This window comes from Mesoplodon bidens, assembly GCF_964165515.1.
Source record: "Mesoplodon bidens genome assembly, chromosome: 5".
NCBI lineage: Eukaryota > Metazoa > Chordata > Mammalia > Artiodactyla > Ziphiidae > Mesoplodon > Mesoplodon bidens.
In genome coordinates this window covers 53,310,537-53,598,894 of record NC_138161.1, presented here as the reverse complement: position 1 = coordinate 53,598,894, position 288,358 = coordinate 53,310,537, and the positions used below count along the sequence as shown (strand labels likewise).

The following is a 288,358-nucleotide window of genomic DNA, read 5'->3' as shown; positions in this document are numbered from 1 at the left end:
TTAGACTTGATGGTTAGAAGAACCATCAAGGGAGGGACATTGGAAATCAAATTGCAAAGATGAATGAAGTGGGCTTCCCTGGTGGCGCAGTGGTTGAGAGTCCGCCTGCTGATGCAGGGGACACGGGTTCGTGCCCCGGTCTGGGAGGATCCCACATGCCGCGGAGCGGCTGGGCCCGTGAGCCATGGCCGCTGAGCCTGTGCGTCCGGAGCCTGTACTCCGCAACGGGAGAGGCCACAACAGTGAGAGGCCCGCATACCGCAAAAAAAAAAAAAAAAAAAAAAAAAAAAGATGAATGAAGTTAGTCAGATGGAGGGTGGTGGGCGTGGGAGTGGGAAATCCTGGCAAAGGGACCAGCACAAGCAGAAGCCTTGGCCTCTGTGTTTGAGGCACTAAAGGGAGGTGAATGCACATGGAGAATGGAGAGTCAGGGGTGAGTGACTGAGAGTGAAATTGGGGAAGTAGTCAGGGACCAGATCACATAAGGCCTAATAGGTGATGCTAAGGAGGATGAATTTTATTCCAGGTGCAATGGGAAGCTTTTAAAGCATTTTTCAGCTGGGATGTTAATATGATTCAATTTACATTGTTAAAATGACCAACATTTCTGATCAGCATTTAGTAATTACTAAGGTTAACATACAAAGTAGATACGTGACAGCTAGAATCACAGAAACTTTCACTTAAACTGTCTTGGTGCAGGATATTGTACAACTTCCACAAGTATGGAAGCCCAGCAACTACAGTAGGCAAGACATCAAAAGTGCAAACAGACAGATGATGATTTTTTATGGAGGAAGGTCCAGTACCCACCATTCCACCTGTTTGTTCTTTGGGTTTCAACCTTATACCCCTGACACTCAGTTTCTTCCCTTCTCTTTATTTACTTACTTATTTATGGCTGCGTTGGGTCTTTGTTGCTGCGTGCAGGCCTTCTGTAGTTGCAGCAAGCGGTGGCTACTGTTCGTAGTGGTGCAGGGGCTTCTCATTGCGGTGGCTTCTCTTTGTTACGGAGCGCGGGCTCTAGGCACTCGGGCTTCAGTAGTTGTGGTGCACGGGCTTAGTTGCTCTGCGGCATGTGGGATCTTCCCAGACCAGGGCTCAAACCCGTGTCCCCTGCATTGACAGGCGTCTTCCCTTCTCTTGACCTACACATTGCCTCCTTCTCCAGGTACTAAACTTTCCAATTCTTTTCTGGCTTTCCATCTCATCTCTCCTATCTTCTGGTATTTTTTTTATTTTAATATTTATTTATTTATTTGGCTGCGTCAGGTCTTACTTGTGGCGTGCAGCATCTTTTAGTTGCAGCACGTGGGCCCTGACCAGGAATTGAACCCAGGCCCCCTGTATTGGGAGCACAGAGTCTTAGCCACTGAACCACCAGGGAAGTTCCTCTTCTGGTATTTTTTAACCCTAATGATTTTGACAGTCCTTAGCATATAGTAGAGCTAAGTTTTTTATGCTCGTTGAAGGAATAAGTGGATGAATGAATTATAAATAGGAACTCGGATTTTTCAGTCACCAGAGAAAACCAATGACTATATTGCTAGTGGTAAGAAAATAAAAATAAAACCATAATTTAATTATTCTTTGTTTTGCTGCTCCCAATTAACTAATTGCTTGGAGCAATCTTTCTAGTTGTTTTTTTTTTTTTTTTTTTTTTTTTTTTTTTCTTTTTGCGGTATGTGGGCCTCTCACTGTTGTGGCCTCTCCCGTTGCGGAGCACAGGCTCCGGATGCGCAGGCCCAGCGGCCATGGCTCACGGGCCCAGCCGCTCCGCGGCATATGGGATCCTCCCAGACCGGGGCACGAACCCGTATCCCCTGCATCAGCAGGCGGACTCTCAACCACTGCGCCACCAGGGAGGCCCTCTTTCTAGTTTTGTCTTTGTTTTTGAAAAATCTTCATTGTCCTCACTGAATTGAAATTATTGATGCTTAGTAGCTGATTGTATAATATTTTAAAATCAAATATGAGTCATTGTAACATGTCTACACATTGGATACACTGTCCATCTTTTTAAAGAGTACTTCTGGGGTTTGATTTCTCCTTTGAGGTTTTGATTTGGCTTATGACCTCTTTGACTCTTGTTCAACTTTTTTTTTCCCCCAGAATGAAAGAGCTGTCAAGTAGTCATGCCATTAGAAGAAGTGTCATGCAACCTAGCCAAAAGAGTCTCCTGCTGTCTTGGAGTGCTTACAATTGATTAATATTCACTCTTCTCTTCTCCAGAGGTCATTTATAATGCTGTGTATTTGTGGTCTCCCTGCTGGGATTTGTTTGACCTTGAGATAACACACCTTACCAGAAGAGAACACATCTGACACATCTGAAGCAGGTACGCTTTATTTGAAAAAAAAAAAAGCAAATTAAGACATCGTAGGGTACTATGTTTACTTTCTTAAATGATTTTTATACCAAATTGACAATATCATATCAAAACCTAATATTTTTCTAAAGGTCAGAATTGATGCCTTTCCATGTACTGAGCAGAGAAAACTGTAAATAAGTGCAGCTTATTATTTGCTGCCTCATGTCTGTTCTATGGCCTTCTCAGTATTACCTGTTGCTTCCCTTCCCAGGGAAAACCTATACGTCGTCCTTTGTCTTAATTCTTGGGGACCGTGTTCTCTGTTATCTGTCACCACTGGAAATGGTTTGGATCAACAAATTCCCTGAAGTTTTATTGATATTGACTCTTAAATTGAAGCCTTTCAGATGGGGATTTGTATAGAGATAGTCTGGGTCTGAGTAAGCCTTCCTTCCCAGAACCCCTCAAATCACACTGGCTAAGCCTACCTAGCCATGCCAGCCCTGGGGAAGAGAATCAAGGCAGGTTGTCTCTTTCTTATAACACTATCATTATTAAAATGGGGTAAGTATGAGATCTGGAATCAGATACGTTCATTTCCAAGTTCTGAACAGTTGGCTTAGTCTTCAAAGTGTGTGTGTGTGTGTGTGTGTGTGTGTGTGTGTAGGCTTTATTTAATATCATTATTTAATTATAATTCTTCCACATACTATCTGTGTAATCTCCACCAGGTTACTTACTTCTGTGATATTAATTATCCTCAGATCTAAAATAGAAATACCCCATCCTTAATTTAACTTGAATTAATTTCAATAGAATATGTACAGCAACATGTACAGTGCCTGACATGTAGTAGGTAGTCAATAAACATTAGATCCTGTCACAGAATAGAAAGCAACTTCGCTAATATATCCTGTCTCTCTGAAACTAGCATGAAAAAATTTTTATTTTTATAAATAAAATGCATGAATATGATTCAGTTACCAACTGAGAACAAATACATTTGATAGGTTTGGATGATATTGTTAAATTGAGTTATTGACTTTCTTACTTTAAACAATGCTCACCAAAAAAAGAAAGACATTAACTTCAAAATATCAGAAATATCTTGTATATATTAACAAAAAAAATGTCAATTCAAGCTGTAGTAGTAACAAAAATCATTGAAATCCAACTTAAAATTAGTATATGAAAATCTCCAGGGTTTCCCTGGTGGCGCAGTGGTTGGGAGTCCGCCTGCCGATGCAGGGGACACGGGTTCGTGCCCCGGTCCGGGAGGATCCCACATGCCATGGAGCGGCCGGCCCCGTGAGCCATGGCCGCTGGGCCTGTGCGTCCGGAGCCTTGCTCCACAACGGGAGAGGCCACAACAGTGAGAGGCCCGTGTACTGCAAAAAAAAAAAAAAAAAAAAAATCTCCATAGGTATATACAATTTTCCTATAGGTATATACAATTTTTTGTCTTGAGCTTGTCTTGCCTTGGACTTTCACAAACCAGATCTGAACCAGATTAAGAAAAGACAAAGCGCTTTCAATGGATAACACCCTGTTTCTGGTCATTCAGGACTGAGGCCAGGGAATACATCGCCAGATGCACAAAGTAAATTGTCAGAGAACTCTCTCAAGTGTGTTCTTTCTACCCCTTTTAGGGAAGAGAGCTACCATTTAATGCAGGTTCTACAACCTCCTTATCAGTGAGCTTCTCACCTCAAACACTTACAAGCCAGATTTCCTCTCATCTAGAAATAGTGAGAGGCTCTGATAATAAGAAATTTCTTGCTTACTGTGGTCAACATGGCCTGGCCTCCTGTGGGTCTAGTATCACATTGGAAATAGAACAGAAAGGTAGGTGATTGGGGCACAGTGAGGAACCACCTGTCCCCCACCCCCACCCCACCCCCGCCCAAGCCTGATGGTTCAAAGTATGGCCTGGATCCTCTGACCTGGTGTATTCCTCATTCTATATTGTCTGTAGTGACCACCAAACTTAGGATTTGGCTCCACAAAGAAATAGGGAGATATTAGGGAGAAGTTCCCACACTTCTCCTTAGTCTGAGTATGTTATTTCCACTGCTTTTTGCTGATTTTGCAGGAAACTTAGTAAAATCAACCTGGAACTAAATCTAAACCTACCATTCTCCAAATTGATTAAGGAATCTAATAGATGGTAAGACTTAAGTGTATTTTCGACCTATTTTTAAGCAACAGGTGAAAATTATAAAAGTCAATAAGAGCAGTCATACATTTTTTCGAACCAGTTACAAAAACTACTTAATGGTGCGGGAGAGTGATGGTGTTTGGCCACTGCATATCCCCCACTATTGATATCCTCTATAAGTCATGAGGATGGAAATAGGAAGATAATTTTATTCCTTTTGTTTGTTTTTTGTTTATGTCTGTATTCCGAGAAACTAGAACAGTGTTCCTAGCACCTAGTAGTAGCTCAATAAATATTTGTTGACTGGCTGAATGGCTGAAGGAATGAATGAATGGTAAAAGCAGAACGTATATACTACTTCAAAAGAAGAGATATGTGTGAGGGTGTAGGGGATTCTGGTTTTAGAAGCAGTGATAGAACAGGGAGTACTATGAGAGAGTATAGAAGAAAAACAACAGGGCTCTAATGGAAATATGGGAATGATATTTACTGATGGAGATGGCATCTCATAAACGAGGACAAAGTGCATAATTTGAGTAAAAGTAAAAGAACGGATATTCACATAGAAAATAGTAGAAGGGCCTAATGGAGAAAAAGGGCTGAATTATATAGAAATGTGGAAATGGAAAGGAATCCTAGAGTCACTTTTTGTCCTTCAAGAAAAAGTTGCTAATAACCAAGAAAAAGATACTGGTAGTTAGAAGTTAAACTGGAGACTTAGTGATGGGAACAAGGGAGGGGAGAAGGGAAGGAAAATATAAGAGTTTAACAGGCCACAGTGTCCCATGTTCATGTTTCTTAGCTTCTAGAGGCTGCAAATTGAAATGCTTACAGGGAACAGGTAATGAGTGACTAGTGTCTAACAGAAAAATAGAAAGCATATGCTCCTTCTTAAGGCAGCAGTCAATACAGCTCCTGTGATTGTTTGCCATGCAGAAATAGACTCAAAGAGAAACCAATAATCTGCATTTGTGTGTAAAAATCTTCTAATTTGTAAATGTTGGGAACTGATTCAACTTTTTTTTTTTTTTTTTTGCGGTGTGCGGGCCTCTCACTGTTGTGGCCTCTCCCGTTGCGGAGCACAGGCTCCAGACGTGCAGGCTCAGCGGCCATGGCTCATGGGCCCAGCCGCTCCGCGGCATGTGGGATCTTCCCGGACCGGGTCACGAACCCGTGTCCCTTGCATCAGCAGACGGACTCTCAACCACTGCGCCACCAGGGAAGCCCCTGATTCAACTTTTATAAAAATGGTTTATGGCACATAGCACATGAATTTATAAAACACAGCACTGAGAAAAAAAGAAATTGAATGAGATTTCCAGCATAATATTTATATAAATTTAAAATGTTTACATAAAAAACAACCCAAAATAGTTTATAAGATTTCATGTACATTGAATGATATAAATCAAACACATTAGAATCCTGCCTTGGTTATGGGAGACAAGACTGATATGAGAAATGAGAGAGGAATACCAAATTAAAAAAAAAAAAACAGGGCTTCCCTGGTGGCGCAGTGGTTGAGAGTCCGCCTGCCAATGCAGGGGCCACGGGTTCGTGCCCCGGGCCGGGAAGATCCCACATGCCGCCGAGCGGCTGGGCCCGTCAGCCATGGCCGCTGAGCCTGCGCGTCCCGAGCCTGTGCTCCGCAACGGGAGAGGCCACAATAGTGAGAGGCCTGCGTACCGAAAAAAAACAAAACAAAACAAAACCAAAAGTATTACATGGACATATGATAATAACATGCTATGGACTAAGGAGTGCAATTATCCAGCTTTCTATACCTAAGATCCAAAAGTAAATGAATAAATATAATTAAAATAAAACACACAGTAAAGATCCAAACAAACATACCACAAAAAACATGCTACTAGTTGGTCTGTGAGCCACTGGTTTGAAAATCCTTATTTACATCTTGTCCTCCAAAAGCTTCCATGAATATGGTCAGAAAATTCGAGAATTTTGAAGAAAATTGGCTGGAGAAGAGTCAGAGGCCATGGCGTTTGAGCATAACGTTGCTTTTGCTGCTGCCAGTGTGTCATCCGCTAATGCTCCTTCTGAGGGTTTTGTGCAAGGGGTAACCAAGAAAACGAGGAGCAAAAGGCAAGGAAGTGTATCAGAATAGATGAAATCTGCCTCTAATGACTGTCATCCAGTCATAAATACCCTGGTTTCATGCAAAGAATTTTTTTTTCTTTCTTTCTTTTTTTTTTTTTTTTTTTTGCAGTACGTGGGCCTCTCACTGTTGTGGCCTCTCCGATTGCGGAGCACAGGCTCTGGACGCGCAGGCTCAGCGGCCATGGCTCATGGGCCCAGCCTCTCCACGGCATGTGGGATCTTCCCAGACTGGGGCACGAACCCGCATCCCCTGCATCGGCAGGTGGAATCTCAACCACTGCGCCACCAGGGAAGCCCCCATGCAAAGTATTTTTATGAGTTCTCTGATTTATCTCTTTAGACAGTTATTGTAAACTCTTCCTCAAGCACATACCTGGAGGTTATGGGTGATAGTATTTGGGCCAACACTTATTTCCCACTACTGATACCTTCTTCCATGCGAAGGTATATCAGTTAACATGACACTCTTGGCTTCTCTCCACCCTCTCATTCACTCCTCCCCAGGGGATAAGAAGTGCTATATCTTTGGGAAGAGAAATAGGCTGACCCTTCCTTCCTCCATTCTCTTTAAAGGGAAACCCTGCAGATTCCCAGTACTTTCTATAACTTGTTTGATTAATTCTGAAGAGCTGCACAAAATCTACTTACCTAACAGTAACAGACCTAAAAACTACATTATCTGAAAGTTATTAGTGGTATTATTATTAGTTATTATTCATCTGCTTTACTCTGTAACTCAATTAGTTCAGAACACAAGCACAGAAGAGATGTCCTATATTTAAGGGAAACTGTCAAAAGCAACAATAAATGTAAGTATTTATAAAAGTGCTTTGGGGCTTCCCTGGTGGCGCAGTGGTTGAGAGTCCGCCTGCCGATGCAGGGGACACCGGTTCGTGCCCCGGTCTGGGAAGATCCTACATGCCGTGGAGCATCTGGGCCCGTGAGCCATGGCCTCTGAGGCTGCGCGTCTGGAGCCTGTGCTCTGCAACGGGAGAGGCCACAACAGTGAGAGGTCCACGTGCCGCAAAAAAAAAAAAAAAAAAAGTACTTTGTTTCAGGGAGATCAGCTCCATGCTTTGTAACAACCTAGAGGGGTGAGATGGGGAGGGTGGGAGGGAGGCTCAAGAGGGAGGGGATAGGTATACATATAGCTGATTCACTTTGTTGTACAGTAGAAACTAACGCAACATTGTAAAGCAATTATAATCCATTAAAGATGTAAGAAAAAAGGACAACTGTGACCAAAAAACCCCCAAAAGTGCTTTGTTTGAGATCAAGTGTCTTAACATTTAATATTATGCCTTATCAACTCATATCAATCAAAATTTACATAAGAATGAGATTAATAAAACAGAATTTATCTTATTTCATGACATGACTTTAAAGAGAATATACAAACTCAGTAAATTTTCAAGAAATTTCATGTAGAATCATTATGCTAAATATTTAAAGCTTTGTATTTATTTTTTTAAAGTTTTAAAATTCTGAAACTGTGTAAATCCTTATTATATGCTTTTTAAGGTTTCATTCACAAATAATTCTTCCAGGAAACTCCTTGGTCATTATTGAAATAATTAATTTCTGTATTTATTTTGTTGTTCATTGGGTCCAAAAATCATCTACATTTAAAGAAGCAACTGAGCCCTTATTTTGTAGATGATTTAGTTATTGTTCAGGAACATTTCATGTCTATAGAAAGGGGTTTTATATATATATATAAGTTTTAAAAAACTTGCACGTACGGTTTTATTCTATTATGTATTAAATAGACCAATATATTTCTATAAATCAGTTTGTTCCCTGGCTCATGATGAAACCAATTTCTCAAAACTTTTAACCAAATTAATAATCATGAACAATGGTCATTTTAATTTTCCCTTAAAGCCTAATTTAACCTTTTAAGTTAAGAGTGTGTTGTGATTGTGTTCAAGGCTAGTACTGTTTGAAACAGTAAATTCCTGTTTTTATATAACCATAAATTATATTTTACTTTTTTCAAAGTTAGGTGTTTAAGTGGCAAATTTTCTCTAAGAGTGCTTCTGAAAATTAACTTCTATTGAATGGTAAATGCAAATGATAAAATCCTGGATTGCAAATATAATTACATTAAGTACACAGAAACACCAACTATGAATTTAAAAAATTTTGTTTGAGTTAAATTATTAAAAGTTTATTCTAGTCCTTGGTAAAGTAAGATTTAATTCATGTGTTATTTAAAAAATCTAGATAATGGACTATGTTTAGTATTTTGGGGAGGTAATATAGAGTTGGTTGGGTTTCAGTACACTATTTACTGTATATATGATTTTACTCAGCCCTCCATCAATTTCTTTATCCATAAAGTGATAAAAATAGAGCCCACCTCTCTGGTTGTTGTGAGTAAGAAGTTAATTACTACATGAAAAGATCTTAGAATATTTCCATAAAATAAATGTCAGCTACTATTTTTAGTCACATCTAAAAATCAACTTATCATTTGAAAGGGTGCAGTACACTTGTTACAAGTATTCTAAAGATATTACATATATTTGCACTTATGTTCATAATCATCTGCTAACAAGTCTTAATCACTCATATCATTTAAGTTTATAACTAGCAACTTTACAGTGTAAAAGTATTATCTTCACAATTATCATTAATCCTTCTATATTATGAACCCTATAGTCTACTATGTCATCAAATAAAATGGAAGTTCTCTCTGATAACCGATGCCCCTTCCTGGAGAAATATGCACATATTTCATGTATGCTTTTTAAAAATTTTTTATTTTATATTGGACTATCGTTTATTTACAATGTTGTGTTAGTTTCAGGTGTACAACAAAGTGATTCACTTATGCATATATCTATTCTTTTTCAAATTCTTTTCCCATTTAGATTATTACAGAATATTAAGCAGAGTTCCCTGTGCTATACAGTAGGCCCTTGTTGTTTAACTATATTATATATATATAGTAGTGTGTATATGTTAATTCCAAACTCCTAATTTATCTCTCCCCCCGACCTTTCCCCTTTGGTAACCATAAGTTTGTTTTCTATGTCTGTGAGTCTGTTTCTGTTTTGTAAATAAGTTCATTTGTATCAATAGTTTTTTAGATTCTGCATATGAGCAATATCATATGATATTTGTCTTTCTAATTCACTTCACTTGGAATTCAACTGTGTAATTAAATCTTACTTGGGACCACTAAACAGCCGTCTTATATCCAAAGAACCTATGTCAAAAACACTTGAAGGTTTGCTGGTCTCCTAGCTTTGAGCACTTCAGTGTAAAGAAAAATTCTAATAACTTTCTATTTCACAGACTATTTCTAGAGTAAACTGACACATTTAGGTTCTCTTCTCTCTGACCTCCTTTTTCTTCTTTTCTCTGTATTAGCAGTCAAAGTAATAATGATTAACATTTATTGAGGACTTACTGTATATTACCAACATTATCTCCTTTAATCCTCATAATAACTCGGTGAGTTCAGTGCTATTATCATCACCCTTGTGTTATAGATGAGGAAATGCAGGTGTATTTAATTTCCCTAAATAACTTGCCTAGAGGCACAGAGCTCATAAGTGGAAGAGCCAGGATTTAAACCCAAGCAGCCCAACTCCAGAGCCCAAGCTTCACTATCATAGGATACCACAGACATGAAAGACAATGACAGACAGAGAAACTTTCTTTTAAAAAGACTCTAACAGCATTTCTCTTCATCTACTTCTTTATTCCCTACATGAATATGCAAACATAGAATAACAACATGTGGATATCTTAGCCTTGTTCCTGGTAATAATTTAGCAACAGTTTAGCAAACAGAAAAATACATATCATCATATTATTAGATTTTCAGCTCCCTTATTTTCCCCTTCACTTCTCTGCAATCCAGTAAGATGAATTTTAGTGAAGGGGAAGGCTGAGATTTTCCTGTAGAGAAGAGCATGGAAGATGAGTGGGGAAGGAAGAGAAAGGTATTAGCCATGGTAGTCTGAGTTTCAGGGAAAGTTGGGGGGGTTTTTGTTTGTTTGTTTAGGTAGAGAAGAGAGACAGAAGAGGATTTGTACAATATTAAGATACAGAGGCCGAGATTTCTAGGATGTTTTGGTGTGTGATATAAAAGAAATCCTGCAGCATAACTCAACTTTCTATTTTGTTATATTTTGATAGACTTCATTAGACATGTAAATTGCCTTTCTTTCTTATTCCTCTTTCTTGCGCTCTCTCTCTAATTCTTTCTTCCTAACATTGGGCAAGTGCTGGTAATTCTTCTGAATGCCTCAACAAACAGAATGTGGGCATCTTTGTGCTATTCTTTCCAACATCCTTAGTTAAGTATAGAGTTCTACAGCTATGTTCTGTGATAAAACGTATATCTCTCTCTTTTTTAAAAATAGTTATTTATTTACTTATTTATATTCGGCTGCACCAGGTCTTAGTTGTGGTATGTGGGATCTTTAGTTGCAGCATGCGGGATTCAGTTCCCTGACCAGGGAACAAACCCGGGCCCCCCTCCCTGGGAGCACAGAGTCCCAACAACCGGACAACCAGGGAAGTCCCCCTATATCTCTCAAAGAAGAAAAAATTATAAGACTTTATTCAAGTGTTTCAGTGACACTTCTAACCTAATTTCCCAACAAACACCCTGACTTATATTTTTGCCTCTTCACTAACTCCCTATTATCTTTGGTAAGCCTCTTCACAGCACACACTACCTTGTCTCCATATTTGTGAAGTAATACTTTAAAAAAATTTTTTTAGTAGGACAGAAATTAAGTGAGAAGTAACTGATGAGAACACCCTAGAGCCATAGAGATTAAGATCGATGCTAGACAGTACTGTGGTCTTGGCCAAATCACATCTGAGTCCCAGTCTGTTCAATCATTTCCCTTTAGTTCTAATCCCTGGCCACAATGTCCTGTCTTTTTAGGCTCTTCTCTTCTGTCCTTAACAATTTAGATTCCCATAGTTCTTTATTTCCCTCTATTTTCTCTCTACACTTAGACCTCTCTACAGTCTCTGACTTTTTTTTTTTTTTTTGCGGTATGTGGGCCTCGCGCTGTCGTGGCCTCTCCCGTTGCAGAGCACAGGCTCAGGACGCGCAGGCTCAACGGCCATGGCTCACGGGCCCAGCCGCTCCGTGGCATGTGGGATCTTCCCGGACCGGGGCACGAACCCGTGTCCCCTGCATCGGCAGGCGGGCTCTCAACGACTGAGCCACCAGGGAAGCCCAGTCTCTGGCTTCTTTACTCTCCATCTCTCTATCTGATTACCTGGATGACTCTTAGATCACGCTCAATTTCCTTACATTCTTCTTCTTCTGCTTTCTTCACTCAAAAAACCCAAACTTACATTAATGCTAAAATATGCCTTCTGTGCTCCTATCCCCTAGGCACTGAGCCCCTGTGCAGAAAACTAGCAAACCAAGCCGACTGTGATCATATCTGATACACAGTTTTAAATCTCAAATGGCTCCTCTGCATCAATAGTTTATGTGTTTATCGTCTTTGGTCAACTCCTCCTTCCATTTCTGTCAATGAGTCTTCCAGATTCCAATCTCTCTTCTTAAGTGCCTTGATCAATTCCCACCACCCTCTTTCTGGGCTGAAGACCTTATCTCCAATTGCACTGATACCATTGAAGCCTTCAGATATAATCTAGCTCTATGTCCAGGCTCCAAATCTACAAATCTGTCTATAGACAAACCCAAGCTCACTTTTTTTATCCTCTCATATCTAAGAATTCATTGACTTCCCACCTACTACGTATTGTCATCCAATAAGCCTGTGCCATCCTGATTCCTCTGGAGTCTTGCACTGTTAGTTAAGGACCATGTTACCTCTTACCTCTGTATTTTCAACCTCTCCCTCTCAACTGGCTCTTATCTCTGAGCATTTAAATATGCTCAGGTCTTCCCCATTATAAAGAGACAAACTTCCCTTTAATGGCAATATTTCCTTCTAAGAACGATCTAATCTTTCTCAGTACTTCCTCATCCAAACTTCTCCAAGATTGGTTCATATTTCTGTCACGGCTTTGTCATTCATGTGGTCATCCTTAATGCATAGTAATAAAGATTCTTTCCTATCACAGCCCTGGACAGTCTCTCACTAAGATACTAATGACTTCCTCATCACAGTGCCTATAGGTAAATATTATTCCTTATTGTCCTGGACTTTCTGTAGCAAGCAAAATTGATAATTGTTCCGTCCATCTTTCTAGAAACATATAGGAACACATAAAACTTTCTACCTACCAGACTTTGTTGGCACTTATCCTCTAGCGTGAATTTCCTAATACCTTGTAGCCGATTCTATTGTCCCCTTATTGGACTTTTTCTTCTCTGATCACATAAAACTTTCTAAATACTGTGTTGATCCACTAGTCTTATTCCATACTCTTTCACTAGGAGATCTCAGCCCACACTTATCATTTTAACTACCAGCTATATAAAAATGATGTCTGAATTGATATTCCCAGTTAAAAATATCTATTGAGCTTTGACCTTATACATTTCAATGTCTGCCAGATACTGCCATTTGAATGGCCAAAAGCCCTCTTTAAAATTAAAATATCATTAGCCCCTCCTCTTTCTCTCTAAACCTACTTTTCTAGGATCTTTTATACAAGTTAGGGGCTTCACTGTCCACCTAGTCACCCACACTATAAATATGTATTCTTAATTATTTCTTCACCCTCCATTTTTACCATTCAATAAATATACTCTGATTTTACCCCCAAATATTTCTCAAATGTATCTATAGTACTCTTCTTTCCACTATTACTTTATTATCTTTAAAGTGGATTATTTTAGCAGCATCTCAATTAGCTCCAGGCTAAGCATTTCAAATTCATTCTCCATATGTCTACACCTGCTTATAATCCTTCTGCATCTCTCCATTGCTCATAAGAAAAAGGAGCAAGATACCAAACATGACATAGAAGGTCCTCCACAATCTGTCTTCCAGCCCTCCCTCTACCCATCCATTGCCATTTTTTATCTTTCACTTTGTGCTTTAGCAGCATTAGTGGAGTTCCCTAGAAAACCATCTGTTTTAAGCCTCTCTGTATTTGTTGTTGACTCTATTCCTGGTCTCACATGCCTACCCATTTTTATCCTACCAATTCCTCCTCATCAACTAATAATCCCCCTCTAGGAAGTTTGCCCTCCTCTATTCTTTATCATCCTGAATCCAAGTTAGAGTCTCCTCACAAGTACTCAATCACTGCATTTATTTTGCTGTGTTTACCTCCTCAGTGGATCATGCCCTCTTTGAGAGCAAGAGCCATAGCTTTCCATTACCTACCATGATGCATAATAAACCCTTAATAAATAATTCTTAAAATAAATGAATGAGTAAATATATTCTGCCAAGAATAATGTTGATGTATAAATCTAACCTAAAAACTCCTCTACATTCATACTCTAAACACAGCTACCACTATGTTTTTTTGAGAGAGCTATTATTATTTGACTTTTTCCTACTAGTGATCCTAAAGGTTAATTTTAATAAATTAATATTGAGCCTTTATGCTTTTCTTCCAGAAAAGCTCCTTGTCTTAATGTCTGGAAATATAAAATGATGCTATGAAATTGTAAAAAATTATAAAATTTTTATGATAATGAACAAAATTTTTATTGATAAAATCGTTTCAAGTGAAAGAGTACATGAAAAAATAGATAATCTAAAATTTTATTATTAGCCTATTGTAGAGTCTGTACCTAGCTTCTTATCCAAGATAAAATTTCTGATTTTTATTTTTAATTTAACTTCCTTACATTTTCCTGCCTTAAAGCCTTGATGGCATACATAGGCATACCTCATGTTATTGCACTTTGATTTATTGTACTTTGCAGATGATGTGTTTTTTACAAATTGAAGATTTGTGGCAACCCTGCATTGAGTAAGTCTATTGGCACTATTTTTCCAAGAGCATTTGCTCACTTCATCTCTCTGTGTCACATTTTGGTAATTCTCACAGTATCTCAAACTTTTTCATCATTGTATTTTGTATGGTGATTTGTGATCAGTGATCTTTGAAGTTACTATTGTAATTGTTTCAGGAGGCCACAAACTGTGCCCATATAAGGTGGGCGAATTTAATCGATAAATACTGTATGTGTTCTGACTACTCCAGTGACCAGCTGTTCCCCCATCTCTCACCTTCTCCTCAGTCTTCCTATTCCCTGAGACACAACACTGACATTAGGCCAATTAATAACCCTTCACTGGCTTCTAAGTGTTCAAGTGAAAGGAAGAGTTACACATCGCTCACTTTCAATCAAAAGCTAGAAATGATAAGGTTAGTGAGGAAGGCATGTTTAAAGCTGAGATAGGCCCAAAGCTAAGCTTCTTGCACCAAACAGTCAGCCAAGCTGTGAATGCACAAGAAAATTAAAGTGAAGGAAATTAAAAGTGTTATTCCAGTGAACACATGAATGATAAGAAAGTGAAACAGCCTTACTGCTGATACGGAGAAAGTTGTAGTGGTCTGGACAGAAGATCAAACCAGCCATAACATTCCCTTAAGCCAAAGCCTAATCCCGAGCAAGGCCTCAGCTCTCTTCGATTCTATAAAGGCCGAGAGAGGTGAGGAAGCTGCAGAAGAGAAGAATGAAGCCAACAGAAATTGGTTCATGAAGTTTAAGGAAAGAAGCCGTCTCCATAACATCAAAGTGCAAGATGAAGCAGCAAGTGCTGATGTAGAAGCTGCAGCAAGTTATCAGAAGATTTAGCTAAGATAATTCATGAAGGTAACTGCACTAAACAGGCTTTCAATATTAGATGAAACAGCCTTATTGGAAGAAGATGCCATCTAGGACTTTCATACCTAGAGAGGAGAAGTCAAAGCCTGGCTTCAAAACTTCAAAGGACAGGGCTTCCCTGGTGGTGCAGTGGTTGGGGGTCCACCTGCCAATGCAGGGGACATGGGTTTGTGCCCTGGTCCGGGAGGATCCCATGTGCCACGGAGCGGCTGGGCCCGTGACCCATGGACGCTGAGCCTGCGCGTCTGGAGCCTGTGCTCTGCAGCGGGAGGGGCCACAGCAGTGAGAGGCCAGCTACCATAAAAAAAAACAAAAACAAACAAAAAAAAACTTCAAAGGACAGGCTGACTCTCCTGTTAGGGACTAGTGCAGCCAATGCTCATTTACCATTCTGAAAATCCTAGGGCCATTAAGAGGCAGAACACTCTGCCTGTGCTCTATAAATGGAACAACAAAGCCTGGATGACAGCACATCTGTTTACAACATGGTTTACTGAATATTTTAAGCCCACTATTGCATCCTACTGATCAGAAAAAAAGATTTCTTTCAAAATATGCTCATTGACACCACATCTGGTCATGCAAGAGCTCTGATGGAGGTGTACAATGAGATTAATGTTTTCTTGCCTGCTAATACAACATCCATTCTGCACCCCATGGATCAAGGAGTCATTTTGACTTTAAAGTTTTATTATTTAAGACACTAATTTCATAGGGCTATAGCTTCCATAGATAGTGATTCCTCTGATGGATCTGGGCAAAGTAAATTGAAAACCTTTTTGGAAGGATTCACCGTTCTAAATGTCATTAAGAACATTTGTGATTCATGGGAAGAGGTTAAAATATCAATATTATCAGGAGTTTGAAAGAAGTTGATTCCAATCCTCATGAATGTTTTTGAAGGGATTAAGACTTCAGTAGAAGTGGTGACTACGGATGTGGCAAAAATAGCAAAAGAACTAGAATTAGAAGCGGAGCCTGAAAATGTGACTGAATTGCTGAAATCTCATGATAAAACTTGAATCGATAAGTTGCTTCTTCTGGATGGCAAAGAAAATGGTTTCTTGACATGGAATTGACTCTTGGTGAAGAAACTGTGAAGAGTGTTGAAATGACAACAAAGGGTTTAGAATATTACATAAACTTAGTTGATAAAGCAGCTGCAGGGTTTGAGAGGATTGACTCCAATTCTGAAAGAAGATCTGCTGTGGGTAAAATGCTATGAAACAACATTGCATGCTGTAGAGCAATCATCTGTGAAAGGAAGAGTCAACTGATGAAGCAGACTTCATTATCTTCTTTTAAGAAATGGCCACAGCCACCCTAAACTTCAGCAACCATCACCCTGATTAGTCGGCAGCCATCAACATCGAGGCAAGACCCTCCACCAGCAAAGGGCCTCAGATGATAATTAGCATTTTTTAGCAATAAAGTATTTTTTAACTAAGATAGGTACCTTGTTTTTTTAAGCATAATTCTGTTGCACACTTGACAGACTACAGAATAGTATAAATGTAACTTTTATATGCACTGGGAAAGCAAAAATTTTGTGACTCACTTTATTGTGATATTCGTTTTATTGCTGCAAACCCTCAACGTCTTCGAGGTATGCCTGTAGACTGTTACAGAAAGAATAAGGAGCAGCACAGAATCAAAAACATTGAGAACAATTTATGAAATTTGCACCAAGATTATATATATACAATATATATTAGATGTACAGTAAGGGAATATCCTGCTACTGACATAATGTGGGTAAAAACTGAGCAGTTCATTTCAATGACAAAATATTGGGTATCTCTTATCCCATGGAACAAAAGCCTTATTAGCCAAGAAAGGACTTTTATGAAGCAAATAATGATTGGTAGGAGCAGGACCTGAATTTAAAGATGAATTATATATTTTGAGTGCTGTCAAGAGATGCCAAATCAACAGAATTCTACTACTTGAACTTAGCAGCTGAAATGAGGTCACCCAGACTTTCAGTTCCAGCTCCACACATCATAAGACTGTCTCTAGCAGCACCAGCAATATAACGCCATTCAACAACCACAGATTCATATTATTTTAAACTATTAAGATATTGTGTTATCTAAAGAAATAGAAATTACCTTTTGCATTAACATATCTCCAAAAAAGACCTCTGAGATTCCTTTTTAGTTTTTTGCTTTAAAGTGGAAAATCACTCATAAATTCATTAATATATGCCAAATATAATACAATAACAAAAAAAGAAGGGTGAATTAAATTTTTCAAAGCTTCAGTCATTAAGCTTAACTGTCCTTATTTGTCAGAATGCAATCAGTTTCTATGCTGTTTTATAATAACACTTTCTGTAACTTGACAGAGTGTGAGAAATAAGTTTAAGATCAAGAGCGTTCTGAGACTTAAGGATTATTTTTGTCAATCTAACCAGGTAACATTTAAAACATCCTGGATCCTTATTTCAGGAGTGGAGCTCTTTAAGAGATCAGGGCATTTGAGTACCTTGAACTTTCAGTGGCATTTAGAATCTTTCTCAGAAGGAAGTGGGGTGGTGACTTTTTTTTTTTTTTTAGGACAGACAAGTTTATTGTTAGTTTCCTTGGGCTGCCATAACAAAGTACCACAAACTGGGATCACTTAAAACAACAGAAATGTATTGTCCCACAGTCCTGGAGGCTAGATATCCGAAGGGTGGAGACTTTTATGTTTTAATGTTTCCAAAGTCTTTCATAATGTCACAGGGTAAGAGCTCAACAAATCCTTCTAGTGACTGGCCTTCAGGCAGCTCGCCTCTGCTTTGTAACATTTAAATACATGAGACTTTAATTATTAAAGACCTCTCAATATTTATCCCACTAATTTGCTTTCTGTATTTGTCTTTCCAAGTAAATTCCATGCCTTTGGGATGCATATTTTCCTTTTCTGCCCAAAGTGACTTTCTTCTGCTACCAACAGTTATTAGTGAGGATTTGGCTTTTGTTATGAAAGAACTAGGCAGGCAGAGTTACTAGGAAGGATCCTAAAGGTACAATCAACTCATATTAATGGACAGGGTTTCCTGGTCTATTTCTTAAAGAATGTAAGCAAATAGTTTACCGATAAGATGAATTTGACATTTTATTCTAAAAGTTTACTCTCAGTATTGACTATGTCTTAAAATTTGGCAATTTTCTTCTCCATTTTTGCCAGTTAAGCTAAAAAACAACCATGCCTTTGATTAACTTTAACATATTTAGGATGAAACAATATAAAAAGGATTTAAAAGATGATTTTTTAAAAACACACAAATATAAGAACCAATTCTCATGATAATTATTTTAAATTGGAGCAAATTACAATAAACTGATTTTAGTAAACACACACACACAAATAGCCATACTCTCATGATAATATTTTAAGTTGAAGCAAATTACAGTGAACTGATTTTAGTAGTTTTTAATGTGATAAATTTTAGATCCAAAGTCTCTTTACTAGAATTACTTTGTAGAATCAAAACCTCTCTGAAAAAAAATTGTGATGGCTTTAAATTGAGAAGAGGAAAATAAATGTTTCTCAGCAAACACTCCTGACCTTATAAGGCTTTAGTAAGTGTGTGGAGGTAAGCTCTTTCCTGAAGTGTCATCGTCTCTGAGGATAGAAAAGGGATCTGGTTGCCAAGTGACGTTCTAATTCTCATGGTTGGGCCTGCTGTCTGGAAAAAATGTCATGCTCCATTTAGTAATTCCAATGTTTCTTCCTCTTCCTGTAAATGAAGGGTGCAGGAGTGGGGAACACATTCATTCACAAAAAAGGAATAGAAATATGTATCGCGGGGGAAGGAGCCATTTTTAGAACTGTCTAAGAATATGTATTTGGGCAGGTCAGACGGTATTTTGCAATGTTATTGCAGTGACCACTAGGTTTGTATACTGGCTTTGGACATGTGTTCATTTCTGAAGCAGGAGTCATTTTGAAGAACTAAGAAAATGGCTTTGCCAAAGAGATAAATCATTATATGGCTAATTTCTTTGTATCTAGTTCAAACCAGCTCCCCCAAGCAGAACTTATAGATATCTATGAAATTTAAAAAGTAATAGTCTACATAGGATTCCTTACCAATGACATTATTCTCATAATATAGTCTTACAAGTTATTGTCTTTTTAATTTAGAACATAATTTTATAATTTATTAAATAGGTCATAAAAATAACTGGGCAAGGGGAAATTGAGACATTGCAGGAGAAATCCAGGTCATAGAGCTCATCAGGTACAGTCAGCTAGAGAACTGATCGTTCTTGGACTCTGCTGATTTGAGGCATGGATTGGTTTTCATCACAGCTAATAGGGGCCATTTGGGAATAGGCATGGGGTTGTATATAAGGGACACAGATTATAGACAGGAGTCATGGTTTCTAGGCTACACCACACCCCTACTCCCCATCACACACTATGTGATCTTAGGACAAGATTTTAACATCTTTAAACCTTAGATTCAAGACCAGAAGTGAAGAGTAAATAATTTCTAAAGCTTTCTCTGTCTCTAAGTTCTGTGATTCCATGTTGTATTATATTTAGCTCTTTCTCAACTGTGTTTTCATGTTCATTCAAGTCAGTATTTCACCTGAAAATTAACCATAGTTTTGTTCTCTAAAATTCATCATTAGATTTTCTGACTCGCATATCTTTTTATCCATGAGACAAACAGGATGCATCATGCCCTGTCCTTCAGAGAAAAGCTGCATCCTAGTTTAAGGATTACAACGGAAAGGAGTGAGGTCACACTCTTCCTGAGATGATGGCCACTGTCTGCATGGAAGGTTGCTTTCTCTCAAGAGAGTAAAACAGGTTATCCTACCTCTTTACCACCTCATGCCTTTAGCATCTCCAAGACCATCAGGCTATATATGTATCTGTATATGATTTTCTTTACTGAAGTGTTAGTGCAATTTAAGATGATAACCAAAAAAAGAGAAAAACTAAAGCTTTATGGTAAATAGTATATTTTCAGTTTCTAATGTAAAGATACAAGAGTTGAGTTCTTCACAAGGGAGTCCACTCATAGGAACCTCCCAATACATCCTAACTTACCTCCTACCAACCCCCATATTAAAATGAGCAGCAATCTAAGTGCTTCCTTTTCCAAAACTTCTCTTGGCTAATTTTCACCCATTTTTTTTTTCAGAAAACTTTAGCAAAACCTATTCCTGGATATGTTCTTCTGCAGTGCATTTTCCCATATTTATGCTATACAATTTGAATTCTTCTAGGGAAAGGATTTTTACCATAAAATAAAGAGACAGGGACCAACTAACTGCCCAAATCCTTCCTTAGGATGGGGGAGAAAAACAAATGACCCCAACTCTAAGTCCTTATCTTAGTCCTAAATCAGAAAAGTGAAGGAGGGCTTCCCTGATGGCGCAGTGGTTGAGAGTCCACCTGCCGATGCAGGGGACACGGGTTTGTGCCCCGGTCCGGGAAGATCCCACATGCCGCGGAGCGGCTGGGCCCGTGAGCCATGGTCGCTGAGCCTGCACGTCCGGAGCCTGTGCTCCGCAACGGGAGAGGCCAAAACAGTGAGAGGCCCGTGTACCGCAAAAAAAAAAAAAAAAAAAAAAAGTGAAGGAAAGACCATGTTCAGATAAAGAGATATTATCCTGCCTTTTTCCACTATCTTTGTCATTTGGAGGTGTCTGGCCTGTGTGAAGGAAGAAGATGCTACATGAGAGTAGATCAGAGCTTAGTAAAATCCAGCTTTAGCAGTAAAATGCAGGGGCCAAGTGAACCATCATAAGAGCAAAGGCCAAGTCTTTTTTTTTTTTTTTTTTTTTTTTTTGTGGTACGCGGGCCTCTCACTGTTGTAGCCTCTCCCGTTGCGGAGAACAGGCTCCGGACGTGCAGGCTCAGCGGCCATGGCTCACGGCCCAGCCTCTCCGCGGCATGTGGGATCTTCCTGGACCGGGGCACAAACCCGTGTCCCCTGCATTGGCAGGCGGACTCTCAACCACTGCGCCACCAGGGAAGCCAGAGGCCAAGTCTTGATTGCAATATGAACCACAGAGAGTAACTTTGCTGGAATGTCTAAGGGATTTCCAAGGGTCTGGTGGTGAGGGAGAAGAGTTGAGCTCTAATTTCTGTTTTATGAATAGGTTTCTTGGGAATAGAATCTAATTATCATGTTTTCATGGAATAACTCCCACCGTTTCATTAAAGTAACCCCTAGTTACACTCTGATTCCAATACTGGTGGAACCACCAACATGGTAACTCTGACATCTGGAAAGCCAAAAGATTGCTTTACTGCATGTAGATATGTGCATTTATGAGGTCTAATAAGTGTTGTCTGGTTTTGAGAGTGCTATTCTCACCCCACACAGATAGATTCTATAGTAATTGAGAAATAAACAGAAGGTTCAGATATAGATGAAAATATCTTCTGAATTATATCTGATAGAGGTAGACTAGAAAACCTCTCTTGCCTCTGAAACCACAATGGGTGGCTTCACATGTCTAGGCATTGGGACTTACATTTGGAGAGAGGTGGGTCTGCAAAGCAGCACATGCTCTTTTAGCTGCCTCACACTGAGCTGCACACAGAAAGCTCCAGAGGAAGGGTCACACATGCTTAGCAAACTTAAGCATATTGACATTGAACATTAGAAAAAAGAGATGTAGATCACTGTAAGTCAGACTCCCACCGTCATGCCCATCACATAAATTACTCCTTCTTCCAAGGAAAGGAACAAGTGAGAGGTCAGAGAAAAGTAGATGGTCTCACTGTAATATTTTTGAGAGAGTGGAAGTTCCTTATTTGTGAACAAAGTAGAACATGGGAAGAAGGACTGGATGATTTGCCTCATGATGGTAATAAGGCTGGTAACTTTTAGTGGATTAACTTGAACTTATACTGTGGACTGAATGTTAATTTTTTCAAGTTAATGATTATAAACCTGGACCCTATCTAATAATTTTAATGGTGCTGCTATTTGTTTCTTTCTTCAGAACTTGTAGTAGATACCTTCCTTTATTTACTCAGCAAATGTAGAGTTCTTACTTCACGACAGATACTAGGAATACAGTAGTGCCCTTGAAGAAAGCATGAAATATTTGAGGAAATAAACAAGTGGGTAAACATCTTCAATATACATTGGAGAGTGTTACAGCAGAGGAGAGTAATGGGGAAAGAGTCACAGAGGTGTTGACACTGATATAGAAACTTCAAAGATGAATAAGAGTTAAACTGTCAGGCAAAGAGAGGGGAAGGCATTCTAGGCAGAAAGAGAGCAGCATGCCTAAAGGTGTGGGAAAGCTGCACTAGTTCAGGGATATCAGGTAATGAGTGCGGTTTGCCTGGAATTTAAGGGACCCGGGAAAGGTGGATTTCTTCATCTGCCTGAATTAACCATATTGTCACTTCCTTCCTAGGACATCATTTCATACTTTCATGTAAATGACTTATTATACCCTCTTATAGGTCAAGACAATAACAAAAATAAAGCAATATTATTCTTCACTGCCTTTTCCCACTTTCACAAAAAGAAAAGTACAAACTATCATGGTCATGCTTCATTTCTTTCTTTTCTTTTTTTTTTAGATGTTGGGGGTAGGGGTTTATTAATTAATTTATTTATTTTGCTGTGTTGGGTCTTAGTTTCTGTGCGAGGGCTTTCTCTAGTTGTGGCAAGCAGGGGCCACTCTTTATCGCGGCGCGCAGGCCTCTCACTATCGCGGTCTCTCTTGTTGCGGAGCACAGGCTCCAGACGCGCAGGCTCAGTAGTTGTGGCTCACGGGCCTAGTTGCACCACGGCATGTGGGATCTTCCCAGACCAGGGCTCGAACCCGTGTCCCCTGCATTAGCAGGCAGATTCTCAACAACTGCGCCACCAGGGAAGCCCCAATGCCTTATTTCTTGTCAGTCTTTTCCTTCATATCTGTCTTTGGGGAAAATGTATGACTGATTGACTTTGTTATAAAGCAGAAACTAATAAAAAATAAATAAATAAATAAATAAATAAAAAGTATACTTAATTTCAAAAAAAAAAGTTTTCTTATATCTATACCTTGTTTTGTTTAGAGAGTAAGCCCAACTTTTCCCATATTTTTTTTTTTTTTAATTATTCACTGCTGAGTCTGTTCCTGGGGATATATGCAAAAGTTCTTTCTTAGGACTCTTCTTTGCCCAACTACACTTTAAACTCCACAAATTCATAAGAAAAATTGTCTTGTTAAGAAAAGCAGAGGCCATGAGTGTACTATGCCTGAGAATTCAGATTACATAGAGAAAACAGGACAAAATTTGATCATGGAAAATTAGACAAGTGTCAGCTGATTAAGAGCCTTGACCTTTTCATAAAGAAGTCATTTGAAGGAAGCAACATGATCGTATCTATGTCTTCAAAAAAGTTTGTGGAGAATGGACTTTAAGTGGAAAGACTGAAGAGGTGAAGGGAGACTAATTATTAAACTGCTGCAAAATTCTTGGGACTCGGCTATTATTAAACTATAACTAGGATGAGGTTAATAGGAGAGAAGAAAGCAGTGGCTCTAAGAGATATTTAGGAGGTCAGTTTGACAGGATGAGGCGGAGGAGATGGAATAATTAAGGGTAGAGCCCTTTGCTTAGATTAGAAACACAACAGGAAAGGGAGCTGATGGGACAGTGAGTGGAGAAAAATACCGAATTTAATTCTGGACCTTTTTAGCTTGAGGCCCTTATGAGACAATCAGATCACAATTCTTTTGGAATATTTCAGAGCTAGTTAAAAGTTGCTATAGGAACAGATTGGATTTTTCAAAAACTGAAAAAGTAACTTTCAAAGTGGAACTGTTATGTAAAGTATATTTGGTGTGAAATGCTCTTTGCTTTTATTTTCAAGGAGTACGATTATAAAAATCAGTTACGTATGTGGTTTTTATAACCTTACTATAATGTAACTTACTTTTTAGCCCAAGTTGAGGCAGCTAGGCATAGACTAAAGACCCATGAAAGATGGGTATGCTTAGGTGATCAAAAATGAGATTAAAAAGTCGAGGGGGCTTCCCTGGTGGCGCAGTGGTTGGGGGTCTGCCTGCCGATGCAGGGGACACGGGTTCGTGCCCCGGTCCGGGAGGATCCCACGTGCCATGGAGCAGCTGGGCCCATGAGCCATGGCCACTGGGGCTGTGCGTCCGGAGCCTGTGCTCCTCAACGGGAGAGGCCACAGCAGTGAGAGGACCGCGTACCGCAAAAAAAAAAAAAAAGTCGAGTCAGAAAATAAAGGAAAAAATTCTTAGCAGAATACAGATTATTTCAGTCAAATCTCCACTTCCCTTTCATCTGCTTACTCACTGCCAGGATGTATTTTTATGTGTCAAGTCTCAGATAATATTTCCAATGAAACATTGTTTCTTGACACTTCAGCATATCTTCTACAATGAGATAAAATTTCCTTCATTAAGATCCATCCCCTTTTTGCAGACTCTAAAATAAGAAGACTTTAAATAATGGAAGAGAAATGTATTCTTAAATATATAAATTCAGAAAATGGTCAATCTCTTAGGATGTTATGAATAGCCTACTTTCGTGGACTATCATCAAGAATTATCGGAGAATTACTCAGAACATTAAATTACAATTATCTATATGAATAATGATGATGTCTTAAAATGCTATATTTTTCTTCAGGGGATTAAAAATAAGCAAATGAATGTGCTCTACATCTCTCTTGATTCACATAGTCAAGGTCATCAACTGCTGTAGAGAAGCTATTCACACCCAATAAATATTGCATTTCCAAAAGGAATAAAATTGTGTCTTACAGCTTTTTCAGATTGGGCAATGGATGATATTCCCAGGAGGCCTCTCTTTGGCAGAACAAGTGAGGGATGACTTGAAGTTTATCTAAATGCCCAGTAGTCTAAAAAATGGAAAATAAACAGAGGATGGCTTTACAGTATAGAATTATAGGAAGGTTTTAAATTCCTAAATAATGATTTTTAAAACAATAGAAACCTTTACCTTGAAAAAACAGATAAATTTACTATGTTATTCCCTAAGTCTGCATTACAGTCTTCTACAGATCCAATTTCTATAAATATGTAGTATATTGGAAATGGGCAAATAACACAGCCTTAATTTATAGGTTCAATGTTAAATAATTATTTGGATATGATATAACAATCATATGCTAAAGAGTAAGTTTTAGATTAAAATCTATACCATTCGCTAAGGCATATGGAGTGATATGTTTATTTAACTAGTTTTTAATAAAAATAGCAATATATTTATATAGTAAAAATATCCAACAGAAGAAAGGCAGTGAAATAAGAATTAAGTCTTCCTCCCTCCCCAGCCGCCAGTACCCATGTTCTGCAACCTCTTCAGCCTTCCTCTCTCCCAACCCACCCTTAAGGAACTACTGTCATCAGCTATTAGTTTTTTTGTATATTCTACTGGAAAAAAAGACCTACCTTTCTAACACAAATATAAACACATCGTAACCTATTATGAAGTTTAATTCTGTTTTTAATTAATACATCTTTAATATTGTTTCATATTAGTGAATAAAGAACTACTTTATTTTTATCATAATGCAAGCATGATGATCCGTTGTGTGAATGAGCCATAATATTAGAAATAGCCTTTTCCTAATCATTATATAGGTTTGATGAGAAACTATACTGGCCCTTGGACGCTCAGGAGTAGAAAATCCACTTGCTGTTCAGGTCAGTAGCAATTCTATTTCACTTCTCTGAATAATTTTACAGGTAAAAGAAGAGCCCCCACCCCCCGCCCCTTCCCCCCAAAATATAGGAGTCTCAGATACTCTGCTCTGCCTTGGGCAGTTTTAATTTTACAAATACTGACTCTCAAAAAACTTAGGTCCCTGACATGTTAAATTGAAAAAGTCAATGTAGTTACGGTTAGATATTTCCTCCCTCTTTGCGTTTAATCTGAACCTTCAAAATGTTTTATATTGAACATATATTAATTAGGCAACTCATTTTTATAAACAATAATAAAATAAAGAACTTTAAGAGGATTTCAAGGTCAGGGGAAATTCTTGATCAGAGGAAGTTCGTGCATGTGACTGCTCACAAGAGTCATAGATACCGTTCGTCAGCTTCTGCCTATTGCTTAATAGACTGGGATTCTTGAGTCAGGAAGTGAATTCCTGAGATAAATAATCTGTGGGAATTTCTCATGTCCTTCTCAGATTCTTTTTTGAAGACCATCAGCAAAAATGATTTACCATAATGGAACTTAGGGAGAGAATTGTTCTCAAAAGTTTACTCGGTTCCTAAGCTTGTATGTCATGAATCCACAAAATCAACACCTACTATCAGAGCTTACAGACCAGTGTAAATAGCAGTATAGAGACCTACTCTTCCCCAGACACTTCTCAGAAGCCCCACAACCTGCCTTCCAAAGATTCCGGCTCCTCTAATTTAATAAAACTGGGAATCTTGTGGGATAGTCTGTCTCTCTGACAATACTTTTTTAACTTAAGTTTTCCTCTTTACTGTCAGAGAATTAATATTTAACAGCATTTTACTGAAAATAATATTGATACTAAAACTTGATAGTGTGGGACTCTATTTTGAAGGATTATAGATGGAGAAAAAGAACTTAGTGTGTCTGCAAGCATACTTTATTTGGGAAGGAAAGAATATTCCTAACCACATCACCAATTCAGTATAGCTCATGCTTGAAATGTGTCCCATTCTGGATAATATAGCCTTCCATATGCTTCATGTTGAGCCAGGCTATTAGAATTCAGCCTGGGTTTCCTCCCCTAAGATTCAGTTATATATTAATTCTTCTAGACACCAATGTTTTTCTATCTGGCAGTGAAGCCTACTGAATTCAAAGCTGAGGGATGTGGACCTTTCCCAGGTCTATGTCCCGTCTCCATACTTCTGTCTGCTGTTCTCCTATGTATAGAAAGTTCTCCTAATGTCCAGCATTTATCCAGAATTCTGCTGCCTTACTGTAGCCACTAGGCTAAACCACCTGATATCAATGAACACATATGTTCGTGGGAGCTTGCTATGTCCATCAGGCACTACACATTGGGCAGCCTATGCCTGGGGCAGTTTTCTGAGGCAGTATCTGTGGCTAAATGAATTTGCCCAGCTCCTTCCCTGCCTTAATCTTTGACTGAATATTGGTTACCCTTTTCTTAACACCATGCATTATCCCAGGTGTAGAATGTAAATTCCTGAATTTACCTGAGTTACCAAATTTATACTTGAGGAAGTTCTTTATAATAACTAGATCTTCCTTTTCTGGCCATCAGTCATATCCTAAGCTGGCAGTATTCCATTTGATAAAGCCATGTTCTCAAGAAAGCTATTCTTGATCCTCTAAGACAGACCTTTACTACTTCTGCCAAAATACCTTCTATTTCTGCCAGTCAGCACTTATCACATTGTATAGTAATTGATTGTCAAAACTGTGCCTTACTCACCATTATAGCCCAGTGTCTAGCACAACGCCTGGCTTGTTAAATGCTCCATAAATAAATTCACCAAATGAGTAAGTGAATGAAAGTTGGAGCCAAAGGAGAAAGAACGATCATAGAGAGGGATATATGAACAGAGAGGAATAGAGCTGTGGCATAATCACCACAGATAATTTCTCCAAAAGTACGTTTGTGTTAGAAGTTAGTCTGACACATAACCATGAGTAAACCTTGTAAAAAGCCTGCCCATATACGGCAATATGGTAAGTGATGATGAAGTAAAATGGATTCTGAACTACAGAATGGGCTAATTTTTGAGAGCAAATGTGTTATAAAGAACAGTTGTAGAAGGAATATAAATGCACTTTATCACAGATTGTTTTAAAGGCATTAACATGCAAGACGGCAAAATGATATTTAAAGAACATATAATCTTATGTGATTTGTGTGTGTGTCTCTTTTTGAAATATAACTTTAGTGAAAAAAGTATGCTATAATGTTAACTGGAAAACAGTGATGCAAAAATGTACAAATGATTCAAATACCACTACCACAACAAAAAATGTGTGCAGTGAAATAAAAGAGAAGCATCTCAAAATAGTAACAGAGTATGTTTGGTGAAATAATTATGGGTGGCATTTTTAAAATACTATTTAGTATTTTCCAAATTTTATTTAATAAATATATATTGCCTTAACCATTTACAAAGTTTCTTTTCTTGCGTAGGTTAATTTAGTGAACGAAAGAATGCAGTTCCCATAGCAACTAGACAAGTAGCAAGTCTTTTTTTTCTTCTTCTTCTTTTTTTCTGGTACACGGGCCTCTCACTGTTGTGGCCTCTCCCGTTGCAGAGCACAGGCTCCGGACGCGCAGGCTCAGCCGCTATGGCTCACAAGCCCAGCCGCTCCGCGGCATGTGGGATCTTCCCGGACCGGGGTACGAACCCGTGTTCCCTGCATCGGCAGGTGGACTCTCAACCACTGCGCCACCAGGGAAGCCCACCAATAACTTTTGTTGTAGACCTTACCCTGGGGAAACATTTAATTTTGTAGATGTTTGGATTCTTTTCTCATGTTACTGAAAGAGTGGAAAACGGGAAGCTTCATTCCTTGGGTTGTTTGCCCAGACTAGGAGCCAGGACATTAAATTCAGTCCCCTTTTGACTGAAATGCCTTATCTCTGACTTCTGTTCTTCTAAATTGGGATTTTCTGATCTGTGAATGTCACAGCATGAAATATGAAACAGATTTACTACAGAAAGATTGGAGACTGATTTCACATTTTCTAGGTGTTGAAAAATAAAGGGGGAGACTAGCAAGGATGCATAGTAAAAAAATATTTTTCAACGTGATTTAAAGTTTGCATATATATAATTTTTTTACTTTTAAGTAATTTGAAAGGAAGTTAAAGTAAATAGAACTTGAAGTAAAGGAAGTTAAAGTAAAGCAACTAGGGGAAAAAAGGCACCTTAGAGCAAGAACTGAGAAGAAAAAATTTTTGAGTTCTACATTGGCTATGGCTGGGTTACTTTACTTGGAAATACCAGTTTATGTTGAGTTAAAGAATTAACTAGTGAGAAATAACTGAATTTATTTAAATTTGAGTTTATTTAAAAATTAAGCTCATTTAACTTTTTTCTATAAGTGTCTATATATTGCTTAGGAGGTGAGTGTAATTGAGTGTAGTCATGATTGTGCTGTGCAATAAAGTAGCCATTAGCCACATAGGGCATTTGTTTGAATTTTAATGTAATTAATTTGAAAATGTAATGAAAATATGCTCAACATCCTTAATCATCAGGGGAAATGCAAATCAGTACCACAATGAGCTATCACCTCACACCTGTCGGAATAGATATCATTAAAAAGACAAGAAATGGGCTTCCCTGGTGGTGCAGTGGTTGGGAGTCTGCCTGCCAATGCAGGGGACACGGGTTCAAGCCCTGGTCCGGGAAGATCCCACATGCCGCAGAGCAACTAATCCCGTGCGCCACAACCACTGAGCCTGCACTCTAGAGTCCATGTGCCACAACTACTGAAGCCCGCGTGCCTACAGCCTGTGCTCCATAACAAGAGAAGCCACCGCAATGAGAAGCCTGCTTACCACAATGAAAGAGTAGCCCCCACTCGCCGCAACTAGAGAAAGCCCGCGCCCAGCAACAAAGACCCAAAGCAGCCAAAAATAAATAAATAAACAAATAAATAAATAAATTTATTTAAAAAAAAAAAAAAAGACAAGAAATAACAGGTGTTGGTAAGGATGTGGAGAAAATGGAACCCTTGTGCACTGTTGGTGGGAATGTAAATTGGTGCAGATAGAAATATCATATGATCCAGAAATTCCACTTTTGAGTATTTATCCAAACTAAATAAAAACACTAACTTGAAAAGATATCTGCACTCCCATGTTCACTGCAGCATTGTTTACAGCAGCCAAGACATGGAAGCAGTCTAAGTGTCCACTGATGGGTGAATGAATAAAAAAGATGTGATATATATATATATATATATATACAACGGACTATTATACAGCCTATAAAGAATGGCACCTTGCCATTTGTGACAACATGAATGGACCCTGGGAGCATTATGCTAAATGAAATAAGTCATGGGAGTTCCCTGGTGGCCTAGTGGTTAGGAGTCTGGGCTTTCACTGCCGTGGCCCCAGGTTCAATCCCTGGTCAGGGAACTGAGATCCTGCAAGCTGCTCGTTGTGGCCAAATAAATAAATAAATAAATCTTGGCATGCCCAACCTTTAAAAAAAAGTAAGTCAGACAAGGACAGGCAAATACTGTATGATCCCTTTTTCTGTTGTTGTTTTTTGATTGAGGTATAGTTGATTTACAACGTTGTGTTAGTTTTAGGTGTACAGGAAAGTGATTCAGTTTTATATTCTTTTTCAGCTTCTTTTCCATTATAGATTCTTACAAGATACTGAATATAGTTCCCTGTGCTATATTGTTATCCTTATTGTTATCTATTTTATATATAAAGTAATCTCTTTTATATGTGGAATCTTAAAAAACAAAAACAAGCTCAAATCAAAGATACAGAACAGATTGTTGGTTGCCAGAGGCAAGGGGTTGGGGAGTGGGAGAAATGGGCAATGGGAGTCAAAAAAATAAATAAAATAAAGTAAAATTTTAAGTGTAGTTTTTCACTAGCATTAGCCAACTTTTAAGTGTTCACCAGCCACATGTGCTTGTGACTACTTTATTGGACAACCAAAGGAGACCATTTCCATGCTAAATGAAAGTCCAGTTGGACTAGTATAGTGAAAACAGTATGGTTCTAAATTTAGACAAAACTTGATTTGTATCTTCAACACTTAGTTGGAAGCTGATTTATTTGAGGCACAATTTCAATTTTTAATATAGAAATAATATTTTCTGCTTTTTGTCATTGTTGTTAGGATTAAATGTTGTGTCTTAGGTCAGGAAAGCCTAGTTTAGGGAGGCAATATTGTAAGAGAGTTTGAAGCATGGGCTCTGGACTCCAAAGAGCCTGAGTTTGAATCCAAGTTTTGCTACTTTCTAGCTGTGTGATTTGGGCAAACTACTTAATTTCTAAACATCAGTTTCTTTAAAGTGGGTTCATAGCACCTACTTCACAGGGGTGTTGTAAGAATTAGGGGATTATCTGAGAAAATACAAGCACAATACTTTGCATAGTACATGGTAAATATTCAAGAATGCAAGCTAATAAGTGTCAAGATGTTAGTTACTTATACCCAAGGCAAATCTGTATGCTACAAAAAACTTCCATAAATTCCATAAACTAAAATATAAAAACTATAAAATGCTGCCAAGTGCATAAGTAATAATAATAGTTGTCACTGCTGTTATTGAGTGAGATATTCTATTAATTCAATTCAGCTGTTACAAAAATAAGGTCTTTTCCTCAACATTTTCATGATCATCAATGTTTTAAATAATGTTTTTTATTTCATAAATTACCTTTACTTAAGTGAGAAGAAATTAATAAATAACCATTAAATTGATGTTAAAATAAACTCAATAATGTAGGATTTCTTTGCCGTAGTTTAAGTAAATAAACTTTCCTCTTGCCATATACTAAGGCCTCTTAACAGATAATGGGCAGTTTCCATACCACATCTCAATTTTGCACTGTAGGTTTCGTGACCACAAGAGTTAAATTTGAAATGGTGCAAAAATGGGATTATTTTATTTTTAGATACTTCCACACATGCACATTAAGTTTACTCCACAGAAAGGTCTTCAGTGGCTTTAAATTCTGTTTGGAAAAGGCTTGAAACTTAAAAAGAAAGATTTCCATGCATTGGTTAGCTTGTGGTTTTACCACCATGATTTTTATATGTGACGGTGCTTTAAAAATGGTATTTAAACTTCATACTATGTACGTTTATATTCTTCTTTTAATCTATAAATCTTTTATACTATACATACTGTGCGGGTGTGCCTATGGCTTGGAGCAATAAACTATATAAGAAATTTAAGATAAAGAAGTGAATATCTGCTTAGTAAAAATTGTAATATATACTTATATGGTTTATTTAGAAAGAATATTTAAATGGAAGACAAAAGCTGCTTTAAAATGTAAAACGGTCTTACTAGAAAATATGGGCAAAACATTTGGTAGAGTATAATTATTAAAAACACTATTTTGAAAACTTCAGTTGTTTTCCAGAAAAGAAAAAAAATCTATGGTGTTAACAATTCAGAATCATAGTTTCTAGGCTGACTACCACAGAAATAAATACAGTCAATACTGTGGTAAGCTGTCTTAGCTTAAAGTGTCTAGAACACTCGTGTTTAACGTCCTCAAAAACAGTTAAGGTATTTCCTGAAATGAAAGATTAATATTGCAGTAAAAGCCAATGTAAAGTTTTCTAGGGCTACTATTTTACTACTGACAGTATATATTGTTAAGTTAGATAAACTTCATCCCTATTCAGTCTTTGACCAGTTTATGAATTGCATGTCATCTTTGAGTAGAGAAAAGCACAAATCTTTAGCAAGTGTTTGTGCTCATTGTTCCTAGATCATAATTTTAAAATCCTGCTCTTATTACTTTCTCAGTTTTTTTTTTAATGAAGCATTCTTAAAAGGCAAGGGAGAAAGACTTCATAAAATCTTATTTTGGGGCTGCCTTTTCAAAAAAAAAAAGGCATGGAAAAATCTCTGAAAGAACAATATAAAATACATAAGAAAATATTTCCCCTTTATAGACTAAAGCTACATAGAAAAAAGAGAAAGGAATGAAATAATTCATTAAATATATCTATTGAACATTATTTGTCCAAAGCCCTGATGTTAATCACTGTAGTCTATGCAATGATAAATAAGAAAGAGTCCCTGGGTGTAAAAAGGTAGTCTAGAAAAGGAAAGTAGAATTTGTACTTGAAGGACAAGAAGTAATACGAAAGTGTAAGAAATAAAGTCCCTGAAGTGGTAAACGTGAGGGATGTGCTGGGTACACAAAATATTTCAGTCTGATTGGAATATAAGATGTTAGAAAGAGAATGTTTCAAGTTAATGTTTCAAGTTCATTGAGTCAAGATCATAGAGAACCTGCATGCTGGTTGCTATATTGAACAGAAAGTTAAGAATCCTAAAGTCATTTTGATCACAGGAGCAGCATGAACAGTGTTTTTGGAAGGCTGGAAGAAAAATTGAGGTAAGAAGAGATTAGATCTGAAACCCAATAGGGTGATTTTGCAATAGCCCAGAGATAGGATGGGGTGGACCTACACCAGGAAGTAGTGGTAATGGCATTGAGAAGCTTTGTGGGAAATGTGCTCTGGAGGTAGAATCAATGATACCTGGCAAACAATTAGATGTGGGTAGCAAGAGAGAAAGAGAGAAGCCAAAGAAGTCTGAAAATTTGGGCCTTGGGTTTAGGAGATGATGGGAACACCAACAGAAGGAGAGAATTTAGAAATGTTAAGTGTTTTGGGGTGAACTGATGTGTTGAAAAGATGAGCTTAATTTTTATTCATACTTTTAACAAATATTTGATATCCTATTTTGTGCCAGAAACCAAGCTAAGTGCTGGGGATAAAATACTGAACTGGAACAGATAGATTATACTCTACTGAGGAAGGCTGCTGGGCTATTTGATAATACAAACAAATATAAATTTAAAAGTGTAACAAATGTGACAAGCGCTGTGAAGGGGAGATACCTAGTTATGTTTGAGGCTACAGTAAAGGGAGTGATTTCAGTGTTTCTAGGGGAGTGCTTCTCCCACTAGAATGACCCTCAGTCTGAAATCTGAAGACTAGGTGATAGGAGCCAAATAGAAAAAGAGGGCAGCAAAGGGCCTTCTAAAGCTGTGTGTGTGTGTGTGTGTGTGGTAAAAACAACTACCATCACTGCTACAGCACCTTGTGGAGAGCAGGAGGATGGCATGTGTGAGAAATAGGAAGATGGCCATGTCGCTGAAGTGGAGACAGTGAGACAAGGGGGGCATGATCTTGGACAAGAGGGGCAAGAAACAGCTTATCCATGCGGATCCTTGTGGTTTGTGTTAAAGGGTCTCTGACCCTAAAAGCAATAGGTTGACATTGAAAATGTTTAAGCATGAAAGTATCATAATCAGAGGATGAGGTGGTAACACAGACTACAGCTGGGGTAGGTGACAGGGGAGAAGTGAGCACGTTTAAGAAATATTTCAGAGGTAAAAAGTAGAATTTTATGGTGGTTTGCAAATTGAGCATTAGGAAGAAGGCAGGGTCGGGGCGAGTTCTATATTTTTGTATCACCCAACAGGATGGATGAGATGGGGATCAGTGGAAAAGACCACATAAGAGGAAGAAACTATGAGCTGCATTTTGTAAATATGCAGTTTAAGGCACCAAGAGGATTTCCAAATAGGTGTATTTGTAGCTATTAAAATGAAAAAATAGGGCTTCCCTGGTGGCGCAGTGGTTGGGAGTCCGCCTGCCGATGCAGGGGACGCGGGTTCGTGCCCCAGTCCGGGAAGATCCCACATGCCGTGGAGCGGCTGGGCCTGTGAGCCATGGCCACTGAGCCTGCGCGTCCAGAGCCTGTGCTCCGCAATGGGAGAGGTCACAACAGTGAGAGGCCCGCGTACCGCAAAACAAAACAAAAAAAAAATTAAAGAATAGATGTTCCTGAAGTAGGTGAAAAATTCAGGTAAAGACTGGAAAGTCACTGACAGTGAAGTGATAGTGGAAACCACTAGAATAAATAAAATCCTAAAATAGATTACAGAATGAGGTTGGGGAGACCAAAGACAGAACTTTAGGAAATATCTACATGAGGAAACAGAAGGAAGACATCCCCGAGAAGGTGGCAGGGGAGGAAAAATCACAGAGGTAGGAATAGTCTGAATAATGAAAAACCATCTAGTTTCATGAAGACATAATTTCCCACAGTGTTCGTGTGTAATCCCTGTTATTTATTTAATGATATGAACAGCATCAAAATGTACAAACATTGCCTTGGCTTGTCTTCTAGCCACCCTTTCCCCACCACACACACACACACACACACACACACACACACACTCACACACACACACACACACACACACACACACTCTCTCTCCCCTGCTGTTAGGTAACTGTGAGTCAATGGTTATGAAATAGGGTTATATTCCTCAATAACAGGTCTGTATTCAGACCAACAGATTCTTACTATGTTCTATTGAGATCTAAAAAAATTAGAAGATAGTTAAAAATTACCTCTAGCATTAAGTATCCAGAGACTATAGCTATTGTTTGCCTGAGCTTAACTTGAGATATTGTGGCGTAGGGCCAGCTTAACTCAACAATGGACGGTATCAGCGCATAACAACAAAGTCACCAGCTCACATGGAAACTATAAAAGGATACTTGCTGTATTGTTCGTGCCCTTGGAATGCTCCTTCCTTCCTTTCCTGTTTTGTTGCTGCCATAGGATGTCAGCTCAAATTTACTGTTATTGTTGTCATTTGGTCAATGAATATCATGAAATGTAGTAGGCACTTAACTTTGTGTGAGTCCATGAGCAGGCAGTGTGAAGTCTGAACCCTCTAAGGAGGTTATCAGGTTGGCTGAATGTTCTTGGAATACAGATGTGACAGTGAGGTTTGTCTTTTTTTTTTTCCCCAAGTGAAATGTACCCTTCAGAACTGCTTTCCATCTCATACAAAAGTTATGGCTTTAAAGAAATACAACCTGCCTTCTCACAAATTTTCAAAACTCATCTACAGATTTAGGTGGCATTCTTAAATTCCATAAAAATTTCCCTAAAAACAAAGACCTATTTCCATGGGAAATAAACCTAAGGCAAGGTTTCTTAATCTCAGCACTGTTGCATTTTGGACCATATCATTCTTTGCTGTGGGTGTTTCTCCTGTGCATTGTAGCATAATTAGCAACATCCCTGGTTACTGTCATCTAGATGTTAGTGGTACCCCCAAGTTGTGATAACCAAAAACATCTCCAGACATTGTCATAGGTCCCTGGAGGGGGGTGGGGAGGTACAGAATCATCTTAGGTTGAGAACCATTGGCCTAAGAGAAGTGCCTTAATGTAAAGTAAAAAAAAAAAAAAAAAAAATAGAATCTGTAAGATACGTATTGTGGAAACATAATTTAAACTTCCCTTTGTTTTTTCTGTCATTACGAGGTATAATAGTACCTAAAGGATAAATAGAAACTTTTAAATAGTAAAATCATCTATTGATAGTAATAATTTCCTAATCTTTCCTGTCCTAACGAACAATTAGGTAAACACTCTGAGGTGGTATTTGGTTTTTCTGTAGTGTTTTAAATTTAACATACCAGTTTCATCCATTCATTCGGTAAGTATTTTCAAGCTCCCTCTCTGCTCCAGTTGTTAGGTGTTAGTAAAGTACCAAGGAGTGAGATAAATGATGGTGCTGCTGTTCTCAGAGTTTAAATCTGAATGAGGGAAAGCACAGTGCACAGATAAAAAGCAGAGAATCAAAACAGTTTGATGTAATTGAGCAGGCATTGGTAAACTATGTTGACCTCTTTTTGCAGATAAAGTTTTATGGGAACAGAGCCACACGCATTTATTTACATATTATCTATGGCTGCTTTCCTGCTGCAACACCAGTCAATTAGTTGTAACTGAGAACATATGGCCAGCAAAGCCTAAAATATTTGCTATCTGGTCCTTTACAGAAAAAAAAAAAATTGCAGACTCCTGTAGTAGTGAGAGATTGGGTGGCCATTTTTGATTAAATAATTGGAGAACAGCTGTGATATTGAGATTTATAATAAATACATATTTGGTCTTTGCCCTGTCTTGGCAAACAGCTCCCCAAAGTCTTGGAATTTCTTAAGTGATTAGAGCTCTAAAGGTGTCTTTTGTTATTCAGAACAAGCCCCTTTCAACCACACCGAATTTATGCTACTGAGGAGAGTTTTGGAAAGTGCGGAAGGATGGGGGCTGATTGCCAGGGGAACAAACCAAGTGATTGGAGGTGATTAGAAGTGATTAGATCAGCTTCACCCCACACCCCTTCTTACCTCCAAGATGGGGGAGAGGGGATAGAGAGTAACTTAATCACCAGTGGCCAATGATTTAATCAACCATGCCTACTTAATGAAGCCTCCATTAAAAACACAAAAGGGATGAAGTTTCAAAGGGCTCTGGGTTGGTGGACAAGTTTGGTGCACCTAAAACTCCACAGGGACAGAAGCTCCTGTGCTCTGGACCCTTCTGGATCTCACCCTGTGTATTTCTTCATCTGAACGTTCATTCCTATCCTTTACTATCCTTTGTAATAATAAATGGGAAATCTAATCAGTAAACAGTTTTCTTGAGTTTTGTGAGCTGCTCAAGCAAATTAATCAAACCTGAGGAGGGGAGGTCATGAGAACATCTGATACCTAGCCAGTCAGGAGTACAGGTATCAACCTAGATTTATGATCAGCATCTGAGGTGGGGGAGAGGTGGGGCAGTCTCACAGGACTGAGCCTCTAACCTGTGGGATCTGATGCTATCTCCAGGTATATGGTGTCAGAACTGAATTGTAGGACAGCCAATTGGTGTCCATCACAGTTGGAGAATTGCCTGATGTGGAAAAACTCCCACACACTTAGAGTACAGAAGTATTGAGTGAATAGTAGAGAAATAACAGATAAGTTTTTCCTAGACAACAACATTTTGCACAGATGACATTTAAACTGATAGCCGACTAGAAGGGATCAGTTCTGAGAAGATGAAGGGAAAGAAGAGGCAAAAGGAGAAACTGGAATGAAACCCCTAAGGCAAGAATGAGCTAGTGTGGGTGAGGGATAGGAATGGTCTAAGATGAAATCTGAAATAATGGGAGCCCAATTAAGTAGGCCTCGTAGGTAATACTAGAGGTGAGGGCTTTTACTCCAAGTGAGAAGGGAAGTTGAATGAGATATGAGAGTTTTGTGTGATGTAAACTAAGTTACATTTTTACAAGATACTCTGGCTGTTCTCCTGAGAACAAGATATAGGAAAGCAAAGAAGATCAATTAGGATGCTCATAGTGGAGTGAAAAGACAATAGTTTCTTGGGCTGAGCTATTAATAGCAGAGATGGAAAGAGAGGATGAATTTGGAATAAGTTTTGAAAGATTTTACATGACTTACCAATAATGTGAATTTGAAGGATGAAGAAAGAAACAGTGTTAAGAATAATTTCTAGATTTTTGTCTTAAGTATTTGCATGAGTTGCAGTGCTGTTGATTAATGACGGGGATGGGGGACTCAAGGGAGGAAATGTAACCAAGCAGGACCCTATGGGGCCTTCCGGGGACAGACCCCTCCCCCATATCCTCTGCTTTAGCTCCTCTCTGAAGTACCTAGATAATAGCATCTGACGCATATTTCCTGAGTTTTTCAGATGCTAAAACCACCACCAAATGACAGAAATTAACTACTTGATGATCATGAGCACATAGCCTCCAGAGCTTCTGGCACCTAAGGATTGATCACCACCAACCAATCAGAGAATTGTGCAGGAGCTGATCACACACTCTGGGACACCCCTCCCTCACGTTGCCTTTAAAAATGCTTTACTGAAACCCTTGGGGAGTTCAGGGTTTTTTGAGCACCAGCCACTGGTTCTCCTTGCTTGACCCTGCAGTAAACCTTTCTCTGCTTCAAACTCCGACATTTCAGTTTGTTTGGCCTCACTGTGTATCGGGCACACGAACTTGCGTTTGTTAACAGAAGTGGGTTTGAGAGTCAGTGATTATCAAAAGTTCTGTTTCAGGTTTATTAAACATTCATGTGGAAATATTAAACACATATTTGGATATATGAGTCTGATGTTGCAGGGAGAGGTCAGAGTTGGAGATAGGTATTTAGAAAGGATATATGGATGGTATTTAAGTCCATGAGAATAGGTGAGGTCATTTAAAGAGATGTTGTGGGTGGGAAAGGGCAGGAGGTGAATAAAGGGTAGAACACTAGTTAGTTCCACATTAGAAATCACCTCAAGAGGAGGAGGCAGCAGAAGACAAGGAGTAGCTGGGCAAGTAGAAGAAAGCAGTGGTCAGTAGAATGAGGGCTAAAATGAGATCTTATTCATCTTACGTATAGACTTCTTGGAACCACGAGATATCTGAGGGAACACTTAGTTTTTGTCTAGTTAGCATCTAGACCTCCCCACTGCATTCCCACTCCATGCTGCTGGAGTGAGGCCCCCCATTTAGCCCTTCTACCTCCTGGTTGCAGGAACTGTTTCGGAGATGGATTATTGATAAAAGCCAACCTAATCAGAGCCTTCTCTGGGAGCTTCCTCAAACTAACTGGGCAAAGGAGACTCTTTTCACAGGGATAATAAGCTGTGAGAATGAGGAAAGGTTAGAACTGCCAGTGGCTAACTTGCTACCACCTGGGGAAAGCTTGCTTACAAACAGGACCAACACAATGGATGTTTGAGCTCCTGGAAACCAGTTAGGCCTGAGTCAAAAGCACCATTCCCTGTACCCACTTCCCTCCTAATTTTACTTAAACTGATTTGAATTGGATTTTTACTACTTGACACCAAAAAATTTTGAATACAATACTTTTTCTTGTTTCCTTTGTATACCAGCATACCTCCATTTGTACATAAAAGATGTTCAATAAATATTCATCAAATAAAATTGAAATGTCAATGTTTAATGATAACATTTTGATTTAAAATTAAGCAATCACTTGATAGTAGAATGGACTTGGAATCTTTGATCACCTAAGACAGTTCCTTGAACTTTGTAGGTATCTAAAATAATATTCAATAATTCTTTGCCAACTGTTGATCTTAATAAACTAAATAAGGCTTTTGTCTTAGTTTTCTTAATAACTTATAACACAGAGAAAAGTGCATAAGTCATTAAGTTTAATTATAAACTTAATGACTCCTGTGAGTTATCTGAACTCCCACTAGTATAACCAGTACTCAGATCAAGAAACAGAACTTTCCCAGCACCTCGGAAGCCTTCCTTATACCATTTCCTGGTCATGACCCCTGCTTTCTGCCCCCAAAGTAACCATTATCTTCACCATAATTTTTTTTTGCCCGGTTTTGAATTTCTTAAAAAGAAACCATACAATGTATATCATTTCATGTCTGCCATTTCTGTTGTTGCTTGTAGCAATGCTCACTTATTTTTATTGTCTTCTATATTTTATTATATAAATGCAAAGTGTATTCTAGGGGCTTCCCTGGTGGTGCAGTGGTTGAGAGTCCGCCTGCCGATGCAGGGGACACGGGTTCGTGCCCCGGTCCGGGAAGATCCCACATGCCGCGGAGCGGCTGGGCCCGCGAGCCATGGCCGCTGAGCCTGCGCATCCGGAGCCTGCTCATCTGGAGCCTGTGCTCCGCAACGGGAGAGGCCACAGCAGTGAGAGGCCCGCGTAACGCAACAACAACAACAAAAAAAGTATTCTAATGTTAAAATAAGTAAATAAAATTAAGCAATCAATTCAGCTATTTAACATAGACAAATTAAAGAATTTAAAAAACTCTTTTTCCCATTACTACTCAAAGACATTCTGTTATGGGAGAAAAATAGCTTCAACCAAAATTGTTGGTCTATTAAAAATATCAACACTTTGAGAAAGGAATACTTTAGTTTTTTTTTTTTTTTTTTTAACTTAAGACCACACTCTTTTTTTCTCCTCCACTTTGATTTTATAGTTTGATGGATAGACAAATATTTTGGGGCAACGTTCTTCCTGATGGTTTCATTTGCCTTTCTATCTAGTCTTTAACAGTTTACTGTCAAGTTAACCCTCTTTCTTACCCTTGCTGCCCCTTGAGGTCCAACTTGATAAATTGGTCCTCACCATAAGTGTTAGGTATAATGCTTTTTGTCTCCCTAAATTGCAAATAAACTTCAAAACATATAAAAAATAAGTTAATGTTATTATGACTGTTGACATAGTCAGCACTTGCATTATTATTATACCCAGTTGTCACCTGAAAATTCTGCTTCTGTAAGCCTGTAACGATATATTTCGTGAGTGAAGATACTTAGAGGTACAGGTCCTCAACTGTTTGGGGAATGGAACAGGATTTTTAATTATTCATCATTTCATTGGGATCAGAAAGAAAAATCTGACTTCTGTATCCTAGGGTAAATATGGTGGCCATTGTTTTGATGCCATTGTTTTTTTCCCTTCTGAAATTATAGACACTTTCTTTTTTACTAACAGGGGGAAAGTAATCCACTATCTTCTGGGACTACTTTTAGGACAAAGGTAATGAAATTTTAGCACCCTATGGAATCTTTACTTGTAAGTGCCCATCTCCAGGGCCTGTTATCAATATTCTTATTCTGCCCACCACAGCATCTATACTTCTAATGTCTTTACATCAGAAACTATAAATGAATCTGGTTTCTGCCTATGAACAGGGTGGATTACATTGAAGTCCAAGAACCACCAACCTCTACAATTAACTTTATTTTTATTTATTTATTTATTTATTTTTGGCTGCACTGGGTCTTTGTTGCTGCACATGGGCTTTCTCTAGTTGCAGCAAGTAGGGGCTACTCTTTGTTGCAGTGCACTGGCTTCTCATTGCAGTGGCTTCTTTTGTGGCGGAGCACAGGCTCTAGGTGCGTAGGCTTCAGTAGTTGTGGCATACGGGCTCAGTAGTTGTGGCTCACGGGCTCTAGAGTGCAGGCTCAGTAGTTGTGGCACACTGGCTTAGTTGCTCCGTGGTATGTGGGATCTTCCCGGACCAGGGCTCGAACCTGTGTCCCCTGCATTGGCAGCCAGATTCTTAACCACTGTGCCACCAGGGAAGTCCCTACAATTAACTTTAGTCACTACATAGCTCAATCCTCCACAGCTTTGTCTTTTTTTGGTTCCATCAAAAGTGATTAATCCAAGCTCATTCACACTTTTTCTGGCCTAAACTGATTCAGTTTTGTCTTTTAACATGTTAGGTTATTAATTAAAATTACACTGGTATAAAGAAGTTTCCTTCAATCTCAACACCCCTCCCCAATTTTTTCACTATTTGGAAAAGCTAGCATGTATTAAATACTTATTTTCACACATTGTGCTTTAATAGCTATGCTTAACTCCTTTTCTATTTTTAACATGGATTTTATGATACGAACATCATTAAGGCCTCTTTGGAATGAATCCATCCATTCCATTTCAGATTTCAAGTAAACGTTTTTGTTTCCACAGTGATAGGCTTCCCTAACTAGTTAAGTATTACATATTAGAAGTCGTTATGTACGAAAAAACAGAAACCTAAAAAACACATACAGAATAAGAATATTCTTCTCAAATCCTGATTCAGCACACCTCTTTATGTGTTATATATGAAGTTATATATGACAGACCACAGTAATGGCATAGAGGCTGCCTTAATAAGCTCATAGTCTGTAAAATGGCTAAGTCCAGCTATCCTTTGTAATGGGACCGTAGTTGCAACAGTATTCATGTCTGAACATCATTTTTTCAGATTTTATTTCCTTAGAGCAGCTTTAAGTTCATAACAAGATTGAGAAGAAGGTACAGATATTTTCCATATGGCCACCTTGCACCACACATGGATAGCTTCCCCCATTATCAACATGCCCTACCAGAGTGGTAAATTTTTTGCAATTGATGAACCTACATTGACACACCATAATCACCCAAAGTCCATAGTTTACCATGATATTTTACCAATTTACATATATTTATTATTTTAAGAGATAAAAAATAAAGTGGAGGATGGCCTGAGAAGAAACACCAAAAGGTGAAAGGATAAAAATCAGATAACTTGAGGACCAGTTTAAGGTCATTTATCCTAAAGAATAGAAAGTTCAGGGGACTCTATGTTGTCAAATTAATATACTGTGATGAGCTTTCAACCAAAAGGAAACTTGCGTTTTTCTCTATGGTCCCAAATTGCAGGACTGAGGTCACTGAGGTATCTCAGGGTACACAGATTTTGGCCCTGTGTAAGGAAAAGCTTTCTTCTTCACATTCATAAGTGTCTGCATGGGAATGGAATTCTGCCTTAGTATGTTTAACTAAAGGCTATTTATTATGTCACTAAGTGGGGTTGTGTATATGGAGTTGAAGTATTGTATCTTCTTTTTTTATTATTACAACTTTATTGGAGTATAATTGCTTCACAATGGTGTATTAGTTTCTGCTTTATAACAAAGTGCATTGTATCTTCTTAATCCAGAGATTTCTTCTGTCATAAGATGTTTCCCCATCTATCAAACTGGTGACTATTTAGGCAGATATTGGTAGCTATTATGATTTATCAATAGAAGAAGACAGTGAACCTCTATGAAAAAGACTCTTCTTAAAATTAAAAAATTTTTTTTTAAATTTTTAAATTTTTAAATTGAAATATAGTTGATTTACAATGTTGTGCCAATCTCTGTTGTACAGCAAAGTGACTCAGCTATACACATATAGACATTCTTTTTTTTAATATTCTTATCCATTATGGTTTATCACAGGATATTGAATATAGTTTCCTGTGCTATAGAGTAGGACCTTATTGTTTATTCATCCTATATATAATAGTTTATATCTGCTAGTTCCACATTCCCAGTCCTTCCCTCCCCTACCCCCCTCCCCCTTGGAAACCACAAATCTGTTCTCTATGTCTGTGAGTCTGTTTATGTTTTGTGGATAGGTTCATTTGTGCCATATTTTAGATTCCACATATAAGTGATATCATATTGTATTTGTCTTCCTCTTTCTGACTTATTTTACTTAGTATGATAATCTCTAGTTGCATCCATGTTGCTGCAAATGGCATTATTTCATTCTTCTTTATGGCTGAGTAGTATTCCATTGTATATATGTACCACATCTTCTTTATTCATTCATCTGTCGATGGACATTTAGGTTGTTACCATGACTTGGCTATTGTGAATAGTGATGCTATGAACATAGGGGTGCATGTATGAAAAAGACCTCTTTTATCACCTAACATAGCCTCAAGCCTAGATGTATAAAAATGGCCTCATTCTAATCCCAAGTCTGTTCCCTTTCCTGACTTCTCTATTTTTATCAAATACATGTATGTGCAGATATGTTATTTTAACTTCCCTTTAAAATCATATTCAATTAGAGTCAAAGGTCATGATCCTTCTTCTTTAAATTATGTCTAACCTTCTTCCTCCTAATTTCTTCCTTTTGCTAGAGCTACCACACCATACCAGATTCTAAACTGGACACATCCAGACCAGGTCAACAGCCTCCTAACAAGAGCCTTGTTACTAGTCTCCTCATTTCACAATAATGTCAGATACTGATTTTATTTTCTCTTTACCCCCTTCAGTAACCTTTCAAATTACCTTCAACTACAGAATTAGTACAATCTCCCAATTGTATCATTTAAACTTCCATAATTTAGTTTTTGATATCTGTTGAATTTTGTCATTTTTGATGTGAACTTTCTGGCATAGGGGCTGATACTTTTCTTTCCCTTGGACACAGAAATCTGATTATTGTTATGCTTCCTGTGTATGCTCCATTTCCCAACCTTTAATCTTTACCTCCCAACTTGTATGTTCTTCCTTCAATAACATGACCTTCAAAGGAAGATCTAGCTTACTTTCTCCACAAGGCATTCCCTTCCCTTTCTTACCCAAGTTAAACACCCATTTTTTCTTACTTTTGTAGTAGGCACTGTAGTCATATATTTATATAAAGCACTTGTTGATCACACTAGTAGCAGCCAATTTATAGTGTGTATGAGGGAAACTCCAGATACATAATACAGTCCTGTTCATTTTCTACCAATAAAATGGCTTAATTGTGCATACTGTAATCTGAATTCCACAATAACATTTATTTCCTATAACATTAGACCAAAGATATATGTGATAATTCTCTGTTAATATCCATAGGTAGGAGAAAATGTTTCCATCAGATGCATTATGGCTAAGAAGCACAGGATAAGCTATCTACATCAGAATTTAGATAAGAAGCTTGCTTGAAAGCTGAATGAGCCATCTCAATTTGTTATTTTTAAATCTGCCAAGGAACAGCTCATTTCATGCAAGAATTACCTTGCACCTGACCCAGAGCAAAGACTCTCTAGCTATTTTTTACATACACTGATGCAACAGTAGAATTGTTTAATGCTTTAAAAACCAAGTAAGGAAGGACATGAGAAAAAGAAAAAAGACTTACAGCTTTGCTTTTCTTCATTCCTCTCTCTCTCTTTTTGTAACTGCAAAAAAGACAGTCAATATTTAGCCACTGAGAAGAAATGAAGTGGTTATTTTCCCTAAGAATTTTTATAAACATTTTTTTTATGCTCCTTTAGGAAATAGACTAACTTTGGCAGGTGGTAGTTACGTCTTCTCTCTCCCTCTCTCTCTCTCTCTCTCTCTCTCTCTCTCTCTCTCTCTCTGCTGTTGACATTCAATTCAAACAATCCTATCATTTATCCTTTTATGTACATTTAAAAAAATCAATGTTCACAATTTTGATTGCCCTCTTAGCAATCTTCTGGTGACCTGTGAGAGTGAGAGTAAGATGGAAAATTGGAAAGAGGTCGTTGGGAGAGCAGGCACAGGGGGAAGAAAAGTAGGAAATCAATTGTATTCATTGCCTTAGTCCCTTCCCAGAGGATGCCTTCCAAAATTCTGCCTTTTATTTTTGAATTCATTTTTCCTCATTATTTAGATGCAACTGCAACTGGTAAGAGAGCTTTTGATCTATATGTCATAGGTAAGTATTATTCATGTAACTATTCCTTTTCATTAGTATAGAAAATATAAGTTGCACATATCTCCTGGCTGAAGTCTCTGCCTCTCGTCCTTGCTTGCCGGTCATGAAACCATATTTTAAAAATATGTCTGGTTTTTCATTAACAACAAAGATTAAATAGCAATGTGAAGCCTTCATGATCTTCCCTTTTAATATCAGAAATAGACGCTTTCTTCTAGTCACAGGCAAAACCAAAACAAGATGTGACAGGGAAAAAAAAGGGTGTGTGTAAGTGGTCTAAGTGACTCTCTGCTAGGGAGGTGTCTGATGTGGTGGTGGTGAGACACATATAACCAAAATCATCAACCCTACCCAATCCTGACACTTAATAAAGCACTACCCAATGAAGACATCCTATTATCCTGAAATAAATGTAATTATTTGGAAAAAGATAACACATTGCGCTACTATGTGAGAAAATTTCTCATAGCTTTTCACCAGGCAATTAGGGCATAGAAGGGGGAAGAGAGAGAGAAGGAAAAAGAGAGAGAGAGAGAGAAATGGAGCTTCCCTGCAAAAAAAACTGAACACAATCTGAATACAATGTGTACAATGGAGGTAAACTGACGTTAAAGGGCACAGATAGCTGAGTCATAGAAACTTGAGATTGGTTAAGTAAAGCAGGCTCGTTCAGCTGGGCCACCTAAAGATATGTTCCCGTGTGTGTGTGTGTGTGTGTGTGTGTATGTGTGTGTATTTATGTGTGATGCAGGCAAATGTGAAGGGGGTAACACTATGAAGTTAGGATGACGTGCTCAGTGGGAAACCATTGAAAAGGATCAGATGATTTCCGTCATACCGAGTTCCAGTTCTGATTGAAAACACTGGAAATCTAGTTCATAAGTGGGGTAGTCTGATATAGTCTGATAACATGCCTGCTGAGAAATGCAGACAGCTGATGGAAAAAAGAGTTTTGATGATGGCCTTAATACTGTTGATGTTTTTGGATAATGGTTTGAGAAAGCTGGGGCTTGATTAGTACCCCTTCTGATTCTTCAACACGCAGCACCCAGTTAATGGAAATGGATCCTGCTAATGAATATAAGCCCTTTACTCACTGGTCAAGAAATTAAAATGTCATGTTGTAGGGCATGCAGTAGTCGAGAAAGTTGTCCTTGGTGTGTCCTCTGCTTCTGTATGTCATCTTCTGAAGCCACTTTCTTTTTTAGATGACTACTGTTTCACATAGCGTGAAAGGGCACATACAAATTTAGGTAACAGTTAGAATATACAAATGGCTAAAAAGTGAATAACCCTCCTGGGTTTTTAAAATTTCTTTTGTAATCTGGGGCAACCCATACATTTACAAATAGTAAAATGAATTTAATAGTTTTGTTTTTTAATGTTTCATTATTTTGTGAAAAATATATTACTTCAGACATTTAAAATCAATATTTTATTAATGTGAGAAAGTATCTTATTTCCTGTTTCACTTTGATTACTGGAAAATAAAATTTTCTATAAAAGAAATGTAGTATTAGATACATCTAACTATACATAAAAGTATATCAAATAATATAAAATGCCATACATAGCTATGTAAAAATTTTACACAAGCACATGCACACATGCATGACAAGTGGAATAATTTCTTTTGGGATTGGATTATTATGACATGGCTTTCCTGGTAGGCTGAGGCATGTTAATGCACCATATTAAAAAGATAACTTTCTTTTCTTTTCTTTTCTACGTGCTGTTGCTTCCTTCCTGACCCATCTTGAGTCCCAGAGTTGATCATCTGAACTATTCTTTCACCAAAAGCCTTGACTGCTTTCATTGTATTTCTGCAGCACCTGCTCAATCAAAACACAAACGTGTTTTGAAGTGACAACCTTACTACCCCAGTGCCCTGCTAGAGAAACTTACAGATCCTGCCAGGTTGGCACCACTACCCAGTGCATCGTCTCCAAACTCCACTATGTATTCAGAACAGATTCTCAGTCTTTCTTTTTCTTGTCCATTTCCTTTTCTTCAACTCAAAATCATTCTCCTCAAGTTCCCTTCAATTTGAGATGACAATTTTGTCTACTATTTCATCCAGAAGAGTTGGAAGCCATCAAGCATGATCGACCTCAACCTCTAATCATCTCTAGAAATGTATTCATAATAAAACTATGTGTATATAGTTTTATAGATACTATTATTTATATATTTCCCTATCTCCACCTTTTTTGTTCTCAGAGGTCTTTTTTTTTGTTCATTCTCATAGGATAAGGTGTCCTTTAATGTCTTTCTTGCTAATTTATCTCTCAGCATATTCACTCATGCTGAAATTTCTCTCATTTCTCTTCTCCATCCTTGTACAGATTTCTTAATAGACTAATCTCTACTTTTCAGTTCCTCATCTCCCATTCCTGTCCGTCCATTCTTTAATTGATGTCATTCTCACCAAGGTCCCAAATGATCTCTCAACTGCTAACTCCAATGGATGTTTTGTAATCTTTTTTTTTTTTTAATTGGACCTCTCTCCTGCATTGTTGTTTGCTCCAGGGAAATACTGTACTCCCCTGGGTTCCAGCATACCACACTCAACTAGTTTCCTTTGTGATCCTCTGTTTTTTGTAATTTTTTTTTTCTCTGCTTTTCTCTGAATGTTGATCCTCAGGGTTCAACTCTCAACTCTTCTTATTCCATATAATGTCTCTTTATGACTTCGTAACTCTCAGGTATTTCTCACTTGTCAGTGTTGCCAAACCTATGATCACATATGTCCCATTATCTAATGAAAATATCCTTCTGCTTACTCTGTGGATGCCTTACATTTTCGAATTTTAAAAAGCAAATTAATTCTCCCTTTTCCCTAAATAGACTGTCCCTTGATATTATTTATGCTAGTCATTGAGTCTATCTTTTACCAAGTCATTAAAGCTAGAATTTTGACGATCATTCCTGACTCCTCCATTTTCTGCACTTTTCATATTTCTGTAATTATCAGTTACTACAAAGATAACCTATCTGGTTAATTAACTAATCTGCCTCAGTGGCTAATTAGGATCACCTGGGAAGTTTCAATGCTATACTAGCTCAATCAGAGCAGAATCTCTGATAGTGGGGCCCGGAAATTTGGGCAGATGGGAACTACTTTTCTCAATATTTCTCAAATATATCACTTGTTTTTTATCTCCAGTACCACTGCCTCATTTTAGGTCCTCATCATTACTTATTGCATATGTCCTAACTGGCCACCCTGCCTCAGTCTCATCCCTCTGCAATCTATTATCAATCTGACCATCAGGGTGATCATTTGGAAATATAAATGTTACAGTGTCAGCTCCCTTACTTTTCTAATCCAGAACACTCTCCCCTGGTTTCAAACACTTTAATGGCTTCTCATCAAAAAAAGGATCACATCCAAGTTCTTCATTTGGGCACCTGAGGCCTTATTTTAATTTACTCATCACTTGCCACTTTTTGCCTTTTATTTACCTTTCTCTGCTTCCCGCAAAATGGACCCACTTATTCCCTGTACATACATATTTGTTTTCTTTCTTTTGTGCCCCTGCTCATGAGGTCACCTCTGACTAGAATGACCCTTTCTTTTTTAACTGTTAATCCTATTCATTTCATAAGTCTCGGCTTTGTAATCACTTTTTCCAAGCTGGGTTAAGTGCCTTTCCTCAGTTTCTCATAATGATTTCTGCCTAAAGAAATTACTGTTTTTACCACTTAAGTTTATAATGATCTTTTATATGCCTGCTCTCTCTTTGGAAACAATGACTGGTGCTTGGTCATCTTTGTACTCTCTGGTGTCTAGCATAATGCTTGGGATATATTAGATGCTCAGAAAAGTTTTGTTGAATAAATGAGTGAATGAGCAGTTAGAAGTCATGGCTGATAAAATAAAAATGGATACTAATAAATGTTGTGTCCTGAAACAATCAAGAGATTTAAAATAGAAAAGGGTAATTACTGTACCTTGAGAATGGAAAACTGTGAAACCAGTAGAGAAGACCTTCTGTAGGCCTAGAATATATTAGACCTTTATTGACATTATTAGACTTACTCCTGCAGGTAATTTGCTTCTGATTTATACATTCATTTTGGAACTTTCTGGTCTTAATTTGGCTTCTTGAGAAGAAAAATGAACATATAACCGGTCTATATTAATGCTGGTCTGATTAGCAGTTATATTTCTCACATAATTACATGGTTTTTATACTACACATTAATCTCCTGTGAATTTGAGTTTATTGTCTGTATTTTTTTAGGGTCCAGTCACCTTGAAAAATTTGTCCGTTTCCAGATCTGCCAAACTGAGTGATGTGATCAGTAATGAGATGCCTTTCAGCCTTGAAATTCTGAATTTACATTTTGTTTAATTGAAAAATAAAAATTCAATGTTGTATTAATATGGCATAAATCAAAATGTGTAGGGACTATAGATAAATTATTGTGACAAATTCTACCACATTTTACATTCTTCACACAATTCTTGAGGGAAAAGAAAATTATCAATGTATTTCTGAATCAAGGCATGTTAGGGAACATGGAAAATGTACTGTGAAATAAAAAGAATGCAACGGGGGTACAAAAGAATACAGAACTGAGACAAAGTAGTAGGTTTATTCCAAGTTTTAAAGTAGCTATATTTAACACTTTGGTATAAACCCATTTTATTACAAAGAATAACTGCCAAATAAATCATAGTCTGGAAAATAATTATTCTGAGAATCAATAGCCTGGGAAAGAAAATCACAAGGAAGTGATTTTGCAGATGTTATTTTTTCCAAATATGCAACTATTTAATCTGATATAAACTTTAGGATACAAATGTATTGAGGAAGCTGCTTACTTAATTTTGCTCATTCTGCACCCTGTGATATTGAAATTGTTCAGGATTACTGGACTCACATGTTGTAATGAGAATTTACTATGTTTATTTACATATAGTAAACTTTAATGATATTTGTGTCCAGTAATAGCAAATAGCAGATGCTGGTTTCTTCTAAGGAATATATATATATATAGGTGTGTGTGTGTGTATATATATATATATATATACACACACACACATACATATGTGTAACTCATATATAAATATCTCATACATAAATAAATAAATTAAAACATATATATGTTATCTGGTATCTGGTATTTCAAATTTTTGTTATCTCATACCACCTGCAATCTCTAGTTTTTGTTTCAAGGACTGATTTATATCATAAGTTTAATTCTTGAACAAGACCTTTGTGATAGTATTGGCTGGTTTCTTGCCAAACATCTATTCACCTCTTTCTCTTTAGAAACAAAACTCAAATTTTTAGCTGGTTATATTGCTTCCTATAATAAAAAGCACATTGCTTTCCAGATATTTTAGCAGCTAAGTTTGACCAGGGGACTGAGTCCTGGCCTTGAGCTATTAAAGAGGAATATTTGTGGGAGTTCTCTGAAAATTACTTAAAGGAAATTGATTCAGGGAGAATTTGTAATACCCTTCTACCTTTCCTCTTAGCTTTTAACCTGAAAATAAGGGATGATAGCTGCAGCACCAATAGCTATCTTGGAACATAAGGTGATCTGAGGGTGAGAAAAAAGGTGCTGGGATGATGCAGAGGAAAGGTAGGAACCCTTTGAAAAAAGTCCTTGAAAAAGGAGTTGAAAAAATTGTGGAGCCACCATTCTTACCTGTAATTTCTACTTTCAGATTTTTTCTACTTGTGAGAGAAATAAGATTCTATCTTGTTTAAGGCATTGTTATTTATTGTTGCTTTTGTTGTTAAGCAAGAATTCCAGTTGATCCCAAACTAGTACTTAGATTCTGGTTCTATCTGGTGAATCCGTAGATCAGCATACCTCACTGCTAGCTATTGGTATGTGTTGTTAAGGAAAGATGGAAATCTATTACCCTTAATAAGGGATGACTTGTTATACCCCAATATGACTAGGTAATAATCCACTTATTTATCTCTAACCTGTGAATTTGTGTCCACAATCTCCCTGGGAGATTAGTGTTTTGTGTTATGTCATTCTGATTTTGAGTTGGAGGGGCATTGTAAATCTACCTGGTAGGAAGAGTAACATCTTGCTTGAAATTGTGAATAAAGTGGACACTCCATTGCACAGAAACAGGGACAACCTTATACTTCCTATAAAATATCCTCAAACGGTCAATTCATTCATTCAACAAATATTTTTTGAGTGGCTATTTATAGATCAAATAAGTTACAGGAAGGCTTTGTTATTTAGTCAACTAGTCTAATATCACATGGGTCACCTGTGAATTTGGAGAAAGTAGAAAAAAGAAAAGAAGAAAAATTGAACCGAATGAAAAAAGTATAAATATTTGCCCCAATAGGTATCTTCTTTTTAAAAAACTTTTCCTTTGTTTAAAGACAGGACTCTAATCTGCATTTTCTCAAATGGTACCAGCCTGCGACTACATATATTAATGTCTAATATTAATGCTCAGATGACAAGTGTTCATCTCTGCCATTACAGAATTTCTCAGTACCCCTGCCACAATGTCTCCCAGTTTTTTCTGGGAGTCCTAAGGGAAGGGTCTCACATAAACTTATAATCAGTTTGTTTATATTATTCACTTACTGGCTGTTACAGTGCTAGGAAAGCGCTTTGTTAGGGGTCTCACCATTCTCCCTCATGCCAGGATCTTCCAGGAGAACACTCCTCTCCTATAAAAGTGTTGTACCCAAGTTCCCTCTAGGTTACAAATCACCATGCTGCTGAAGGATACTGCATTCACCTTAAACTGCACCATGTTGGAGATTGACTTGTTCTATGCAGAAATGAGGAGAGTATTTCTCTAGCCAACTCTATCACCTTGAAGTACTACTACTTATGCTCTGAGTATCACAAAGTCTACTATGAAAACACTTCTTTGTGCTTTTATCTATAGCCCTCAGCATGCAGTCCTTTATTATGTTTTATCTCTTGTGTCTTCATTGGAAGCATCTGGGGTATGAAGGTCCCTCCCAACAGGTATTTATCCTCCCACACACATCAACTCATGCTAATAGTTTGCAGGGAAGGCTACTACTACCTCAGTTCATCAGACATAAGCAAATCCTGAATCCTAGTAGGGTTCAAATGGGAACTCTACTACACCAGAACTTGACTTGGATTCAAGATGGCTTTGATAAAATAGCTAGTGGAGAATGAAGCTGTAAATTCTTGGTATTATATATATACGTATGTGTGTTGTGTGTGTATGTGTTTAATATATATATGTATGTATATATACACACATATATATAAAACTATATCCCACAAAACTTGTAATTTGTTTCAATATGATATGCTTGATACCATAGGCAGTGCTATTTTCTCATTGTCATCTCTTTCGGTTGCAAAACTAACATCAAAGGAATGCCACATGCTATAACTTGTATTTTACTTATTCTGCATTTATCTAGATATGAATATGAGTAATGTACTTAGTTGTAAAGTTTCCTTAAGCTACTCTTTTCCTACATGCTGAAAAACCTTCTATACATGTATTCTTTTTGGATTTATTTAAAAGGTGACCCAATAAGTTTTTTCTTTTTGCAGTCTCCGTTTAGTAAATTTAGCTACTGTTACTATGAGTAAAAGAGATAGGCATGGGTGGAGGAGATATGGAGAGGCCAGTACTTATGTAGATAAACGCAGTGTGAAAACAAGGAACTAGTCTTTAATTATTGGCATAGAAAAAATGGTAAAGAAACAAAATTACTTCCTGAACTACATTTTATCACCTGACTGGTTGCAAAGAGCACGTTTTGCCTGTTTTAATCAAATGAAAATCTTAACCACCTGAAATTAGGGCTGTAAAGAATGTTTATAACAACTCATGATCCTTGACAGTAATTACCATAGTACTAAAATGGTTATTTAGGTAGAAAGTGGTTAGAACCATTAAGAAACATTTTATCGGGTTAACTGGTTAGAGAAAGAATTAAAAAATATATTTTTTGAATACAAAAGATTACAACACCTGAGAAGCCCAAGGTGTAAAGTGTATTCAACTCTACCAACTGAGGTGGAAAGAAAATTCCAAAGCATGACAGTCTAGAGCAATTGTTAGTAGCACCTGTGGTGGGGCTGAAGTTAAATAGAAAGAAATAGAAGGCATTTGTTTAATATATGATCTTGCTGAAAGAAGGATCCCAGCACAGTAGCTTTTTCCTTTTAAGATTAGCCAGATGTGGACGTTTCTAAAGACATAAGGATGGAGCCACAGAGAGATTACAAATGCTGGGAGAGAATGGCAGACACAGAGTAAAGGTGACTGACAAAATACAAAAGCTGTTTCCTCTTCAGTCATTTATACACAACTTGCACTAAATAAAAAGGTACATTGTATACATTAGCAACCCACATAGTCTGGTTTTTTCACTGCCCTGGCACAATCAGTAGAGACAATTTGGCCAGCGGTGTCAACTATTTACTTTTTCATCAACCTGATGTTTGATCAGCAATTCTTTAAAAACTAACAGTAAAAGGGAAACACACTCAGAAATTTAGGAAGTTTTGATTGGCAATCAGGTGTCAACCCTAGTCTAGTCTATTCTATGAAAGGCTTATACTTCATCTTAGAAGCTGAGTGACTGTTTGATCTTTTTTTGACAGTCAACAAGAAGCCAGCCATGCCTTAGACCTGTTTGGCCACTGTCCTGGGTAGAAGAGTTTGGCAGCCCTAGGGAGATGAATTCTTCAGCCTCGGATCCGCCCAGAGTAAAGAAGCAACACCCTCTCAACCACTACTCTGTTGCTATGAAACAAAAGACTAGGAAAGTGAGCGAAGCAGGAAGTCCCGCCTTTTAGCCGGAGTCCGCTTTGGCTCCGGTTCCCAACGCTCACGCCCACCCGCCCACTCCTTATTGGTCAATTCCCTAGTGCCTTGCATCCTTTCTTCCATTTCCTTTCCCTTTTCCACTTTCATTCTCGGGTGAGTCCAGTCCCGCCATTTCCCTCCGAATCCCTTTCCATTTGGGACGTGCGGCGAGCCGGCCTTCCTCTGGGGCCATTGTGTACTGTGGGAGACGTGGACCGGGTGGTAGTGCGAGGAGGACGGGCGCCTCTCGCCCATTGGCACCGCCCGCTGTCGGGCAGGTCACGGGTGCTCGGGATTGGCCCCGTCGCGCGCGGCCCCGCCCCCGGCCCCGCCCCGCGCCTGGCTCCCTGTGTGTGTATCCTACAGGGGTGGGGTGGCCAGCGAGTGGTCTCTTCCTCCGGCTGCAGCGTCCCGCGGCCTCCCCGAGAGTCGGGCGGGAGGGGAAAGCGGGCGTGGACTGGTCTTGACGGTAATTGTTGCGTTTCCCTGTCTCGATGGCCGGTGCTCTGGGTCACTCCTTCCTCTGGAGCGGGGTTTTCACGGCAATTACACACTCCCTGCCCGGGCTGCCCACGCACCCTGGGCTCCTGCGCGTAGAGTCAGACCCACGCACACGCGTGTCTCTGGGCAGCTACTGCGCCGAGAGGCCGGGAGGGAAGGGGGTGCGGGGGAGGCTCGACGCTGCTTTCCGCCCTGGGGGCCCTGGGGCAGCCAGGCGCGGGCCACAGAGGAAGAGGGGAGAGCCCCGGCTTCCAGCTGCTGTCGCCGCCGCCGTCACAGTTTGAAGAGGGGTATTTAAAGCCCGGACCTGGGCAGGGCCAGGGAGGGAGGAAGAGGGAGTAAAGGGAGACGGGCGGCTGGGATTGCAGGCAACCCGGGGAGCCGAGCGCAGAGCGCCCGAGACGGACCGGGCTGCAGGCGCTGGAGGCGCGAGGCGATACTTTGTCCTTTCTCTGTCCACCTTCCTCCCCCAGCTGTGATCCGAGAGTGGCAGGGGAGGGGCCTGAGCCGGGAGGAGGCACAGATGTCCCGAAACAAAGCTTTGGACCCCTTACCCCCACCCCACTTGGATGAGACAAGAGGCGAGGAGCGAAAGAAGTGAACTCTCTCCTGCTTTCTGTGCCCGCTCTTGTCAGTTTCTCACTCTCTTTTAAAATGGGTTATTTGTGTGTTGGTTTATTTGGCTCTTAACTTGGGCGCAACTCCTCAACCGCGTTGTTTGAAGAACTGTGTGTTCGTGTGTCCATGTTCATGAGTCCGTAGTTGGTGGTTTTAGCGGGTAAAATCCAAGTCCTAAGCCTTTGTTGACAGCGGACGTGCCCCTTACGCTGCTGTAGAATTATCTTTACGTTTATATAACTTGACGAAATCTAACAGAGTAAAGTGCGGTTTTTGAGGAAGGCTCCCAAAATATTTTCTGGGGGCTTCAGTTCTAGTCTTTTGAATTGGGATTAAGGCAGGGAGGGGAAAAACAGAATAGTGTGTTCTTATCTAGTTGGAGGAAATCTATATAAGTTTTTATTGTTATGAGTTTGGTATTAAGCCTTCATTACTTGCATCTTTAACTCTTAATGTTCCAAAAACAAATCTAAGGTTATTGCTACTAAACCTGTTTGTTGTGTGTAAAGATTGAGAGTGTAAATTCACACGCTATTGAAAAGTTGAATCTGGGGCCCTGGATTTTGTTCTCACTGATGGAGGAGGGTGTAGTGGGTACAAGTTAACCTGTTTTCTGTTGGGTAAATATTTTCATGACCAACTAACTTCTTTTTTTTTTTTTTTAATTTCCCTTTCAGAGAACTAAGATTCCAGATGGCAAATTCTATGAATGGCAGAAACCCTGGTGGTCGAGGAGGAAACCCCCGAAAAGGGCGAATTTTGGGTATTATTGATGCTATTCAAGATGCAGTTGGACCCCCTAAGCAAGCAGCAGCAGATCGCAGGACTGTGGAGAAAACTTGGAAACTCATGGACAAAGTGGTAAGTTCTGTCTGACCGTGTCTGTACACAGCAGGGTTGACCCTGGATGTGGCTGGTTTCTCCAGTTTTATTTGTACTGTTACTTAATAATAATAATTGTTGTAGCAACAGTCTTTTGCTTTGGATTGACCATCTTTCTTATATCTGCTCTGGGTGTTTAGAAAAGTTGGGTTCAGAGCTGAGACTTGTTTTTTTTTATCTTCTGTCCTACTCTTCAAGCTTCAAAGTTCCTCTACATGACTCAGATATGCAAAGTTTTTACTGTTGGCTGCTCTTTGTTGGTGCATGGCATAGAATAGTTTGGATGTGTTTGTTACATCTTATGTAAGGTTGTCTTGCTGTTAGATAACAAAAGAGTGTATACAAGTAATTTAAGAAAAGTCTCTGACGGACCACTCATGACAACCACAATGTATGATGCTGAGAATGATAACTGGGGAAAGAACCAGATTAGTCCTTAAGTGAGGAAGCAGTGTTTGAGAGTTTCCATTTTCGTCTTTGAGAATTCATCGTCATTAAGGAACTTTTTTGCTGTTGTTAATGATAGAGTTACAGTTTCTTTCATCTATTCCATTTTGAAACAGGAAACCTTTTTGATTACACATTGTTTATTGTGAAAGGAAAATTTCTGATGGAGGTGGTGGGACTGAGAGTATCAGAAACTTCTGTGGTTTCTGCATGTTGCTTTCAGATGAACTACAATGTTACAAGAAGAAATAATGCTGGCTGTCAGTGCCCAGAGAAGTCCAGGCAACCTGAATACTTCACAGGGGTCTATGGAGAAAACTGTAACTGTGTCCTATTTTACTAAGTAGGATTATGAAATAAATATAATTAAGATGTAGCTTGCTGCTGTGCAAAATTAATAGTTTTGCTCTTGAAGCAGTAGTACTGAACCCTATATATTGGTAAATGTAGCGCCTTATGGTTTTATTTCATAGAGATTTGGGGCTAATTATAAAGTTAGTTGATGCAGGGCTCTTGATGTCTTTATAACTGCAGAAATGGAGGTTTAAAAAATATTTCTTTGTAGGTGTGTGCTAAAGCCTTCACAAAGTCATATGGTAGCAGTCAACTTTACTTTGGTTTGTAACAGTGTTCAAATATTTGCTGCAAAAAGCCACTGTCAGTGGTATTAGCAATATAGGAAGGGGATAAGATTTACTCTATTTTCATTTCTCCTTATGAGAAGCACAGATGGGTAGATGAACAATAGACCTGGCATTATATGGCTGGTGATACTAAAGGCAGAGCCAGAATATTTTTGTTGGATAAATATCCTTAGTTTTAGGATTCAGTGTGACCTATTTAAGCCTCTGCCAGTTTATTCAAATTGTGATATTAAAGTGCTCCAGACAGAATGATGTCATAGTGTCAGAACATTGCAACTTGCTGCTTGAGGTCAGGTTTTGATTTTAACATTGGATACTTAAGAAAGAGGAGCATGCAGTTGGAAAAATTGTATATATTTGACAGGCACAATACTAGCTGTCTTTGCTTTTCTAAGGAGTAAGCAATTTAAGGTCACTCTCATGCCTGAACCATTAGTTGGGCATAAGAGAAGGAGATTCAAGGTTTTTCTTTCTTTTTTTTTTTTTTTTTAATTTTATTTATTTATTTATTTTTGGCTGTGTTGGGTCTCCGTTTCTGTGCAAGGGCTTTCTCTAGCTGCGGCAAGCAGGGTCCACTCTTCATCGCGGTGCGCGGGCCTCTCACTATCGCGGCCTTTCTTCTTGGGACCACAGGCTCCAGACGCACAGGCTCAGCAGTTGTGGCTCATGGGCCCAGCTGCTCCACGGCATGTGGGATCCTCCCAGACCAGGGCTCGAACCCGTGTCCCCTGCACTGGCAGGCAGGTTCTCAACCACTGCACCACCAGGGAAGCCCCTCAAGGTTTTTCTTTAACTTATCTGTTATATGAGTGGGCAGAAATGGGTCAGATTCTACCAGGGAGCTGCTTCTCTCTCCCCACCCCTTCTTTGAGTGGTCAGAATTTGTACAGTTGTGAGTAAATGTTAGAACATCAAATGAAAAAGATTTATATAAGAAGTGGTAAACTGTAGGTAATATAGAGTCATTATTTTTGACACATTAAAAAATGTGTGTGTAATTTTGGTCTGTAACCAATTGTTAACTTAAGTTTTATTCTCTTTTAATTATTTCACCATGGGTTATGGTAAAATAGATGGTTATTTGATAGTTAAGTTTCTGCCATTGTTTGTTTTGTTAACCCTTTTGTGGGTTTGTGTTTAGCCTCTCCAATTGAGAAACTTGACTCAAGGAAATCTACTACCTAAAGTCTCTACTTAGTGGAATGTGGGTATGGGTGTTAGCCAGAGGTGCATTGTGTGGCTTTCCCTATTTGTCTTCATTATTTGTCAAGGCTGAAAATTGTTGTGTTCATTTATGAATGCATTCGTGGGCTTTGTGGAGGGAAACCATATACATCATTTTAAAAGAGTCCAGTATGTTTATTGCTACTCTATCTCACAGTAACAAAAAAGCATTGATAATTACTATTTGGAAAGTCTATTTTATTTAATTGTGTAATGCAGAAGAATCACCCACATGTGTTTGTCTTTCCTTCCTTGTCAGTGGTGAAGGAAGTGGTTCATAATATCAACACTGTCCTGGTGATTACATCAGGAACTTTATTATTAGTCCAAAAGTTAATCCCTTGACACATTACCTGTTTTGTAAAATAACTGCAATAGTAGGAGTTTAGCTTCTGAATAACGGAAAATAGTAATGTTCAAATCTAACTGGTAGTTATGTAAAAGGCAAGGTTAAGCATTTGGCATTTTTCCTTCATGAAGCCTCTGCAACAAGGTCACATCTTAGAAGTGTAAAATTGTAAACAAACTCCAAGTACAGTATGTCGTCTCAACCACTTATTAAGTAAAATAACATCTCACAAGGCAGTGAAACAGTCTTAGACTGTAGGGGAAATATCTAGTAAATGTGTAGTTACACCATTCCCTGGCCTCTAGAATTTAAAACAGTCAACTGAAATTCCAGTTCCAACTAATTGTTATGTTTTCAGAGGGCAGGCTTTCTATACAAGGTCACTGAGAGTGGGAGGGAGTGCTCAGCTGTGTTCCTTGTTAAGATGTAAAGTGTTTTGTAAGAAAACATCAGTGGCACAGACTTAGCAGAGTACATTTACTGAGAAAAAGAATAGTAGCATATCCCAAAGCATCTCATTTAGACATATTTTCTGGTTTTAGTTCTACGTGTCAGTGTAAGTCAATAGCTGACCCCACACTCTTCAGGTCAGTAGATGCCTGTTTGATATAGTGACAGAACTATTACTCATGAATACACAGCAAGGTTCAAATACACCTGAAATGTGGAGTCTGTTCCAAAGGTCTTACAGAGATGGAGGTTCTTAAACACGAAAACATTTCTTGAGGACCTACTGTGTTTCTATGAAGTGCTGATTACCTGGGGATGCAAAGCTATACAAGATATAACTCTGCCCTTGACCTGTCATGGAACTCAGAGACCAGCATCAGAGCCAGGCATGTAAGTGGATAATTGCCATGTAGTATGGAAGGGGCTGTAATACAGACCTATACAACCTACAGTGGGAGCAGTCGAGAATATCTGTCTTGTTTTTCTGGCCACTGCTCAGACTGTTGTCTGTCTGGATTCTGCTGGCCACTGCCTTTAGGAATAGCGTTATTGTACTCTTGTTGGAAATGCTGTGGTGAGGGTAAGGAAATGATTGCTAATCAGTATGGTAGGAATGATGATTTATTAATGTGAGGTTCCTGAGCATGGTTTTCACAAGCATCTTATTAGCCAGGTGATGGAAAGTGGAGGAAACAATTTTCCATCTAATAGATACTAAATGTACTGAGCGTACATGGATGTTCAGGAAATTAAAGAGTAATTAATTGATGCCAAAGAGCAAAGCAAGTTGAGTACCTGCCGACGTTTTTGTCTTGCTGTCCTTGTCATTCATTTGAAATTACATTACTGAAAGAGTTTTAAAAACATTTAAAAAGTGATGATACCAAACAGCCTTTTCCTGCTTTTTACCCTCAGTACATTTAGTACATTTAGTACATTTGCCAAGCTTGGAATATAATTTATTCTCTACCTTTATAATTTCGCTTCAACCATAATATATTTTAAAGTTTGTCAATCAAAAATGGTTACATTATATGCAGCTATTAAAAAATAAGAGTAAGTATTCTCTTCTAAGTTGAATTACTCATACCTCTGAAAAATATTACATGTGGAATAAAATTTAGGTTTTGGATGCCTATTGTTTATGTTTGTTCGGTTTGAGAATATCACTGTCCTTGGGCCCTTGGAACAGGGAATATCATTTATTTGAATTATTCTTCACATATTTCTTTTTCCTTAGTGAGGTTGTTCTATATTAGCAGAATCATGGGCCCTAGTAGACTTTGATATGGTAACACATTACGTGTCTGGGTTATTTTGTTTACTACTGAGTTAGATTCTGATTTGTGCTTAGATAAATGAAGTGATCCCAAAGTTTGCCTCTTGTCACTTCTAGGTAAAGCTTTTGGATAAAGTAAAGGATTTAAAGGAATCCTCCCAAGAGTTCCCTGGGTTTTTATCCGTGTGATATGGAGCATACATTTACCAGAAGCCTTAATCAGTTATTATCTTTTAACTCCTGTAGAATTTTAACCATTCAGATTTTGAATCAACTTCTTACTCTCTTTCAGAGTTGCTTTCTGTGCTGTCTATTTATTTCATCATTCATTTATCATATCCTAAGTATGGAAAGATAGAGAATCATAGATAACCATGTTATCCTGTAGGGTGTAGTTAAGTGCTGTAATACAGTGTAAATAAAGTGCTGTAACACAGCATCTGGTAGATGTGAGTGTTGCTTGCTGGGGTGAAAAGTTGGTGTAGAATGCAGCATAGTGGAGGTATTATCCAGCTATTTTTTAGAGGATGCTTTGGATTCCAGTGAAGTGAGGGCACATCAGGCAGAAGGAATGATGAGTAAAGGGAGATTGCTGAGTGAAAGAAGGTTAGTTAGAGAAAGATGAAGAGGCTTTGACTGTTTTGTCAAGGAATTTGGACTTTATTTGGTAGGCAGAGAAGCACTGAGATGTTTGAGCAGAGTGAGAGAAAGTCAAGGCTATGCTGTGATAAATTACTGTCTTGACTCTAGAAAGTAGAATTAAGAGAAAAAAAGAAACCCTTAGAAGTAGAAATAATGATCGAGAGGAATTAAAACAGACTGGGCAAGAAATAATGAAGGGCTGAGCTAGAGAATTGACAGTAGATAGATAGCAAGTGTTGGTTCAAACGTGGGAGGCATTTTGGAGTAAAATCTAAGGTCCTGGTGACCCTTCAGAGGTAGAGGATGAACAAGAAGTTGAAGTGAAAGTGACTCTTGAGGTTTTCAGCTTAGTTGACTCTAAAGGCAGTGATGCCTTTAATGAGATAAAGAACATAGGAAGAAAAAGAAGAAGCTTGGGGGCTGGTGCATGGTAAGTTTGTTTTTGGCCATGTCGAGTTTGACTTGCCAGAGTGAAATCCATTTTGAAGTCAGAAAATTGAATATGCAGTTAAAGAGAGAAGTTGAAACTAGAGACATATGTTTGGTAGATATGCCCATAGAGGCAGCATTTCAAGCTATAGAACAACAAGAGAGTTGGAGGGCAGAATAGAAGGTGAGAGGTGGAGAAAAAGTTAGATTGGAATTCTTGGCTGTATCGGGCACGTATCTATAATTAGATGGCAGTGAAGGAAAGGGAATCCTGCAAAGAACAGTGATGAGACAGATAGGAAAAGAATGAGAGCATACTGATTTCCTGAGTAGAGATAGCTTTAATGAGGATGTAGTTTCAAAGTCTGAGAAACCAAGTTCAAATGGAGAAAACCAAGCCGAATGAAAGTTCAAGAAGTCATTGAATTTCTTGAGTCGAGTCCATTGTTGATCTTTCAGTGTACTTTTGCTTATGTGACAGCTAGATGAAAACGAGTATGTGGATTATTTAAAAATTGTTCTACAACTGGGACAACTAGTGTAAAGAAAGAAAGTTCTGATAGATGGCTTGAGGGTTTGAGCAGAGCATAACTTTGTGTGTAGGTGCTATTGGAGAAGTTCATGGATTTAGGGGAAGGAATGTAGGTAGGAAGTGTTTTAAGATGTAAGGGAAGAAGAAATAATTGATGAAGTGGCATCCTGGATTACAATGTGAGAAGGAGAGGCTAAGAACAAGTAGAAAGGTAATCCTTGGTAGGTAGCTGTAACTTCCGCTTAGATAAGAGGGAAGTAAGGAAATACACAGAGAAGTTTTGGAGAATTTTTAAATTTTATGTTGGGTTGTCAAGAAGTGATTTAACTTGTAACATTTGTAATGTCTAAATCGTGTTTTAAAATTGCATATTATAGAATAAACTATATATTTAAACTAGTTTTATAGCAATTAAGTGCATAAATAAGTAAAAAATTGAAATGGAAATCAGTCCTGAGCCTTTATATTAAGATCACCTTAAAAACATGCTGTGGGGCTTCCCTGGTGGCGCAGTGGTTGAGAGTCCGCCTGCCAATGCAGGGGACACGGGTTCGTGCCCCGGTCCGGGAGGATCCCACATGCCACGAAGCGGCTGGGCCCGTGAGCCATGGCAGCTGGGCCTGCGCGTACAGGGCCTGTGCTCCGCAGCCAGAGGGGCCGCGGCAGTGAGAAGCCCGCGTACAGCCAAAAAAACCCAAAAAAACATGCTGTGACTTAAATGATGCCACAATGCTGTTTTTATCTACTCTGATTGGGCATATATTTAAGATATTTTAAAATGTATTTGTAAGTGCTGATTTTCTCCTAGTAATTAAAGAAGCATTTTGAAAATATCCGACTAAATTTTTAGCTTTTTAACGTATTAACATTTAAATAACTGTTAAGCTCACACTGTTTTCTAATAGGAATTACAAAAAATAGTTCTTAAGTATTCTACCTTTCAAATGATTCCAGATCAGCTGAATACCTATGTACTGATTCCGAATCAGGAGAAGTGACCTGGGCTTATTAGCCTTATTTGCTCCTATTCTGTACAGAACGGGAGACTTTTTAAGGATTTCAGGTAGTATAACAAACTTTAGGAACTAAATAAAAGAACTCTTAATGATCCCCAACAAGGTGGCCAGTGCCCTTGGTCTAATTCTTACATCTTTGCAAAACCTGCAGGGATTTTGCCATGTTGTGGTATAATATGGAAGGTGAAGAAATCCTAAAAAGTTGCCAGTGCCCAGTATGTGTCAGGTATTGTGAGAGCACTTTACATTTCCTCTTCTGAGAATTTGTAACATCTTTAGAAGTTTTCATGGTTTCCAGAAGAAGAAACTGGCCCAAGGTTGTAAAGCTAGTAACTGGCAGGGCTAGATCCCAGGTTTGATTGATTCTGATGCCTATGTTTATAGTATGAAGATTCAAACACGCTGTTTTTTTTTTTTTTTTTTTTTTTTTTGCGGTATGCGGGCCTCTCACTGTTGTGGCCTCTCCCGTTGTGGAGCACAGGCTCCGGACGCCCAGGCTCAGTGGCCATGGCTCATGGGCCCAGCTGCTCCGCGGCATGTGGGATCTTCCCTGACTGGGGCACGAACCCCGCGTCCCCTGCATCGGCAGGCAGACTCTCAACCACTGCACCACCAGGGAAGCCCCAAGCATGCTGCTTGAATCTTCCTCTTTCCAAGAGAAGTAAATCAGAAGGATCTTTACCCCCTATATTTGAAATGATCAAGTTCTTTTCCAAGCTTTGTATTCATTTGTCGACAGGTTTATTCAATATAGGTATGGCTATCCTGTTTGTAATATTACTTTACTTCTGAGAGGTTCCTCCTTAACTTGTTCCTTTCCTCCTTTCCTCCATCAAATATTTATTGCGCATCTACTGTATGCAAGATCCTACATTAGGTGATGGAGATAGACCAGTAAGACAGATATGTGAACAAATGAATACACAATTGACATCTTAATTACAACTAGTCAGTTATTTAATGGTGCTTCTTATAACAATAAAAAAGGTTATAAAGAGGTTATAAAGGTTATAAAAGGTTTTAAAGGTTAAAGGTGTCTTTCTAAAGAAACCTTCTTTGAAAAACATAAAAGAATTGGTAGTTTCCCCCAAATCCTACTATGATTAATTTCTAGACTCATAACCAGTTATATGCTAACCTTCTTGTTTTGCCCAATTAATATTCTATGTAGAAAGAGTTCTGTTTTATTTTTATATTTTTAAAATTTTATGCTGTATAAGTTTTTATGCTTTTATATACTTAGTGGTGTGGTTTGCTGAACTAAACTGTAAAGAACCCAAAGAACTCACAGATACACTTTTTTTGTCATAGTGACATACTTTTAAGTAACTGCAGTAAGGAATCTCTTACAGCAGTTACCTGAGGAGCACAAACAAGGGATTCTTTCAGGCTTCCCATACTGTCTTTAAAAAATGGGATATTTCATTTCACAGATACAATACATGATTTAATATAACTGAATGCTCCATGAGGTGAGGTGTGTTTTATAATGAAAGTCTTTTATGGTATGCGCACAATTCCTTACTGTTGAAGTTTCCACTTGCTTCAGTAGAATTTCTTTCATAGGTTTCAGGGGCTGGTTTGAACCTTGTTTGCAGGAAATATGTTAGCTGACCTAATACTTCTTTGTTACCTTTTGGCTGGAAATTTTAATTAAAGCACAGTCAGGAAACTGTTTAAATGCAAGAGTGTTCCAGAATAATCAATGGCTTTGAAGATTCTTGTAGCCCTAGTAAATCCTGTGTTTATATTTGTGCCTTTGCTTTGATATGGTTGAATATATATTTTATGTATGTGAATACATATTCATGTATTTACTGAAATACACGTGTAGTGCCATATTAAATATAAAATATATATTTTTATGTATGTGAGACGATGCATATATAGACATATACAGAGAGGTCTACTTAAAAATCTTTAAATACCTTTTCAAGAAATACATCAGGCAGTTGTCTACTGTTATGGAGAGAGTGCCTGACTTGTAAGTCCAGACAGCAGGGTTCTGAGCAGCAAACTTAACTAGGTTCCATTTCCGTGTTTAAGTATTGTTATGTAACAAGGAAGGAGTTGGTCTTGGTGACCTCCAAGGTCCTCGTTAACTCTAAAATCCTTTGAGCCAATGACTATAATGGAATTTTTAGCCCAATTCCAATTAGTTCAACCCAATTAGTTCAAAAGCAAAGATTAATGAACCAATCCTTTAATGTACCAGTTGGTGCCCTAAAAAGTCCATCAGTGTATAATGTGACTGTAGATGTGTTCTTTGTGAAAGCTCTCCTGTGTTGGGACCCGCTTTCATTCTAGGGAGTGACTTCGATATTTCTAGAAGTCTGAGTCATTCGAATCTGAACTTGAACCTTAAATGGTGAGCTTGATTTTTCTCCTTAAAATACTGGTTTTAGAAAAGCAATTTTTCTCGCCCTGGCTTTCGCAGTTCCTTGCACATAGCAGGCACTCAATAAATATTTATTGAATTGAATTGAATTTGACCTGCTAGGAAGTCATAGTCCTGGCATAGGGTTATTCATTTTCGGCAAAAGTTGTCATAAATCACAGTTTAACACTAATCCAACTGATGAACTGCACAGTCAGCGGCATGCAGTAGTAAGTAGTTCGGCATTTTATGTTGCACTTGCCCGAGTGCAGATTTAGAAAACTGTGTGGCCTACAAAGGCCTTGATGAACTGGCTCTAGCCTATTGAAGATCTCCTCATCCCACTCACCCAGGGGCTCCTATGCCCCCACCTTTTAGAATGACTGCACTGACTGCTCTTCACACACCCTACTCTCTGGGGCCTCTCAAGCCTCTGCACATCCCTTTGCCTGGAATATTCCTTTTGCAAATTTAGGTATGCCTTTCATGGCCCTGCCATGTAGATGTGTCTGCTTCATTCCTCCTCCAGCACTTTGTAGTCTCCTCCATTATAGCACTCTGATTCTCCTGTCATTCTTTTCTAAGCCACGAGTCTTTTTCACTAGAACACTCCTTGAGGACAGGTGTGTGATATATTCATTGCTGTACTCCATAGGGCCCGAAACAATGCCTGACATATAAACGTTTGTAGAATTAACAAATGGGTCCTCAAGTTCCTGTAAATTTGCAAATGGAGTAAAATAAAAATGTAAATGAGTTTAGCCAGGGATCATTAGTTATATGCCTAATTCTAATTAAATTGTGATATAGTTAGAAAGACGATCAGCCTGAGATTCATAAAATGCAGACTCTTGTGTTGGATTAATGATTTTTCAATAGTCGCCTAATCTTTGTAGTTCTTAGTTTCTTTTTCTGAAAAATGAATGGATTGGACAGGATCTTCACTAAGATCCCTTAGAGCAAGAATTACATTGCTCCTAAGTTAATTATAGGGAACTAGGTCTCTTCTGCCAGAGTCCTTGAGGCATGAAGTATGCTCTAGTCATCTATAATTTCCTGGCACTGAGCTCAGTACCTGGTATATAGTAGTTATTCAAACAATTTTACTGAATAAATCAATACTCAGATAGAATTATAATTTAAATAAAACAAATGAGAAAAAGACCAGGTAGTATATAGTAAATTAAAAATCTGTAACATTTAAAAGAATCTATTAAAGAACAGTGATTTGGAATGTCTGAAAAATTTTTTATTTATCAGTTAAAAAATTCACCAGTTGGAGGAAATGAATTTAAAACTGCCTAGCCCCCTAACTACAAGTTAATAATTTATCAGTCTGCGACATGTTGTACCCAGTTTTATGTTGCTGAAATTAAACTGCCTGCTGTAAGATGTTGGTGGTGATATTTTTGAAATTTGTGTGTACTCGTGATATTATCTTTTAGTTTTAAGAACTGAAAAACCATCTTGTTTCAAGCAAGATTTGTTAAATCATTGATATATTTGGGACTTCATCTGTCTTTAGGGGAGAAAATACTATTATATAGTTCAATCATGAAAATAAGGAAGTAATATAATAACATCTGTGTGTAAAAATACATATAAAGAATTTCAGAATCAATCAACCAACCATCTATACATCCATTTATTAGTTCTGTACTGTATGCTAGACAGTTCTGCTTTAGGCACTGTGTACAAAGAGGAGGGAGATAGAACGCCCTTAGTTAATGTGAGAAATGGTTGTCTTAAATTAGGGGCTGATGCTTGATAGTTTGAGCCAGACTTTTTTCCCCTACAAAAGATATGGTCATTTCTCAAAGGAAACAAGTGAGAAAGTAAGTTTAAGAGTACTTTTTCATTTGTCATTTCCTTGATTTATTGTGTTTGTGGTTCTTGAAATTATTAATGTTCAACTCTTTTTCATTTGGATCTGTGTTTTGTGGAACCAGAAATTTAGAGTGATCCTTTTAAAGAAAAAAGTACAAATACAAGATTGGGTATGAAAAGAAAGACCATTAAAAGAAATGGTTAAGTCCACAGACATCAGAGAAATAATCTAGACTCTGTATACTTTACTTATTTTTAAAAAAATTTATTTATTTAATTTATTTATTTTTGGCTTCACTGGGTCTTCGTTGCTGCCCGTGGGCTTTCTCTAGTTGCCGTGAGTGGGGGCTACTCTTTGTTGTGGAGCACAGGCTCTAGGCGCGCGGGCTTCAGTAGTTGTGGTTCTCGGGCTCTAGAGCGCAGGCTCAGTAGTTGTGACGCACGGGCTTAGTTGCTCCGCGGCATGTGGGATCTTCCTGCACCAGGGCTCGAAACTGTGTCCCCTTCATTGGCAGGCAGATTCTTAACCACTGGAAGCCCTCTGTACACTTTAGGCTTTGATTCTCTTCCATTGCCCACGTATGCCTCCAATTCTGGGTACCATTTGACACATTCAAATTACGAAATTTAAACATGACCTTCCTGCTCCTGTGCTGGGCTGGTCAGCACCATGAACACTTGAAATATTCCCGAAGCCATTCTTGTATCACAACTGCTGACAGTGATTTAACTAGTTCCAGAAGTGACTGCGTTCCTTACATGTACCTTCCACTAAAGCCAAACTAAGTGTATTTCAACTCAAATTCCCATTAGCCAGACTCCAAAAATGCCCCCAGCTCCTTCAGTGCCACCCAGCAGAAGGTTAAGTTTGACAGAAGGGATGTTGCACTGGGAAAAAGACAGAAATCTAAACTAATTGTGTGTAAAATATCTTGTTCTTGAAAACTTTACAAAAAAATGTATGACGAGACCTTTAGAAGAGGGCCAAGTATCTGAGGGACCCTCAAGCTTATGCTTCATGAGCTTCTCAGTAACTCTGCTTTGATGTGTACATTTTGCCTTTTGTAAGAGTGTGCGCCTTTACACTATGTACGCACTTGTGCAATTCCCAATGAGTTTATTTAAACAGTCATTTAATTGGATGGTTCTTTATGCTGTGATTGGAGGGATAAGAATGAGAGATGGGTAAAATTACTTATGACTAAATCACATGAACATGTAGAAAGAAGTGAATGTAGTAGTGGAGTTACTACATTTTTGTGCTAGCAGAAGGTATGGTTCTGCAGGCAGCCCTGAATGCCCCAGTCGTTGGGTGGCATCTGATGGAAGACTGAACCGTTATGTAACATGTGTTTCTAGGCCTGGGATGTAATGTGAAGAGGTGGAAAAGACTTGTTCTGACCTGACACCCATTTACTACTTAATAATTCAGTTATTAAAAGGGCATCTGTTTTTAGTCTTCTCAGGGTTTGGAAACAATACACCAAAACATAAATTAAAATCTATCAAAGAGGGCTTCCCTGGTGGCTCAGTGGTTGAGAGTCTGCCTGCCGATGCAGGGGACACGGATTCGTGCCCCGGTCTAGGAGGATCCCACATGCCGCGGAGCGGCTGGGCCCGTGAGCCATGGCCGCTGAGCCTGGGTGTCCGGAGCCTGTGCTCCACAACGGGAGAGGCCACAGCAGTGAGAGGCCCGTGTACCGCAAAAAAAAAAAAAAAAAAAAAAAAAATCTATCAAAGAGCTTTAGCTGGGAGAATAATCTCTGAATGTGAGATGTTAAAATGGGCCAGCAGATGAGGCCCATTCCCTCATTTTTGTTTAAAAAAGAGACTGTTAGTGGTATATAATAATTAGCACATAGGTGTTCTGTTAAGCCGTGAACAATGGGATGTTGAAGAGAGAATGAAAACTTTCGGGGTTGAAAGTTAAGGTCTGACATAGAAAAACTGAATGAGAAGAGAAGAAAATAGTATTTAATTGTATGAAAACAGATGGGAATGTAGGTTCTTTGTAGATTGCTGATGATAATTTTAAAATCAAAATGTATATTATGGAAGGCAAAGAAATAGTACATAGTTTGATAATTTTCTCAGCTCTTCTGTGAAAGAAAGTGTTACAGTTCATATGAAAATATTTTATTTCTGTCTTTGTTTCTTTTAGGTCAGACTGTGCCAAAATCCCAAACTTCAGTTGAAGAATAGCCCACCATATATACTTGATATTTTACCTGATACATATCAGCATTTGAGACTTATATTGAGTAAATATGATGACAACCAGAAACTTGCCCAACTCAGTGAGAATGAATATTTTAAAATCTACATTGATAGTCTAATGAAAAAGTCAAAAAGAGCAATAAGACTCTTTAAAGAAGGCAAGGAGAGGATGTACGAAGAGCAGTCGCAGGACAGGTAAGAATATTTCAGATTTTATTTTTCTCAGGGTTAAGGTCATTTATGTTGCTTTTTGTTTCACAGTTAGGATGAATGTTACCATGTGTTTGTTTTGGGGGAAATATCATTGCATTTGTGTATTCGCTTTTCATATTATTTAAACTTTGTAGTTTTACACAAGGTTTACACAAATTTCTCTGTGTCAATAGCTAGTTCCTGAGACAGTGTTCTTATTTTGTTTTAATAGCTTTATTTTTTAGAGCAGTTTTAGGGTTGCACAAAAATGACTCAGAAAGTAGAGCTCCTGTATACTCCCTCCCGCCATTTGCCCTTTCGTCGATTATTAAAAGCTTGCAAAAGGTGGTACTTTTGTTACAGTGATGAACCAGTATTGATACAGTTTTATTAACTAAAGTTCATAGTCTGTAGTAGGGTTCACTCTTTGTATTGCACGGTTCTCAGAGTTTCCACAAATGTATAATAATATCATATATCTACCATTATGGTATCATGTAGAATAGTTTCACTGTACTAAAAATGCCCTGTGTCCCACCTATTCATTGCTTCCCTCCCCCACTGCCTCCACCATACACCTCTTGAAGCCCTGGCAACCACTCATCTTTTTAATGTCTCTATAGTTTTTGCTTTCTTCAGAATGTCTTATAGTTGAAATCATATAATATGTAACATTTTCAGACTGGCTTCTTTTACTTAACAATATGCCTTTAAGGTTATCCCATGTCTTTTCATAGCTTGATAGTTGATTTTTTTTTTTTATTACCGAATGATACTCCATTACATGGATGTAGCACAGTTTGTTTATCCACTCACCTATTGAAGGACATCTTGGTTGCTTCCAATTTTTGGCAGTTATGTATAACACTGCTATAAATATTGGTGTGTAGGATTTTGTGTGGACATAAGATTTCAGCTCATTTGAGCAAATATTTAGGAGCATGATTTCTTGATATTATGATAAGCCTATGTTTGGTTTTATAAGAAACTCCCAAACTGTTTTCCAAAGTGGCTGTACTGTTTGCATTCCCACCAGCAGTAAGAGTTCCTGTTGCTCCATTCCACCAGCATTTGGTGTTGGACAGTGTCTTCAGGATGTAGTCTTGATTGGAGGTATAGGTGTGCAAGATGTGGGTGGAAGATGTAACTTCAGTTCCTATACTTTGACTAGTAAGTGAGAAGCAGGGGCAGTGATGACTGAAGTGACATCAACTGAATCCTCATCTTATAGCCAGGATTTTTGACTTAGAGACTCTTCATTGAAGTTTGTTGTTTGGCTATTTCAACGTTAAATTTCATGATCCGTCTTAAACTAAATAGAGTAAATAATAGAGTTTTCCACTTCTGGGACATTTAAGTTCTATCTAGAATATTCACTGATAGTGATAGTCTATTTAGATTTCCAGACTGGAAAATAAATATTAATTAAAATATATAATGTCTTAACGTAGTTGAGGTGAATTTTAGTTTAAGACTCTTAACGTCTCTGGGTTTTAGTTTTCTTAGATACGGGAAAAACCTCTAAGAAATCTCTAATGTTTCAGGTCAGAAACAGTAGTCTCATATAGTCTAATGAAACATAGGATTGTGTAACAGAAAATTCAGTTATCTAGGTATATAGACTCTGAAGTTGTCTGTAAATAGCAGCCAAACAAATACCCAGAGTGAGTAAAACCGTCAAATTCAAGCATAGTAAAACCCTCTGCCAAAGGTAAAATGGCATAAATGTTTACTTATTTATAATTTGCTCTCTAAATTAGTGATGAATCCTAACATAATCATAGGAGTCTAACCAATTATGTAACTATGGGCTCATCACTTAATATTCTTGGACCACAGTTTATACATCTTGAGGGTGGTGATCCTTCCAGTTAGCTGCCTTTTAGCTTCAAGCTCTAAGACTCTCTCCAGGACTGTTAATGGGCATTTTGAATTGCCACAAGGTTCCAGAAGTAAGGAGTAGAAATGTCATAGTGATTGCTTCTTCTTATAGACTTCCCAAGAATGGCCAAGGTTATGGGAAGCCAGATGTATGTTTAAAACTGTATTTTCGCCTTGTAGTTTTAACGTAGATCTAATAAAACTAACTTGTTTTAGTAACATCTTTATACTTCTTTCTCACATTTGGTAGCCCTGAGATTCTTCTTGATCTAGCAATGTAATCCATGAAATTTTACTTTTTAGGTTATTAGATCAGTGAGAAGGTGTGTAACTTCTAGGACTAGGAATTTGAGTGGTGTAAGTGTTTTCATTGGATGTAGTAATATATGATGGGGTAAACTTGTATCTCACTTTTACATCTTTTTTAGAAACTTGAAACATTTCTAACTCAGGAAGTGTCTTATAACTACCATTGCATAAATAAATTTAGATTTTTTTGGCTTTTTATGTGGGAGCATATCATTGTGGAATCTTTATAAATTTTGGTTGATTGTGTGTAGATTTCCATAGATGATGACAGATTACATAATGTTAACTGATCACAATGAGGCAACTGTGTAAATTCTGTGTTTTAAGTGTCCAAGTAAATTTTGTCACTATCTTAAATTCAATTCTAAAATAAAGTTTATTAGCTTCTGTGCTGGTATAGCATATTTCTAATTGGATTTTTCTTTCATCCATGTTCAATTTTCTGATAATGTTCAGTGGCCACTGTGTTTATGCAAAACTTACATTTGATAAATGATCATAATTCATAATAATGTACTATTCTTGGTACACTGTAGCAAGACATAAATTTTTGATTTATGTTTCTGCTTTATGTTTCTTTTAGTAGGAATATATTTTTAAACATTCACTTCTGTGTTCCCTTAGATTTCCAAATGTAACTGAGGCTAAAACGTGCCACTGTACATGGAACTCTGGATGTTTTGCTCTATAGAATATAAAATAAACTTCTTAGAATGTTCTCAGGGTTGGAAGGCAATTGAATATTCTTTTTAGTAGTATGACTCTTATCTAACATGTATTACACACTGCTAATTGGGAATATTATAAATTCTCTGAACAATCTTTTTTTTTGTTGTTCTGTAAATAATGTCACTAGGGACATTAGTATTTTTAAGCTAAAAATGAAGGACAGTAATACTAGAAATAGTAATTTGGAGTTCATTGACTAAACCAGCATTTCCCTGAGAGATTCTGTACTTTATGAGTACATGAATCAAAATGTTTATTTTAATGTTCCTGTTGTATCAAAAATAAACTTCTTTGTGGATTTGTTTTAAACGTACGGGCAAGTGGGGAAAAAAATCAGGCATCAGTTTTGAACTAGCTGTGCTTTGATTGATTGCTAAAATATGAGTAGCTCGAATTTTTAAGGCAATTTCACACAAATGTGATAAATATAATAAATAGAAAAATAAATAGATATAGCAAATGGCATGCAGTGTATTCCCTGTGTAGCGGGTGAAAGGTAGAAATTATAGTTAGGTAAGTTTATTTGCTGTGGAAATAGATATTAAGAGTGCGTAATGCAAGCCTCTTGCTTTGAGAATGGGTGGAATAATGATTTCTGGTAGAGGCAGCCTGCATGCCTCGCTTGATGTTTATAGTAAACCTCTTCCTTCTCCAGTATCACTTTTTCCCCAGTTCCCCCTCCCCGCCAAACAGCTGAACCTCACACTGAGTTGGTGCTTCTCCAGCTGTGTCTAAACCATTCTGAGCTGGTATTTCTGGGAAGAGTAATTCAGTGATTTCTGGCACACATAACGTTTTCAAGTGTATGTGTGGAGTGGGCTTCAGGAATCATGTAGAGAAGGGACAATTTATAGTTTCAAGCACAGGGAAGAGGAGAAACTTTGTAACATATTGCTTAAAGTTTTAGTGGCAAAAGTCAAAGTGGGTGTGAAGGTAGTTGCAGGTGACAAATATGAAATTGACAGGAGATGCCTTTCTTCAGTGATGTGGCTGGCAGTTTTGTCAGTTGACCATTTTAATAGAAAAATATTTACTCTTTCATATAAAAAGTTATGTATTAATCTCCTGTTCTTCAAGCCCTGGTGTTGGACACTGTGTTTTTTTAGAACACCCAGAGGTGATGGCATAACGATAATCAGATTTTCCGTATTTTAGAACTGCTTCAGTGAACCAGAGTGCTACAACCCATTTTCCCCTCCCACACTCCGGTTTGCAACCACTGGAACAAAACCAGAAGTCAACTGAGGTGGAAAAATAGCTCTGAGTTTGATAACCTATCTGTGAAAAAAATAAAGGCTTTTAAACAATTCATGCCAAAGAGTAATACACAGATGCTGTCTTATTATTAATATCATTTGAAAGCCCCTGGACCATTCTTTATGCACGTGTGTTTTAGAAAACAAATCATAGTGTGCATAGCTTGTATAATAATACTCATTCTAAATGATATATTTTTTAAAAAAGGATTTTGACATTAAAAAATTAGTTCTAGAAGATGCTAGCCTTTATTTAAAATCCTTCAGGAGCATCAGGCAAAATCTTTTTCTCTATTGACCATTTGGCTGAACAAAGAAAAATGTATAGCCTGCTACATTAATAAAGTGCCTTTCCCTCTAAAGAACTACAAATCACTCTACTTGCTGTTTATTACAATTCATGAGATAGTGTACCAAGAACATTTTGAAACTGATATACTAAAGAGAAATGGTTAAGTTAAAAGTTGAAACAAAACAACATCAGCTACAACAATAATAACAGTAAGGGCAACAACAAAACACAAAGCTGCAAACCAACCTGCTTGCATTCCTCATACCTCTGTATGACAACATTGCTTTGGCCAAAGAATGATGCATTAACTGAAATGTTTAAATTGGTATAAACATGAGTACTTGTTGATTACATGGTCATGGAAGCAGTTTTGAAATTCCTTGTGGGTTTTCAGTTTAACCATAGGAAGAGATTGACCTGTGTACACAGTTTGGGTTCTGTGGAATAGTTTTAATTATTATGGGGTCTCACAGGTTAATGGCCTTGTTTATAATCCCACATCAAGTTCCACATTTTCTCCTGGGCAGCCCTGTACATTGTGAGAAGGACATGAGGAAAGAGTGCAGGAATCTGGTGGTGTGATGCCATTTCTCCTCCAAGGGTTCTTTGTAACCTTGGTTGGTTTCCTGACTCCAGTAGTGTTTTTTCAGTCTTTAAATTATTTTCTGGATATTCACAATATTTGTTGGCTAAGACATTTCAGCATCAACAAATGAAGATGTCGTTTGTTTCAGACTAAATGTTACTGTTGCTCCATCAGTCTGTTAAATAGTTTTGCAAATCCAATAGTAGTTTCTAGTAAAAATACTGTTTTTTTTTTTTTATTACAGTAACCATTTACAGGAGAATTAATCTTAGGGAAGTTATGTTATCTATAAATAATTTGTACAGTACTGAATGCATTCCATTTATTCTATGAAGTATCTATTGTTTAATGATGCAAGAGAGGGAATGGTTTATACCCCTTTAAAAGACAATTTTATATTTTAAATATTAACCTAATCTTTCTATTTCTCTTTTTATTTACTAATGGTGAAAATTGCAGTGCTTTTGCATTTCATGAGGACAAGGGACAAGTTGCAAGTAGAAAAATATGATTTCTAAGTAAGTCAAAACAGGTTACTGATAGGTTTGAACATAAGTATTTTAATATAAACATACTCAGTTGCTATTTAATTTTTTCTACATGTATCTGCATTCTAGGCATTGTTTTTCTTTTCAGTGGAAGAACAGAGGAAGTAGAAGATTAATTTGTGACATTTTAAAATGATAATATATAATTTGGATTCAGAGGAAAATAGTAATCAATCCTTTTAAGTAGAAATATTTCTGCCAAGTAGGAAATGGAATTTTCTCTAGAAAAAGTGAATATCTTCCTGAGATTAATTTATCACGAATGAATAGAAAGTTTATTTAGTCTTGATAAGAATGCTTTCATTCATATTTAAAGCATCTGAGAGATGTGAATATACTTTTCTAAAGTTTGGAAATGAAGGGGCTTATTTCTTTAACACACTATGAGAGTAGAGGCCACAAGAAAGTTTTCTAGACAAATGTTTTCAAAGTTAAACAAAGGGAGTCTGTCAGAGTGGGCAGGTGAGAGCTTGCAGAATCTTTGACTCTTAAGGACTTTATGGCCAACTACACCCATGCTGCTTTGCTAACTGGATACAAAGTAATTTATGTGTTGATTTTCATGTAAGTCAAACGTGAAGGGTTTCTCTAGCAGTTTCCTCTTTGGCATATATTTTCAAAATATGAAAGAACACAAATTATTCTGCTATTCAGATATTCAAATTTAAGACTAAATCCACTGTCCACTGTTTTAAAGTTTTAAATAAAGTGTTTACAATTAATCCATTTATTTGCTGTTTATTTACTTTTTTCCCCCAGTCCTGTGTTAATACCATTCAGTCTCTAACACCTGGTTTATTAAGTATTAAAATTTTTATTGCAATTCATTTAAATTGCTTCCAGGTCAAAATATATATTATATACACCTGATATTTTGATTTTAAAATTGGAGAATTTTTTTCCTTGCAGTTTAGAGTTGATTAAAGGTTCATAAATTGCTGAGTGATAACCATTGTATCGTAAGACAGTAAGCCAACTCACAAGACTCAAGTGCACTTTATGGTTGAATACCTTTTATGTTTTTCAGTCTTAAGGCAGTTTATTAAAATTGATGTTTTCCTTTCAGTAAATATCTGGTGACATTCAAATTTGATAATTAAAATCCTGAAGCACTCAAGAAAGAATGCCTGTTTTCAGTTTCATAATAACAATACTCCCACAAAGAAGGTTGATGAATGATGTCTTTCAAGTGGCAGATTTGTTATTTAGTTAAAGAGAGCTCCTTTGGCAGATTTTTACGAATCTAAATTGAAGTTTGTTTATAAAACAGACAAGCTGCAGTGATAATTCTATAGCCTGAGGAATGCTTGGAAATCTAGTCCAAGAAGCATCTTTTTTTCCCGGTGATTTAACATAGAAGTGGAGTTTCCGGGAATCCAAACAGATTAGCATCCAGCACTAATTGGGTAGGTCATAAAATAGTACTCATATCTCACAGTTTTGAAATAAAGTGCTTCAGGAATATTCAGTTTTCTAAACCCATTTTAATATTAATCTTTGTCTCTTTAAGCTCATTATTGTCAGAGCATGAGTTCTTGTTGGAGTTTGCATTTATACATGAGTTGTTTCTAGATGTGTTAATTATAGCAGGATACACATAGGTCATTACAGAAAGTACCCATTTATAGATTTAAGTCATAAAGAGAGATCGAGGCTGCCTGTCTTATTTGGTAGAATCACTGAGGAACAGATTAAACTCAGAGACAACTTAGATTTATTTTTGAAATGTGTTACTTTGAACATCTGATCATGTGATGTAATCACATGTAATCATAGATGTGTGACTATGAGTTTCCTAGGGCTGCTGAAACAAATTACCGCAAACCTGAAGTTTATGTTGTCTTAAGTTGATTCTCTCACACTTCTGGAGCCTAGAAGTCTGAAATCAAGATGTCAGCAGGGCCATGCTCCCTCCAGCTCTCTAGGGCAGGATGCTTTCAGGACTCTTTGTAGCTTCTGATAGATAGCTCCAGGCACTCCTTGGCTTGTGGCAGCATAACTTCAATCTCTGCCTCTGTCATCACCTGGTGTTCTCCTCTGTGTGTGTGTCCAAATTTACCTCTTAGGAGAGCACCAGTCATAATGACTCAGGGCCTAGCCTAATGACCCTATCTTACCTTTATGACATCTACAGAGACCCTATTTCTAAATAAGGTTACATTCCTAGGTAGGGTTGAGGTAAGGATTTCAACATATCTTTTTAGGGGGCACAGTTCACCCGTAACAGTGACCGAATACAGCACAATTTATACTATGGAAGGGAAAGAAAATTGAAACTCAATAGAGTATATGTCATGAAAGTGTGAAAAACTTTGCTCGGTAGAAGATAATGCTAAACAAATTACTTAAAATTATTTTTTGAAGGGTCTGTAGCTCAAATAATTTTGTAGGTTTTTTTTTCAGGTTTATAATAAAAAGCTCGGTGAATTAATTTATTGATTAATTTTTATGCATATATTGAAAAGCATGGTGAAATTGACTTTCATCAATAATAAAATTTTTATATAAACTGAAATAAGTGAACTTATAAGTATCTTGTTATAACATTCTTACTGATTTCAATGTATAAAATGCCATCTCTTTAGAAATTATTAGTACTATGAATATGTATATTTAATTAATTTACAATATTAATAGTAGCCCTGATTACCCCTTGCTTAAGAATCCCTGTTTTATTCTTTTATTTTTGTGATAAGCTCTGGATGATTAATTAAAATAGTTAATTACAACTTACATCATCATCATTAAATCTGCGTTTACAAAGTTTTCTGTATTGCAAATTAAAAAAAAAAATGTGGGAGGTATTTTCCACGTTGGTGGCATAGAGGAGACTACACTTCACACTCACTTTGTGTCTTTACTATTAAGATATAAAGTATTGTAAGTATGATTTCAAATTAAGATTTTAGAGAATCAACTCAAGGATTTTAGGAAACAAGAGTAAATTATTCCTGAACATGGCATGTTGAGTGGCTTAAACCAGGGGTCAGCAGACTGTACAGAGCTAGACAGTAAATATTTTAGACTTTGCGAGGTCCCTGGTCACTAGTCAGCTCTGCCTTTATAGTAGGAAAGCAGACATAGACAGTATTTAAATAAATTGGAATGGCTGTGTTCTAATAAAACTTTATTTAGAAAAACATTGTGGTAGACTAAATTTGGCCTGGGGGCTGTGGTTTGCCAGCTGTTGCCTTAAAGAATCTAAATTTTGGACAGTACAATTTTAAAAGTGTTTTATCAACATGGGCTGAGTATATAAATTGCATAAACTAGGAATGTGTTTGGATAAAAGTAATAGTACCTGAGCAACAGTAGTTTACATATATAGGGATATGTAATTCTCAGCAGTGCTGTCAGAGACTAAGCTCTTTCTGACTTTGTAATGTCCTTCCTTAGTGTGTTGGGTTTGTCCTCATTCTAGTCACCTAATGTCTGTAGAATTCCTGCTGCAGCTCTATATTTTTTTAAGACTACAAGACTGAGGAGAGAAGGGCAATGGTATGTATGCCTGTTCTCTTTATATTATTGATCAAAAAGCTGTCCGGGAACCTTTCTACCAACTTGTTCCCTCCAGCAGATTCTCTTAGGTCTTTTTAGGCCTGAAAAATGTGATATCCAGAACAATAGTGAAAACATTTAGATAAAAATTTTTTCTATTCTTGTTGGCTTTCTAGGGAAAAATATTTAAAATTAAAAGAAGGAACAAATTTACTAAGACAGTTTCATCTTGAACTCATTATCTTTTAAAAGAGAAAACAATTCTGTTTCCTTTTTTCATTGAATAATACCTCATTCTCTTTTAAACCTTGATGACTGGAAACTTATGTTCAGACCCAAGTAATTGAAAGCAAATAATTAGTTTCAATAGGTAAGAAAGATTGAAATTATGTTTTATAAGCCTTGTATTATTATCTTTGTAATCAAACATACCTCAGAAATGTGTGGTAGGTATTCCAGTTCCATTTTCTGTCTGGAGAAGCTAAATTGGAGGTTACATGACTTGACAGGAATTTTATATATTCACGTGTGATGTATTTCTAAATGATGTCTTATTACCAGTCGGCATGTGTGAGCCTGCGGCTGTTGGCAGCTGAAGGGTATTGTCTTAGGAAGACTCATTTGAGCAATTAGCATATTTTATACTTGTGAAAATGAGGTGTTTTCTCATCTTCATTAAACCACTATTGATATCGTATGTCAGATGGTCAGTAAAAGGAACGTTTGTTTTTTTTGCAAGACAGCTTATAGTAGTTAAGTTCAGGACTGTTTATCTGAAACATGTTTTTTTGTTGTATTTACATGTGTGTTTGAGAGAGAGAGAGAAATGTTGCCTGTGACTTTTAAAACTTTAGTTTCTCCAGATGAGCGAAGTCTTTTCCTTTGAGGAAATGGGAAAGGTTACCTAAGTATTTCCTTGCTGAGATATATTAATGAAAATAAAATTTAAATCATCTTGCAGGTACTGCAAACATTTCAGTTTTTGTTCTAAAGGTTTTTTATGGGGTATATTGATTTTCTATGGTTGTAACAGCATGTGGAGCTGTCAAGTTTATTCTTTTCGAGAAAAATTTAATTTGACTAAAGATCTCTATTCTTGTCAAACAGGTCTCATTTATCCGATTAAAGTAGGTTTGTACAGATTCAAGTCCTAAGAAACAGAGAATTCTCCTTACCAAATTTTTTGTGATATTTTTTTTCCCCGTATAATTCTAATTTTAGTTTATTCTCCACAGAGTTGGATATGTAAAAATTTTGTTTTTATAAAGCAACTGAAGTCGTAAAGTTGGTAATTTATCACAATCTTTCACCCACTTTACCAGTATTTGGTAAACTATAGCCTGTAAGCCAGATCCAGCCTGTGCTTCTTTCTGTAAATAAAATTTCAGTGGTACTTGGACATGTCTTTCTGTGGCTACAGTGACAGACGTCAGTAGTCGCCACAGAGACTATATGGCCCACAAAGCTGAAAATATTTACTATGTGAACCTTTATTGAAAAAGTTTACTGACCCCTGCATTATTGATATAATCTTCTATGGCAGTCTTAGAAACTTGGCATTTTTAACATAAACATTTTCTTCCTCTTGATTTTCTATTCTGTTCTGCTAGTGATGCTTTATGAATTACTGATCATTGTGACCTTCTGAGGACAATAAAATGTTAATGGCAGGGAGTCAATGATTGAGAGCTAAATCTTTATTAGACCCCTATTTTCTATCTTGTGGCAGTATGATGTGTTTAATTTGTATATAATTTTAAAGTGTGATAAATTTAAACTTTTTTTGTAGGGTTTTTTTTGTTTGTTTGTTTTAAACACAAGGTACACAAAATATGTCATTAATGTCTTTGACAATCATCTAATCTAAGGGCTTCTGTACATAGCCCATGGACCAAATGATGCATTCTAACCCTCTAGAATGGTTAAGTATAGGTCCCTGACTTCCTACAATACCTCTGCCTTTACCAGTTGGGATGTGAGTTTCCATGTTTTTAAAAGTACCCTAGCTATTTCTGCTATCCTGCCTGCTCTTAAAATCCCCAAGTCAAATCATCTCATTTTATGTATACAGTCACCTCAGATCATTGAAATGGCACAGGTGAGGCTAGAAGCCCAGATCTGTTCAGAACTCTTTTCACTTTTCTAAGCTTCCTTTATCACCACTGTAGGTAGGTGACCACTCCCAGTGGTAAGTCATTTTAAAGGATCCCAAGACAGATAAGTTTATGAAAGGCTTTTGGAAGAGTTTTGTTGGAAAAAAAGGATTGAAATTCTTTTTAATACTTTTTAGATTGGCCTAATCACTATCCTTGGAATTTACCTTTGCATGCCAGCCTTTTAGCCTGCCATTTTCCCTTCATCTTCCTATGTCCCCCCCACCCCCCATTTAGCAGACCCTCTTTCTTATTATTGGTATAGCTGAAGCTCCCACTCTGCCCTATTCATATGTTATTTCAGCATTTTCTGATCACTCCAGCCAAAATATCTCTTTTCCCTCTGACATTTATCAAGACCTTTCTTGTGACCCTTAACCAACCGTATATTGTCAGATATTGCCATCTTAAAATGCTGATAAGACAGGTCATTTTAAATGTCTCATTATACGTTGTTTAAAGGCAAAAATCACTTCTCCTTTGTATCTCCCACAGTATCAAGAACAGTGCTTCAGAGGTGGCCAACACTCACGAAAACATAGGATTGTTTCTCTAGAATTACTGTAGGATTATTTGAAAATTCTGATTTATTCCTTGTTTATGAGCTACTAGGGCCTAGAAACACGAGAAAATGAAAGTGTTACATGGGAAAGTGTCTGGTGAAGTGTCCAAAGGCTTATTAGCTTTTAGAATTTGTAGATAAACTCTGAATATCAACTTTTTCAGATTTGGCAATAAGTGCCATTGATTTTAGAAGGAAAAAAATGTCCATAAGCACAGTAATACCATTGTTATTTATCATAGAATGGTTATATTTTACAGGAATTCTTAATTTTTTTTTTTTTTTTTGGCTGGCCTGTGGGATCTTAGTTCCCCGACCAGGGATTGAATGCATGCACCTTGCAGTGGAAGCGTGGAGTCCTAACCACTGGACCACCAGGGAATTCCCAATTTTTAATTCTTTGTGTATGCAAAATATCCTTAATGTAGTGACATTTTTGGATAAAGTTGATGAAATTACTACGATTTGGAATCACTTTAATGGAGTGTCCTTATGGCTACCCTTAGTACCTATGAAATAAACCCCTGAAAAACTCATAGTGCCACCATGCTGCCTGTTCCTACAAACTACACATGGCAGTGAACATATTTTACAGCTTTCCTATTGACATACTAGCTTTCCATCTGAGCTCTTACGAATGTTTTCACTTCCTCTTATTTTAACATTTCTTCAAAGACTGCTTTTGTTTTTATACTGTGTTGTATTTGTGACCCTGAATGCACAGAACTTTTCAGCAACTGGGGAATCCTCCCAAACTCTATGCTTTCGACATGAATAGTCCAGTTTCGTTTGGTGTATATTATTGACAGAAGTGCTTCATCCTTTTCATTACTTGCTGTGCAGCAGATCGTCATTATATCATTTCACGACTCTTCAGGGAGTGTATAAATACATGTGCACAAATGAAAAAAAGTCTTATTATGGTGATCATCTTGTGTTGTTACTGATGGAGTTCCCTGTTACAGATAAGGATTTTGAAACTTGAAAATTCGTTTTCAATTTTTAGCTAAGATTTTTTTTTTTTTGGTATTTATGTATTTCCTTAACCGCCATCTTTTTTTCTTCCCTTTTAAAAGACAGGGTTGGACAGTTAGATCTGGTATTCTTGCTGTAAAGCTGAAAGCTTTTTAAACTGTTTTTGGGGGGGTGGGTCACGAGCATACCAGCTCTGAGGGACATCTGAGACATTTTGAATATGTAGACAGAGCTTTTAAAGAAAGGAATTGCTGTTCTCTTACATCAACCATGCAGACTTAGAAACAGACCTTAAAGGAAAACAGAGACATGTGTGTTCTCACTGTGTATCATTGTTACGCCCCCTCACATAGCTGTGAGGATTTGTCAGCAGTTTGTTTTGACTCACTATACCAAGGTGGGGGTGGTTTTGTGTGTTTTTGTAAGTTAACTAGTGTGGGATGTCAGTAATCTCAACTTTACCATTTTGATTGGCCATGATCCATCCATTTCTCAGGCCATATTTTAATGCTGAAACCTGCCCGGAAATCTTTGCCAAATAATTTCCTCTTCCTATAACTCTGGAGGTCAAAACCCGGTCCTTAAGATTATATCCTCTGTTTTGTTTCGTGTTGCCTCTGTGATGTCTTCACGGTATCTCCCCAAACTAATTTGGGAACCTCCCTCCTTGAGTTGTTCTTTTCCATTTATCTTAATAGTTCTTCTTACATAATACAATTTAATGTTATTTATTTTGGCAAGATTGGGGACACTCCCAAATCCACATTTCATTTCCAGGGTGGTGGTTTTAGACACAGATAACCACAGTAGATCTTTTTGATCGGGGATGAGGAAGTCTTTGGTAGCATCTGAATGGGTCTTCTGATTTCAGAAACCATTGACAGAGGGAAGGTGGCCTAGGCAGATCTGTCTTGACCCTTTTACTGTTTCCTTAGAGAAATGGCACTCCAGGAAGTTGTGCAACATGGTGGTCCTAGTACATCTTTGGCAGGACTTTATGGTTGGAAGGAAAAGTTTTGTAGATGAGACACAAAAGGCAAACAATATTTTCCTCTAGTCACCCAAAGTACCCATTTCATTTAAAGATCAGTGTGGATGTCTTTTGTCCCTGACAACTTTCCATTATGTAACTGCTCTTTATTTACTTCCTCTGCTATACGTGTGGCATCGTTCCCACAGCAAGTTAATGTCTTCTTAGTATGCATTTATTGTAAATTGTCATTTATGTGGGAGTAAAATAACTAGAATTCTTTCGCATTTTCAGTACTTGACATTTAAGAAAGAGACAGATGGCAAGTAAACAAGGTGAGAACGGGACTTTATTTGCTGTATTACAATCTCAGACTACTGTAAAGAATTTTAATTATATGTTATTTTAGGAAGTTTCCAATTCACTACAGGTCATTGAAGCTTTGACAGAAGCAGAATCTACTGCATGTAGTTGAGACTTCATGGGGAACTAGTAGGTTATATTTTTAAGAGTGTGAAAAGTTTTCTGGGTCCCAGTGTGCCTTAGAATAAAACTATTTTTCTATGTAATTTTAAATAATATTATTTTAAATTCCTAGTTGGAGTTCAGAATTAAGTTGGTTTAAACATTTTAAAATTCCTACTGATACCTTATCTCTCCTTTTTTAGTAAGCTCATGTTCATTTTTCTTCATGATGATGATTATTATTTTTTAAAACAAGGTTGTTTTATTTATTTATTTATGTGGACCATTTTTAAAGTCTTTATTGAATTTGTTACAATATTGCTTCTGTTTTAAGTTTTGGTGTTTTGGCCCTGAGGCATGTGGGATCTTAGCTCCCTGACCAGGGATCAAACCCACACCGCCTGCATTGGAAGGCGAAGTCTTAACCACTGGACCACCAGGGAGGTCCCCATGGTGATTATTTTTAATTTCCCATAGCTCTACTGGAGATTTTCTTCACTGTGAGATAGTAGTTGTTACAGATAATTCAAAATTCAGTTCTTCAGTTTTCACAAAGAATTTCTGTGAAATATGACTTGAGGTTTTTTTTTTTTTTTTTTTTTTTTTAGATTGAAGCTAGTTTTTAGAGCTATTCATGGTATAGGAAAATAAATTCATATATGATGCCTTTTTAGGTTATTCTTTGTAGAATTACCTATTTCTTTTCATCTGTACAAATAATATGAAGATCTTGGATAAACATTTGCTTCTCACCATTAAAATAAAAATAAAGAGCTGGTGCTGATAGTTCATAGAGGTTAACAAGTGATATGCAGAAGGCAGACTGTCCTTCAGTTGCAAAATGTTACACAGTGTACAACTCACTAGCTCTGGGGATAGCATGTATTCACAGTTTGGTGAGTAAGAAAAGCTTCCAATGAAAGGTCCAGTAGTTGACTTCCCCTCAAGAGGACAGCATTTCTGAAGAATGTAGAGCCTCTCTTGATATGGTAGTAGTAGTAAAGTTAAAATTGAAAATTGACTTTCTTTAATTGGTATACACTTAGAGAAAACATAAGAATTTTGAAAAAGACTGCATACATTATATGTTTCGTTTTGTTTTTTAACATGATTGAGTCCTTTTTGTTTCCTTCTCGTTTTGGGTTTGTAATTAATTTATATAGAGAATTTTGTGCTAAAGTTTGTTGTAGATACAGCATGATATCAATATTATGTAGCACCCCCCTCCCATTTAGTTATATTAACCTCCTGGTTTCTCTTCAATTGCTAGGAATATATTTATGCTTCCTTCAGCTCTTTTGTCGATTTAAGTAGCACTTAACATTGCTTATCTGAATAGTACCACCTACTGTGTACGACTATGTAAGAAATAGTGTCTTGGATTCTGAGTGAAAGCCTTGGAAAATTACCATCAGAAGGTCTGCTGTACCATTGCATATTAAGGAGTTTTAAGAACTATTTCTCCAGATGAAGTCAATACAGTAAAAGAAGTGCGGAGTCCTGACATTCTAGGCTTGATATTCCCTATGTAGTCTGTTCTTTTATTATTAGAGGTTAACCCAGTCCTTAACGTTTTGTTTTCAAATTTTTGAGCTCATTTTAATGTACAGTGAGGGTGTTTTGGTTGATATAGTTTATGATGAAGTAGAGTTAAAGATCTCTTTTGTGGTAAAAAAGAGAAAAAATCAGTAGTAAACCAGAAAGACTATTTTAATGGATAATTTGAGGAAGCCAGTTTATTCTGGACCTGGTAATCTTAAGATCTAGAAAAATAATAACTTTTCAGTTTTTTTTTTTAATTAAAGGTTTCACTTAATTATCAAGTTCTGATTCTTTTGGAATACTGGTCTTTAGTGATTGTTTAACTATTTCAGAGGAAACTTATATAAAGCATAGAATTTTCATTTTAAAATTTATGTTGCTCCAAGATTTAAAGAGAAAACTTATCTCTGAGTTGTTCATTACTGATGTCAGTAGATTTAAAAGAGAAGCATATCAGATTTTTGAAATTTTGCTGAGTAATAAAAATTATTTGAATTGTAAGGAAAATGCTTAAGAATGTGTCTTACTTTTTTTAAAAATCAGAATTAAACTCAAACATATATACTTACAATACCGAAAACAGATCTTAACAGCATTTCTTATTTAGAAAACGATATTGGTTAAAAGCAGAAAGAAAATATCCTACTAAGTGTTTGAAAGCCAAATGAGTTGTAAAAGGAGTAAAAATCACTAATTTTTATCTTGCATTAAAGTTTCCAATTTTGTCTTTAGTTTTAACTGGTCATGGAAGTTATAAGCCTATTTGTCCCAGAGAAAGGTGTTTGGTCTTTCACTATTCTTCTTGAAGCAAGAGTCTGGAACATTCTCCAGAACCATCATGCTGAATGAGTTGTCATTTTTATTAGCTGGCCTCAAAATCTATTCTCATTATACAAGAGTATCTGGTGGAAATGAATGGAAATTGATGGCTATAACCTTGAGTAATAACACTATGCAAAGCACTGTTTACTCATACGATTGGTTTATCTTTTATATTTCTTCATCCTTTGCTTTTCTAGCCCCATCTCAAATCAGTCTCCCTCAGGTCTTTTTGCTTTAGCCATTTACCATTTTTCAGTGTTTCAGGCCTGTAGAAGCTCCACATCCACAGCTTCATCTGCCTGAAATGTTTTCCACTATCTGTCTAACTCTTGCTCATCCTTTAGATTGTAACTTAAATGTCAGTTCCTCAGAGAGGCCTTCCTTGACCGATCACTCTAAATTATTTTGTACATTATTTTCTGTCGTGGTCCTCTATTCTCTTCTTTCCAGATCCTATCATAAACCATGTATAATGTTCTTTCTTTTCTTCACTGCTCTCTCCCCGGTGCCTACTCCAGTTCCTACACATAGTAGGTACTCAATACCTGTGTATTAAAGGAATGAGGGGTGAATATACACTAATCTCAACCTATATGCTATTTAAGCAGCATCATGAAATTGTAGGCATCGTTAAACCTATACCCAGACAGGAGCTGTCACTGATTTTTTTTTTTTTAATACATTTATTTATTTATTTATTTATTTATGGCTGTGTTGGGTCTTCGTTGCTGCGTGTGGGCTTTCTCTAGTTGCGGTGAGCTTGGGCTACTCTTTGTTGCTGTGCGCGGGCTTCTCATTGTCATGGCTTCTCTTGTTGTAGAGCATGGGCTCTAGGCATGCAGGCTTCAGTAGCTGTGGCACGTGGGCTCAGTATTTGTGGCTTGCAGGCTCTAGAGCGCAGGCTCAGTAGTTGTGGCGCACGGGTTTAGTTGCTCCGTGGCATGTGACATCTTCCCAGGCCAGGGCTCGAACCCATATCCCTTGCATTGGCAGGCAGATTCTTGGCCACTGTGCCACCAGGGAAGCTCCTGACATTGGTTTTTATTGTTGTTATTCTATCTAGTTTTATTTTCTTTCTGGTAATGGAAGGAGAAATTTAATAGTTATTAAGCTGGAGAAATTGAATTAAATTGGGCTTGTTAATCTTGTTATGGTCCAGAGATACTTCTTTTAATCAGTTGAGGATTATATTTTCATGTGACATTCTAGAAATGATGAAAAGGGCCTTGGAGCCACATGCATCACTCTTTTTGCCTGTTGATCCATAATTAGAACCAGGGTCCAGAATCTGTTTTAGCATAGAACCAAATAGCACAAAAACCTCAGATTTACAAGTGAAACCACTTTCCACATATTTAATTATTTATTGTACTTTACTGCTTAAAATTAGCATATTTAAAAGTTTTACTGAGAAGCATGAAACTGGAACCTGATGCATCCATGTTATGTTTCTTCTTAATGCAAATTAAATAAAATTTCAAAATCTCTGTGACAAAAGCACTATGGGGTAATTTCTTGGTTATAACTCTGAAGTTAATGAACATAATATTATGAATATATACAGGGGTCTTTGGCACACACCTCTCTTCATGAAACAGGTGGATAGTATTCAAGTGTTACTTTATACCTTTTTGAAAGAATTGCCATCTTTTAAGAAAATAATTATATCATGCCAGATTATTTTTTTAATAATTTTTTATTTTACTGGTTCCTTGTTTCCAGGTATATCAACCTGAAACACTTTGACTAGCTTTTTGGTTTCCTCCTACTTTTCTGAACCATATTCTGTACCTCCAACCATTACTCAATATCTCATACAGTATTCCCTCTTTATAGCTTTGTTTATTTGGTACTCTTAATTTGAAACAGTTTAAAAAGAAAATCATGTTACTCTCTTGCTTACTTTTTTTTTTTTTTTTTTTTGCTGTACGCGGGCCTCTCACTGTTATGGTCTCTCCCGTTGAGGAGCACAGGCTCCGGACACGCAGGCTCAGTGGCCATGGCTCACGGGCCCAGCCGCTCCGCAGCATGTGGGATTTTCCCGGACTGGGGCACGAACCCGTGTCCCCTGCATCAGCAGGCGGACTCTCAACCACTGCGCCACCAGGGAAGCCCTCTCTTGCTTACTCTTGAATAACATTTAAACTTAAGGCTTACTGTCTGATTTCAATTCCTGGATTGTGCCAAGATCTTCCTACCTTGTTGCCTCTTCAGGTTGCTTCCACTTCCTGAAGAGCTCTTCCCCTGAGTCTTCACATTTTTAGAGGAGGGGCAAAGATCCAAGTGTAAGTATCACCTCCTTAGATGGGTCTTATTTGCCCACCCAATCTAAAATAGGTTTTCCCACCCAATTAGTATTTTGAATGTTTGCTGATGGTTTCTTTCTTTTCCCAAGTGTGTTACCTATCTTTCAAGGTATAATTGAAGTTCTTAATCCTGAAGCATTTTCTGAATAATTGAGTGCTAGAATTTGAGTTTTTTGAAAAAGCTTTTACTATTTGTCAGAACATGGTAGTTGGTAATGTAGAAGCAGAGTTCTATCTTGGTTCTTCAATGTACTGTATCTAGTTGAGGGACATTTAGGGTCCTCCAGACTCACAGGAGGGCACCTGAGCTGACTTGGGGGTCAGGGAAGACTTGGGTGGAGAGTTATGTAGGAGTAGCAGTTAGATACAGGCAGGGCGAGAGTGTCATGGAAGACATTTTAAAGGAGTGGGAGGTCACACCTAGCTGAGAGTGTGAGAAAGCATATTGTGTTGGGGTTCCCAGGTATTATGTATCTCAGCAGGGTGGGAATCTGGTGATTTTGGTTACCTTTTTATACTTTTCTTTTTCTCTTCTGATTTTTCAACCACGCGCATGGTTATGTTTCTGATGAGGGGTAGAGGGGAGAGTATACATCAATAAGAAAAGAAAGAATGGAAATTAATAGTGTACCATACAATTTCATATTTAAATGACTAAGTTTTGCATTTTGGGTATTCACTGTTATTTGTTCATTTTGAAGTTTGGTGTTACTGATTAGTACGTTTGGTGCTTCACTTGTTTCAGCTTTGTACTAGATCACATGCCATATGCACACTGGGCACTCAGTGAACACCTAAAAGAATCGACCCAGATTTTGAGAACAGAGTTTGACTTTTAAGTTTGGTGAGTTTTCTTCATTGTGCCCTAATTGAATGTCCAGTAGACGTTGCACTTCCCATTAGGCTCCTCCTGAGATAAGTGTTTGATTATATGCAGGTGTGTGTCTTACTTTGCTACCCTAAAATGGTTTTGTCTCTGAAATGATATAATCAGATATTTTACTGTCTTATAACTTCAACTTTAAAATTTAATCTTAGACTGCAGGGTTGTTTGCTTGTTTGTTCTGAAACAAACTTTGAGAGACAGAGATGGTTCCTTAAAAGAAAAAAAATGTAGTTCTTATCTGTGTCCTCTCTCTCTCATCAAGATCTGATTGATCTTTCTTGTTATTATGTGATGCTTCATATGATTGACCCTGTATCAAGGTTACCATCACATTCCCTCTCAGAAGAAAAACATTCAGATCCTTGTATTGCTGATTCAGGGGAGGTATTATATACAGAGGAAAAGCCTTTGATAGGAAATGTTGCTTCCTCTAGGAAATGAAGTACAAGGATCTAAACGTCTGTCGTATAGACAAGGGCCAACCTTATTAGGCAATTTTGGACACGTATTCAATGGCTTTATTTATTTATTTTAAATTTATTTATTTATTTATTTATTTATTTTTGGCTGTGGTGGGTGTTTTTGCTGCGCATGGGCTTTTTCTAGTTGTGGCGAGTGGGGGCTACTCTTCGTTGCGCTGCACGGGCTTCTCACTGTGGTGGCTTCTCTTGTTGCGGAGCACGGGCTCTAGGTGCGTGGGCTTCAGTAGCTGTGGCACGCGGGCTCAGTAGTTGTGGCTCATGGGCTCTAGAGCGCAGGCTCAGTAGCTGTGGCGCACGGGCTTAGTTGCTCTGCAGCATGTGGGATCTTCCTGGACCAGGGCTCGAACCCATGTCCCCTGCATTGGCAGGTGGATTCTTAACCACTGCACCACCAGGGAAGCCCTCAATGGCTTTATTAGAAGGCTCTTCCCATCATGATTTTTGACGAATTATACAGTGATCATACCACAGACAGTCTTAAAAGTTGTTTTGATGTTGACAACAATGCATTATGGTGGAGGCGTAGAAAGTACAGATTATAACCGTAAATTGTTGCTCTCTTACTTGTTTCTTAACATCTAAAGCAGTAGAATTCCTGAGTAAGTGTTCCAGTGAAAATGGCGGCAAGTCAACTACATTTGATTGTTAGGGTTCTTGGGTTTACAGGTGTGCTAACTACATAATTACATATGAAACGAGATATCCCTTTAAGTCAAAACTGTCAGTATTTGAAGATAGCATTTCAAGTACTGTTATTAGGGCTGCATTGATTTAAATTTTCAGCAGTAATAAATAATTTGCCCTTCTTGTAATGGCTTTCAACAGCAGGAATTTCTCCTACAGGGGGATGATCAATAAATGTGAAGAAATATTTCCAAAATCATAATAATGTATCTTAAAAATTTTTATGTACTATGCTAGACTAAGTGACAGGAAATTTTAAACGAAAGTAAATGCTAACTAACTTTGAAAGAATTTTCTTTTTAGAATTTAGTTTCACCCTAAAGATAGTTTGGGAGAATTGTGAAGTGACACAGGGTTAGGAATTACTACTGATATTGAGTCTTATTCCCATAGAAATGGAGAAGAAAGAGATAGAGAATTTTGATTTTAGAAGGAGATCTTCCATATCATGCAGACAGCTGCAGTTTTGTGTGTAGGAGTTGATCTTCTGCCTTCACTATGAGAAAACAACCGTATAGACAAACAGTATTCATTATATCTGTTTCACCTGAGTATTTGATGCTAAAGTTTGTCATAAGCTCCAAAACCAGATTGAAAAAGTTACCTCTATTTCCTGAAGTAGGCATATTTCATGAGCTTTATAAAAATGGTATTTTAAAACATTATTTTATCATTACATTAGGGGATATTACAGTGTCTCTTTAGCAGTTACTACAGAGGGGGATAGGAGAAAAAAATTGATTGTTACTTAAATTGTTCTGTGTTTGCAGGAAGACTATAACTTAAAAAGAATTGCAGCACGTTGTTCATGTTAAATTTTCTGGTCTAGAAATTTGGCATAGAAGTTCCCTAGAAGCTTCTGTTCCATTGTGGTTGAAATGTTTTCTCACCTTTTTGAACTACCTCATTACTGCTGATGTAGGTGAGATCTTGAAATGTGCCTGGAGAAAGTGGTGTAAAACTTCCTTTGACCTTTTCTGGACTCAGGGCTAAGATACCTTAGACCTGCTGCTTATTTTTAAAAATCCACGTAGGTTGTGTTCAGATGAGAAAGTTTATTTAAGAAACTTCAGGGCTTCCCTGGTGGCGCAGTGGTTGAGAGTCCGCCTGCTGATGCAGGGGACACGGGTTCGTGCCCCGGTCTGGGAAGATCCCACATGCCGCAGAGCGGCTAGGCCCGTGAGCCATGGCCGCTGAGCCTGTGCGTCCGGAGCCTGTGCTCCGCAAGGGGAGAGGCCACAACAGTGAGAGGCCCGCCTACCGCAAAAAAAAAAAAAAAAAAAAAAGAAACTTCAATTTATGTTTTATGTATAATCATCTTTTGCTTCTAAATTTATCACGGAAAGAAAGGTAGAGGGTATTTCGCCCTGGGGTCAAGAGTAATGTTATTTAAGCTTATTGATGCATATTTGTGTGTTTTCTATTCTATGCTAAAAAGAGCTTGAAACTAAAGTGGGAAAATATCCATTTTGGTGGTAGTTTTAAAAGATGTTTAGTATTGGGCTTCCCTGGTGGCGCAGTGGTTGAGAGTCCGCCTGCCGATGCAGGGGACACGGGTTCGTGCCCCTATCCCGGAAGATCCCACATGCCGCGCAGCGGCTGGGCCCGCGAGCCATGGCCGCGGAGCCTGTGTGTCCGGAGCCTGTGCTCCGCAACGGGAGAGGCCACAGCAGTGAGAGGCCCGCGTACAGCAAAAAAAAAAAAAAAAAAAAAAAAGATGTTTAGTATTTCATACAATCCTACCTTTAATGTAGTTTGGCTTCTCTCTTAATATGTTTTTTCCTTTAAGGAAAAGTGTTCTAATTTGGCTTAATTCACTCAGTGAAACTTCAATTAATATCTAGTGAAAATTATTTTGTAGTTTCCATTGTCATCTCTATTTAAGACTGTTAAGTGTTCCGAAAATTCATTTTGCTCCTTTCTTTCATTGTATGTTCCCCCATTTTTATCCACCCATAGTAAAGAGTATTTCCTGGGCTCGCGTGGACCTGATGCGGCCTTGTGAGTAAGTTCTGACTTATTGGATGTGAATAGAAGTGAGGCTTCTAGATCATGTCCTTAAAGGGAGGCCACATGCCCTCCTCTCCCCGCTTTTCCTGCTCCCTGCTGACTACAGTGGTTTTGAGTCATCTTGGGCCACGGGGAGGAGAGCTATGGCATAGGAATGGCCAAACCCCAAGAAAAAAGGAGCCTCAGTCATTCACCACCTCGTAGACTAGAGCTGCTATACTTTTAGGTGAGAGGGAGAGGAACATCAGTGGAAGCTGCTACTATTCTGTATCTCTTTCACACCCAGCCAAAACTGTATGCTAAAAGTCACCTCCGTGCTGAAAGTGTTCACTGCTTCTGCCGCATTACTTTGAGATTTAAGTTCCACATTTGTTTAATAGTAATAAGTGAAGTCATGGCCATTTGAAATAAAGCTTTATTAACTGTGCTTTGCTTCGTTAAAAGCAAGCGCTGGATTCATGCTAATAAGACTCTTTAATGTTATATTGTTGTGATTTATATTATACACTTACTCTATTGTATGTTAAACGAATTTATGACCATCCCTGTGTTGGGTTTTATGACGCATGGAGGGTTAAACAGGATAGTGTCTATCGATGGTCCAGATTTCCTGTGTTTCTGTCTTTGTGTCTGCTTTACTATACCTTCCTTCCTTTATCTGTGTCCCCAAGTCTTTCTCTTCCCCTTCTCCATTTGGCCGGTGTCCGGGGAGGCTCTGGTGCGGCTCTGCCTGGCCAAGTTCACTAGGGCTCTAGGATCTTAATAGAGACCAGGTGCCTGGCCCTATTTCTGAACACACACACACTGGTGAAATTCAGTTACTTGCTTGGGGGGTTTGCAGGCTTATACTATAATGGATGGAAAAGTGCCCCGTGCTTTACAACCTTTTAGATTAAATAATACCACTTACAGGAAATTGTGAATGTTATAGGAACCACCTTCTGTGTGGGAGATGAGTAGTAGGAAAAAAAAGTTTCAAAATGATGAGTGAGAAATTTTCAGAAAGCATTGTTTGGTTTGTCATGTTCAGTCCAAAAGGCAACTTACATCCTCTTACTGGGGACGTGATACAGCTTCACTGAATGATCTGGTTCAGTCTCAAGCAATTTAGTTATGTTTCATTACGTTAAAATACTCTGTCCTTGCAGAATCATCGAAAATTACGTGTGAAGCTCTAGGTGGGGAAAGCTGAAAGGAGGGCAGTGTTATATGACAAGAACGACCCACGTGCTTCTGCCAATGTTCTTTCCAGTCTCTATATTTATGGCCGTGCCAGATTCCATCGCATTCTGTATGCGTATCTATAACTGCACGCAAATACCAGGCATCTTGCATTTTAAAGAAAACCAGGGAATGGCCACGTGTAATCTTACCTGCCTATGATTCATTCACATTTTGGAATTCATTTTATATATGAATGGAAAAGAAGGAACATTTCCTTCCATATCAGTCTGTAAAAACCTTCACGCACTATAGTCTATATCCTGATCCTTGGAGCAATATTGAAAACCTCTTGTTTCTCTGGAGCCACTTACGGACCATTGCTCTTTTTACTTGCAAACAGTTTTCCTGTCAAGGCTTCCACAGTCTTCCAACTCCCATTGAAGGCACAGCCTTGGAGATGTCAATATCCGTCTTCATAGCGTGCTCCACACTGTTTAAACGGAACTTCGCCCCACAATCTTGTTTGCACTTCAGATGTTACCTTCATTCTAGGCAGCTGTAATTCTCACCTGGTTGACTTCATTCTCAGGAGCTCTTATCATTATTCCACTCAGCCATGTGTACCCCTGGCCAAGTCATGCTACCCTCAGGAATCCTTAATCCCAAAATCTCATTCTGCAAGCACACCCCGAGTCCTTCTACCTTTCTTATTTCCTTGTACCCATGAAATCTGCTCTTAAATTTCATTGGTGTTCTCCGTTATTCCTATGGCTTTCTCTGGTCTCTCGATTGTCTTCAGGCTTCATTCATTTCCGTACCCATTTTGGATTCCACTAATCATTAGCCACACAGATATGAGTTCAAACTCTAGCTCTCCAAGTGACTAACTGTGTAACTTACATAATTTACCTAACTTATCTGTGTCTCAATATTCTTGCTTGTAAGAAGGATATTATAATATCCATCTTGTGGAGTGGTTGAAAGTATAGTGTATAGAAAAATGTTGGTTAATTGCCTAATATAGTTCAAGGCCATTAGTTGTTATTAATGTGGGCTGCTTTTATCTTTAATATTATTTGAGGGAATGATAAAAGCTGATGAAAAGGTGAATGAAGTTGGGGACAAAATAATGGAGAGTTAAGGAATATAGATTTGATTTTACAAAATAATGGAGAGTTAAGGAATATAGATTCGATTTTACAAACGCTGTGGAGAACTATTGTAGGTTCTTCAGCAGTGAAGTGGCACCATTTAAAATTCATGTGAAAGGTTACTCCAGAACAGTTTGTGTGATTGTGATAAAGACTAGAGAACAGAGTAGGAAATTTGTTGGATTGTGTACTGGAGCTGTGATGTTTCCAGGTTAGTGTATCTTGTTTCATACTTTACCTTTTTAAAATTTAGATCATGTTTTATACTGTATTGTTACATTTTGTACCACATGGCTTTATTACTTCTTTATGAATGACTTAGTAGAGAACATTTTACATATGTAGTAAATGTGAGTTTATTTCTGTAGTCAAGGAGATAATGGATTTCTTTTGAAGTATGTACTATCTTGTTGCCCTAATTGAGTTGTACAATGAACTTGAGTCTCCATAAATAAAACTGGGGACAGGTCATGCTGGAGCCATTTAAAAGCCCAAAGTGCTTGGCTTTAAATTTCCAAAGCATTTAGATTTGTTGTTTAGGTGCTAAGTCAAAGCAGTCTCCTCAGGAATTTCAGTCTTATTAAATTGATATTGTCTAATTTCTATGAATTTATATGTTACCAAAATACTCTCAATGGTGCCATTCAGATTTGAAATGAAATATGAGTGGAAAGATTGGGGTTCACTTGATGATGTGGTACATTGTTTATTATACTGGAGAGTGAATGCTTATCATCAGCCTAGGATTAGTGACATCATACCTTCTTATACTGTTGTCTTCACACATTTTCATCAGGAACAGTCAGTGAGAAACAGATAAGAATTTTAACTAATGGCAAGTACTTTGTACCTTTAAAACACTTTACTAAGGAGTTGTTTTTAATTTGAAAACTGAGTTGATACATGGCAGTAAACTCTGCTGTTGTTAATTTACCTTACTCGCAAACTTTTATGAATTCATGTATTTACTCATTGGTTCCTTCAATGTCATTTGTTGAGCACCTTCTCTGTCCTGGCCCTGTTTTAGTTACACAGGATAATTATGAATTGTTGAGCCTGATTCCTCTTCCATATGATTTAGACAGTAGACAGAAAATACCTGGAAAACTAAACAGTATGTGCATTTTGCTTTGAATGTTTTTTTCTTCTCCTCTTCCTTCTTCCCTTTGCCCTCTTCCTCTCCTTCTCCTTTCCATCTCAGTTCCTCCCTTCTTCCCCATCTCAGGGTTCAAGGAGATGAGGACATGGGAACTTGGAGTGGAAGATTGATTTAAGTAAACTATTTTCCCGCCATGAGTTTGAATCTCGGCATAGTGTCTGATAAGCCATTATCTGCAAAACTGAAAGGAAGAGATGACCATGACTAGACTGGTCCCTTCATCCAGCTCTTGTCTGGTGAGGGCTCTCAGGGCACCAGTTATTCCAGGCACGAGGATTCACTGGTGAACAAACCGACTGTGGCTCCCATCCTCGTGGAGTAGACATTCTAGTGGGGGAGGCAGACCACGAAATCAACACACAGAACATGCTAGAATCTCAGTTAGGGGTACGTTCTGTGAAGAAGAGTAATCTCTAGGATAAGGGGCTAGATGGTTATACTCTAGGATTGTGGGCATGGCTCTGTCATTTCCTAACATTTTCCCAAGTGTGGGGATAGGTCCTCTTCTTGTGAGTCTGAGAGGGAGAAGGTAGAAGAGTGAAGTCTCCCTCTCAGGGGTGGTGTGTAGTGCAAGGACGTTGGAGGCTGCCCCTGCTTTCAGTGCCCTTGCTATGCCATCAGGGTCACTGTATCAGGCTGAGCTGTCGGCTTCTCCATTTCCACCACCTGGACGTCCACAGTTGGTATAAAAATCCTCTTTTAAGTTGTTATTACCTTAAGCCAGTTGTGAGTAAGAATGGGCTAGGTGATGGGCACCAGGGAAGGGTACAAAGAAGAAAGGGGCCCAGAGAGTGGAGGGTGGAATTCACTAAAGACAGCCTGAGTCTACTTCATGGTTGCCCTGAACCAAGGCTGTGTTTGTGCTATTAAACCCTCTTAAGCTGACAGAAATATGTGGCAGTTGGTTTAGTTTCTATTTATTTATTTATTTATTGAAGAATAGTTGATTTACAATATTGTACCAGTCCCAGCTGTACCGCATGGTTCAGGTTCTAGATACATGTTTGTTAACTACAGTAGCTTGGACAGCAGAACACCAGCCTGTTGTCCATTGTACATGCATAAGCAGGGAGGTGTTTTGACATTTGAATTCAAGGCTGTGGTTACAGCCTCCACAAATTGTACCCTTTGCAAGGCCCCTTACACATAAACTTGCCTTTTAAAGAGAGAAGATTGGAGCTACTTCACATTCATCCCTGGAGAGTGAGCAGGACTGTAGAGGGAGTTCCAGTGGATTTGACAACCCGCAAATCTGGAGTTTGGGGAACACAGGAAGAAAACACCTGTAGGCTTAAGTTTTCAGATTCCCAATTAATTGCATACTCCTCTGAAGACTGGTGATGGGGAGGAGAGTTATGAAAGAGGGGGAGTTTCAGGGAACCTCTGAGTTCAAAAGGTAAAGTAGGAACAGAGACCATACGGGGAGAAGGGGGGAGAAAGAAGCTTACTTGGTTCTTTTTAAAGAAGAAAGTGAAGCCTGGTGGGAAGATGGAGAGCCAGCTATTTAGAATTAGTAGTAGGGCCAGAGTTGGGGTGGGGGAGGCACTGAAGAAGGTGAATAATGGAGAAATGATGAGCGTGGAAGTTCAAGGGCACCCTGCAGGGTGCTTTTTACCCTGAGCTGGGGAGAAGTTCTGGACTCAGAGTTCAGGAGACCTTGGGAAGTTATGGAGCTCAGCACAGGAGGAGATTAGTTGCAACTTGAAACAAAGAGGGTAATTGTGACCAAGACAGAAAAGCATCCTCCTTTCAAAGGTCAAGATCACTGAGGTTCATGGCTCACTCCATGTTGGGCAGTGAAAGAGTAACCCAGTAGGAAAGGCAGTAATAACCTGTTTATCAAAGTGTGCAGGCAGCTGAATGGGGGGGGAGGGATTTGGAACAGACTGATTGATTTGGAAGTAGGATACAAGCTAATCACGTAACATGAAACCTTCCATGTGTTTCTTACTCTGATTACTTTGAACTCAAGGTTTTCTTGGAAGGTAAAAGTAGTTTGTGGATCTGAAAATGTCTGTATTGAACTCCTGTGGCCCGGAAGGGGGCCTGGGGTAGCAAGAGAGATGCAAATCCTAGTGGTTCTGTCGGGAGGGGAAACCGTGCTTCTCGCCCTTTCCCTTTGTGGTGTGAATGGAAGGGCTCCAAGAGAAGCAGAGATGCGATCAGGCCAGGGAGCCTTCTGTTCTGTGTGGTTTTATTTGTCAGAGACACTGATCATAGCCAGAAACAGCTGTTTCAGTGAAGTTCAAACTTGCCATCTATTTTTGGTAGGAGCAGGAAGAATGTCAGAGGCGATGTTTGAATTTTAGGGCCTTTTATAAGGGCCTAAGATAAAGCTATTTAGACCTTCCATCCTCTATCATTTCACTTATCAAATTCAAGCACAGCCTTTTAATTTCAACACACTTAGCTTCTGGAGATGAATAGGGCATTGAACGGGTTCTATAAACAAGTACATTTCTGAGCCATAAACAGAAACACAAGCAGCACAAATAGAGCATGTCAGCAAGACAGGGGATGTGATGAGAGGGACAAGGCAGGAGAGCTTTCCTTGCTCCAATCTGGGGAAGCAGCTCTGTTGTCTTTGATTTAAGGAGCAGTGAAGTTATAAATCAGAAAATGCTGATGTACCTAACCACCATTAGTCAGGCCTCCAGACAGTGCTACGGGGGTGATGATATATGAATAATATTATAGGTTGATTAAACACATGTTGCTTTTTAAAGAAACCACAAGATGGAGAGGCAAAACAAAATGGATAGAATTGTTTGGGTACTAAGAATAGCAGAGGAGACTGAAGAAAATTTTAAATCCTATCACATGGGAGGTTTATTTTTCCATCCTTCTCTGAAAGGGTCCTACTCTTATCCTCTCACTCTATTTTAGATTTAATTTGTTTGTTTACTTTGGCTCTGAGTGTGCCTTGAAGAGATACCACCCCCCAGCAAATGTAACTGAGTGAGAACATTATTTTAGTTCACTCTCAAGGGGAGGAGATATTCAGGGTACCCAAAATTGAGAGTCCCAGTTCATTCCAAAATTAACCATGGAAAGACTTAGCGTCTTTGCCTGGTCACATGCTCATCCTGAGCATCAGACCTGAGCTACTGGAGTTGTTAAAGAATTAGTCGGCCTGAGAACTCTTAAGGCATTTTGTTTCTTTCGTATTTACCAGCTTTTCTTGAGCAGTTTTCCCGTGCCTCTTGCGTTTAGAAATATTTTACGTTATCCCATTCAAAAGTGTAATTTGTTGTTAAACAGGTCAAACACCTGTGACCTACGTGCGCGTGCACACACACTATTCATATGTAAATGCACGTGAATAAAAATAATTATAAATAAAAGTTGTAATTGTAACTTATAGCAAATGACAAAGAATCAGTTAAAGAAATTATCCGTCAATACGATGGAAATTTATGTTTGTAAAAATAGAGTTGTATCTATATTTGCTGGTATAGAACAATTTTTAAAGGTTTTACAAAAATAAAAAGGAAATGAAACAAGATGCAGACAAATGTGTTTCGTATGGTGACATGATGTGAACAGGAATATGTATACAGACAGACAGGTTCACATCTATGCTTCTTTATATTTGGACCGTGAAAAGAGGTGAGAAGGGATGGAGTCATGACCTTGGAAATGAGAAGCTCTGTTTCTTCCTCTGAGTTAGGAGGGAAGAAGAAGTCGAGTAAAGATACAGAGAAATACTGAAATACTGAAAAATTAGTTGAGGAATAAAAGAAGGGAAGTTAGTACAAATCCTGTGTGTGTGTGTGTGTGTGTGTGTGTGTGTGTATATATTTAATGCACATTTTAATTCCTGGGAATCTAGAGAAAGCAGTGTCATCGGTGAGATGATTGCAGCACCTTCTCATATGTTCACGGAGGAGAGTACAAACACATACTAGCGTGCTGAAGTGCTACTGACCTTTGCAAATCAGTTTCTTTTTTTACCTGCCTTGCAGAAAGTTTCTTTTCTTTCTTTGCAGTAACATTTATATGAATCTGTACTCTGTGAAATTGCATCATCCTGTCTATAGATTGTTCTTTGGGATAGGATACTGCCTATTGGTAGAACTAGAAAGGGCTTATTGGTTAGTCATTTTCTCTGGCATTTGGCTTTTAGGAAGGTGAATGTGTAAACCTTTGAACTGTTTGGCTCTGAAATATTGATGGATCTCTTAGGCAGATATCTAGTATTTGAATAGTAGGTTATGTGTCACTGATCTTTAGGGGACTAGGATTCTGAATAATGTTAACGAGGCACCTAAATTATTTTGTGTTTGTATGTAAGGGACAGAATGACTACCCAGATCAATTTTCTGAATCCCATAAAATTAAGAAAATAGAAACAATGGAATATTTAGTTCTTACTTGACATTTGTATAAAAATTTAAATGCTGGTGATCACTTCATGTCCTACCTTTAAGGGATAGGTAAACTTTAACCTGGATCTTATGAACCTCTATTAAAATAGTTGGATTATTGGTTTTCTGAAGTTAAAATTTCTCTTCCCCTATTAAAGAACAAAATAGAATGGGGAGTAGCAGGGATGGAAAACAAACTTTCTGGGACTTTTTAAGCCATGTGAATATTCATCTTATTAGTTCTGTTGAGTTTCTTAGTGGGGCAAAGTCTGGTTTTTCTGTATGTATTTTCTTGATTTTTATGGTACAAAATTCTTTAAAATTATCCTAAAGAATTTCTTTCTGTACTTGTTGAGGTTTCACATTTTTAAATTTTGTGTATGTGTGAGAGTCAAATAGCTTAGTTATGATGATGGGTTTAGAACAAATGTGTTGATGTTTTCTCTATAAGCTGGAGCAGGTTGTTTTCCTGCATTACTGCAAGACCAAAGAAGGGGGTGAGTCGGGGCAGCGGGGAGAGAGCTAACTGCTGATTGATGAGGATGAACTTTGATATCTTAAGCATGCATTTATATATGACAGTTTTTTTTCTTAGAGTCAAATTATATGTCACTTCTCCCACCCCCCCTCACCAATCTTGCTTCTACTACTTTAAACTTTTTCTGCTGCCTGCTTCTTTCTGAACCCTAATATAGTTTTAGCATCAGTGGATTTCATGTATAAAGATAACATTTTCATTTTAGGAATATTTTTTCTATGTAATAATAGGAAAATAGTGTATCAACAGAATTTTGGAATTGTTTGCTATTCTATAGGTAGGGTGAGTAAAACTGAAAGGTAACGTGGTATCCATTTAAAGAATTTTGCAGTATAGCCATTTAGTGAAAATGACCTTGTATTTCTAGAAATGAAAGTTGAAACTTTTCAGGAGCAAGGAAACAAAGACACAAGAAACACAACAACAAAAAACTATACTGTTGATTAGTTCTGAAGTTGAGTTGTAAAACCCTTCAGGAGTGTAGAAACCAAGCAGTATTACCTACTTTCACCCCATTATGTATTTTTGAGTTTATTAATTTGACTTTCTGAGAAACTTCATGCCTCGACTTTAAATATTTAAATGTATACTTTTCAAGTGGTTTTCATAATGGTTGACTGTACTTAGCTGATATATGAGTCTAGACTTAGTCAAGTTATATCTAACATCTTGCCCAGTATGTTGAAAGCATAATGGAGTTACTGGTTACATGTAAGTAGAAGGATTCCTGTTTTGCAGATTGACAGGTGCAGTTATGAGGTTAAGTCAGAGCTAAGTTGAAACAAACTTTTTCATTTTCCTTTTGCTCACGAACATAACAGGTTTCTCTGAGAATTTTTTTTTACAAGTCAGTAGCACAGGGCTTATCCTCACTTTTCTAAATCTAAATCTCTAGTCTTTAATTTTTCTGTACCTTACCCTATACTTCATGAACTACTAAAGCTCTTAAAGTGATAGAGGAGCTTAAAATAGCTGTATACTTTATTGTTTATAATTGTTTAAATAAAACTAACCTTCACAATTATCCATTTTTCTAAACTTCTATAGGCTTTTCATATTTTAATTTATTAGTTAAAGAATTCTTAGTTTCTGTTGTGTTTAGAATTATTTAAACAGTATTTGCATTAAATTCAGTGGTAATGCACAGTTGAATTTATGGTATATTTATGATCAACAGTAATCAAAATCATACATAATTTTTTTTGCTTTTAATTTAAATCTGACTTTTAATTTATTGCCTTAATTTCAAAAATGTCAGTGCTGTTTCTCAGCATTTTTATGATGTACAAAAACTGTGTAATCATTGTGCTTTATTTTTAAATTGCTTTCTTTCAATAAGGAATACTATTATCATGAACACATTCCATTACCTTTTTAATGTTTTTCCAATTTCCCTAACTACATTGTAAATACCTGGAGATTTTATGTCTCAGCCATACTTTTGTCAGTATGGGAATATAATCTTAATAAATGTTGATTGTTGATGATGGTGAACTGTTAAAATTAATGGCTTATTTTCTATATTGAATTATTATGGAATTAAGTGTTTGTTTAAGTCTAGGGTCTGATTTTACAAGATTATACCTGTAAATACATTTTTATTATTACCAATTTATTAGTTTCCATTCTTTGGAATAATTATTGTCTGAAGTTTTTTCAGAACAAGCTTTCACTAATTCTGACGAAGTTTGTGGTATTTTTTAAAAAGCCACTTTAGTAGTATTGTGACATATTTAAATGAAAGCACATGGATTTCTGGAAACCAGAATATTTAAACAAGAGATAATTTAATTAAACCTTTTGAAATAATAATTGTTTATTTTCACAAGTGTATTTTTATTCCTGGAAACAAGTTGCAGCATAATAACTTAAAATGATAAACTGATAGACATAAAACTTTAAGAAGGCAAATTAGATTTTTATTGGCTGTGACTGTGTTCCTTGCTTTATGTATATTTATATAGTACCTCAGACATCCACAATGCTTATTAAATACCAGTTTCTTCCTCACATCAACCTGAAAACTTACATTAGTCACTTTTCTGCCTGCCTTTATTGCCAAACCAGTGGTGCACACAACTCTTTAATTTTTCCTAAACAATGCCTTCTGTTATTTCTTGAATTTGGGCTTTGGTATATTCCCATTTTCAGAACTTGTTCTAAGATTTCCTTTGACCTTATGGTTCAACTCAGTGGCTTGGCCTCTGCAGCACCTCCTACTGCTTTTTGAAATATTCACATCTCTGGTTTTCAGTAATGTTTATCTGTCTCAATTCCTTTCTTAACTCTAAACTATTCCATCTGCATTCCTTTTGTTGGGTTCCTAAATGCTGGTACTCCCCAAGGCTCAGTCTTTGACTCGAATCTACCCTTTTCTTGGTGATTTCATTTAACTCTCAACCACCTTTGTCATGCTTATGGTTCTTTTGTCTCTCACTCTTTCCGTTCAACTTAGCTCTAGTTCCATATTGCCTATGAACATGTATGCTTGGAAATCATAACATTATCTCAAATTAATGGGCCTGAACTCCTCCTCTTACACCCTGACATCCTTGCTTCTGTTAGTGTCATCAAGCTTCACGTCATCTATGACTACTAATCCTTTTCATCTATTTCCCCTCTTCATGTAGTCCCGAGTTCTATTGAATCCTCTCTTTTAAAAATACTCTTTGCTGCTGCTTCTTGTTCCCTATTCTTGCAGTTATTTCAGCCTTCCTTCACTCATGGCTAGATCACTGTTGATGGCTGGCCTTCCAATATCTTGTTCCTCCATTGTGCTAAAGCTAGAGAAGTCTTTTTTAACACCTCATTCCCCATTGGAGTCATTTGCCTTTGTTGCAGAAGATTAAACATCTTCTTTGTAAGCTGGTTTACTTTACATATCCTATCTCATCTCTCACTACTTCAGACTTGTCTCCATCTCTTTTTCATTTGCTCATGATCCTAGAAACATGTCATGCTAATTTTTGCCTCCATCCCTTTGGTCATGATTTCCCTTCCCACCCATCTGGAATCTCTTCATCATACCCACCCAGTTCCTGTTCCACCTCTTCCTTGAGTCTTTAGACCTTTCTGATTTCTCCTTTTTCTGAAACAGTTTTAGCTCTTAAAAGCTGGATACTGATGTTTGCCAAAGTATACCTTGTTTTACATTGCTTGCAGTTGTGGTAGACTTGTCACTTCAGCTGAAATTTGGACCCCTTTGGAGAAGATCATTTATTTTTGGTATCCCCTTCAGTAGTACTGGGTCCATATTTTGGTACTCAGTAAACTTGATGGTTGATTGAATTGATTACGGAAGTGATTATTCAACATTCAAATACAGACTTTCCTTCTCAAAAGCACTTAGCTTGACATTGGGTAACAGCCCATGTGCACAAACACATAAAGTAGAATTCAATTTATGCACAATTTACTTCTGTACTTCTAAAAGATACTTTCTTCTTCTCCTTCTTTTTTTGAAGACCACTTTCTGGAGTGCTTTTATATTTTTTAATGTATTTTTTAGCATAGGGAATAATGAATAGTATTTGTAAGAGTTCCATTAATGTACTTGGAACCTTAGGTGTACTAAGGAGCTTAACATAGCAAAATTAAATTTTGAAGGAAGAAAAGCTTAAGTGCTAAATATGAAGATCTGGCAAACCTACTTAGTAGTTGTCTAAACGGTTTAGATGAAATTAATTGACAGGTTTGCTTCAAGTAGCTTTGAGACAGTCAGCTTGCTCTTTTTAATTTTATAGTTTAGCAAAGTGGAAACCAAGACTAAGTCAGATGACACCATGCAACCTTTGTATGTTTCAGTGGAACTGATAAAAGTTATCATTGATATTCCATTTTAATATAAATCCATTAATAGCCTTTCTTCCTGTGGTATTTCTTGTCATCCTTTGAATGAGATGGATGCTTTTATTTATCTCTCTTTTCACTACTACACTCAAAGGGGAAAAAAGATATTTTTATCAATCATTCAATAAAGACATAGGGGCCCATGGGTGTGTGAGGCATTCTCCCTAAATTTAAAGCTCAGACTGCCCTGAAGGAGTTATCAAATCATGTAGGTATACAAGAGTTATTATGATTTTATTATGATTTTGTGGAGAAGGGTGCTGGAGATTGATTTGAAAGAAATATAAATAAAGAACTCCTGAAGAAGGATGGATTTCTTGTGCTAGGCTGGCCTGATGGTGGAGAATTTTGTGGAGAGCATTTGATTTCGTCTTCAGAAACAGATGGGATATTAGTGGGTAGAGAATGGGAGATGGAGGGACTGAAGTGTGCAAGGCACAAGTGCAGCAGAAACAAGGTTTGTGGTGGTACTGTGGGGAGGGGTAGGAAATTTGGCTCTGCAGGTGGCTGATACCAAATCTTGGAGGTACCTGAATCTTAGACTAAGAAATATGTCTCATATTCACTAGGACGTGAGGAATAATTGAAGAGCAGTGACATTACCAGAGGTGTGTTTATGAAGATTTGACACCATTGTGCAGAATACATTGAGTTGATGAAATTGGTAATCGGCACATTTATAGACAGTGTTGGTGGTAGTACAAATAAGACATAATTGAAGCCTAAATTTACGACAGTGGCAATGAGAATATTTGGTAAAGAAGGAATGGGCACAAGAGTGAATTCAGACAAATCAGTGAAATTTGGTGCCACATCCCTTTACGCTTCCATGAAAGTATTTAGGCTTTCAGCACATATTATACATTTATACTCTTCTCCTCAAATGCGGTCAGTGGTGGAAGATAATTCATTGATTAAAAGATTATACTAATAGCATCAAAGTCTGATTAGTCTCATGAAAAGTAACTTAGATCAGATTTGTTAAAAAATTTAAATCAAGTTAAATATGCTACTTTGCATAAAACGAAACTAAATGAAACCAACAGTTTACTTAACCTCCATGATGCTTGTTAATTAATTTAGATATATTGACAAGTCCTCATATCTGTGTTCTATCTAATGTTTTGTTTTTTATCAAATTATATTTTTCTTATTACCTTTTATGAACATATAAACATAAAGCACATAAAAGCTTTGGTTGAGAGAATTTAATCCTGTCCAAAATCCTATTCTGATTTTGAGTCTCACTCCTTTATTTTTCAAATTCTGGGGCATGACTATTTGAGTTTAAATCCAGATGATCTTTCTTTTCATTTTCATTAGAGAGAATTAAAAAAAAAAATCAAAAGTGCTTCTTTGAACTGCATTTAAGTTTCAGTATGCCATCAATCAGCCTTTTCTATTCTAGGATCTTTCTTCATGGGAGAGTCTAATAGGCTTTGCAGGCAGCATATAAGGCAGATTTTCTTTACTGAAATGCTGCCATTGATGAGAAGGAGGAAAAAAGCATATTTCCCAGGAGTGGGGAAGACAAGCAAACAGTTACAGTTTTCTAAAAGTAGTTTGAGTAATACCCAACTTGGAGTCCTCGTTATTGAATTTTTTTGATATAGGCTTACTAATTATCCTCCAGTAATTGGTTCTGTATGTATAGCTGCTTACTTGTGCCTCAGATGTGAGTCTTTCTTCACAAAGTTATGTATTCTCTAATATTTCTATGATAAACTATAAATGCAATATTGTTTTTGGCCCTTGGGGACATAAGCTTACAGACCTTGAAAGACAAGTTTGTAATTGTTTTTTGGACTAATATTTTCATAGTCAAAATGCTAATGTTTGGGAGGAGGAGAAATGATGGCTTTTTATAATTTTACTCAGAAAATCTCTGCATCAAAATTATGTTGTAAATGTAATAAAGCAGTTAAGGAGAACTTGCCTTGTATTTAGTAAAAACTCAGAAAAATCAATAGGTATCGTCTGCAAGTTTTCCTTTGTTCCCATAACTGTCATTACCAATATTTTAAAGTATTTTCCCCCATGAAACAAGCCAACAGAGATAAGCCCCAAGATATCCATGTTGGGGATTTTGTTTGATCTAATTAATTTGACTTTTTCCTGTTTTATGTTTATATCTGTTACTCAGAAAGAATGTTATTATATAGTGAAATATTCTCTAGATTTTTTTCTTAACATTTTATCATCCTTCTTCCTTCCATAGAAAATGACCTACCATTGTTTCCTTCTTGAATTTGCTGAGTTAGCTGAGTTTTACCCATTTAAAAATATTGTTTTGGTGGGTTAGTTTTTTGTTTTTTTGTTTTTTTTGCGGTACGCAGGCCTCTCACTGTTGTGGCTTCTCCCATTGCGGAGCACAGCTTCCAGACGCACAGCCTCAGTGGCCGTGTCTCACGGGCCCAGCCGTTCTGCGGCATGTGGGATCTTCCCGTACCAGGGCACGAACCCATGTCCCCTGCATCGGCAGGCGGACTCTCAACCAGTGCGTCACCAGGGAAGCCTGGTAGGTTAGTTTTAATGGTATTTGAAATATTTTTGAATTCATACACTACTTTATTCTTTGCTTCATCCTTTAAAGTGCAATTTTCCATTTAATTCTCTCAATATCTCTGAGACATAAATGGGCTTGGTGACTTTATTTACATTTTATAGTTAGGAAAATTGATAGACTGTTTAAGTGACCTGCGTAAGATGACTAAGTTGAGATTAGGACTCTGAAATTAAGATATAGATTTTATTTAAACCAGTTGTCAAGGGGAAGCTTAGCAGTCTCCTACATAAAATTTTTATAGGAATAGGAAGAACAAAGAGGAAGGATCTCAAGGGCTTTGATAGGCCTCAAATCTTAAACATAACCTGTAAGGGCCTCCCAAGTCTATCCCTTGTTACCCCTCTAGCTTCATCTCGCACCAGCTTTTCCCTTGTTTCTTTGCTGCATCCACACCGACCCTTTTGTCTAGTCCCTTGGAATTGCTCTGTTCCCTTTTACCACAGAGCTTTCACGTCTCCCTGGAGCAGTCATTTTTTCCTTTCAGTATCAGTAGCTCCAATTTTTTCCTCAGATCTGATCTTTCTCAGGAAAGATGTTTCAGACTTCACTAGGTCGAATTCCTTTGAATAGTCCTTGGTATGGTTGCAGTGTTAGTTTCATTTGCCTGATAGTTTGACTCCTGCCTTTCTTATACTGATCTGTTAGTTCTTTGAAGACTGTGATATGTCTAGGTCTGTTTTTATTCACTCTTGTACACTGCATTGACTAGCACAGACATTGAGACATAAAGGGTGCTCAGTAAGTATTTGTTGGATGAGTGAATGGGTTTATGAAATTACATCCACCACAGTCTTTTAACATTTATCATCAACCAGTCATCTTTGTCGGTTTCTGCTTTTACCTACTGTCCTGTTTTACTCTGGGTGCCACTAGCAGCAAAGTAGTAGTATAGATATTACTGGTAGGCTTAAGTTAAAACAGCAAACAAACAAACAAACAAGTGTAAGAAAGGAGAATGGAAGAAAGGGAGGGAAACCAAGTAGAAAAAAAAGGAAGTAATTTTTGCAAGGTTACAGAATTTCAGAGCTAAATAGAATATTGGAATTTATCTAGGCAAATTTTTTTTTCCAAATTTTTATTTTGAATCTTCATCCAGTGTTAATATTTTGCATAACTGCAGCACAAAATCAATAGCAGGAAATTGGCATCATCCATGGAGCTCATTCAAATTTCTTCACTTATGCACACACTCATTTGAGTGTGTGTGTGCGTGTCTGTGCATGTGTATGCATGCACATGCATAGGCATGTCATTTTTAACATGAGAAAATAGGAGTTTATAGACTTGTTTCAGTGACTTGCTCAAGGTCACCAAGCCAGGAGAGAAAATAATTCTTAAACTCCATGTTGCTATCCTTCCACCAGGCTATGAGTTCTGTCATAGAATTCTGCAAGTATCAGGATTGTTCATTAGCATTAGTGCCAGAATTGGACTAATCTTCCTATATTGAAAGATATTAACTATGCCTCTTAGTCAACTATATTCACACAGACTCAGAACATTTCGTTTTATCAACTTGGGTCTATGTCAAAAATTGGAATTAAAGTCCTACTCTTATTTTTGCCCAGCAGGAATCCTCTAATATTCAGGGAAAGGCCTAATGAAGGTTTCCTCAAACTACTTTTTAATCATTTGGATTAGAATAAAAAAGAAATGTTTTAAATCACATACGTATCTGCTAAAGCTTTTCTTCTGGTAACTAATTGCTTTGATAATATAAAGTAGTAGTCAAAGTGGAGGCTTAATGGATTTTAAACATGTGGTTTCTGAACTATGTATTTTATAGAAAATACATATTTAATGCATTAAGCAGTGTTTTAAACTTACACCTGTGAAGTGCTTAATGTTTAAAATTGATGAGTGGGCAACCTCAGCATTTCCTGGAAGTAGCAGGCCTTTAATCCTAACAGGAAGTATAAAGAAATGAATATAAGTTTGATTTGGTGTTGGAATATGATATAAAATCAAATTTCTTCCTGTGTTGCAAGCAATTCTATTTAATCCTTTCTACATTTTATGATTATAGAAAAAAAAACAACTTATAACTATGAATTATTTTGTCAAACTGGAATATCTTTGATTAGGGTAGTTAAGTTTTCAACCATTTAGTATGATAGACACAATGTTTAAGCTTCCCCTGATTTTCAATTTTGAGGTTTAGAAATAAAGTTTTACCAGGTTTGGTTATTTCTCCCCTAAGTTCAAGTTACACCTGTACAATAGCTTCTAATTTGTTTTTGTAATTTCACTAGGATAGGTTTCTTCGTGGACTATAGAATACAGCTTGTCTTTTTAAATGTGTGATTCTTATGAATTTAAAATAAAAATATTAAACTGCTTTAAATTGATTCACAAAAAAATAATTCTGGGTGTTTTAGCTGAATGTTCTACTTTTTTATAAGAAAAACATTTTAAAGATTTGGGGCTAAGAAACTTTTATTTTAGTAATAAAATAGAGAATACTATAATGAATATAATTAGAAATATATACTATATCATTAATTTCATTGAATAAAAATGAGGGAACATTTCCCAAAAGAAAATGTCTTTGGATTGACACCATTTCCAGGCAATCATTGATTTTAAATGGGTGTAAATCTATAGCAAAACCAGTGTCACTTAATTTGTAGAGCTCCCAGCAAGACTTAACGTATGTTTCTGGGTGTATGCTTTCTGTACTTGGTGTAGCATTAGCTCATATGTCTTCTTCTTTAAGCTAGTGCGAGTTTTAAAAGTTTCTTTTTTCTTCAAATATCTACAAACATGTTTCTTTAGGAATTTTAGACTTGCTATTTTTGATAAGCTAGCTTATGCTTTGTTATTAGGGACTGTTGGTTCCGTCTCTAAATGTCCCGTCTTCATTTTTTACTGAATCTCTTCATTTCAGGTGCATAACAATGAGGCATTAAAATCACATGTGTAGTTTACCATTGCTTTATTGTTTTGCTACAGACCGTTAAACAGTGTATGTGGCCTTTGCCCCACCTGACCCCTCATCTGTTTGAGAAAGCAGTTAACCAACCAGGATTTGCAAAGAAAACAATAAGAACAGTGTTTGGCAGTTTGCTGGGTCTGCCTGGGATTTGTACACATTCCTATCTCCCAGTCCTTGATTTTATGACTCTAATAACTGTAAACAACAGTGAGCATAAAACAGACCTTTTAATTAGATGTGTCGGAATTAAAAAATATACAAGACAGTGGTGAGGTTATTATTATTTTTTTGATTGACTGTACTTTTGTAGGTTCACAGCAAAAATGAGGGGAAGTTACAGAGATTTCCCCTGTATCCCCTGCCTATCAGATGCACAGCCTCCCCCATTATCAACATCTCCCACCAGAGTGGCACAATTTTTATAACTGATGAACCTACACTGACATGTCATAATCAGCCAAAGTTCATAGTTTATATTCTATAGTTCACTCTTGGTGTGTACCTTCTCTGGGTTTGGACAAATGTATAATGACATGTATCCATTTTGATGATACCATACAGGGTATTTTCACTGCCCTAAAAATCTGTGCTCTGCCTACTCATCCCCTCTTCCACCGTCACTCCTGGGCCGCCAACCCCTAGATCCCTAGCAACCACTGATCTTTTTACTGTTTCCATAGTTTTGCCATAAGTGATTTTTTGGCTTGTTATTCTCGACAGACTACGTGTATGCTTAAAAATAAGAAAAAGTCAGAAGGCGCTGTACATAGGCTTACAAATGGCTATGCAACAGAAACATGGTACTGAGCTGGTTGTATGGTCTCCTGCTAACGCTGTCAGCCTTTACGCTTTCACAGAGAAGTCAAATGACTATTGACACAAGTAATAGTTTTCAAGTAACAGTACTCTGTTCATGTCATCCAGATGGGCTATATTAATAATCTCCTATAAGTGAATTCATGTTTTGTATATATTTGTGTCCTGAGCTCTTTGTAGATGGATATGTGTTGCTTATATATTTCTTTTTTTTAACCTCTGATTTTGTTGTAGCAGTATAATAAAACCAAAGTTATTTTTTATTTGTCTGTTTTCATCTGACTCTCCATTCATTCATTTATCCAATTATCTTATGTACTTTCACTGCTATATCACTATTGCCCAGAAGTGTGCTTGGCAGATAGCCAAACTCAGTAAATATTTGATGAGTGAATGAGTCAAAGAATCTACTTAAATGGTGGGTTATTTTATGTTTTCATTTATCTGCTGGCAGATAGGATTGATTCTGATCTTATAATCTAAAAGCTACAGTTACATTACCTAATACGTTACTTAGTTTTAAGAATTTTTCTTAGTCTATTTTCAGTGAGCCTAGTATTGGAGTATAGTTTAGTCTTGGATTTGTCCTAAAATGATTTTTTAAATTGTTACATGAAAGCATTTGCATCAATAGTTACTAACTTCTTTGAAGAAAATAAAACCAACGAAATAAATAACAACCACAAATAATAATAATTTAATATTTGGAAATATTGGCAATGAATAATGTCTACTAATGCTGTTCTTACCTTTAAAGTACTTTAAACTAATGGGTTATTGTTGGTGGCCCAAAGAGTACAATCTAAGTCATAGACTGTTACTTTTAACTAAGAACAGTTAGTGCACATTTGTCCTGTACAAAGCATGTGGGGCAAAACAAAAGAAATGGAGATTATGACTCCTTCATGAAACTTCAGAGTATAGTTGGATAGGGTACAACGTGAAACTGATGTAAAGTTTATATTATGAAAACACAAAGTTTCCCTAATGGGATCTCTGGTGAATGAATGATTACTTGAACAATTTACCACCAAAATAAACTGCAAGACAAATGCACATACTCATCCTTAGAGAAACAAGTGTTTCTAAGGCATATGAGACAGAGATTGGGCAAGACATAAAGCTGAGGTGGGGAGAATAAAATTAGTAATTTAGCTTAGTCTTTTATAGTTTTCATGTTAAGGTAAGGTAGTTAAAAATAAATTTTCTTTTTTAGGGTTATTAAGAATTTAACAAAAACACCATTTTAGATGAAAATTTTATTAATTTTTGTAGAAGGGATGGAAAATTAAATTTTTTCTTTTTAAATTTGTATGAAAAATCCTTTTCCTATTGGTTTTATAAGACTCAGTAGAAGAAAGATGTTAGTACAGAAACCTAAATAGCCAAACTGGTCAAACAGACCAAAGGATCAATAATCTCTTTTGGGAAAAGTTTTATAAACAGAGGTTCCTTCCTGGGGACTTGTTTTCTGATTTTACCACATAAAGCAGTGACATATTTATTATATCCACAGTGATAGTATAATGAACAAGTACTGATTGAGATGTTTTGAGATTTGCATTCCAGTTCAACTAGTTGTGTGATGTCAGGCAAGTGTCCTGGGCCCTTTTACTTACCTGTAAATTCATGGAGTTGTACCACATGATCTCCAAAATTCTTTCCAGCTCGATATTGATTTATTAGAGTCTACCTCAGAAGCAGTTATTCTGAATAATCTTTGAATTAACAGCATAATCCTGAGAAAAAAAATCCTGCGAATTTATTTTAAACAAATAAGAGTTTTTGTCTTTGTTGTAAATTTTATTATGCTTTGTGCAATCTATTTATCTATCTTTACTCTGTTTTCCCTTAATTTTATGTGTTTCTCTGAACATTGTTATTTCTTAAATAAAACTATATATTGAACTATTAAAAATGCTTACTGAACATACGCCAAATCCTCAGGATTCTTTATAAGATTATGTTGCAAGTTAGCACAATAATTGAATTACTGATAATGGAAAATATTTTACCCTTCATAATTTTTTAATGAAAAGTAGACTCTTTAGGACAAAAAGTGACTAATCTTTCTGTAAAATTTAATCTGGTGAAATTTATTTCAGTGAAATTTAGATGTATCAATAGAAATTTACTTAGAAAAGGTAAAGCTTCTCTTTGTATAATGGTATTCTATTAGATACATGTATGATGGACTGTTCTAAGTATTGATTGACTTAAATGTTTAGTTCGGTATTTGTTTTAACCAAAGTAATTTGTCGTTGTAGTTAGTGAGTAAGCTTAAAAGAATATAGATTTGTGTCTCTGAGTCGCTCAAAAAGTAGCTTAGTAATTCATATGGTTCCACTTGTAGGTTTGTAATGAACATGAGTTGCTTCAAAATAGGGTTTTAAAAATTTTTTTGGGAAGATGACTGAATGTTTTACACAAATCCATATTTAGTTTCTTTACTTCTGGTAAATTAAGATGTACTTTCTAAATAATTCTGTATTATTGATTTATATTTTAACAGTTTTGAGAGTTTTTTTTGCTGCATCTCTTTTTTGGACATTTCTACCCATTAATTTTGAAAACACCCTGGTATAACGTGTGCTATTTCCTGTGGCATATCTTTTTTTTTTTTTTTTTTTGAGTTGCTTTTTAGCCAGCTATTTGGCAAAACTTAGGGAGGGGTTTAAGGCTCATCATATCTTTATGACCTTTAACAAGAATATCCGCTTGCTGATAACAGATAGGGATCTCAGACTTTCTATCTCTGCCTTCTGTGAGATGTTTTAATGAGTCAGTTCATTAGACCATATGAATAAAGTATCAAGTTCTACTTTTGCTTTGAAGTGGAGTTGGTGGATGTTTGAGAATATAGGTAGCTTCCCTTGGAGGACTGTGTTCATTGTCCTAAGATTTCATTTGTCAGTAAACATGGTTATGTTTGTTGAAACCTTTCCAGGTACAAGGTGTCTGTCTACCTGAGCGTATAGAGAAGCTAATTTATTTATTCATTGACTCAACACATGCTATAGAGAATGCCACGTTAAAATTTAAAATCTCTTTGAATTTCTAAGTTTTTAAAACCAGAAATTTCATTCATATTGTTCTTTATTTAGCAAACATTTATCCTATTGAGTCCCTGCTATGTGCAGATCATGGCAATAGGTACTATAGGAACATAGTGGTTGACATGACCTGCTTCCTATCCTTCATAATCTTTTTTTTCTGTTTCTTTTTTTCCCCTCTCCCTCCCTCCTTCCCTCCCTCTGTTTTATTCTTTTCTTCTTCTTTATTTTTAAAGACTCACAGCAGAGGAGACAGATATGTGAATATAATTCAAGGGAATAAAAATTATAAATGCTGTACTGTTTATACTAGCAAAGGGGTATGGGGCTTTAGAGTGTAGAGTGCTTAAGTGCAGCTTTGGGCACTGGATATAGCTTCACTAAGGGATGAGTGGGATTTTTCAGCACCCATGTGAGGGAAGGGTCTTTCAGACTGAAGTGTATGTAAAGATAAGGGGTTCTGAATGTACCTGGTACTCCAGGGAATTCTAAGTAATAATATTAAAAGTTCAATCAAATATTTTAAGAAGAGATATAATGAAAAGTGTGGCTAGGATTGTCCATTCAGGCTAGAGAGAATGAATGCCATGCTCAGAAATGTGGACTTTATAAAAATCATAAGGTTGGGGCTTCCCTGGTGGCGCAGCGGTTGAGAGTCCGCCTGCCGATGCAGGGGACATGGGTTCGTGCCCCGGTCTGGGAAGATCCCACATGCCGCGGAGCAGCTGGGTCCGTGAGCCATGGCCGCTGAGCCTGTGCGTCTGGAGCCTGTGTTCTGCAACGGGAGAGGCCACAACAGTGAGAGGCCCACGTACCGCAAAAAAAAAACAGAAAACATAAGGTTGACATTTATTCCAGGAGGTGAATGAATTGATCTGACCTGTGCTTTAGAAAGATAATCATGGGGAAAGTATGCAAATGTACCAGGGGAAAGTATGCAAATGTACCAGAGGGGATAGATTGGAGGCAGGGGAACCAGTGGGTACATGGCTGTCATTTGGATGAGAGATGATGAGATGTCTGACCTCTGAAGAACCATTGTGGTGGTGGATATGGAAGTTACTGTGTGGTGAGGACGACCAGCTGACGAGTATAGTGGTGGTGATGTTTTTAGGTATTGGAAGTGAAAGGGTATTCGAGATGAAATGCTCTCTCACTATGGAGTGAGGATAGAGGAACAGCTGTTCTATAGTAGAGGAATATCTAAGTGGATTCAAAGACTCTTAGATGAAAACTAAAGAAAAATGGAAACAAAGCAATAGATATAACAAAAGGTGGGAACAGATGAGTTCAAAGGACAGCACTGTCCAATAGAAATATAATGCAAGGCATGTGTAATTTTAAGTTATCTAGTAGCTATATTTAAAAAAGTAAAAGGAAGATAAAGTTAATTTAAAAAATACAGTTGGCTTAACCTAAACTATTATCATTTCAACATGTAATCGATATAACAGATTCTTAATATTTTACATTCTTTTTTTCATACTAATTCTTGGAAATCCAGTGTGTACATATTTGCACTTACAGCAGATCCCAATTTAGACTAACCACACCTGAAGTGCTGAATAGCGCGTGTGCCTAGTTGACTGTCCTCATAGGATAGAGAAAGTTTAGGAAGCCCTTTTTTTTTTTTAAAGTCATCTGCAATTTATACATATTAACAGTATTGGAGGCAGGGACTTAAAGTGTGCGACCAGAGTGCTATGTGAGAACTGCTCGTTTCTAATTAATGATTAATATAATGGAGTAAAGTTTAACTTAAGAGAAAAAACAGAGGTTCTTGGATGAAGGGAAGAAACTTCCAGCATTAACCTAAAAAAGTACGCCTGTAATTGAATATCTTGCTAGTTCCAGTAACTATTCAAATATTTTAAAGCCAGCAATGCATTTTTTTGGGGGGGGTTGTTTCCAGTTTTTGCTTTTTTTTTCCCTAACATCTTTATTGGAGTATAATTGCTTTACAATGGTGTGTTAGTTTCTGCTGTATAACAAAGTGAATCAGCTATACATATACATATGTCACCATATCTCCTCCCTCTTGCGTCTCCCTCCCACCCTCCCTATCCCACCCGTCTAGGTGGTCACAGAGCACCGAGCTGATCTCCCTGTGCTATGTGGCTGCTTCCCACTAGCTATTTATTTTACGTTTGGTAGTGTATATATGTCCATGCCACTCTCTCACTTCATCCCAGCTTACCCTTCCCCCTCCCCGTGCCCTCAAGTCTGTTCTCTAGTAGGTCTGCGTCTTTATTCCTCTCCGGCCCCTAGGTTCTTCAGAACCTTTTTTTTCTTTTTTTAGATTCCATATATATGTGTTAGCATACGGTATTTGTTTTTCTCTTTCTGACTTACTTCACTCTGTATGACAGACTCTAGGTCCATCCACCTCACGACAAATAACTCAATTTCATTTCTTTTTATGGCTGAGTAATATTCCATTGTATATATGTGCCACATCTTCTTTATCCATTCATCTGTCGATGGACACTTAGGTTGCTTCCATGTCCTGGCTATTGTAAATAGAGCTGCAGTGAACATTGTGGTACATGACTCTTTTTGAATTATGGTTTTCTCAGGGTATATGCCCAGTAGTAGGATCAGCAATATGTTTTTGAGGGGAAAATGTAACTTTAATAAAAAGTGTAATGGGAAAATAAGTGGCCACTTCGAGGGGTATAACATCATATATTTAAGTTTATTCCATTATCTTTAAGAATATATACCCAACTTAATATTAACTTTGTCATATAAATCAACTTCCGGATTATTTTAATTTTATTTTCCACCGAGAATCCACTGCTCCCCACCCCCAACCCATTGGAATAAGAGAACAAATAATAAAAAGTAGCACTTGAAAGAATTCTAGGACTCAGCTGAGGAGGGCAGAGCTGAGCCACAAGTCCACTGTGGGCCACTTGACCTTCCACTTCAGAAAGATAGAAGGTGTGAACAGAGTGCTTTGAGGTGGGCTCCTTTATTCCGAGCTTTGAGAAGCTTGAGGAGGTGGTTCGCTGCATGAAAATAAACTCTGAATGTCTTTATGGTACCTTGGAACTTTGAAAGTAGCTGTATTTAACAACAAATAGCAGTTGGCGGGGGGTGGAATCAGAGACATACATACTGCCATACAAAGGTATCTCAGTGGGGGCTTGAAAAATAAATCTCAAGCCTCAAATTTTCTCTCCTCAAATGCTGAGCCTAAAGGAATAAATAGAGGTTCCATAATTATTCTACAAATTGTGTATTCTAAATCTTTTGGGTAATTATCACAAATAAAAATTACACATTACAGTAATCACAACTAGCAAATTACCTGGAATTGCTTGCTCAGTGAATATCTTCAGTAACCAAAATTTGTACATCAAATGACTATGCATGAGTGCTATTTATAATGGAGGACTTGCTAACATTGGCTGATGTGAAGACTGCTGATTTCTCTAATTTAATTTTCATCAACACTACAGGTTTAAATGTAACCTGCCTGAGTATCTAAGCAAATGAATTGTCCTGTTTTTAGAATAAAGCAGTTAAATTGGTGACATCAAATACTATATTAAAATATATGCATACACATTTATAAATTCCAAGAAACTATTAACTTCTTCATTCATCTGTTAATACTTGCTACCTTCATTAATTTTTTTCCATTATTAAATGCAAATTTTAGTGTCTTCTAAATGTTTTAAGAAGCAAGTAATTTAATAGTAAAATCCACTGATACTATAAAATGTCTGAGCTACTTCAGCTGGGCCAGCTGCATCCTGGAGTGTGATTGAAGGTATGTCTAGATGGAGACAGCTAACCATCTCCCTCTTATCCCTTTCTGACCTTCCCTCCCAAAACAGGAGGACAGGGGAATGATTTCTATTGGTAGACTGTTGGGATTTGAACACTTTTTTCATCTTTTAGTCCTGGCTGTGAGCCTCTTGGAAACTCTGCGGGACCTACACTGGTGACAGATATTAAAATCTGGGACTTTAATTTGGTATTTTGGCACCTGAACATAATAAAACTTTCAGTTAACTTTTTAGTTGACAGCTCTGAAGAGCACTGGTTCCTAACCTCCTTTGGCTCACAGACACCTTTAAAACTCTAGTAGAGACCTGTGGATTCTTTTTTTTTTTTTTTCCCCAAAAAGCTGGATATAAGCTCATGAACAATTGTGCATAAGGCCAAGGAGGAATTAGTGAGACTAAGAAGCAAACTGGGAACTGTTTCAGCTGGAGAGGACTGGATGTGAGAAGGAAACAGAACCATTTAGGTGACTGCAAATCGTGTGTGTGTGTGTGGGGGGGGGGGTTGTGGTGAAGAATGAGGCTAGAGTCAGGGGCCAAACAATGACAAGCAGGAATCTGACATCCAGTCTGATGTGGGCGTCTGTGGGTGTGGGAGTTTCTCCTTGAGGTGTTGTATCACATTAGTAGCTTGCTTACAGGATTATCTTGAAAATTCTTAATATGATTCAGCTAGTTATTTTTGGCAAATTGCTTTTTTTATCATCTCTGATTCAGATATGTATGCTTCCCTTTATATATTTGAAGAAAACTGTTTCTATTCCCTCTTCCAACCCAGGCAACCTCCACATCTTATTCCAAACATCCCTGGCATCTTTCAGGATTCTGTTTTCGGTTACAGCTTTAAGGTGTCTTGCTGACAGAGGTGGAGTCCTGAGCTTGTCGTCATTCTGAAACATAGTTTTGAGTAAATGCTATTTTTAATTCTTACCTTTAGGAGTTTTAACAAGTTGTTGTTGTCGTTAGCACTACGTTAGCTTAGAGCTGTGTCTGACTATTCCCAAACAACAACACACTGCAAAGGCACCTTCAAGACGAGCAGTGGGCCAAGCCCAGCCTGTTTTAGGAAGTCCCCTGGCTGTTCACCGTACTACATGGGGCAGAGGAAGAAGACCATTTCATGTAAATGAATTAAGTGATGTGGTTAAGCACAACAAAGTTCTTTATGAGATGAAAATTAGAGTTCTTCAGACCTGTCTTAATGTTTAATAAGTACTTAAAAGGCTAAATGACTAATTTGACTAGCCATTTGTTAAAGGATTACTCATTTTTTACCTTTGAGTTCATTATCCTTTAAGTAGCTAAACATATTTTAAATAGTCTGTAATACACTGAAGTATTAAAAATATGATATGCTTTCTCATTAAAAATAACTTTTTCCCCTTTTATAAGTATGGTATCTAATACAGTGATTAAGTATCATTTAGTCTCCTATACCTGGGCTTTGCAAGCTATTAAAGTTACAGACTTTATGCGTTAATACTGGCTGCTGCTTCTTCTTATGTTATTTTCCTGGGTGTTTTAAAGATTACTTTTATTAATAACCCAATATTTCAGTGCCAAAGAGAGGGTAATCCTCTCTAAAATTTAGCTTTTAACCTGCTCAAGTCATGAGTGATTAAAAAAAATTTTTTTTTCATGAAAACTCATTAGTCACACATTCAGGAAGTCTAAATGTTTTAAATCTCTTCCCAGGATTTTTTTTAACATGTTGAGGTAGCATTCTCTCTCTCTCTCTCTAGGTACTTGAATAAGCCAAATGGGTCAACGTTATTTTCTCATAAAGTATGCATTTGACTGTCTTTCACAAGTTGTTTTTGTATATATTTACTAAATTTGACTTGTGCAGTAGTTTTCTAAAGCCCAAATTATGTCTTTACACTTGCTCTTTTTGTTTCTAGGCCAATATGCTATAATTGTAATTTCCCAGTAAGTCAGATCATATCAGGGATTTCTTTCTGCCCAAAGGATATTACTTGGCTCATAGTTTTGGATTGGGGTTAGTGGTTTTATGTATATTTTCTTTGCCTAGAAGTTTTATGTAATTGGAGGTTTTTATCAACCTACATGTTATCATCAGATAAGAGCTTGCCATTTAAAGAATTCTAGCATTAATTTTTCTGTAAATTAAAAGTGTGAGTCTTGACAGTGAATCCCAACCACTGTGATCCATCAGAATCATCTGCAGAGCCTTAAAAGGGCACCAGTGCCTGATATGCTCTGAGGCTCTGATTGGCTTGGCCTGGCGTGGGCCCTGGCAGAGGCAGGCTTTACGAGCTTCTCAGGTGATTCTGATGTGCAACTCACCTTGGGAACCACTGAGTGTTAGAAGGCACCTCTAGAGCCTCCTACTCAGTGGTTTTCAACCTTGGCTGCACACCGATGTCACTTGGGGAGCCCTAAGCAACTCTGATATACAGGTCCCACCCCCTGAAGTTTTGATTTAATTGTCCTAGGATATTGCCTGGGGCATGGGCTTTTATAAAACAGCCAGGTGATCGTAACACAAAGGCACATTGAGAACCGCTGGTCACCAACTCCTTTTTTTTGTTTTTTTCAAATGAGGAATCTGAGGCTCATACCAAAGCGATTAAGTAACTTGTCCAAGATCCACAGGACAGAACCAGAATTCTGATCTTTGGACTTGGAGTCAAATGTTTTTACCAGGACATCCCATATTTTTTTTTTTTTTTTTTTTTTTTTTTTTTTTTTTGCGGTATGTGGGCCTCTCACTGTTGTGGTCCCTCCCGTTGCGGAGCACAGGCTCCGGACGCGCAGGCTCAGCGGCCATGGCTCACGGGCCCAGCAGCTCCGCGGCATGTGGGATCTTCCCAGACCAGGGCCCGAACCCGTGTCCCCTGCACCGGCAGGCGGACTCCCAACCACTGCGCCACCAGGGAAGCCCCCATATTTTTATGGAAGTGTAGTTTTTGATATGTCAGAAGTACCCACAAAATTATGTTCCTTGGCTACTTAGTCCAGAAAATGACAAATATTTTCTCTCTTTTAACACTGGAAATGTGGAAGTTCATAGCCAAGATTCAGTCATTACCTCAATTATGCCATAAGAGAAATTAAGAGCTAAGAATTAGACACATTCATGTATTCTAGAACTTGTGCACATTATCTGGAAGGAAATTAGGCAAAGAGATAATCCAACTGAAAATGCTTTAGGCCAGGTTAACCCCATGTCATTATTGCTGTAGCAGGAGGTATAGATAATTGTGTTTATAACATGAGTCATTCTTTAAGAGAAGGTTCTGCAGGCCTATATGGTTGGAGTTACAACTACAATATACATTACAAAGTGTACTTTATTAGTAATGTTAATAGCAAAGGTAAAGATTAGAGCAGTGGTTTAGAAATACAATTTTCAGAGCGTCACAGAAGGGAAAAAGAAATATTGACAAAATATAGGCTAACTATATAGTCTCATATATTTGAGAAACAAATGTGTATTTGGTACTCTTAGGGCAGAGGGAGGGTGTTAAGGTGGCTGTTACTCTTTGGCCCACATCTAGTTACCTGCCAAACACACGAACAAGCCTTTCACTGGGTGCACCTGTAGTCCCCATAACACCTGCACCTTCCTTTACTTATTACACTTGTCTTTCTGTAGTCTGTAGCCTAGCACCTCCATGATTATACGGTGTGTTTAAGAAGTGTTTGTTGAATGAATGTTGGAGACTGTAAATTCTTAGGGTGGCGTTTTGCAAAATGTGACCTGCAGACATGCAGAATTAACAGCAGCTCTTGGGAAACCTGCTGGAAAGTCAGATTTTCAGTCTCTACCACAGAGTTACTAAATCAGAGACTCTGGAAGTGGAGTTCAGTCATCAGTGATTTAAGAAGCCTCCAGATTTTCTGAAGTTCCCTGTTATGTGGTGAGGATTACCAAACCTTTTTGTATTCTTTGAAGTACCTAGAATAAAGAATAAGATGGTAGCATTTATAAAGCAATCATAGATGCTAGGTACTATGTTAGATGCTTTATAGATATTATTAGGGTGTTCAGTACTTAGTATCTCTATCAGTTTGCTTTTTGCTGCGTAGATAACCTAGTGGCTTAAGAGAATGATTATTATTTCTCATGACTCTTAGGCTTGGCTGGATGATTCCTGTGGTCTGGGCCACTCGGCTGAGGCTAGATGGCCTAGGATGGCCTCCCTTTGTGTGTCTGGGGCCTCAGCTGGATGGCTGGAGCTTCTTTTCATGTGTCTTTCATCCTCAGGGAGGCTAGCCTGGGCATGATCACATGATTGCATAATGGTTCCCAGCATCAACAGAAGGGACCCACCAATTCACAGGAGCTTACAGCCCTGTTGCATTTACTAATTAATGGCTCATTGGCCTAAGCAAGTCACATGACCAAGCCTTGATTAAAAGGGTGGAGGGGGCTTCCCTGGTAGCGCAGTGGTTGAGAGTCCGCCTGACAATGCAGGGGACGCGGGTTTGTGCCCCGGTCCGGGAAGATCCCACGTGCCGCGGAGCAGCTGGGCCCGTGAGCCATGGCCGCTGAGCCTGCGCGTCCGGAGCCTGTGCTCTGCAACGGGAGAGGCCACAACAGTGAGAGGCCCGCGTACCGCAAAAAAGAAAAAAAAAAAAAAAGGGTGGAGGAAAAGATTTCCCCTCTTGTGGAAGGAGTGGTCACATCACAAAGGTACATGCATATAGGAATGAGGAATTTGTAGCTGCTTTGTAATTCAATAAATGTTGATTTTTATTATTAATATTAATGGTCTTATTAATCTTAATGGATTATTAATGGTCTAAAGGTACAAGTTAGATATACTTTGAAAACAAAAAGGACGTTTTAAAAGAATTACCTTTGTGATTATTTGTTAGCATCTTGCTCTTTTTATAATGGAGAACTGTTATATTCCTGCCTTCCACAGAATTAAGGTCTTTGTGGACATTATTTTAAAAAACTGTGGATCTATAAGAACAATGGGTACAATAAATGACAGGTTCAAATTTGAAATATTTCAATATAGCATACTTCTTTTCTTTTAAAAATATGATTATATGGATGTGCATTTTGGAGTCTTGGTGAGGATCTTCCTTGGAGTAGGTTTATCAGTTAGAACAATAGCCTTAAGACTAGATGCACCTGATTCCAAGTTGGTTGAGGGGAGGGGTGATTGGTGTAGACACCAATTTAAGGTATGTAGTAAAATCTCAGTTGCTAGGAGAACGTTTTTTCATGTGGTGCCACCTCAGACCTCAAAACTGAACGTTTGAAAGTACATTTGATTCTTGTTTGGATTATAGGGTGAATACATACTCATTATAGAAAATTTGGTAATGTGAGTATAAACAAAACAACAAAATCACATGTATGTAATCTTAACACCCAGAGATAACAGAATGCAAGTATTATTTGTGATCAAACGCTGAAATGCCTTTTATTTTTTTGATTATTCAAGTGTTTTAATTGTGGATGGGACTAGTCTGTATAAGATACTAAAGCTTCATGATGCAACTATTGCCTCATCTATTTAACAAATGTGTACCAATATGCCAATTTTACATAGCTAATAAAAATGGAAAGATGGTCAAGAGTTAGCTTTTTCATGCTTAAATGTTCTCTTTTATAACTTCTACATTAAATCCTTGTTTGTTTTTCCCTACCCTTTATTGTGTTTAAAATGTTTATTTTGTCAATTACTTTTAGGTGTTTTTCCTTTTTTTTCAATGTCTCAGTTGCAGGGACTGTTTTCTTTCTTTGTTCTTGCTCATTGTCATGTGTTCTGTCTCCCACTGCTATTCTTCTTTCCTGCTTTTCCATCTTTATTACTCTGGTCATTTTTATACACTTCATTTTTCCATCTAGTCATGTTGTTTATTAGACCTTGACAAATTAGCAACAAATAATCACCCTGGAGTTCTCATTTTATCTTTTACTATATATATATATATATATGTATATATATATATATATAAATCTTTCATCTATCTATCTATCTATATTTTTTTTTAAAGGAAGTGGGTGCTTCCTTGCTGCTTAGCCCTACCACTATGTGGTACTCTTCGAGGAGTCCAACTTAATCAATTTTTGGCTTTCTTGTGATGCCCTACCATCCCCCAAACAAAACGAAACCGAACCATAAATGCCTCCTTAAATTCCTGACCTCCCTACATACACACATTCACTAACAGTTAGGAGGTTTTGACATCTAGGCTGCAAGGTTTCCATTTGAAACCTTGTATGTTTGCATAAACTCATGTCACTCGAAATAAGCAGTACAGGGTCGGGGGGGATGGGGGGAAGGGTAGTTCTTGGGTTAAAAGGGGAAGTTTCCTTCCTTACCCCTAATCTCAATCTCTAACATTTGGTTCTGACTACAGATGGGGGAAAAAAAAGAGACTTAAATCCCCATTCAGCCTGCTCTTAACCCCCAAGCAGTTTGATTTGTGATAACATTTCTATTTTTATTGTGATCTGTAGGGTCAGATGTTTTGGTTAATGACTTGTAACGGGAGATCTGAAGGTTTTGCCTAACACCTTATTTCTCTGAGTGTTTATAATATAACATGCCAACATTTCAGATCTCTGGATAGGGTTAAATTTAATCATCCTTTAGTGAAACTTTGAAGGAAAGAAATTATTGTTGAATTCCATGTGTTTCTGTCTTGTTTTAGAGACAACAAAAACCAGACATGTTTAATTCATCTGAAGGCATTTTATTTTTATTTTTTAATGTATTTTAACTTTTGAATAGGTAATACATTCACACGAATAGATTTCAAACAGTGCTATGGAATATCTGTATTTTTAAAACTCCACTTTAAAAAAAATTTTAGCTAGCACTTTACATCTCTTTGTTTAATATAACTAGTTTAAATTCGCATTTTTGAAAAGGAAATGTTTTATAATTTCCTGAGATTACTCTGGAGGTTAGCTTGTATCTTACAAAAACTAAATGTGTGCCTGCTTCTGATAATGGTGTCACCTTAAAATTTGGAATGACCAAAATGAGGTGGTCTGGATCTGCTTTTCAGCCGGCACCTGAGCACAGCTTCACAATTAGCCCTTGCTGCACCTTTCCCATTGCAGTGGGTACAACCGGGGAACTGTCTTGCTCGAGCTTCAATAACTTGACTAAAAGGAAAAGGCTTCCACTTTGCATTATTTTTTTCGGCTTCGATGTGCAGCGTTAGGGGATACCTGAGGAAGGATTCATACCAAGAAAATCCAGTTGTCCTGATATCTGAATTTATAAATTAGAAACTTAAATTAGGCCTAAGTTTACCTATAGTGTTTTGCCTATTTATATTAGAAATTCAAAACCATTTTATGGGGGCTTCCCTGGTGGCGCAGTGGTTGAGAGTCCGCCTGCCGATGCGGGGGACACGGGTTCGTGCCCCGTCCGGGAAGATCCCACATGCCGCGGAGCGGCTGGGCCCGTGAGCCATGGCCGCTGAGCCTGCGCGTCGGGAGCCTGTGCTCCGCAACGTGAGAGGCCACAACAGTGAGAGGCCCGCATACAGCAAAAAAAAAAAAGCATTTTATGGGAAAACTGAACTTTTATTGAAATCTTGAGTTTATTATGTGAAGCTGGTGGTTGGGTTTTCCAATGGAAGGAAGATTTGTGATAAACAAATAGACAAAAGTATTATGATACCCACAATGGCAGGTTGAAAAAATGGTGAGACAGCTTTCTTTCTGATATTAGCCTCAATTTATGGACTCTGGCAGTTTCACATTTAGCTTTAGGGGTGTTGAAAGATAACCTGAGGCATACTAAAATTTTTGAGAGTTGATTTGAGCAAAATCAATCTGAATCTGGCAGCATCCAATCTAGCAGAAAGAAAGGAGCTCCAAGGAGCTGTTCAGAAGGAAGGACTTCTACAGGCAGATGGGAGCAGGAACAAGGAAGTTATACTAGGCAAAAAAGTGGGTGGGTTATTGCAAGGTTACTTTCCTTTAAGGGATGGCAGGGGTCTACCAGGCAGATGACCTAACTAATGCTGATCAGGTGATTCCTGATTGACTGGTTTAAGATTCCATTCCTGGGAGAGCCAAAAACTGTAATTGTCTCAGTTTGATGACCTGGAATTTAGCATAAGTGACTCCACTTTGGGTCTGTTGTCTTGTTTTTAACTGGGGGTAAGCTTGGACTGGAAAATAGCCAGTGGGGAGGTTATAAACTTATATTTCAGGGAGTGAATGTAAAGAAAAGAGCAAAAGTCTCTTTCTCCTTTACCCAGAGAATGAGGGGAAATATATAGATATATATTTTTTACATACACAACACATATCTATTCACATATTTATGGATAGCTATATCCCTTAGTTGGTAATATATCCCTATATAATCTAAATAAGTAAATATTAAGAAGTGAAACCTTATGGTAGATACTTTTGAGTCTGGTTGCTTTGGCTCAACATTATGAGTGAGAGTCATCCTTATTACTACACGTCGCTGCAGTTTGTTCATTTTCGTTACTGTTTCGTGTTCCAATTTACGACTGTTTCACCCTTTATCCATTCTGCTATTAATGGTCATTTGAGTAGTTTTGGCTTTAGTGTAGTGCTGTGAAGGTTCTAGAACATGTCTTTTGGTGTACCATATGCATGTATTTCTGATGGGTACACATACCAAAGAGTGAAATTGCAGAGTCATAGGGTATGCATGGATTCTGTCTTAGTAGGATATATGTGTATATTTTTAACATTTTAATATATTTATGTGGTATCTGTTATTAACTTTTTTGGTCATTTAAAAATGAGTTATGGCTGATTAATTGGTTAGTTCACAAGAAAGTATTGCCTATTTATATTGGGGGAAAATGTATGTGTGTTTTCATTTAGCTAGGAGTTTGAAGATTCAGTTCTAGCCCCTAATTGGCCTGTGACGTTGGGCCTGTCACAGACTTTTCAAGTTGCAATTCCATTTCTATAAATGAGAAGGTAGAAATAATTATATGTTTTCTAAGTTACCTTAATCTACATATCTGTGATTATTTTGAAATGTCCTAAAAGACTGTTCTATAGGTATGCTTTTGTGATAGCTGCTAACTCAGGCAGAAGAAAACAAACCACCCAGCAAGGTTAATGTCTAATTATATCATTTTCACAACAATTAAGTCGTATTGGGATATGCAGAAATCTATTTGGGTTTTTTAGTAAGCAGGGATGACTTTTACTAATAGTCTAATTCAGCAGTCCCCAGCCTTTTTGGATCAGGGACCGGGTTTGTGGAAGACAGTTTCTCCATGGACCAGGGTCGGGGAGATGGCTTCGGGATGATTCAGGTGCATTACATTTATTGTGCACTTTATTTCTATTATCATTACATTGTAATATATAATAAAATAATTATACAGCTCACCATAATGCTGACAGGAGGCGGAGCTCAGGTGGTAATGCGAATGACGGGGAGCGGCTGTAAATACAGATGCAGCTTTGCTCGCTTGCCCACCACTCACCACTTGCTGTGCGGCCTGGCTCCTAAGAGGCCACAGACTGGTACCAGTCCATGGCCCGGGGGTTGGGGACGCCTGTCTGATTCACATAAGACCCATGTAAAGGAAGAAAAATCATTAGTTTAACATGGTAACAGTTATCACGAAGCTTAACAGAATACTTGAAATTAACTTACAGCACTAAATTTTACTCCAAATAATTTGATAACCTGGAATTTCATGTCCATAGAATCTTTGTATTTTATGTTAAACTTTCATTCAGATCAAATGAATTAAATGAGAATGGTTGTCTTCAGTCTTACTTTTAGGGTTGGCTTTGTATATTTTAATAGTCCATTCATTGTCCTCATGGCCTTTTCCCATGTGTAATCTGTATTTCCAAGTCATTTCCAGAGTTGGAAAAAAAATCAGCTAATGTTTCATAGGTGAATAATAACTACTTACTAGCAGTCCATATTCATTTTTATGAGAAGCTTCTTTTTCACTTTTTGTGTCATTTTTTTTTCAAAGCTTGTAGTGTGTCCCCAGCTCAGTTCTTCAGCTGTGACTAGAGGCGTGTGGAGGTACAATGGGGTGCAACCTTTACACTCTTCATGATTGGACCGCTCCTGACAGGGTTCCTCAGACTTACCTGTGGAACTGGAAGGTATAGCAGGCAATTTAGTGAGTCTTTCAGGAAGTTACATTTATCCAGTTTAAAGGAATACCCTTTTTGTTCTGAAATTATGCCCCTCTTGTTCTTGTGGTTCCAAGAACCACAAGAAATATTTTTATTAAAATATTAATTTATTAAAATATTTTTATTAAAATATTTATTAAAATATTTTTTAATGTCAAAAAGGTGATAGGTTTGGTGTTAATGCCCTTTTGGTGAAAGAAATAGGAGTCTGAGGTTAGTTTCGCCTATTTTTGGTTGTTGAGCGTTGTTCAACATTTCAGTTTAAACATTTCAAGAAAATGTATTCTTTTAAATAAAAGCATCTAGGAACCAGCCATTTATAGAACACCTTCCTCCATCAACCCTTTTATATTGAGAAGGCCAGCTTCTCCGTATCAGTTTTTCAGAGCCCCTTCGTTAACTTTATCCTTGATTTATTACTCCTCTGGAGAGTGCTGGGCACGCTAACGTGCTCTACGGAGAGTCTCTCTCTGCCTTTCACTTTCCTTTTCTCAGGTGCCAGAATGGAGCAGCATCACCCTTAGGCTTCCGCAGCTGCTCCTTTCAAATTCTGACACTCCTGGCCTTGTTCCAGCCTCTGGTGCTGCGTTCATCACTCCACCATAGGCTGTGCCAAGATATTTCTCTCCCTGATTAGAGGTTCTCATGATAAAATTAGTTAGCCAGGCTTGATTGACGTTTTCCAGGGATATTTATGCTGGTGGGTAGGCAGGCAGGCCCTGATTGCTCTTTAATTATTAAGTTACAAGGAGATATATAGCAGTGGGAAAACTCAGTTCTAGGAGGAAATAGCACCTTAATGGCATTTGGAGAAAATATTTTTTTATTTCTCAGCTGGTGGGTCTTACTTTTTTATCCCCCCCCTTGCTGTTCTTAAGGAGGTGGAACCAAGCATAGCAGATGAATTCCTTGCATTTAGGGATCTCAAAGGTTAATGGTGTTAGAGGGAGATTATCGAAGGGAGAACTGCTTTTTCTCAGAGTAGGCATAGGTGAGCCACACTTAGGCTGAACCAGTGATGTGTGTGGTCGTCTTCTATTTCCTGTAGTAGGAGGAAGCAAGCCCGCTCCCTGACCTCTGACGATGTGTTAACCAATCAGAAGAATTGAGTTCTTCTCCCAGGGTAGAGATGAGGGAGGTGAGCTGGGGTGTGGTGATGAGGTTATTGTCAGTCTGATATTGATATTTACAAATGTGAAAAGGACAGGCTGTCCCAGGTTGGGGCCATCAAGGACTGAGGGGTGAGTTCTTTAGGGTTATTGAGCAAGAGGGATGAGAAATGAAAGTCCCATCAGCAATTAACCTTGACATCTGTCCTGGAAGAGAAGCTAAATCACTCTAAAACAATGATGTTCCAGCCCAGTAATGACTGTGACTCCTAGCGTGTTGGCAGTATCAGGAGAGGGACTGATGGATAGTATGTGGTGTGGGACAACAGCGTGGAATCTCTGTTGCAGATTCCACTTTCAAAACGTTATTTAGATCTTAAGGCTGCCTTAGATGCAGTTTTACCTGGAGGCAGAACAATGAAAAATAAAGTACCTCTTGAGTTTCCTGCTAACCCTGTGCTTTTCAGATATTAAACATGCACATGAATCACCTGGGGAGCTTATCAAAGTGCAGATTCTGAATCGGCAGTTCTGGGGTGGGGCCTGAGGGTCCGCATTTTTGACAAGCTGTAGGGTGACGTTTAAGCTGCTGGTCCAAGGACTGGATTTTGAGTATAATTGTTAGATAGCAATATTTATTTTTGTTCTTGCCCTGGGTCTTGACTGCGGAACTGAAATCTAAGGCTCACTATTATCATTCATTCTTCTTCAAGTTTAGTCTTCCTTTACACTTGACTATGAAAATGCTGTTCACAGTGAAGAAGATAATACTTTATTATTCCCAGTGGTATGTATAGTATGTGTATTATGGGAAGAACAGTGATTAATAATAGATATTAATAGGATCCAAATTAAATCCACCAACCAACCTACTGGAAATTCTTTCTGATCAGAAACCAAATGCTAGGCTATGCATTGCTATTTGCAGACATCTCCATGCAGTACCATATTCACATGTGTGTTGTACCAAACAGATGTCTGAGAAACAGATTTTTGTGACAGATTTTGACACAGGAAACGCGTCAGGCTCCATAAAACTTAATGGAAAAATGTATTGCTTAACTGCAGTCCTTTTTTTTTTTTACAGTCCATTTTTAAAGAACGGATTGCAGTGCTTTCAGTGGAATCAAATGGGTCTTATACTTGAGAGCCTTGGCAGTCTCCCTACCCAGAGAATTCACTCTGAGAATGTCACCCGGTGATGGTACTTGATGGGTTATTGATAATGTTGTGTTTGGGGTTGGAGTTGGTCAGCTCAGTGTCCTACTTTAGATCATGGAAAAAGGATATATTTCTTTACTACACTAAATACTTATCTGCTGAATCATTTCTGGAAGTGAGGGAATTACCGTGGTACTTTGAAATGGAAGCACATCTTTTCAGATGTGCATTCGCAATGTGATCTCTGAATCGGTTTCAAATGGTAATACACCAGGGGCAGAGAGCTTGCCAAAGCAGAACATCTGCTTCTAAGACATAGGCTTCTAGAGCATTCCTCTCTGAGAGCTCTTCTTTTGCTTGTTTTCTCAATTTGTTAAATCTAGATTATATTCTATTAAGGACACAGGGAAGAAACCCTCAAAATTCAATTACTGTCTTACAACAGAGAAGTCTTCAATGAAAGCTTTTAGGGCTTCCCTGGTGGCGCAGTGGTTGAGAGTCCACCTGCCGATGCAGCGGACACAGGTTCGTGCCCCGGTCCGGGAGGATCCCACATGCCGCGGAGCGGCTGGGCCCGTGAGCCATGGCCGCTGAGCCTGCGCGTCTGGAGCCTGTGCTCCGCAACGGGGAGGCCACAACAGTGAGAGGCCTGCGTACCACAAAAAAAAAAAAAAAGCTTTTAAATTTGGATGAAGATCTAAGAACTCCTAGTTATTCAGCTATAGCTTGTGATGCATTTTATTGAAAGTGGTTTTCTTTTTCAATCTCCCCCTGGAGATAGTGCTCCCTTGTGGAGTCATGGTTGGGTATGTAAGCTTCTGCATCCTTGAGCAGCCTGAGTAGGTGGTGGGACTGTGCTGGTATAATGGGCAGGCCTGCAGAGCGAGGTGATTTAGTGTCTGCAGTGTGGTCTTGCTGCCCTTTCAGTCTCTTCCGTGAATACAGATCACTTCTGACCCTGCAGTCTGTCATATGGCCAGGCTGATCTACACCCACATACCTTTGTCTACCAGCCTTGTTGCTTTTATCTGGCATGCTCTTTTCCCTTTACCCTGCTTCTCTGAACCCCTTTTAAGAGGCCCAGAGTTGAATACACTCTCCCCTGGGCTCCTGTGTTGCTGAAGCACCTTGAATGTACTTCATTTGTACAGTTACACTGCATTGTAGCTGTGTGTTTTTATATCTGATTACCCACTTAGATTATAAACGCCTAGAGGGCAGGGACGTAGCTGGTTTTCATCTCATTATCCCCATTGCCTAGTGTAGTGGCAGATCATAACAGAACCTCAAAAAATATTTACTGAGTGAATAAACTTTATTTTAAAGTCACTGGAACTTCATATATGCAGATCACAATTTCTATGCATATAAAATTATTCCGAAGAACAGGGAGAGCTGACTTTTGTGCAAGTAAGCTAGACTTATAGAAAAGCAGTGAGCTCCATCATAAGTAAGATATGCCAGAAAATGAAAAGATTAATTGATGCTGCTTTTAAAGTCTGATTTTTGTGGATTATTTGTAGCTTTTCTTTCTCTTAGTATTTGATTCCTTAAGAAATACTTCATTAGCAGGAGATAATTAAGCAGGAAATAAAATTTTCATAAGTTAATACAGGATCCTTTGTTCATCATTCTAAAATTTAACTGAAATATTAAAAATGGTTTCTTTTTAAATATTTGGGTTTTCTTATTTCTATTAAGCTTTAAATGATAAGTATTACCAGGAGAGGAATAATGATTGATTCTCATGCTAAGTGTATAAATTGAATCTTACAAGTCTTGGGTATAGCAATATATCTGTTGAATAACCATTTCAAAAATTTTATTTACATGGATAGACAGGTACAATAATCTGTTCAACAGTACCTTTAAATGTCTTCTCAAGATTATTATAGTGATGGTATAGGTACAGCTGGAAGCCAAAAGAATTATGCTTAAAAAAAATCAGTGTGTACAGTTCAGTGTTGATAAGTAAGGGATTATTAATAGTGCTTGACTTTTTTTTCTTTTAATAGTTCTTTAATGGAGTAAATTGCTTCACAATACTGTGTTAGTTTCTGTTGTACACCAAGGTGAATCAGCCATATGCATACATATGTCCCCATATCCCCTCCCTCCCATCCTCCCTATCCCACCCCTCTAGGTCATCACAAAGCACTGAGTTGATCTCCCTGTGCAATGCTGATGCTTCCCACTAGCTATCTGTTTTACATTCGGTGTGTATATATGTCGATGCCACTCTCACTTCTCCCCAGCTTCCCCCTCCCACCCTGTGTCCTCAAGTCTATTCTCTATGTCTACATCTTTATTCCTGCCCTGCAACTAGGTTCATCAGTACCTTTTTTTTTTTTTTAAGATTCCATATATATGCATTAGCATATGGTATTTGTTTTTCTCTTTCTGACTTAGTTCACTCTGTATGACAGACTCTAGGTCCATCTTCTCTGTGGCTAAGACTTCCGAAACTATGCAGAATAAGAAGGGCGAGAGTGGACATCCTTGTCTTGTTCCTGATCTTAGTGGAAATGCTTTCAGTTTTTCACCACTGAGTATGATGCTTGCTGTGGGTTTGTCATGTAAGGCCTTTATTATGTTGAGGTAGGTTCCCTCTATGCCCATTTTCTGGAGAGGTTTTATCATAAATGGGTGTTGAATTTTGTCAAAGGCTTTTTCTGCATCTATTGAGATGATCATTTGGTTTTTATTCCTTCAATTTGTTAATGTGGCAGAGAAGAAAAAGAAATAAAAGGAATACAAATTGGAAAAGAAGTAAAACTGTCACTGTTTGCAGATGACATGATACTATATATAGAAAATCCTAAAGATGCAACCAGAAAACTATTAGAACTAATCAGCGAATTTGGTAAGGTTGCAGGATACAAAATTAATGCATCTAAATCTGGCATCCTAGACACCAACAATGAAAAATCAGAAAAAAAAAATTAAGGAAACACTCCCATTTACCATTACAACAAAAAGCATAAAATGCCTAGGAATAAACCTGCCTAAGGAGGCAAAAGACTTGTACTTAGAAAACCATAAAACACTGATGAAAGAAATCAAAGATGACATAAACACGTGGAGAAATAAATATACCATGTTCTTGGATCGAAAGAATTAATATTTTGAAAATGACTATACTACCCAAAGCAATTGACTTTTAAACAGAGTCCTCAGTGAATAGAACTAGACAAGCCAAAATCCAGGATGATTTCTTATCTAGACATATTTCAAATCTAGTTATGTTAAGTCGTATTTAGAAAATGTGATATAAATGGCAGCTCAATTAAAAGACTGCTATACAGTCTATAAACATTTCAGGTCTTTGCTTACATTTTATGTACATATAATATTAAGGGTATTCTCTACCTTTGAGCATTTAAGACTTGTAGAAATTAAGTCTGTTGTCAGTATAAATCAGTGGATTTTTTTTAATATCTTTTTTAAACATCTTTATTTGCTTTACAATGGTGTGTTAGTTTCTGCTGTATAACAAAGTGAATCAGCTATACATATACATATATCCCCAAGTCCCCTCCCTCTTGTGTGTCCCTCCCACCCTTCCTATCCCACCCCTCTAGGGGGACACAAAACACCAAGCTGATCTCCCTGTGGTATGCAGCTGCTTCGCACTAGCTATTTTACATTTGGTAGTGTATATATGTCAATGCTACTCTCTCACTTCGTCCCAGCTTACACTTCCCTGTCCCCGTGTCCTCAAGTCCATTCTCTACATCTGCATCTTTATTCCTGTCCTGCCCCTAGGTTCTTCAGAGCCTTTTTTTTTTTTTTTTTTTAGGTTCCATATAAATGTGTTAGCATACGGTATTTTTCTCTTTCTGACTTACTTCACTCTGTATGACAGTCTCTAGGTCCATCCACCTCACTGCAAATAATCAACTTCATTTCTTTTTATGGCTGAGTAATATTCCATTGTAATATGTGCCACATCTTCTTTATCCAGTCATCTGTTGATGGACACTTAGGTTGCTTCCATGTCTTGGTTATTGTAAATAGTGCTGCGATGAACATTGTGGTATATGACTTTTTTTGAATTATGGTTTTCTCAGGGTATATGCTCAGTAGTGGGATTGCTGGGTCATATGGTAGTTCTATTTTTAGTTTTTTAAGGAACCTCCATACTCTTCTCCATAGTGGCTGTATCAATTTACATTCCCACCAACAGTGCAAGAGGGTTCCCTTTTCTCCACACCCTCTCCAGCATTTATTGTTTGTAGATATTTTGATGATGGCCATTCTGACTGGTGTGTGGTGATATCTCATTGTAGTTTTGATTTGCATTTCTCAGTGGATTAACCTAATGGTATTTTCACAGTTCAGTTCATTGTATGCTTATCTAAATAAGTATGTTTTGGAAATTAAATTCCTTCTGATGCAAATCTGAGTTAGACTACTTTCCAGTTAGTATAGTCCACATTTCTTCTAAAAACCTCTTTTGGTTAGTTTGTTTTAGTATCAGAGAAAATACAGAAGATGTAAATTTTATAATTTCCAGTGTAAAAATGCCTTAAGTAGGAAGACTAGTTTTAAATACTGTTTGATCCTTTATCCATAAGTTATTTACTTATTCATATTGACAGAGAGAAGAGGGCCCTAGCCTTTCAACTGCTACTATTGGTGACAATAATGATAATAATAGTAAGCTAGTAGCACTAATAATACTAGTAATAATGATAAAAATTTATCAAATGCTTGCTGTGTGTCAATTTCCTAAGCCAGTTATTTACTGCTGTGTATCAAACCACATAAAACTTAGAGGCTTAATTTACCGACAACTATTATTTATTATGATTTTGTGGGTTGGCTTCTATTTTATGTTGTGTTGGCTGGGGTGTTGGGCCTCCCTCGCATGCCTAGCGCTTGTTGCTTCCTTGCAGCTGGGGACTCACTAGGGCCTTTCTGCTTGACTGCTTGGGCTTCCTCACAGCATGACCACTAAATTCCAAGATCATTTTCCAAGATGCAAAGGCAGAAAGCACAGATCTCTTAGGGCTTAGCCTCAGAATTTACAGGGTATAATTTCTACCACATTCTACTGGTCAAAGCAACGCACAGCCTAGCCCAGGTACAAGGGGAGGGGGAATAGACTCCACTGCATGATGGGAAGAGTGGCAAAGAATTTTTGGCCATCTGTAATCCTCCACGAATTCTTTAAGTACTGTAGTAATTCATGTTTTGGTGATGAGGGAACTACGGCTTAGAGGGTAACTTAGTACCCAAAGTCATTCAGTTACTAAGTGGTTTAAGCTCAAGTTTAGATTAATTTGACTCTAGAGCTGGAGTTTTAACTTGAAATATTTGGCCTTCAGGGTGTGGGCAGATTAGATATGTTTGTCTTTCTACTCCAAAGCCAGTGTCTAAGGGTGGTATTATTGATGTGCGGCTTATTTCATTTGCAATCAGACTAAAATAGTAAAGGGATTTGATTCATGTTATTGATCAGCCATCATGTGGTAAACATTACAGTCTCCCTAAATTAAGATATTTCTAAACTCTCAGTTGAGATGAGAGTTAAAATTCTTAGACGTGATAATGTCCTATGCTTACTGTTAGCACATTTCCTTACCAAGGACAAATGAATAAAATCAACTTTTTAAACCATAAATTTCCCACTGAGCATACTTTGCTTCAGTAGTCTGTTTTTCATATGTTCTGGTGTTTACTTTTCATTAACATGAAAAACAGAGTTTTTAAGTTGCCTTTTATTATTGTTTTGTTATTTCTGCTGCTTTGTGGTTTTGATTTGAAAGACAGTGTTATTCAGGGATTTTCCTTTGTTGAAAAGGAAAGAAAAAGTCAGAGATGCCTATATGGTAATAAACAAAATAAAAATTAAGGCTTCCAAATATACTAATGAATGTTTATACTTACTATAATTTCAATTTTCAGTGTTAGATTTTTCTGTCCTGACTTTAGGATTTCTGCAGTCTCAGATTGAGGTATATTGAGGAAAGTCTGTACACTGAAATTATTTTATAGCACCTTGTACTTCGTATTGATTTTTAGGTTGTGAAATGGATTCATAATTTTTCCCTAAAGCATATGGGCTTTTTAGTGCCTGAGCTGTCTAGTCACCTCCTACCAGCCAGAAATAAAAGTGATGACAGCCTCATGGAATGTTATGGGACCTCAAATTATGTACCCACAGTCTCCTCATTTTATAGAGGACAAGACTTTGGATAAGAGAAGCTTTTGGCTCTTTTCTTATCATGGAGTAATGAGACAGGCAGAACTGTGTCTAGACCCCTGTGCTCCCAGTGCCATGCTTTCCTCCACCATATCCCAGTACTTCCTTCATGAGGCTTGATTTGGGAAATGTAGAAACCAATTGTCTACAAGGTCCTGCCGCCACCACTCGGCTACAGAATAAGCTACATCCAGTTTAACTTTAGCCAGTTTAAGAAAATCTTAGACCTTGTTTCAAATTTAAAAAATATACCTGTTGTTGCTACATTCAGAAAGTTTAAGAAGTTTCTAGTGGTCCAGGGAAACTGTGCTGCTAACAACTATTACAGCCATGTTTTCTTATGATTATTTCACCTTTTTTTCATTTTGAAAGAAAAAAAATCCCAATTTTGAAAGAAAAGTAAGTCAGTCTTTACTGCTTAAAAAAACTTAACATTTCTTTCTGAGGCTGCAGACATCTAAATTAGCCCACTTATCTTGAACCATTATCATATGTCATATCTGTATCTGGTATGCTGAAGGGAAAATGTGGGTTACTCTGGTCATGTGTCACTATACATTTCTTTTATGCTGTTGTATGACAAAGAATATATGTGATGTGCTAATTTATCCATAATAACGATCAGGGACTCTCTTGTTCCTAAAAATAATTCAATTGAGTTGTGTGTTTTTTTTTTTTTTTTAAGGAGATTATTGTAATGGTAGGAGATAATGTCACCAACTAGCTTTAAGGATAATGAGGTGTGCACAGAATGAGATGATTCCTCATTCAGTTTATCAGTTACTGGACTCTTTGACCTTTGTATTCCCTGCTTTATATCCTAAAAAAGTGAAATTATACTATGTGCCATCGGTGAATGTTCTATGGTGGAAGGGCTAATACTTTGTAGAAAATTGGGACTCAGTGGTCAAGTAAAAGGTTTGGGGTGACTGCACCAGAAATGCCTTCTGGACTTGAAAGCCAAGCTTGGGAACCTGGGTGCCACTGGGGCCTGTCAGAGGATGGGCTGTTGCAGTGGGTGTGGAAATATAGTCACTTTCTCTCCTTCAGGCACATTGCAGGTTTGCCTGAGAAGGTCAGTTTGATGGCTTGTCAATAATATTTTTGAAAATAGGAATATTTAAAGAAAACAATAGAAAAACCATTTATAAACTATCCAGAGATTACTACTGCTTATGTCTTTTTGTGTATATCCTATATTTGTTTTCTATTTGTCTGTAGTGTGATATTTAGCTTTTTAATAGAACTAAGACAGTCCTGGGCATACTATTTATTGTCTTGCCTTGTTCACTTCACACTTTTATTGAGCACGTTTGTGTGTGTGCATGCATACACACACACACACACACTATGTTATAATGTGGTACCTATGTCAATTATACCAAAAATAAATGAGAATTGCTTGGCCAAATTATGTTTATTTTTATATTTGCTTCAACCGTTTGAATAAAGTAATTTTAACCCCAGGGAAGAGGTGGAATAAATGTCATGATTTTAGTTTTCTTGTCAGTAATGCAGAACATGAGCACCAGAGAGATGAGCTATCTCTTTGCTCTGTGGTTCATTTGTTTTTCACTTGTTCCATTCCTGGGGAGCAGGGTTGAAGTGGGACAAAGGTATCAATGAGGAAAATTTCTAGAGTCAAAAGGAGGAAGTAACTGTCAGGGAACAGGTAATGTGATGGAAACTATGTTTATGCTTCCTCAGAAAGTATGACAAATGTGTTCAGTTTACTGAGATTCTGGAAATTTCACATGGGGCATACAGCATTAATTTCCTTTCATTGCTGTTGTTATATTTTGCAGTTAACAAAGAAAAAAAAGATAGGGAGAGAAAAGATACTACAACTCACAGAGCAAAGATTTTTGGTTTTTCTTAGAGTCAAACACTAGATTTTTACTTCTCTCTTAAAGCAGCTTTTGGTAAAATTCTTTTTCATCAAAGTTTGGAAAGTTGATGCCTCACTATGTAGTGTTTCTGTAAACTGTTTTTATGTACTGCTCCTATCGATCTGTTCATTAGCACTGTTCGGGTCAGGAAATTCTTATGTGTTTATTCTTTAAATATTTTCATGGTCATTGACATTAACATTTATTGGGTATCTATTATGTGTAAGAAGCTGTTACAGGTATAATAAGACTTTTTCTTCCCCAACAAAGACTTTTGCTCTGATTGAGGTGAAGTGCAATATGTTTATACAATAACTGTGGTACTCTTCAGAGAGAACTTCCTGCCGCGGCAGGTAATGTGAAGTGGTGGCATTTAGTAGCCTGATAGATGACATCCGGGAAGGGGGATGGAAAAGATACCGTGGCTGTACTTTGACATAAAACTGGTGCAGGTGAAAGTTCAACAGGCTGAGACATTGGAACTTTGAACCAGTAAGGAGGAAGATATGGCTTAACCCGAGGTTAAGAGCAGGAGAGGTCAGGAAGAGGCCATTCAAATGCTCGAGGAGAGAACAGAGAATTTGTGTGAGAAATGGTGCAAGGTAGCTTGGTCCCATGGACAGGAGAAATCCTCGAAGGAAATATTGTAGGAAAAATTTGAACTACATTCTAACGAGTAGAAGTAGAAGCTATCTCTGAAGTGTAAATGTGACAAAAAATAAAAATAGTGGACTAGGGAATGTAGCAAGTAAAAATAATTAAGAATTTTCATTAGAAGCAATAAGTACTGACTTAATTGACATAATTCAGATTGCTACTTCACTGTAATTTTTCTTAGGGCGATCTACTGGGAATTGCAAAGAACAAAAATGAATCTAGGTCAAGTTTGTCTATTTGATGATGAGACTCTTCTTTTATCAAAGTACCCCAAGGTCATAAAAGTATAGTTTAAACTTCCAGTGTTTCTTTTTCTTTTGAAAAAGAACCTATCAAAGAAATTCAAAGAAAATAAAGTTCTACTATGATTACTTCTGACTGCTTCTATTTGAATCATTGCAATGGCAACTTTCCACATGGTTCACAAAATTTTTATTGTATTGATAATTTATCATAAATAGGAATGCAGGAATCGTTTTTTCTTTTCTCTCTCAAGTAATAGACTGGTCTACATTTTTAAGGTTTATTTTATAAAAGGATACTTGTTACAGATTAGGTTTAAAAATCAAAAGAAGTCCAACACTAAAGACAAAAGTGTTTTCTTTATTGAAGTAGATATTGTTAAACTTTTAAACCAGATGAAAGTACGAGTGATCATATCATACTGTTGTAGTTTCTCATAATAAATTTTTCATATAAAATTATTTGTTGAAATCATCAAAGGGATAATCCTACTCTGCATTGCTGCAAAGTTTAAATAGCTAACATTTAAAAAGATTATTTGGGAAGTTTTATTGAATGTACTGAGATAAGGCTTATTGTAGTCCTTTTCTTCATCCAAACTGCTGTCGTAATCATAGGAACTTTCAAAATCCACATGAAGGACCCCATTCACCCTTGGAGTTTTCTAATTCCTCGCCTAATTCATCTTCACTGTACTGTTCCTACCCATTGCAGGGCCATATTCTGGTCAGAACTGCATCCATCACCCCCCAAATTGTAGACTCCTCTGTCTCTCTCACTGATTACCACCTTTGTTCTGCTTCTATCTCAGTTTTATTCCCACTATGTTGTTCTATACCTTTGGCAATCCCTAAGCCCCTTAAATTCATCAAGAGTAGGATTGTGTCATCTTCACCTTTGTATCATCAGTACCTACCTAGACATAGTCTAGTAGACATTCAGTCAAGATATGCAGAATAAATGAATGGATTAATCAAATATTCGCCCATTGTTTGCTGTGGAATTATAAGAGGCCACCATGACAGTTGATGATAATAAGGTGAGAATGATGGCCTTAAGATGGCCATCCGTTTAAGTAACAATAGTATTATATGGGGAAACGAAGAAAGACTACTAGGATATTTATACTTTTAAACAGAGGTGGCAGGTACAGTTAATAATAACTCATATTTATTGAGAGTTTTCAAAATTAGTTGTGTTAGGCTCTTACCTTCATATCTTATTTACTCCTCACAACAACTTAGTGAGACAGGCATTTCTATTTAAAACTTTTAGAGATGAGAAAACTGATTCAGAGAGAGAGGTTTAGTAACTTGTTCAAGACTACCAGCAGAGTAAGGATATGAACCCAATATGTACTATCAAATTTCAGGGCCAATCTCTTTAATACACAACAGTTGAAGAATTAGGCAGAGTATCTTTTGAATATCTTCTGGGAACCTGTCAAAGGATATTACATTTGAATGTGATAGGAATATTTCATGTTTTAGTTGTGTTTAGGTAAGGCATTTGTAAATTGTCCATTCAAAACTGTTTATTTTAGAAAGCAAATTTATCTACCCTGAGTGCATCATTCTTATTTTGTAAGATGGCCTGTTGCTCTTAATAGACCGTTGTGGGCAACACGTTTGAGAGTATACTGCAGAAATCAAAGGATGCCCAGGGTTCATCTTTCCCAGCCACAATTTTGCACTTGGTCTCCCTAGCCTTGTTAGTGGTGGATGATTTGTCCTTTAAGAAAGGAAAAAGAGCTTCCTCGGTTACCTATTTCAGTGCAGCTTTTGGACTGACATAGTTTGCTAAATTCTTTTAAAGTGAGCAGTTCAATGGAGTAACATGGAGCAGCTTAAAAAATTGTCCTGCTGCCTGTGTCTCAGGTTAGAACGTTTCTGTTCACACTTTACTTCTCTTATGACTTGGGGTAGACTCTGAGTCTTCACTGGGATTTGGACTTTTAAGATCTGCTTCGTATTCCTTGTAAATTGGTGCAGTCACTATGGAAAATAGTATGGAGGTTCCTTATAAAACTAAAAATAGAGTTGCCATATGACCCAGCAATCCCACTCCTGGGCATATATCCCGAGAAAACCATAATTCGAAAAGATACATGCACCCCAGTGTTCATTGCAACACTATTTACAATAGCCAAGACATGGAAGCAACCTGAATGTCCATCAACAGATGAAGGGATAAAGAAGATCTGGTATACATACACCATGGAATACTACTCAGCCATAAAAAAGAATGAAACAGTGCTATTTGCAGCAGCATGGATGGACCTACAAATTATCATACTAAGTGAAGTAAGTCAGAGAAAGACAAATGCCGTGCGATATCACTTATATGTGGAATCTAAAATATGGCACAAATGAACTTATTTACAAAACAGAAACAGACTCACAGACATAGAAAACAAACTTACGGTTACCAAAAGGGAAAGGGGGTTGGGGAGGGATAAACTAGAGTTTGGGATTAGCATATACAAGCTACTATATATAAAATAGATGAACAACAAGGTCCTACTGTATATATAGCACAGGGAACTAGATTCAATATCCTGTCATAAACCATAATGGAAAAGAGTATGAAAAAGAATGTGTATATATATATGTATAACTGAATCACTTTGCTGTACACCAGAAACTAACAGAATATTGTAAATCAACTATACTTCAGTTGAAAAAAATATCTGCCTCGTATTCCCCTTAGATGTATGGGAAACTTTAAAGCACGTAGGCAAGAGAATGGATAAGATCAGTTTTATTTGAGACTCCCAGGAGTCATCTTAATAATAGTCTCAATTCCCAAGAGGGGGAAATGAAAGGCAAGGCTTGCATCAGCCTAGTATCCTCACTTTCTTAGGAATCAAAATGTTCCCAAGGTCAAAAACAGTGTGAAGTAACACCCTAAACCCATCTTGGAAGGCACTACATCAGAAATAGAGTGAACGGTAATTGCTCTTTAACTGGACGTGAGTCTCATTTTCAGTGCCACTGTTTATATTCTTTGTGTCCTGCCTTTCTCTTTATGTTGAATTTGTTCCACCTTGTAAAGATTAAGAAGCACATGTTCTAGCTTTTAAATGTAAAAATTGAATTATTAATAGTTTTTGGATAAAAAATGGGCTCCCATTTCTTCTACCAGAAGAAGTACATTCGCAGAAACTTTGGAACTCACTGATATGAAGTGTCATTTAAAGTTTTTCACTAATTCAGCACTTAAAGCTTTTTATTTCCTCCTTGATTTATGACACAGCTATTTCTTGAATTGAGAAAAGTCAAGGACTCCATACGATCTAATTAGATTATTCTCTTTGTGTCTCCTACATTTAGTGAAGGCTACTAATCAAGTCTTGATGTATTTTTTATTCATTTTTCAAATTCCTCATCTTAAGATGGCTATCGTTGGTGCATCGCCCCCACTATATTGTATGATAATAATGTAGTCATGTCTTTTTCTCCCCTACTATGTGATAAATGTATTGAGGGTAGGATTGTGTCATCCTACATCAAATCTTGTGTACCTTCAGCCTCCTAATGATGTTGGCTATAGCCACTTAAGCTACTAAGACTTACTCGTAAAGAGTGATGCTCCATCATTCCAACCTCACATTCTGTGCAGTAATGTAACTTGAATTTTGGAGAAATTGATTCATACTGTTTTAAAGAAGGACAGTTTTAGGTGATCAAATTCAGGATAAAAGAGGCACCTTGCTTCTTAGGTGATATTCTTGACATTGCTGATGCATTCATTACACTTTTTTTTTTTAAATGCAGATAGTTTTCCTTCTCATCTTCTCCCTCTCCTTTTTCTTTGCTCCTCTCTGCCTCCCCCTTCTCAAGGCTCCTTTATATATTAACATCTTTACTGGTTTACCTAGTATTGACATCTAGAAGCTACTTTTCGCTTACCTGGTGTATCAGAATGCTTTTACTCCAAAATTATTTCTTATAAACAAAATCTCACACAAAACAAAATTTTAAAATGGCTTAGCTTTTGATGGTTAATGGGAGATAATGTGGTAGTAATTAGTCAAAATAAAGTATCCCTTTATTGAAAGTGAAAGTATTGCAAAATTTCTTGTAAATTAAAGTTATGTTTAAGGTTATTGAGTCTTTGTAGATAAATTTTATTTCCTTAGTTCTGGGATAGGGGCACTTAGTAATAGATACATATCTTAATTAGGATGCTTCAAATCCTTTATTAAGCAGTCATCATTTTTCGTCTTATGATGAGTGGCAATCAGGTGGGCTTAGGGAAAATTGGCAAAGTATGGAAAAATATCATGCTAGGAAAAAAATTCATCTACAAAGAAGATGTGGAGTTGTTGCCTTTCTTCCCTCTGTGTCTAGAGGATTAGAGATGACTGTATCCTTGGATTTTATTTTCACAATTGGAGGTTATTTATTTTTAAAATGGGTATCTAAGAGTGCAGAGTGGGGTGCGGAACTAAAGCTTAATGTAAAGCAAAATATAGTAAACAAAAAACTCCCACACAGTCATATAAAAAACAAACCTATTTGCTATGACAGTAAATTTAAATGACATCAGATAATAGAATTATAGCTATAAGTTCTTTTCATTTCTTGGTGTGGATGGCAACCTCTGTAAATCGATATTTCAGGTAAAGGGTTTCCAAAATAATCATTTACATATGTATGGTGTGTGTTTTTAAAAATTAGATATAAAATAAATATAAATATGCGTTCTGGTATGTGTGAAAAATAAAGTAACACAAAACTGTTGCATTCACATGTTTTTAACAACTTGAATTTGTGTTTCTTTAAAGACTAAAGGCAAAATAGATCTTTTCATTGCCTTACTTTATGCAAAAAGGCGAATAAAAATGTGGTGATCTGTTTGTAGGAACAAGAAAATTGGACTATACACACAGTTTATAATTTAACAGTGATTCGTTATATAGTGATTATTAGAGCTTCTAGACTGTAAATTATAAAGATAAAATGTTACTATTTCTGTTTTAAAGTTTAGTGCCTACGTAGCCAGTGGATCAAAAATCCAAGATGGGTAATCACTGGTATTGTGCTTCAGGCTTTAGATCTAACAAATAAAAATGAAAAACATTTGGATATGATTAAAGAACAGAGAAACAAGGGGATGGAGAGCAACCAATTCAGAAAATAAGGAACAGTTGGTTTTCCCTAATTACAGCCATCTTGTTTTCTTTTTTCTTCTGTATGTATCAATTGGAAGTTTGGTAGAAAATTAACTCATTTGCCTAATTATAGAGATAAATTCATTGCAGATTTTCAAAAGTGACTTTATGTTTTTCCTTAAACTCAAATTTCAAATGTCAGTTGCAGTTTGTATTGGCCGCAATTCTTTCCTTGGATATAGTTCATCAGTTTACTTTTCATTTCCTAAGACTGGATTTCTTAAATCTACCATCACCTAAATGAGGATGTGTTGACATAAATGAGAAGATCAAAGATTCAACTAATTAAAGAAGTTTTACCTTGGAAGTAGGCTGAGTTGTGCAGAAGTGTGGCTGAATCTAAGAAGATGATGAAACATTTTGCATAACCTAACCATAATGATTTTGCAGATTGTTTGTTGTTGCCAATCAAGCACTAAAATAAGGCCTAAGTTCTGACCCTTCTTTCCCATAAATCTTCTCATGGATAATAAAGGTTATGGAAATTGGGACTTTTTGGTTTTCCAGTAGAGAGAAATTTTTTGAGATGTCAATTACTTTATGCTTTATTGCTTTCTGTTCATTCCTATTTTTCCCACTTTTTATCACAAGTTCCTTATTTATTACGTATTCATATAATATAGGAAGTTACATGTTTCCTTTCAGTGACTTTACGGAGAGGTGCATGTTTTGTGATCTTTTTGGTACCTAATATGTTTTTTTGCTTGTTATTTGAGAGTCATTAAACACAGATACATGAGTAAAAAAAAAAAGGCAAATAAACACAACTTTCAGTGTCAAAGTCCTGCTGAAACATTGTATGGTGTTATATGCATTGCAGATTTGATGGCTTTGTTTAGTTTTCCTCTGTATTTACTTTGAGTGCTAATGCAAGTGCCTCCTCCCCAGCCCCAGCCCTAGCCCTGACCCCTCAACACACACACAAAGAAGTTAAAGCTTCAAAATGGAACGATAGTAGATTGTGCCTGCTGTGTTCTGGTGATTCTGAGTAAGCAGGAGTATAAAGAGGCAAGGTCAGCTCAAAACTGAAAAGTTCTGTAGTATTTTATCTTTCAATTGCTTCCTTACTATCTAGCACTAACAGTTTTGGGCTGATTAACATAATTAATGTTGTAAACTTATGAAAAGCTAAGAAGGAATGTAGATGATACTGTTAAAGTATTAGTCACGGTTTGAAGCCTGTTCTAAATCATGTCAGAATTCCCAGAAGTTAACATGGAAATTAGAATAGAGACAACACTTACGTTTCCCTCCCTTCCAAACCATTGTTTTCATACTGCCATAACTTTCTTTCTAAAACAGAGATTTGATCATTTCCTTAATCTTTTTAGTCCATTTTGGCTTCCCATTTCTTATCGCAGTAGCTTTTTATGGACTACATTAGAATTACCCAGGGAGCTTCTAAAATATGCACATATGTGAGACTTATCAGAAACTCTGATTTTTAGATAGAAGTGGCAAGTGTATTTGACAAAAACTTTGTTCATTGGTTCAGATGCCTCTTTTTGTCATGTCCCAACCAAACTTTCTCTTGTCTCAAGCCGTTTCCTCCACTCTCTTTCTGCTCTTCTCTAGCCATGCTAAATCTAGATATTATCCAAATAGTTCTATTCCTAACCTCTCCTTCTTCTCCTCCTCTCCACTCCAAGTCTTTCATCTGTTGAACAACTGCTTATCTTTCTAGATTCACCTTAAATGACCCATCTTTCCTTATTCCCCGTGTAGAAATAATCACTCTGTCTTTTTTGTTTAACACATATTTGATTATGAGTTTTTTAGGTGTCCATCTCTCCCATTAAACCTCATGTAATTCATCTTGTTCATGTTTATATTAAATGAATACATGGATGACTGATAGAATCCCTGTTAGGAATTTAAATGTACAGTTTTTATGAACATTGTTTTTAAGGGCTTTATTGAGTTGACCTAGGTTGATAATTTCATTTTTCATATTATATAACCATTAAATCTTACATGCCTATATATTTACTTTTTCCTTCATTTTTCCCTGTTTGTATCTACAGACGAAATCTTACAAAACTATCCCTTATCTTCAGTCACATGTTGGCAGAAATCAAAGCAATCTTTCCCAATGGGCAATTCCAGGGAGATAACTTTCGTATCACGAAAGCAGATGCTGCTGAATTCTGGAGAAAGTTTTTTGGAGACAAGTAAGTACAAATTTGCATCCATGTTTGAAGAATGACTTAGACCTGCCTCCAGTTCCATAGGGTGTAGATTTTACCTGAGTATTTTGAGAATATACTGCAGTGTTTTTGATAAGTGTTTTGATTGCTATTTTTTCTGTTTAGCCACCAAAAGTATACCTCAGTAACGGAATAATTTTGTTGTTACCAAGTAAATATTATATGACATTTATTTATTTGGTGAGCATTCATTGAGTTAAATAGTTAGCTCTAAGAAGCAGATGTATGTAAGACAGTATACATGAGAAGCTCATAACTTTTTATAACTTAGTGTACACATAAAACACATATAGAAAATAAAAGGCAGAAAGGGAAAGACACTTTAAAAATTGGCCTAAATAAATTGTTCTGACAATCCAGAGGGGGAACACTTACTTCAGGACTGCAGGTATTGGAGACTGCTTTCTATACTAGGAGGTAGAGTATAAGCTTGACAAAGATCTGAAATTGAAGTGGGAAAAGGCCTCAGCACTGGCATTCCGGTTTTCTCTGTGTCATTGCACAGGAAGTATGCACGTGTAAACAAGATACAGAAATGAGGATAATGTTATCACAAAGTTGCATCATCTCACAAAAATAGCTAAAGATGTTTTCCTTAGGTATTTCCTATCCAGACACAAACCCAGGTGAGCTTGGTAAATAATAGGAATTAAATATCTGAAGTCTGCATAACTTAAATAAAATGTGCAAAACTTTTATCAGGAATCTCTTAGTAAGATGCTTAAGAACTGAGCATCAGGCGGCAGATGGTTTCTTCAGTTTCTTTTAAGGGTCCCCTTTGATGAGAGAACACCCTCAGAATGTCCTTGAATGTAGGCAAAACTGTAGCTAAGAATTAAGGAGGAGTGATTGCTTACACACAGATTATTGTTTTCATCCTGTAGTTAAATTCTATATTTATACATTAGCTGATGAAATACGATGTAAAATGTTGGCATACACTTTCAGTGATCTGAGTCCTGTGACACTGGTGAATTAACTGTAACGCTGGGTTTCCCTTTTTTTTTTTTCTGTATGATGTGCTGTGTTTATCTGTAGCTACCACATGATTAGGACATACACAGAGCAATGCACATTTGATTAGATGCATAATTTTTTTACTTCAAAAATGTTAAAGTTTTTTTCCCACTTCTTAAATAAAATGTATTCTTAATTATTTTTAGGCACTACAGGAAGAAATACTATTATTGCCTTTAACTCAAGATATTCTGTGTTCCAGAAATCTAGCTCTTTGTAATGCTCCTATATCCATTCACAAATGAGGACTTAAAAAAAGAAAAGGTTCATCCTTATCTGAATTAGACTAACAGCCAGGAGTGTACGGATTAAATATTTGTGAATAGTAGAAAGCAGAAAGGGACCTCAGCATCCCGGGAGTAACAGCTGAGGATGTCTTGAAGCTACAGCTCATATATTAACACTCTGAGCCTAATGCAAAGAGTTGGTAACCTTCAAAATAAACTATCTTAAAATTTTAAGAAAATCTATCAGACAAGTTGCTTGCGGTATTTCTTTTTGAAAACTGAAAATTCTGGTGAGTTAAAAATTGCCTGCTTGTCAAAAGGTCAGTAAAAAATGGACCTTTTGACAAAAGATTGCTCACATGTTTTTCAAGAGAGGAGTTTGTTTTGCCGGCACCTCAAACCACAAAGAATTATGCATTTGAGACATCATTACTTCCCTTTATTTATAACCATAGACATTAAGGGGCTGAAATTTCTGTCCAACTGCTATGTGCATGAAATCACTACTGAATCAAATGGGGGATTCCTGAAATGCTGATTAAATGCTCTCCCTACCTCCTAAACCCTTGTACCTTTGTCTTCTCTCTTTGCTTACTTGAGAAGGCTTCTTAATTTGTGTTTAAGATTTTTATTTTGGGGATGAGAGCCAAAGGTAAAGCTCCTTCTGGAACTCAGACATATTTCTGTAATCATCAAAATGAATGCTTCTTTTATTAGATCATTGGAGAAACCATCTTTATATTCTCTGTGGGTTTTCACCTTATAGTTCCACAGTATTTTATTGAATGAATGGACGAATGAATGATGTAGCCTTTTAAAGGGTTGAATTCTTTTCTCTTCCTTATACTCTAATACTAGTTTGCATTTTTGCATAACTGAGTTCTCATACAGAAGTATTCCTGTTATTTATCTACATATTGAGGGCATACGAGAATGCTTTCATCTGACCGAACCGGTGCCTTTAAACTTGAATGCATTATTGTTTCCGAAAACAGAACCATTGAGCTGTTAGTTCTAAAAACAGCCAAACAGATTATGATTTTTATAAAGCAGGTTTTAACATAAGGAGTATTATTGTGATATTTTTCCCCAAAAGAACTGTCAGTAAGAAAAAAATATTAGTATTGAGTTAAAATTGGGAAATAGTTATCGTTCAAAGGACTTTATAAAACTCCTAAAGGCAATTTTAGGATTCAGACCTAAAGAACAGGCAGCAGACAAAAAAAAAAAAAAATCTTTAGGTGTCATGTGACTAATGCTTCCTTTCTGTGCTTCTCAACCTTTTTGAAGTCATGGCAGGGCCAGCCTCTGCTCAAGATCCAAGCCCATCTGCCAAGAGGCTCTGCCTCTCTGGAGCCTTAGGGGATCAATAACACATCATGTGCCAGGGTAAACTGGTTGGGAAGTTCTGTAGTTGTTAGATTTGAGGAAGTCCTGTAGTTGGTACATTTTTATGAGAAGTTATTGAAATGTTTTAATAGTTGGGTTCTGCTTTTGCTTTCTTAGTCTGTTGACCAGGAGATAGTAGAAATATATGAAAAAGAGGAGTGGCATTTTTGAGTGAATGTGTCTAAGTAAATTCTGCCAGATGAGACCCAAACCAAACTCTGGGTTAGAGGGTGAAGTTTATAATCCAGAAACTTTAAGCATGAGGTTCAAAAAATGTATTACTAACTGTTAAAAAAAGACCCATTAATGTGATGAGACTCTGGGTGACAGTCATTTTTCTAATAAGCAAGTCAGGTAGCAGTTTCTAGGCTCCTTGTACTAAGCATTTCTTGATGTTGAGGAGATTTAGACGTGTTTCCAACCAAATGATAATTCAGCAAGAACAATTCTAACTCCTGAATCTTCATATGCACCTTCTCCCCATCCTTACTTTACTTCAAGTTCTGTTCTTCAGTTTCATGTTCAAGTTCAAATTCTTCCCTGGACTACTGCAACAGCTTTCTGTCTGGTCTCCCTACCTTTTTTTTTTTTTTTTTTTTTGCGGTTCGCGGGCCTCTCTCTGTTGTGGCCTCTCCCGTTGCGGAGCACAGGCTCCGGACGCGCAGGCTCAGCGACCATGGCTCACGGGCCCAGCCGCTCCGCGGCATGTGGGATCTTCCTGGACCGGGGCACGAACCCACGTCCCCTGCATCGGTAGGCGGTCTCTCAATCACTGCGCCACCAGCGAAGTCCCACATTGATTTTCTTGATGAGGCCAGTGAGCTCTAAAAAGCAGAACTCTTCATTCTAATTTTTTTTTTTTTTTTTGCCTGAAACGCTAGGCATTCTATGCATCATTACTGAATCTGGGTTAAAGTCTATAACCCATTAATATGACAAACTTTAGGAACTTTTTTTTTCTAGCTTCATCTCTCTATTCAATTCATCCTCAAAGAAACAACCTCCTCATACTCTGTACTTATTTCCTAGTATGCTTTTTATTTCCACACCTCATTGTCTTTGTTTCCCTAAACTGCACCCTCCTCTTGGGAAACCAGTTACCCACACCCTACCCAGTATCACACCCTACCCAGTGTCGCCACTTTGGAGGAGCTCCTCAGTAACCCTAACCTAAGGTGGGCATGCCTGCTCTATTCTTCCAAGTACCTGAGCTCACATCTCGCACACTAGACTGCAGTGAACTGCTGACATGCTTGCATTTCCCAGTAGACTAGAAAGCTTCCTTGATTTTTATTTCTCAGAGCCTGGCGTGTTTCTTGGAATATGTGAGCTCTAATAAGTGTTAACAGACTGGATGAATAATTGGATGGATGGGTGAGTGGATGGATGATGTCTATTGTCTGCTCAAAATTTTCAATAACTTATTATCTACAAATTGATTTTTCTTTTATCATCAGTTCCTACAGTTCTCCCTGGCATGCCCCTCTTCCCTCCTCTTTCTTTTCTACAGTCCCAGAATCTTGGCACCCTTCCTTTAAGTCTAGTTCAGAAGTCTTCTTTTCTAGGTTCTAATACATACCCTCCCACATGTTCAACTTTACCCCATGTTTTGTGTTTATGTTGTATTTTAAATATATTTATATTATCAAATGTATTTATTACATGGGTCTTTCCTGCTCAAAAATAAAGCTCCTGTTGACTTTTTATCCAAGAATTAGTAAAAACAGGTACATTTATTAGAGTTATTATATGTCAAACTCTGTCAAATGCTTTCACGTAGATTAGCTCCATTTTCAGTACAAAGTTTAAACATTATTCTTTAAATGGCTATCAGATGAGTCCTTTGGCTACTGTATACATAACAGACACTCAGTAATTATTGGTTGAGTTCATGATGTATTTTTCTACCATTTTAGTCCTCTTTTCTTTTACTTATGTCCTGTTCTTCCGGCAAGTGGCATTATTTGGCTCTTTCCTGACACCTTAACAGCTACAGGTTTCTATGTCTTTGCCCACATTGTTCCTTCCACTTGAAGATTTTTATCTCTGGTATAAAAGTTCTCACTAATCCCTCAAAGTTCATCTTGCTCTTGATTCTGGCCCTTATTATTATACTGGATCTTTTAGTTCTTAAACTCCTATAAGCTCTTACTCGTCCTCCATATTTATTAGTTTTCATTGATTTTTAAAGTTATTTGTCTAGTTATCTTTCCATTAGACTATAAGCCCCATGAAATCAGGCTGATTTAATCAATCTTTGTGTTTCCCAAGGTGGATCAGCACAGTGTCTCATTTGGAGACTTTCAGGAACTGTTGCTCATTTAATTCAAATGAGTTGAGCAGCAGAGGCATGTGTATGAGTGTGCGCACGTGGGACATGTACAGCGTTTGCTTGCTTGCTTGTTCTGGGGGCAGCATGCTTAGTGCAGGCTCGCAGGCGGGTCATCTGTGTTCAGGTTCTGACTGCAACATTTACTAGCTTTGTGACATTGGGCAAGCTCCATGCTTTCTTCATGCATCAGTTTCTTCATCTGTAAAATGTGGATGGTAATAAGAATCCCTACTGTGTAGGGTTGTTGCAAAGGTTAAAAGAGCTAAAATCTACATTTCAGGCAGGTAAGACAGTGTCTGGCACTTTGTATGCACTCTGTGTTGTGGAATAATTAACCAGTTTAAACCTTTAATCTTGCTCAAAGCCCCATGAATATATTTATTATTAATTCTACAAATAATATCATTAATATTCAACTTTGCATGATAGAGGTTCCATGGTCCCTAGAAATCTAAAAGCAAAATCCAGAAAAAGTTAATAAAAGTTTTCTAAAATTGTGTATATCCCTATGTAAAAGTGAGGTAGAATATAAGAAACTGTCCTGCTGACCATGGGGGAAAAAAAATGATCTGTTTAAAATTCAGTTCATTACATCTACCTTTGATTTCCTGGGGAAGTGGTAGGGACCTTTTTTGGTTTCCTGTGTTTTCTTTTCACTTTTTTTTTTTTTTTTTTTTTTTTTTGCTGTACGCGGGCCTCTCACTGCTGTGGCCCTTCCCGTCGCGGAGCACAGGCTCCGGACGCGCAGGCCCAGCGGCCACGGCTCACGGGTCCAGCCGCTCCGCGGCATGTGGGATCCTCCCGGACCGGGGCACGAACCCGCGTCCCCCGCATCGGCAGGCGGACTCCCAACCACTGCACCACCAAGGAAGCCCTCTTTTCACTTTTAATAAGAAACAAAGGACAATGCTTTCTTTACCTTTGCAGTGAGTAAGATAGGTTTTTTTTTTTTAGCATATTAGCTAGATCAGTTTTCCCTCTAATCAAAGAAAAGGCAACTTAGTCATATTGAATTAAAGGATGCACAATAGAAATGAAGAACTTTTATAAGAAAAATGTGCAGCAGGAGATCTAGAGAGAAAGAAAAAAAAGAACTGAAATAGAACTAAAAAAATTGCCATTTAATATTTCTGTTATTTAGTCAACTCTTACTACTGCCTGTTTCGAAAAAGCAAAGTATCTTTATTTCATAAGGAAAATAAAATGACAGGGCTATTTTGTTCAACTCCCTGCAACAAGATCCAAGACAGAAAAAGCAAATAAGATGTGAAATTATAATTTTCTACCTCTAAGCAGTATGTATTCAATTTGGGGAGGGCAGTATATACCAAGATGATAAATATTTAAAATCAGTTCTGTCTCATTACAGAAGTGCTTAAGGAATGTCACAAACAGTAAGTGAATTATTTACTAGAGCCATCAGAGGAACACTCAGGCTGCATGGAGGAATTGGTATTTTGTATGGGTTGCACATGTGTTAATAAGTACACAGGGGAGAATACTGTGACAGGGATGGAATTCTCATGGTGTCTGCTGTCTTTCCAAAGAAAGATGCAGAGTAACTTCAAGGTTCCATAAATGGCATTTTTTTTTTTGTTGTTCTTGTTCTCTTTTTCCTTCTTTTCTTCACGTTAAACTCCTCAGTAAGTGACATTTACTTCAGTGAAATCACCGTGAATTAGGCCCTGGTTCTCAGCCTTGAAACCTGATTTCATTAGATCCATATGTTTAGAGACTGAGCATACTTTACTGAGCTCACAAACTGATCTATAATCCAGAATAGTGGTTTTATTAATTTACAATGATTAACGCTACTGTCAAGCAGATGGGAATGCTCTCATCACTGTTAGGTAAATTATATGTGGAGCTATATCGTATCCAGAACATTCCTTAGTGAACATGGAATCTATGGGGTGGTGGTTTATGACCCACTATAGGAATTCCCCTGCCTCAAGGACCAAAGTACTTAAAATCGTTATTCTCTCTCTTGGACTATGCTTTGAAAGCTCTGTCCATTTTTGGCCATTTGGACTTGCTTTTTCCATATGCAAAGTTGTACTTTTAAAACTCTGTTCTTTGGAGCCCTGAGAACAATGGGAGCCCATGATGGGTTTTAAGTAGGGAAGTGGTCACACTTGGATTATAGGTGGGCTACTCTTGCTGAAGTATGGATAATGAACTTGAGCAGTGGTTTCTAAACCCGTTCAATCATATTCCTTATTACTACCTTATTACTAACTACTTTTTGAGCATACATCATCTATGTATATCATCTACATACCCACATATGTATAAAATACATATTACTATACAAAAATGTATATTCTCATATATAATATAAAGGACACATTATAATATAAATTTTAAAAATGAATTAAAAATGCAAGTAGAATTTCAGTCCTTTCTTCTCATCCTAAATAGGGTCATCTTGTATACCCCTGGGGTCTATGACTGCCCTGCCCCCCCCACCATTCCACTTCCCACTTTAGAAACTGATAAATTAGGAGAGAAATAGAGAGATAGGAGGCTGTTGTAGAAAACTAGGTGAAGATAATAGTAAATTAAATAAACAAATAAATAAATAGAAGTGCATGAATTTGAGAATTATATGAAGATAAAATTAACTGTACTTGATTATTAAGGTATATGAGGTACAAAAAATGAGCCAAATGTGATGCCTCAATCTGCGATTTGAAAAACTGGGTACCATTTACTGAGACAGAAAAAGTAGGAAGAAGAGATTTGGCAGTCAGATGAATTCAGTTTGGCATATGTTCAGTTTTGTGAGTCTAGACAAATCCATGTGGTGATATTTATTAGAAGATTAGATATACAACCTTGAGGAAAAGAATATAGAATTTAAAGACAGAGATTTTAGGATTGACAGTACATCTATGAGTTTGCAGATTGACAGCCCGTAGAATGTTTTCCTTGGCCTCAGACAGTATCTACATTAAAAAATTAGTTGGTAACTTTTAAAATTATTGATTTTTACACAAAAATATTGTATTGAATTTCACTGAGAAATTGGAAGTGATGGCAGCACTGGATATGAACTCTGACGTGGCGACAGTTGGCTAGACCTGGGTGCCAGCTGCCCAGTTTAGATGTGTCCCCTCCAATTGATTGCAGCCCTTACCTGGGCCTCTTTACTCATGGTCTCCAGATATCTGAGTTCGTAATCTCTAAAAGCTGTGTGAAGCCATTGGACTGATTGATGTAGACCATGGAGAATGTGCAGGGAGAACAAAGAGGACAGATCCTTAAAGAATTCTGATGAATGATGTATGCACAGAGGAAGTTTAAGGAATGGAGGCATCACCAGGGAAGTAGGCATAAAACCTGGGGATTGTGGTATTATAGTTGCTAAAGGAAGATAGATTTAAAGAAAGAGGGAGATGAATCAGAATATAGTATTGACAGATCAATTAGATAAAGACTTAAAAGATTTCATCAGATGTGGTACAACAGGCTTTCATAACTTAGTGTATTTTCTCTTTAACATTCTGAAAGTCTCCTTTATAACCAGTCTTAATAGGCTCCACATGTTGCACTGAATAGATGTGTTGAGTTTTTGGTGTACCCTGAATAGGTGCATTGGATTTTTGCTGTACACTGAGTAGGTAGATTAAGGTGTCTGGCCTTCCACCAAGACTTGTGGTGCATTATAACCAGCCATCTAGGTGGTAGTCTGAGAATATCTTTTCTTATTTTGAAGTTTCTAAGCTCCCTAATGATAAGATAAAATTCTAACCTTGTCCTCTAAAGTTTAACCTGTTTGTATCCAGATTTTGGCTACTTATTTTACTTCCCCATCTTGAGAAGTAATTGGTTTTTGTTTTGTTTTGTTTTGTTTTGTTTTAACTGCTCTGCCAAATGAGGAAAATACTTTCATGCCACTTCCTGAGACCATTAATGTTTTTTAAATAATTTGGAATATTAAGCCAATCACTAAAACTTCCAGAAATTGCATTTCTAAAATATCATTTACAAAGTTCTCCTGTGCAGAGCCTTGTTTTTTTTAAAAAGCAGACTTCACATTTCTCCCATCTCTTAGTTCTAGTCAGCTCATCAGTTTGATTTAATTAATTAAAACAGTTTTTAAGCCACTTATGTTCCCATTCTCAGAAGTTCTTATATTGTATTCAGAGAAATAATTATTTTCTTATTACGTATTTAATAATGTGCTCCTGAAATAAAAAATGTCCTGGTTCTTAGTCCCTTAGCATGTTTGTTCCTTTCTCTGTGGGATGTTTCTACCTTGGTAGGTGAAGAGAGTCTTTGCCTCCTTCTGAAGCAAAGACTATGCTTGTTTACAACCCTGTAATGTAAAGATATTATTTCTCTGCATATCCAGGAACAAGCATACTTACTAACCATTATAAAATATTTGGGTTCCCTAAGCCCTGCGTTCCTCTCCAGTTACAAAAGTCACTGTGTGTGTAGGTGTCACCTGACTCTCTTTGAATCACCCTGTGGGAATTAGAGCTCAGGGAACAAGTTCAAGAAAATGGTGATACTCTGACCACTGCTTCCTGTGAGTAACGAAGTCCTTTGGCTTTGATGCCCTGACCCACAAAGACTCTGTCTTCTGCCAGCATCCACGCAACTGTGATAGGCTAACTTGTTAGCTTGCAAATAGGGTAGAATCTCAGATTTTCACAGTTCTTTAGAAACACGTTCTGCTGGCGGAGAACTTGTTTGTGACTTAAAAGCAAAGTAAATAAAACTTCATACAATTAATATTTAGGATTTATTTTTCATTAATAGACTGCTAATGCTTCATCTTCCTGTTTTCCTTATTCTGAATGTTGATTATCAGTAGGAAATGAAATTGTTTTTCTTTGTAGCTTTGTTTTTGCCTTGTTTATCTGCAGTCATCAGTAGTTTCTCTTAATAAAAAGGAATTTTGGGGGATCTACTTATGCACAATAGTATGTATATAGTTTCTCCTGTGAGGCTTTAGTTATTGGAAATCGTATATTTTTTTGCCTTAATTTAACTTACATATCTAGCAGACTTCACCCATTGCTTGTTAATGTAATTGACCTATGTAGAGAGATTTCTGGGGAATTTTCTTTTATTACAGACTTTAAATTGTTTGTAGGACAGGCTGGGCTCTTAATGCTAAAAGGGGGATGTGTGGCAGAACCTTCTAATTTTAGGGTATATAATTTACTAATTTTGTTTAATCTGACCTCAGCAGATCAGAGGCATCTTGCTATGGTATCTTGTGTGTATTATGAACCTACCAAGCATCACTGAACCTGCAGAGCAAATCTCCTGAAGAACAGTTGTCATTAGAAAGGAAAGAGCAAATATCCATTAATTTCTAAAGTAATTACAAAGTATAAAGTAATTTCCTGGTTAGAGTAAGTTTGCTCTTTATTATGTTCAAAAGTTAGGTTGTGAGACCAGAAGTTAGAAAGCATCAAATCTATCATGAGTGAGTTTACTGAAAAAAATCAGGGATGATACTAAAGAATCTATTTCCTTGTTTCTGAATCTTGTAAAAAATGTTTGATTCTAAATTTAAGTTTCAGAATGTGAAAATGAGAATACTTGTCGCTTATACAGGGAAGTAATGCTTGTCTACTCTATAGACAAAATGTTATAAACTTTTTTGACAAAGAAAAAAAAATCTATCACAAATATCCAGCGTCTTGCTGTATGAGAGTAAGGAATTTTCACTTATGAGAAAGAATGGTTAGATCTAATCATGAATATCCTTGGTAACTGTGGTTACCATCCTATCTATGATGAGTTGTAAGGCAGCTATTTGACCAGAGTGGTTTTGATATGTTCTTTCTGTGGGTTGCTGGAAAACAATTATTTTTCTCTTATGGAAGAGCAACAGCTGTAATAGCTTGTTAAGAATCTATTTTCATATCCATTAACAAATAGTCATTACCAAAAAAAGATTGGATTTAAGGAATAACTATATACAAACTGTATACAGACTTAGGAATCACAGTACTAATATTTGCATCCGTAATAAAAATCAAAACATATCAAATAGCTTATGAACGTTTTATTATCTTATGAACAAAAGCAACTTAAAGGTACTGCCACTGAACATATCTTTGTTGATCAAGGTGAATTTTCTGAACAAAATTCAGATGAAATTGAAAATAGGAATGAGTTAATATAGATAGAACAGGTTTTCATTTTGTTTAAAGTCAAGATGACATTTTATATCCCTAAATTAGAATAGATTTTAAACAACCACCATCACAACCACCACCAGTACTACAGCAACAGTACCGAAAACCAATCAACAAACATATTAATTTCCTTGTTTATACGATGGCAGATGCTTTGTCCGTTCCCACATTTCTTACTCTCTTTTAATCTTAGAATTGTAACATACAAATTTTTTAAGTTTAGTATATAATTAAAGCTTAATATGCATACAGAAAAGTGCACAAATCATAAATGTAAGACGAGGAATTTTCATAAAATGAACACATCAGTGTAAATGCCACCCAAATAAGGTAATAGTATATTATGTATGGTTCAGAATCTCCCTTCCTCCCAACCCCTCAGCAAGTCCCATGCAATCACTGCCTGCCCACAGTATCCTAACTTCTAGTATCATGAAATCATACATAATTGAAATCATTCAATTATACTCTGAAAAAAATCTGGCTTTTGTCACTATTATGTTTATGAAATCCATCCATGTTCTTGCATATAACAATAGTTTGTTCATTCTCCTTGCCCCATTGTATGGCTATACCACAATTTACGTATTCATTCCATTGGTGATGGACATTGGATTCTTCCTCCTTTGGATTTTATCAGTGGTGCTGCTATGAACACTTTGTACATTTTAAAAAACATGTATACATTTATGTTGTTTGTATATCTAGGAGTGGTATTGCTGGCTCCTAGTTTATGCATGGTTTTAGCTTTAGTAGCTTTTAGTAAACCACCAAAGAGTTTCCCAAAGTGGTTTGCCAATTTAATCACCTATGAGGAGTGCCTGAAGGTTCCTGTTTTCCGTATCCTTCCCAACATTTTATGTATCATTTGTCATTTTAAAACTTTTTATTAAGCCACTCTGGTGGGGATGAGTGGAATCTCAATTTGTTCTTAAGTTACATTTCCATGATGACAATGAAGTTGAGTGTATATTTGTGTGTTTATTGAATATTTTGATTTTTTGTGTGAGTGTGAAAATTATTTGCCCAATTTTTGAGTAGTAATTATATTTAGAAGTTTTTATATATTATAGATGTGAATTTTTTGTTGATTACATTTATGTGAATGGTTTCTCCCAGTATGTGGCTTTCTTTTTTACTTTGTTAATAACATTGTTTCATGAACACAGGTTTTAAATTTATTTTTTCCTTTATCCTTTGATAAAGGATATTTGGGGTCCTGTTTTAATTATTTGCCTGTAATGCAGGTATTCTCTTCTGTTTCTTCCAAAAAACTTCATTGCTTTATCTTTCATATTTAGGTCTAAGGTTCATCTAAAATTGATTTTCATATGGTATTAGTTCAGGGTCAAGATTCATTTTCTTCCATATGTATATTCATTTGACCCAGCAGCATTTATTGAAAACATCATCCATTCCCTACTGCTGTTTATATATAGTTGTTACATAATCAGTGTCCAGATATGATTGCATTTGTTTCCAAAATTTGTTCTATTGTCTGTTTGTCTATCCTTGTGCCAATACCACGCTGTCTTAACTGATGTGAAGAGTATAACTTTGTCAGTGTTTTTCTTATTGAAGTTCAGCTTGATTATTCTTGGCTCTTGGCATTTCCCTATGAAGTTTAGAATCAGCCTATCAATTCCTACTATGAAAATGTCTCCTGGAATATTTGATTGGGGTTGTAAGAAATCTAAGAATCAATTTGGAGAGAATTGACATCTTTACCATATTGAGTCTGCCAGTCCATTAAAGCGTTATATCCCTTTATGTCTTCTACATCTCTGATCAAGTATGTCTGTGTGTTTATGTTGTGTTTTTGCTTGTGTTTTGTTAGCTTTATTCCCATTTATTTGATATTTTCAGATGCTATTGTAAATTTTTTAAGTTTTATTTTCTAATTATGTATTGCTTATATATAGAAATACAACTGATTTTTGCATATTTTATATTTAGCAGCCATGTTGAATTCCCTTTTCTTCTCATAGTTTAATCTGTAAATCTTTTTGTATTTCCTAGATAGAAAACCATTTCATAGGCAAATACTATTCTAATTTTTGTTTTTAATTGGTTATTTCTGTGATTGCAAAATATACTTTAAACAGTTTTAGTATGTCTTTTACTCCTTTAAGCCACTAGAGCATATTAGAAATATTCTGAAAGAAATTGCTTGTAATCCTACCATGATCTAGATATCATCAATTAAAATTTGTGTTGATCTCTCCAGACGTTCCAGATAGTTTTCAGCATTGGATCATAAAGGACATACAATTTTTTTTTTTTTTTTTTTAGCCACACTACGCGGCTTGTGAGATATAGTTCCCCAACCAGGGATTGAACCAGGGTCCCCGGGGCCCTTGGCAGTGAAAGCATGGAGTCCTAACCACTGGACAGCCAGGGAGTTCCCAAGGACATACAATTTTAAAAATGCTGTTTCCATTTAATGCCATGGACACTTTCCATGACAATAAATATTTTTTCCGTATACAATTGTTAATTGCTGTAAAATATTCTAACCTATAGATATGTCTTATTATTACTATCGAACATATTTGTTTTAACTTTTTGCTGTTATGAACAACACTGTTGACGAGACATGGATGAGTCTTTGCATTGCTGTGTATTTTTTTTTTTTTTGACATAATTTCCTTGTTGAAATCCCTAGAAGTAGACTCTTTCTGGGTTAAAATGTATAGGTTTTTGAAACTTGCTGCCAAATTGCCTTCTAGAAATGTTGTGTAAATTTTCATTCACACCAGAAGTACACAAAGGCTCCTGTTTCCAAACATCCTAGCCTTTGTTGAGATTCACACCTTTATTATATGGATTTTTTTTGCATATGAGTTAAAAATAAAACCTATATAGTCTTTTATGAGAACTTGTGGTTTCATGGAAATGTTTTGCCCTTTTTTTGAGTATCAATTGCCTTACATTTTTGTCTTCAATTCCTTATTCTTTTGTGTTAAAACTGCAGGGTTTTAAAATTTAGCAAGTTGTTATCTCTCCTGACATTGTGTGAATACACTATCACTTTTTTTTTTAAGTCATCAAACCATTTCTGTTTAGTAGGAGAGTGGTAGTACACTCAAATTTCTAGGTTCCTCCTCTGTGAAACACTCCCTTGCCTTCCCTAGACACAGTTTAATTACACAAATTTTAGTTGCATACTCGTCTTAGGCAAAGATGAGTAAGATACTGTCCCTGTTTGCAAGGATCTCCATCCCCTTGGGTTCCCATAGCACATGAATCTTTTTCTGTGATAACCTGAGCACATGACACAACATAAGTTATTTACAAATCTTTCCACTTATTAGACTGTGGCTTTATTTAGATTTTTGTTCTGAAACTAGTACAATGCCTGACACATATACGGTCTTTCTTGGGTGAATCACTTAACCTCATTAAGCCTCAGTTTCCCCATCTCTATCTTGAGGATAAATATATTATCTACCTCACACTGTTATGACAAACTCAGTACTTAATTTGGTGATTGGCAGATAGTAAGTCATCAATAAATGGCAGCTCTCATTTTTTTTTCCTATTGGAAGTCTAAAGATCCTGAACTCACATTATTATTATAGGTGCCAGGCTACCCATTGGTCTTTTATTCAATTCTTTGTGGATTGATGGCTACTTGAGCTTTTCATTGGATTTTAAAGTTAATTCAACGTGTAATTAAAGTGATTTATAATTGTAAGTGGCAAAAGGACAAATTAAAATACTTCTGGATTGGTGGGAGCTTGAAGCTTAGTTGGACCTTTTATGTTCTATTCTTTTTCTTTCTCTGCCTCTTTCCTTTTCCTAGATCTCTGCCAGCACACTGAAGTTCCTACATATTTGTAAAACAATTTTCCATTAACGTTTTCTCTCACTAGGTTCATATCTAGGGGAAGAGGTTATAGAAACCACCACTCTGTGGTATTGCTACAGTTAGTTAAAGGTGTGAACAGTCATCCTTTTCCTTTCCTCCTCCACCCACAAACCTCAGGAAAGTATGTGGTAGCAACTTGAAATCCTCTTTAAAAAGTTAGATCCTTAGTGCAACAGTTTTAGAACTTCTTTTTTTTTTTTTTTTCCAGAAATCATTGTACTCTATTTCTCTTCTTCACTCATGAGCCTGCCCGCCCCACCATTGCTCCCACCTTCTTCCCATGGTGGGTATTTGGCTCAGCTGATCAAGGGAAGGGTATCTGTTGTACAAAGTTTTATATATAGTAAGTTAACCAAATAATTCCCTTTCTTTTTAATCCCTGTTACTACCCTTAATTAAGGTTCTGGTGAATGCCTGTTTGGACGTTAGGTTTATCACAAGGGAACTGGGGGAAAGTCTCATTTGCACAAGGACCATGCAAATGTAGCTTGCCCCTTTGTAAACTGTCGTTCCAAAGTGGTAAATTAGACTACAACTTTAGAAGTTTGTTCATTTTTTAATGTTTTGCTCAGGGAAATCACTGGTTATTCAGAAGACTTATGATCTGCATGCACCTTAACTATTAGGATGAGGATAATTTTTATGGTAATGGATATCGAAAGGTGTCTGTTCGGCCAGTCTGTTTACTTTTTATAATTTATACACAAGACAAAATTCTCTAAACATTTCTATACAAAAGAGAAAACACATACCCTTCTTAAATCAGTAGTTCTTTGTTTACTGGGTTTTTTTTTTTTTTTTTTTTTACTTTGAGTATTATGGTTCATGTCTCTTTTGTTTATTGAATATTTGAAATTTTAATTTGGAAAAGAAAACTGCTTCTTAGGCACTAGTTCCAAGGTAACTATAATGAAGCTGGACATAATTGCATATCTACACTTTGCCATAAATCAATAGCCTTCTACTGTTATCAAAAGTTTTCATTGTTATTTTAAAACAGCAGCATCTTGTTAACCTTAATCAGAGCCTGATGCGTGTTTCTTCTAAATGGCTTCTGATGTGGTGTCTCTCTTCGGTTCTCTGTGGTTTCCTGTTTTTTTCATACATAGAGAAAAGCCTTTTGATGTATTCAGCCTCATAACCTTTTTCTTTTAATAGCATATCAAACACAAACTTTCATATATATACAGCATAGCATTGTAAGCCTGTTTCACCATTCATTTATTCATCTTGCCACAGACCACTCTTTCTCTGGAATTCCTCCAGCACTTCCTTAGATACCCTTTCTGTATTCTTTAACATTACAGATCTCATTTCTACCCTGAAAGAGTGTTTTCTTCAAGGGCAGAGATAGTATCTCGTATTTCCATAATTGTATTTCTCCACAGTGTCCTGCCTTAGCAATTAATAGAGCACATAGACTGGTGATGCTCAATGAGTTGCCCCCAGCCCAGCAACATCAGCATCACCTGGGAACTTGTTAGGACTGTAAGTTCCACGGCCCCACCCCAGTTATACTGAATCAGGATATCTTGGGTTGAGGATCAGAAATTTCTGTGCTAACAAGCCCTTCAGTGATTCTGATGCATGCTCAAGTTTGACAGCCACTGCAGCAGATAATTATTGAATGAATATGAAAGTTTTACATTTATAGTGATGCTTCACTGGGAGGATTAGTATCAGATGGAGCCAATTTTGTCCATTCAGCCTGAGTTTTATTTCTCAAAGAGATACAAGTAAAGGAAAACCTAAGATTTATATATTTGGAATCTTAGAAGAGAGTGTATATAACTTTTATGCTGTCTTATTATGAAAACTGCAGCTTAAAAATTTTTAAATATGAATGATTGCTTTCTTGCACTTGTTCAGGAATAGGCATTTAACATTCCAAAAGGAGGAAAAGTAAGGAACGAATAATGGATGTTACTCATTTTCATGGTGGGGAAGAGGTGGGTGAATGTTGAAAACTGGTCAGGTAGAGGATGGGTTGGAACACTTTCCCCTGGGTACCATTCTATGCTCTTCTAAATTTTTGAACCATGTAAGTGCACTATATAGTAAAATGCTGATATGGGGTATTTAATAAGATTAAATTAATGAATAAGTTGAATAAATAAGTTTCCATATGATAGCCAGTGGGGTTGGTTAAAACTTATTAAAATTTCCCTTTGCATTAATATGAAAGGTTAGATAAAGTGGCTTTCCATCTCTGTAGAACATTATTGGGGTGGTGTCAGAAATGTCTCAATGACTTTCCACCTGAACTTCCTTATGCACTGAACAAAGAATTCTTACTGTTATATGAATCCATCATCTTGTTATTATTTTAAGAAAATAAATGGAGGGGAAGAATTTAACTTGATTCAAAGTTACATAACCTTGCATACACAAATGAAGAGGTCAGACCTACAGGACATTGATCTAATACCTTCTTCTGAAGTACTTTTAGAAGTATCTTGATAGGCAAGGAGAGAAAAATTGATTTACATTTTTGTCACATTCTTAGCAAATGGAAAATAATCCGGTTAGCAAAACCCATTACATATGTTGTGAATTATGAACAGTATTCTCAACTGTTTGTCTTTTAGTACAAATGCAGTTATATTAAATGGTATGATTGAATTGTGCTGTTTCAATGGAAGGTATGTCTTAAATGACAGTTGATTCTTCTTTTTTTTTTTCCTTGCACAGAACTATTGTACCATGGAAAGTATTCAGACAGTGCCTTCATGAGGTCCATCAAATTAGCTCTGGCCTGGAAGCAATGGCTCTAAAATCAACAATTGATTTAACTTGTAATGATTACATTTCAGTTTTTGAATTTGATATTTTTACCAGGCTATTTCAGGTAAGCTTTGTATTTGCTTAATCCTGCCCTCTCTTCCACTTACCTCCCTTCTGTGTGTGTGTATGTGTCTCTTTTTCACACACACACGCATACATACAAATATATGGGAAATGGTCTCATTTTTGGTAGTCTACAATTTTAAAGCAAGTTTTTTTGGTCATTGTTGTAAGTTTAGAGTTTGAGTTTGGAGGATCTGGTGTTCCGAGCCTGGAGGTTGCTTATTAGCTTTGAGAAGAATGATGTAAAGGAGCTTTACTTTAAAGTCCCTATGTGGTTTCTCACTTTACTTTGTTGCCCATTTTAGCCCAGTAACTGATAGATTCCAGGTTTTGTAGGTGGGCATTTGCTGAGGTTGTATCCCAACTTCTTCTCCCCTTTGCCTCCCACATTCATTAGGTGAGAAGGGAAAATAGTGAACCTGGAAATAAATAGCAAACTCATCCTTTTCTGTATAGGAGATTACTGTGATGTGTATGGGTTTTTTTTTTTTTTTTTTGCGGTACATGGGCCTCTCACTGCTGTGGCCTCTCCTGCTGCTGAGCACAGGCTCTAGACGTGCAGGCTCAGCGGCCATGGCTCACGGGCCCAGCCGCTCCATGGCATGCGGGATCCTCCCGGACCGGGGCACGAACACGTGTCCCCCACATCGGCAGGCAGATTCTCACCCACTGCGCCACCAGGGAAGCCCATGTGTACTGTTTTTACAGCTTGCTTTGCTCTTTCATCTGTATATCACAAACATTTTTCCATGTCAGTAAGTATTTTCATCAATATAATTTTCAATTTTCAGTTGCCACAGAATATTCCATCGAAATAGTCTGTCATTAATTTAGAAAGTCTCTTATTTGGGAAATTTAGATTTGTTTTCCTGTTTTTTTTTTCCCCTAATATAAATGACTTCGAGATTAACCTTCTTGTCCTGTTTATTGTTTTCTTTGTTGTTTTTTTTTTTTTTTGTGGTACGCGGGCGTCTCACTGTTGTGGCCTCTCCCATTGCGGAGCACAGCCTCTGGACGCACAGGCTCAGCGGCCATGGCTTACGGGCCCAGCCGCTCCGCGGCATGTGGGATCTTCCCGGACCGGGGCATGAACCCATGTCCCCTGCATCGGCAGGTGGACTCTCGACCACTGCGCCACCAGGGAAGCCCTGTTTTTGGTTTTTAATCATTCTTTTATAATTGTCTTCACATAGCTATTCAGAAGCAGGTGTCACATAATAAAAGCTGAGTGCCATCATTTTGTACTTTTGTATGTGTTGATAGAATTACCCTAAACATGGAGACTTGAAATATGCTTTGAATTTGCCTCTGCCACTAAATTGCATATCATCTATGAGATTCATTTCAAGTAGTCACAAAGTGAGAACCCCACCTAAAATCTTTATGATCCTAATAATATAAATTATATAGCAAGTGATGTTAATTGATCAAAAACCAGGCTTGCTTACATTCTGACACAATTTTTTTTATTATTTTAGTCTGCAGTAAAACTTATTCTATTTGAAACGTGCTTTCAACAAATGTTAGAGTATAATATTGGTTTTCATGTTTCTCATGTTGTAAGAATTTTGCTTCTCTGATTTATGACCCTGCTTGGTACTCACCTGCAAGGATCGGGTAACTGAATTATGTAAGAAAACAAGATTGCATGGGATTAACTTTTAATTTATGAAAGAATTCATTAACAGGGCAAATTAACTCTGTCAGCAATACTTATAGAATACATTTTACTTTATTATAACTTTATAACCATAATTCTACCTAGACATATAGAATAGGAAATTAGATAAATGACTGCAGGAAGTATGCTTTTGGATATTTTCAGTTTACAGTAGTTTCATTATTATTCCCTTGGTATATGTACATTGTCAGTTAATAGTTTTCCAATGACTTTAAGATACATTTTAGGAAAAGGTTGTGTTATCTGATACTGATTATTTTATAATGGAACCTCTCCTTTCTTTAAAAGTTTCTGATAATTTTACAAATACTTCATTTATTTAACATGATACCAAGACATTCTAATAGTAGATGCTTTGCTTCTTCCCCTTGAGAAGCAAGAGAACAAAAGTTATTTTCATACATTAAGCCTAGCTGTTTATTCTAGGAAGAGTGTATTTTCTGTGGGGAGCCTAGATGACTTTTTAGTGAGGATGTTAAATACTAGAACGCCTCAGAGTTATATATCAAAGGTATGAGGGCAGCTTAATGTTGGTTAAGCACTTACCCAAACAGCTACTTAATATGTGTACATATTTTCTTATAAGCTGTTTCACTTTACAGCCCAAGTAATCTCAGCACTCTAAGGCACATATATCTTATTTATGCTCATGGGGATGGGAGAGGAAAAGAATCTTTTAAGTAGAGCTACTATGAAAAGTATTAGATAACAAAACCAAAACCTTACTAGCGAACCAAAGAATGCCTAGTGTCTTTTAAAACTCATAATTACAGCAGTAGCTAAAGAACTTTTGTTAGCCCCTGTGTGTTTCTCAGATTCTTCACCTCTCCTGATTTCATTATGCTTAGACTATAATCATATATGTGCTTTAAAATACAATAAAATTGGTTGTGTGCACAGAAAGTACATGTATTAACTTTTACTGATCTTTTATTTTTACATAACTTTAACAATTGAATAATATTTTCTTGTTATAGTTGTGTATTCTATATGAAAGATTTAAGTTTTGTGGCTACTGTAACTGCACGAACATATATTCTGCTGCAGCTGTGATATTGGTGGTTAATTGGTAGTGACTCCTAGCTTTAAATTGTTGGGAATAGGGTATTTAACAGAGCAGCATCTGAAAGAGGGCAAGGTACACCATCAGGCTTGAGGTTTGACATAGAAAACTAGCCTAAGGGTTTGCAGAAGGTGTTGGTGGAGGTGAGGAGATGAAGTTGAGACTTGCCTAGGAAATGAAAGAAGCAAGAAGCTGGTGGATTCTGGTTTCCCCTTTTTCCTGTCTTCCCTCATCCTCATATTTTGCCAGAACTTGAACAAGTGCTGGGAGTCATTGGAAAGATCTTGCAATGGCCACCTTCCTCTGTCTGCCTTTAACCTTATCTTTCTCCCCTCCATGTAGTTCAGAGATGCTGGGATTGGCAAGTGCTCAAGTCCTGGAATGGAAAGACAGGGCTTTTGCTTTCCTCTTCCCTCTCCCTGGGGCTGCTGCTCCTTTCTCCTTCCATTTACCCACTGTAAGAGAAGACTGGGTTGTTGAGAAATGGGGCAGTAAGTGGGATGAGTAGGTGCAGGTTAAAGAATGAGTGGTTTGGGGCAGAGTACTATTGACTGTCGAATATATAGCATTGTGGAACAGGGAGAAAAAGAAGAATAAGAAACTCATCTATTGTAGTGAGGATTAAGAGAGCATCTGGGGGGCTTCCCTGGTGGCACAGTGGTTGAGAGTCCGCCTGCTGATGCAGGGGACACGGGTTCGTGCCCCGGTCCGGGAAGATCCCACATGCCGCGGAGTGGCTGGGCCCGTGAGCCATGGCCGCTGAGCCTGCGTGTCGGGAGCCTGTGCTCCGCAACGGGAGAGGCCACGACAGCAAGAGGCCCGCGTACCGCAAAAAAAAAAAAAAAAAGAGTATCTGGGCAGACCAGCTGAGACCCTACTTCCAGTGTAGGTTGTAAGTCGGTAAATGGTGAACACAGTGGCCTTTGGGAGAATGGAGGGACTAGTCTTCTTAATTCACTTTATTAATTTCTGTAGTCATTTAAGAATCTCCAAATAACTTGGTGTTGGTGTGTGAGAAAAGATTTCCTATAACCTAAAAACAAATTGTGAAAATAACCATTCTCCCATCACTTTGTTTTGCCTCCTTTAAGCCATTAGTTGGCAAAATACTTTAAACACACACACACACACACACACACACACACAAAATACAAAACTACCACGTGTTTCTGACTGTGGGTTGCATTCTCAAGAAAAATAGTACACAGACTCTTTCTATTACATAAATATTGTTGCAGTTAGAATCTGGCCCTCTGGATTATTACTAAGAAATGGTTGCTAAATACTGCAGCATTTGGCTCAAAACTCTAGTTTCTTTTTTTTTCGCTTGTATTTGATCTGTGCATTGGCTCTCTATAAAGTTCAGCATTTTGTAAAACAACTCTTTCATTAATTTGTGTGGATTTTAATGGAAGTGACCCAAATATTTTGTATTTTTTTCATCCTTGTCCTTTGTAGATGAGGAAGTAGAACAGAACAAAACAAAACAAAACTCAGTGACTATAATAGTAATTTTTCAGTTTTTCTAAACATATGCTAATATTCTTCCAAGTATTGTTTATGTAATTTTTAGTCATCCCTTAAGAAGAAAATTAAAAACATGTTTGTTTGTTTGTTTGTTTTTCAAGTACATAGACAGAACTTCTCATAATAAGTGTCTCCAGAGCTCATTTTTCCCCGATTAGGTATTTTAGTGTGATGGGGAAATACCCTAAAGATTTTTCTTGTTATTTTGGAAAAGGTTAAACTCTTCATTACTAAATCATTCTTTCCCTTGTTATCCTCATCTTAAGGGATACAATCCTTAAAGAATTGCGCCTTGCAAGTTTGAAACTTGCCTAACAATCACAAGGAAGAAGTCTCAAAACAAACAAAAGCAGGAGCCCTCCACCAATAATCATGTCTAGGATGACTATTTCAACAATTATCACTTGGCAACACAAAATACCTTGTTTTTTTTCTTTTATGTAGAAGATTTGAGTTAATAATCTGGCACATCAGGTAGAGTATGCTGCCAATTCCTTTGGATAAATGTAGCTTCAGCCTTAAAGGTATGGCAGAGATGATTCATTCACACCCTCAAGCAAAGTTGTCTATTACTGGCTGCCTTTTTTCTCTTGCCATGGTAACTGGAGGGACAACTAATCCTATTAAAGAGAGAATGATACAAACCCTGTATGTGTGCGTGCGTGTGTGTTTGTGTTTATTTCTGCGAAAGATTTTTACAGAGCTCACCTCTAAACCATAAACGTTTCTGAGTTTATGATTGTACACGGATAAACCACATGTGAGTACAGTAGTCTGTTACCATGGGAGGCGAGGCCTTGCAGACAGGTCACTCAGTAGAGGACCTCTTCAGCTATTCCCCCAGCCTGATCACTATGCTCTGACACTGTGCATTAGTGCTTGGTCTCCCTTTGGGAAGCAAGACAGATGTGTTCCCTGTTCTAATGTAGCTTATGGCCAATGTGTAGATTTTGCCAAATCACTTACATTCCATGATAGAGTTTTTTGTTCTACAAAGTGAGATGTCTAAATGCAGAGTAGTGAACAAAACAGATGCACAGGGAGATGAGGCATGAGATGAGAGTGGTTTTAAATAGGGTGGTCTGAGAAAGCCACATTGAGGAAATGACGTTTGGAGAGGAAGCAGTCCCATGGATATTTGGAGAAAGAATTCAGGTATAGGGATCAGCAAGTTCGAAGGCTCTGAGGTGAGAGAATATAATTATGTTCAGGCCAGCAGCAACAAGGCCCGCGTGTCTAGAGGAAAGGCAGAAAGTGGGGGAGTCACAGCAGATGGGGACAGAAAGGGAACTGGGGCTCAACCCTGAAAACGTCTTTCTAGGCCATTTATAAGGACTTTGGCTTTTACTCAAAGTTAGAGAGTTTTGCACAGAAGAGTGATGTGGTTTACGTTTCAAACTGATCACAACTGCTGTAGTGGGAATAGAATTTGTAGAGAAGAGATTATGTGGTTTTCCTTTTTGCTTTCTGTATTTTATTCCTAAGAAATCTGTTTTCTGCATAATCATATTTCTCCAAAAAGAAAATACATAATTGCATGTTTGCTGTTAGGTAATAGAAGTTGGCCTAAACCCCGTAAAGCTCATATTCACTTTAAAAATATCCAGGAAAATTTTAGTATGTGTATTAAATGATGGGTTGTTGTGTAATTGATAGTTGATATTCTCTAGGTAATTTTTAAATTTATTTATATTTTTAGCCTTGGGGCTCTATTTTACGGAATTGGAATTTCTTAGCTGTAACACATCCGGGTTACATGGCATTTCTCACGTATGATGAAGTAAAAGCACGGCTACAGAAATACAGCACTAAACCCGGAAGGTAAGACTTTTCGCAGTAATACTATGTGATGTATGTAAAGATGAAAAGTCCTCTGTGGTTCATTCCTAAGTAAATCAGTAACACCCATGGGGATGAGGGGAGGGAAATGCTAATAGACCAAAACAGTGCTTCTTAATTCAGTTCTTCAAATTGGGACATTATGCTTGTTCTGAAATTTAGTGTTCATAAAGTGAAAGAGGATATGGTAGTATGTAATTTGATGAATTTAGAGAGTAAGTCTCAGAGTTTCAAACTGGAGTAGGATATTAGCATATTAACTGTCTTCATGACACATGTTTATGTATAAAATTAGATGTGTATATTTAAATACTTGAATATTGTGCTAATGACAAAATAAATCAGTTGCATGTTCATTATTTTAGGGTATTTTTTTCAAGACATTCAATTTGGTTCTATGATAATCAGATAATTACATTTAAATACATATTAATGCATGTAAGTACATATAAGTATACATATACATGCATGATAAACACATGTAAGTACATAGACATATAAGCCCATTGTTAACAATCCAAACCAGTTTCATGTCCTTGAGAACGTCTTCCATAAGACCTCATGCTTGATGTTGAAATTGAGTGAAACTCAGAGCTTGGCTGTGTGATCAGCCCCTCTGGCTTTGACCGAGAGAGCACACCTTATTAATGGCAAATCTGGGCAGGAGAAAGTCTGTCTGTCTCCTGGTGCAGGCATTTTCCCCACATGCGGTCTAGAAATGCATCAGGCACATAGTAGACATTCGTGCTGTGGCAGGCAGTGTGCTGGGTGCAATGGTAATGACAGTGGAGATCTGCCCTCCTTCACTCTCAAGTTTTAGTAGGAGACACCATCCCAGTGTTTGTGAGTGCACCGACTTTCATATAGGGGTCATTTCATTTTAGGAATGAATTTGGTGGTTTTTTAAATCTACCTTTTTCTTCTAATATTGTTTTATTTGACTTGTAGTGCAAATGTCATTTGTCCTTTAGCAAAGTCTTTTCGAGTACAGTCCATTATTGATGATTCCTTTCTTCTCTGCCATAATGAAAAATTTCCACCTTTTTTATTTTTAAGAATGTATATGGTATATTAGAAGGAGGTAATGGGTACAGAAAACAGTGTGGCTCCTGTGGAGTCGTTGGTTTAGACTGAGATCTGGTTCTCATTGTGACCACATGAGCAGGCCAGATATTGTGCACATTGACAGTGGCTTAGGTGAGTCATTTGTTTCATTCAGGGATCTCTCATAACCATATTTTTCCATAACTTTTACACCCTTGACTGGCATCAGAGTATCTTCTTGCTTCTGGAGTATGATTTGAAAGGTGTAATATGGTTGGAATCACAGAATCGTGCAAATTTAACACAGAAGTCATTTGGGAAATTATCTTGTCCAATTCTAAATTAATAAAGTAACTGAGTCCTTTTTGTGTTCTCTTGTTCAAGATCATGGAGATAATTAATGACAGTGTTGGAAGCAAAAGCCAGGTCTCATTGCTATTGGAATAGTTCTCTTGATAGTACCCTCTGAAAGGATTATTCCTTTCCTTCCCTTGCCCTGTAACAATGATTTCTTCTAAGTTTTAGGTAGTTAAAGATGAAATGATTAGACTGTGGTAAACTGTTACAGGTAAGGTGTGATGAGGTGTTTAGGAAAACTCAGTGAACAAATCAAATGATTTTGACAAATATTTGCTAGATATGTGTTTAAGTGGTCCTTTTTCTTGGAAAGTGGTTCATCTCTTTGGCTTCATGGTAAAGAAAATAGTTGGGTCTATTACAAGGACATTTGAGTTCTTCAGGATGTACTTTATTTGGGATCCAGCTGACAGTCATAATAAGTCTGTGTGGAATTACTTTGTGTGATTACGATTAAGGATCCTAATAAGGGACAGGTTGATATTTATTTTCTGGCTTTCTAGGAGAATATGTTTTTAGAGTTTCTTGAAAAGTCCTTTCCAAAATTTCCAAAACCAATATGAAGTTCTTAATATTTAAAAATCATAACTTCTGGGTCTTCCCTGGTGGCACAGTGGTTAAGAATCCTCCCACCAATGCAGGGGACACGGGTTCGATCCCTGGTCTGGGAAGATCCCACATGCCGCGGAGCAACTAAGCCCGTGCGCCACAACTACTGAGCCCGCGTGCCACAACTACTGAAGCCCGTGTGCCTAGAACCCGTGCTCTGCAACAAGAGAAGCCACTGCAATGAGAAGCCTGTGCACCACAACAAAGAGTAGCCCCCGCTCGCCTCAACTAGAGAAATCCCACACGCAGCAACAAAGACCCAAAGCAGCCAAAAATAAATAAAATAACTAAATTTATTTTTAAAAAATCACAACTTCTTCCTTTCTTTAAAAACCCAGTTTTCTTCAAAGATGAAACCACTTAAATGGAATTATTATCATTGCTTCTTTTACAGATCAATAAATGGAGAAGGAAAATGGTATAAAAATAAGTTTGAAGATAGGAATTCTAAATGATTCTGTTTATTCTTTCACTTAAGAAAAATCTAACAGATTGTTTAGTAGTAGTTAGCTTACATTTTGAATGTGATTAAACGTAATTTTCTTATGTTTCACAGCTACATTTTCCGGTTAAGCTGCACTAGGTTGGGACAGTGGGCCATCGGCTATGTGACAGGGGATGGAAATATCTTACAGACCATACCACACAACAAGCCCTTATTTCAAGCCCTGATTGACGGCAGCAGGGAAGGATTGTAAGTTTGAGACTTGGGAGTTGAGGGTGCTTATTATTCACAGATGTGGAAGACAGAGACAGCTTTGCGATGGAGGGAATGGATAGTGAGCCTGATGTTCAGGCTGGTTTTTATTTCAAGACTAAGAAATGGATGTTCCTTAGTTTTTATTGTTCATCTCTTAAAATAGTCATTTTAAGGTAACCTAATTATTTGATATATTTTTTTCTAGCATGGTCTAAACAATCTTCGGGTCTCAATATTGTCTTACAAATATTAGAAGTATACAGTTGTATATGTACAGTTGGAGAACGGACTCAGTGGAATGATTATTTGATTGTTCCCTACCTAGCTCTGCTCCTGTGCTCCCAAATTGCACTCCCAGTCAGTGTAGGGCCTCTGAATCCTGTTGGGATCATGAGCAGATTCTGACAGGCTCTGTTTTGGGGCCATTGGTGAAGTTGCAAAGGGTTCCCCTGCTTATGGGGTTGCTGCAGACAGCTCACAAAAGCAACCCCCCAAAGAGCCATCCATCAGCTCTTCTCTCTCAGAAGAATACAACTGGTTATTAAATGGGCCTGGGACTTCATTTCCATGGGGAGCACCATGCTGATATGTCTCTGAAACGTGTCTTCCTTCTGTCCGCCTTCCTCCCTCTGTTGCTCCCTCTCTTTCGTCCTTTTTGTTCTTTGTTTTTTTGTGTGTTATTGTTGTCTTTTTAAAGTGAAGTATAGTTGATGTACAATATTATATAAGTTACAGGTGTACAGTATGGTGATTCACAATTTTTAAAGGTTATACTCCATTTATAGTTCCTATAAAATATTGGCTATATTACCTGTGCTGTACAATGTATCCTTGTAGCTTATTTTATACCTCTCACTCCCCTCCCCCTGTATTGCACCTCCCCCCTTCCCTCTCCCCATTGGTAACCACTAGATTGCTCTCTGTATTGGGAGTCTGTTTCTTTTTTGTTACATTCACTAGTTTGTTGTATTTTTTAGATTCCACCTATAGTTGCTATCATTGAATTTAAGTGTATAACATAGCAAATAAATTCCAACATCAAATTACAATGAGTTAAAAAAAAATTACAATGAGTTTTTGTATCTTTCACAGGAAAAGAACTTATTAACTAAATGTAGTTTAAAATTAGATGTAAAACGGTATATATTGGGATAATTCTTTAAAATAATTGACTCCTACTCCCTCATGTAACCCTTAAATTGCTAGTTCTACTTTTTATTTTCATTGGTAATGCCACATTTTCTTTTTCTTCTTCTCATCCTTTTCTCATCCCTTCCCTTCCCTTCTCTTCATGTCTCCCTTCTTTTACTCACATCAATAATAAATCCATATTCCAGAATTGTATGTTAATAGCTAAGTTCAGTTGATCTTAAGCTGTTTTTTTTTTAAATTTAGAAATAGATAAATGCTCCTTTGTTTTTTAGGTTAAGATTGCCTTTCTTCTCCGTACATAAAATTTAGACAATCTGATAGGTCCCTTCATAGTAAATATGTCTTTCATTCATTTTAGTCATATGCAATTCTCTTCACCCTTTTGTGGTATTTTCAGTGTCACCTCCATCTCACTGACTTTTCTTGTCCTTTGCCTTGCTGAGTAACCCAGAGACATATGTGCTCCTACTTGCTGCGGCATGGACTGTGATAGAAGCCTAGCAAGAGAAAGTCCACCAGAAAGAGCAAATAGTTTAAGTTTTCCAATAGCAAAAAGTTTTACTTTTCCAAAGTAATTGCAAAAACAGAAAGAAGAAAATGTGATGAGATCTATGTGAAGAGATAAAAGTTGTGAATTTTCAAGAAATAATTACATAAGAATTGTATGGCAAACTGGTACCAAATGTCTATTTCTCTCTTTTTAAATTATCATACATTTGCTATTCTGTCATTTATACCTTACCTCTGGTGCATCAAAGATTCATATGTGTAGCTTTCTATTCACTATGATAAGAGGATTTTTGTTTTGAAGAAAATGTGCTTCAGAGTTTTAATTTATAAAAAAGAGGTTATGAGTGGGTACATCTGTAAATGGAGTAATTTTGATATAGCTTTTTTTTTAAACATCTTTATTGGAGTATAATTGCTTTACAATGTTGTGTTAGTTTCTTCTGTATAACAAAGTGAATCAGCTGTACGTATACATGTATCCCCATATCTCCTCCCTCTTGTGTCTCCCTCCCACCCTCCCTATCCCACCCGTCTAAGTGGTCACCAAGCACCCACCGAGGTGATCTCTCTGTGTGCTATGTGGCTGCTTCCCACTAGCTATCTGTTTTACATTTGGTAGTGTGTATATGTCAGTGCCACTCTCTTACGTCGTCCCAGCTTACCCTTCCCCCTCCCCATGTCCTCAAGTCCATCTCTACATCTGCGTCTTTATTCCTGTCCTGCCCCTAGGTTCTTTAGAACCATTTTTTTTCTTTAGATTCCACATATATATATGTTAGCATATGGTGTTTGTTTTTCTCTTTATGACTTACTTCACTCTGTATGACAGACTCTAGGTCCATCCACCTCACTACAAATAACTGAATTTCATTTCTTTTTATGGCTGAGTAATAATATTCCATTGTATATATGTGTCACATCTTCTTTATCCATTCATCTGTCGATGGACACCTAGGTTGCTTCCATGTCCTGGCTATTGTAAATAGTGCTGCAATGGACATTGTGGTACATGACTCTTTTTGAATTACAGTTTTCTCAGGGTATATGCCCAGTAGTGGGATTGCTGGGTAATATGGTAGTTCTACTTCTGGTTTTTTAAGCAACCTCCATACTGTTCTCCATAGTGGCCGTATCAATTTACGTTCCCACCAACAGTGCAAGAGGGTTCCCTTTTCTCCACCCCCTCTCCAGCATTTATTGTTTGTAGATTTTTTGATGATGGCCATTCTGACTGGTGTGAGGTGATACCTCATTGTAGTTTTGATTTGCATTTCTCTAACGATTAGTGATATAGCTTATTTATATTGTTATAATGCTTTACATCTATTTTTCAAAAGTCAATAAAAATTAGCAGATTATAATATCATAATCAGTAGTCTAGCCTCCAAACTCCTGTGCAAATTAGCTGTTAATATTTACACACACACACACACACACAACACACACATCTTCAGAGGGGTTTAGCTGGTTGAATTTGAAATTTAATGATAGATTACGTTAAAATCTGATCAGATTAGGTTTTAGATTAGATTAAAATGTTAGCATTTTAATTAGATAGGTTTTTTGTTTGTTTGCTTTTTTTCCTTAAGATCAGTAAAAACACAGGATATCATCTGGTCCAACTATCAGGGTCAGCTCTCTTTTCCGTATAGTTAATCTGATATTGTAGGACATAGGTGATAAAGAAGTTTACTTTGATAACTAGCCAAGATTCCTTATTCCTTCACTGCCATTGGAAAGGGCTCATCAGTAGCACCCCAGTGTACTGGGGACAGTAATCACTGAAATGCTCCTTATACATTAAATAGAATCATTTAACCTTTCCTCTAGCAACCTTATTGTCATTTTGTAATCTTTCATTTCTGAATTGTTCCTAGAATTCTACGTTTTTGAAGTGCGATGAGCAAAATATATAATAATATTTAAAACTGGCCATTTTAGGGTATAAAAAAAGAGAGTTACCAACTTTTGCTTATCACTCATTTAATATTTGTAGAATTGTATCCCAACCCTATGACATTCTAAATTTGTATCATAGTCAGATGTAGTCAACTCCTTTTCCTAAATCTTTTTTTTTAAATTAATTTATTTATTTTTGCTGTGTTTGGTCTTCGTTTCTGTGCCGAGGGCTTTCTCTAGTTGCGGCAAGCGGGGGCCACTCTTCATCGCGGTGCGCGGGTCTCTCACTGTCCTGGCCTCTCTTGTTGTGGAGCACAGGCTCCGGACGCGCAGGCTCAGTAGTTGTGGCTCATGGGCCCAGTCGCTCCGCGGCATGTGGGATCGTCCCGGACCGGGGCATGAACCCGTGTCCCCTGCATTGGCAGGCAGACTCTCAACCACTGCGCCACCAGGGAAGCCCCCCTTTTCCTAAATCTTAAAAACAAAACAAAAACAAAAACCAACACTCACTGATATGCTCCTTACCATGTGAGAATGATCTATCCTCTCGGTTCATTTTTTCCTGGTTTACTTGGGTAATTTAAAATACTTACTAACATTCTTATAGACTCTTTATTTAAGGATAAATAGTTTTTGTTACTTCACAGAATAGTTTTAGTATAGTTTTGCCCTTGAAAATATTCACCACTGTAGTATTGTGTTCTTAATTTTTCATTCAAAAATCTAGAACAGAAAGGTAGTAAACAAATCAACTGTAACTTAATGAATTGATGAAATCCAGCAGTAATATTACTGCTTTCTTAATCTAAAATACGTGTCTACCAACACAATAAACTTCATTTTTTAATGAATTTCTGAATGAGTAAAAGCTGGTTTAGTACAGCAAGACAGCACTATAACTTTTAGTTCTTATTTTAATTCTCTCTAATAATGGAACCTTATGTTTATAAACCGTTCTGTTTGTAGCTTGATTTGAAGTAAATGAAACATGGAATTGTAACATTTTAAAATTTCTCCAGTAAATTTGTATGTGTGTGTGCACGTGTGTATATGTGTCAGGATAAGTGGAAGGTGAAACAGAAAGAAAGAGGATGGTAAACTGGAGAAAGAAAACACCACAGAAGTGTTTGAATAACTTTTGTGGGAAAATTGTGGGCTTTAATTCTATTTTTCTTTCCTTGTGGTACTAAGCATTGTGTAAAATGATACAGTTAATGTTAACTGTGCTTCAGATGAAAGACGTAATAATTGCAAATAGGTGTATATTCAAAGAATTTTGGAATAGAATATGAGTAACCAGGAAAATAAGTTTTTAACTTACCTATACATATAGTAAAGGTATTTAATTGAAAATGATTGCTTAATGGCTGAGTCCATATTCATTGTATATTTCCTTTATTAAAAAGATTCCTAGATTTTAAATGTCCTAAAAATAACTTGTAGTATTATGGAAACAGTGATAGAATAAGTTCTTGATGTAAGTTACATAAAAAGGAAACATCCAAATGTCTGTTTGAATATAGAAGAATCTGATTAAATAACTTTAAATGCAATTAAGACTTGTATGTTTATGTTAATAAAATTTCTGTTTATAACCCAGCTATCTTTATCCTGATGGGAGGAGTTATAATCCTGATTTAACTGGATTATGTGAACCTACACCCCATGATCATATAAAAGTTACACAGGTAAGGACAATTTCTGGAGACATATTTATAATTAATAAGTATCTCCAAAAAAAAAAAGTACCTATGATGCCTTTGACATAAATAAGATTCTTATACTATAGGTAAAATCATGTGCAGGTATTTAATGCAAAAGATATTTAAGGAATTTTAAGAGTGTTTGAAAAGAAATTACACTACTTTCTGCATTTTTTGGATAAAAGTTTCTGCTTTTAATATTCTTGCTTCCAATATAATATTGGCATTTATATGGGGAGATAGATAAATAAATCCATAGGTAGGTAGATGGATATGAAGGGAGAGCTATAATTTTAGAAAACTCCAAGGAAGATTAGGTTAATTATATGCATTAGTTTTTAGAGTCAAATGAGTAATTGAAGCCTGTTGTAGACAATAATTATATTCTTATAAATCCATTGTTGGCAGCCTCATAGATTATGAGTGGGAGTCTAACTTGGTAAAGCCTTTCTTGAGGGTGATATTCAGTAATTATCAAAATCTAAAGATCTTTGACTCTAGATTCCATATACATATCTCTTGCATATACACATGAAGATCTATACACCAGGACGTTTACTTTAGCATTTTTCATAAAAATGAAATATTAAAAAATACCAAAATATTCAATCATAGGTTAAATACCATTGTATACTCATACTGCATATACCATAAAGTCTTTAACAGGAGGAAGGTAGCTCTGCGTACTCACATGGGAACTTCTGCATCTTATGTGAAAAAGTTATGTAAAGCTTAATTATGTAACATTTTATTTTGTAAAATTATATTACTTAAGTTCAATTTTGTAAATAATAAAAAATTACCATATATGAACATATGAATGTGCTTTTAAAGAATAAAAATAGAAAAACACCAATCTGGCAACAGTCTTTAACTGAGAGAGAACTTGAATATTTTATTTTACATGTAGTTAAGTTTAAAAATTTTTATAATTTAGATATTTTGTGCTTTGTATAATAATAAGACTGTAATAAAAAGAAATTATACATTTTGGGGAAGACAACATAAGTTTTCATTTTATTTCTGATTCTCCAGATTTCAGTCTCAGTGGTCTTGATATTATTATGTGAAACACACTTCCTGACATGGGTACTGTGTGTGGGCAGTTTTTAAAATTTAATATATGAAAGCTATTTTAAAAATTATTTAGTGATTCCCTGTTTTCTAATATATGTAAAAAGACACGAGACAATTTCTCATTATAAATCCATTGTTTAAAGATTGTTTTTTTTTAATTGTTTAAAAATTCATATTCAGGAGTAGCATCATTCTCTTAAATTACTCATAAATATTTGATTAGCTTACATCTTAGGTTGTGCTGAATTCTGCAGCTGTGATTTTAGCCTATTTTAATTTTTTTATAATTATAAATTGGCCCTTTGGATTTCATAACCAATATAGATACTTGTCTATTATTTTAGGGATTTCAGTGATATATGATTTATTTTGGATTACTTTAGACTTCTTTTCCATCTTGATCCATTCTCTTGTCTTTTTCCTTAATTTATTTTAAGATTATTTATATAGTCACACATACATATATCATGGTAGACACAATTTATATGTGAATGTGTGGGTATATGTGTGTATGTGTATCTTTGTATGTGTTTATATTTTTTTTTCTCGAGATTGTAAGATCTTTCATTAGGTTAGGGATTAAATACTGTCATTTATTCACCCTATCCAGGGCCGTGTATGTAGTAGGTACTTACTAGACTAAAACATTGCCTATTTAAACAAATTTTTATTTCTATATTTCCTTTTCTTTGTATCCCTGTTAAATAACATTATTTTTTCATACTTTTTAAATTCTTACCAATATGTTTGTATCTTCTTTGTGACATAGATCTTTTCATTATTTGAACACTGAGAGTTTTACTGTGCGAAAAGCTTCTAAACTAGTAAATCAAGAGAATAGATGTTGAATAAAACAATTTTTGTTGCCGAAATGATGAGATTTCTTGATGGTGTTAGACTGGGAAAAGAGTATGCGAATTAGAGATTTATTATAGAATTTGAAGAAAATAATTTAAACTTACTGACCCTCAGTTTTATTTGTTTTTTTAAAATTCAGTGTATCTTTATTATACTTTGGAGATTATATGACATAATAAATGTGGACGACAGTACCTAGCATGCAGAAAGGCCTTGGCAAATGCTGCTTAACTTCCATTCTGGAATTTCTGCAGACAGCTATCTAAGAAATAAAATTAATGGTCAGCCATATTGCAATTTGACATTAAAATTAGATGAGTATGTGGCATTTACAAAGAAAATAAAGTTATTTATTATTGCCTTTTAAAACCATAAGTTGTGTCTCTTAAATCACTCTATTGATGCAGGTACCTTCCTAAAGGACAGTACAAAATGTTAAATAATCCAAAGTATTCAAAAAGCTTATGCAATTGCTGATAAAATCTGTTTAATTTTGTAGACCAAATTGTGATGACCAATTTAAAACATGTCTTAAATGGCAACATGATCTGACAGGATCAAGTGTGAGGAATTTACTGTAAGTCATTGTATTGAAGAAAATTCAGTATTATCACTTCATACTAAAAATACATTAACATTGCCTTTTTTCTCCCCCAAATTCCAGGAACAATATGAATTATATTGTGAAATGGGTTCCACTTTTCAGCTCTGTAAAATTTGTGCTGAGAACGACAAAGATGTCAAGATTGAGCCTTGTGGGCATTTGATGTGTACCTCTTGCCTTACAGCCTGGCAGGTATAATCAAGATTTAATTAGCAACGTTGATGTCTTCCTTATATTCCCTGTGAATATTTCTCTTTTCCGTTTTCTTCACCTTACCGATTCAGGAAGTAATACTGATAAGTGCTTTGTTTGAATGGTTGTTAGAAAAAAATCTCATGTTTGAATCTTTCATTTATATGATTTGATTTCTTTTTGTTTTTATGTTTCCTTTGCATGTATAACTTAATTTTATTATATTAATCGTAAGGAGTTCTACTTCTGTAACACTGTTGATTTCAGAATGTAACTTATCAGTGTTACCAACTAACCATATTTATATTATTTATCATAGGTCAGATTCTATTTACAGTAGGTCAGATTCTCAAGCAATAAACCCTAGTAGATAAATCTTACGTTGTTGTTTCAACACCTCTCTTCTCCTGAGAAGGTGTGGCTCCTGTCTCACATATGTCTACAGTTGCTCTGTAAGGCTAAAATAGAATCAGACAGAAAAAGTTTCCCAAATACCTTTAGTTCCCACAGAAACAGGCACTAAATTTTCCAATTTACAGAAGCAGAATTTAAGGTGAGCTGCCTTCCACTCAGTAGGCATTCGATAAATATAAATTGATTTGAGGTTTTAAATTAAGACCTAGGGAATAATTTGGTTTCCCCAAGGGCTTATTTTTTAAAAAATATTTCTTTATCTGTAATAAAGTTTGGAGATTTAAAAATAGATCTTTGGACAGATTTCTAGTTTTGAGTATTTAGAGGATTCACAGAATATTTTGCTCAAGTCTTTTTTAAATTGCTCTGTTTAACACAGTCAGTATTGAAGTCAGTATTGCTGATTGGGTTTAGAAAACAAATAATTAAAATTTCAAGCCTTTTAAAAAATGTTCAGTTGAGTGTATCATCGGTATCCCTACCATATTCCTGAACCTTCCCTCCAACCCAGAACCTGTGCATTGCCTGAGGAAGGATGGCTTCAGAGGATCACAAAGGGGCAGTGCAGACTCATAGGAGCGTTGATGTTTGTTGAGCTCATTACTTGATATTAAAATAGTAATGATTTTCACATTTTCACAGTCTTATAAAGAGGGCCTCTTTTTTCCTTTGGGGACATTTTAAAAATGGATGAAAAAAAGGGGAAGAACTAGGAAATGAATTACAATTGATTTACATTTTCAAAGCCATTTCTGGACTCCCAGACATCTCTGCTACCTCGGTAAAAATTGCTCAACATCCCTACACTTCTCTCTTTCAATATGCATTTGGTTTATATTTTACCTGAGGTTTTCCTTGTTACCGTTGCCCTAATTTCCCTTTATCCCTTCTTGATGCTTGTGAATTTTGTGTAGTACGGGGAGTTGTACTACACAAGTTGGAGGAAAAGGGATGCTAAATGTGGCATCAGCAAACTCTAAACATAATCACATGATTGCTATTTAAGTTACGTTAGCAGTAATAGTACTACATACATAGCAGTGTCTTTTTATAAATGAGTTTCAATAAATTTAGTTACACCAATAGAAGACAAAACTGTCGGTTTGCAAGTGGGTTTCAAATGTATCAGTAGAAAGTATTATAGAGATGTTATTGACTCAGTGCCTGGCTGACTGGGAGGGGACTACTTTAGGATGATTTGTTGTACCTGAAACCCATTAACTATTTCAGGGTTAAGTATTAAACTGATAGGGACCAAATGTGTATGTCACCCCTTTAGATTGACTTATGTCCTCAGTGTGGTAGTATGGTTCTCACAGGTATGAAGAAACTAAAAGTTTGCTTTTCTCCCTAAAGAAAACCAGAATTTTAGGCTGGTACAAACTCCCAGCACTCTACCTCCATACATGGCCTGTGTATTTCAGCCGCTTCTCTGGGGGCCCCCAGCTTGGAGCATACAAATACATACATATTGCAGAACTTAGCATCTTCAACTTGAAACTTACCTAGCATTTGGAAGTTAAGAGGGTTAAAAGTCGGTAGCTCCCATTTGGTTGGCAGAGCTGTTTACTGTTTATAGTGTCATACAAAGTAGTTGTTTACCTTGTGGCTCAGGGTGAGTAAAAGAGTAGGGCTGAATGTAGAGCAAGGAGGTTTTACTTATTTTACTTTCTGTATACTTCTTAAAAGAAATTTATCTTTTAAAACTTTAGGGCCAGTGCTATATATTTAATTTAGTAATAAGTCTGTGAACTATTTGCAATAGGTATGTTATGTGCAAAACACACTGGAGTATTTCCCAGTTGTCATGGCTATGTTACTAACCCTTTGCCCTTTACATCACCACAGGTTTTCTATACATTACTCTGTAGTCTCCAAATGGTGCAGTTCTCTTGCCTGTAGCTAGACAATTCCTTGATTCTCTTCATGGTTTTTCATGTTGATCTAATGGCCTTCTATTAAGATATGTCCAGTCATATTTGTAAATTAACATTTACAATTTCTTTCTTTCTCTTTTTTAGTCTGAAGTACAGTACTTCTTAGTTTTACTTTTAGAGATTGAGGAAGTGCATAAATTGCCAAGTGCTAAAAACTGTCTCTGAGTAAAATTTTAGGAGGAGCTGTCTGAAAAAGTAGTACTAAAGTAGTAGTTGACTAAGTTAAGTAGTAAAAAACTGACAAATTCAAAAGTGCTTAGAAGGTTGAAATAATCAAAATAAATCACACTCATGTCACTAGTGAATAATGTTATTATCCTAATGTAATCATAGAATTTTGCATATAAGTTAATGAAAAATATGCAAAGGCACTATTTCAGCATCTTTAAAATTCTTCTCACACAAGACAGTTCATGACCAGTAAATATTTTTCTGATACATCTTATATATGTCCCTGTAAGCTCTTACCTCCTTGTATTTGTATTATAAGCATTTACAATACATATTTACCTGTTTTTCCTCTAGGATGTGGATTGCTTTACCTGTTTTAGAATTCCTCTCCCCTAGCATGCTACCTCCACGTTGGTAGTTACTCCGTAAATATCTATAGACCCGTGTGCTAGATAATGTAAAGGAAAGAGAAGAATAGGGCTAAGAGTACAACAAATAAAAAGACACTGATATTATAGATCAATTGTGAAAAGCCCTTGTAATGTCTCAGTTCTGTCCATTTCTCCTCTGCAAAGTATCAGTGGACTTTTCAAAGACCTTTTATCATGTTTAAGATCTGACAATGATTCCCAAGAATTTTAAACCTCAGATCCATTTGTTCCATTTAGTAGCTGCTGGGTGATTCCCTTCAACTTTTCACATTTTGGGTTTTTTGCACTTTTTTAATTCCTTGCAATATTACTGGCACTAACCTACAGGCAGGAAGACCAAGTTTCTATGTATTGCTTTTTTACACCGAGAAACATGCACAGTGATCCCTGATTCAAGTTTTCTCTACCCTGAAAAAAATTGTTGGGTCAGTGTTTGAGAATTTCTAAGTGATGTTCCATAGTCTCTACATCTCAATGGGATTTTAGTGGTTAAAGAAGCTTCAACTTTTGAACATTTCTACTTTTGGATAAACTGAATATGTCTACATTTTCATATAGATTTCACACTGTGCTGCCTCCTGTCAACCAACAGATCTGTTTTGGCAGTTTTCATATTTTTGTATGAACAGCAGTATTTGACAGTCATTTAAATACGTTATTGCAAAATGCCCCTGTTATTTAATAAAAATAAGTCTTATGAAGTTATTAATCCTTTTAAAATACAGTTAACAAACACTAGCTATACTAAAAACCTCACATCGTAGCCCCAATGAGCTGCTCACTGGACTTAACCTAATTGATGGTCAGTATGAGGACAAAAAGAAACAAAATTATGGAACATTTCCATAGTTCTGCACTGTATTGTCAAACATTGTATCTAAGCTTGTAGATGTAATTGGAAATGTTATATGAGTAGTAAGTCTCTGGATATGAGTATGTGTAGTAATATGTGTCTTTTTTTTTTCCAACTTTTTCCTTATTCAAAATGGTAAAAAGCTAGAGTCTGTTTTCTAACTTTAAAGCCAGTGTTTTTGTTTTTATATGCTTGCTTGTTTTTTCTATCAGAGAAAAAATTAAGTTTTCAAACGTAATTGTGCACAAGGATAATTTGGTTTCCCTTAACTGGCTTGGTAGAAGCTGACATAGAATATTTCATCCATCAGGCTCCAAGATCTCAAATCCATTCTTTTTCATTTATTTAGCAAACATTCTTTAAGCAGCTTCTGTTTCCCAGGTTCTGTACTAAAGACACAGTCCCTACCCTCAAGAAGTTAAAATTAAATCTAAAAATTTTATCGAGGGGCATGGTACTAATAATCACTTGAAATGAATATCCTGTTATCTTTCAAATTTAATTATGGATGTGAGACATTTTTGTTACTTTCTACTACTTCGGTTGGGCATGCTGATATGAAAAGGATTTTAAAGGCTGCATGTCTGCCAAGAAGCTCTGATAAATCAGGTCCAATAGGAAATATTAAACCCTGACCATAAAATATTATGTGTTCAACCACTGTGCATTTTTAGCAAGTAATTCTTCACCAACTTTTCCTTCCATTTGATGCCCTACTTTGGTTTAATTGAAATTCATTGGAGACTTAAACTTTGTAATTAACGGAAACCCTAAGAAATGCACAGTAGAGGTGTCAGTTAGTTGTTATGGGCTGCAAGTGGTTACTCTTTAATTGCTGTCATAATGGCCCATTAGTCATGCCTCTGAAGAGGTGTCAGATACTTTTTTCTCCTTCTGAAACTGTTATTTAATAAATTGAACTGGCAAGTCTGAGTTTGCACAGAATACTAAGTAAACTGAGTAATCACCTCTCTAGAGGCATTCTTTGAAGTAGTATCACTCTGGGTTAGGCATTTCTTTTTTTTTTTTAATAAATTTATTTATTTTTGGCTGCATTGGGTCTTCGTTGCTGCGCGTGGGCTTTCTTTAGTTGCGGCAAGCGGGGGCTACTCTTTGTTGCCGTGCACGGGCTTCTCATTGTGGTAGCTTCTCTTGTTGTGGAGCACGGGCTCTAGGTGCACGGGCTTCTGTAGTTGTGGCACGCGGGCTCAGTAGTTGTGGCGCATGGGCTTAGTTCCTCCATGGCATGTGGGATCTTACCGGACCAGGGCTAGAACCCATGTCCCCTGCGTGGGCAGGCGGATTCTCAACCAGTGAGCCACCAGGGAAGTCTGGGTTCGGCATTTCTGTTCCATCCTTGGCCATGAAACTTGGAGAGTTTTCTTTCACTTCCACACTATTCCACGAATATTAACAAAACATGTTCTTCTTTACTTTGAACTCCTCCGTGTCTTCTTTTCTGTAATGACATATGCATCAGTGATATTGCAGGGTGATCACATAAGGTGTAAAGTAAGGAACTGTTTTTTGTTCTATTTTTCTTTCCAGGAATCTAGGAAATATCTGCTGAATACAGACTCTAAACTGTGTTCTTCAAATCTTCCTTCCAAAGTAAAAATGGATACACATATGCCAATTGGATATGCAGCCTTTGTTTGAATTATTGCCAAGGACTTTAATTCAATTAAAAGCAAAGTTAATTTTCCTCTGATTATTCCTCCTGCATATTTTTTCAAAATAATTTAAAGGAAAGATATTGGAGTATTCAAAATACTTCGCAAAAAGTCAGCAGATGAAAATTAATAAGCTCTGATTTTAATATGACATGTGATTAAAGAGATTTATAGGTGTACCATATTTAGAGAGCATGACTGGGGAAGAAATGTGTAACTGTCTAAGAGAGGTGAGAAGCCAGCTCAAAGAATCACATTCAAGGCACTAAGAAGTAATCTTAATATATCTGTTTTCAAAAGCAACCAGCCTTTAAATTTCTAGCCTCAGTGAGGCTTCATAACCTTAGTACTACAAATAAAAAAATATTTGCCTTTAAGAATGTTATAAATTAGTATTTGTCCTTGATTATATGTTATGTCTTTTTGTGTAAATGTGATAAAGTGTTGGAGCTCCTCTTTCACTTTGAGAGTCGTGTAAGGGCTATGGTATGTTTCCTCAGCTATCTTACTTCATTTCTTTGTTCTTGAGACTATTTTTGTAGTAATTATACCAACTGGAATTTAAGTAGCACTTTGGAAGGCTTTGAATTAATTTATCTCACTTTAAGATATCCCTTAAAATGTGCATTCTCTCATTATACCCTACAAAGAAGATGAAATGGCTTACCCAGTGTCACACAGCTGCAATTTGTGGGTATAGGATTCCATTCCAAGCTTCCAGATTCAGAATGTTTATGCTTCTTTCCTGATTCACTATTTTCATGGTCCTTCCAAATTAAAACCAGAAGAGTCTAGATTTGTCAATGTCATCTTCCTTTGCACACCATAAAAGAACACCAAAACCAAAGATCTCTCTCACTGTTACTTATTCTAAGATCACTATTAACTATCCTCATTCATTCTTTATAGCAAGAAGTTACTAAGTTTTTGTGGGATATATTGTGCTCTGAAAATTCTTAGTATGGACCCAAGCTACTCTCAGTATATGTATGTGTATATGTATCTATCTAGTTATTTATCTGTAATTGTTTCATGTTTAGAAAAATAGATTTATGGTAACTTCAAATCTGTGTGAAGTATAGCAAGGTAATGTACATTAGAAGTTACTGTGATGGGAAACACACATATAGTAAAAATATACTCATGAAATGAGTATATGAGACTCATGAAGTCCTATGTATTCTCTAGGGCCCTCCATTTTTATTGTATTTGGGGGAAGGCATGAAATGATTGAACTTAAAGTGTGCCTTCAAGTAATTAATCATCTTGGGAACAAAAGAAATTGTACTATATATGATGTTTATCTTTTAAAAAATTAAAAGAGTATTTATTTAAGAGATAATATTGATCTGGACAACATTTAAACAGAAATACTATGGAAGGTGACTGATACATGATGATGATTATGATGATGATGAGATGATAGTGGCAATATTTATTTGGATTTTTACATAGGGTGTTATTGGGGAATGGGAATTTTGGAGGGAACTTAAATTTTTTTTCTATTTCTCTGTCAATGTTAATTTGTTCTCAGGTTACCTAAAGTTATATTTAATATCATTAACTTGCAGTATTTATGGTTGCCAAATGAGTCTGAGTAGTTTTATCATGAGCATATTACATAGTTAAGTTTCAGATGGTGTAGAACTCACTGATAACTTCTGTCTCATTTGGTTTGGGAGGATTTATTTGAGGAAGTGAAGTCTACTGAGTGAATGAGAATGGATGGAGTCCAAGTACTTCCTCTTTCTCAGAATGTGAATATGTTGGGGACTAGAGAAGGAGTTATGTATTGGTCCTTCTTCTTCATTAACATATGTTCTGTGAGTTTGCATTAAGTGTATATTGACAGAAACATTATTTTAATTATTGAGGCACAATCCTGAAGAGTTAGGTATCTATCGAAGACATTCTTCATATGTGTTTAATCAACCATCTGACAGAAGTGAGGGTGGAGTACCAAACAGCACCAAAATTTGAGATTCTGAGTACCAAATTTGACAATATGGTCAAACTTAATTTGCATATGACAGTAGTCAGTTTACAGAGAAAGTGGTGGGTGAAGTCATATTAGAGGAGGCATGTTGTGTGATCTATGTTTTCAAATCAAAATGGAAGTACATTGCAGCTGGATTTTGATCCTAGTAAGTAATGTAAACGCTCAACAAAGATAAAGCTTAACAGAAAATATATTTTGTGACATATACTCATAAAGCAGCTACTCTCATATCAGTAATTTGTATAGCATTAAACCTTAAGGTAGGAGAGATGGCGAAAAACCTAAATTCAGTTTTAGTTGAACTGTCCCCAGTCTTTTTCTTGTACCATCAAGATGCTATTATTGCCTTTCACCTCCTTCCCTTTCCAAACACAATCTCGTCAGTTACCCTTTATCAGGAAATAGATCACATAAACCAGAAGTCATCCTTAACCAAACAACATGCAAACTGACCCTGGAGGTTCTAAGGAAGGCTTTGAAGGGGAATACAGTTGCTTATGCATTCTAGCCACTGTACTGAAAAGTAATATGACTTTAATTATTTAGATTGAATAGATTAATTGTAGTTATGATAACTGTATTATACTTAGGTCTTAAAAGATTTTCTGGTTTTTAGGTACACATACTAAAACGTTTACAGATGAATTTATTTAATGTGTAGGATGTACTTCAAAATTATCCAGGGGTGGAGGGAACAAGTAAACATATAGCTGAAACAAGATTGGGCGTGAATTGGGGGGGGAGTGTGATGAATTGGGAGATTGGGATTGACATATATACACTAATATGTATAAAATGAATAACTAATAAGAACCTGCTGTGTAAAAAAATTAATAAAATTCAAAAAAAATTGGGTGTGAATTGATAATTGTTTAAGTTGGGAGATAGGTACATGCAGATTCATTACACTTTTTTCTCTGCTTTTGTTTATGTTTGAAAATTTATGCAATAATTTAAAAAAAAACGTATAAATGCATGAAGTGTCTACTTAGGGCCCAGAGTACAGCTTTCCATCCTTCATGCATTAAAGACACAGGGAACATCAGCTCTTTTATATTTTAATTTTTTACTTAGTGGCATTCAACTTACTTAAACTAAAGAAAAAAACTATACACCCATTTCTCCCACCACCCACTCCCCCACCTCTGGCAACCACCAATCTGTTCTCTGTATCTGAACTTATTTTTGTTTTGAGTTAATTAATTTTTAGATTGCACATGTAAGAGAGATCATATGGTATCTGTCTTTCTCTGCCTTATTTCACTTACATAATGCTCTTGAGGTCCATCCATGTTGTGGCAAATGACAAGATTTCATTCTTTTTTATGGCTGAATAATATTCCATTGTATATATGTACCACAATTTTTTATCCATTTATCCACTGATGGACACTTAGGTTGTTTCCATATCTTGGCTACTGGAAACAATGCTTCAGTGAACATGGGGTGTGCATATATCTTTTCTAATTAGTGTTTTCATTTTCTTCAGGTAAATATCCAGAAGTGGAATTGCTGGATTGTATGGTAGTTCTTTTTAATTTTTTGAGGAACCTCCATACTGTTTTCCATACTGCCTACACCAATTTACATATCCACCAACAGTACACAAGGGTTTTCTTTGTCCACATCCTCACCAACACTTGTTATTTCTAGTCTTTTTGATAATCGGCATTCTAATAGGTATGAGGTGATATTTCACTTTGGTTTTAATTCACATTTCCCTGATAATTAGTGATGTTGAACATCTTTTCATGTAACTTTGCCATATATATATCTTTGGAAAAATGTCTATTCAGATCTTTCCATTTTTAAATCAGATTGTTATTTTGTTTTTGTTTTTGTTTTTGCTGTTGAGTTGTCTGAGTTCTTTATATATTTTGGATATTGGCCTGTTACCAGGTCCATGATTTGGAAGTATTTTCTCCCCTTCAGCAGGTTGTCTTTTCATTTTGTTGATGGTTTCCTTTGCTATGCAGAAACTTTTTAGTTTGATATAATACCACTTGTTTATTTTTGCTTTTGTTGCTTTTGATTTTGGTGTCAGGTTCAAAAAATCTTGCCAAGACCTATGTCAAGGAGCTTACCGCCTATATTTTCTTCTAGAAATTTTATGGTTTCAGTTCTTACTTTCAAGTCTTTAATCCATTTTAAGCTAATGTTTGTGTATGGTGTAAGATAATGGTCCCGTTTATTTATTTAATTATTGCCATGTGGTTGTCTAATTTTCCCAACACCATTTATTGAAGAGACTGTCCTTTCCCTATTGTATATTCTTGGCTCCTTTGTTGTAAATTAATTGACCATATATCCTTGGGTTCATTTCTAGGCTCTCTATTCTGTTCCATTGATCTATGTGTCTCTTTTTATGCCAGTTCCATACTGTTTAATTACTATAGCTTTGTATTGCTGGGCTTAGGGCCACGAATACCACTTTCCATTCTTCATGCATTAAAGATGCAGCATACATTGGTTCTTTCTCATCTTGCTCTTATATATTAGAACTATCTGTTTGAAATTATCTTATGTAGATCCGTAGGAAAATTCACTGCAGTCACACAGTATGGGTCTATTTTGACTTATAATAAGGGGATTTTATGTGGATGACAACCTATATTGAAAATGTACTTACATTTAATGTTCTTGTTATCAAAGATAGGAGAAAGGTTTAGCTTTCCTTAAATATTTGCTACTGTGTTAGAAAATATCAGTGTAAGATGGGAGAATTAAGTATCAGTTTTATCATCTGTAAAATGATGGAGCAAATAATTGAGTTGCCTTGAAGCTCACCAGACTTGAGCACACGTGGCAGTAAACATCAAAGGATTTTGTATTAGCCTGTCTGTATCTCTTCATACCACCTTAGTTCAACTATTTTACCATTCCAAGTTTCTTTCCCAAATTATGTAGCAGTAGATGAATAAGAAATTGTTGCAGTTTCTTTTCGTTAACCAATCCAGAAAGCATTTGTTTTTCTTTTTTTGACAATTTGTTTGGCAAAGGAGATGATCAGTTTGTTAATCAGAGTGATGCTTGGGAAAGAATAAACTACGTACCACAGAATCTGCCACAGAGTGTATGCTAAGTAATTGTCCAGTGAAAGGAGAGAGAGTGTTACTCCACCACTGATCAGAGTATCATTGGAGGGCAAGTAGATCACCACGTTCCCATGATACCAAGTGCATGGGACAATCTTAAGTACTGAATGGTTTCTTTAAAGATGTTAGCTCTTTTCATTCATAGTCTCATCTCTAAAAATGATGCTCTCATGCCATTTCTGCCTTAAAATGATCTTATAAGTTTTACAATTTTTTTAAAATAACATACTAGTAAAGTCAGGGTATAATGGGGAAACAAAAATATGGTGGTGAATGTCATATACCATCTATCTCTATAAGTCAGCATTATCTGCAGGGCAAGAAAACAGTCTTGTCCTGTTTCCCTCCCAACTGTGAATTCTTAATGTAGTTAGTTTTTGAGAAAGGGAATTGGGAGATTTTCAGAAAACTTCAGTAATTACCAGTAAGTGAATTTCTGGCCCAAAAGTATTTGCACAAATCTTTTTTGCAGTATCTAGTTTGAAAGCAAGATGAGGTGCAAAACTTGATATCTCACATAGTATTACATTCCATATGAGCTGTGTCAGGATGACAGGCTCTCAGGACAGATGATGATTTCTGAAAATAAACTTATTTTTTCCCACTGATTGCTTATAAATCAAGGCTTTAAAAGACCTAGGCGATTAAAATGGAAATATGTAGCCATAGTTATGTGCACAGGAACTTTCCCAGAATTGATTTTGAAATGGATGGTTCTAATTGATACTACTACTTTATTTATAATTAATTTTTATCAAAATGTCCTTTTTATAGAATGTTTAATTAGCACTGGTGCCTTTGGGTAAAGAGGGACATGATTCAATTTCCAGTTTTCTGCAAGACTCTAAAGTTTTGATACATTAAAATTGTAAATGAACATTCAGTAAAATAAAGTTAAGCTCCTAACTTTTTGATTTATCCTAAATCAATGGTTTTTGTAATGAAATTTTTCTTCAAAAATTTGAAATTTTAAATACTGAACATATATTTTGTTGGCTCCCTGTTCTACTCTACCACCTTCAAGGTAGATCTTCCTCCACCCCCACTGCCTACCTGAAAACCTATTTTTTGCAACTTCTTTTTATAGTAGAACTTTGGCCCCTCTCAGTGGTGTTTTATTTGAACAAAGACCAATCAGCGCAATTTTTGTGTTTGTTCAGGAGTCAGATGGCCAGGGCTGCCCCTTCTGTCGCTGCGAAATAAAAGGAACGGAGCCCATAATCGTGGACCCCTTTGATCCAAGAGATGAAGGTTCCAGGTGCTGTAGCATCATCGACCCCTTCGGAATGCCGATGCTGGACTTGGATGATGACGATGACCGGGAGGAGTCCTTGATGATGAATCGGTTGGCAAATGTTCGAAAGGTAAAACTAGAAAACATAGGACTTTTTCAGTTGTTGTGTGGATATGAAAAAGAAATGATGCTGTCGCCAGTTGGGTATGACGGAGTGTGGGTTTGGGAAAGAAAGATTCTGGAATCAAAAGAAAGGTGAAGATATAAGTAATGTTGAAAGGCTGATGGAATCATAGGCTGAGAAAGAACTAGACTAATCAGAGTGCTTTCGCTGGTTTTAAACTCCAAAATGAGAGATGGTGAGAGCTTTTGTATAGAGAAAAACATCATCTGAGACTGGCAATAGCACATCTGTGGAGAAAAATTTAAGAAAGAAAATTATTAAAATTAGAAGTGATGAAACTGATGAAAAATAGTCTTTGTTGAAGTCTAAAAGAAGTGTCTGATAGTTACTTTTCTTATCAGGAAAGCCAGCCTCTGTTTGGCTATTAAGAGGTCACATAAGATTTACCTTTATGAATTTACCATAGTCTGGGGTTTGCTTATCAATATTTCAGACTCAAAAAATTAACTTTGTCAGTTCACTGGGAATGGATGCTTCTGCCATGGAGTTTATGTAACCAAGCCCACAAGAGACTAGTCAATGAACCAGAATGCCAATTGAGTAATTAACAAACCAGAAACATAATGATCAAGAGAGCTAGACTCTGAGCTATCAGCCTATTCTCTGTACAAAAAGGTACATGAAATTCAGATTACACTCAGAAGTTTTTTGCTCCTAAAATCAGAGAAATGGCAATGAGTGTTATGAAAGCATCTGCACACACAGTATGAAGGTGCCCCCCTTCCTTCTGACGGCAGGCGTGGCTAATCAATCATGGTTCTCATTCCTGCTGAGTTCACACTTGGCCTGCACAGCCTTATAGAACCTCCACTGCAATTCATTAGGATTTGGCAGGTAACATGCAGCCTTTTTGCCATCTAGGTAGAACGATGATAAAGTATAATGGCAGCAGATTGTATTTGCCATATGCATCCGTCTCTGTGGTAGGGAAACACTTGGTGCAGGAAACAGATGAGGTGTTTTGGGGGTTATCCATTCTTTACGGCTGTGTCAAAATTTACTTCTTGGCCTCCTGCATCTTCTGTGTTCCATTGTTCCATGCTCACCAGGTACTTATCCTTAGGATTTTTAAATAACAAATTTCTACATATGGAGATATATTAATACCATCAACATGGCTATTCTCAAATTCTACTTTGGTCTGGGGTGACTTTTATTATTCACCTCATTGGTTTTTCATAAATGTCATAATTTAACTCTCATAGTCATTTAATGTTGATTAAATGACTCTTGATTCTGTCTTCTAATGCTGACAGCTACATTCAGTTTTTACTTTTGAAGTTTGTGATCCCTTTGGCCCAAGAGATGGAAGAAAGGAAGTAGTTATTCCTCAGTCACCCTAAAGGATGAACAAGAAAAAAAAATCTCAGATTGAAACAGGGAATTGAGACTTGATTTTAAGATGAGCTCAATCAGTAACCAACATTAATATGTATATGAGCAAAACTTTTTCACATTTTATTCTCTCAACTTGAAGAGGTAAATATTCTTCTCATTTTCAGATAAGGGAATGAGGCTCAGACTAGTCATGTGACATGGCTACATTAGGAGGTTGTAAAGCCAGAATTCAGTTGTGTCTGCTGGATAAAAATACAGTGATATATCCAACACTCCATATGTAGCTTCCTTACATGCTGAGTGATGAAATGGTTTCTACCAAGTCAGATTGTGGACTGTATCCTAAAATATTTGTCATATAACATTATTTTAATAAAGTAGTAACATTTATGATTTCAATGAGCTGGCACTGTTCTGTGTTCTTAAATCCTTGATCTCATTTACTCATGACACCAATCCAGTAGAGAAGCTACTGTTACTGTCCTGTTTTACAATGGAGGAAATTGAAGAAGAAAGAGGTAAAATAACTTGCCTAAGACCCCAGTACTACTCCAAAGCAGAACTGGTGCTTTTTTCCTAACTTCAAAACTGTAGTTATGAGCCATCATGCAATACACCTCTTTTCCCCTCTTTGGAACATGCTGCACACATTGTACTTCACAGAGTATAAGTCTCTGCTCTCTGAAGGTCTTTTCCGTTCTATAATATAATGTACATCACGAGTAGTTACCAACTCCCAATGAAATGTTAACCAGAAGTTAAGAATAATTTGAACTGTGATCTGTTGGTATTAACCTGTAAAGATATTTATGCCCTAATTGGTGACCAAAACCCAAGCAAATTCAATTAGGCCCTGCTAATTGATATATAAAAAACTATTACAGCTGTTTTTCCGTATACGAGCTGTATGTGGCTATTTAAATGTAAATTTTAAATAATTAAGATTTAATAAAATTTTAAAATTTTGTTCTTTAGTCTATTCAACATAGTTGAAAGGTTCAACAGCCCCTTGTGTCTAGTGGCTACCCTGTTGAACTGTACAGATGTGGAACATCTTCTGTAGGTATTGAAATGTCTAGTATAGATAGATATTAATAGAAATAGCTAATATCCAGTAGATAATTATATTGGACAGAGCTTTATTAGATCATTCCTGCAGGTTCTTATTAGAAGCAGCTAGGTCTTGTTGCAAAAGACCTATTCTTTTAATTTAGTAACATAATGGTCTTAGCTTGGTCTGAATATTTGACTGTGATCTAGCACTAAAATCACCAATCTGTGCCCTGTTTTTGTTTTTCTGTGAGCTAATGATAATTTTACATTTTAAATGGTTATATATTTAAATGATTTTTTAAGTACCTACATAATTTCCTTGATTTTGCATCTTGGCTTGCAAAGCCTTAAATATTTACTATCTGGCCCTTTAAGAAAAACATTCCAGTCCTCAGGTCTAGGGCACCTAAAGCATTTAAAGAATGTTTATTGAATGCATGGATAATAGGGAATGACAGAAAAGTATCTGAGAAACATACAACAGCTCAGGTAGTTCCAGTGAATAAGGTGGTAGTGTTTTATAGCTAGGAAAAAGGCATTTCAATTTTCTTTACTAAATGGGCTTTCTTCCTTCAGTGATTGCTGTCAGGGGACGGGGAGCCGGGCCTTAAGAGTAATTCTTTCAAGAACTTGGTACACCTTACTGCTTTGGGGAAAATGGAGTTTACCCTGTATGAGTTTGGGAAAGGTTGCAGTTTCAGCCTGATTTCCACTGAATTAAGTTGAAGCTTGAGCTTTGCTTCAGTAGTAGCACTGACAATTGAAGGGAATCACTGGTAACATAAAATGAGCACAGGACATTCAAAGGTGACTGGTGGTTTTCCCTGATCTTTCACACACTCTCAAACCATGCACGTTGTGTTCCCTCTGGCACACTGGTGAGCTTTTTTTTGAGGGAGCTGAGAGGTTTTGACAATGATCTTCTCTTTAGTTTACCCAAAAAAGAGAAGGCTGGTGCTGCTCTCAGACATTATTGTCCCAGCAGTCAGCAGTGTCATTTAACAAAGCTTTCACTCGAGTCAGTGTCATTTCTATACTTTCTTATGACAGTTAGAGATTGGAGAAATTTAAAGAACCTGTAATCGTTTAAGTTGAGGAATCATATTTCAATTAAATGTATTTATGTGCACTGATCTGCCTCTAGTCAATTTTAAACAGATTGTGAATTTTATAATACTTCGTAAATCACTGCCACTTAATTTTCAATAAAACCTAAATTTTACTGTAGATACAAGCATCAATTCTTTCTGAATAATCGGAAAAAACATGGCTATGGTATTATGCTCTCATAATACTTTATAGGTACTTCTACTTCAGGAGTTACACTAAATTGTTATGTTTTATTTAGAGGACTGTCTTCTCCATTAGACTCTTAATTCTTAAGGCCAGTGCCAATATCTTATTTATCTTTGTGTTTCTTGGTACCTAGCATTTATTAAGTGAAATAACAAATGCACATGCATGTTCACATGGTCTGTGAGGGCAGTGGCCTGATTTTGTGCATCTTTTTCATTCCAATCTGAAGACTGAGAATATCTGTACAAAATACCAAATTATAGATTCTATTCAGTTCTGTCTTATAGATGAGGCTATGAACAAATATCACAGATCACTTTGACACAGTAACTCTTCTACCTGATTTTCTTCCATTCTGTTTTTTTCAGTCATTCTGTTGCCTCATTCATTCATTCATTTAAAAAACATTTCATTCTCTCAACTCCACGAGTGACTGTCAGTCATGGTCCAGCAAAAGGAATCAGTTTTCTTTTATCTGCCATTTCAAATACTCATCTCTATCTTTCTCCTCTTTTATGAGCAGGTTGATGACTATATTGTGAAATTGTTTCTGTCTGTCTTAAGCATATTGCATTCTTTAAATTAGTAATGCTTCCATCATAGCATAGAGAACTGAGCTGTTTGTATATTCCTGTTGCCGTGGTGATGTCCTGCAGCTGGAGTTTATAAATAGTAGCATACTGAACATATAGAATGTAGTTTTATTGTTTGTTTTATAAGTTTATTTAGTAATGCTAATCGTACAGAAGCAAATAGAACCTATAAATCTATAATACAGTGTATTGGTTGCCTTTCTAGATATAGGCTATTTTATGAGTTTCACTAGAAGATGTTGCAGGTTTTGCTTGAAATTGTACCATTGCCTGAGTTCTCAAGCTGTCAGAATTTCTAGGATAATTGGATCTGAGTGAGCCCTTAGAGGAAGTCCAGGGTGTGATTGATAAGATCACATCCTTCTCTTTGACTTCAGTCAGATCAAAGCTAAGAAAACATTTCTATTGCTATTGAGAATTTTGTTTCATTTTGCCAAAGGTGTACAGAATCTCAGCAGTTCCTTAGCAATTTCTTTGATAGAAAATGTTATTCATGAAACACATAAATTACAAACAAATGAAGATTTGATACAAGATATGTTGACATGCTGACCTAGTGTATGAACTGAGATTAATTCCTTTCCTCTTAAACATTATATTTTCTTAAAACAATATTTAAAATTTTAATGAATGACCATACAAGAGGAAAAACAGGTGTGACCAGAGGTCAAAGGAATTATTCTTTCTGTATCTTTTTTTTTTTTTTTTTTTTTTTTTGTGGTACGCGTGCCTCTCACTGTCGTGGCCTCTCCTGTTGCAGAGCACAGGCTCCGGACGTGCAGGCTCAGCGGCCATGGCTCATGGGCCTGGCCACTCCACGGCATGTGGGATCTTCCCGGACTGGGGCACGAACCCGTGTCCCCTGCATCGGCAGGCAGACTGTCGACCACTGCGCCACCAGAGAAGCCCTTTCCTTTATCTTTTTTTATACATTCTCCTAATGCTGCCATCACCAATTAAAATACATATTGCTAATTGATAACTTAATATATCATCTAATTCTTGCTTTTCCTAATAATGTGGGAAGAAAGTATCCATAGTACTCCTGATCCTGAGGAAAGAATTCATGTGTATAGATCACAGTGTTTTTGCAGTGTCCTTAGGCGACTGTTACCTCTTTAATGTGACTTAGATTCCAACCACAGGGCTCAAGTACATGCTGGAGCAGTAAGGACAAAATCTACAACAAAAGTGAAGTTCAGAAATAACAAGGCATTTGAAATGTAGAACATGGTTCTCAAGGATGGGCAGTTCTACCTCCTGAGGGTATTCAGAAATATGTGGGGACATATTTTGTTGTCACAATGACTGAAAGGTTGAGGGAACCACTGATATTTAATGGATGGGGTCAGAGATGCAAAACATCCTGCAACCGTGGGACAGTCCCACCTAAGAAGAATTATTCAGACCACATGCCAATAGTCCTCACCTCTCCCGCTGTGCAACACGGGCAGAGTCATGGATGACAGTGAGCAATCCAAAGTCACAGGTTCATTGTTTGCCATTTAATTGCATTTTGTTTACTGATTTTCTTAAAGTTCTCCATGCAGAATAGTAGCATTTTCTATATTAGTATGTGAATATCAAAGAAAAAGACTAACCTTGTCCAAGTTCAATGTGATGATATAGGGCAGTGGTCCCCAACCTTTTTGGCACCAGGGACCAGTTTCGGGGAAGACAATTTTTCCACGGACTGGGGCCAGGGGCGGTCATGGTTAAGGTGGTAATGCGAGCGATGGGGAGCGGCTGATGAAACTTCACTCGCTCGCCCACTGCTCACGTCCTGCTGTGGGGTCCGGTTCCTAACAGGCCACGGACTGGTACCGGTCCACGGCCGAGGGGTTGGGGACCCCTGATATAGGGGACCTTGAAGACACTGTCACATATTCCTCAAAAATAGTTTGAATATGTAGTAGTTTAGGAGAAGCTAGCACTTGAACTCTTGTACTTAGTTTGGGGTTGGCCTCCTGGGGTGTAGACTGTGAGCTCATGGTGGGCAGAGGCCGTGCCTTGCTCTTCTTTTCGTTCTCAGAGACTTGCATAGTGCCTGACCTATGTTATATGCCGTTGAGAAAGTTTTGTTTTTCTTTTTTTTCATTGAATGATCAGTGGTGACACTGTTCTTAACTGTACTGTTCTTCAGAGAGCTATGGTCCCTGGAGTCCAGCAGCCTGAGTTCATGTTCTAGTTTTGCAACTTAGTATCTATGTGCCTGCATTGGTTATTTAACTCCCTGTGCCTCAGTGACCTTGTGTGTGAAACCCTACCTCTGAGAGTTGAGGTTAAACGAGTTAATAAATGTAAAGCCATTGGAACAGTGCTGGTACATAGTAAATGTTAAGTATTAGTTGTTATTAGCATTATTTTTTATATAGTGTTATTTAAGACTCCTACAATATTGCTGTGCTTCTGAGAATTAGATATCAGTATTTTTGAGATGTCTATGGAAGTATTTTTTCTTTTAGATACTATTACCTGTCATTGTTTAGGAAGAAATAGGCACCACAACCGGATTGGTTTGGCAAGAATTGGTTGTATTTCTTTACTGTATTAATGTATACATAATTATGATTATATTACATGACCACATTAAATTTACTGTACAGCTATCTTATAGATTTAAAACTCAGAGAAAATGCAACATTGCCAACATGTCTGCTGACATATTATTTTAAGGACTATGTAATTTAGATAAGCTTACAATAGTCTTATTTTCTACATAAGTAAATTAAAATGATTAAGTACAGGGAACTCTAATCAATACTCTGTAAATGACCTATATGGGAGAAGAATCTAAAACAGAGTGGATATATGTATATCAACTATACTCCAATAAAAATTAATTTTAAAAAATGATTAAGTATATATTCTCTAAAGTAGGGTGAAGAACTTAAGTAACTAAATAACAATTGCTTATTGTTCAAAGCAACTGTTAATAACTGGTATTTTGCCAGCAACAGGGCTTTCACATGAGGGCATTTTTCAGTGGCTAAAGTTAATTCCCTTAATTGCCAGGATGTTCTTGTTTCTCAGCCATTTTTATGGAAATATTTCTAAATTATATGTCACTCTTCCCTGACTTTTCAAAATTGGTTATGCGGCTGAATGAACCAAAGGGCATAAGAAGCCACTATAATCAACGTGACATACTTCTTCAGGTTTACGTTTTGCTACAAGATTTAAGGGGAGGTTGCATGCAGACAGGGGAAACATAACTTTGAATTAAAATCACGTATATATTTGGATTAGAATGCAAAACTCATATACATGTTTAAAGTAAAATATGAAACTTCAAAAGAAATTTCAGGGTTATAGAGGCTGGTCACAGGCTAGGAGATTATGTCGCTCTTATAAAAGGTACTTCAGGGAAAAGCAGTATAGCTCTGTGTAGCTAATAACGTTTAACATTTTAATGGAGAGGGCCCTTGGGGTTATTCCATTTACGAGGCTGTTTGCAGTTCTTTAAAGTAGACCCTACTGCAGTTTTATTGACCACCTCCCTGTCAAACCTCAAAGAGAGCTCTTACTCCAGTCAGCTCTTACTCTGTATGTAAGTTTCTAACCATTTTCCTTCTCTTCATTGCTTCGAATTTGTCGTATCTAAAATTTTTACCAAAGTTATTAGTGGAATGTCAACAATAATAATAATTTAAAATAGTGAACCTCAGTTTACACACAAATTTAATATCCATATTCTTAGTAAGCTAGCAAGGTGCTTATTCCTTATTACTGTTCCTAGAGGGAGAAATACAGCAGAGTTTTTCCATTGAGGTGACTTTTCTTTTTTTCTTTTTGGTTGGTTGGTTTTTGTTTTTGTTTTCTAAGACTGTTAGAGCAGTTTTAGGTTCACAGAAAAAATTGAGGGGAATGTACAGAGATTTCTCATGCACCCCCTGCCTCCACACATGTGTAGCCTCCCCATCATCAACATCCCCCACCAGACTGATACATTTGTCATAACTGATGAACCTACATTGACACATCATTATTGTCTAAAGTCCATCGTTTACAGTAGGGTTCACTTTTGGTGTGGTACATTCGTGGGTTTGCACAAATGTATAGTGACATGTATAGTATCATGCAGAGTATTTTCACCGCCCTAAACATCCTCTGTGTTCTGCCTATTCATCTCCCCCACCAAAACCCCCAGCAACCATTGATCTTTTTACTGTCTCCATAGTTTTGCCTTTTCCAGAATGTCCTATAGTTGGAATCATAGGTATGCAGCCTTCTAAGATTGGCTTCTTTTACTTAGGAATATGCATTCAGGTTCCTCCATGTCTTTTCTTGACTTGATAGCTCATTTCTTTTTAGCACTAATAATATTGCATTATCTGGATGTGCCACAGTTTATTTATTATCCATTCGCCTACTGAAGGACATCTTGGTTGCTTACAAGTTTTGGCAGTTATGAATAAAACAGTTATAAACATCTGTGTGCAGTTTTTTGTGTGAACATAAGTTTTCAGCTCCTTTAGGTAAACACCAAAGAGCATGATTGCTGTATTGTATGTTAAGAGTATGTTTAGTTTTGTAAGAAACCACAAAACTGTTCCAAAGTGGCAGTAGCATTTTGCATTCCCACCAGCAATGAATAAGTGTTTCTGTTGTTCCACATCCTCATCAGCATTTGATGTTGTCAGTGATCTGGATTTTGGCCATTCAAAAAGGTGTGTAATGGTATCTCGTTTTAATTTACATTTCCTTGATGACATATGATATGCAGCATCTTTTCATATATTGATTTTCCATCTGTATATCTTTGGTGAGGTATCTGATAAGGTCTTCGGCTCATTTTAAAATCTGATTGTTAGTTTTCTTATTGTTGAATTTTAAGAGTTCTTTTTATATTTTAGAGAATAGTCCTTTCTCAGATGTGTATTTTCCAAAGGTTTTCTTCTAGTCTGTGGCTTGTACTTTTGTTATTCTCTTGATAGTTTCTTTCACAGTACAGAAATTTCTCATTTTAATGATGTCCAGCTTGACCATTATTTCTTTTATGGATGGCACCTTTGGTGTTGTATCTAGATGATCTTGTATTTGGTGGTCACTTTTTAGATTTCTCCTATATTATCTTCTAGGCATTTTATAATTTTGCATTTTACATTTAGGTTTGTGGTCCATTTTGAGTTAATTTTGTGAAGGGTATAATGTGTATGTCTAGATTTTTTTTTTTTTTTGCATGTGGATGTCCAGTTCTTCAGCACCATTTGTTGAGAAGACTGTCTTTACTACATTGTGTACCTTTGCTCCTTTGTCAAAGATCAGTTGACTGTTTCTGCCCCATTGATGGTATTATATGTCTATTCTGCCAAAACCACAGAATCTTGATTAGTGTATCTTTATAGTAGGTCTTTAAGTCAAGTAGTGTCCGTCTTCCAACTTTGTTCTTCTCCTTAACTATCCTGTTGGCTATTCTGGGTCTTTTGTCTCCATCTAAACTTTAGAATCAGTTTGACCGTATCTGAAAAATAACTTGCTGGGATTTTAATTGGGATTGCATCCAATCTATAGATTAAGTTGGGAGAACTTTTCTTTTTCACTCCAAGTTTCTCCCTAAATTCCAACATATAGAGACTTTGAAGTGTGACTGTGGATAAGTATGAAATGATTGTACTACTCTTACACCATGTTCCTCATATAAGCATTTGTTATCTAAAAGGGAACAATGGTACAGTACTCCAAAATAGACAACATAAGTCATTTATACTTATATTACAAATTACACATGAATATGTGTACATGTAAATGGTTCTGTAATGGATACCTTCTGAATAATATTCTGCATAGGCTGTTATTTTAAAGTCTTGATTTTGTTATGTTCACAAATGAATATGAGCAGAAGAAGAACCAAGAGGATAGTTAGTAGCAGGAAAATATTAGAATATTTTATTTTAATTCTATTTTATTAGAATGTTTTACTTAGAATATATTTTATGTGATAAAAGTTTTATCAATGTCCTTCATTAATTTTCACGCATTTAGAGAAATGTCGTCCTTTTCATCATCCTTATAATACATGTATCTATCTTGTTCAGATATGAAAATTCATAAAGTAAAAATCTTCTTAGAAATATTATAAAATTGACTTTGATTATCTCTGGGATTGTCAGAACTCTCATCTTATTAGTAATTGGAGAGGTTTTCTCTTGTCCTGTTTTTAATAACAGCCTGGCAGGGTTTGAAGTTTCTTACCAAATGTTTTGCCATTTCCCTAATAATGGATCCTATTAAGGCTGTTATAAAATCGCTCTTTAAAAGCTATGGATAAAATGAAGAGTGACTAAAATAGAATGAGTCCCTGATTATTATTGGTACTTGTGGAGCATGCTGAGATGGGCTTTTGACTACTTACTTCTTGGGCCTTTTCTCTCAGGATTTTCTGTTAAAATTGCAAATTCAGATTTCTCTATTCCTTATGGTAGTCATTCGCCTCCTATTCTAAGTGCTGAAGAATTCTGTAAATTTTGTCAGAAAAAATAAAGAATAGCATTTATTCATTTCATGAAGCAAAGGGTTTGGAAAAATTGGTGAATATGTAGATATAAAAGAATCAAATGGGGTCTTTAAATCTCTAGAGCACCAGGATTTCAGCTTGTTGAACTTACTTATCAACAACCAGCATTAAAAAACTTAAGAGAAATTGTTAGTTAGACAAATAAGCTGGTGTGATGATAATACAGGCAGGAATAAAGGCGCCCAGCTTTTGTATTTTGAAAGGTGCGGAAAAGAAAAAAGATCATATATTCTGAAGTTCTGAGAGCAAGTGTAATACTAGAAAAAAGTGAGAATTACCTAAAATCAAGATAAAGGAATTATTCAGATCAGCTATCCTATAACTTGAAACTATGATTCCATCCTTCCCAGTTCTTGCAGTTACCTCTATATAAATGATTTTCTTTATATTATGCAATAAATTCTGTAAAGTTACTTCTGTGTCCACATCCTAGTTTCTGCTTCCTATGCTTTCCTAGTTAATCTTTTCTTAGCTTCCCATTTCCTTGTCCTAATCTAATAGAGTGGACAGACAGATGAAGGAGTGACAAAGAAAGGATTTCATGTAATGCAGTGGCAAAAAGGGTATGATCCTTTTAAGAATCCCTTGATTAATATGCCTTTTTATTATACTAATTAATTGTATTTATTCTCTAGAAGATTAAAACCAGAAGAGCAGTAGTGAAGACAAACTGAGAAAAAATTATTCCCCACAATTGAAAAAGATAGGGGTTCACTATCATAATATATAAAGAGCCCTTTCAAATCAATGAGGGGTAAATAAAAGAATATGGTAGATAATGGGACAAAGAACATAACATGAGTGGGCATGTGAAGCATTGTGTGAGACTTCTCTTCTCCTTAGACTTTCAAATAGGAAGGGAAAAAATATAATTGGTGATTATTCAAATAAATTAAAAGTGACCTTTAATGTGACCATCTACTAAAAATGTTTACAAATGTTCACAGTTAGCATTTGAACTTTACCAGCAATGAAAGTTAATGCAAAGTTTCAATATTCTAGTTGCAGAATTGTTCAGCAAAAAGCTTCAGCAAAGAAAAATGCATTATTATCTAAAGGGCACTGTTAAATTATCTACACTTACATGGGGATTTTACTATAATTTAGGAGAACTCTGGAAAATGAATAAGCTATGGTGAATTTAGACCACATAATAAAGGTAAAATATTTTTTGTTTCTTCACATACTCTTCACCTATTCTCCATAAAATCCTTCTGACTAAGCCAACTTACAGTTACTGTAATGCTTCAAAATGAATTAGTCTTTCGGGAGGGCAGTATAAAATTACCTTGAGAATACAATATGAATTGTTCTTTTATTTTTAATTTTTATTTATTTTATTTTTGGCTGCATTGGGTCTTCGTTGCTGCACATGGGCTTTCTCTAGTTGCGGCGAGCAGAGCTACTCTGTTGCGGTGTGCAGGCTTCTCATTGCGGTGGCTTCTCTTGTTTCGGAGCACGGGCTCTAGGCGCACGGGCTTCAGTAGTTGTGGCTCGCGGGTTCTAGAGCGCAGGCTCAGTAGTTGTGGCGCATGGGCTTATAGCTCTGTGGCATGTGGGATCTTCCCGGACCAGGGCTCGAACCCATGTCCCCTGCATTGGCAGGCGGATTATGAATTTTCTTAAGCAAGTTCTGCTTCAGACTACATTCACAAAGCTGTAGAGAGTATGCTTGTCTGGAGGTAACTAGAAGTTCAGGGTTACTTCTGCAGCACACACAGTTGTTTGGATGTCTGTCCAAAGATTTTCAGTATACCCTTTCAGTATCTTAACAGTTCACCCACTTCAAATCAAGTCCATCCCATTATTTAAACACACTAGGAATGTGGTAACTGCTTAAATATTAAATTAGTAGTTAAACCAGAAGTCAAGTTCTATTGATGATGGTGGGCTGCTGGCTCTGTCAGGATTCTCCTTCCTGTTCCAGGTAATTAGGGAAGCAGGCAGGTAGTTGTGGAAGAAAAGTGCTTGGAGGAGCATAGGTCTTTGCAGTAAATGCAACAAGCAGTGAAAAATTTCTCTGCAAGTAACTGAAACAATGAAGTGCTATGTATTCTCTGTATATCTATGTAAAAATTATTTCTTTACAGGATAGGAACCATGTGGATAGCTTTGCTTCTTGAGTCTTTTTTTTGTAAAGAATAATAACCAGATCAATAAAGGATTTTTATCAGGTAATATTTTTTCTAGTTCTCAGAGGATATAATTTACCCTTAATGGGAATTTGGAGAATTAGATGTCCTGTGACATCTCCTGATCTGATTGCTACGAACTGTGATGCACTTAGTTTGACACAAGGAGTTTTTTTCTATTCTGTCCATGATCATTTTTGGATTGGTATTACTCTGTAAGGTTCAAATTCATGACCACGTGAGGCTCCATGACTTTTGGGGTAAAAGTCATGTTTTTTTATTAAGAATACTGGCTGCATGAAAATCAGCTTATGACTCTACAGTTTCTGCTTTTTCTCCTTCAGTTAAGTAGGTAAGAGATATAAAAAAGAATCATGAAATTAATAAGAAAGGGGTCTTAAAATTTACATGTGAAAGTGCATCTGAATTTATTGACCTATTTTAAGTTATTTGGCATCTATTGAGAGAGACAAAGAATTGAGAGTCCAGCAATGTCATGGCAATATTCAAGTATACCGGAAGTATGGTCTAGAAGCTTCTGCGTAGACACTCAAATTTATTTTTATTTATTTTTATTTTTATTTTTTTTTTCTTTTTGCGGTATGCGGGCCTCTCACTGTTGTGGCCTCTCCCGTTGCGGAGCATAGGCTCCGGATGCGCAGGCCCAGTGGCCATGGCTCACGGGCCCAGCCGCTCCACGGCATATGGGATCCTCCCAGACCAGGGCACGAACCCGTATCCCCTGCATTGGCAGGCGGACTCCCAACCACTGCGCCACCAGGGAGGCCCTCAAATTTATTTTTAAAAAGCCTTTACCAGGGGAAGCATAAGTCCCCACTCCTTCAGTGTGGGCTGCACATGGTAACTTCCAGGCAAAGAGTACAGTAAGGAAAATGGGAGAAAAAGTAAGTAGCTTTATAGTGTAGAAGCCTTGACAGTCAGTACCTCAGCCAGGTAATCAAGGTCAACATCAACAGTGATGAATCACATTGATAGTGTAGACCCTTGATGTGATGTGGTTAAAGTGTTACTTTACCAACATGGCCTTCCTTCCAAAAACACATAATGCTAGTCTAATCATGAGAAAAACATCAGACAAACCACAATTTTAGTAAATTAGAAAAAAAAGACCTTCCATGATGTAACTAAGTGTGGACATGAACACAAATTTATTATCACATGTCAGTTAAGGACAGAATGGCTAAATCTTTCTCACTATTGCTAGAATTGAAATTAAATTGTCAGTTGACATTGATTACTCTCACAAAGGCTAAGTAATGTTAGGGGGAAATGGCTTAGAAACAAGCTTAAAACTCATTATAAATACTAGCACTAGGAAACAGATGAATATCAAAGCATGCTAGATTAATGTAGTAGGTATAAAAATTAAGCCTAGGTCTCCAAAGAGGTAGGTAGTAACTTAGCCTTGAAAAGGAAACTGCTTGATATTTCAGAACAGAATATTGTTATCCTAGTGAGGCTATCTGGTTAATTAGGATGGCTTTTATATCAAATAGGAATCAGGTTATGTCAAACACACACACACACACGCACACTTCTGAAACAGAAAGGGTTACACACATACATACAAATCAAAGTACTTGTTGATGGCTTTTTGGTGCTCTTTTATCTACCAGATAACATGGAAACCCTGTAATAGCATAGAAATCTATCAGAGTTTTAGAAGTACAGACTTTCCTAGATTTAATTGTTTTTAAAGAAGAACATTTAACTTGAGGATTTATTTTCCATGTGAAGGCTTGGGGGAAAACATCTGGTCTTAAACCTGTTTATTTTAAATACACAAATTTTTAAAAATCCTTGTCTGATTTAATTGGTTTGTAGGAAAGTAGATTATGCACTGGTTACATATTTTATAGAGAACAAAATGATTTCTAAGTTCTAGAATGTACTAAAAACGCAAAGACCTAAGAAAATTCTGTAATACAGATAACCAAGAGCAATGTGCATTACTGCATTGCATGTTTCTCATAAAATGTAGACAGGTTTCTAGTAGAATGCCTGCATTTGATTTTGCGGGCCTCTCACTGCTGTGGCCTCTCCCATTGTGGAGCACAGGCTCTGGATGCGCAGGCTCAGTGGCCATGGCTCATGGGCCCAGCTGCTCCGCGGCATGTGGGATCTTCCCGGACCGGGGCACGAACCCGCGTCCCCTGCATCGGCAGGCAGACTCTCAACCACTGCGCCACCAGTGAAGCCCTTGATTGTTTTTAAACTACCCTTTTGCTGGTTTTTTCCTAGGCCCTTTCTACAATATGTAGGAGAAACTAATCCATTTATTCTTTACATAATACTGCTCTTGAGGGACAGTGTGAGCTCCTTCCATCTATTAATCAGAGTAAACTAAGTGAGTTTATTTTAACAGATGTGCAATGGCAGATACATTCTCAAAACCAGATGTCTTAAGAACTGAAAGGTATGTACTTTACACATCAAATAAACATGGTTCTTTTTTTATATTCTAGTGCACTGACAGGCAGAATTCCCCAGTCACATCACCGGGATCCTCTCCCCTTGCACAGCGAAGAAAGCCACATCCAGACCCTCTCCAGATCCCACATTTAAGCCTGCCACCAGTGCCTCCTCGCCTGGATCTAATTCAGAAAGGCGTAGTTCGGTCTCCCTGTGGCAGCCCAACTGGTTCACCAAAGGTAAATCAATTTTATTAGAAACATAGATAATAATTTTATGTGGTGATTATTGATTGCTCAGGTTTTTAAAATTCTGTTACTCATATTTCTTATGCTCTTGTTTGTGAACAACTTTGATGGGTCTCTCATTTTGTTTATAGTGAGTCCACTATCATATTCCTTGCTTTATTGCTATAAAAGTTACATAATTATTCAGAGAAGGCACATGTCTGTAACAGCCCCCTGATTTGCTAAAATAAACAGCAGAGTAAGTATAGTTATTCTGTAAAATAGATTTACAAGGTCATTACATGTATTAAAATAAATTGCATGCTCTTATTAAATGATATTTTACACTCATTTTCATAGTGTCTTGACAAGAAAAATGTTATGGGAGTATATTTGCATAGGGCTTAAGATGTGATAGATATCACCCATGTTTCAGGGTGACTCCGAAGAGGGAATTATATGTACCTTTTATACCTGAAGGAATTAATTACAAAGAATTACAGTATTTGCAAAGTAATTGCATTACTGTTTAATATTAAAGACATAATTCTATCTGTACATCTAAGCCCACAGTTTTAGTTCTGTGCAGATTTTTTTCCAAATTTGAAAAGGGAATATTTTGCTTTATTAAATATAAGATTTTAAATATTAATCCCATTCGGTAATATGCGTTATGGTCTAAAACTATTTGGAAGCACAGTATTTTAATAGTATTGGACTTTTCTACATTATAATTAACATGGTTTTAAGATCATATTAAGACTTTTTAGGATGTTATTTAGTGAGAATTATGTAAGCACACATTTCTTCGCTAATATTTTCAAACAATAAAAGCACAAATCATTCATCAGATGGACTATGTAAATGAAAATAAAAACTGTGAAAGTCACATAGATTCAATTCAGGAGCTTATACCTTCATATTCCACATAAGAATCAGACTGATTTTTTTTTTTTTTTTAAGATCCATAAAACTCAAGTAAGGTCTGTAAATAATGCTGCTCTATTATTTGTGAATTTTCACTATTCTGGTAATAACTGTTAAAGAACCAGAGCACATTTCCCCCTTGTCACTTGCTCTGTATTATAGAGGTGAACACAAAAGTAACAAAACCAACATTTTCAGTCTTCCAAAGATATTACAAATCAAGGTGTTTTTTTTTTTTTTTTTTGTGGTACGCGGGCCTCTTGCTGTTGTGGCCTCTCCCGTTGCGAGCACAGGCTCCGGACACACAGGCTCAGCGGCCATGGCTCACGGGCCCAGCCGCTCTGTGGCATGTGGGATCTTCCCGGACCGGGGCACGAACCCATGTCCCCTGCATCGGCAGGCGGACTCTCAACTAATGCACCACCAGGGAAGCCCAAGGTGCTCTTTTAAAAAGTAAAACAACAACAACTTTGATAGTTTCTGCTGTCTCTCCTAAATCACAGAAACATGCAAATAAAATAATTAATGACATTATTATTTTAATGTCATCCAGTCAAAATCACCATATAATTTTGATATTCTGCTACGTTTTCCTGTAGTCCTTATAATCCTAACATTTGAGTTTACATATTCATTTTCTACAAAGAAATCTTAATGAAATATATTTGAGTTTTTCATTAATTTTTTAAACTTTCATTACTTGGTGATAAAAGAAACTCATTAAAAGATGGCACAGGAGGGCTTCCCTGGTGGCGCAGTGGTTGAGAGTCCGCCTGCCGATGCAGGGGACACGGGTTCGTGCCCCTATCCCGGAAGATCCCACATGCCGCGCAGCGGCTGGGCCCGCGAGCCATGGCCGCGGAGCCTGTGTGTCCGGAGCCTGTGCTCCGCAACGGGAGAGGCCACAGCAGTGAGAGGCCCGCGTACAGCAAAAAAAAAAAAAAAAAAAAAAAAAAAAAAAAAAGATGGCACAGGAATGTAATAAAGCCCTACTATGGCTTAGAAAACAAAAGCAATAGTATACTAGTCTGGAAGTCATTTCAGTGCATGGAACCTCTTTTAATTTATTTTTCCTCTTGTGTTTCTTTAGTCTTCTCCTTGCATGGTGAGAAAACAAGACAAACCACTCCCAGCACCACCACCTCCCTTAAGAGACCCTCCTCCTCCTCCACCTGAGAGACCTCCCCCAATCCCCCCTGACAATAGACTGAGTCGTCACTTCCTTCACATGGAAAGTGTGCCTTCCAGAGACCAGCCGATGCCTCTGGAAGCCTGGTGCCCTCGGGATGTGCTTGGGACTAATCAGTCAGTGGGATGTCGCCTCCTAGGGGATGCCTCTCCAAAGCCTGGAATCACAGCGAGTTCAAATGTAAATGGAAGGCACAGTAGAATGGGCTCTGACCCAGTGCTTATTCGGAAACACAGACGCCATGATTTGCCTTTAGAAGGAGCCAAGGTAAATACTCAAAGCTGAAGCTAAATAATCTGCTTATAGTCTTCTGATAAGAGGTAGTATAAAAGGTGGAGTGGTGTTTTTTTCGCCTAGTGTGACACTTCCCTGCAGGTCTTTAATTATCTGCAAATTATAAATAATCAGAAGCTCATTAAAACTTGAACCTAACAGAAGTCAGGAAGGAGGTTCTAAATAATGATTTAATTTTCATATGAAGACACCAGACAATTTGCCAGAGGTTTAGTTCACCTTCCCTTATTTCATCTGCAAAATTTTTTCCTATTAATGTTGTCAGTGGGAGAATCAGCAGTCTTTTTTATTTAACTCTCCTACTTCTATCTAACTTGAAAAAAAAGTTGTATGATTATAGCATATCATCAATCAGTCATTGGAGTTATTGTCGCCTGGGACAGCACACCTTAGGCAGCCAGGTAGAATGAACTTCTCACATACATAAAAACACCAGGTCCAGTTCATTGTTGGAAAGCAAGGTCTTTCTCTATAAAACTGAAAGACTGTCACACATGTTGAGTTCTAACATTAAAGGATATTACCACCGTCATTTATATGTACAGAAAAGAATTTAAGCATTCAGGGAACCGAAGAGGCAGCAGCAGAAATCATTGAGTTTCGAACCCTCAGTGGGCCCCTGGCGGAGCTGTCCTGTAATGTTTTCTGGTATTTGTGTCCATGATATTTTTGACTCAGGTCAGATCGTCACCATCTTCCTTCAGCTGAAGGAGGCTTTGCCTCTTTTGAAGACTGTAATATTTAAGTGTTCCCATCTCTTTTGATCTTAAGTTGTTATTTTAGGGGAGTAGACTATTCCTTCAAAATAATAGTTTGTAGTTGGTGAGTTAATCAAGAAACAAAGAAGTGTGAAGAATGACATGTACTAAATTCCTGTATGTGTGTACACACATGCGTGCACATGCACATGTGTGAAGGAAAACTCTGTATAAGATTTAATTATTAGTGATATTCTAGGGTAGCCAGGATAGCAAGAGTCAAAATTGTCTACTCAGGCACTCAAAACACAGGGGAAGAGTGGTGGTGGTTTGCCGTAACTCTTTGTTAGTGCCTTGTTGGTACCTGTGGGCTTTCATCTATTATAAATATGAAAATCTGTAAAGGTTTTCTTCAAGGTCATGCAAAGGTGATGTAAATGGAAGAGCAAGCACTTATAAAAGCATTTTTATAATGTTCTCTGAAAATGGAGAGCTTATCTTCAAAAGTATGTTTTTACAACCTAGAATCTTGATCAGAAGGACCTGCCTTTTTTTTTTCCAGTGATTTTTTTCTTCCCTTTAGTCTCTATTACTTTTCATTCATACATGATCACACTTGCCTTAAGGAGAGTGTTCAGAAGAGCTCCGATATGAATGGTTATGTCTTAGCAACATATTACAATTTACTTCCTGAATGGACTTCAGAAATACTTAAAATATAATAATTATCTTGGGCAATTCACTTGTTTCAGGGTTCTTCTTAGATAATATGTTATACAGTCTTAGCACTAAATAAACCTGCCCTTGTAAGCCCTAGAATACAGGCTATTAATTTTTGTATGGATGGTGGTTGTTTTAAATTGGGGTTATAATTTCTTAGGTTATAGGCATGAAATTTTATTTTTATTATATTAACTATAGGTATGAAGTATTAGTAGTAATTTCAGTTATAAAGATTCCTTTACATGTTTTCTATGTGAACTTTCATGTCCTGATCATTGATACATGTTAATATCCCAGAGAACATTGAGTAAAGTGTAAAATTTGTCTTATTAAAAGCTGAATTTGTTTAGTTCTATCTAAATTAGGCTCATTAAAATTCATGAAGGTCTAATCTCATATGTTGTATGTATTAGCATTGCAATGCTTATATTCTCAAAGTTACTTTCAAGTTACAACTAGATGAACATTTTTACCAAAATTAGACATCTAAGATTTCTCATTTCAGTATAGTTGTTTGACTTTTAAGGCAGATTATAAAGAAGGATTTATACATAATGTGTTAAATGCTATAAAACAGACCATGTCTCCCCTTATTCTCCTCTTTTATTATCTTCTGAAGGAAAAATGGGTCCACTTCAGTAGACCACAAGGTATATCACAACTGACATAAAGCAGAAAAAACCCAATTCCTCTTCTTATTTCACTGTTGGGAGACTTAGAGGCTAGCTTCAACCGATGGAGGACTGCGTCCATCTAGGATCCTGTAATTCTCAGTCTCTGCATGATCCTGGGTTGGAGTTTGTTTGTTTCTTTTTTTTTTTTTTTTTTTTTTGTGGTACGCGGGCCTCTCACTATTGTGGCCTCTCCCGTTGCGGAGCACAGGCTCCGGACATGCAGGCTCAGCGGCCATGGCTCACGGGCCCAGCCGCTCCGCGGCATGTGGGATCCTCCCAGACCAGGACACGAACCCATGTCCCCTGCATCGGCAGGCGGACTCTCAACCACTGCACCACCAGGGAAGCCCTGGAGTTTGTTTCTTAACTTAACGTCTCTGTAGTTCCTCAATCCAGATTGATTTAATTACATATTTGTAAGCACTTTCTACATACAGGTGTTCTCCTAGTGTTCAGGATAACCAGAATCCCAGTGTTCTCTCCCCTTTCAAATTTAACAAAATGTTTTTATAGAAGAGGAACTGTTTAACTCCTTTAGGCAGAAGTAAAAATGATAAGGCAAACCTGATAGCTGCATTTTAACAAAACTAAAAATCTGATCAACATAGATCCACCAGGCTCTGGAATCAGACCTGAGTTTTACTTCCTGCTCTAGAATTCACTGGCTTTGTGGATGCAAGCAACTTACTACATCTATGCCCTCAATTCCACTTATTTCCCTTACTTTATGAAATGAAATAATAATAGGACCTAGTTTCTAGGAGAATAGTTACCCTCCAAATATCTAAGCCCCTATACCCCTTGGTTATGGAATAAAACCAAACTAGATGTGGAGTCTTAGTATAAGTTGTAACAGTTCATTTTTATTTAAAATAGTTGTCCTTATTTTTTTTTAATTTAAAACCAAAATCATTATCTCTTTCTCCCCTTCCTCTCTGCTTTTATTTAGCATAGTGCCTAATGAATACTCAGCAAACACTCAATAACTGGGTTGCTGAATTATTACAGTTAGGTTGATGACAGAGGGGAAAGAGAATATGCATGCTGGGGTTGGAGGTGGGCTGGGGTAGGGCAGGAAAGGGCTTGGAGGAAGAAGATGTCTGTGGTACACCAGGAGCGTAGACAGTTTTTTTAATGTATTTTTCCAGCACTCGCCTTCAGCCAAAGGTAAAATGTAACTTTCTTGTTTAAAATAGGATTTTTTACTCTTTTAGAAAAGTAGGCATTTTCTATAGATAGATCACGTATTCACAATAAGAGGGAAACAAGGGAGAAGGGTTGAAGAAGAAGGGGAAATGATTTTGATTTAAAAAGACTTGTATATTAATGAAAATGGTAAGTATTACAATATATTCTCACCCTCCATACCTAGTGTACAGTCTTTAAAAATTTTTTTTTAATGTTACCATGGGAATAAAGGGTATAGGGATTTAGATACTTGGAGGCTGATGTGTTGTCTTCACATAACCCGTCAGTCTCTCCAAGTGTAAGCAAATACATTGCTGTGTCAAATAGTAACAACTATCGTTCAGACTTGTTTTCATTCAAGGAAATATCTCAAATTAAATATCATCTGCCCATTTTAAAGATAAGAAAACTTAGATGAGTACTAAAAGTTTAACATTAAGTGTACATATGTAATACCATAAGGGGAATTCATGAAAGTAAACACTCTAGAGTGAGGACTTGCTCCCCTTTGTTGTGTGTCCTCTGTCAGTGTGCCAGTTCCCATCGTCCATTAGAACCATTTGCCCTTTTTATTTGCATCTTTCCTAGATAAATGGTAAGGGAAGCAAGGATAAATTAAATTCTAATTACTCTATTTGCTAACTGTTAAGAGCTCTAAGGAATAAAGCCCTCTAATTCATCATTAAAATGAAGTGTAAGAATTTTTTGTGACTTTCATTTACTCCCATTTCTCTTCTCCCTCCCACCTAGCATAATCAAGTTAGCTAAGGTAATACTTTACTTTTTAACATGAACCTGAAAGCTAAGAGTTGTTAGGTTTATTTACCTTATTTTATTTTATTGGTAAGAGATTTCTTTCCTATAGGACTGTTTCCATTCCCTCAATTTCTAGCCACATTATAAACCTGTTCCTTAATTAATACTTTGTTGGCTAGATATTTATTTATTGTTGTTGGTTTGTTTGTTTTAATTACTTTATTGCACGAAAATGTTTTAAAATATCAATGGAGACTTGAAATGTATCTCCTTATATCTAGATACTAACACTGTGTTCAACTATCTTTATTTGTTCCTCTTAAAAGATTAAGAATGCTACTGTTTCTTATGTGATAAAAACGATCTCTGACTTATGTTACTTCAAGTGACATTATTCTAAAATGACCTTGTGTACAATAATCTGTTGAAGATGTTGCTAGATGAATACATAGAATGATTCCTGTTTTTGAGATTGTGGCTTTTGCTATTTTGGTGGAGAGGCACATGTTTATAAGAATGAACTTAAACTTATCTATGAATCTCAGGTGTTGTCTTTCAGAAAATAAGTCCTCTGTGTACACAGGTTTCATTTTTAATCTAATGTTTCTGAAGGATAAATTATAGTGATATTTTTGGTATAGTGTATGTGTGGGCTTACATGTGTGGGATGGGGGAAGGGGGTTGTGTTTGGGGGTTTGTAATTAAAAAGGTTTTTCTTAATTGTGCTAAGATTATCACAATTGTGTTTGTTTTCCCTACATCTCAAGGGTCCCAAATGCTTTAACATTAATTCTTAGACAATATCTGAATCATAGGGAGATATTTCAAACTTAAAAATTAGGATGAAATGTTATCTTGAGGCATGTGAAAAATACTAATACAGGGTAACCTAGAGTAACCTAGAGTTTACAATAAATTTTGTGATAGCTCAGATTATACTTCTTCCACGGGTAGCATAAATTCCCCTTAATGTATTCTTATTCCTTCAGCCTCTTTCAGTTAAATGAGTAGGATGTTCAAGACACTGTGGCGAATACAAAATGAATCAAGCACAGTCTAGTGAGGATGAGACAGGTATATAATTAAGGGATGAGGCATAGGAGAAGCATCCAGAATATATAATGCGGGATGCCCTAGGGGAAGAAACATTCCAATTGAGATGCAGGGTAAAAGAAGGAATAAAGAAAGCTTCATGCAAGAGGGATCTGTAGACATTAAAAGATCAGTAGGTGGTGGTGGGGTAGACATGACAGGAAGGAATAGCATGGAGGTGGGAAGATAAGCCCAGTGCAGGAAGTCAATTTTGGACAGACTCTAGGGCATACAGAGAGAGTAAGTACGGTAGGTAAAATTACGGCAATATAAACTGAAAGCAGTTACGGAGTGGAGTGTCTCCTATTCTATACTAAGTTATCTTTAACTTGGTTGACCAAAAAGAGCTTTGAAAACTTTTTTGGCAGAGGAATGATAGGATCAGAATATTTAAGTTGGTAGCATGTCCAATGGGATTGTGGTAAATTTGCAACAGTGAACTAGGAAGGCAGAAGAAAAAGATGTTTCCTTAGTTGAGAGTTTAAGAAGGCCTGAATCAGTGAGATTTCAGTGTGAACTGCTTCAGTTGGTACTATCCATCTACACATTTGAGGAACTACTGTTTTCTCCTGTTTGCAAAAGGCTTTGCAGATTTCCAGAGGACGTAAAATATTTATTTTTGGCTCAAAAAGTTGTGACTTACTGCAGTCTCTAAAGTAGTTTTAGATAAAATGATTTTGTCTAATGAAACGGTTGCAGGTGGGAACATGGAGTTCAGAATGAAATAATCGTAAATCTTGTCATCCAGCCGCTTTAGATGAACAGAAACATGAACATCATTTTAGTACCTGCATTTTTAGGTCCTTTACAAACATGTATGTATGCACATATATAGTATAATGTAAGTCAGTCAGCAGTCAGTGTTCATTTGAGCCCTACTGTGTGTAAAACATTGAAGGAAATGTCCTATAAGATGAGGAAATCAGAGTCTTTGTCCTGAAAAAGATTCATGTAGAACTAATACAACAGAAATTTATTCCCATAGCTCCCTTTTATTTTATAATTGCTGAAATTTTACTAGGTATCAACAGTGCATTAGATACTTGCTCCTATTAAAACAAATAATTGCATATAAACCCATATTACATTTCCCAGAATGAATTTTAAATGTGTTTATGACAGAAGCGTCAAGGAGATTTGATTGCAGAAATCATACATTGTATCCATTCTGGCAACAATTGCACAGGACTCAAATTAAGGATGACTTTATATGCCCATTATACAATGAGCACTTGTGATTTGACACATGTATTTGTTGGTTAAAAGGGATTTTTTTATATTAGATGTTTTCATTGAACTGTACAATAATTAATATCTATTGAGACATTTCTCTAGCAAAATCGAAAAAACTCTGCCTTGTTCTGTTATTTGGTCCATAGTCAGAAACCCTAAGAGATATTTTTGTCATAGTGTATCTCTAGTGTATTGAATCTAATGAGAAATCAAAGCTGTAGCACAGGACTTATTTTTAGAGTGATACCTTAATGCTATAAAATTTATATTGTGTAGCTTTAAATTGCAAACATTGATATATTTCAAATGGATTCTTTAAACATGTTCCTTTTCTTAAGTTGGTAGGGAAGGATATGGCCTTTTCCATTTTGCACTCTAAAGCTTTAACACCATTTTAGAACTGAGGGGTGAAAAGAGAAATTGGTAGGTCATTGACTGGGTTATCTAGAACTATTCAAGTTACATCACGTTCTTTTTGCCACAAATCAGCCGACACCTTTTAAATATGAACTAGTAAAGGGTTTGGGAAAGAGCTTCATGATAAAACCCTAATGATTAAAGGTCTTAAAATATGTTTAATCTGTCCTTGCAAAGTTACTCTTTTTTTCTTTTAAGTTGCTTTCATTTCAAGTTGTTGGATTAGTTAAGAGCAGTTGTTCAGACAGGTCCCATATGTAACTGAGCAATCTGGAAACCAGAATTTCCGAGTTCTGAGTAAACACTGGCTCTCTATGGTACCTTAGGAGCAAGGTAACAATTTTGGTTTGTGTTGTTCACACACCAAAAATTATATTTAAAATTGCTTGCACTCTGAAAGCCAGACCAGGTCTCTAGTTACCAGTAGTGCTAAAGCTTCAGCCTTGAAAGAACAAAGGCATTTCTGATTATACTCATGTATTGGGTTTTTTTTTTGGTTTTTTTTTTGCGGTATGTGGGCCTCTCCCTGTTGTGGCCTCTCCCGTTGCGGAGCACAGGCTCCGGACACGCAGGCTCAGCGGCCATGGCTCACGGGCCCAGCCGCTCCGTGGCATGTGGGATCTTCCCAGACCGGGGCCCGAACCTGTGTCCCTTGCATCGGCAGGCGGACTCTCAACCACTGCGCCACCAGGGAAGCCCTCATGTATTGTTTTAACAAGAAGTTTAGAAATGTTCTGTTAACCCCAGAGAGATATAATTTAGAACACTTTTATTTGGGAGGAATTGAAATAAGAATTGCACCAGTGCTCCTTTTTTCTTTATTGAATCCTTACAGAGAATGCTAACTTTTCAATAAAAACTGATCATGTTTGGGGACTTTTACTATTTATCTAGCTATCTATATGATTTATAGAAATTATAGCATCTCCTTTCAATATGTTTAAGAATCGGATTGTATTTTATTTTTTCACATAAAAAATGGTGCTACTTTCTGGTGGTGGTAAATAATCACTATGGTGCTCCTAACTCCTAAGTAAATTATATGATATTTCACTTGTTCAAATAAACTGAAATTATATATGCTCTTCAAAATTATAGATTGTCTAAGAACTGCTGTTGTTTTAAGGTCCTCCAGAAGTTAAATTCTAAACTAACCCTTTGATTTCCTTTCAGGTCTTTTCCAATGGTCACCTGGGAAGTGAAGAATATGATGTTCCTCCCCGGCTTTCTCCTCCCCCTCCAGCTGCCACCGTTCTCCCCAGCATCAGGTGAGTTTTACTGAATTTGCAGATCAACTGTCCATGCATAAAGTTGTTATAAAGAGTGGTTTTGAGGTTCTTAGTACAGAAAGTACAGGGGTGAATATGCATCAATAAAAATGAACCAGCTGGATTTTTAAACTAAAGTACCAGAAATTGAGATCCTTTCTGATTCTTTGCTGATAACTACAACATTTTTGAGACTTACCTACACTCTGAGATTACACATAAAGCAACAGAGAAAAAGCTAAGTCTTCCCTGCATCCAAGAAGAGGCTCAAGTAGCACAATGAGCTCTCCTTTCCAATTCATGTCTCTTCCTTAGAGGTATCACATTTATCCCACTACCCAGTTTGACATGATAAAATAATCTTTGGTTCCTCCAGTTTTCTCATTTTTCAAATCCATTCTGCCACTAAGTCCTGTTGATTGTTCTTTTAAAGTTTTTCATATTCAGCTAATCTTCCCATTGCCCTAGTTCTGGCTTATAATGGGACAACTGAAAGAGCCTTCTACCTGATCATATGATATGATCTCAGAATGGAATATCAATGGATTTTAAAGCTAGAAAAATGAGTTAAACTAGGTGTCTCATTTGAAAAAATGGGGACACAAGAAGCATATCAGACAGTTAAGGGATAGTGTCTATCCAAATCAAACCTGAATAAAACCAAGTCTCCTGATGGCCATTTTCCTACTCTATATTAAATCAGGCTGCCTGTCTTTCCTCCAGTATATTTTATTCAGGTAGCTGATTTAATTTAAATTCTGCTTTCCCCAGATCACTTTCCTACTCAAAGCCCAACATTGTTCTTTCTTTCCTTCTAAATTAATTCTATGCTCTCCTGCTATCAGTAAGAGCCACAGAATTTTACCCAATTAAAATATCGTTCAGGAATTCTAATGCTTGCCCTCTAATCTTGTCTTGATTTTTTTCCCTGGTTTTATGAGTCTTTCATGCTGTTCCCTCCTGTGCACCAAGTTTTCAGAATCTTTATTCTGAAGATCCATGTCTCAGACTCTATTTCTGTATGAAAACTTCTGTGACTTCAGTCATAATGATGGTAATAAGATTGATTCTCATTCCTCCTTCTAGAGTTTATTTTCTACACATTTAATTATGTACTTTACTCTACTGTTTTCTAATACTAAAGCACCTCTCCACATTAAAAAGATTATAAGGTTTTAAGGGCAAAAACCTTTTCTCGTAATCTCTGCTTCTCCCTTAACACCTTACTGTTTGCTGTTTAATGAGTATACTGATAGTACTTGGTTGCTTGGTGGATTGACTTTATCATCTGCTAAGGTCCTCATTTCTAACTGAAAGTCTTAGAGCATCTTCACTCCTTCCTCTGCTGGTCACTGGGTGCAAAAGAACGATAAGCTAGATACCAGCTCCCAAGAAATTTACCATCTACTTTAAAATAAAGTTAACGTACATGAAATCACAAGATTGCACTAGACTGTATGCATCTAACTTGTTAGTTTTTATATAAGCTTGGAGAATAGACTATTATAGACTTTGTAAGTCAAGGATGTCTTATAGAGAGGATGGAAATTTCCTGAGTCATGGAGGATGGGCACAATTGGGAAGGAGTGTGCATGAGAAAAAGCATGAGTGTGAAATTTGACATCATTTACGGGGCAGTGGGAAACTAAGCATTGGACCATTCTTTAGTGGCCACTTTTCTCGGAGCTGGCAGATATGTAGCAGACATAGAAGTTAGAAGCAAATATATATATTCTGTGTAGTAGGTTGTACATCAGTAATAACATATGATATTGTAGCACCAAATGAACTCTGTAATTAAAACATCTAAGCTCAATTACCTCTAATTCAGAGAACATCAAAAAATGAAGTACATGAAATCTTGCTAATTAGAGATTAAAATTTTACATTCTGTTTATTAAATTCATATTGGCAAGTGGGATAAAAGGCAGAGGTTACCATTTGCTTCATCTGTATTTAGTATTAAGTGCTTGTTTTTCTATAAATAAAGAACAACAAATTCATAGTAAAATGCCTTTTATTGATATTTTTCTAACACTTCAGTTTGTATGTGTACCTGGATATACTTTCACCCCATTTACTCTTGATTTTTTTCCCTCAAACAATGCAGTTGCTTTACTTAACCAGAGAAATACTTTAGCAATGCGTCCTTAACAGCAAATTAGTTTTCTATTTTGCATGCTGCAAATTAACCATAGTTAAAATTACAAGTGCTGGCTTTTAATGGCATGTTTCTCTCTCCATTTTGTTTTTTATTCTGACATATAGGTAGCAGTTGTTCATTGTAGAAAATATGGAAAATATATAAAAGAAAAAAATTAAACAAATACATAAATATAAGCATTTACATATCCCAAATATCAATGCCCAGAGGGGTTTTTTTGTTTTGTTTTTCTTGAATTTTTGAGTTTTATTTTTTTATACAGCAGGTTCTTCTTAGTCATCCATTTTACACACATCAGTGTATACATGTCAATCCCAATTGCCCAATTCAGCACACCACCATCCCCACCCTCCCGCGGCTTTCCCTCCTTGGTGTCCATATGTTTGTTCTCTGCATCTGTGTCTCTATTTCCGCCCTTTCAAACCGGTTCATCTATACCATTATTCTAGGTTCCACATATATGAGTTAATATACGATATTTGTTTTTCTCTTTCTGACTTACTTCACTCTGTATGACAGTCTCTAGATCCACCCACGTCTCTACAAATGACCCAATTTCGTTCCTTTTTATGGCTGAGTAATATCCCATTGTATATATGTACAACATCATCTTTATCCATCCGTCTGTCGACAGGCATTTAGGTTGCTTCCATGACCTGGCTATTGTAAATAGTGCCACAATGAACATTGGGGTGCATGTATCTTTTTGAATTATGGTTTTCTCTGGGTATATGCCCAGTAGTGGGATTGCTGGGTCATATGGTAATTCTATTTTTAGTTTTTTAAGGAACCTCCATACTGTTCTCCGTAGTGGCTGTATCAGTTTACATTCCCACCAACAGTGCAAGAGGGTTCCCTTTTCTCCACACCCTCTCCAGCATTTGTTGTTTGTAGATTTTCTGATGATGTCCATTCTAACTGGTGTAAGGTGATAACTCACTGTAGTTTTGATTTGCATTTCTCTAATAATTAGTGAGGTTGAGCAGCTTTTCATATGCTTCTTGGCCATCTGTATGTCTTCTTTGCAGAAATGTCTATTTAGATCTGCTGCCCATTTTTGGATTGGGTTGTTTGTTTTTTTAATATTGAGCTGCATGAGCTGTTTATATATTTTGGAGATTAATCCTTTGTCTGTTGATTCGTTTGCAAATGTTTTCTCCCATTCTGAGGGTTGTCTTTTCGTCTTGTTTATGGTTTCCTTTGCTGTGGAAAAGCTTTTAAGTTTCATTAGGTCCCATTTGTTTATTTTTGTTTTTATTTCCATTACTCTAGGAGGTGGATCAAAAAAGATCTTGCTGTGATTTATGTCAAAGAGTGTTCTTCCTATGTTTTCCTCCAAGAGTTTTATAGTGTCTGGTCTTACATTTAGGTCTCTAATCCATTTTGAGTTTATTTTTGTGGATGGTGTTAGGGAGTGTTCTGATTCCATTCTTTTACATGTAGCTGTCCAGTTTTCCCCCAGAGTTTTAACATTCTGACTTTTTTTTCTTTTTAGACTTTTGTTTTTACATGATTTAGATTACATTGTAGAGATAATTTCATGCTCTCCTTTGTCACTTAATATTTGAATAAGCATTTTTCTTAATCATTTATGCTGTACTATATTTATCATGGAACCAGCATGGAATTCTGAAGTGACCATTAAAATAAAATCAGGCTTGTTCCCAGACGTGACTCCAATATTAATATTTGTCTGTCTTTGAACAAGGTAACTTCTCTGGGCCTCACTTTCTCCATCTGATAAATGAAGGGATCTGTTTATCTTAAATGATCTCTAAAATCCTTTTGAGCTTCAACCTTTTAGGTTCCATGCAACCTTTTTTTAAGGGGTACTCATCTGTAGTATTAATTACATATGAATACTGGGCAACTTGAATGCTCATTTGTAATTGGTTGGTTGCATCCCATTTTTGAAGCCAATATAACTTGGATTACTGCTCTGGGTTTTTTGTTTGTTTTGTTTTTTTGCTTTGTCTACTTCAGCTTCATTAGACTGTATAACCAGAGTACAATGAGAATAGACCTTCAGCTCTGGAGGGGCATAGAATACAGGTCTTAGCAAAATCTCACTCAGGGACATAGGGATGTTGGAGGTTCAAGTGTATCGTTTCCGTGTCAGTGTCTTAGTACATGTTTCAAAATTAGGCCAAAGCAAAGTAACAGATTGCTACCCAACATAGACTTTGATAGTTCTCACAAATGTTGAGAGCCCCAGTGTTGAATTCAGTAATGTCAAAGCTAATATTTACTTTTAAAGCTATACTGTGTTGTTATTAATATTTACTGAAGTGTAATTGTTAAATTATTTGATGTTACTCTGATTCCCATTAAATTGATGGAAGAGGCTACTCTGTGATAGTGTTTTCTTTCTTGTAAAACAGTATGACTGCAGTTATATGACTTTTATTGTGTAATTTATCTGGAGACCTAGAAGAATATAGAATTTATTTTAAAAATATATTCTGTCATAAAAGTAAGCTGAAACTGTACTAGTGCATATAGGTTTACTTATTTTTTTTCCTAAATGGTTTCTACTTAAGATGATTGACACTTAGCTATAAATATAAATTCTTAAAAGCTTGAAATATGGGTAATCATAATTTTTTTAGGGGAAGAATGAAAAATATCTATGTGGATTATTTTTTTTTTTTTTTTTTTTTTAAAGTTTATTTATTTATTTTTTAAATTAGTTTCTGCTTTATAACAAAGTGAATCAGTCATACATATACATCTGTTCCCACATCCCTTCCCTCATGCATCTCCCTCCCTCCCACCCTCCCCATCCCACCCCTCCAGGCGGTCACAAAGCACCGAGCTGATCTCCCTGTGCTCTGCGGCTGCTTCCCACTATCTATCTACCTTACGTTTGGTAGTGTATACACGTCCATGCCTCTCTTTCGCCTTGTCATAGCCCACCCTTCCCCCTCCCCATATCCTCAAGTCCATTCTCAAGTAGGTCTGCGTCTTCATTCCCGTTTTGCCCCTAGGTCCTTCATGACATTTTTTTTTAAATTCCGTATATATGTGTTAGCATACGGTATTTGTCTTTCTCTTTCTGACTAACTTCACTCTGTATGACAGACTCTAGGTCTATCCACCTCATTACAAATAGCTCAGTTTCGTTTCTTTTTATGGCTGAGTAATATTCCATTGTATATATGTGCCACATCTTCTTTATCCATTCATCCGATGATGGACACTTAGGTTGTTTCCAGCTCCCAGCTATTGTGAATAGAGCTGCAATGAACATTTTGGTACATGTCTCTTTTTGAATTATGGTTTTCTCAGGGTATATGCCCAGTAGTGGGATTGCTGGGTCATATGGTAGTTCTATTTGTAGTTTTTTAAGGAACCTCCATACCGTTCTCCATAGTGGCTGTACCAATTCACATTCCCACCAGCAGTGCAAGAGTGTTCCCTTTTCTCCACACCCTCTCCAGCATTTATTGTTTCTAGATTTCTTGATGATGGCCATTCTGACTGGTGTGAGATGATATCTCATTGTAGTTTTGATTTGCATTTCTCTAATGATTGATGATGTTGAGCATTCTTTCATGTGTTTGTTGGCAGTCTGTATATCTTCTTTGGAGAAATGCCTATTTAAGTCTTCTGCCCATTTTTGGATTGGGTTGTCTGTTTTTTTGCTATTGAGCTGCATGAGCTGTTTATAAATTTTGGAGATTAATCCTTTGTCAGTTGCTTCATTTGCAAATATTTTCTCCCATTCTGAGGGTTGTCTTTTGGTCTTCTTTATGGTTTCCTTTGCTGTGCAAAAGCTTTGAAGTTTCATTAGGTCCCATTTGTTTATCTTTGTTTTTATTTCCATTTCTCTAGGAGGTGGGTCCAAAAGGATCTTGCTGTGATTTATGTCATAGAGTGTTCTACCTATGTTTACCTCTAAGAGTTTGATAGTTTCTGGCCTTACATTTAAGTCTTTAATCCATTTTGAGCTTATTTTTGTGTATGGTGCTAGGGAATGATCTAATCTCAAACTTTTACATGTCCCTGTCCAGTTTTCCCAGCACCACTTATTGAAGAGGCTGTCCTTTCTCCACTGTACATTCCTGCCTCCTTTATCAAAGATAAGTTGGCCATATGTGCGTGGGTTTATCTCTGGGCTTTCTATCCTGATCCACTGATCTATCTTTCTGTTTTTATGCCAGTACCAGACTGTCTTAATTACTGTAGCTTTGTAGTATAGTCTGAAGTCAGGGAGCCTGATTCCTCCAGCTCCGTTTTTCGTTCTCAAGATTGCTTTAGCTATTCGGGGCCTTTTGTTTTTCCAAACAAATTTTGAAATTTTTTGTTCTAGTTCTGTGAAAAATGCCATTGGTAGTTTGATAGGGATTGCATTGAATCTGTAGATTGCTTTCGGTAGTAGAGTCATTTTCACAATATTGATTCTTCCAATCCAGGAGCATGGTATATCTCTCCATCTATTTGTATCATCTTTAATTTCTTTCATCAGTGTCTTATAGTTTTCTGCATACAGGTCTTTTGTCTCCTTAGGTAGGTTTATTCCTAGATATTTTATTCTTTTTGTTGCGATGGTAAATGGGAGTGTTTTCTTGATTTCACTTTCAGATTTTTCATCATTAGTGTACAGGAATGCCAGAGATTTCTGTACATTAATTTTATATCCTGCTACTTTACCAAATTCATTGATTAGCTCTAGTAGTTTTTCGGTAGCATCTTTAGGATTCTCTATGTATAGTATCATGTCATCTGCAAACAGTGACAGCTTTACTTCTTCTTTTCCAATTTGGATTCCTTTTATTTCCTTTTCTTCTCTGATTGCTGTGGCTAAAACTTCCAAAACTAGGTTGAATAAGAGTGGTGAGAGTGGGCAGCCTTGTCTTGTTCCTGATCTTAGTGGAAATGGTTTCAGTTTTTCACCATTGAGGACAATGTTGGCTGTGGGTTTGTCATATATGGCCTTTATTATGTTGAGGAAAGATCCCTCTATACCTACTTTCTGCAGGGTTTTTATCATAAATGGGTGTTGAATTTTGTCGAAAGCTTTCTCTGCATCTATTGAGATGATCATATGGTTTTTCTCCTTCAACTTGTTAATATGGTGTATTACATTGATTGATTTGCGTATATTGAAGAATCCTTGCATTCCTGGGATAAACCCCACTTGATCATGGTGTATGATCCTTTTAATGTGCTCTTGGATTCTGTTTGCTAGTATTTTGTTGAGGATTTTTGCATCTATGTTCATCAGTGATATTGGCCTGTAGTTTTCTTTCTTTGTGACATCCTTGCCTGGTTTTGGTATCAAGGTGATGTCGGCCTCATAGAATGAGTTTGGGAGTGTTCCTCCCTCTGCTATATTTTGGAAGAGTTTGAGAAGGATAGGTGTTAGCTCTTCTCTAAATGTTTGATAGAATTCACCTGTGAAGCCATCTGGTCCTGGGCTTTTGTTTGATGGAAGATTTTTAATCACAGTTTCAATTTCAGTGCTTGTGATTGGTCTATTCATATTTTCTATTTCTTCCTGAGTCAGTCTTGGCAGGTTGTGCATTTCTAAGAATGTGTCCATTTCTTCCAGGTTGTCCATTTTATTGGAATAGAGTTGCTTATAGTAATCTCTCATAATCTTTTGTATTTCTGCAGTGTCAGTTGTTACTTCTCCTTTTTCATTTCTAATTCTATTGATTTGAGTCTTCTCCCTTTTTTTCTTGATGAGTCTGGCTAATGGTTTGTCAATTTTGTTTATCTTCTCAAAGAACCAGCTTTTAGTTTGGTTGATCTTTGCTATCGTTTCCTTCATTTCTTTTTCATTTATTTCTGATCTGATCTTTATGATTTCTTTCCTTCTGCTAGCTTTGGGGTATTTTTGTTCTTCTTTCTCTAATTGCTTTAGGTGCAGGGTCAGGTTGTTTACTCGAAATGCTTCCTGTTTCTTAAGGTGGGATTGTATTGCTATAAACTTCCCCCTTAGAACTGCTTTTGCTGCGTCCCATAGGTTTTGGGTCGTCGTGTCTCCATTGTCATTTGTTTCTAGGTATTTTTTAATTTCCTCTTTGATTTCTTCAGTGATCACTTCGTTATTGAGTAGTGTATTGTTTAGCCTCCATGTGTTTGTATTTTTTACACATCTTTTCCTGTAATTGATGTCTAGTCTCATAGCATTGTGGTCGGAGAAGATACTTGATACAATTTCAATTTTCTTAAAATTACCGAGGCTTGATTTGTGACCCAAGATATGATCTATCCTGGAGAATGTTCCATGAGCACTTGAGAAAAATGTGTATTCTGTTGTTTTTGGATGGAATGTCCTATAAATATCAACTAAGTCCATCTCGTTTAATGTATCATTTAAAGCTTGTGTTTCCTTATTTATTTTCATTTTGGATGATCTGTCCATTGGTGAAAGTGGGGTGTTAAAGTCCCCTACTATGATTGTGTTACTGTCGATTTCCCCTTTTATGGCTGTTAGTATTTGCCTTATGTATTGAGGTGCTCCTATGTTGGGTGCATAAATATTTACAATTGTTATATCTTCTTCTTGGATCGATCCCTTTATCGTTATGTAGTGTCCTTCCTTGTCTCTTCTAATAGTCTTTATTTTAAAGTCTATTTTGTCTGATATAAGAATTGCTACTCCAGCTTTCTTTTGATTTCCATTTGCATGGAATATCTTTTTCCATCCCTTTACTTTCAATCTGTATGTGTCTCTAGGTCTGAAGTGGGTCTCTTGTAGACAGCATATATATGGGTCTTGTTTTTGTATCCATTCAGCCACTCTGTGTCTTTTGGTGGGAGCATTTAGTCCATTTACATTTAAGGTAATTATTGATATGTATGTTCCTATTCCCATTTCCTTAATTGCTTTGGGTTCGTTATTGTAGGTATATTCCTTCTGTTGTGTTTCTTGCCTAGAGAAGTTCCTTTAGCATTTGTTGTAAAGCTGGTTTGGTGGTGCTGAACTCTCTCAGCTTTTGCTTGTCTGTAAACGTTTTAATTTCTCCATCAAATCTGAATGAGATCCTTGCTGGGTAGAGTAATCTAGGTTGCAGGTTTCTCTCCTTCATCACTTTAATTATGTCCTGCCACTCCCTTCTGGCTTGTAGGGTTTCTGCTGAGAGATCAGCTGTTAACCTGATGGGGATTCCCTTGTGTGTTATTTGTTGTTTTTGCCTTGCTGCTTTTAATATGATTTCTTTGTGTTTAATTTTTGACAGTTTGATTAATATGTGTCTTGGTGTATTTCTCCTTGGATTTATTCTGTATGGGACTCTCTGTGCCTCCTGGACTTGATTAACTATTTCCTTTCCCATATTGGGGAAGTTTTCAACTATAATCTCTTCAAATATTTTCTCAGTCCCTTTCTTTTTCTCTTCTTCTTCTGGAACCCCTATAATTCGAATGTTGGTGCGTTTAATGTTGTCCCAGAGATCTCTGAGACTCTCCTCTGTTCTTTTCATTCTTTTTTCTTTATTTTGCTCTGCATCAGTTATTTCCACTATTTTATCTTCCACCTCACTTATCCGTTCTTCTGCCTCAGTTATTCTGCTATTGATCCCATCTAGAGTATTTTTCATTTCATTTATTGTGTTTTTAATCGATGCTTGATTCATCTTTAGTTCTTCTAGGTCCTTGTTAACTGTTTCTTGCATGTTGTCTATTCTATTTCCAAGATTATGGATCATGGAAATAGAATCTTGGATCAGCTTTACTATCATTATTCTGAATTCTTTTTCAGGTAGACTGCCTATTACCTCTTCATTTGTTAGGTCTGGTAGGTGTTTATCTTGCTCCTTCACCTGCTGTGTGTTTTTCTGCCTTCTCATTTTGCTTATGTTACTGTGTTTGGGGTCTCCTTTTTGCCGGCTGCAGATTCGTAGTTCCCGTTGTTTTTGGTGTCTGACCCCAGTGGCTAAGGTTGTTTCAGTAGGTTGTGTAGGCTTCCTGGTGGGGGGGACTAATTCCTGTGCTCTGGTGGTTGAGGCTCGATCTTGTCTTTCTGGTGGACAGGTCCACGTCTGGTGGTGTGTTTTGGGGTGCCTATGGCCTTATTATGTTTTTAGGTAGCCTCTCTGCTAATGGGTGGGGTTGTGTTCCTGCCTTGCTAGTTGCTTGGCATAGGGTGACCCGCACTGTAGCTTGCTGGTCGTTGACTGAAGCTGGGTGCTGGTGTTGGGATGGAGATCTCTGGGAGATTTTCGCTGCTTGATATTATGTGGAGCTGGGAGGTCTCTTGTGGACCCGTGTCCTGAAGTTGGCTCTCCCACTTCAGAGGCACAGCACTGGCTCCTGGCTGCAGCACCAAGAGCCTTTCATCCACCCGGCTCAGAGTAACAGGGAGAAAAAGTAGAAAGAAAGAATTAGTAGAAGAAAGAAAGAGAGAGGGAAAGAAAGGAAGAAGGGAAGAAAGGAAGGAAGGAAGGAAGGAAGAAAGAAAGGAGGGAGGGAGGGAGGAAGGATGGAAAGAAAGAAGGAAAGAAAGGAGGGAGGGAGGGAGGAAGGAAAGGAAGAAAGACAGGAGGGAGGGAGGAAGGAAAGAAAAAGAAAGTGGAAAGAAGAAGGGTGGGAGGGAGGAAAGAAAAAGAAAGAAGGAAAGGAGGAGCGGAGGGAGGGAGGGAGGAAGGGAGAGTAGGAAAAAAAGAAAGAGCAGGTAAAGTAAAATAGAATAAAGTATGAAATATAGTAGCGTTATTAAAATTAGAAAGTAATTATTGAAAAAAAAAAAAAAAACGGACCGATAGAACCCTGGGACATATGGTGGAAGCAAAGCTATACAGAGAGAATCTTACACAGAAGATTACACATACACATTCACAAAAAGAGAGCAGGGGGAAAAATCAAAAATCTTGCTCTCCAAGTCCACCTCCTCAATTTGGGATAATTCGTTGTAAAAAGAGGAAAAGGGCGAGAAGTCTGAAATCTTGCTCTCTAAGTCCACCTCCTTAATTTGGAATAATTCGTTGTAAAAAGAGGAAAAGGGGGGAAAGTCTTAAATCTTGTCCTCAAAGTCCACTTCCTCAATTTGGGATGATTCGCTGTCCATTCATGCACTCCACAGACGCAGGGCACATCAAATGGACCGTGGAGCTTTAATCCGCTGCCTCCGAGGCTGCACAAAGAGATTTCCCTGCCTCTGCTCTCACAGCTCCCGGGTCTCAGTCTTGGACCTGGCCCCGCCTCTGCGCGTAGGTCGCCGGAGGGCGTCCGTTCTTCGCTCAGACAGGACGGGTTTAAAGGAGCCGCTGATTCGGGGGCTCTGGCTCACTCAGGCAGAGGGGAGGGAGGGGCGCGCAGTGTGGGGCGGGCCTGCGGCGGCAGAGGCCGGCGTGACGTTGCAGCAGCCCGTGGCGCTCCGTGCGCTTTCCCGGGAAAGCCGTCCCCGGGTCTCGGGGACCCCGGCAGTGGCGGGGTGCACAGGCCCCCCGGAAGGCGGGGCGGACAGTGACCCGCGCTCGCACACAGGCCCCGCGGCGGCGGCGGCAGCGGCGGCGGCGGCGGGCCGCGGCGGGCGGCGGTGGCGGCGGCGGCGGCGGCGGCCCACGCCCGTCTCCGAAGTCCGTGCCTTACCCGCGGCTCGTGCCTGTCTCCGGCGCTTCCCCAAGCAGCCCTCTTAATGCCCTCTCCTCGCGCACCAGGAAACAAAAGGGAAAAAAGTCTCTTGCCTCTTCAGCAGCTCCAGACCCTTTCCCCGGACTCCCTCCGGGCTAGCCGTGGTGCACTAACCCCTTCAGGCTCTCTTCCTGCCGCCAGCCCCAGTCCTCTCCCTGCGCTCCGACTGAAAGCCGATACCCGAGCCTCAGCTCCCAGCCCCGCCCGCCACGGCGGCCGAGCAGACAAGCCTCTCGGGCTGGTGTGTGCTTGAGGGCACCGGTCCTCTGTGCCAGAATCTCTCCGCTTTGCCCTCCGCACCCCTGTTGCTGTGCTCTCCTCCGCTACTCCGAAGCTTTCCCCCTCCGCCACCTACAGTCTCCGCCCGCGAAGGGGCTTGTAGTGTGTAGAAACCTTCCCCCCTTCACGGCTCCCTCCCACTGGTGCAGGTCCCGTCCCTATCCTATTGTCTCTGTTTATTCTTTTTTTCTTTTGCCCTACCCAGGTATGTGGGGAGCTTCTTGCCTTTTGGGGGGTCTGAGGTCTTCTGTCAGCGTTCAGTAGGTGTTCTGTAGGAGTTGTTCCACGTGTAGATGAATTTCTGATGTATCTGTGGGGAGGAAGGTGATCTCCGCGTCTTACTCTTCCGCCATCTTCCTCCGGGGTCCTATGTGGATTATTTTTATTGTAGTGTCAATTTTTACTAAATTATATTTATCTTGAAATAATTTGATTTTTCAAAATTAAATGAAACCTGAAACAGTTAAAAGTATTTATTTTACTTAACACAAGATGTTGGCCAATAAGCAAAGGAATTACTGTAATAATGGAATAATTACTTCAGGTAAGATAATGTTCTGGAATGCTGAGGAAAGTCATTTTTTAGAAGAATATTTTCTTGTTCCTTGTCTTTTAGAAATGGACCTTTTGTACTTTTGACATATTAATCTTAAACTTTCAAATACATGTGAATCAGTATTAATATTTTTGTAAAAAGGATGTTTTGTTGTTGGAGGTGGTGGTGTTGATCGTTGTTATAGATTTTTTCTAAACAGATAAGGTGCTAATAGTTTAAGCTCAGTGAATAGAGTATCCAGGTTTTGCCTAACTATCCTGTTTTCATTCAGTTGCGTACTGACTGGAGAGTCAGAGTGAACAAGATAAAATCCCATCCTCATTGGAATTTGTGCTCTAGTTAAGGAGAACAGCAAGTAAACAAATAACCATAGTATATTGTCAGGTAGTGGTAAGTGCTAGAAGGAAAAATAAAGCAGGGAAAGGGATAAAGAGTGATAGGGAGGTTTATACTTTAGATGAGGTCATTAGGAAAGGTAATATTGAACAGAAACCTGAAAGAAGGGAGCAAGCCATGAGACTGCCTAGATGAAGAGCATAAAAGCTAGCCAGTGAGGCAAGTGAATCCCTTTGGCATATCTGGAGAACAGCAAGAGGGACAGTAGGGCTGGGGTTGAATAAGATATATAGGAGCTAAATCATATATTGCCTTTAAGGCCATGATAAGAACTTTGGTTTGGTTAGTTTTAGGAGCCATTGAAGGTTTTGATCAACATGACGACATGATGCTGGTTTGTGTTTTTAAAGAGGGTCACTGGCTGCTATGTGAATTGTCTTTAGGACAGCTGAAGTGAGACCGATGGAGAGTGTAGTCGTCTGATGTGGTGAACCAGTAAGAGATGGTCAGGGCTTTGGGGTGATGGCGATCGAGTTACACAATCCACTTTGGGTTGTATTTGATCCAACAGTACCTGTTAATAAATCAGATGTCTGTGAGGTACAATAAATCAGGCATGATTGATTCTTATATAGGTTTTTGCTTAAAGAAACTGGGTGAATGGGTTGGTGCCATTTACCAGAGGGAGGGAAGTTGGAGAAGGGCAGGTGTGGGAAGGGGGCAGGGGTGGTAAAATTAGGACTTAAGGATCTGTTGAGTTTCGGTGCCAATTACACACACATCCAAATAGTGATTTTGAGGGGATAGTCGGACATACCATCTAAGCTTTCACCTTTATATTATATTCAAGTAAATACTTCAGTAGGTACTGTCTAAAGCTGATAAAATCATTTCTACATGACCAGTGCCCAAATTTAATTAGATTTGTTATACTCTTAGACATATAAATGTAATCCTAGAAGTTTTTTTCTAATATAGGAACTTATGTATGAAAATATCACCTTAAAAAACTGTATCATTTACCCCTGAAATGTTGATATTGTAGAAAACGTATTGAGAACATTTCTGTGTGGTAAAAATTATAACAAACTTATCTATTATTATCATAATCTAAAACAAACTAGAAATGTGGATTTGTGAATGCAGCCTCAACTACTGCCACCTTCCAGTGAGTGATCTAAGAGGTCCACACCGCCAAACAGCATCAGCATCTGTGCCCGCGTGTATGTGAGAGTCGTCGTTTTTAAATAAATAGTGGCCAAAATGGTCTGTAGATGGAAAAGTGCAAAAGACAAAACTAGACCAATTTGACTGAAATGGTGGTCAAATTCATGGGAGAAGGGAAGTTTTGTTTTGTTTTGCTTTGTTTTTGACTGGGGAGTGAAAAACAGAAAGAAGAGATAAAAGCACTATGCCACAGGAGCTATTAAAGCAAACATCACATTGTAATTTTTAAAAACTTAAGAGAAAGAGGCTTGATGGAAAATTTTCATCTTATATACTGTGCATACCGGGCTTCATTTTTTATGCTTAATGGCAAAAGAGCAGGGAAACATGTTCTGTTATTGTTCACCTGAGGATTTGTATAGACAATACACACTTCAGTTTTACATTAATCCTGTTTATGTTCAACGATAAGAAATTAATTTCATTGATTTAAAGAAAATATGGTAGAGAACTTTAAATGGAAGATCAAGCTGTAATTAAGAGTTCTTTTCTTAACCCTAGTGAATGAACAGTGATGCTCTTTTGTTAGTTTTTGAACCAGCTTTCCTTCAAATACCTGAAAATATTTTCAAGATTTGTCAAGATGTTGCACTAGTTTTGTTAGTTTTACCTTGGGTAGATAGAAAGGTGAACAAATATTGAAGACGGCAGTCCTTTGTAAGTTACAATTGATATGATGTGTATGGGATAGTGTGGGATGGGTCCATCTTTTCAATTTATTCATTATGATCACTATGGCATTCTTGTCTCGTGTATCATGTAGAAATGTTTGTGCATTTGGTTTTGACCTATTGATGTGACTCAGTATTTGAAACTCAGACTTTATTTTTTCTGCATATTCTTATTGATTTATAAATTTGGTTCACATCTCCCATGAAGCAGCTTGACCATCCTAACATAGGTTTTCTAATGTTTTGTGGTAAATCCCTAGAACCTGCTTGTTGACACACTGATGACAAGAATTGAGGGCTGCAAGCATATCATTTTAAACTATTCTCAACAGAAAGAGAAATAGTGTGTGGAAAGGGTACAAAATAAATACTATGGGTATTATTTTTCTCCTTTTTATTTTAGTATTATAATTTCTAAATTCAGATAGAATTGTAATCCCTCTCTCATCATTTGTGGGAAAATGGCATTTGGCGGATGGCTATAATCTGGGTGCAGGAATGCAACTAATTCCACTAATCTTTCATTTTCTCTGACTAAAATCTAAGATGAATACTGATATTAACACTAATCCCAGTAGTCTGACAAATCTGTTACTTGTAATTTACCATACAACTGATTTATGATCACAAATAATTAGGTAGCCTTACACAGAATTGTGAGCCATTGGATTCTATTTAAATATGCAATCTGAATTATATTCCTTATACTGTCTCTTTTTTGTCCCATAGAGGCATAATTTGCCATATATTCTCCACTTCTCCATGAACATATTGATCTGTTCATAGAAAATGCGTAGGGTTAGAATGAGATTCTATTTTCACATTAAGTGAGAGCATCTTGACATATTCCACCATATTCAAGCATTCCTTGTTTCTGTCCACATTTTTCTGTAGGCTCAAATAGAATCAGATAAGTGATTTGAAGGCCACTAGGGATATTAAGCATATTTGTTTGTGAAAGATGCTAATCTGCAGTATCTTAAATGAGTTAAAATGAATTTTTAACCTTAAAATGAAAATTTTCCAGTTGTTAAAGTATAATTTTCATACACTAAAATTCACCCTGCTTTATTAATGTACAGTTTTGTGAGTTTTGGCAAACGCACAGTCATGTATTCACTACCACTGTCAAGATACAGAACAGTTCCTTCGCTCCAAAAACACCCCCCAGGCGTGTGTCAACTTCTCCCGTTACCCTAAACCGTTGGAAATTATCAATCTGATTTGTGTCTATGTAATTTTGCTTTTTCCCAAAGGTCATATAAATAGAATCATATAGTATAGAGCCTTTTGAGTTTGGGTTCTATTAGCACAATGAATTTGCGATTCATCCAGGTTGTCAAGAGTATCAGTAGTTTGTTCCTTTTTTATTGCTCTGAGTATGTATTCCATTGTAAAACACACTGTGGTTTGTTTATCCATCCCTCTACTAAGGGACATTTGGGTTGTGTCGAGTTATTGGCGATTATAAGTACTGCCACATTTAATATCACCGTGAAGTCTTTAATGTTCAACATGTATTGGAAAATTAGATTCTCAAAAAAAAATGAGTTTCCTCAACATCTATCCTTTTGATTTCTAAAGCAGTCCCCTAAAAGTATTAGAAATGAATATTGCCCTTGAATAAGTTAACTTAAAAATGAACTTCAGGGCTTCCCTGGTGGCGCAGTGGTTGAGTCCGCCTGCCGATGCAGGGGACGTGGGTTCATGCCCCGGTCTGGGAGGATCCCACGTGCTGCGGAGCGGCTGGGCCCGTGAGCCATGGCCGCTGGGCCTGCGTGTCCAGAGCCTGTGCTCCGCAACGGGAGAGGCCACAACAGTGAGAGGCCCGCGTATAGCAAAAAAAAAAAAAAAAAAAAGAACTTCAAACTTATTTCTCCAGCTTAAAAACAAGTCAGTGAAAACTATACTTAAAGTATAAACTATACTTAAACTATAAGTGAAAACTTAAAATTAAAGCTTATATTCAGCCTAATAATAAAGCACACTGATTCTTCTGGATGTCATGAAAGAATCCTCAAAATTAGTATGTATATTTATAAAACCCACTCTTGAGGTGCTGGGGAAATGGCTTACAGGTGGCACATGGGCAATCCTCATTTCAAATACAGCCATATTTTGTGTTACCACATCTCTGGGCTATGATTTCTCGAAGTTGGGTGTTTTGCCTGTTAGGATAGTTAGTACAAGAAATATGGACTAATGTATATGGCAGGCTCTGAAGATTCGGTTTTAATAAAAGATATTTTTCAAAGCCTTGCTTTCAGAGATTATTAAATAAGATTTTACATGTAGAAGGCAAGCAAAATAATATATTTTAAATATTTTTCTATATTATGAAAGTATCCTAAAAATGATTTTCTTTCCCGTAACAGTTTGGTCATGTATTTCTCTAATAGCCTCTTGTTCTTTTTGTCTAAAAGCTGTGAGTTCTTCGTGGTACACACACCATGCCAGGCCTTGGTTGACTCAGGGTCTGCCCTTTAGCATTTTGCAATTAGACAGAAGAAAGACATAGATGAATATATAGAAAACACAATGTCAATGTGTGAACACTTACCAAATACATATAAAAGATTAAAGTTCAAAGAAAATTACTGTTTTGTGGGATGTCACAGGAGGTTCATCTGTAGACAGTAAAGATGGATATTTCTACTTTGCTTTATTTCTGGAAAAGTTGAACTAATCAAGGTATCAGGAATTGCTCAAGTGAAGGAAAGAAAAGTACTTGGTAAGGGTGATGTTTGAGGTATGTTATGTAGGAAAAGCCAGTGGGATATGCAGAAGGTCACCCCTCTGACGATATGCCTCTCACACCAGGAATGTAGAAGGCTGTAGAGGATTGTATCTGTGAGCCTTCAGCTTCAAAATGCAAAAATCACTAATTAAGAAGAGCATTAGAAAATATATTCTTGGTTTGTTTCAAGTGTGCACATGCAGACAGTGGATGTATTCCTCATTAAAGTTTAAATAACACACGTTGAATTTAACAAGAGGCGAAGGCTGTGGGGAGGGTGGCTGTGTATCTTTAAGACTATGTGTCCTTGTGCATTACCAGTGTATTAATTCAGTAATGACAGCCGCAGTGCAGAACACTCTGTGAATGTCTGATGATAATATAAAGGGAATGAAGTACTGGTGTAAATGGTGGGATGGTTTACTTGGCAGTTTTAACATGGAACCAGCCAAATAAAACTGATCTATTTTATTCCTCTGGTATCCTAAAAATTTCCCATGAGCTAAATCAATGACTGAACATTTTCCTATGTCCCGTGAGATATTTTCTCCATTACCAAAAGTAAACATACATGATTGCTAATGAAAATTCTTTATTTTTACCACTTATCTAGTGGCAAGTAAAACTGAACCTACTTTTTGAATGAGTTTGTGAAGGAAAAAAAAAATCCCGCATGTAATTAACAAATAATGTAATTATTTACATAAATTGAGATTTCTCCTTTGGTATTTTATATACAAATTCTTCATCTGTTTGTACCTTCCTCATTTATTTTTTCTTAATTAAGAGTTTTTTTTAGAGCCATTTTAGATTCATAGCAATATTGAGGAGAAGGTACGGATATTTCCCACATACCCCCAGCTCCCACACATGCCTAGCTTTCCTCATTTTCACCATCCTCCACCATAGTGGTACATTTGTTAAAAACGATGAACCTACATTTATACATAACCACCCAAAGTTCATAGTTTACATTCCCTTTTTTACATGATAGAAATTGCTTTTATTTTTCCCTTCAGAATTGAATAAGATCAATTTTGTATAAAAATTTATATAATATTGAATAAAGTACACTGGAATGGTATTCTTATAAATTGGCTTATTTTTAACTAGAATATTATACTAATATAAAAAGTTTGCATTAAAAATATAATAAGATAAAATATGACTCTTTAGAACTTTACTAAAATGGTGATAAGATATCTAGGCATTTTTTTTTTCAGATTTAGATACGCAACAAATACCACTCAGAGACTTTCTGCACTTCTAGTATAATTCACTAAAATCCATGTAAGCTAATTATCTGCGACTAGTAAGTTTTAGCAGTAAGCCCCTATAATTCCATAAAATATTAGATAAGCTTTGCTTTTCATTTTCTTCAGGATACTCCATCTGTTGATTTGCAGCAAAGCTAAAGAGTAGGGAGAAATTACCCTGATTAAATTCTTTATCATTGAAGATAAAATATAGAATCAGCCAGAACAAATGTGATTTCAAAAATCATCCATTCTTGTGCCATAGTGCAGTGCTTCTTTTAAAAACTCTTAAATCTTTGGAACTAAGCTGCAACAGGCAGATAGAACATTCCTGACATTAATGTGGTTGTTAAATATTTGGTCAGTAAGCCTTTTTCTTTTATACAGTATATGCTTAAATTGCAAAGGCAAAAAAATTCCTTGTACATGACAATATAGTAGGACATAGAAAGGATGTGTATTTTTCTCATTTCTTTTGCTAACGGAACCCACTCTGGTCCTTGAGTTAGCTAAATTTATATCCATGTTTATAAGAATTTATGAAAAGGTAATGTTTGAAATCCCTGCTCTAATTCCCATCAAATCACCCATTTTGCAGTCCATGTACTCACTGGCCTTCATTTGGGATGTACATCTTCCAAGGTTACACCATGGTAGGTGTAACCCTTAAGTTATTAATAAGGTTATTAGCTTGTGCTCTGGGTGGTGACAGTGGACTTCCTGTCACTGTATCATTGTGCTTTCATTTCACCATAAACTGTCATTTGAATTCCAGGGTCGCTTAAACAAACAAGAATTCAAAAATCGGTATTGAAAAAGTCTTCAAAGACAGATAAAAACACACTTTTGAAAAATCTTAGGAGAGATTTTTTTTCTTTCATCTCTGAACTCCCTAGAGACTCAGATATATAGTTGAAATTTGAAAACCTTTAGGTTTTTCAAAATGTCTTCTTGCAGTGGGCACAGAGAAAAGCCCTTAAAGTTGTTTTCATTCGAACTAGTTAGGAGAAATAAAAATGAAAAAGTTTCTTCAGTCTTGATGGTTCATATACCAAAGGCCTCTTGCTCCCTCTACAGAAGGTGCTTCAAAATTGCAGTCACAAAGGTTAAAAAAATAATTTAACGAAACAGATTTGTCTTGAGGTTTGGATCCATATGTACCTCCAGTGTCCTGCAAACAGGTAGGTTGTCCTAAAGTTGGTCAGGGTAGGTTTGTGTGTTTCTACTTTGGTGTTTCTCACTGGCATCAGCTTAGGATAAACTCCATTAGCAACAACTGTTAAAACAACTGTTAAAAAAAAAAATAAGTTTTTGTTGTTTTGTTAATTGGCCTTGTCTGTTTAGTCAATGGATGAGTAAAATGCTTGGGAATTTCTTTTGATATTAGGTAATTGTTTTACATATTTGCATTCTTTTTTACTTAGCCAGGGAATTTAAGCCATAAAAATAATGGCCTCTACCTTAAAGACTTATAAAGTTCTCTTATTATCTACTTCTGATTGTTCCAGTCATTTTTAGATCTTTGTTAATTTTTGTCCCAACAACAACTATCTGAATCGTAACTTCACAGGAGAAAGAATTGTTTCACTTAATTAAACTGGATTTTTTCAACTATAAGTAATATTCACAAGAGACAGTTGAACTTTCTATAAATACTTAATATATAAAATAACCTTGCATATATATCATCTTAATTTACCAATTTAAGTTAAATAGGAACAAAATGTTAATATTTTAATAGCTTTGGTGTAAATAATTTTATGCACTCACTTACAACTCCAGGACCTTTTTATTTTATTTGACAGGTTACTAGTTTCTCTTATTGTGCCATTTCCAAATTATAAGTATGAAAACTCTTATTTCATCAAGAGTTTTAAAAATCCTTTTCATTTGTATCTAGTATAAGAACAGCCCTTCTGATGTTACCCTGTAATTGAAAAATGAACACAAGTGACAAAAGTAGTTTCTTTGATTTGAATATGTCACATCAGACCTGCCTGTCCTGAATTATTATGCTAAAACTAGACTGGATTTTTTTTCCCTCTGGTAGGTGTACTGGTCCATTAGCAAATTCCCTTTCAGAGAAAACAAGAGACCCAGCAGAGGAAGATGACGATGAATACAAGATTCCTTCATCCCATCCTGTTTCCCTGAATTCACAACCATCTCATTGTCATAATGTAAAACCTCCTCCTAGGTAAGAATATGGGCCATTTATCATCACCTCACATCTGCAGTAAGCATTATCATTTATGGCATTTGTTTTTAAACAACTGAATCACATCTGTTTAATAAAAACCCTTGATTTCTTGCTCAAAGCCTCCTCTACCTATAATACTATTTTTCTCCATGACCTTTCAGAGGAAATGAAAAGATGTAGATTTCTATTAACTAGGAAGTCCTTTGACTAAATTAGTTGACTAGTAAGTCTAATGGAATAATTTGTTGCCTCTCCCCAAAAAACAAACTGTACTGTAGTAAAACTTTGCTGTAGGTTACATATAGTGGTGGTTAACTCATAAATTTTCAATAAGCTATTTTCAATGCATTTTATCAGTTCTAAGCACATATCTCATGAAGAAAAATTAGTGCTTAAAAAATAAGGTGTTATACCAACCTTCCTTAGAATTGTTCTTTATGAAGTAAGGACTAGTATAATCTATATTGATTTTCTTTCTTGATGTGCTACCTACTTATATTCAGATCTCGAAGAATTGAAAAAAATTATTTCCCTTAGCTATTTTTATCAGGTACTATTTTACTTTTCCCTGGATCAAACAAGAATGTGAGGAATTGTGTTCTGTTTTCTTCTCATCATTTGTTTATTCTCACTGTTAAGGAGACATCCTTGGTCTTTGAAGTGGCAGCCCCATGGAGGTATAGGAGTTATTAAAAATGGGTGGTGTGTATTGAAATATTAGTTTGTCTTTAAGTAGAAGGACAATTCTGTGTTTATATAATTGAATTAGTAAATCATAATCTAATATTATTTTTCTGATTTTTAAATCTAATTGACATATATGAAGTACTCAGTAAGTCAAATCTCAGTTTCAAACTGATTTTCTGAGCTCCAGTTTTCTTTGTCTAATTACATCCCTGGAGCTCTGCTTGGCACATACAGAAGAGGGCTCAGCTACTGCTGGTGGCCCAGCTTTCTTGCCTTTCAGTATCTCTTTACTGACTGAGGAATAGGAGAGCTGTTTAACACTTCAGTCATCTATGTCATCTTTAGTTAGTGTGCCATTTCCTTTTGAGGTCAAGTCAATCAACAGAAAGCATTTTATGAGTGGAGTATTCCTTTCTTTTCAGATGAAAAGTCTAAAAAATGTTTTAATGCCTTTCTTCAAGTATTGTATTGCAGTACTTGGAAAAGAGAAGCAAAACTCCATTTAAACCAGAGATCTGCCTTAGTGAGTTACAAGGTTAGAATTATCAACACTATGCAGAATTATTAACCATGGTTATTAACACTTTGCTGTCCAGGGCTTCATATTTCAAGGCAAGAACGAAACCTTTCTTTGCTGATTGCTGGTCTTTAGGACATTTGTTGGTAACATTGAGAAGACAGAGAAATAACTGAGAGATAATTTGTTATCTTAGAAGAACCAAATGTCTACTATTCTTATTAGAGAAAAAAGTTATTCCTTTACATCAAGTATAAATTTTTACAATTTTTAGTTCCCTTGGCTCTTACAAATGTGTAGTAATTTTTAAAAACTGAAATAAGATGAGCTTTTTTGGTCTCCTTGGGATCTCATTATTTTTCATCACTGGATAAGTGAGTGGTATAATTTTAATTCTTAAAATTTTAATTGTCACATCATACTGGATGAGATTTTTGGTGGCAGGCCTCCCAAATCCTGAAAATAAATTTGATTTATGACTACCATTACCATCTTTCTACAGTTACAGAGAAGTAATAAATGTTGATAATCCCTAATCTTAATTGGAGTGAATTTTCTGTCTAATTTGTTCTTGAAAGTCAATGGATGAAGTATCTTCTTAGGTCCTCTACAAAGCACTCTTTAAACTTAGACACATCCTTTCCTTCTATGTTTTTCCTCTCTTTGGAACATCAGGAGAACTAAATTGTCAGTATACGGAAAAAGTTAAACCATATTATTCATAGATTCATAAACCATATTATTCATAGATGAATAATTTCATTTCAGTAAAAATCCATCATTACAATGAAAATTCAATACATGATAACTATTTTAAAATGAACCATCTCTGGCCCCTTAAAGAGATGTGGCCACCAGAGAGAATGGAAATGAATTTCAGATGAAGCACTTTGCAATAACTATTCAAATGTCCAATATCTCCTCCATTATGTATGTACTTTTACTTTGCCCCAAGAATTCAGAGTAAATCAGGGGAAAGTAAAATATAAACTCTGCCTTCTATAGCTCTTTGTGAGCACAGTAACTTGGTGAGCAGATAGTCAGTTGCTACACAGCTATATTCTGAAGACAAAATACGCTCCGTGCCTTCTCTTCCTGCTGCTACCTTCCTATGCCCCGGATTTGTGCATTGCGTTCATAGTATGATTCGAAAGCATTAATACCAATAATAAAAACACTTATTTTAGGGCTTCCCTGGTGGCGCAGTGGTTGAGAGTCCGCCTGCCGATGCAGGGGACATGGGTTCGTGCCCCGGTCCGGGAAGATCCCACATGCCGCGGAGCGGCTGGGCCCGTGAGCCATGGCCGCTGAGCCTGCATGTCCGGAGCCTGTGCTCTGCAACAGGAGAGGCCACACAGTGAGAGGCCCGTGTACTGCTAAAAAAAACAACACTTTTTTTAGTATTATCCTTTTACAGACACCCAGATTAAAATATTTGTTGTGTACCCAAGGCCTTTGCTAAAGTCATTTTTCTACAGTTGTCAGAAGTGCCAGTTTTGTTCATGGCAGTGGTGAAATTATACTCCAGACTCTAGGTCTTTGAATATGCCTATCTGAATTTTAATGGACTTTCTGAATATTTAATAATTCTCCTTCCTTGACAGCCTCTAGTTTATAATAAGGAAAGCTTAACTTACAGAAATAAAAGTATACTGTTAAGTACCGTTAACCAGTAATGATGTCATTGGGACTTTTACATATTTTTTGCCTGCATATTACATTTTCTTCTTCAAAACCTTGATAGGGTAATATTGAAATCTTCCAAAATATGTTAATTCCACAGGTGTGTTTAGGGTATCAGCAATTTTGTGGCCCTTATAATTCTTAGTTTCACTTAAAAAAAGAAAAAAACCTTTGTCTTCCATGGAATATTTACTTCTGCTTTGTAAAAGTATTCAAGTATCTAGATAATACTACTTTACTTTCTCCAGAAAAGGAAATTAATTATATTTGTATCCTAAGTTTATTACATGAGCAGCGTTGCTAGTTCCCATCATCTCCCCACCCCCAAATGACTTTTAAATGGAAAGTAATTATCCTTATGATTTTTGTCCTTTGATTTCTGCTTTAGGTCTTGTGATAATGGTCACTGTATATTGAATGGAACACACGGTACGTCTTCAGAGATGAAGAAATCAAACATCCCTGAGTTAGGCATATATTTAAAGGGTATGTATAAGACATATTCTCTTTGTAGTCTATGTCTTAATGGTCAGAATTTAAAGGCAAAATTCCATGCCATTGTTGTACTGAAAATACATTAAGATTTTGTGTTACCCTCTAGGAGATGTTTTTGACTCAGCCTCTGATCCAGTGCCATTACCACCTGCCAGGCCTCCAACTCGGGACAATCCAAAGCATGGTTCTTCACTCAACAGGACGCCCTCTGATTATGATCTTCTCATCCCTCCATTAGGTTGAAACCTTTAAAACAATTTCAAGCAAGCCTCCCTGCCACCTCTTTCAATTAATACCTGAATTATCAGAATTCTTAGTTCAGTGCAATGTAGACTCACTAGGTTATGAATTTGTCTGAATTAGAATGGAATCTCCAGGTGACAGTGGCTCTCGGTTCATGTGACCATTATTCCATTTAGATGACTGAAGCAGTGGTGTAAATAGCTGGCATCAGTTAGGGTTTTATCAAGTTGTCTCTTCGTGTACTAAATGCAGTCTACAAAATCTTATGAGGGCATTGTTCATTCCCCCAGGTGCATGTGTTCTAGTAGATTTGGAGTATTCATCTGAGATTTTCTTTAAGTATAATTCTTAATGAATGCATACTTACTTTTTCTTTCAATATAAAATGACCCACTTCCACTTAGCTAATTACATTATGGGAAATTATATACTTTATTGTAGAGAGCTGAAAATAAATTCTGTCTTATAATCACTGCAACTAGAACACATCCAAAGAATCTCAATTTCTTTGTTTCAAATTTTACCATGAAGTACACTTAATGTGTGTGTGTGTACATGTGTGAAGGTACACACAGGTGTGTATTTATGTTAAAATTGGCCAGTGCAGGTGTCTGTTTATTTCATTAATTCTAGGTAGGAAGCTTCTCACCCTATTTTTAGAGGAGGACAATTAAGAAACCTTCACAAGGCTTCACAATAATGAGTCACCATAGTATAAAATAGTGTATAATGAAGGTTCATTTATAAGCTTATCTGAATCATTAGGCTACTAGAAATGAACCTCTCCATTTGTTTTCTCAAAAACGCCATCAACTGGTGTTTCCAGTTATACAGTTGAATGTCTTGCTCCTGTTTTTTCTGCAGCTCAGTGCTTTACTCTCACCTACGTGGATTACAAGCACCTCCCAACTTCCTTCTTTACCTGTAGTCTTTTTCTCTTCCACTTCTTCCTGTATGCTGTTTTTGACCTATTACCCAAGTCTTTATGACTAGATTAGCACTGTCCAATAGAACTTTATGTGGTGACATAAAAGATCTATATGTGTGACTGTAGAACTGAATTTTAGTTAATTTAAATTTAAACTGAATAGCTATATGTGGATAGTTACTACCATATTGGACAATGCAGATAAATGTTCCAACCTTTTAAACTAATCCTTCCTTTGGCTCTTCATGTACATCTCATATTTTATTTATGCTATTCACTCTGCCTAGTAGACACCATCCCTGTATTTGATGAACAAATGTTTTTGAGGCCCTGATATCCCAGGCCTTCCTGTTCTTGGTAACACCTTGCTGAGTGCCACTTTCTGCATTCCTCTTCCCTCTTACAATGCATCTGTCTCTCCCTCTGGGACCTATTCACCTGTGAGTCTTTTGTGAACTTTTCTTAGATCTCATTGTGGAATCCAAGTTCCTCGGGGTCGAGGACTTATGATTTTGATCTTCACATTACCCGCGTTCCTAGCAGGATGCCTGACATTTAGGGGCTGATAAAAGATTTGAATAAATGAGATAATGTAGGAAATAGCTGAAGGTTGGAATGATAACAAAGCTCACTCTTTCTCTCTCCTATACCTTCATATATTTTACATTAGAAAAATATCATTAGAGAAAAAATTTTGAATACTTTTTGCAAGGCAAGCTGGATGAGTGGTGAAACTGTTTATATTTAAATATACCTTTATATTTAAGTCAATGTATTTAAATCCATGAGAATTTTTATTACTAGAAGGTGTAGGTATTTATACCCTGTTTCATTCACAAAGTATTTGTGATTGCTTACAAAAATACATACATATTTTTTAAAGAATCAAGATGAGGGAAAATATGAATAGGATAGTAAGACGTGGCAGGGGAAACACAAGTAGACATAAAAGCATACTGCAGTATTCTACAGTTACTAAAGTTGGGAACTATACAAATATAAGTAACTAGCTTTGGGACCACCACAAGAGGTAGTTCCATTGATATATTTAACTGTTTCTCCCTAGAGATACCTGATAAGTAGAAAAAGATCATATTCCTCTACTGCAGGTGCATTTTCTGTATATTTTGACAAATATATGGAGCATTAGTTTAAATGAATTAAAATGCCATGGAGCAAACTTTTAAAAGATAACCTAAACTATTCTGTGACATTAAATTTTTGTGCATAGTGTGATTTTCTAATTAGAGGCTGTGAACTCTTATTGTTACATAAAAATTCTGTTTTGATGATGTGATCTGTAATATATTTAGTTCAAATCTCCAGTGTCTTAATATTATAAAGGTTACAAGTGAATAATAAGCTGTTTCATAACCTGAAATACTGCTTTTTAATAGAAAGGGCTGAGAGATCGAAAAAGTCTGTATGCACACATGTGTGTTTGTGTGTGTTTCTCTCCAAACACCTCCTACAAAATAATCAGCTCCCATTAACAAAGTCAGTGAACTGCTGGGTAAACACTACAGGTGAAGTTGTTTATAAACAGCAAAATCATTATTTTTGCCTGATACTGTGTTTTGATTAATGAAATTCTGCTGTTGATACTGACCTTTCTTTCAATGCAGGTGAAGATGCTTTTGATGCCCTCCCCCCGTCCCTCCCACCTCCCCCACCTCCCGCAAGGCATAGTCTCATCGAACATTCAAAACCTCCTGGCTCCAGTAGCCGACCATCCTCAGGACAGGACCTATTCCTCCTTCCTTCAGGTAGGAGGGAAAAACCAAGCAAACCTTTTCACTGAAAGCAAAAATATTTCTAAGATGATACTGTCAAATAAGCATTAATGATTCATTGGTTTCTAGCTCCCAAGCTGAAAAATCCCTGGGTGGGGAAAACAGCAGTTGGATAGGTTTGTCTGTCAATTGTTTGGTTTAATGCCAAAAGGATTACAAAAATGGCAAAAGCGGCAAGGAATCATAGAATTCAGAAATGGCACTGAAGAGATTATCAGGTCCAAATAACACCTGTATGTTACAAGAGGTGAGAACCAGAAGTGCTCTGTGTTTGGGCTAAAAGTGATGGGGACAAAATTTAGACTTTCTCCTAATTCTGAGTGCAATATTTTTTTTCAAACAATGTGTTTAAAAATCTTTACTAAATATGCTTTAGGGTCATAATTTTATTCAAAAACATAATATCTTGGTAAATTATATTGTAACATTAATAGATATGTTTTTCTGAAATATCTGCATTTTATTGTTTTGTTACTGTTTTTATTTTTAATGCCTCAATGTATCTACTAAAATTATTGGTCTTCAAGGAAAAATTAATACATAGTTTTTAAAAAAAAACTCAAGTGAGGAGTAGAAATAAAAAGACTTAATAAACCATCCACTCCACTAGTCAGACTTATCAGGAAAAAAAATTCAGTTATGTTGAATCTGCTCATATTAATTGTTCCTGTCAGTCCTATTGGTGATACTGTGATCTATACTCTGAAATGTCTGCCTCCTCGAATTGGTTTGGTTAAACATAGGGTAAAGATTTTCTTTTTTTAACAACTGCTTTACATTTGTGTATAAGATAAATCATGAAAGCCTTCTAAGAGTGCTCACTTTGTCCTTTGGCCACCTACATGCTTCTTTGAAAACTTGGGAATCTTAACCATTATCATTCACCTTTAACATTTTTCTAATTTTTTTTTCCATTTGGTTTGATAATTTAGAAGTTTGAGGCACTTTGTAGATATGACCCACAAAATTATAGACATATAACTTGGAATATATAGCTTCAGTTTCTAAAAGTAGTTTATTTTCAAGGAATAATTTTTCATCAGTAAATATTGAATTGTCCTCTGTGTCACCCACTCTGAGATGCCTCCCTGCCCTCATGGATCAGATTAATTCACTGAATGCTACCAATCAAAGAGCAAGGTTCATAACCCTTCTAATCCAAGCAGAAAGCATGGATAACTATTAGGCTCTTATTCATATAGCTACATATACACGCTAACATTTTGCTATCTTTTTCACTTATACTTATTCAAATCTTTGTTTTATACATGGACTTTAACATTTAAAAATGAATATATACAGCAGAAACTAACACAACATTGTAAAGCAACTATACTCCAATAAAATTTTTTTAAAAAATGAATATCTCTAAATCTTAGTAAACTTAACCTTTCCCAAGGCAAACTTCTGGATAATTTCTAGCCAGATTCCTATAAGGTACCTATCACCTTTTATATATGTAATTTAAGCCCCATTAAATGAAAGTTAAATGTAGTGCCTTCTTTTAAAATTAAGTCAAGTTTTCCAGGCTTGACTTAATTCTTACACTTTTTTACACAAACACACACTTTAACCTGTTTTTAGCAAAAGAATTAATTGTAAAATATTTCAGTTCTTTATCATAATTTCATTGTTCATATTGCTTTTGTAAACATCTTCAAAACTTTTTTTCTCAAGATTACTAAAAAAAATCACTTCAAAATAAAAAGGCCCCCTTTTATTAGAATGAAAGTTGTATAAACTGTTTTATTTCATATATAGCTTTGCTTGGCTGCCAGGTAGGCTCAGTAGCAGTTATCCTTAACCTGTGGTGTGAGGCTAACATGGGACCAGAGTAGGGTCATTTGAACCTGTTGACTCTCTCTTGAACTCCTTTTATGCATGGAAGTATTCTAATTCCATTCAAGTAATGTTGATATCCCTCGATAATAAATACTTCTGAGAAAAAGATGGCAACATTTTCCCCCCTTTCCAGTCTCATATAATTAACTGGACAAATTCCTAGTCTGTTGTCAGATCCTTTATGAGATCCAATGAGTCAACTGTTTTTATTCAATTTTAAGCCACATTTATAGACCACATCGTTTTCATAAGAAATATTTTAATTCTTCTTAACATAATGATATCATAGAACATGAAAGTTTCTTTCAGCTTTAAATAAGCACTTGACTGTATCATTTTGCAAAGTATTCAACACATTACGCTGTCTAAAGAAGTGTAATAGAAAATTCACAAAAGCAGTTCTTCATGCTGAACTGAACTTCATGAAAGAATACTCTATAAATGCTAAACAAAAGTTTAACTTAATAGCTGTAGAACCATACAAGGTAAACAACGGTGATTGCTAAATTTAAATGGACAATATGAGCACTTTACTGCTATTATTTTCACTATAGTTTAATCTGTAAAATTTTAGTCCAGTGTAATGATAAGCCTTTTCTGGCATTATGAAGATTTGGTTTCCTTGAGGAAATCATTATCCCTAATTAAAGACAAAGGTTGGATATCCCCATGATGTTGTATTAAATACCTACTCAAACCTACCTCTTTATTCCAGCATTCAGGGCCCTGCACACCTGAGTAGGGTCCACCTTTCCAGCCTTATAGCCCAGTGGCTGCTCTATAGTAGTGGTTTTCAAACTACAGGGTCCTGTGTTTCTGCAAAGGAGCCTTAGGACTCCTGTATGATCAAGTGGGGGAAGCAAAGCAGGGGCTCTGATGCTGCTTTTATCTGTTTTCTATTTTAGGCCTTCATGCAAGATTTCTTTTGGCAAAATAGTAATGCCCGCTGCTGTACATGAGCCATCTACTCTGGACAGGCCAGTCATATCTTAACAAAACCTGAGGAGTCCTCAAAAAAAGCTTTACACTTTACTGTCTCCAAACCCAGGGCTACTGCTAGCATATATGTGCTTTTGTCCGAATTACAAAAAGGCATTTCTTTTGTGTTGGTGGGTTGAAATAGGCACCCCTCCTTCTGCTTTGTGCCAGGGCCAGTGTTCCAGGAACAAAGCCAAGGCTGTATTTAAGTCTGCTCAGTCCCATTACTTCATGTCTTTGTGCAGTGCACAAAATACACAACGTATTTGGCAGCCCTTAGTGAACATTTACCTCACTGTATTTCTAACCTGGAATCTCTTTTGAAGTCCTTATCCAATCTTAAAGTCACAATTCAACTCTAAAAGCTAGCCAAATTGACTTTATTAGAGATGAAGGAAGGTTTTTCACAGGATCCAGAAATGCAATTGCCTAAGTAAAATACAAAGAAAACTTGGATCATTAGCAACAGTTATTGGAAAGGGTTTTTAGGGGTTTGGTTGACTGTGACCTTTATGAAGCACACTCATGACGTAGTTACCAGGGACTCTCATGCCCTCTGAGGGTTGCACTCACAGAGTTCAAATCAGAGATCGAGTGAGGCAGGGTCCTCCCCCAGGCTCAGCCAGTGTGGAGACTACTGTGTGCAGGTGCTGAAGGATTGATGGGTAGAGCCGTGGTTCTCAAATTGTGGTCTTGAGACCAGCAGCATTAACACTACCTAGAAATTTGTTTAAAATGCCAATTCTTTAGACCTACCCAAGACTTACTAAATCAGAAACTCTGGGAGTAGGACCCAGCAATCTGTGTTTTCATAAGCCTTTGGGGGTGATTCTGATGCATGCTCAAGTTGGAGAAACCCAGTGTTAGGCTATATCTGGAGGACTGCAGCCAGGATGGGAAAGGGAAGTAAAATCACACCATGTAAACTACGGTAGATTAAAGGAACTGAGGATGTTTAACCGACAGAAGAGAAGATCTCGAGTATGTATTAGAGTTGCTTTCAACCACAGTATTTGTAAAAGAATGATTAGATTTCTTCCATGTCTCCTGAGACAAGGACTGACCAGTGAGAAGAATTAGGAGTGGAAATTTCATTCCTGTTAAGAAGCTTCCTGGATTATTAATACTTCTTATATCTCAGAGGGGTAGTGAGTTCTCTAACACTTGAGGACTTGATCAGTGGCCAGATCACTACATTTGGGGGTTTTATGAATGTGAGTTAAAGAGTGAGGTGCTTTGTTGCACCTAAATAGGTCTTCAAATCCTCTTCTATCAATTAGATCTAGCATTGATATTCTTTTAAAATTTTCAGAATAACTGATAAATCTTTCAGATGGCTTTTGGACAGCCCCAGAGGAAAGATGCCATTGTTTTAACTGTTCAGTTTTACTTGCCTCTTTTCCTATGCTTGAGTAAAAAATTGGAAGTGTTTCAGATAGTGGGGGGAAAAAAAGAATTAAGAAAAAAATTCCATAATGCCTCCTCCCAGAGATAACCACTTGATAGGTTTCCTTCTTACACAGCAGTTTTGATTGATGCGTATTTCCCCACTTCTTTCATAGTTAGCGAACCTTTTCCTCCCGGTGTTTCCTTAGTTTTTAATACTCTTAAAATAAGTCTTAAAATTTTTTCAATTTAGCATTACCATACTGTAAATCACAGGCACTTGTACTTTGCTTTGTAGAGTAGACTAATCCCATCGTGTTTATTCATTCATTCATTTCTCAAACATGTATTACTATATAAATGGTACATTGGCTATGGTATTTTCAATTTGTATGTTTTAATCCTAAGTGTGGATATAAAATTTTACTTTAATGAATTTTTGAAGAATTTACTTTTAAAAACTTTATTGATTTTAAAATTAGGTAATTATTGTACTCTGTAGTAATTGTATTATGTATATCTTCTCCCATCGAAGCAGGAATGCTTCCAACTTTATAACTTGCTACAGAAGCCCAGTTTACCCTATACCTGACCAGTAGCCAAACTTAACATGAAGCATTGTAGTGGTTCAGAACTGAACTAAGTATTTCATGCTACTTTTGGTAGTATTTTTAGCATACGTAGTGACCTCTTAGGTGCAACAGATTAATGGAGCAATATCATACTACTGTATATTTTGTACTCTATTTACGACTCAATAATGTATCCAGAATCTAATGTTTAGTCTTAAATGAATAGATGATTAGAAATAGCATAAGTATATCTAACAAACCTATAAATTTACCCCAAGGAAATAAAAAAGTGTAATTATAAAAGACAGTCTTTTCTCTGACCTAATATTATATCAGTGATGTTTTAGAATGAACAAGAATTGAAAGTAAATTTTATTGAATAGCTGTAAATCTTGGGGAAATTTCTAAATTTATGCAGAAATCACCACATTTGGTACCTTTGGTTAGCCTTCCAAATCAAAAGACTAACATTTGTTGCATGGAATTTGATTTATCTTCTTATTCCTTCCTAAAATGTTTCAGCAAAATTAATGAGGCTGAACCATTGACTTTTCAATTATTGAAAACTCAGAATCTAAGACTTATTTTAATCTCAAAATTAATGAAAGCAAATTAAGTAGCCTTGCTTAGGTTAAAAAAAAAAAGTCTCCAGTAAAGCTGGAGATAATTATTGTATGCAAATAGGGGGAAGGAAATAATGACTTCAACTAGTCAAAATTAATATAAATAGGCATGTATTTCCTTCTCAAATAATCAAATCATTACATATTTTTAATATCAAACTCAAATGGAAGTTAAAACAATGAAATATTTATCAGGTCTTCTTTAATAGTTATAATTTTAGCCTTATGTTAGCAATGCAAATTTCACAGAATTTGAATTTATGAAAAATCTAAATCTGAGTTAATTTTGGTAGTTAAAGGTAAATATTTGTGAAGTGCAGGCTATTTGCCAAGCCGTATGCTTGGTACTGTGTTTCTATTAGGAGATATAATTCAAACACAATTGAGTAAGATAAGGTCCCTGCCCTGAAAAGAACTTAGAGTACCTTTGGAGATACTGGCAGACATAAAAGAAAGTGTTATGAGAGAGGAAAACAGAGGAGCCCGAGATGGCAATGGTGGCAGATGATAAATTATTAGTGAACCAAAGGTTGCAGAGGTGATGTTCATCTACTCAGAAAATGAATCAGTTCTATGGATTTAAACTCATATACTACTAATTTTAAACCAGGTAGGTTTATGGTCCTAATGATTTAATATAGTAGCACTGATACAATCTTTTTCTGCCATTAGCTCTGCCATTCGCTTCTGCCATTATTCTGTTTTTAATAAATATAATTAAGAAGAAGTATAATAATTTTTAATTTGTCTGCAATTCATATTTTTCACTATTTCAGATTCCCCCTCTCTGTCAAGGTGGTAAAAAAAAAAAACACATTTTGCTACTTATACAAACCTTAATGTTAATAATAGCATAATTTTTAATAATTGAATTTATTGTTCAGTGAGCCAACTAACAATTTTTTGCATAGGATGCCCAATGTAGCATTTTAAAAGGCACATTATATGTACAGGAGATTTCATAGACATGAATTCATTTAATCCTCACAAATCCCAAATGTCAGGTCCATTTTACAGATTATGTCTGCCTAATGCTCAGACAGATTAACTGATATAATATTCTTACAGGCAAAATTCAAAACCCATTTTTTTCTTTGACTTTACAACAGTTTCTATTCATTGTACAGGACAGACCGGGACAGAAAATTAAAATTAGAAGCAGTTTTTACCATCAACAATTTTACCATCAAGTAAGAGATCTGAAAACTACAAAGTTAGTAGTATGTATTAATTAGGAATAAATGGGAAAAGCATATTTGAGCAAGTGATGAATAAATTAGAAAATATGCAAATTAGAATATGGTTACTATCAGTCATGAAATGTTTTATTTTCAAAAATTGATCTTTATAGAGAATTTCTAATTTTTTTCTTTAGCCAGTTAGCAGAGATAATAGGTTTAATCTGAAAATTATCTTTATTTTTCAGATCCCTTTTTTGATCCAGCAAGTGGCCAGGTTCCTTTGCCTCCTGCTAGGAGACTACCAGGTGAAAATGTCAAATCCAACAGAACATCACAGGACTATGATCAGCTTCCTTCATCTTCAGGTGAGTTGGCTAATAATAGTAATAATAATACCATATGTTTGTACAGTGCTTTTTGGAGCACCTTTTTATTCAGTGTATAATTGAGCACTGCCAGCCTAAGAAAGTGTTTTGATCACCTTTGCATTTGCTTATAAAGCATGTATTATGAGAAGAATGCCTACAAAATTGTCTCACGGAAAAGAAAACATTAAGCCTTAATATTAACTTTGATATGTCAGTAAAGCATGTTCTGTGATTCAAAATCTATTCATTCTCTAACTTTTGTTTTGCTTTATCAGATATGAGAAATGGGATTGAGGTCTTTATATACTGAACTGCTGCATTCTCTTATTTCTCCATTAAAGGAAGAAATCTCTTTAGAATTAGTATTAGCACCAAACTATTCATTTTCATAGCTTATTTAGGGCTATCATGCAGTGCTCTACTGCCAGTCATTAAGTAGAAGTTTGTACCATTTTAGTAAATACAAGTCGTACTCATAACCATTATTAATGGAATGTTGCTGCTTTGCTTCTTTGGGAGGTCTTCCTCGACCACCATATCTAAAATAGCTCCCCCTACTTTACACAGTCACTTTCTATCCCCTTCTTTTGCTTTATGTTTCTTCATAGCACCTTTCATTCATTTATTTGCTTGTCTATCTCATCTGCTAGAGTACTGCTTTGAATATACACACGTGGTTTGGTTCACTGCTTTATCCTCAGGTGACCAGAAGAGTGCCTAGCACATATTTCTTGGATGAGTGGATGGATAGAAGGGAGGAGGGAAGAGTCGCCGATATCTGTGTTATGGTGAACATACACATATTTTGAGCAATTGAAACAATATATTTGTCTCATAATTATGAACATCAGAAGTTTTTCCTATGTAGATTTTTGTCCTATATCAGTATTTTTTTCATTAACTGTATTTTGACTTTTTTTGAAGTATACTTGATTTACAATCATGTTTTAGTTTCAGCGGTACAGCCAAGTGACTGTTATATAACTGAATATATATATATATATATATATATATATATATATATAACTGAATATATATGTATATTTGTCTTCAGATTCTTTTCCATTATAGGTTATTACAAGATATTGAATATAGTTCCCTGTGCTATACAGTAGGTCCTTGTTGTTTATCTATTTTATATATAGTAGTGTGTATCTGCTAATCCCAACCTCCTAATTTATCCCTCCCTGCTCCTTTCCCCTTTGGTAACTATAAGTTTGTTTTCTATGTCTGTGAGTCTGTTTCTGTTTTGTAAATAACTTTGTATCATTTTTTTAGAGTCCACATATAAGTGATAGCATATGATACTTGTCTTTGATTTACTTCACTTAGTATGATAATCTCTAGGTCCATCCATGTTGCTGCAAATGGCATTATTTCATTTGCTTTTATGGCTGAGTAATATTCTGTTGTGCATATATATCACATCTTCTTTATCCATTCTTCTGTTGATGAACACCTAGGTTGCTTCCACGTCTTGGCTGTTGTAAACAGCACTGCTATGAACACTGAGGTACATCTGTCTTTTCGAATTAGTTTGTCTTTTCCAGATATATGCCCAGGAATGGGATTGCTGGATCATAATGGTAACTCAATTTTTAGTTTTTTAAGGAACCTTCATACCGTTCTCCATAATGACTGCACCAATTTACATTCCCACCAACAGTGTAGGAGGGTCCCCTTTTCTCCACACTCTCTCCAACATTTATTATTTGTAGACATTTTGGTGATGGCCATTCTGACTGGTGTGAGGTGATACCACATTGTAGTTTTCATTTGCATTTCTCTAATAATTAGCAGTGTTGAGCATCTTTCCATGTGCCTCTTGGCCATCTGTATGTCATCTTTGGAGAAATGTCTATTTAGGTCTTCTGCCCATTTTTTGATTGGGTTTATTTTTGATATTGAGCTGTATGAGTTGTTTGTATATTTTGGAAGTTAATCCCTTTTTGGTAACATCATTTGCAAAGATTTTCTCCCCTTCTGTAGGTTGTCTTTTTGTTTTGTTTATAATTTCCTGTGCTGTGCAGAATCTTTTAAGTTTAATTAGGCCCCATTTGGACTTCCCTGGTGGTCCAGTGATTAAGATTCTGTGCTTCCACTGCAGGGAGCATGGTTCGATCCCTGGTTGAGGAAGTTCCACATGCCATGTAGTGCAGCCAAAAAAAAAACAAACCACAGGAATTAGGTCCCATTTGGTTTTTTGCTCTTATATCCATTACTCTAGGAGATGGATCCAAAAAATATTGCTGTGCTTTATGTCAAAGAGCGTTCTGCCTAGGTTTTCCTCTAGGAGTTTTATAGTATCTGATCTTACATTTACGTTTTAAAACATTTTTTATGTTTTAAAATAAAACATTTTAAAACATTTACATTTTTAAATCCATTTTGAGTTTATTTTTGTATATGGTGTTAGAGAATGTTCTAATTTCATTCTTTTATATATAGCTGTCCAGTTTTCCCAGCGCCACTTACTGAAGAGACTGTCTTTTCTCCATCGTATATTCTTGCCTCCTTTGTTATATTGGGTTGGCCAAAAAGTTTGTTCAGGGTTTTTCCATAACATCTTACAGAAAAATCGGAACGAACTTTTTGGCCAGCCCAATATATTAATTGACCATAAGTGTGTGGGTATATTTCTGGGCTTTCTATTCTGTTCATTGATGTATGTTTCTATTTTTGTGCCAGTACCATACTATTTTGATTACTGTAGCTTTGTAGTACAGTCTGAAGTCAGGGAGCATGATTCCTCCAGCTCCGTTCTTCTTTCTCTGTTTCGACTATTCAAGGTCTTTTGTGTTTCAATACAAATTTTAAAATTATTTGTTCTGTGAAAAATGCCATTGGTAATTTGATAGGGGTTGCACTGAATCTGTAGATTGCCTTGGGTAGTATGGTCATTTTAACAATATTGATTCTTCCAATCTAAGAACATGGTTTCCATTTGTTAGTGTCATCTTCAGTTTCCTTCATCAGTGTCTTGTAATTTTCAGAGTACAGGTCTTTTGCCTCCTTAGGTAGGTTTATTCCTAGGTATTGTATTCTTTTTGATGTGATGATAAATGAGATTGTTTCCTTAATTTCTCTGATATTTCATTGTTAATGTATAGAAATAAGACAGATTTCTGTATATTAATTTTATATCCTGCAACTTTACAGAATTCATTGATGAGCTCTAGTAGTTTGTTGGTGGCATCTTTAGGATTTTCTGTGTATAGTATCAAGTGGTCTGCAAACAGTGACAGTTTTACTTCTTCCTTTCCAATCTGGATTCTTTTTATTTTTTTCTTCTCTGATTGCCATGGCTAGGACTTCCAAAACTATGTGGAATAACAGTGGTGAGAGTGGCATCCTTGTCTTGTTCCTGATCTTAGAGAGAATGCTTTCAACTTTTCATCATTGAGTATGATGTTAGTTGTGGGTTTGCCCTATATGGTCTTTACTGTGTTTAGGTTATGTTCCCTATATGCCCACTTTCTGAATAGTTTTTATCATAAATGATGTTGAATTTTATCAAAAGCTTTTTTTCATCTATTAAGATGATCATATGGTTTTTAGTCTTCAGTTTAATATGGTGTATCACATTGATTGATTTATGGATATTGAAAAATCCTTGCAACCCTGGGATAAATCCCACTTGATCATGGTGTATGATCCTTTTTATGTATTGCTGGATTTGGTTTGCTTTTAAGCTCAAACCTCAGTTCACAGATCTGTTAATAGTGAGAGCTGTCCATTCTGTAACTTCTGAATCAAGATAATTATTTAGCTGCTTTGAGAATTATCAGCACAGTAGTTCTGTACTTGATGACATGCATGGGAGATGCAAAAATCCCTCTGCAGTTTTGTAAGTTTTTACACTTGACTATAACTCAGAAAAACAGAAAATTTTATTAACCATTTCAAATTTTGGTCTGTGCTGTTTTTACCAATTTACTTCTAGTCATTCCAGTATTTCAGATATATCCATAGGTACCCACTGAAATACTGTATTTCCACTTGAAAGGGTAGATTTCCAGAATGATGAAAAAATGTGAAAGTCAAGAAGAAGGAGAGACAGTATCTGACAATATATATAGGAGAAGGAAGCAAATCCCTTAAGGAAATAATGTTAAAATACAACTTTGAGAAGAGTGCCATGACTGATTTAAAATAACATTCAGTACCACCAGCTCTGGATTAACAGAAACATATACTCAAGTTATGAGAAGAGTTGTGGCCTAAATGCTCTATTTTCACAGCTTCTTTACAATTTGCACCATAACATGCAGGCATTGTTGAGCCCAGAGGAACATCATTCACATATATGATTTCAACTGGTAGGAATTCCAGTTAACATTACACTAGAAATTTCAAGGAAGAACTTTAAGTCACAAACCCTGTTGAAACATCTCCAAATAGGCATTTACCAGAAGCCTAAACTGGCTTTACCTGAGTGATAAAATAGTCCTGATTGTTACTCTGAGGGCCTCAGCTACATGTAACATCAACTATTTCAGCCTACTCCCTGAACTCTCTTTACAAACACAGTCAAACCACAGAAAATAAGATAACTTTTTTCCAACAAGATATTTGCTCACATGCTGCTTCACAGGGCTACCAAGCTGTCCACTAGTTTATTTCACATCAGGAGAGGGACTCAGCTTGCCTTCTGGATTAGATCTTTCCATCAGAAACTTAAGACTATGCAGTGTGCCTTTGGGATACTAATAGTGCTTATTTTGCAGTAACGTTTTTATTGATATTAAGGCCTTTTTAAGATGATCGTTGAGGATTCTGGTATAACTGCCGCATCTTATAAATTCCATTTCTCCTATTTTTTATGGTGATGTAAATAATTGATGGTGACTTACTTATGTATATAAGCTTTCTATGAAAAGAATATTTCTAACCCAAAAAATTTAATTGATTTAAAAATATTTTCCTTTTTCTAAGAAGTATGTGTGCATGTAAATGTATGTCTACATATACAAAGTGCCCTTTTTCTAAGAAGTATGTGTGCATGTAAATGTATGTCTACATATACAAAGTGCCTTCCAAATGTTTTATTCCTCCCCCCATAAAAGTTTATAATTTTCTGAAGTTTGTAGATGTAACAGTATTTAATGATATGAATATGTCATAATGATCAGAATAAGTGGATTTTACCAGCTTGTGTTAAACTTACATATACCTTATATGGGCCAAATGTTTTTGCTAATAGTCTGCTTATTTCTTCACATAGGGTTCATGTCTGTACTAGCTATGCATGAGTTTTTAGACATTTTTAAGTTTGCTTTTCTCTTGTGGTAAGATATAATGTGCTACAGTTTGAATACCGTTCTTTAAAAACCCAGGGAATCCAACTTATATTAGAATACAAAGTCGTAATGATGATGTGTTTGTGCTCATGCTGGTGAAGTGCAGCTGAGCTCTTGAGATTTTTTTTAATAGTATTTAAAAGGACGTTCAAGGTAATACTTAAAAATAACACTAGAATTTCAGAATATGACTTGTATTAAATGTGTTTGTAACTGGTAACAGATATTATTGCCAAGTATACCTACAAAATAAAGGAGGTCTCATAAAAGGAATTAATTGCAATACTACTTTTCCTTTACTAGCTTAAAGGAAAAGTGCCCAGATATTGAATGAATTTTATATTAAGACCTCAACTTGGAAATCACTGCTTCATTTCACATAAGAGTGGGAATTGTGTATTGTTATAAGTGATGTTTTAAGATAAACTGTCTTTTTAAGGTTTTGTTTTGTGTTTCAACAAAGGAAATTGCTGCATTGCAGAGTTTTACCATAGTTCAACTACCTAAAATGTTTTTCCTTACATACAGCTTCACTTTTAAAACCACTGAACATGGGGTCATTTTTCTTGCAAATCTAATACTAATGTAGTTCTTTTATAACAATTTTCTGGATCTATTAAAAAAGTTATGTTATAACCTTGGCCCTTACAATCATAATTACCTACCTTACTGTATGTGAAGATATTTTATTTGTAATTTAGTGAATACTGTGTATTAAAACATGTCCTTCTAAAATTAAATAGTATATCTGTAGTGGAAGCAATTCAGGTTTACATAAATGAGTTCCAGAAATAATTGTTCCAATTTACAGGAGAGTAACAAAGTCATAATGATGATGTGTTTGAGATTTCTTTTATGCCTTGATAAGTTAATTTATATATTTTTCTTTTAATTCTCAGATATTGTTATACTTGAAAAAATCTGTAGTCTAAGAGTCTTGATGTCCATCCCAAGTATGGTCAATGAATTACTAAATAATTTTAGAGATTATGTCTCAGATTGTATGTAGTAATCATTTTTAAAATTTGTTAAGCACTTACGACAAATGTTATGCTAAGTATTTTAAATACAGATAACAGATAATTTAATACATAACATATATTATTATATTTATAGTTGCACATGTAAAATATATTTTATATAATAGTTTCTATATTGTATATTAATGTTTTGAGTAGTTTAAATGTAAATTTACTATAAGATACAGGTCTAGTAAAAAAAATTTTTTATTTTATATTGGAGTATAATTGATTAACAATGTTGTGTTAGTTTCAGGTGTACAGTGAAGTGATTCAGTTATACATATACATGTATCTATTCTTTTTCAAATTCTTTTCCCATTTAGGTTATTACAGAGTATTGAGCAGAGTTCCCTGTGCTATACAGTAGGTCCTTGTTGATTATCTATTTTAAATATAGCAGAGTGTACATGTCAGTCCCAAACTCCCAATCTATCCCTCTCCCCCAACCCTTCCCCTCTGGTAACCATAAGTTTTTTCTCTCTGAGTCTGTTTCTGTTTTGTAAACAAGTTCATTTGTATCATTTTTTTTAGATTCCACATATAAGTGATATCATATGATATTTGTCTTTGTCTGACTTACCTCAGTTAGTATGATAATCTCCGGGTCCATCCATGTTGCTGCAAATGGCATTATTCCATTCTTTTTTTATGACTGAGTAATATTCCATTGTATATATGTACCACCTTTCAATGGACATGTAGGTTGCTTCCATGTCTGGCTATTGTTAACAGTGCTGCAAGGAACACTGGGGTGCATATATCTTTTTGGATCATGTTTTTCTCTGGATATATGCCCAGGAGTGGGATTGCAGGGTCATATGGTAGCCCTATTTTTAACTTTTTAAGGAACCTCCATACTGTTCTCCATAGTGGCTGTAACCATTCACGTTCCCACCAACAGTGTAGGAGGGTTCCCTTTTCTCCACACTCTCTCCAGCATTTATTGTTTGTAGACTTTTTCATGATGGCCATTCTGACGGGTGTGAGGTGATATCTCATTGTAGTTTTGATTAGCATTTCTCTAATAATTAGTGATGTTAAGCATCTTTTCATATGCCTCTTGGCATCTGTATGTTTTCTTTGGAGAAATGTCTATTTAGGTCTTCTGCCCATTTTTTGATTGGGTTGTTTTTTGGATATTGAGCTGCATGAGCTCTTTGTAAATTTTGGAGATTAATCCCTTGTCAGTCACATTGTTTGCAAGTATTTTCTCCCATTCTGAGGGTTGTCTTTTCATTTTGTTTATATTTTCCTTTGCTGTGCAAAAGCTTTTAAGTTTCATTAGGTCCTATTTGTTTATTTTTGTTTTTATTTCCATTTCTCTAGGAGGTGGGTCAAAAAGGATCTTGCTGTGATTTATCTCATAGAGGAAAATATAGGCAGAACACTGTAAGAGTTTTATAGTGTCTAGCCTTACATTTAGGTCTCTAATCCATTTTGAGTTTATTTTTGTGTTAGGGAGTGTTCTAGTTTCATTCTTTTACATGTAGCTGTCCAGTTTTCCCAGCACCACTTATTGAAGAGTCTTGATTAATGTAGCTTCGTAGTATAGTCTGAAGTCAGGGGGCCTGATTCCTCCAGCTCTGTTCTTCTTTCCCAAGATTGCTTTGGCTATTTGGGGTCTTTTGTGTCTCCATACAAATTTTAAGATTTTTTTCTTCTAGTTCTGTTAAAAATGCTGTTGGTAATTTGATAGGGACTGCATTGAATCTGTAGATTGCCTTGGGTAGTATGGTCATTTTGACAATACTGATTCTTCCAATATTTTTTTCTTTTAATTCTGATATTGTTATACTTGAAAATATCTGTAGTCTAAGAGTCTTGATGTCCATCCCAAGTATCATTATTGAATTACTAAATAATTTGAGATTATGTCTCAGATTTTAAAAAATATTACATACAGTTTTAAATATAGATAGTAATTTACCCAAGGTCTCGCAGCTAGTAAATGATTGATAGGATTTGAATCAGTAGGCTGTGCACCCATTTATGTTGTTGTTAGCCAAGTTTATGTTGTTATCCCACCAGTAGTCAGGCCAAAAATTAGGTTTAAAAACTTAACTCACACATTGCTAAGCTGAGCTTGGAGATAGCCAATCATAAAATCAAATGAAGACAGTAGCAAAGGAATAGTAGTGATAGAAGAGGGTACTAAGAATTCTAAAATTGTAGTAGAGATTTCAAAGCCTGGATTGTGATCATTTTTCACATGACTTTAGGAAGCCACTACGTACCTTCTGTACTTTTTATACCAGCAAAATCAATCTCTGTCTTAGATTCTTGAGCAGCTCAGACCTGTAAAAACCAACAGATGGGATCCGAGGCTTTTTTTTTAAATTATGAAAGTGGTACATGCACATTAGAGAATAAAGTAGAATTTAAAAAGTCACCTAGAACCCTGTCATCAGTAAGGAACATTATTGCCATTTTGGAGTCCTTCTTTCTAATGATCTGTCCATACACATGTTCACACAGTGGAGATCATACTCCACAGTACAACATAGTATCATAAGTTTCTTACCACATCATTAAATTTTGTTTAACGTCACTTTAAATTATTGTATGATAGTCCATTTTTATATGCTGTCAAACTATTGCTTCTCAAATCTTTCTCCCCACCAAAGAGCTAACGCCAAATGACAATGGGGACTAGGGATTTAACTAAAAGTGGACAATCACATGCAGGAAATTGCTTCAAAGTCTGTGTTATTTCAACAATTTATAGAAATTTTGCATTTACTTGGTATATCTGCATTTATTTTCATATTTAAAATATAGAAATTTTGCATTTACTTGGTATATCTGCATTTATTTTCATATTTAAAAATATTAACTCTCTCATATCCTTGAGTAAAATTAGCACTCCAGGAAGATGTACTGTTTATAGCCTATGGCTCCACACCTTCTTGCACTTATTTGGATGCTGTTGCCCTTGCTCATAGGAGTTCAAAAATACCATGAGCACGGACAGCAGCACCAGAATAAAACATGTCTTTCCAATCACATTTCTAAGGATGACATGTATTCAGGAGAAATCCCCATAGCACTGGTAAAATTCATAGTCATTCCAGTGTACTCCAAAACTACAACATAGCAGCTTTGGGAGAACTCTGAGAGAGGTTCATCTGCTGTTTCATTGCTCCTTTGCACCATCTACACATTCCAAAGTGAATAAGGACCTGGTATCTCCTCTTTTAGACATTGTGAGAAAGCAGAAGTGGAGACAGTGAAGGCTGTCCATGAGTTTTAAGAAGAGGTGTCTAGAAAGAGGGATTGGCTTTGTGGGAAGAGGGAAGTGCTTTGCTGTAACCATCAGCATGAAAATTGCCTGTTTTTTTTATGGCTCTTACTATTAGTTCAGGTTGTAACAGATCTTTCTTGTTAATATCTTGCTTAAAAGTTTCATATAGAACTAGGCACTCACTACAAATTCCAGGTTTTTGTCCTCTTTCACATTTGAATTCCTATTAATTCACAGTAACTGCTGTTCTATAGCACTGTAGTGTAGTGGTTATCTTTACAAATGATACTTAGTAGATTTGGAGAGTGAGAATTATGAAAGTAAACTGCTTACCTCAAAGTCACTCAAAATCTTAGTGGCCAAACTGAGGTGCATCTAACCAACCTCGGTGCTCCTCACCGACATCCTCATCTTGAAAAGTTGTAGCTGTCAGTTACCTGGTGCAGAGCTACACTATCCAATTGAAACAAACAAAAAATTAAAACATTCCAAATTAAATATTCAGCAATAAATAGAAATGTATATAACAGGTGGCAAAAAGTTGCAACAAAGCTTCCACATTACTTCCATTTGTGGGCTCTAATACATGATACAGTTCAACTCTGGGCATTTGTAAGATTCCAAAGAGATGTCAGCACTGTTTTGGGGAAACAGATTTTGAGTCAGGGCAATGAGGACTAGGATTAAACGAGTTGGGATATATGAGTTTTGTATTTAAAAGGAAAAAAAATCTGTCTTTTGGAAAAATTAATCTTTGCTTCAAAGTGTTTTTTCTTTTTTTACTGAAAATATCTTTAAAATCTATTGTGATTCCTTCCAGAGATGGTTTGAATCATTTCCTCTAGTTGGTATTTCAAATAGATCAGAGATACCTTCACTCCTCCAGCTAGATAGTTTTGATTTAATCATTGTGTGTGTGTGTGTTCCCTAACATTTGGTTTAACCTAACTTAGCCTTCCTGAATTATGTTTAGTACTTATTTTTTTTTTCAAGAAAATAGCTTTCTCAAATAAAATCTATCATCCGCAAATTCCATTGCATTTGGCCAGTATTAATTATAGCAGCCTCACAGAGTGGATAGATTTCTTGGGGGGTTTTCCTGGTGATAGGTGCCATCTACCAAGATCAAAGACACATGTTTACTACATCTAGAAGTTCTAAATCTTAAGACTTAATTTCCAATTATACTATTAGATGGGTCTCTCGCTGCCATAGCATCTTCCCCAGTTTAGTAGTATTCATAGCTGTACTTTTCAGAGATGCTTGATATTCATCTGCCCTTCTCAGTATTTAGACCGAAACAAAATAACAATATTAGAAAAATTCTTTGAAAATTACCAGTAGAATACAAGGAATTTAAACTTGTGTTTAATTCTAGATACTTTTCTCACCTAAAAGTCAGTCAGAACAGACATTTCAATGTATAAATTCTGTGGTAACTGATTAAAGGAAAGCTTGCTAGAATCTCTAATAGTTTTTGGAAGTAATTAGAAGCAAAGCATAATTTATTATCCCTCTCTGCATGACATAATGGAAATACTTAATAGAAAAATAAATGAAGCCTCAAAACAGTAAGAAATGCAATTTACTAGACCATAATAAGTTGAGATATTTAGTTACAGATATACAAAACAGTATAGACTTTAGCAAGAACCAGAAACTAATGTGTGTTCTTATGTATGACCAGAGTAAGCTTTATCTACAGCTATAATATTTTTTTCAAACTGGCTATCATTCTGTAAGAAAGGAACAATTAAAAATAAGACTATCATCCAATTTTGTGTAGAACTAAATTTTTTCATCCTGGAGGCTTTTGTTTTGTGTATGTTATATTGATACTGCTAGAATTGCAAACAGGATGATTTTTTTTTCCAAGCTACCTTCTCAGAGAAAAATATCATACTTATGAGAAAAATATGAAATAATGTATGAGATAATTCTTTATGATTTACATTGGATTATTATTGAAAGTATCACCTTATAATATTTCCATAGGCCATGAGGAAAGTTGGCAAGGGAGCAGAGACCAAGAGGGACAGGAGTCAAGAGGGTTCTAGCCTCACTTCTTCATTTATTTGTGTCCTTGAATTTGGCACCTGTCAGTGGTCTAAGAAGAAAAACATTAAATAACTGTTGGTGTCTACTGTATCTTAAACCCATAAATGTTTCATGGAATAAATTTGACAACTTTTAACCTTTTTTAAAAATCTAGGCTTTTGATATTAAGTACCAGATACAGATAAATGGAAATCCATGATAAAAGTGCCACCTCAAGTTACTAGCCCATGTCCTGGTGATCTGTATGGGATGGTGGTCTATTAACTAACTTTCTTTTCTCCTAATAAGATTACTTTCCATTCATGGATACCAATGTCATTTGGTTTAACTTTGAGAAACTATTATCAGGGGACTGATCTGGAACCGAGTTCTCCACTAATGTTTCTGCTGGCTTTGCTTTTTCTCAGGCTAAGCGTTCTACATTGGAATCTGGATAAAGTATTTCAGCAAAGCACTGAGTTTACTTCTGTCCAACCTATTGACTAATAGCAGACTCAAAGCATCTACTATTTCATTATTTCCCCCCTAGCATCAGCAAGGTATCACTTTACAGCATTATTAACTTGAAAAATATGCTACAAAGCATATTTCTCAGGAGTTTTGCTCTGACATGGGTGGGGTGTAGGACTTGGTGGGGATGTTCTGCCAGGAGTATCCACGAGCTTGTAACAGTTTCCTCTAGTAGAAACTTCCCAAGCAAGTGCCTCCACGATAGTAGAGAAGAGTGAGCTGTATTGCCAAAGTGAAAGCTTTTCTTTTTCAGTTATTTTTGTTTTTTTCCTTCTGTATCTTTTATTTCATATGGTTTAAAGAACAATATGTAGAATTGGGAAAAAATTTGTGTTAATTTCTCAGATAAATTTCCAACACACCCTACCTTAGTTTTCTTGACGTTCAAAAATGGGGACAATATAACCTATCCAACTGTAGTATATAAAAATGGAAAATGGTTTTTGTAGAAACAATGAAAACCTGTTTTCATATAAAATAATGAGATCATACTAATGTATAATGTCTATTTTTATCTCATTATTTAAATGATATCTCTTTAAAAATCTATGCAGATGGTTCACAAGCACCAGCCAGACCTCCTAAACCACGACCCCGCAGGACTGCACCAGAAATTCACCACAGAAAACCCCACGGGCCTGACGCAGCATTGGAAAATGTCGATGCAAAAATTGCAAAACTCATGGGAGAGGGTTATGCCTTTGAAGAAGTTAAGAGAGCCTTAGAGATAGCCCAGAATAATGTCGAAGTGGCCCGTAGCATCCTCCGAGAATTTGCCTTCCCCCCTCCTGTCTCCCCACGTCTAAATCTATAGCAGCCAGGACTGTAAACACCAGAACACAAAGCAATTGCTGAATATTCCAGATGTGTGGAAAGGAGAAAAGTGAGATGGAATTCAAGAGAGAACATCTCCTCCTCACGTGGCATCTTGAGAAGAGAAAGGCTCGGAAGTGCTGCTTCTCAGAAGACAGCTTCTTGCTCAGGATGCCAATGGCCACGGCTTCCTTATTTTTGCTAGCCATACTTTTAAATCAGGGTTGAACTGACAAAAATAATTTAAAGACGTTTACTTCCCTTGAACTTTGAATCTGTGAAATGCTTTTCCTTGTTTACAAGTTGGCAAAGTTGCAGTTTGTTTTTTAGTTTTGTTTGGGGACTTTTTTGATACCTGTACTGTGTTCTTGATAGACCCTCTGTACAGTGGTCAGGTCTGCTGTAACATTTTCTACCACCTCCCTTGCTGTCTGTGTCAACAGCTAAGTCACATACTCATTGTGATCGTTCCCATCCCACCCCCCCAAACCCAGGTCCAGTTCCATTTCTCCCATTTACAAGATGCTTTAAAGGTTCTGATTTTCAGCGTATCAAATTAATGCAAAAAAAGTGTGTGGCCTTCACTACTGAGTCTTTTCTTTGGAAACCATCACTGTTGAGAGATGGGGAAAATCTGAATGTATAAAGCATTTTTTGGTCAATGAATGCCTTTTATAAGGGGTTTTCATATAATATAGAAGAGCTTCCCTTTTTGTGTAAGTTTTGTGATCTTCCACACTCTCATCTTTGTCATCCCAGGGGTGTCACGACTCTAAAAAAAAAAAAACCTAAAATCTTAGAAAGCAACTACCGCAGAGGTGGGAGAATACACTTGCACATGACAATGCCGTATTGAAGTTATATAATGTGGCCCCCTGATATTTATGCCGCATTACTTTGAGGCATGCTGAGTAAGAGGACCATCTCCCAGAAATACTTAATGATTTTCAGATAAAACTATGACCATACCTTTCCAAAGTGGAATAGAGTTCATTTCCTGTTTGAGTGATTACACTCTGGTACCTAGAAAGTGTAGGAACCAGTTCATATTGCAGTGGAAACGTTACATCTTTGACGCACTGTTAAGTGCTAATGCTACTGTGGCAATGTTTATTTTTCTTTTGCAAAATTCTTAGTAATTTTCTCTCTCCCATCAAATTAGAGTTCGTATTTAATTTTTTGATTCTCTCATTCATTGCTCCTCTTTGCTCCATCCAGTCAGGTATAAGACATTTATATAGTTTTGCCTTTTTTGCAAAACGGAGGTTGGTTCTTCAGAAACCGTGTTATTACTTTTAATAAACCTACAAATATTTATTGGGCATCTATGATGTGCTCCACGCTGTCAGGCACTGTGTTCTTAAAGCACAAACCGTCACAAACTGATTCCATTGTAATATTCTGTTATCCTTTATCTGCACTTTTGGTGGTGAAAGTGTCTCTGCTGGACAAAGCCTGGAAGGGTTCCACCAGTGCTTTAGAATTTTCAGGCAATCTGCTTTTTTTTTTTTTTTCTTATTAAGTTAGTGAAGAAATTAGACAAAACCAGGTCTGTGTTAAATGCTTGAACCCACAGAAGGTTTCCTAAACATGGACTGATTGCAGGTTTGTGCACGTTTCTGCCACTCCTTTAACTTCACACAGTGTGATGTAAAAAGATGCATCTGATAGTGAGCCTTTCTTCAGGATTTGAAAGCATGTAACCAAACATGTTGCAGAGCCAAAGGAAATTAACAGTCAAGACTTGTGTAGTCGTTGCGTTGACCTGGGGAGGGAACTAACGCATTCCTTTGTGAGCTGACATGTGCCCTTACTTGACAGTTTGATCTCCTGACATGAGGAGTCACAGGCCTTGGATAGTTTGTGCTCATATTTTAATTTCTTCAGCTGATTCTGAGCTGGTTCATGTCCCTGGAAGAGAATTTTTAATTTGCTTTAGATGTTCTTCCTGTAAGTAGGTATATGAGGGCAGTTTTTTACACTTTTAAAAACTGCATTGGCTAATTCTCCATTGCTTTATGAACTCCATGTTATGTCATCATGATTTTTCATTTATTAGTTTCTGATGTCACGTTGGAATAGCACTGTGGTTTTTTTTTATGACTTGCTGATCTTAGGTACAGTCTAAAAGCCAAAAGTTGCCACTTCATTGTGATAACATTATTATAACATTCTTAATAGATTAGGGAAGGATGTAAAATACGAATGTTAGGAAGTATAGTATATTCTCATTCAAACAATTTTCAAAAATGTGAAAATTTCCAGTGAGGATTAGAAAAAGACTGGTGACAATATAGAAAATTTAGGCCTGAATTTTTAAAAATCTATTTTGCAAAGAAAACTTACTAGCCTCCACCAAAATCTCTCTGTATCTAGTACTCAACAGCAACAATTAGTTTTATCATTAAAAAGAACAAATCAAAATTTTGTATGGAATGGAAAGAGCAAAACTCTGTCAAATGTTATCATGAAAAACCTATTGCTACCTATTACCTATGACTTATCAAACTCAAAAGTTTTTTTTTTTAGGAAATAATTAAACCAAAATACATTTTTAAATTATAAAAGTGACTAGCCATTAATGGTTGGAAATGAACCAGGTTTGGTTTCACTGTGATCCAAAAAGTTTGACATTCCTCCCATGTCTCAAGACTTGGTAATATGATTATTTTTAAAGCCAGTATGACATATAATTCATATAATTAAAACAGATTGTGGCCAACATTAACCTGCTCTCCCCGGTCCCCCAACATATTCTGGGGGTAGAAATACTTATCCTCAAAGATAGTCCAGTAAATTAATCTCCACAATCTCTTTTTCCCCTTGATGTCTATAATATCTATCCTGGCCAAATTTTCTAGAATTGAATCAGCAGTGCTTATGGTGATCTTGAACTTCCTTCCACAAAGATGACCTTTAGCCCCTCCCCATCCATATTCCCTTGCCTATATTGCAAATAGTAATAGAGCCCTAACTGCAACTTCAAAGGGCCCATTGGTTAACTCAGTATTTCACACACAAGAACACTTGCAATGATTTCTTCATAATGTGAATTTTTTCTCTTTCAGTTCCAGAAGCATTTCCTATGGTTTGGACATTATTTTTCCTCTTGGATCTTCAACTTGAAGCTTTAATTTGCACTGAATTGTCTAACCTGGTTAAAATTTTAATCTTTTCTCTTATGCTGACAGATTTGGAAGCAAATTACAGTATGTTTTCAACAATACAGGTACTGCCTGTTGACCTGGAATTTTAATGCTTCTAGGAAAAGTTTCCAGAAAATGACAGCAGTTGAGTGAAGGGTTTTCTTCCTAATTTACTATTTTATTTTTTTAATGCCTTTTTAAAACTTGTCTAATATGGCAAAATAGTTATGTGTTCAATTAATTTATATTTTATTCATCCTTTTTCAATTCTGGTTATTATGTAAACGCCAGTACTTTATCTGTTCTTTTAAGGTATTTTATAAAATGAATGTTAACAAAAGCAGAGTTGGTATTTTATTTTTCAAATGAATGCAAACATTTCTTTCACAGCACTTCTATGTTGTATTCTTTTTCTTCGTGTTAAGCAAAAGACATTTGACTTAAGAGCTAACCGGCCAAAGTGGTACAAAGTACCCATCCCAGATGATTTAGTTATTAAATACCAAAACCATATCATTTAAAGATATTTCACATAGATAAGCTATTCCCATGTCTTAGAACTGAAAGTCAAAGTTATATTAAGGTTCTGAGTAAGAAATATCATATCTGGAAAAGGCTGACAGTCTTCTGATGACATACCATATAATTGTTCATTCTTAACCAACAGTAAAATTTATTCTTTAAGTTCTTGATTTTTCTAATCATTTGTTACTGGCCAGTACATATTAGGGAGAGAACAGTGGCAATAAACCATGTTAATAAGTGCTTTTATACCAGGAACCATAGCAGAATGTTTTAAAAATCATTGGTACATGCAAAATCTCATGCACAGTAGTGCTTCAAAGCACACACAATTAAATGGAAGATACAAGCACGTAATTCCAATACAATAAATACTATGCATAAGTTATCACATTGTACTGGCATTATGTGCTTATGGTAAGTGCTGAAGAACTATACTGGGCCCTTAACATATGCAGGGAACTTAGTATCAAAGCATTTAATGCTTTGTGACCACCTAGAGGGGTGGGATAGGGAGGGTGGGAGGGAGAGAGACCAAAACGAAGAAAATAAATAAATAAAGCATTTAATCCTTTCAATAACCACATGCCTCTTCTAGGACTGTGAAAGTAAAGCAGGGTATGATGTGTTCCTTCTGGTAAGCTAGACAAATGATAAGGCTGAGTAGCATTTTGTCAGCCTGAAAGAGAAGCAAGGTTTTCGCTGTTAAGAAAGAACTCTGGAGGTAAAGCTTTTCAAACAGGAACAGCACACATGATAAAACACTTATTTAGGCAACGGTGAGAAGTAGTAGGGCCTACAGAACACAGAAGAGACCAAGGAGGGTATACTGATGTCTGAAGGTGAAGGACCATGCCAGTCACTCTCAGATCCTAGGAACCATAGGATTAGAAATCACTTGCTGGAGGTCAGAGATGCTAATATCCATGAAGATGCCCAGAGAAATTAGGGTGTGCCTAACAGGAATTGCCACATCAAATAATAATCAGGCAGTAAACTAAGGGAAATTTAATTTGCATGGCTTTCTTTCATGTCCCTCTTTTGTTTGATTTTTTTCAAGGGAATCTGGGCAGTAATCTTAACTACCTATTTTTGCTTCTTTTTCATCCTTACTGTCACCACCCTCTTTTGGGTCTGAATTTTGACTGCCCTAGAATTTTAAATAGCCTGTAATTGACCTCTATGGCTCTAGTGCAAGACAGAATGAAGTTTCTGAAATTCAAATCCAGTGTTACACGAATGTAAAACTCCTGATGACTTTCTATGGTAGGGATTCCTTGTCTGCATTCCTCTTTCTATTCATCTCCCACTCCAGACCCTCTTCACTTCTGCTGAGCTGGCAACTGCCCAAATGAGCTCCATGTTTTGTACTTGCTAGTCCTTCTGAATATTCCTTTCCCTTTTTCCAGCCTGGACTATTCATTCTTCAAAATCCAGCTCAGTCATTTCCTCTGTGAAGCATTTCCTATCTTATCCCACGTGTCAAGTTGAGCATGTCATCTACATCTCACACGGCACCAATATTCTAATGCTTACTACCATGTAGTTTTTGCAATTACTTCATTCTACAGATGGCCCCAACTAGACTGAACTTCTTTAGTCTAATATATGTCTGTGTCCCAAGCTCCTAATATAGAGCCTAGCACATAGTAAACAATAAAACGTTTTGAATAAATGGAAATGGCACTCTTAAGCAGCCAACAGTGGAAACAGTCCTGAAAGCTTAGTAAAGCTCTGCAACTAGCTACCTGTGTGGAATGCCATCTCTTTCATTCGTCTTTCTTCACCCATGGACTAGGAAATATAAAAGCCTACTCACTAACGTGATTACAGTAGATGCCTTAGTTTTTCTTCACTGTTTGGATGGGGAGCAAAAGTTATTTCATAACAAAAATAAATCATTCACAAAGTAAAAGCTAGGAGGTTTTAAAATTTGAAGATTTAAATTTTTTAAATTTTATTCTACTTTTTAGTAACTTGAGAGGCTAAGAGAATACTTAATTCTTCATAAAGAGGTTATGACAAACATGTCTGTTCAAGAGACTACTGCTCACATATTCCCATGGCAATGTAACAGTGGTTAAGAGTTCAGGCTCTGGAGCCAGACTGCCTAAGATCAATTCCTATATCTGCTCCTTCCAAGTTATATGACCTTAGATAGGTGTCCTAACCTCTTAGTGCATCAATTACCTCGTCTGTAAAATAAGAATAGCAACCAAACCCACAGTAAAGGATTTATAGGGGGCTCAGTGAGTGAATACTGATAAAGAACTTAGAACATGTCTATTACCATTGAATGCTCAATAAATGGCAGCTCTAATCACCACATACCCTAAAGAACTTAAGCCACATTTCATCTCCCAGGACCCCCAGAGTAGATGGCAAAGAAAAGCATGTCAGATTTATCCTTTCATTTTACATAGCAAAAGGTAGACAACAGTGTTAACTAGTTTGTTCTGGCTTAACCTGAGAAAATTTAAAACTCTGAAAGGTAGTGAGCTACACACTCTACTGACAAACTGCAGAGTTGAGTTTTTAATGTAAAACATTTACTATCATCATGCACTCTTCCTGTATTTGCTACACAAAGCCCAATACAATGAAGGTAGAGATTAGAGGTGGTGAGATGGCTAGATCACCAAGGTTAGTCTGGGCTCCTCCAGAGCTGCTTTCTTCCGTATTGACCACCACCTAGACCAAATACTCAGAAGCTCTCTATTTTACTAATAGATGAAAGCTTTTTTTTTTTTTAAGTTTAAAATCTAGTTCAAGCACAACAAATAATTTTGTCTTTGGGATATAGAGAAAAGTGGCATAACTAGTGGGTTCCTTTAGTCGCTTCATACTAAACCAGAGGTAGAAGAAGATTTTCCCTAGAATGAGGCTATAGCCCCAATGCTGAAAACAACAGGTACTAACTAAATGCCTCTATATTCTACAAACCCACCTAGCGAACCTCTGCAGGACTCATTGAGAAGCTGGTAGCAGAACTCTCATCCACAGCCTTCAAAATATATACACAGAAGATGACTGACCTGGGAGAAGTGAGTAATGGGTGAGAATGTTATGGACTGAATCTACCTCTCCTAATCCGAGTAATGTTATCTACAGAAAAAAGTCAATTACAGAGATTAAGAAACTGTCATTTTATTCTACTGAATGTCTACTTACACCATGGAATGATGTGCCATCTGGGAGTATTTGAGCAGAGTGAAAACAAAACGGTCAAGAGGGACTTGCAATGAATCACCTAAGAAACAGCCTCACCACTGGGAGGGCAAGGATACACATTCTTAAAAGACAAGCAGACCCCTGTTGAGGCAGCTGACCTTAAGCCATCTTGACACAAGAAGGCTGCCTCTCAGGCACAATAAGCCAAGCATCAAAAGACTTTGAGTTGTATGCCACTGGACCAGGCATGAGGGAACCCTGCCAGTGAATATCTTTTGTGTCAGATAGTAACCCAGTGAAAAGAGAAAATTTTAAAAGCAGCAAGAGAAAACCATATAAGGGAACCCCCATAAGGCTGATTTTTCAGCAGAAATTGTGCAGATCAGTAGGAGTGCCATGATATACTTCAAGTGCTAAAAAGAAGAAAATAAAACCTACAACCAAGAATTCCCTATTTGGCAAGGTTATCACTGAGAATTGAAGGAAAAACAGAATTTCCCACACAAGCAAAAACTAAGAGTCATCACCACTAAACCAGCCTCACAAGAAATGTTAAAGGGTCTTCTTTAAGGGAAAGAGAAAAGGATATAGCTAGAAATAAGAAAATATATTTTAAAAATCTCTGTATCATTGATATAGGCAAATACATAGTAAAGGCAGTGGATCAACCACTTAAACAGCTAGTATGAAGGTTAAAAGACAAATTCAAAAAATCAGCTATCACTACCATAAGTAGTTAATTTAAGGGATATACAAAATAAAAAGATATGTCAAAAACATAAAATATTGGAGGGGTGGTAATAAAAAATCCTAGAGCTTTTAGAATATGTTAAACTTAAGTGACTATCAGCTTAAAACAGACAGACAAACAGACATGAACCTCATGGTAACCACAAAGCAAAAACCTACCATAGATACATAAAAAAATAAAGATAAAAGAACCTAAATATAACATTAAAGAGAGTCATCAAACCACAAAAGTAGAGATTTAAAGAAGAAAAAAGAACAGAATTACAAAAGCAACCAGAAAACATTGAACACAACAGCAATAAGGACATACCTATTGACAATCACTTTAGATATCAGTGGACTAAATGCTCCAGTCAAAAGATACAGGATGGCTAAATGGATAAAGAAACAAGATCCGTCTATATGCTGCCTACAAGAGACTCATTTCACTCACTTTACAACTCACTTAAAAACACACAAAGTGAAAAGATGGAAAAAGATATTCAATGTAAATGAAAACAAAAAGAATGCTGAGGTAGCAATATTATGTTTGACAACAGACTTCAAAACAGAGACTATAAAAAAATACAAGGAAGAGCATTACATAATGATAAAGGGGTCAATCCAAGAAGAGGATATAACATTCAGAAATACTTATGCACCCAACATAGGAGTACCTAAGTATATAAAGCAAATGTTAACAGACATAAAGGGAGAAATTGACAGTAATACAGTAATAGTAGGGAATTTTAACACTCCACATATAGCAATGGATAGATCATCCAGACAGTATATAAGGAAATACTGACCTTAAATGATACACTAGAGCAATAAAAAAATATATATATGTATGTGTGTGTGTGTGTATGTATGTATATATATATATATATATATATATATATATGGAACATTCCACCCCAAAACTGTAGAATACACATTCTTTTCAAGTACACATGGAACAGTCTTCATAACAGATCACATGCTAGGCCACAAAATAACTATCAATAAATTTAAGAAGACTGAAATCATACCAAGCATCTTTTCAGACCACAATGATATGAAACTAGAAATCACTTATAAGAACAATACTGGAAAAGACAAAAACACATAGAGACCAAACAACATGCTGCTAAAAAACCAGTGAGTCCCTGGAGAAATGGAAAAGGAAATTTAAAAAAACCTTGAAAAACACAACCATACAAAATCTATTGGATGCAGCACAAGCAGTCCTTAGAGGGAAGTTCATAGCAATACAGGCCTTCCTCATAAAACATGAAACATCTCAAATAAACAACATAACCTACCACCTAAAAGAATTAGAAGAAACAAAAGCAAAAAACCTAAGTCAGTGAAAGGAAGGAAATAATAAAGATCAGAGAAGAAATAAATAGAGATTAATAAAACAATAGAAAAAAAATCATTAAAGCCAAGAGCTGATTCTTTGAAAGGGTAAACAAAATCGATAAAGCTCTGGCCAGACTCACCAAAAAGAAAAGAGAGAAGTCCCAAAGAAACAAAATAAGAAGTAAAAGAGGATAAATAACAAGAGATACCACAGAAGTACAAAAAACTATAAGAGAATACTATGAACAATTATACACCAAAGAATTGGACAACCTAGAAGAAATGGACAAGTTTCTAGAAACATAGAGCCTACCAAAACTGAATCAGGAAGAAAGAGATAAGTTGAACAGACTGATCACTAGAGGTGAACTAGAATCTGTAATTTAAATATATATATATATATATACTTGCTGCAAACAAAAGTCCAGTACCAGATGGCTTCATTAGAGAATTCTAGCAAACATGCAAAGAAGAACTTATACTGATCCTTCTCATTCTTCTAAAAGACTGAAGAGGAGGGAATATCCCAAAGTCATTCTATGAAGTCTCTATTACACTGATACCAAAACCAGACAAAACATACCACCAAAAAAACAAAAGAAAATTACAGGCCAATAACTTTGATGAATAAAGATGCAAAAATTCTCAACAGAATATTAGCAAACTGAATCCAACAACACATAAAAAAGATCATACACTATAATCAAGTTGGATTTATTCCAGGGTCACAAGGATGGCTCTATGTATGCAAATCAATCAATGTGATACACCATATCAACAAAAGAAAAGACAAACACCATATGATCATCTCAATAGATGCAGAAAAAGCATTTGATAAAATTCAACATCCATTCATGATAAAAACTCTCACCAAAGTGGGTATAGAGGGAACATATCCCAACATAATGAAAGCAATTTATGACAAGCCCACAGCCAACATAATACTCAACAATGAAAACCTGAAAGCCTTCCCACTAAAATCTGGAAAAAGACAAGGATGCCTACTTTCACCACTTCTATTCAACATAGTATTGGAAGTCCTGGCCACAACAATCAGACAAGAAAAAGAAAAGATATCCAAATTGAAAGCGAAGAGGTAAAACTGTCATTACGTGCAGATGAAATGATACTATATCTAGAAAACCCTAAAGCCTTCGCACAAAAACTACTAGAACTGATAAATGAATTCAGCAAGGTAACAGAATACAAGATTAACATACAGAAATCTGCTGCATTTCTTTACAATAACAATGAAATGCCAGAAAGGGAAAGTAAAAAACAATCCCTTTTAAAATTGCATCAAAAAAACTAAAATACTTAGGAATAAATCTGACCAAGGAGGTGAAAGACTTATATGTTAAGAACTATAAAACACTGATAAAGGAAACTTAATATGATTCAAAGAAATGGAAATATATCCCATGCTCTTGAATTGAAAGAATTCTGTTAAAATGGCCATGCTACCCAAAGAAATCTACAGATTTAATGCGATCCCTATCAAATTACCCATGACATTTTTCACAGAACTAGAACAAATAATCCTAAAATTTATATGGAGCCATAAAAGACCCAGAATTGCAAAACCAATCCTGAGGGGAAAAAAAAACAAAGCTGGAGGCATAACCCTCCCAGACTTCAGACAATACTACAAAGACACAATAACCAAAACAGTGTGGTACTGGCACAAAAACAGACCTATGGATCAATGGAACACAATAGAGAGCCTAGAAATAAATTCACACACCTGTGGTCAATTACTCTTTGACAAAGGAGGCAAGAATATACAGTGGAGAAAAGAATCTCTTCAGCAAGTGATTGGAAAAGCTAGACAGCCACATGTAAATCAATGAAATTAGAACACTTCCTCACACCCTACACAAATATAAATTCAAAATGGCTTAGGGACTTTCGGGGAAGATGGCGGAAGAGTAAGACGTGGAGATCACCTTCCTCCCCACAGATACACCAGAAATACAGCTACATGTGGAACAACTCCTACAGAACACCTACTGAATGCTGGCAGAAGACCTCAGACCTCCCAAAAGGCAAGAAACTCCCCACGTACCTGGGTAGGGCAAAAGGAAAAAGAAAAAACAGAGACAAAAGAATAGGGATGGGACCTGCACCAGTGGGAGGGAGCCATGAAGGAGGAAAGGTTTCCACACACTAGGAAGCCCCTTCGCAGGTGGAGACTGCGGGTGGCAGAGGGGGAAGCTTCCAAATTGCGGAGGAGAACACAACAACAGGGGTGCGGAGGGAAAAGTGGAGAGAATTCCGCAGAGAGGATCGATGCCAGAACTCACCAGCCTGAGAGGCTGGTCTGCTCGCCCGCCAGAGTGGGCAGCGCTGGAAGCTGAGGCTGGGGCTTCTGTCGGGGCGCAGGGAGAGGACTGGGGCTGGCGGCGTGAACACAGCCTGCAGGGGCTAATGTGCCACAGCTAGCCGGGAGGGAGTCCGGGAAAAAGTCTGGACCTGCCGAAGAGTCAAGAGACATTTTCTTCCCTCTTTGTTTCCTGGTGCATGAGGAGAGGGGATTAAGAGCACTGCTTAAAGGAGCTCCAGAGATGGGCGCAAGCCGCGGCTATCAGCGCGGACCCCAGAGATGGGCATGAGATGCTAAGGCTGCTGCTGCTGCCACCAAGAAGCCTGTGTGCGAGCGCAGGTCACTGTCCACGCCCCCCTTCTGGGAAGCCTGTGCAGCCCGTCACTGCCGGGTCCCAGGATCCAGGGACGGCTTCCCAGGGAGAGCGCACGGCGCACCTCGGGCTGGTGCAACATCACACCGGCCTCTGCCTCTGCAGGATCACCCGGCACTCTGTGCCCCTCACTCCCTCCCGGCCTGAGTGAGCCAGAGTCCCCGAAGTGGCTGCTCCTTTAACCCTGTCCTGTCTGAACGAAGAACAGACGCCCTCCGGCGACCTACACACAGAGGCGGGGCCAAATCCGAAGCTGAGACCCGGGAGCTGTGAGAACAAAGAAGAGAAAGGGAAATCTCTCCCAGCAGCCTCAGAAGCAGCTGATTAAAGCTCCACAATCAACTTGATGTACCCTGCATCTGTGGAATACATGAATAGACAACGAATCATCCCAAACTGAGGAGCCATGTGGATGAAAGATTCCTGGTGCTGCAGCCAGGAGTCAGTGCGGTGCCTCTGAGGTGGGAGAGCAAAATTCAGGACACTGGTCCACAAGAGACCTCCCAGCTCCACATAATATCAAATGGGGAAAATCAGCCAGAGATCTCCATCTCAACACCAACACTCAGCTTCACTCAATGACCAGCAAGCTACAGTGCTGGACACCCTGTGCCAAACAACTAGCAAGACAGGAACACAACACCACCCATTAGCAGAGAGGCTGCATAAAATCATAAAAAGTCCACAGACACCCCAAAACACACCAACAGACGTGGACCTGCCCATCAGAAAGACAAGATCCAGCCTCATCCACCAGAACACAGGCACTAGTCCCCTCCACCAGGAAGCCTACACAACCCACTGAACCAACGTTAGCAACTGGGGACAGACACCAAAAACAACGGGAACTACGAACCTGCAGCCTTCAAAAAGGAGACCCCAAAGAAAGTAAGATAAGCAAAATGAGAAGACAGAAAAACACACAGCAGGAGAAGGAGCAAGATAAAAAACCCACCAGACCTAACGAATGAAGGGGAAATAGGCAATGTACCTGAAAAAGAATTCAGAATAATGATAGTAAAGATGATTCAAAATCTTGGAAATACACAAAATGCAAGAAACAGTTAACAAGGACCTAGAAGAACTAAAGATGAATCAAGCAATGATTAGAAACACAATAAATGAAATGAAAAATACTCTAGATGGGATCAATAGCAGAATAACTGAGGCAGAAGAATGGATAAGTGATGTGGAAGATAAAATAGTGGAAATAATTACTGCAAAGCAGAAGAAATAAAAAAGAATGAAAAGATCTGAGGACAGGCTCAGAGACCTCTGGGACAAAATTAAACGCACCAACATTCGAATTGTAGGGGTTCCAGAAGAAGAAGAGAAAAAGAAAGGGACTGAGAAAATATCAGAAGAGATTATAGTTGAAAACTTCCCTAATATGGGAAAGGAAATAGTTAATCAACTCCAGGAGGCACAGAGAGTCCCATACAGGATAAATCCAAGGAGAAATATGCCAAGACACATATTAATCAAACTGTCAAAAATTAAATACAAAGAAAACATATTAAAAGCAGCAAGGGAAAAACAACAAATAACACACAAGGGAATCCCCATAAGGTTAACAGCTGATCTTTCAGCAGAAACTCTGCAAGCCAGAAGGGACTGGCAGGACATATTTAAAGTGATGAAGGAGAAAAACCTGCAACCAAGATTACTCTATCCAGCAAGGATCTCATTCAGATTTGATGGAGAAATTAAAACGTTTACAGACAAGCAAAAGCTGAGAGAGTTCAGCACCACCAAACCAGCTTTACAACATATGAAAAAGAAACTTCTCTATGCAGGAAACACAAGAGAAGGAATACACCTACAATAACAAACACAAAACAATTAAGAAAATGGTAATAGGAACATACATATCAATTATTACCTTAAATGTAAATGGATTAAATGTTCCAACCAAAAGACATAGAGTAGCTGAATGGATACAGAAACAATACGCGTATATATGCTATTTACAAGAGACCCACTTCAGACCTAGGGACACATACAGACTGAAACTGAGGGGATGGAAATACATATTCCATGCCAATGGAAACCAAAAGAAAGCTGGAGTAGCAATTCTCATATCAGACAAAACAGACTTTAAAATAAAAACTACTAGAAGAGACAAAGAAGGACACTACATAATGATCAAGGGATCGATCCAAGAAGATATAATAATTGTAAATATTTATGCACCCAACATAGGAGCACCTCAATACATAAGGCAAATACTAACAGCCATAAAAGGGGAAATCGACAGTAACACATTCGTAGTAGGGGACTTTAACACCCCACTTTCACCAATGGACAGATCATCCAAATTGAAAATATATAAAGAAACATAAGCTTTAAATGATACATTAAACAAGATGGAATTAATTGATATTTAGAGGACATTCCATCCAAAAACAACAGAATACACATTTTTCTCAAGTGCTCATGGAACATTCTCCAGGATAGATCATATCTTGGGTCACAAATCAAGCCTTGGTAAATTTAAGAAAACTGAAATTGTATCAATTATCTTTTCTGACCACAACACTATGAGACTAGATATCAATTACAGGAAAAGATCTGTAAAAAATACAAACACATGGAGGCTAAACAATACACTACTTAATAAAGAAGTGATCACTGAAGAAATCAAAGAGGAAATAAAAAAACACCGAGAAGCAAATGACAAGGGAGACACGACGACCCAAAACATATGGGATGCAGCAAAAGCAGTTCTAAGAGGGAAGTTTATAGCAATACAATCCCACCTTAAGAAAGAGGAAACATCTCGAATAAACAACCTAACCTTGCACCTAAAGCAATTAGACAAAGAAGAACAAAAACACCCCAAAGTTAGCAGAAGGAAAGAAATCATAAAAATCAGATCAGAAATAAATGAAAAAGAAATGAAGGAAACGATAGCAAAGATCAATAAAACTAAAAGCTGGTTCTTTGAGAAGATAAACAAAATTGATAAACCATTAGCCAGACTCATCAAGAAAAAAAGGGAGAAGACTGAAATCAATAAAATTAGAAATGAAAAAGGAGAAGTAACAACTGACACTGCAGAAATACAAAAGATCATGAGAGATTACTACAAGCAACTCTATGCCAATAAAATGGACAACCTGGAAGAAATGGACAAATTCTTAGAAATTCACAACCTGCCAAGACTGAATCAGGAAGAAATAGAAAATATGAACAGACCAATCACAGGCACTGAACTTGAAACTGTGATAAACAAAATCTTCCAACAAACAAAAGCCCAGCACCAGATGGCCTCACAGGCGAATTCTATCAAACATTTAGAGAAGACCTAACACCTACCCTTCTCAAACTCTTCCAAAATATAGCAGAGGGAGGAACACTCCCAAACTCATTCTACGAGGTCACCATCACCTTGATACCAAAACCAGACAAGGATGTCACAAAGAAAGAAAACTACAGGCCAATATCACTGATGAACATAGATGCAAAAATCCTCAACAAAATACTAGCAAACAGAATCCAACAGCACATTAAAGGGATCATACACCATGATAAGTGGGGTTTATTCCAGGAATGCAAGGATTCTTCAATATATGCAAATCAATCAACGTGATACACCATATTAACAAATTGAAGGAGAAAAACCATATGATCATCTCAATAGATGGAGAGAAAGCTTTCGACAAAATTCAACATCCATTTATGATAAAAACCCTGCAGAAAGTAGGCATAGAGGGAACTTTCCTCAACATCATAAAGGCCATATATGACAAACCCACAGCCAGCATCGTCCTCAATGGTGAAAAACTGAAACCATTTCCACTAAGATCAGGAAAAACACAAGGTTGCCCACTCTCACCACTCTTACTCAACATAGTTTTGGAAGTTTTAGCCACAGCAATCAGAGAAGAAAAGGAAATAAAAGGAATCCAAATCAGAAAAGAAGAAGTAAAGCTGTCACTGTTTGCAGATGACATGATACTATACATAGAGAATCCTAAAGATGCTACCAGAAAACAACTAGAGCTAATCAATGAATTTGGTAAAGCAGCAGGATACAAAATTAATGCACAGAAATCTCTGGCATTCCTATATACTAATGATGAAAAATCTGAAAGTGAAATCAAGAAAACACTCCCATTTACCAGTGTAACAAAAAGAATAAAATATCTAGGAATAAACCTACCTAAGGAGACAAAAGACCTGTATGCAGAAAATTATAAGACACTGATGAAAGAAATTAAAGGTGAAACAAATAGATGGAGAGATATACCATGTTCTTGGATTGGAAGAATCAACATTGTGAAAATGACTCTAGTACACAAAGCAATCTACAGATTCAATGCAATCCCTATCAAACTACCACTGGCATTTTTCACAGAACTAGAACAAAAAATTTTATAATTTGTATGGATACACAAAAGACCCCGAATAGCCAAAGCAATCTTGAGAACGAAAAATGGAGCTGGAGGAATCAGGCTCCCTGACTTCGGACTATACTACAAAGCTACAGTAATCAAGACAGTATGGTACTGGCACAGAAACAGAAAGATAGATCAATGGAACAGGATAGAAAGCCCAGAGATAAACCCACGGACATATGGTCACCTTATCTTTGATAAAGGAGGCAGGAATGTACAGTGGAGAAAGGACAGCCTCTTCAATAAGTGGTGCTGGGAAAACTGGATAGGGACATGTAAAATTATGAGATTAGATCATTCCCTAACACCATACACAAAAATAAGCTCAAAATGGATTAAAGACCTAAATGTAAGGCCAGAAACTATCAAACTCTCAGGGGAAAACATAGGCAGAACACTCTATGACATAAATCACAGCAAGATCCTTTTTGACCCACCTCCTAGAGAAATGAAAATAAAAACAAAAATAAACAAATGGGACCTAATGAAACTTCAAAGCTTTTGCACAGCAAAGGAAACCATAAACAAGACCAGAAGACAACCCTGAGAATGGGAGAAAATATTTGCAAATGAAGCAACTGACAAAGGATTAATCTCCAGAATTTATAAGCAGCTCATGCAGCTCAATAACCAAAAAAAACAACCCAATCCAAAAATGGGCAGAAGACCTAAATAGACATTTCTCCACAGAAGATATACAGACTACCAAGAAACACATGAAAGAATGCTCAACATCTTTAATTATTAGAGAAATGCAAATCAAAACTACAATAAGATATCATCTCACACCAGTCAGAATGGCCATCATCAAAAAATCTAGAAACAAGAAACGCTGGACAGGGTGTGGAGAAAAGGGAACACTCTTGCACTGCTGGTGGGAATGTGAATTGGTACAGCCACTATGGAGAACAGTATCGAGGTTCCTTAAAAAACTACAAATAGAACTACCATATGACCCATCAATCCCACTACTGGGCATATATCCTGAGAAAACCATAATTCAAAAAGAGTCATGTACCAAAATGTTCATAGCAGCCCTATTTACAATAGCCTGGAGATGCAAACAACCTAAGTGTCCAACATCAGATGAATGGATAAAGAAGATGTGGCACATATATACAATGGAATATTACTCAGCGTTAAAAAGAAACAAAATTGAGCTATTTGTAATGAGGTGGATAGACCTAGAGTCTGTCATACAGAGTGAAGTAAGTCAGAAAGAGAAGGACAAATACTGTATGCTAACACGTACATATGGAATTTAAGAAGAAAAAAAATGTCATGAAAAACCTAGGGGTAAGACAGGAATAAAGACACAGACCTACTAGAGAATGGACTTGAGGATATGGCGAGGGGGAAGGGTAAGCTGTGGCAAAGCGAAAGAGAGGCATGGACATATATACACTACCAAACGTAAGGTAGATAGCTAGTGGGAAATAGCCGCATAGCACAGGGAGATCAGCTTGGTGCTTTGTGACCCCTGGATGGGTGGGATAGGGAGGGTGGGAGGGAAACTCAAGAGGGAGGGGATATGGGAACATATGTATATGTAAAACTGAGTCATTTTGTTATAAAGCAGAAACTAACACACCATTGTTAAGCAATTATACTCCAATAAAGATGTAAAAAAAAATGGCTTAAAGACTTAGATATAAGACATGACACCATAAAACTCCTAGAAGAGAACATAGGTAAAACATTCTCTGACTTAAATCATAGCAGTGTTTCCTTAGGTTATCCTCCCAAGGGAATAGAAATACAAGCAAAAATAAACAAATGGAACCTAATGAAACTTATAAGTTTTTGCACAGTAAAGGAAACCATAAACAAAACAAAATGACAACCCACAGAATGCAAGAAAATACTTTCAAATGATGCAACTGACAAGAGCTTAATTTCCAAAACACATAAACAGCCCATACAACTCAATAACAAAAAAACAAACAACCCAATCAAAAAAATGGGCAGAAGACCTAAATAAGACATTTCTCCAAAGAAGGCATACAGATGGCCAAGAGGCAAATGAAAAGATGATCGACATTGCTAATTATTAGAGAAATGCAAATCAAAACTACATCAAGTTATCACCTCACACCAGTCAGAATGGCCATCACTAAAAAGTCTACAAATAATAAATGCTGGAGAGGGTGTGGTGAACAGGGAACCCTCCTACACTGTTGGTGGGAATGTAAATTGGTGCAGCCACTATGGAGAACAGTATGGAGCTTCCTTAACAAACTAAAAATAGAGTTACCCTATGATCCTGCAACCCCATTCCTGGGCATACATCTGGAGAAAACTGTAATTTGAAAAGATACATGCACCCCAATGTTCACAGCAGCACTATTTTCAATAGCCAAGACATGGAAGCAAGCTAAATGTCCATTGACAGATGAGTGGATAAAGAAGATATGGTGTGTGTGTGTACATATACATACACACACACACATACACACACACGCAATGGAATAGTACTCCACCTTAAAAATAATGAAATAATGTCATTTGCAGCAACATGGATGGACCTAGAGATTATCATACTAATGGAAGTAAGTCAGAAAGAGAAAGGAAATTATTGTATCATTTATATGTGCAATCTAAAATATGATACAAATGAACTTATTTACAAAATGGAAACAGACTCACAGATATAGAAAACAAACATGGTTACCAAAGAGGAAAGGAGGCAGGAGGGATAAATTATGAGTTTGGGATTAGCAGATACTAACCACTATATATAAAATAGATAAATGACTGAATCCTACTATATAGCACAGGGAACTATATTCAGTATCCTGTAATAAACAATAATGAAAAAAATACCTCAAAATGAATGAAAATAGAAACACAACTTTCAAAAATCTGAGATGCAGCAAAAGCAGTTCTAAGAGGGAAGTTCACAGCGATGCAGACCTACCTCAAGACATAAGAAAAACCTCAAAGAACATAACTTTACGCCTAAAGGAATTAGAAAAAGAACAAATAATCCCCCAAAGTTAGTAGAAACAAGGAAATAATAAAGATCAGAGTGGAAATAAATGAAATAGACACCAAAAAAATTAGACAATATTAAAGAGGTGGTTCTTTTAAAAAATAAACAAAACTGACAAACCTTTAGACAGACTCTTCAAGAAAAAAAAGAGAGGGCCCAAATAAAATTACAAATGAAAGAGCAGAAGGTCCAATTGATATTGCAGAAATACATTTAACCCTTGAACAATGCAAGAGTTAGGGTGCTGACCCTCTACACAGTCAAAAATCTGTATACAACTTATAGTTGGCCCTCCTTATACATGATTCCTCCATATCTGTGGTTCCACATCCACAAATTCAACCAATTGTGGGTCATGTAGTACTGTAGTATTTACTACTGAAAAAAATTCACATATAAGTGAACCCATGCAGTTCAAACCAGTGTTTTTCAAAAGTCAATTGTACAATCATGAGACTACTACACAGATATGCTAACAAACTGCACAACCTAGAAAAATGGATACATTCCTAGAGACATAAAATCTTCCACGACTAAATCAACAAAAACTAGAAAATCTGGCTAGACCAATTACTAGTAATGAAATTGAATCAGTAATGAAAAACAAAAGAAGTCCAGGATTAGATGGCTTCACAGGGGAATTCTACCAAACATTTAAAGAGGAGTTAACACCTATCCTTCTCAAACTGTTCCAAAAAATTGTAGAGGAGGGACCATTTCCAAACTCATTCTATGAGATCAGCATTACCCTGATACCAAAACCAGACGAAGATACCACAAAAAAAATTATAGGCCAATATCCCTGATGAATATAGATGCAAAAATTCTCAACAAAATATTAGCAAACTGAATTCAAGAATACATTAGAAAGATCATACACCATGATCAAGTAGTATTTATTCCAGAGATCCAAGGATGATTCAATATTCACAAATCAATCAATGTGATACACCACATTAACAAAACAAAATGACAAACTCACAGCTAACATCATACTCAATGGTGAAAAGCTGAAAGCTTTTCCCCTAATATCAGGAATAAAACAAAGATGCTCACTCTCACTACTTTTATTCAACACAGTATTGGAAGCTCTAGCCACAACAATCAGACAAGAAAAAGAAATAAAACCATTCAAATTGGAAGGGAAGAAGTAAAACTGCCACTATTGGTACACGACATGATACTATATATAGAACACCCTAAAGACTCCACTAAAAAAACTATTAGAAAAAATAACATTTGACATAGTGATTTGATATTTGTATACATTACAAAATAATTACCACATTGCAACACTGTAGTACACAAAATTAATCTACTGAAATCTCTTCATTTTTATACACTAATAACAAACTATCAGAAAGAGAAATTTAGGGGGAAAAATCCACTTACAATTGCATCAAAAAGAACAAAATACTAGGAATAAATTTAACCAAGGATGTGAATGACCTATACTCTGAATGCTAAAAGACATTAATGAAAGAAATTTAAGGCAAACAAATAAATGGAAAGATACAGTATGCTCATGGATTGGAAGAATTAATATTTTTAAAATACCCATACTACCCAAAGAAATCTATACATTCAGTGCAATCCCTATCAAAATACCCAAGGCATTTTTAATAGAACTAGAACAAATAATCCTAAAATTTTAATGTAACCACAAAAGACCCCAAATAGCCAAAGCAATCTAAAGAATGAAGAAAAAAGCTAGAGGTATCACACTCCCAGATTTCAAACTATACTACAAAGCTATAGTAATCAAAGCAGTATGGTATCAAAACAGATGAATGGAACAGACTAGAGACCTCAAAAGTAAACCCACACTTATGTGGTCAATTAATTTATGACAAAGGAGGCAAGAATATACAATGAGGAAAAGACAGTCTCTTCAATAAATGGTGTACACGTAAAAGAATGAATGTAGACCATATTTGTATACCATATACAGAAATAAATTCAAAATCAATTAAACACTTAAATGTAAGACCTGA

At 36.8% G+C, this 288,358-nt stretch overlaps 1 protein-coding gene across 5 annotated transcripts; it reads left to right on the top strand.

The window, feature by feature from the left end:
• The first annotated feature begins 54,487 nt into the window (after nucleotides 1-54,487).
• Nucleotides 54,488-270,885, top strand: CBLB (Cbl proto-oncogene B). 5 transcript variants are annotated; one of them, XM_081235625.1, is made up of 20 exons: nucleotides 55,445-55,474; nucleotides 55,658-55,814; nucleotides 56,480-56,663; nucleotides 70,062-70,312; nucleotides 147,233-147,379; nucleotides 165,107-165,263; nucleotides 171,233-171,354; nucleotides 173,939-174,076; nucleotides 179,244-179,331; nucleotides 181,946-182,077; nucleotides 193,811-194,014; nucleotides 209,484-209,669; nucleotides 211,675-212,040; nucleotides 220,022-220,116; nucleotides 240,975-241,121; nucleotides 244,400-244,497; nucleotides 244,613-244,744; nucleotides 247,303-247,443; nucleotides 254,298-254,417; nucleotides 267,106-270,885. In XM_081235625.1, exons 3-20 carry the CDS (start codon nucleotides 56,496-56,498, stop codon nucleotides 267,363-267,365), a joined length of 2,952 nt encoding a protein of 983 aa, XP_081091751.1. In that variant the 5' UTR covers nucleotides 55,445-55,474; nucleotides 55,658-55,814; nucleotides 56,480-56,495; the 3' UTR covers nucleotides 267,366-270,885. The 5 variants fall into 5 exon arrangements, with proteins under 5 accessions (XP_081091753.1, XP_081091749.1, XP_081091752.1 ...); XM_081235627.1 differs by lacking the exons at nucleotides 55,445-55,474; nucleotides 55,658-55,814 and adding an exon at nucleotides 54,488-54,643; XM_081235623.1 differs by lacking the exons at nucleotides 55,445-55,474; nucleotides 55,658-55,814 and adding an exon at nucleotides 54,658-55,152 and having other exon boundaries at nucleotides 267,106-270,884.
• The last annotated feature ends 17,473 nt before the right edge of the window (nucleotides 270,886-288,358 follow it).

What these genes read in the sequence shown, in the direction of transcription:
- CBLB (XM_081235627.1), top strand. Translation starts at nt 56,496, where the DNA reads ATGGCAAATTCTATGAATGGCAGAAACCCTGGTGGTCGAGGAGGAAAC. An exon ending in AGAAAGTTTTTTGGAGACAA is followed by an intron (nt 147,380 to 165,106) that starts GTAAGTACAAAT and finishes TTCCTTGCACAG; the next exon opens with AACTATTGTACCATGGAAAG. An exon ending in GCCCAACTGGTTCACCAAAG is followed by an intron (nt 209,670 to 211,674) that starts GTAAATCAATTT and finishes GTGTTTCTTTAG; the next exon opens with TCTTCTCCTTGCATGGTGAG.